The sequence below is a fragment of the Erithacus rubecula genome (genome assembly GCF_903797595.1).
Source record: "Erithacus rubecula genome assembly, chromosome: 17".
NCBI lineage: Eukaryota > Metazoa > Chordata > Aves > Passeriformes > Muscicapidae > Erithacus > Erithacus rubecula.
This window is the reverse complement of record NC_136669.1, coordinates 6,187,197-6,462,835: the sequence shown is the minus strand read 5'-3', so window position 1 is coordinate 6,462,835 and position 275,639 is coordinate 6,187,197. Positions and strand designations below refer to the sequence as shown.

General features: G+C 47.7%; 9 protein-coding genes across 24 annotated transcripts; 5 read left to right on the top strand and 4 right to left on the bottom strand.

Annotated features, from left to right (window-relative positions):
- The first annotated feature begins 4,089 nt into the window (after positions 1-4,089).
- RASD1 (ras related dexamethasone induced 1) lies at positions 4,090-6,066 on the top strand. Its single transcript, XM_079320252.1, has 2 exons — positions 4,090-4,502; positions 4,745-6,066. Exons 1-2 carry the CDS (start codon positions 4,217-4,219, stop codon positions 5,293-5,295), a joined length of 837 nt encoding a protein of 278 aa, XP_079176378.1. The 5' UTR covers positions 4,090-4,216; the 3' UTR covers positions 5,296-6,066.
- Positions 6,067-7,434: 1,368 nt separating this feature from the next.
- MED9 (mediator complex subunit 9) lies at positions 7,435-11,747 on the bottom strand. The gene is made up of 2 exons (XM_079321211.1): positions 11,578-11,747; positions 7,435-8,233 (listed from the first exon to the last, which is right to left on the bottom strand). The coding sequence occupies exons 1-2, from the start codon at positions 11,712-11,714 to the stop codon at positions 8,017-8,019; spliced, it is 354 nt and encodes a 117-aa protein (XP_079177337.1). The 5' UTR covers positions 11,715-11,747; the 3' UTR covers positions 7,435-8,016.
- Positions 11,748-37,856: 26,109 nt separating this feature from the next.
- On the bottom strand, positions 37,857-42,122 carry NT5M (5',3'-nucleotidase, mitochondrial). Its single transcript, XM_079320490.1, has 5 exons — positions 41,801-42,122; positions 39,043-39,143; positions 38,601-38,661; positions 38,166-38,280; positions 37,857-38,017 (listed from the first exon to the last, which is right to left on the bottom strand). The coding sequence occupies exons 1-5, from the start codon at positions 42,062-42,064 to the stop codon at positions 37,860-37,862; spliced, it is 699 nt and encodes a 232-aa protein (XP_079176616.1). The 5' UTR covers positions 42,065-42,122; the 3' UTR covers positions 37,857-37,859.
- A 2,056-nt stretch (positions 42,123-44,178) lies between these two features.
- On the top strand, positions 44,179-55,792 carry COPS3 (COP9 signalosome subunit 3). 5 transcript variants are annotated; one of them, XM_079320473.1, is made up of 12 exons: positions 44,179-44,336; positions 47,102-47,231; positions 48,112-48,224; positions 48,322-48,371; positions 49,208-49,300; positions 50,019-50,198; positions 51,134-51,274; positions 52,318-52,491; positions 53,321-53,407; positions 53,721-53,834; positions 54,393-54,473; positions 54,768-55,792. In XM_079320473.1, the coding sequence occupies exons 1-12, from the start codon at positions 44,282-44,284 to the stop codon at positions 54,819-54,821; spliced, it is 1,272 nt and encodes a 423-aa protein (XP_079176599.1). In that variant the 5' UTR covers positions 44,179-44,281; the 3' UTR covers positions 54,822-55,792. The 5 variants fall into 5 exon arrangements, with proteins under 5 accessions (XP_079176599.1, XP_079176600.1, XP_079176601.1 ...); XM_079320474.1 differs by lacking the exon at positions 51,134-51,274; XM_079320475.1 differs by lacking the exons at positions 50,019-50,198; positions 51,134-51,274.
- Positions 55,793-59,202: 3,410 nt separating this feature from the next.
- On the top strand, positions 59,203-70,495 carry FLCN (folliculin). 2 transcript variants are annotated; one of them, XM_079320461.1, is made up of 12 exons: positions 59,203-59,327; positions 60,485-60,762; positions 61,959-62,105; positions 62,748-62,969; positions 63,557-63,717; positions 64,401-64,492; positions 65,229-65,419; positions 65,987-66,100; positions 66,460-66,583; positions 66,839-66,970; positions 68,217-68,322; positions 69,071-70,495. In XM_079320461.1, the coding sequence occupies exons 2-12, from the start codon at positions 60,514-60,516 to the stop codon at positions 69,270-69,272; spliced, it is 1,740 nt and encodes a 579-aa protein (XP_079176587.1). In that variant the 5' UTR covers positions 59,203-59,327; positions 60,485-60,513; the 3' UTR covers positions 69,273-70,495. The 2 variants fall into 2 exon arrangements, with proteins under 2 accessions (XP_079176587.1, XP_079176586.1); XM_079320460.1 differs by having other exon boundaries at positions 59,276-59,520.
- A 1,660-nt stretch (positions 70,496-72,155) lies between these two features.
- PLD6 (phospholipase D family member 6) lies at positions 72,156-74,157 on the top strand. The gene is made up of 2 exons (XM_079321197.1): positions 72,156-72,578; positions 72,920-74,157. The coding sequence occupies exons 1-2, from the start codon at positions 72,179-72,181 to the stop codon at positions 73,156-73,158; spliced, it is 639 nt and encodes a 212-aa protein (XP_079177323.1). The 5' UTR covers positions 72,156-72,178; the 3' UTR covers positions 73,159-74,157.
- A 4,151-nt stretch (positions 74,158-78,308) lies between these two features.
- Positions 78,309-151,257, bottom strand: MPRIP (myosin phosphatase Rho interacting protein). 10 transcript variants are annotated; one of them, XM_079320423.1, is made up of 25 exons: positions 150,769-151,256; positions 139,986-140,063; positions 138,118-138,183; positions 120,089-120,240; positions 118,081-118,165; positions 114,483-114,693; positions 113,822-113,981; positions 113,465-113,734; positions 107,514-107,655; positions 106,900-107,016; positions 104,723-104,779; positions 103,502-103,570; positions 103,188-103,277; positions 102,659-102,768; positions 97,830-98,409; positions 96,835-96,951; positions 90,033-93,893; positions 87,080-87,227; positions 86,386-86,503; positions 85,369-85,528; positions 85,170-85,289; positions 84,642-84,728; positions 83,834-83,996; positions 83,423-83,508; positions 78,309-79,440 (listed from the first exon to the last, which is right to left on the bottom strand). In XM_079320423.1, the coding sequence occupies exons 1-25, from the start codon at positions 150,886-150,888 to the stop codon at positions 79,369-79,371; spliced, it is 7,239 nt and encodes a 2,412-aa protein (XP_079176549.1). In that variant the 5' UTR covers positions 150,889-151,256; the 3' UTR covers positions 78,309-79,368. The 10 variants fall into 10 exon arrangements, with proteins under 10 accessions (XP_079176549.1, XP_079176550.1, XP_079176547.1 ...); XM_079320424.1 differs by having other exon boundaries at positions 113,465-113,701; XM_079320421.1 differs by adding an exon at positions 82,305-82,366 and having other exon boundaries at positions 113,465-113,981; positions 150,769-151,255.
- Positions 151,258-159,229: 7,972 nt separating this feature from the next.
- On the top strand, positions 159,230-164,443 carry TNFRSF13B (TNF receptor superfamily member 13B). The gene is made up of 5 exons (XM_079320485.1): positions 159,230-159,297; positions 161,378-161,518; positions 162,383-162,499; positions 162,997-163,203; positions 163,944-164,443. The coding sequence occupies exons 2-5, from the start codon at positions 161,380-161,382 to the stop codon at positions 164,216-164,218; spliced, it is 738 nt and encodes a 245-aa protein (XP_079176611.1). The 5' UTR covers positions 159,230-159,297; positions 161,378-161,379; the 3' UTR covers positions 164,219-164,443.
- A 4,875-nt stretch (positions 164,444-169,318) lies between these two features.
- USP22 (ubiquitin specific peptidase 22) lies at positions 169,319-261,433 on the bottom strand. Of its 2 annotated transcripts, XM_079320465.1 has the most exons (14): positions 260,684-261,429; positions 229,191-229,323; positions 217,984-218,097; positions 217,380-217,424; positions 212,583-212,684; positions 194,141-194,310; positions 187,432-187,579; positions 181,378-181,483; positions 179,456-179,614; positions 177,285-177,411; positions 175,329-175,420; positions 173,827-173,889; positions 171,797-171,946; positions 169,319-169,929 (listed from the first exon to the last, which is right to left on the bottom strand). In XM_079320465.1, exons 1-14 carry the CDS (start codon positions 260,807-260,809, stop codon positions 169,887-169,889), a joined length of 1,578 nt encoding a protein of 525 aa, XP_079176591.1. In that variant the 5' UTR covers positions 260,810-261,429; the 3' UTR covers positions 169,319-169,886. The 2 variants fall into 2 exon arrangements, with proteins under 2 accessions (XP_079176591.1, XP_079176592.1); XM_079320466.1 differs by lacking the exon at positions 217,380-217,424 and having other exon boundaries at positions 260,684-261,433.
- Between the last annotated feature and the right edge of the window lie 14,206 nt (positions 261,434-275,639).

Sequence of the window (275,639 nt, the reverse complement as noted above, 5' to 3'; positions counted from 1 at the left end):
GATAACTCCAGGAACTGGGGATTTGAGACATCTCAGGCTTTCAGATGCTCTGTTAATCAAATCCCAAGCGCTAAAAGGAATCAAGAGATGTGAAAAGTGTTGCTAAAGAAGCAGGGGGTGGGGGAGGGAAATAAATAAAGCCCCCCCCCCCCCCCCTTCAAGTCCCCAGAGAAGGAGCAGCTTTTGCATCATATCTCATCTGGGAAAAATTATATTTTGGGAATTACGTGCTTCTTCTGAAAAGCCTTAAAGAGATTTAATAAAATGAGACAAACTAATAATATAGGGAATGAATAGCAACTCAGCATGCTGCATCTTGATCTAATCAGATGCTTTTCCTCAGGGGGACAAGCAAGAACTATGGCTAAAGCCTCCCTTCCCTTCCCTACTCAGCTGCTCCCCTCTTCCTCTGGCCATTCACTCCTTCTCCCACCCTGGGGGAGCAGCCAGGGCAGGATTTGGGGTCCCACAAGGTCCTGCTGTTCACCAGCAGCTGCTGGGAAATGCACAGCCCACGCTGGTTTTTGGGAGCGGGGTAAGGAGCTGGACACAGCTTGGTGTAAAGCCCTCAGGGAGAGGGGCCGTGTCCAAAAACAGCCCTGGGGGAGAAAAGCAGGAATTGAGGAACCAGGAGAGCTGGGCTTGGCTCCATGTGCTGATTGCTGCAGAGCCTGGGAATGCTGAATGCTGCACAGGGGATGAGCCCTTGGTGGGATGTGCAGCATCTTAACAGCGATGCTGAGGAGCTCCCGGGGGATGTGCCCCTCTCCGTGGCTTGGAACAGCTGCAGGTCTGGGTGTGCCAGGTGGGAACAGCACCAATGCTTCTCCCAGTCCTGTTTCACCGCTCAGACCCGCAGCACCCGGCGTGAACCGAGGCCAGCCCGGCCCCGGGGGGATGATCCTTTACAGCACACTCAGAATCCAAACTCATGTTCTGATGTAATTGTCCTTTTCCGAGTATCCCCCGCTCGCCTGTCCCTGTACTGGGCACCCCGGTGCCGCTCCTGCTTCCTGGAACATTTTGCTTCCTACATTTTTGCCGTGGTGCTGCTGCTGTGAGCTGTGTTTTGCTGCTGCACAGTTCGTCCAAGCCAGGCCCTGGGGAGCCGCATGTTCTGTCGCCGGGATGTTTGTGTGACTTTCGTGGAATTCCCTTTCCTCAGCCGCTTGCTGGCAGACACAGGGTGGGTTAAGCTGGTTGGCAGGTGGCTGGTAAACCGAGGAGGGTGAAAATAGGGAGGGAAATAGCAAGAAAACAAGGATTGATCTGTGCTGAAGGTGATTCCATTAAAGGTGTCGCTGGGGTTAGCACAAAGCATCCTGCCTGCGGCTCTGGCTGTGCTGAGCTGCTGCATGAAAGAGATTCTATCCTCCAAAACCAGGCAAGGAACAAAACATCCCACAAATAGCAGGGGCAAACTCTGGCAGCCGTGGGGAAAATGCCCTTTTACCTGCCTCTGCTTAAGCCTTGGGCTATTTGCAGTCAGGTCAGAAATAGGTGGTGATTTGTAAAAGAGTCATAACCGTGGGAAGGCTGTGCCTTGCAGCGAGGTGGATCCTTTATCATCAATCACTGGCAGCAGCTCCCAGCAAATGTGCTTTGCTCTTAGAGGAGATGAGTTTCTAGATGAGCCTGGGAGGACTCAGCTAATGCTGTGTAATGCTCCCTGCTCGGGCTCTGCGTGACTCCATGAGGAGCTGGGCTCTGCTATGGTACAGGCAGTGCCCATGTCCTCTTCTCTGGCAGCTCCCACCACCACCAGCTCTCCTCCACTCCTCTCCCAGGTCCCTGACACTCTGTCCCTGCTGTCAGGAGTGTCCCTGGCTCTGGTCCTACTCCACCAAGCCCACAGGATCACAGTGCACATCTGTCTCCTGGCATGTTCTCCCCGAAGAACTGTTCAGAAGGAGCAAATGGATTTTTTTTCCTGTCAGCCAGGAGCAGGTTTAAAGCAGGCTATTTTTACCTGTTCCTGACTCTATTAATAGTTGTACGGCCAACAATAAATGCTGATCGAGATATTTGATTTGTCTGTCCTCCAGAGGTTGCCACTTCCTATTCCCCCTGTTGTTTTCCATCAACCGCTTCAATTAAATGATCTTTTTGTTGTTTGGGTTGATACATTTGGGCTTTTCATTCGTCTATTAAACTTCTTTGCTGTCTCGAACACAGATGAATAAACACAGGAAACTGTCCCACTTTCTCTCCTCCAAGTGTCCTTGTGCCTCCAGGCAGGATGTTTCCCTGCAGGCAGGGGCGGGACTGTTTAAGTTGCTGTTCCCTTTCAGACAGCCACAGACTGCCACAGTCCCTACGTAAAACTTCTGAGAGTGTTTAAATTAATATCCAAGGGTGGCACCACACTCAGGGGAGATGAGGAGCTCAGCATCATCCATTTCCCAAGTGGTGCTGATGAAAGGCACTGCTCTGCCCCAGTCTGTGTTCTGGCTGTCCCTGAGGTCCCTCTCTGGTGAGGCTTCTGCTGCCCTGAACTTTATTAAAGCATCACCTTTTGCTAAGATTTTTTTTAGTTGGGTATTTTTTTTGTAATTTTTTTTATCATTCAACAGGCTGGGTTGGAAGGGACCTTATAGCTCATCTTTTACCACCCCCTGCCATGGGCAGGGACACCTTCTGCTAAACAAGACTGCTCTAAGTCCCATCCTACCTGGACTTGGACACTTCCAGCAATGGGTGCAGCCACTCTGGGCAACCTATTCCAGTGTCTCACCACCCTCAGAGGGAGGAACTCTTTCCCAATATCCCATCTATCCCCGCCCTCTGGCAGTGGGAAGCCATTCCCCCTTCTCCTATCACTCCAGCTCTTGTCCAAAGTCCCTCTCCATCTCTCTTGCAGCCTCTTTCTTCACCAGAAGGGGCTCTAAGATCTCCCCAGAGCCTTCTGTTCCTCAGGCTGTCCATTCCTAGTTCTCCCAGTATGGCATCGCTGCCATTCCCATTCCCATTCCCGTTCCCATTCCCATTCCCATTCCCATTCCCATTCCCATTCCCATTCCCATTCCCATTCCCATTCCTGGCCCTGCACGCACTGCCTCAGGCCGGACTCTTGCCTGTCCCCTAGCGGGCAGAACCGGCACTGCAGCGGCACCGCTCCGGCTCCGGCACCGGGTCCGGGACCGGGACCGGGACCGGGACCGGGACCGGAATCAGGGTCGAGGTCGCGGTCAAGGAAAGCCACCGTCCTAAGAGCCTCCGTCAAAGTGTCCCCGCGCAGCCCCCAGCCCGCGCTGCAACCCACGGTGGGACCAAGTCTTCTCTCTGCTCCCGGCCCCACGCACCGGAGCTCGCACCCAACGGGTTTTTTTCTTCGGTCTTTCGGGCATTTGCACCGGGCAAATGTAAACCTGAGCAAAACCACGGCAGGGAGTGGGATTGGACCTCTGCACCCCCCAGCCCCGGTTTCTGAAGCTCGGGGTCTCCTCACACCCCGAGCCCCGGGAGCCCCGAGCCGGCTGCGGGGCGCCGGGAGCTGCACCGGGCTGAGAACGGGACGGGTACAGAACACAGGGAGCCCGCGCTGAGAGGCAAAGATCTGCACGCAAACGGGACTGTGAGAGGGACCGGGAGTGCGAGCGGGTCTGCGAGCGGGAGTTCCAAGCACCGGAGTTCCAACCGGGCTGCGCAAACCGGGAGCGCGAACGGCGATGGGAACGGGACCGGGCTGGGGACGGGATCTGTGTGTGCCCCCCGGGAGTGCGAACTGGGCTGAGAACGGGACCGGGCTGGGGACGGGATCTGTGTGTGCCCCCGGGAGTGCGAACCGGGCGGGGAACGGGACCGGGCTGAGAACAGGACGGACTGGGAATGGTGCCGGTCTGGGGACGGTACCGGTCTGGGGACGGGACCGGGCTGCCAAGCACCCGGAGCGCCAAGCGGGCTGTGAACGGGACCGGCAGGCGAGCGGCAGGAGAGCGGCCGGGGAGCGGCGGGAGCGCTGCGCGCAGCCCGGAGCCCGCGGGGGGCGCGGGCCGGGCCGGGCTCGGTGCCGGGCGCTGACTCAGCCGCCGCCGCCCCGGGCCGTGACGCGCCGAGGGGCGGTCGCTGCCGGCTCCATATAACGCGGCGGCCGCCGTGCACAGCTCACACCGACCCTTCTGAGAGGGGAGAGGGGCTGAGCAGCCGGGCAAGGCAGGCGCCCTTCCTCCTCCTCCTCCTCTCCTTCTCGGCGCAAGCTACACTTTTGCCGGCGTCAATGAAACTGGCAGCGATGATCAAGAAGATGTGTCCCAGCGAGGCCGAGCTGAGCATCCCCGCCAAGAACTGCTACCGCATGGTCATCCTGGGCTCCTCCAAGGTGGGCAAGACGGCCATCGTCTCACGCTTCCTCACCGGCCGCTTCGAGGAGCAATACACACCCACCATCGAGGACTTCCACCGCAAGTTCTACAGCATCCGTGGCGAGGTGTACCAACTCGACATCCTGGACACTTCGGGCAACCACCCGTTCCCAGCCATGCGCCGCCTCTCCATCCTCACAGGTACTTGGCAGAAGGTCCCTCTGATAGATTCCTGCTAAGTTTGGGGGTGTTTTTGCAGTCCTGGGAGGAGGGAGGTACGATTTTGTGCGTTCAAGTGGCTGGGCAGCTCTTCTTGGTGGACTGGAGGATGCAGGACCCAGGGGCTGCCTGGTCCTTCCTTCTCCAAGCCTCTCTTGGCTTAGGAGTGGGTCTCTCTGTGTCCCCATCCCTGCAACCACCTCACGTTCCCTCTTTGTCCCCAGGAGATGTGTTCATCCTCGTCTTCAGCCTGGACAACCGAGACTCCTTTGAGGAGGTGCAGCGCCTGAAGCAGCAAATCCTGGAGACCAAGTCGTGCCTGAAGAACAAAACCAAGGAGAACATTGAGGTGCCCCTGGTCATCTGCGGCAACAAGGGCGACCGGGACTTTTACCGGGAGGTGCAGCCCCGGGAGATCGAGCAGCTGGTGGGAGGGGACCCCAAAAAATGTGCTTACTTCGAGATCTCAGCCAAGAGGAACAGCAGCCTGGACCAGATGTTCCAGGCGCTCTTCGCCATGGCCAAGCTCCCCAGCGAGATGAGCCCCGACCTGCACCGCAAGGTCTCGGTCCAGTACTGCGACATCCTGCACAAGAAAGCGCTGAAAGGCAAAAAGCTGCTGAAGGAGGGGGGCCGGGGCGGCACGGAGGAGGCGTACGGCATCGTGGCCCCCTTCGCCCGGCGGCCCAGCGTGCACAGCGACCTCATGTACATCCGCGAGAAAGCCATCGGCGGCGGGCACGGCAAGGAGAAGGATCGCTGCGTGATCAGCTAGGAGCCCCCGCTCACCGCGGGAAGGAAGGAAGGAAAGGAGGGGAGAGAGATGCTCGTTCCCGAACTGACTTTGGGCAGGTGCCCAGCCGGGCAGAGAGGGAGTCGCCTCTCCCCCAGCATCTCTCCTCCCGCTCTCAATCTCCCTCCCTGGGGGTGCATTTGGGAGCGAGGGATGCGAAGGGGGAGGCTTTGGAGGGCAGGAGGGAATGGCAGTGGGAACAGCCTCCTCCTCTGGGCAAAGACACAGGGAAAGGGTGAGCTGCTGGGCAGCCAGGTGGGAGGATGAGTGTGGAGGGCACAGACCTTGGTGTTTCTTTCCCTCCCAAACCACCCAGCCTCAGGCACTGCCCTCAGGAGGGGGGCAGGGGCCTGCCAGCACCTGCCTGGGGCTTTGGGGTCGGTTCTTGGTTTTGTTGTTTTTTTTTTTTCCAACTTGAGAAGCTGTGCACGGACTCTGACTCTGTGTTGTGTGTTCGTGTATGTCTGCAAAACATGCAGAAGACACTCCTAAGATGTTGCAAAGACATTACAGAGTTACAGCCCCGATGGACCAAAAAACTGACTCTTGTTTACATTTGTCTTGTTTGATTTGCAAGATTTGGGGAGGGTGGGGGGAGTGGGAAGGGTTTTACAAAATAAAATAATAGGCACTTTATGTAGGTATTGTTTGTCATTGACATGAACAAAAAAAAAAATCTTCAAGTGTTTCTACCGTGGGTGAAACTTGATGTTTTATTTTTTCTACAAATTAATAAAATCTTTTAAAAAATCACACCTGTGTGTTTGCCTTTGCTTCCTTGCCCTATCCCATAGCAAAACCTGCTAAACAAAAGGCCTGAGGTGGCAAAAGCAGCCTCTCACTCCAGCCCTGTATTGCCCCATTTTCTCCGACTCCCAGTGCAAAGGTTCCCGCCTCTGCAAGCCGCAGGGGTTTTGCCACACAGGGTAACGAGGGGCCAGGCAGGGAGTTACTCACTCCAACGGGTCACTGAGCCAGCTCTCTTTCCTCACTCCTGTGCCCGAGTGACGGTGCTGCCAGCCCCACCACACGCGGCAGTGGCATGTCACAGCCTGCAGTCACCCTGCACACTGACATCACCTCGTTAGAAAGGGCTGATTGTGTTTCATGCTCTCTGCCGATTAACTAACCACACTTTAATGATGTCAATACACACTGATTCATTGGCACCCCAGCTGGGATATTGTTTTTACTCTGCAATATGAGTAAAGGAAGTACTTTGCTCGAAAGGTCACCTTTACATCTGATGGTTTTTAATCTCTTCCCAATAAAATGATTACTGCAATAAGTTGCAGTAATCATTGCTAGAAGTGAAAGGGAAACAGGACTGCTCTTCAAAGAAATCTTTTTCCAGCTCATTTTCAACCTCCGTTTCCCCCTCATGCAGCAGCACAAATCTGTGTTTAGTACATATTAATGGCAAAAAAAAATCATATTGAAACCACAAAACAACAGTGGGAGAGCGAGACTGCAAAGCAAACCATCCCAGTTTCGCTTGAAACTTGGATTCAAGTTGACAGAGTTAACTTGTTCCTTAACCAAGTGCCAGACATTTCTTTGGCAACAAGTTGTTTCTTCCAGCTCTGCCTATGCCTGATTTCACAGGAACAGCAACTGGCAAAAGAATGGAAAACATCGTCCAGGCATGAGACACAGGAATTTATTGAGCTGGGACAGGCAATGGCTGGTGGAAAGGCAATTTCAGTAATAAAAAATGTGTACATTGTGCTTTGTTTATCTCAGTCTTCTGCTTTACTCAGAGTTTACACACTGGCACCTTCCCAAAGAAAGTACTAGTACAGTATCTCAGTGGGGACAGAGTAAATCTCTGACTTACAGGTGAGTTGCAACCATTTTCACTGAGCAGAATTACCTGTTCCAGCTGCTCAAATGTTTGTGGTTGTGGGAAGCCCCTGGATGTGGAATTTACCTGTACCATTGAGCCTGACTTTAAAATGGAATAACTAAAAGCTTCTATCATTTATGCCCTTTGTTTTGATTCTTGCTGTTCCTCTGTTTTAAGAGGGAAAGACATTGGAGCTGGGCCCAGGATCCCATGTGCTGCCAACATCCTGCCCCTGCTCTGGCCACATCCACTCAGTGAACACACAAGAGGGGCAGTTTGGAATCTGTAAATCTTTATTTGACTCACTTCAGACTCAACCACCAATTGTTTAAAAAGAGAAATGCAGAAGTAATTGAAAGCAATCATTCCTCTTCCAACACACAGGGAATGGAAAGTGTACCAGAGACTCTTTTCCAGGAGCAGGGCCAAACAGTACATGCTTTCCTCTTATGCTCCCTTTTGATGTTTGGCCATTTTTAAGTTAAAAAAAAAAAAAAAAAAAAAAAAAAAGCAGAAATACCCTCTTTTCACCAGCAGGTACTTTGACCCTTAGTGAAGAGAAAACAAAATGTCTCTTGCTTGTCTGAACATAAAAAAGAAGAACCCCACCCCGAGAGAAAACAGGAGATGGGATATGTAAGTGCACAGTCCTGCAGCTGATCAAGGGAATGTGCCACTGCCATTGTCTCAGGAGAGCACACGGTGTGCTGGCTCAGTGTCACACACCCATGGTCCACACAGGCACAACACCACAGCTCTGCAGCCACAAAACCTGACAAAAGAAATGGCCACTTCTGCCACCCTGTTCAGCCTGAACAGGAGGCATCTCAGACCTGGAGAGTGGAGCTGTGCCTTTCCTACTCCTTGGGGATTTCAAACATGCAAAGGCTCTTGTACTTCTGCAGCAGCTCGTTTTTGGTCCGGACCTGCTCCCGCAGGTTCTGCAGCTGCTGCTGCTGCTGCTCTGGGCTCACCCCGATGCCAGGCATGGAGCTGATCAGCTTCCTCATCTCCTGGAACTTGTTCTTGAGCTCATTCAGTACCTGGTGAACATCCTGGCTGTCCTTGTCCATGCTGCAGAGAGAGAATCGAGACACTGTGAATTCTCCTGTTGAAAATGCTATTTTCCAATACAAGCAGGGTTTAAACTGGGAAAATTGCTCTTGGTATCTAGCTACATACATCTGATTCACCTATCCCAATAAAATGACACAGATGGATATAGATTGGGTAGCTTACAGACAAACTGCAAATTTCCAGGACACAATCCAGTCACCTCAGGATGTATTAATCAGGTTAGGAACTGCACTGCAGCTTTCAAACATCACCCTGGAGCAGGCTAAATTCTCCCTCTGAATTCCTGTACCTCTCTTTGGGGAAGATAAGATTGCATATGTGTTGTGTGTAGTCACCTGGAAAAAAAGATCTCAGTCTCACCCATGACCTGTTGCTGCTGTAATACAAAAAAATCAATGCAGTCAAACAGCTTGACAGCAGAAAACAGAAACTGTTCCCCAAAGTGCCAGTGTCCAAAGGCAGAGAAAATGGTACTTGGGAGCTTTAAAAGGAGTCGCTGGGGATTTATACTTAATAAAAGAGAAGCGCTGGGGTTTTTTTCGGGTTGGTTTGGGGTGTTTTTTTTAAGAGCAGCAGAATTGGCTCTGCAGCCAACTCTGTGCTTTTCAAGGCTCAGTGTTGTCTGAGGCAGCGTCTGCCCTTGAACCCTCATTAGTATCTGACTCAGCTTTGTTAGCACCAGCAAGAAGTTTCACTGATTCCAGGCAAAAGCAAGTCCCTGCTTCCAGGCTGCCTGTTAATAGGGAGAGCAGGATTCTAATGGTCTTTGAAAAACTGGGAGCCTGTTCAATAGCCAGACCTAAAAATAAATCTGCTTGGCATGACCAGGGCAGAGAGGTGCTCGATTATAACTTTAGGGAATCGTGACATGGCTGGGAGCAAAACTTTTAAGCAGATGGCCGCCGCTTGTTTCAAAAGCCTGTTGGAACAAAATATTCATTATTCCCTTCTAAATAAAACTGCAGCTGGTACTATGATGTCTCCCCATTATGCAGGCACTCAGGGCCAGGTTGGCAGTGGAAAAATACAGGAACACAGACAGCCAACCCCATGGCACATCTGGGGAAGCATGGGCTGACACTGCCTTTAAATCACCACAGCTGGAGGCTGGCTTTGACAGGGGAGTCCTCCTCACATCTCATCCCCTTTCCCCTCAAAGAGAATTGACACCTGCCTGTTGCCTGGTTGGTCCAAAGGGATAAATATTTCAGGGTTGGTGGGGTTTTTTTTCCTGATGGGCTGTTTTCCTGCTGGAACAAGCAATTGAAGTGATTTCCTCTTTGGGGGCATAGAGAGGTGGGAGTGAGAAGGTGTGGGAAAAGTCTGCAGCTGCCTGCACTAACACAGGATTCAACACAGCATCCAACCACAGCCTGTGCTGATGGACTGGGCACAAAGTCTGCCTTAAGGCACAGTGCTCTTCACCACACTAGCACAACCCACCATCACTGGAGCCACACAGTGGGACCTCAGCAGTGATGCCATTGACTGTACAAGGCTGAAAATATCAGCAGACCCGACTTAGGAAAACTTTCTCCAGACCCAAACAACAGGAAACAGCACCTGTCCTTGAATGTCAACAAATTTACATGATACACAGAGTCACCTTGGAGATGCGTCTTCACAGCTGAGTCAGTGTCAGAGCAGCAGGGCTGGGCTCTGCCACTCGAGGCAGTGTTAGAGGACAGCCCGTTTGCCATCTGTCAGGGACAGGAGGAACAACATCCCACTGCTGGCTGCTGTGGTGCCACCCTTCTGCCACACTGCTCAGCATCCACGCTGGCTCGAGCCGCCCAGGAAACACCACACACGAAGCCAAGGGAGGAAGCTGGGCAGCAGGAGTGGGTGGCTCGGTGGGCCAGGGCACAAGATATCCCTGGGACTCATCTGTGAGTCACAACAACCTGATCAGTGACACATCACAACCTGGGAGGTCTCAGCCCGTGGCTACTGCCCACTTTGGTGATGGACACGCACAGGCCTGGCAGGGGATTTAGCCTCACTCTGTGGTCTGCACAGATCAGAGAGAATCAAGGCCAGAGGGCAAACTGATGGCCTACACTCAGCACTATGGGGAAACTGAGAGAAATTACAGTGTTTGTGTTCTCATGCCCATTCTGGACTGGTCTGTCAAAGGTATTCATTCCCATGGACTGGGCTGCTTGGGCTGCAGAGCCATTAAGGGTGAACCTCCCTCACCTTTCAGACAAGCTTGCTCCAAGTGAAACATCAGCAGGACACAAATCAGCTCTCCAATGAGTGCACAAGGAGAGGGCAGGAAGAAACCAATTCATGCTTCCCATGGCCTCACCCTGCAGCCTGCCCAGGTGAGAGCACAGAGCCTGCCTGGATGGATTTTCATGGCAGAGACATGCCCTTTCTGGGAATTCAGATGAGCATCTCTAGAGGCATTCCTGTGCCAGACACACGTCAGTTCTCAGGAGCCTTGTACCAGCACCTTTCACCTGTACAGTGTTTATCTGGAGCTGGGAAGAGAACAGTGTATGTCCTACTGAGGAAGAAGCCATCCTGCTTTGAACAACTGCTCGGAAATGGGCTGCTTTCCTGACGCACTGCCTGTACTTTCTGAGGCTGTTATCAGCTCTCTACAGTTCTTTGGAGCAATAACCCAGCGGACACACAGTGCTCCTGCTCTGGGGTTAGTGGTGGGGCAGTGTACCTGAGCCATGGGAACACCTGCACTGCTCAGGTGACCCCAACACCACCCAGCCACCGACTCAGAGTGGAGATGCACTTGGGACTGTGCCAGCTCCCTCCAACACCCTTCCTAGGAACTCCAGCTGGGAGAAAAAAGGCAAAGGAGATGCTGGGAGGACGGAGAGCATCACTAGAGGGGTGACCCCACTGCCCTGCTACCTCTCCACGGCATCCTGGGGAAGCGGAGGCTGGGAGAGCATCACTTGAGGGAGGATCCAATTGCCCAGCTCCCTGTTCAAGGCATTATGAGGATGCTAAGGATGAGAAAACAACTTAGAGGAACCCCACAACTCTCCTCCCTGTCCAGGACGTCCCACAGATGCTGTGGTTGGCAGAACATCACTCGAGGGGGAGTCCCATTGCCCTGCTCCCCATCCAGAGCATCCTGGGGATGCCGAGAACCGGGCGAGCATCACTAGGGGGGACATCCCATTGCCTCACTCCCTATCCAGGGTATTCCCGAGGATGCTGTGACTGGGAGAACATCACTGCCGAAGGCATCCCTCAGCCCTGCTCCTCACGCAGGCCGCCGACGGCTCCGGTGTGAGGCAGCACGGTCCGAGCGGGGCAGGGCCGCGCTGCCCGGCGGGGCGGGGGGTGGCGGTGCCCGTGCCCGCCGTTACCATTTGATGATGTCGTGGACGAGCGGCAGGAAGGAGAATTCCTCCTGCGCGGGCGGCAGCGGCGGCGGCTTCTGCTCGGCGGGCGGCTCCGGCGGCGGCGGCTCCTCAGAGGCGCGGCCCGCGGGCCCGGACGCCATGGCGGGCCGGCAGTGACGGAGCGGGCGGGGCGGGGCGGGGCGGGGCGCCATGGCTCCGCCTCACGGCCCTCAGCAGGGCTGGGGCAGCACCGGGCCCTCCATGGCTCCGCCTCACGGCGCTCAGTGGGTCCGCGCCCGCCATGGCTCCGCCTCACGGCCCTCAGCAGGGCTGGGGCAGCACCGGACCCGCCATGGCTCCGCCTCACGGCCCTCAGCAGGGCTGGGGCAGCACCGGGCCCGCCATGGCTCCGCCTCACGGCGCTCAGTGGGTCCGCGCCCGCCATGGCTCCGCCTCACGGCCCTCAGCGCTGCTGTGGCCGGGCCGGGTCGTGGGCAGGGCGGGGGAGTGGGGCAGGGCAGTGCAGCCGTGCTGTGATGCTGCTGAATTCGCAGTGATCCCTGTTGAAAGCTCCAGTGATCCCTCCCGAAACTTGCAGTGATCCCCTCAAGTGCCTCCACGGTGATCCATCCTAAACTCCCAGTGATCCCCCTGAAACCTCCAGCGATCCCTCCTGAAACCTCCAGTGACCCCCCAGATGCCTCCACGGTGATCCCGCCTGTGCCTCAGTGATGCGCTGCACTCTGCCAGTGATCCTCCCTGAGACCCTCCCCAGTGATCCCCCTGAAACCCCCAGTGATCCCTCCTGAAACCCCCAGTGATCCCCCGACACCCCCCATTGATCCCAGTGACCCCCCTATTACTTCCCCCCAACACCCCCCAGTGATCCCCCCTGTACCCCTCAGTGATCCCCCTGCATTCCCCAGGAATTCTCCCCTTACACCCCCCAAATGATCCCACCTCCCATCTGAGCCCCTCACAGGATGTGGGGTTTGGAAGAAGCAGAGATTGTGGAGCCCCAAACCCCAAGGGCAGGGTGAGGAGAAGGGGTGCCAGGTACCTTCCAGGTGTCCCAGGAGCCATTCAGGGACCACACGAACCACCCAGAGGTCCCAGGAGACATCTGCGTGTCCCAGTAACCATCCCAGGAGCAACCCAGCCATGCCAGGAGCTATCCATGGGCTCCCAGCCCCTCAGCACACTTGGACTGGTATCCCAAGTCTCTGTACATCCCTCTCTTTCAAGGGGGAAATTACTTTGTTCTGTGTAAATAACCACAGTAGGGTTTTGATGTCTCTTATATCCATGATGTCTCTTTCCACCATGTTTTTTTGTTTTCAGTGTACTCAGTTTGACTTTAATGCACATGGGAATGATATGGGCTGGATGATGGGGATGTGATCTTTGAAATGCCTTAAGGACAGATGTTTATGTGGGATCAGACTTTCTTCTCAAGGGAGGAAGCATGGGCAGCATCAGTTGGAGGGAAAGCAAGCTGGAGTGTTGGATGAGAGCCTGGGCTGGAGACTGGAGGAATCTGGAGGAAGAACAGAAATGTGATGTCAGGCTGGGACTGCTGTGAAGTTGGGAGAGGGAGATGAGGGGGATGAAGGCTGAGAGAGCTGGGGGTGCTCAGCCTGGAGAAGAGAGAACTCTGGGGAGACCTCAGAGTTCCTTCCAGTGCCTAAAGGGGCTCCAGGAGAGCTGGAGAGGGACTTTGGGCACAGACTGGAGTGACAGGACAAGAGTGAATGGCTTCCCACTGCCAGAGGGCAGGGATAGACGGGATATTGGGAAAGAATCTTCCCTCTGAGGGCAAGGCCCTGGCACAGGCTGCCCAGAGAAGCTGTGGCTGCCCCATCCCTGGAAGTGTCCCAAGTCAGTCTGGGCAAAGTTTGAAGCATCCTGGTCTAGCAGAAGGTGTTCCTGCCCATGGCAGGGGGTTGGAAGCAGGTGATCCTTAAAGTCCTTTCCAACCCAAACCATTCTGGGATTCTGTTGAGAAATGGAGCTCTGGTGTGACTGATCTGCAGGGGGAAGAGGTGGCTCAGAATGGTGAGTGGTCAAGGTTGGGAGAGGGAAGGTGCTGCCCCTCTGCACCAAGCAGCCTCATTTTGCTTCAATGAAGCAGTGTTCAAACCCCTGTACCCACACAAAGCATCCCAGCATGGATAATACCAACCACAGCTGAGAGCTTTTATTCCTGGTTTGGCTTAGACAAAATGCATTATTTAATTTTTCATTTGAAATAGGCCTCCCTGCTCAATGGTTATAGGCTGAGGAGGACTGGGAAGGCAATTTTATTTTTTAAACCAATTTATTCTGAAAACAAACAGAGGCTATTTATACATCTAATGAGAATGCTGGCAACCATTTAAATGGGGGGTATTGGCTGTTTGCTCTAAATATAGAAGATGCAATCGCTCACTTTGTTCCTACTGTCAGGAATAGATCCTGGTTTGGTAACTGATGCTGGAATGTGCAAAAGAGCCTGGGGGGGCCCAGGTTCTGCTGAGCAGATCCCTGTAGGAAGGCTGGTGGTATTTATGGCCCTTGACTGAGCCAAGCAGAATGCAATGTCCTTCAGATGGGGCTGAGCCAAGAGGTTCATTTCTGCCTCTTTTTCAGGGCTGTTTTCTAAAGCAAGAGTTGATTCAGGCTCCATGGGGGACACTTCCCTCAGTACTGTTCTGGTTTTAATTCTCCCCTTGGCTTTCTGGAGGAGGGCAGCAGTAATTGCTGGGCTGCTGGATGCCTGCCTCTGATGGTTGAGTCAGGCAGTTGTTCCAGCAGGTGACAACATGCAGATACCATTCAGTACCTAATGTGCTGTCAATCAGCATTTCTTTTTGCCTTTCCATTCCCATTTGGAGTCTAGTGTGCTCAGCTTTACCTAATTAGTGTGTCCCTGCCTCTTGCCTTCTCTTCCTTGTGGGAACAGCTCTGCCAGCTCCCCCAGGTGACCCACCTCTGTCCTTTTGGGCTTGTCATGCCTTGTGACAAGTCCAGGAGACAGCAAAGGTGTTTCAGTCTGGTTTCAGTTCAAGAGGCTCCTCCACCACTGGAGATGCTGTGAATTGATCAGATGAGAGAGACTGTGTGGTGCCAGCCTGCACTAGGGCACAGTAGAGCTGTGGTCTGTGGCATGACAGTGTGTTCATATCCCTAGTGAGGGCTGCAGGAGCTCCAAGCTGAGACCTTTGTCCCAGGGGGGGTGACTTTGGTGACCTTTTTTATATTCTTGAAATCCAGTTCCTTCCAAATCCTTTGGCAGTTGTGTTGGTGTCTCCATCTCAGATGGGAGGGCTGTGTCAGCCCACCTGCTGTTCTCAGGAGGAGCTGCTGGTGGGTTGCAGTTCTCCCTAATTTTCATTCTGGATTTTTTTAACCTGCTATCAGTTCCTCAGCAGAACAGTTTGAATAAGCAACCTGTGAAAAGTCCATGTGAGGCAGCTAAACATGAACAAAGACATTTAGTGATGAATGAAATGAATAATTTCCCCGTGGATTTCATAATAAACGTGAAGTGCAAATGATCGACCTGTTCCTCAATTTAATTGTGGCTCTTTGTACAATTCACTTGCTGGACAGGCAGGGTCTGAAATATGTGAATGTTTCCAAACCATCTGATTTTCTGTGTACATTCATTGCTCACCCAGACATTTCATTAACCCATTATCCTAAACCCCAGCTGATCAAATAATCCGTATCCAGAGTATCTTTTGTTATTGCCTGTTTCTTTATGATACCAATGTTATTTTTTCTTCTCCTGTCATTTCTGTACAGATTGTACCTCTTGTCCTCTGCCAAAGGGAACTTTTGAGAGATTTACCACCAGTTACTTGATTCAGCACCAGGTGACTCTGTGCCTTTCACTATTTCCTTACAATGACTTGATGTTTTTATATTGATGGCCTGACATTTCACTGGGCAGCTCTTCTTACTGTTGGACCCATCTGGAGCTTATTGTGCTGTTGCCACCAGCTCTGTTATCGTTTTTTACTATGTGGCTATCACCAGGTTGAACTTTATCTCTTCCTTCTGCTCCTGCACTGCATAATCAGCTGAATTTTCTGTTTCAGTCTTGCTAAGCTGCTATGGTGGGATAAGTCTGTTTTGCTCAGTTGGGGAGGTGCTGTCAGGGTTGTGGTCACCTAGGAGGGGGTGATAGGAATGAGAAGTTACAGTTCCAGCCCTTGGCTGTGGTCAGGGCACCTTTTTGTTAGGTCATGGCTGTGATCCTACAACTGCTCAGGTTTGTGGCTAAGATCTCCCTAATTTTGACCAGATGTGAACTGGGTCTTGGGCTCCGCCTTGTCTTGACTCCTGGGACCATTTCAGACCATGGTATCTCAGTCTTCTCATGGGTGGGGTATCATAAGCTGAGCTTCATCCTTTGAAACCGTGTTTTACCAGAGGGATTTAGAGGGTTTTTACCTGGAGTTCTGACTGCCCCAAACACTCAGCCCTGCACTCCCACATGCTCCTAGAGATACTGGTGCCCCAGATGCCATTGAGATTTAAGATCCAGACAAGCAGCACCAAAGACATCCACATCACCCCAAAGCCTCCTGGAGTCACTGGCAGCTGGGGAAATTGGGCTGCCATGGGAAGAGGGCCATCATCCCATGACCTGAGAGATGCCACCCTCGAGCAGAGCCCAGCGTGCAGGACAGAGCCTGGGACAACAGATGGCACAGGAAGCTTGGCCAGGCTGTGTGTAGCACCAGTTTGGGTGTCACAGCAGGGCATTGGCCTGGCCAGGGAGGCCAGTGCTTCGGTGCTCCAAGCCTCGGGAGCTGAGTGGGGATGATTCAAGGCCACAGGGAGTGCCCAGTGACAGTGACCCCACTGCTGACCAAACAGAGGCTAGCCCAGGCCACCCCAGGGAAGGCACCCTGCCCATTGCGTGGGCAGAGGGAGCACCGAGGGCTTCTTGCACAAGATCAGCTACGCAGAAACATGGATCGAGGAAAACACGCAGCCAGAGCCTGGCCCAGCTCCAGCTGCAGGTGGCTCTGGAGCTCACTGTCTCTGTTGGGCAGCTCTGTGCCTGTGCAGCATCCCAAATGTGCTGAGTCCTGGGAGCCACCAGTCCCTGCAGAATCCCACAAGACCATCCCATAGCCAGGCTTGAAGACTCCAAGCTGTTTTCCACCCAGGGCAAAGGGGCAAAAGTCACCTTGCAGGAGCAAGGCAGGAACTTGGAGTGTGAATTCGGGGTGTCCCTGAGGAAACCTACGCCTGCAGGGGGAAGTGCCCTTGTTCCCACTGGGCAAAAGCAGCTCTGGATCCCTGCTGGCTCTCACCGCAGTGTGGTGAGTCAGCAACGTCCCTGCCATTATTTACAAATAATGAGCGAGGCTCTGAACACGTGCTGCCAGCAGCATGAGGCTGCAGCAGTTTCACTCTCAATCTACAATCGTGGCCTTGAAGCAATGCTGCAAGAGCCTGCACTGAAGGCCAAGGCTCAGGCAGGAAGAGATTTCTCTCCTGAGCTCCTGGATTCACACCCAGCATGCTGGGAAGGTGTTGGAGAGGGACAGCATATTCATGTGCATCCCTGTGCACACACATCCATGTGTGCTTGTGCATTCCTGGGTGCATCCCTGGGCACATCCTTGTGCTTTTGTGTCCCAGTGAGTGTGTCCATGGATCCCAGGGCACCACTGCCCTGCATAAGGACACTGTGGGTGTCACAGAGAACAGATAAATTTACCTGGATGCACATAGTAGATACTCACTAATGGGGCCACATTAAGGACATTAATGAAATCCCAGCTCCCTTTCTTGGAGTCAGTCCTTATTCTCCTAAAGTGGGTCAGGCTTTGTTTGTGTGTTTGTCAGGGTCCCTTCAAGCGTGGCAGAAAAAGCCATTACCTGATGCTGGAGCCCTTCAAAATGTTTCTCTTGGGTTACTTAACACCAGGGGAGAGGAAAGGAGCTTTGTTCAGACTTTGTTTTGACACTACAGAAAAAGCATCTGGTTAAGATTTTAGCCCATCCTTCACTTGAATTGCAAACAACATTTTGCTATAATTGGCCTAATTACTGAAATGAGACAAAATTTATATGGGCTTTGCAGGATCAGTCAGGTGTCCTTAAAGAATAATTTTACACAGCAGAGCAGTGGGTTTCTGGGGCAACACTGGCTCCATGGGAGACACATCTTGGGAGGTGGAGAAGTTTCCCTCCAGCTCAAAACCATGTAATCCTTCTCCTGACCTGGGGAATGGTGCATCTCTGCAGGGCCATGGCAAGAGCAGTGTTTTGCTGAGCCTTTCTTCTCCTGACCCTGGGCTTTGTGGGCTTTTCTGGTGCTGGCACCCATGGGTGGCTTGTCACAGTCACGTGTCCCTGGCCCCAAGGATCTCTGTTTGCCAAGGGCTTAATGTTTAGCTGCTAATAAACAAGGCATATCGGGGAGGTTTTAATGACCAAGTAGCTAAACTTTCCTGGGAAGTTTGCTGACTCTTGTGGCACAAACAAGGCCAGGATGTGGTGACATTTTTGTTTCAGATAAAATGCTCATTAGAAGTTTCCCAGAGCAGACTTCCAGCATTGCTCCAACTCCTACTCCCTCGCTCCTGGGCATTCCTTGAGTTGGCAATCCCATGCTCAGCCATGTCCCATCCTGCCCAAAAGCTTTCTTTCCATCCTGGCAGCACAGATTTATCTAAGGAGGAGTTGTTTATTGGGGCTGGATTGGTTTGGGAGTTTGGCTCCAAGCAGCTGCAGGGGAATCAAAATAAGGTTTTCAAATAATATCAAGGGGGGAAAGAAATACCCTCCTAGTTGTTCTGATTTGAGAAATGAATGAATTTGTCCTTCCTGCCTTTACCTCATGGGCATTCCTCAGCCAAAACCATTATTTTTTTCCCCCAACAGAATATGCCCTATAGCAGCTGCTGCCCATCTCAGTGACCATTGGGTGCCCATGGCTAGATCCAGCCTGGACCCAGCTTTTGCCCATTTCTACTTTGTGGATTAGCTGAGCCCTGGCTTTTCCTGTGGGGGCATCCAGTAGAGAATCACTCAAAATATCTCTATCCCTAACACTATCCTCTTACTCCAGTGTAGCTCATCTCATTCATCATTGATCTAAATGCAAATAAATGTCATTAGAGAGGGACATTTGGCATTCAGGTAAGCATGACCCATCCTCACCCTTGCTCCCATGCAAAACCAGCCCTCCTAGCACTTCAGGGAGCTCTTGGGATGCTCCCACTGCCCTCCATGGCAATGGCAGCTGCTGGCAAGGCTGGGCACCACATCTCTCCCACCCAGGGATTACAGCGGGACCTGGGCTGGCCAGCCTGTTCCGGCATCTCTCAGCAACTGCAGAGATAATTGCCATAAGTCTAATTGTTCCTGCTGGATAATGAGTATTTTTGCATCATCATCCCCAGCTGCTGAGAGCATCATCTGAGTTGCTATTTCAGGGCTGGAAAGTGGCTCCTGTGAGCCAGAAAAGGCCAGATCAGGCTGGATCTGGGCACCTGAAGCAAAGTCCACACACTGAGAATCCCCTGACCATAGTGCTGGTTTGCCAGGCTGCTTTGTCACTGTGCTGCTCGGAGTGGGATGAGCTGTGTGTGTTCTGGTGGTGTCCCTGTTTTTGGGCAATGCCATAGCAGGCAGCAGGGTTTGTCACAGCTGCTCCTTGCTGCCAGGACACGCGGCCAGCCAGGACCACAGCAAGCAGCACCCTCTCCCCCCACCAATGGGTTGGATGAAGAAGCCACGTGGCAGGAACTCCTGACTGGGCATTGATTTCTCCTCCACCAACAAACACTTTGCAAGACCCGAGGATCCAGCATCTCAGATTGGGCTGCTCAAGTGCACGAGGCTGGCTTGGCAGCAGGGACAGCATTTGAACAAGGAAGGAGCACGGTGCTTCTCTCCCTGCTCCCCATCTGGCACCTGGAATGGCTGCTGATAATTGCTCCATGCTGCAGGATGTATTGAGCAGCCAGCTGCGGCATTTCCACTCTGCTCATGCTCACAAACGTGGGTTTGAGACAGCATCAGCAGAGCCTGTGCATCCCATCCATCCCATCCATCCTATCCCACAGCTCCCAGCTCAACTCTTGCCTCTGCACCTCACTTGCTTTTCCCTTCTTCTCCACAAACCAGCTGCAGACAAATGGCAAGTGCAAACCGTGTTTTCAGAGCAGCATCCATTGAATTAACCCTCCTGCCTTGGTAGCTGGAAGGGGTTTGAGGACATCTATGTGGCATAAAGATGTCAGGGAAAAGGATTTGGCTGCCAAGCTGTCACTTGTGCCCCTCATGTAATACACAAGTCCCTAGAAATTAGTTTGCAAAAGATGGTGCTGAGTTTGCCTCGGGAAAGAGTGGTTTGGGGTTTGAGATAAGGGTCCTATGAGCTGACTGGGAAGGGAGAGAGAGGAAAAAATGCGTCAGGGCAAGAAAGGGGAGAGATAAGTGACGTGTCTGGGCTGGGAGCATGAAGCCAGTGGCCTTCCTGGCGCCGTGGGGACTGCAGGGTGGCCAGATCTGGGCTGGGACAGCTTTGTATGCAGCTGGCCCTGTGGCAAGCCTGCTTGCTGGCCAGGCTTGGGAGCCCACTGCCAAAACTGCAGAGGGCAGGGAGGAGGCAGCCCCAGCCAGGGACCTGTTCCAGCTCCTAAGGGCTGTGCAGGGAATGGTAATGGGCATGATGCCCCCCAAATTCATGCACCTGCACCCCATGCTCTGCTCCATTCCCTGCCAGTGCTGCCATTCGAGGGCTTAGGGTGTGGTCTGCACCAGGGCATGGGTTAGATGTTAATTTTTCACCTTTTAGAACATCCTGCCTGTCATACCTGCTCAAGCTTTTGGGGCTGGGGTAAGTTTTGTACTGAAAGTGCCTCTGCTGCTGCCCAGAGGGGGATTTGGGTGGCCAAGCAGTGTCCTCAGGAGCCAGCTGGGAGCTCGTGGCTGATTTTGCATGTTGTCTCATAATTGCAGTTCTTCATGTTCCCTCAAAGCAAAAGGCACAATTAGCTGGAGGACGGGAAGTGCGGGGATCCGGCAGCAGTCGGGAGCTGCTGGCGAGGAGGCGGCTCCCGCTTTAGCAGGATCCCTTCTCCCCCTCCAAACCAACTGCTGGCATTTCTCCTGTCACCATCACCATCCTCCTCCCCTCGTGCCACATCCACTCGGGCATCCTGGCAGGAAAACTGGGAGCTGGTAGCAGCTCTCTGTCCCCATCCCAGCACCACCGCACCCCTGCGAGCACACAAACAACTTCTTTTCTGCCAGCTCCCTATTTGCAGCACTGTATATACAGTATAATCCACCCACGGGGTATCCAGACTGTACTTGGCTGGGAAGGACAGAACATCCTTGTGATTCAAAAGGTCAAAATGAATGTCAATACAGTTTAAGCAAGAATGCCAAATCCGCCTCGGGGACACAGGGTGCTCACAGGGACCTGGCTGTCGGGTGTGCTGCTCCCTAACAACAGGCATGGGGTGCCCAAAAACCCTCTGTTTGCTGCAGGATCAAGCAGGGCAACTATCCCTCAGAATAAGAGTTCTATGGTGTGCTAACAGCTTTGTCTGTTCAACCCACAGGTTCCTGTACCCTCTTTCCACCCCTGGATAATGAAGGGGTAAGCAGGTCGTGATGCCCCTTCGCGACGTCCTCCCAGTCTCTTCCAGTTTCTGACTCTAAAGCCCAAAACTCTGCCTCTTCCACAGGGATCTGGTGCAGAATTATCTTCCCAGGGCTCAGCTGTGGGTGCTGGCTGTGGCTGAGGTCCATTGGCAAAACACAGCTGTTTGCTCTGGACTGGGGAGGCAGCAAATCCCACTGAGCACCGGACTGGGAGAAACCACCCCTCCTCCTCTTCCCAGATGGAGTGAAACTGCTGTCATTTCAAGCTGGGCTGGAGGAAGCTCGGCTTGGGCGGATGGCTGGGATTGATTTCCCAGTGACAGAGGCACTCGCGTGTCCCTTGAGCTCCCGGCCCTGTGCCTAATGATTTTCCCTGCTAATAATCTCCGCTGAGCAGGCAGCAGCGGTGCAGGTACAGGGCACGGGGATGAGTGGGATCATTGAGAGATGGGGATTCAGAGATCACTGCCTGACTTGGCAATGGCAGGTCCATGCTGCTCTTCCTGACATTTGGATCCTTTCCATTCCTCCCCAGCCCATCCCAGCAGGATGGCTGCCCACAGAGCTCTCGATGCCAGCACCACCAGCCCCCCTAATGATGCCTGTATTTAATGAGAACAAAGCCTTCTCAGGGCTTGGGGAGTTTGGAGGTGAATTAGGAAGCCCCTTCACAATGGCAAGGAAAAAATCCCAGGAGCTGATGGTGTTTAGCAGGAGGGGTTTGAAGGCTTTGGAGATATGCTAAGCACAAAGGTTCCATAGTGTGTCCTCCTGGACACAGCATTCCCATCCACAGAACTATGGAATGGCCTGGATCAGAAAGGACTTTAAGAGTCATCCAGTTCCAACTCCCTGCCATGGGCAGGGACACCTTCCACTATGCCAGGTTGCTCCAAACCCTGTCCAGCCTGGGCTTGGACATTTCCAGGGATCCAGGGGCAGCCACAGTTTCTCTGGGCAACGTGTGCCAGGGCTTCTCCACCCTCACAGGGATGAATTTCTTCCAATTTTCCATCTAACCCTGCCCTCTGGTAGTGGGAAGCCATTCCCCCTTGTCCCGTCACTCATGCCCTTATTCAAAGTCCCTCTCCAGCTCTCTAGGAGCCTCCTTAGGCCCTGGAAAGGATTCTAAGGTCTCCCTGTCACCTTCTGTTCCCCTGGCTGAGCACTCCCAGCTGTCCCCACAGCAGAGCTGCTCCAGCCCTTGGAGCATCTTGGTGACCTTCTCTGGACCTCCTCCAGCAGCTCCACATCTTTCTTCCCTTCCCTCTCCTGACACAGTGCAGGGAGAAGGAACAAGAACATGAACTTGAGCACAAGATTCTCCAAACACAGACTTCTGGGGACACTCCCAGCTGTCACCATCCCGGTGCTGCTGGCGAGGAGCTGTGTCCAGGAAGAGCAGTGGGACACTTCTGTGCCTGCTGGAGCCAAGGTCAGGGCAGGCAATGGGAGCTGGCAGTGCTGCCCAGCCTGGCAGGGCTCTCACAGCCCCGACCTTTATGGCTTTGAAAACAGGATGGGAACAAGACGCACTTTTGTTTTCAGTTTGGGAGCTGGAACGGGACCTTCAGGCTGTTCCTGGGATGTTACGGCCTCCAGGCTGTGGTGGGGGTGGGGACCAAGCTCTGACACCCCAGGCAACTTCACTGCTCCTTTGCATCCTTCCCAGTTTGTCCTTTGTCAGCAGATCCCAAAGCTGTCCCCAGGCTGGCTGGGGAAGCTGCCCTGGGAGCACAAATGGGGATGAGCAGCTCTCACTCAGCCTTCAGATGGAAACCCCCCTGGCTCTCACCACGGCTCACGTGCTGGGGAGCACAGGGAGGTCAGGGAGTTTGTGGTGCTGCTCCATGAAAAATGTGACTGTTGCCCTGGGTAGTACAGGGCACTGAACTAGAAAACCAGGAATAAGGGATAATAAGGAACCCAGGTGCCTGCACCTTGTCTTACCTTTAGAACCCAGCTCATGGTCATCAAGGAGCTGCTGGCAGCCCTGGACTGTGCTGTGGGGACAAGGCTGGGGACAGGAGGGCAGGGAGCAGCTGGGGCTTGCAGCAAGGCCATGCTTCTGCTCACAAAATGGAGGGAAATGGGGTTGAATCCCACATCCTGCCACAAGCAGGGTCGACAGGTCCTTACTCAGGGACTGAGTCACAGAAACAAGGGACAATGTGACCCTGCACCAAAATCAGGAAGAACTCTGGGCAGTCTTTCCCCGCACAGGGCTGGCAGTGGTTCACTGCTCAATACATCAGCCATGAAGTGGGCAGGCAGTAGATGATAAGGGTATTTTGTTCCTCCGGTGTAGAAAGAGAGATTTCAAGAAAAAGAAGTGAATCACTACAACCCCAGACTGCAGGAGGGGGGATCTGGCACTTTGTTGTCACCCACCACCAGCCCTGGGATAACCCCAAGGACAAAAAGCTCAGTCTCTCTGCTTCCTGGCCCTGCTGCTTATCAACCTCCCACACCCACAAATGGAGAAATAATCTGCCTGGTTCCTGTGGAAGAGATTGTGAGCGGCCAGTGATGAGAAATCACACGGGTCCTGCCACGTTGGTGCACGTGCAGGCTCACAGAGGCACCTGCAGCGTTTCCCAGCAAATCCTTGGATTGTGCCTGTAACTCCCATCAGTCACTTTTGCTTGCCTTCTGTGGTTTTCTGCCCTTTCTGTGTGCTGAGATCCTGTTTAATCTCTTCATTGACAAATTCATACCACCTTTTGCAGTCTTTGGCAGTTGTCACAGCAGGCAAGCAGGTGGGTTTTTTTAAAGAAAATCAAGATTCCCATGTAATTTCTGCTGTGGGGACCTCTGGAGTTTATTAGGAAAACTAAACCTGGTCTCAACTGCCTGTACCATGGAAAGCCAGGCTGAGGCTGTTTGTGTGCCCTATGGTGTTTGGTCCAAAATCTCCCCCAAATCTCCCCAAATCTTTCTCCTGGCTGAGCTCAACCAAGGCTGACTGAAGACGAGTCCCCATAGGCCAGGAGCTGCTATGGGGCTAGGAACATTGGGGTTTGAAACACAGAACTGGGAAAGAGGCCAGGGAAGGAGTGGGGACACCCAGGGCAGCTCCATCCCCGTCCCCTTTGGTCACAGTCCCTCTGCAGGGCATGAATACCCAGCATTTCCTTGAACCCCCCAAACAAGGCATAGCCCTGCCCTGTGTCCCCATTGCCCTGCACAGCTCCTTTTCCATGTGCTGACATGAGGATTCATGCAGAAGTCAGGTCAGGGACTGAATTCAGCAGGGAGTATCTGCCCTGCCAAAGGTTTGTGCCCCGAGTTGTCCCTGCACGGGTCTGGCTGGATTGGTGCCTCCCCAAGGTGCTGCAGTGCCAGCACCCCCTGCTCCAGGGTCTGCTTTGTGCCTCTGGGTGATACTGTCCCTGTGAAAAACATGATCCTTGTTTTTGCTGCCTCAGGGCTGAACCGTTGCCCTCCCCAGGGACAGGTCCCTGAATGCTGGCAGGGATTTATAGCCTGCCATGATTTATGGTGGACAGAGCTGTCACAGCCAGCACCAAAGAAACCCCGGCATTAGTCCAGCATGACCTTACCTGGCCATGCAGGACAAAGCTCTGAGGTCAGAGAAATGTCCCCTGAGGACAGTGGTGGCATCCACATGACGGGTGACAGTGTGCAGGTGTTCAGTCACCCGTTCCCCTCGTGGAAAAAAAACAGATAGGCAAATTTTTGCCTCTTGTTTAGAAATTTGCTCATCTGCCACATCCAGGCGGGACATGGTAAGAGCTGGCACTGCCACAGGGTACACCAGGTGACTCAAAGACAAAGCAAGTCATGCAGAGTGGCAGCAGATGTGACATTGGACTCAGGGAAGTTGCTCAGCAATAACACAAAACAGAGAAGCTGTGGAAATACAGGGTTCCCAGTAACTGGGATCCAGGCACCTCTTCTCCTTACACCACTGCCTTCCTTTGCAGGGAGGCAGGGAGGGGAGAGGGCAAAGCCAGCCCCAAGTGCCAACCCCAAATCCCAAACACTTCTCATTCCTCGACTGTCACTGCTCCCTTCCCATCCATCTCCTCCTTACCCACACAGGGCTCCATGGCCAGACCAAGTAACTGCTCACAGGGCTACAACCCTGCCTATTAAATACATTCAGTACAAGCATCTTGTCTTCTGCAAAGTGTTGAAATCCAACCCTGGGTTCTCCCAGACTGTCTCTGCCCTCCTCCTCCCCTCCTGGGTGAGAGGTCTGTGGTTGCTCAGCTCTGTTTACTAACCAGGAATTTTTCCCCTCCAGCTGTTTCTTTATTTTCACTGCAAATCGATGCAGAACCACCTTGACCAAGAGCAGGTGAAAGCCCAACACTGATGCCTGTACCAGTTCAGACCAGCAAGGAGCTGGGCATTCTCCTGGGGATGGAATCAACATGAAGGGGCATGAAGAGATCTCTACAGTGGGATCAGGTGTGCAGGTTTGGGGTCTGCCATGAGCTGGGGGGACACCAAAGTGGTGGGATGTGTGGGGTCATACTGAAGCCAGTGCTGCCTGGGGAACTGCTGGGGATCCCTTTCCTCTGGGGACCCCAGGAGGGCTCTGGGACTGCCAGGATGGAGCTGTCACCCTTCTAAACCTGGGACAGCATCACCAGCATCCCTCCTGGGACAGTTTGAGACAGTGGCTGGCCTTCCAGACAAAGAGCTTTTGGTGATGAAATGCCTCTTGAGCAGCTCCATACCAGACTGACAACCAGCTCGTGCTGAGGTCATGCTCTTCCAGCTGGGTTGCCACCAGCCAGTGAGTTATTGCAGAAGGAAGGAGAGGATGTAGCTTTAGTTTATCCTTGCTGCAAGATGCTGGGTGTCTCTCTCCCAGTCCTGAGCATGGAACTGAGGCTGTCAAACCCTCACTCTACTCCCTCCATGGCCTCTGTGCATCCCTCAGTGCCCTGTTCCTGCAAGGTCTCACTGCCAACCCAAGGAAGCTCCTGCACAGCGCAAGCGTCTTCCAACACACTCCCCACTCTTCCTAGTGTGGGCAGACCCTGCATCATCCCCATTTCGATCATCCCCTGGTCCCCAGGTTGGCAGAGGAATGACAAAGAGTTCCAGCACACAAGGGCTGTGCCAGCCCCATTGCAGCCACTGTTTCTGGGAAATACCCCGTGAGCCTACAGCTTGTACTGGCAGTGGTGATAACCCGATCTCTGTGGCTGATAACAGCCTTGCACGGCTCTGAGCCAGGCTCTCTGGGAGAGGTGAAACAGTTCAGCCTCCCACAGCCCTAAGGAGAGGAAAGGCAGGTGCCAACAGCTAAAAGTTAGTTTGGGGAGATCCAGGGCTGTGCTGTGCCAAGCTCTGTTGCATTCACAGTGGGTATCAAAGCCAGTGTCGCACCCCTGGCGAGCCCCCACTAACCCTTCCCAACTCCTGTGCTCATTTTCACCCAAATTACACTGGAGGTAGAAGTCAAAATGCAATTTCTATGCGCATCAGGAGAACTGCTGATGGAGGATGGAGAGGAGAGACAGCTCCTGCTGAGAAAAATACTGCAGCGTGAGCCCAGCCCTCCACCAGACACTGGAGCAGCCGCCCGGAGGCCAAACTTCCTGGGAAATCTGGCTTCCTTGGGCTGGCTGCTCACACCAACGCTGGGTTTGTTTTGTTCTGGGCTTGAGATACCGGTGGGATGAAAAAAATGCTTTGTAAGTGTTGAATTAAAAGGATGATGCAAAAGCTGCAGGGTGCTTTGGCTGGGAAACGTGAGCGGCTCGCAGTCGGCCCCGACGGGGCTCAGGCTGTTTGGAGAACGTGGGGTTTCTGTGATTAGGCTGCTCATATGACTCAATATATAACCACCAGTTACACACTAGATTTAATCTTGGGTCAAAAGTCATGGATAATTCAAACCACGCAGAAAATGTTGATCGCCTGCTTGCCCGAGCTGTTTTTCTCCACAATTCTTTGTTTGGGCTAAACAATCTCTGTAAATCAAATGCAGCCTGGCTCTGGGCAAGAGTGGGGCCTGTCCTGGCTGGAGTAATCCCTGTTCTCACTCCAGGAGCTGTCTGCTCTGCCTGCATCCCTCATCCAACTTTCTGAATCTTGTTTCATCTCCTTCATTTGCTGTGGGGGAAAAACAAGAATGATTCACCATCTAAACTTCCCATTGGAAGCATCACATCAGTCCTCAGCCAAGTTGTCTCAGTGTTTGGGCAGTGACCCTTCCTTACCCTGAGGGAGCAAGGTTGGGAATGCTGCCTGCCATGTCCCTGTAGCAATCTCGATACCTGGCTCCCTGCATTCTGTATTTCATTTGGTTCCTCTCAGGGACTCCCCAGTTTCTTGTCTTGGGCAGTTTCTTTCCCGACCAAGTCACAAAACTCACTCTGGTATTGGAAAGATGCCAGTGGGGATGGTCAGGAATGTTCTGCCTGGTCAGGTTAATTGAACAAAGGGTTTCCAAGCAGGGTCTTGGAAACATTAATCAAGTCAAAGATCTGTGCTTGGGGTGGTGAGGGACTGGAACTGGAACAGCCCAGAGAAGCTGTGGCTGCCCCATCCCTGGGAGTGTCCAAGGCCAGGTTGGACAGGGCTTGGAGCAGCCTGGCCTAGTGGAAGGTGCTCCTGCCCATGGAAGGGGACAAGAAGCCCTTTAAGGTCCCTTCCAACCCAGGCCACTCCATGATTCCATGATCTCTGAGGCTTCAGCGTGCCTGTGGGGAGCGTTTGCTGCTCCGTGCATCCGTGAGCAGATGGTTGTCCTTTCACTGCTTTCCAGAGCCAGCATCCCTCATTTCTGATGAGTTGCTCCTCTGCTCAAAGCTTCACTGGGCAGGAAAGGGAGAAGCCATCCTTCAGCTTTGCAGGATGCTGTCTTGCAGGAGGGTTATTTGTAGGGAATGCAGCGTTCCTTCTGCCGGTGGCAGCAGACGTCACTGCTCAGTTATTGCACAGGGACCAGGGCCTGTCGTGGAGCATGGCTGAGCTCATCCATCACTGAACTCCTCTGCTCCTCAGCCTCCTCTCAGGTCATTAGGAAGGATGAGTGATCCCTCCTTCCCCTACAAAACCCTTTGCCATGCAGTGACAGAGAAGGATGCAAAGAGCCCCTAAGAGCACCAAAAAAAGTTTTTCCCTGTGGGAACATGAAGGAAGCAGAGAAGCAACATCCATTTTGCAATCAGGAGGGGCACTGAAACAACCACCTCAGTCAGGGCTGGGCAGGATGATGCTAAACCCCATCTCTGGGCAGAACCTCCTGGTCCTTGGCTGCTCCTGCCCTCACCATGGAGCCAGTGCTGCAGGCACAGCCAGAGGGTTTTACCAGCAAAACAGGGATAGAGCCAGCCAGAGCCTGAGAGGGCTGATTCCTCTTCCCATACATCTGCACAGGAAAGAGGCAAAGCCCTTGGGGATGAGGAGAGAAAGCACTGGAACAGGCATAAACAGCTTAGTAATAATACTAATGATAGCAGTTAGCACGTCGGCAGCGGTTTGCAGCGCAGAGCACTGTACAAACATTAATTAGTGCAGGCAGACAATTCAGAGATATGGTTCCCATTTTGCCAACTAAGATGAGCAGAGAACCGACCATCTGCTTAAATCCTCTTTAATTTAATCCCAGGGCCTTCACAGGAAAATCCTGAGCCCATTTCAGTCTCAGATGAAACCACCCAGGTGTGGATGGACCCTTCAGACTCTCCTGGATCCCACCGAGGGGTGTTTGAAGGGTGTTGATGGCTGTGGGCTGAGCCTGGAGGTGGAAAACACAAGGTGGCTGTTTTCTATGTCAATAAATACACGTGGTGTAGCCAGAGCACCGGTGGTTTTCATTTAGACACGTGTTGCTGGAGTCTTTGGGGTTTTCCCTTTGGAGATGTAGAGTTGGTTTGGGCTATTCTCATCATTTGGTGCCCTGCCTGTGGTAGTTTTTATTACCTGTGGTGACAGCTGGTTCATTAATAAAAATTAAAGCAGATGTCAAGAATGTCTGGGATGAGTCAGATGGGTTGAAGCTGGGGTTAACTGGGGTTCAGCCCTTTGGGGTGTCTGTCCTGACTCCAGGGACATGTGTGGCTGAGACTGCAGGCACCAGACACCAGGATAAGCTCAAACTGCTGAAATTTGGGTATCCAAAGCATACTTCTTTGTATTGCACAGCAAGCACAGACTGCAGCAGGGTTTGGCCAAGCATGGGGGTCAGCACTTGGTGTTTGGCCACAGGACTGAAAACAAGTTGAAGCACCCCAAAAATTCTGGGGGAAATGTAGATATTGCAGGAGGATGAGCCAGGAGGGGAGCAGAGTGAAGCAGAGTTGTGATCACAGCTCAGCACAGCAGTGCCACAGTGCTGGGGGTGCAGCCATGCCTGGGGCTTTCTGCAGCCCTCCCTTGCTCCAGAGATAATTCCTGGGCAGGAAAAGAGACAGATGGAACCACAGGGGATGGGAAAGGCCAATGCTCCCGCAAGGAGATCCCCTTCTCCTTCAGCAGCAGCAAAACATGTTTGCCTACTCTTAAGCTAATATTGAAACCACTGAGCTTTCCCAAACACTGTGTCTGAATCTCCCACTGCACGTGAACTCATCAGCCCTACACATGGAAGAACATGCTCAGCCACAGCACAGGCTGCTCTTCCTAGGCTGATCTATCAGGATTAGTGGCTTTTTTTTCACTAGGTATAGATTTTAAAGTCAATAATGGTGGAATTTTCCCTCTTCTATGGGCAGATGGGTCTTAACACAGAGTCAAGAAGGGTTTTCAAAGAATTTTATTTTTTTCTTTAGACAAAAGAGCTCCTGAATCACTTTGTCCCTGACTGAGCACACCTCATATTTCATCTAAATCCTGCACTAAGCTGAGCTGGACGTGCAGCTACATTGCAATTATGCAGATGCTGAAATGCCTGGCTAAATCAGGGCTTTCCTTCTCTTACCATCTCCAAGGGCCTTTTGAAATTATCCCCCAGCCCAGCCATGTTTTGAGTGCAGGATGGTGCAAACAGTGCAGATAATGCTGATTTCAGCAAGATCCTCCAGGCTTGGGCTCTGTCTCAGTTTTGCAGTGTGAATGGCATCCCCAGGCAGCTCCTGCATCCCATCTCCACACCAGGTTGCCTTGTTAAGTGTCTGATTTTAATTTCTCTCAATCAGGAGCTGGGCCTGAGCAATTACATAGTAACAAGCAATTCATCCAGGGGGAGAGCTGGATCTAGGTTAATTGGTCTGACAACTGAACCCAAGCCTTTCCGGTTTTGCCCAGTTTTCCTTATTTTTCGCTCCTTCTGCACAGTCTCTGCAAAGCTCTCAGCCTTGTTAATTAAGGAGGTAACTTTACCCCAAGGGCTGTTTTGTTCTGCCCTCCCTCCTTCAAACTCAAGAATAAAAAAAAAGCAGCAAGAATTAGCTAGTTTGGGATGAAACAACCACCTTGGAGCAGGACAGAGCCGGCTGGCTCTGACAGGAGTCAGACTGTGTGGAGCTGCTGCTGTTCTCCTGGGCTTTGGGGAAACAATGCTGCGTGGGGAAAGCAGGTGCTGGGCCAATAACTTTCCTCCAGGCACGTTGGACGTGTTCCACAAGCATGCTGCAAAGCAGGACAGGGCAGAAAGCAGCAGGGTCCCTAGGGCTGGGTGGGTTCTGGGTCATGGCTGAGGCTGCAGTGCTGCAAATTTGGGGGGACAGGTGCAGGAGGATTTATGGCGTCTTGGGAACACACAGCCCTAAAGGTCTGGGCACTTCTGAAACACTTTTTGCTACAAAAGCCCTGCCAATGGGAGAGTCTGCCCTGTGACCACACCAGGAGGAACAGAAATTAAGTTTTGCCCTTTTTTTTGTGGGCTCTTTGGTGGGGTTTTTTTATGAATTCCCATTATGCCAGGCAGGGTGGGACATTCAGCTCCCTGTATCTCTTAGGTGTGGGCAGTTCCAATCCCACTATACAGCACATAGTATGTATTCTGTGCCTTCATTTGCATAATCTGAGTGGTCATGGGTAACCCAGAGATCAATTTTGGAGTGGGGAGATGCCACTGATGTTGATAGTCAGACATGTTTCCCTGCAGACTGGTATGTCCTGCAGAGAATAAACTGGTCCTAGTGCAGGGAATCAGTCCCAAAACATCCCCTGTGCTCTGAGGGTGGCTGAGGCTCCACTGGCACCAGTGCCTGTCCCCAGGAGCCACCCAGGAGCTCTTTCCATCATAAAAAAAGATGTGCACAAGGTGCATGAGCAGGAAGCACAGCTGTGAGACTGCTCTGCTAGACCGGAGAAGGAAAATCTGTTATAAAACAGGCACCCAAGGCATGAGTTTGCTTTTCCAGAGGCTGTGAGAGCCGGAGGGTCTGGGACTGAGAGCAAAGGAGATGCCTGCAAGAGGAGGGGTGGCAACACCTGGAAAGCTTCAGAGATTGTTCCTCAGGGCTCATGGAGTCATTGCCTGGCTGGTTGTGACTGGGAGGGGAAGGGAGCAGGGCTGGGGCACTGAGCCAGGGGGTTCCCAGCTGGTGCCTGGCCAAAAGCCTCGTGCAGGGGAACACAGGCACCAGGGGTCCCAGTCCCACCGAGATGGGGACCTGGCTGAGAGCTGGGACTGGCAGCTGCCCACACCAGGATGGTGCCTTCAGCAGTGATATCATAAAATGGTCTGGGCTGGAATCTTAAAGTTCCAGTTCCAAGCCTGGTGACAGCACTGAGCCTTGCCTGGGTGGCACCAGTGCAGTGTTCAGGTGCTTTGCAGCACCAAGTCCCTGCCTTTCCCATCCCTTCTCCTGGGAAGGGCTCAGCCCATGCAGCAGGAGCTGCTCCTCATCCTCACTCATCCCCTGGCATTCACCACTCTTGCTTCACTTTCACCAAACAGAAGCCAACTCCCAGCCTCCACTGCTGCTGCCAGTGCATCTTTCAGGACTTTTGGGAGTTTCCCTGAGCCCTCTGGGATTTTGAAGCCAACCCCAGGAGCTGCTGGGTGACTCACCAGACAGGTGTGAAGGCAGCATAGGTGCTACCCAGCTAAGGCTCCCTTTGGAATGGCACAAAAAGAAAAATGCCATGGGCACACAGGGGTTCACAGGTTTGATTATAGCTCCATAGACCCTCAAATGCTTTCACCCTGTACCTGAGCTATAGCTCCTCAGTAATTGTTGTTCCCTCCCCTGGATCTCAGGAAAACACCAGCTCCAGCCCTGGTTACCTGGAGATGCTGAATGCAGATTCAGAGACATGGATGATTGGACCCAGACACAGCCAAGGCAAGCTCACCCCATATCTGGCAAGTAAGAGTTTAAAATAGTATGTGTTCAAGGTGAGTCTGCTCTGGGAGAGGAGCAGCACCATTTCTCCAGGGCACCTTCTCCATCCCAGGATCATTGCTGGCACCCACCAGCTGAGCAGGACTGGACAGGTGAGGGATAGGAGTGAGCTCAGGATGATTGTGGGGTGAGCAAGCTGAACTCCACTGGTCCCTGCCCATGGTGTGGCCTGACACCAGTGCCCTCCCCTCTGACGGGTGTTTACAGAGCTGGACAGGATCCCTGGAGCTCTGTGTCCACCTCCCTCTGGCTGCAGGACACCAGGGCTCTCCAAGGTCGTGGTCAGACCCTTCCCCCAGCTGCATCCATGAGCTGGGGACCTCCAGGAAAAAGCCACGAGCTGGGAACCTCCAGGAAAAAGGCACTGGTGTGATGTTGCTGGCAGGTTTGGCAGGTTTGGAGCAGGGAGCTGGCCTCGTGCTCGGGGTCGCTGCTCCGAGAGCAGCGTCAGCTGGATTTTGGCAGCTCTGAGCCCTGGCCCCTCACTGCCCACAGTCCTGGCCCCAGGGAGGCAGGGAGAAGGTGGCATGCTCACGTCTGAAAACAACATGTTCCCCAAGCATGTTTGTTAGCATAGTCACAAATAAACATTTTGCAAGATTTTTTTTTTTTTTTTTGCCTGGAGGACGGGCTTAATGTGTGTGGAGCCTTGGAGGACAGGAGAAAGCCAGTGCAGCCTATCATGTGGGCTTTGGTCTGGCCTCCCCAGCACTGCTGGGGCAGGGGAAGTTGGTTTCTCTCTGGGGAGTGCATTACTCAAGTCAATGTGCACAAATTGAGAAGCAAATCCCATTAATCCAGCCAGAAGGGGAATAATATCATGGTGCTGGGGGAGAATGGAAGAGCAAGAAAAACCCACCAGGAACCATCCCAGTCCCAGTGCTCTTTCCACTGGCAGATCTGTCCCCACTCTGCTGTCCAAAATGGGCTCTGTCTTCAGAGTGAGCAAAAGGAAAAAGCAAAGTCATGTTCCAGATCCTTGGGGCATTTCAGGCTTTCAGTGGCAGGATGAGCAATCTCAGCCCTGGGAGAGCTGTGGAGTCCCAGGGGGAAGCAGGGGCAGAACCAAGCAGGGGAAGGAGAGATGCCCTGGGCTGTCAGGGGCCTTCAGCCTGTGATTCTTCCAGAGATATTTTCTATATGGACCCTATAGTTGCCTAGTTCATCTTCTAACCCACAAATCGTTCAAATTTTTGCCCATCCCATTCATTCTCTGCCCCATCCAGCTGGAGAGAGAGCAAGGGGCTGGGAGGAGGCCACCCCAGCACATTTCCCCATCCCTGGAAGTATCCAAGGCCAGGCTGGATGACGCTTGGAGCAACCTGAATGAGTTGAAGATGCCCTTGCTTATGTCAGTGTGTTGCAATGAGATGGTTTTTAAGATCCATTCCAAACCATCCCACGATTCTCTGATTTTCCGGTGCCGGTGATGTGTGTGCCCGGCGGGAGGGATGCAGAGGGCGCGGAGCCTGGCTGGGGTACCCGGGAGCCTGGCTGAGGGATGGAAGGAGCGCTGCACACGGTGCTGAGCTCAGGCTGGCACAGCGCTCTCCCACACGCGGTCACACAGTCCCCTCTAGTGGATATTCCTCTTCCATCGCATCCAGGGATGTCCTGCGCACACCGCGCTGGCACACCGGGCTCCAAAGCAGGGGAGACGCTGGGGCACCATCCCGCTCCTCTGCCGAGCTAATCACGGTGGCAGGAGCAAAGCCCGATCCAGCTGCCGCCAGCTGCTCCATCGCTGCCTCCGCTCCCCTCCTGCGTGCTGGGGTGACTCAGCCTCCCTCCCTCCCGCCCCGTCCCTGCCCTGGCTTTGTCCCGCACCACCCGCTGCCCTTGCGTCAGGGCTGGCCCCGGCTGGCCCCTGCATTCCTGGCTCTCCCCTCCGCTGGCATTTCACACCGCTCGGGGTTCTTTGGGCAGTGGCCAGCACGAGAACGAGCTAATGAGCAGCCTCGTGGCCACAGCGTCCGAGGATCCAGTGCGAGCATCACTTGCTCCCGCCCTGCCAGGGGCTGCTGCCTTGGTCCAGCTTGGACTGGGGAGGAGTGGGATGCTTTCCGGTGGGTGTTTGCACATTTTTCCAGCAGTTCCTGCCCATGGGAAGGGTGCAAAGGCTTTCACCAGCACTGGCCTTGAGCACTGCCCTGTGCTCAGGGCGAGGGCACTACCATCTCCTTATCCCTCCTCTCGGCCTCTGCCTGCTTTGGAAACTGCTTATGATCTGGAAGATATGTGATATCTGCAGCCTGAGGCTTTTCAAGGGCAAAAAAAGTCACGTAGGAGGGCGTGGAAGAACAGACACAGCTGCAGACCAGGAGTTCATGTGCTCCATCAGCATGCAGTCCCTCCAACTTGCCCCATCTCCTACTGGAAATGTGACCCTGGTCCCAGTGCCAGAATCCAGCAGCCCCAGCTCAGGGCAGAGCTCATGTCAAACCCTCTGCCTCCATCCCTGGGCCAGGGAAGGACAGTGTCTCCTCTGGGGAGATGGGACCTCCAGGGTGAGGGTAATGGGGATGGAGGAGGAGCTGTGACCCAACACTTGCTGCCAGAAGCCCCAAAAAGCATCTGGAAAGGCAGAGAGGTGCTTGTTGATAAACCAGCCCTGAACAGCTTTATGGGACCCACAGCAGCATCCTGGGGAGGTACACCCAGAGGCCCAACAGGACACACACTTCACAGCTTTATTTACTATAAAAGAACTTTAGGAAGATGAACTCTACCCAAAACCAACCCTTGGCTTTATTTCTGTCCACAGGGAGTGTGTCTAACAGGGTGATGGCACTGCCAGGGCAGCAGGGCTGGTTCCAGGTTTTCTGGACAAGGGGACATTCCCAAACCTGGAGGTGAAACCCCCCTATCCCCACACAGAGCCATGACTGGGAAACTGCAAACCCCAAACTCCATTTCTAGGCAGCTGGATGTCAAACAACCAGTGTTTATTGCAGTGCTCCTCATTTGCCTCAGGTTTATAGATGTACATTCAAAAATAAAAGCCCTGTGTATCTCAGCTGGACACAGACAGGCTTGAACAACAAACGGGCTGATCCATCAGTGATGGAGTCACCTCCCAGTCCTGGGTGGCAGCAAACAGTCCAGCTGCCAGCTCAGGATCTCTGTGCATGCAGCTGGAGCCTCAGGCATCAGAAACTCCAGCTCTGCTTTCAAGTATATTTGGTGTGACCCACATGGTTTCTCTGGCATCTCATATCTCACCACAGGGAAAAGTCCTGCTGGCTCCACACCCCTCAGGTCTGCCCCAGCCTCGGGGGAAGATGACAGCTTTGGGCAGCTGCTGGAGCAATGTGCCAGCTTGTTTTGGCTCAATGAGCAGGGAGAAGGCTCTGGGGAGCTCAGACAGCTCATATTTACATGGTACCATTAGAAAAAAACCCAGCTTGGACCCCATGAAGTCACCCTGGCTGCACAGAGGGGTCAGCAGCTGGTGCAGGTCTGATGGAGCCAAGGGGTTCTTGATGATCAGCTGCCCATGGTTCTCCCATACTGTCCCAGTTCCCAGCCTGCAAATCCTCCAGCCAAAGCAGCTCTTGGCCAGGAGGCTGCACCTCAGGCAGCTGCACATCCCAAAGAAACCCCTCCAAACCAAACCCACCACACAGAGAAGCACACAGTGGTTTAAATAGCAAAGTAAAATGGAAAAAAAAAAAAAAAAAGAAAAAAAAAAGAAAGAAAGAATAAAAGATACTTGTGGTATGTAAGTCCCACTGCCCTGGGCCAACCATGCTGACTTTGTAAACTCCACCTATCCCAAGACACAGGGCAAACCCCAAGTGGACACTGGCCCCATCCCTGGCCCTGCAGCACTCAGAGAAGGCACAGGTTCCAAAGCACCAACTCCAGAACCCCTCCAGGTCCTGGATACAGGAGGAGTCTGGCTGCCACTGCTGAATTACATTATTTGTTGGTTATGTAGCTTTAAGTTCATATACTTTTGCTGATGGGGGGCAACAGGAGAGGGGAGAGGCAAATCAAGGAGGGCAGTGGGATTCTGGACAGCGTGGGCACACACAGCAGCAGGGACTTATGGCTTCTGTGGTGTCAGCAGTGACACACCCAGTCACACCTGGGGCTTTGCCTGTCCCACTGGGATAGCTGGGCTGTGGCTGCCCTGTGGCAGTGCCACAGGCAGGGAGGGGATGCCAGACTCTCCCAGCAGCTGGGATGTCTCTGAGGTTGGGAAGAGCAGCAGCAGCAGCAGCTTTTTCATGCCAGACAGGTCGCTCAAGTTCAAGGCCACACTTGTGCAGGCTCAGTGAAGCAAAAATGAGACAAACAAGGGAGGGAGACACTGTGGGCACAGCTATGCAAAAACATCCCTCTTGGACTGACCCCTTGGTCTAAATCCTCCCTTTTTGGTGGCCAACTGCAGCTTCCAGCAGCCCTGGGTGCTCCCAGAGCTCAGCAGCCCCTGCACTGCTCTGGCAGAGGTGGCTGGTACAGCTGTGTGTGCTGTGACCCCTTTGTTCAGCCTGGCACTGAACACCTCTCTGCAGGGTCCCAGAACCAGAGCAGTGGGGCTGGCAGATGCAGTGTCCCCAGACATCCAGAGCTGGGACTGTGGTGGAGCTGCAGAACAAACTACCCTGTGATGCAGCTCGTGGCACCTCTCATGGGCTCCTGTGCTGGTTTTGGCCAGGGTGGAGTTAGTTTTTTTTCACAGTGACATATATGGGGCTATATTTTCTGTGAAGAAAATTAAGCCTACCCTGGCTGAAACCAATAAAGCTCCCCAGCCTTTAACAACAACATTCCCTCAGCATCTTCCCTTGCAGTATGTGAGAACTGCAAACAGCATCCATGGATGTGCTTGTGACAATTCTCCACCAACACAATCCCAGTGTAGGGAGCCTGGACAGCACCTGCCTGCTCTCCCTGCCCTTCCAGCCACCCCTCTCCCCAGATCCAGGCACTGCCAGTGGGAAAGACCTCCTGAGGCAGCTCCTTGGGATGAAACTAAACAAACCCCATGCATGATCCCTGACCAGAACACGGAGGGGAGGATGGAGAGCTGGCCTGTGCCACACAGTGCACCAGGCAAGGGCAGTGACACACTGAGGGTGACCTTGTCCATCACAAACACCAGGCTGGCCCTGTGGGGGGTGCAGATGCAGCACAGAGACCCCAGGAGACAGTGGGAAATGTCCCCCAGCCAGGCTGTCAGGTCCACAGGCACAATCCTGCTGTTGCTCCCTCGTGGCAGGACTGGGTCTGTTTTGCAAGTCCAGGTGACTGCAGTCCCTCAGCTCACCCTCCTCTTCCTGTCTGCAGCAGGGACAGTGTCTGTCTGTCTGTCCATCCGTGGCTCTGGCCTTCAGCAGGACTCACAGGCTCACAGGCAGGTGCTGCAGCCCCAGGGGGGCCTGGGGGCTGTGTTTAGGTGGCCTGGCTGGGTGGGAGGCGTTTGCTGTCCAGAATGGCTCTCCAGTCATCAGACCAGGAGTGCAGCCGGCGGCTGGGGGGCTTCAGCTGCAGGTGCTTGTTGTGGCAGGCAGTGAAGAGCACGTGCTCCCAGCTGGGGTTCTGCTCTGCCCCTGCAAAGGAGAGGCAGTGGTCTGGACAACTCTGAAACACTGAAGTTGATTTTACTCCAACGTGAAGACCCCAAAGTTACAAAACCCAAACAAGACCAACACCCATCCCTGGCTGCCTCCAGTCACTCCTTCACCCCTCACCTCTCACCTGTTATATCAGGTCTGTCGTCTATAAGCAGATCAGCAGAAACCACTGTCTTATCTCGTGTCAAAACAATCTGCTCAAGAAATTCGGGGCCAAAGTGCTTCTCCACCCAGGCATACTGGAAAGCAAGAGATGGCTGGTGAGCTCAGGGAAGGCTGATGGATGGGGCATGGAGGGCTTGGAAGCAGCCCTGGCCCCCACACAGGGAGGATATCTCTCTTAATAAGTTCATTAGTGGGATGGATTTGGATGCTGCTGGAGTAAAAGTTCTTTGAAAGCCGAGCAGCTTTTGATGTCATGATGAAAGACTAAGACCAAGAGCCTCAGTGCATGCAAATGGATGGATCAGGTAAATTTTACAGCCAGAGGCATCAGGGGTCAGACATCTTTCACTGGGCAGTGTGGATGGGAGGGGGAGCTGAGATTTGGGCTGCTCACCTTCTCGTAAGGGCAGTACCGGTACTTCTTGATTGGGCTGGTGCAGATGAACACATCAGTGCTGCCACAAGGAGAAAAACAGGGGCAGAGTGTCATCCTGAGCCAGAGCAGGCAACTGCCCAGGGCCAACCCCCCATCACACACAGATCAAACAGATTGGAGACATTAATCCTCCATCTCACAGAATCCCACAGCACAATCGTGTCCCCCTTTTCATAACCTTTGCTGGGTGCAGAGAGATGAAGGGAAGAGGCTGCACATGGCTGATGTTCCAGGTGACTGCTCCAGGAGTTAAAGCCCTCTCTCCCTTCCCTTTCCTGATGGCCAGGAGATATTTATTTTTAATGCTGTTGTTGTATCAGCATTTCTGCCAAGAGGTGGATGTGAAGACACAGCTGCTCCTCTGTCCATCCCCACACACCACGGGCAGGTTCATACTCACTCTGCCAAATTTGCCATTTGCTTCACAGCTTCCACAGCCCCAGGGAGAGGATCCAGCTCGATGAAGAAGTTCTTGGATTCCCAGATGCTGATGGCTTTTTCCTATGAGGGGAAAGCAAACAGTTATTGCACTTCTTGCAATTTTTCCTGTACATGCATCCTCCTCATCCTTTGCTAGGACAGAGGATGGGACAGGGAGAACAGTGGGAGCACCAGTCCCTCCTGCTCACCCCTCTTGTCTCTGTGGGTGCCTCTGCTCCCCACCTGCACCCATCCCCTACAATTCAGATTGGAAATGCTCTGGAACAGGCTCAGTTTTGCCTCTGCAGCCCCAGACACACAGGGAGCTGTACTTTCCTGTCAGCCCAAACACCAAAGATTATCCAGATCCAAACCAAACCCATCCAGAGGGACAGATCCAGTGGACCCAGTTGATGTGGCCTGGTGGCCCTGCTCCACCATGATGCTGCTCAGGCACAGATGCTCTCTGGCCTATTTGTCTACATGAGATCACTTAAAATAGCAGTCAGGCTGCTCTCCCAGGAGAAAGTACATTACAGGGTGAACCACATGTCAGGATGAATGCAGATGCTCTTCCTCAGGGAAGCCTGGACAAGGTCTAGCAGGCAAATAGAGCATCCCCAGGCAAGGATGTGAAACACATCATCCAGGACAGCAGCCTGGGTGCATTGGCATGGCACAGGGAGAACAGACAGGAAACTACAGGGAGCAAAACCTTGAGGTGAGGGCAGAGTCCAAGGGCTGCCTGCAATGGGTCCAGCACACTCTAAAGAACAGCACTGCCTCAAACAGGTTAACAGCTTGTCAGGTGCCAAGGAAAGCAATTATTTTGCACAAACACCGTGTCCTTGGGGAGGAGAGGTGGGAAGGTGCAGAAGCAGCTCAGCCCCAGTGTTGTGATGCAGCCAAGGAGCTGCAGATGTGAAAATGCCTCCAGGCTCCATGGCAAGAACAACCAGCCTAAAAGTTTGCCATGGGGCCATGCAAACATTCAAATTCCACTTGATCTGCCTCAGACTGGGCAGTAACGGTGTTTTTTATTTTTAAGACATTTTCTGTAGTTGCAAAGAGACACCTGAGAAATGCAGCCTGATGCAGCAGGGCACTTCAAACTGCACTGAAGTGTTTTCTTACAGCAGCACTTCCGCAGCTATCCCACTTCCAATTATGTCAAAAAGCATTTTGCAATCAAGCTTGAGGAGGGAAGAACTAAGCTCATCTTGAGGAGAACACCCACTCCACTGCACTCCCAGAGCCAGAAAAATTCCCTGTGGCAGCACGACCAGCATGATGCCCAGCAGATGGAAAAATCCCCCTGGGCTGGAATCCCACAATGTTACCAGGACAGACCCTCAACCCCCAAAAGGAATTTCCCTGCCTATCCAGGGCTCTCCATCCTTCCAGGTCTGTGAGCTCAGTGCACTGCTGAACTTTCTCCCTTTCAGAGCTGGGATCTGCAGCTTGTTGGACTCTGTGGCTCCTGTGTTCTGTCCCTGAAGAAGGTCAGTGGTGCTCTCTGGTCAGAGACTGCAATGGCCCATGTGTCTGTAGCCACAGAGCAGCTGCTGCTCACTTCAGCCCTGCCCTGAAACCACGGGGAAAACCAGGACTGCCCTGAGGTCACACTGTGCAAGTTTTGCTACTTGTTCAGCCCAAGCTTTTGGTGGTTTTACATGATCACAGCAGACACAAGATGAGCTCACTTCATTTAACACATCCAAAGTAGTTACGATCAAGAAAGAAAAAAAAACTGTTATCATGTTATGCCTGCCAAACTCTGAGCAGCTGCTTTACTGCACAAATGATGTCCTGCACTTCCCCTTCACCATTCCTGGCCATAAAGGACACTTTATTCCTTCAGCTCATCAAGTTGTTTAGGACTTTGCCCATGGGAGAGCCCTGGACCTTATTCCCACTCCTTTTCCTGTTGCCATCATACTCCTAACAACAGGAACACTTTTATTTACCATACCACAGTGCAACTGCAATCCATGGATGACACCACACACCACTGGGATGGGAAACTCATAGAAGCAGAAACCAACTCTCTGCAGCAGTCAGCCTGTTGCTGAATGATACATTACATTGCAGAGAGAGCTTCTGCTGTTAAATTTTAATTATTAAACTGAATATAGTAATTTCTGGCATGGGAGGGCTTGGGTTGCTTTAATTTTAAGTCAGTCCTCAAATGAAGCATCAATTGCATGGTTTGTTTTGAACTGCTCTGCTGCATCCTACCCCTCACATAGCACATGAGGAGCTACATAATCCATCTAGGAATGGTACAATCCACATGGCCAAATCAGAGCTAGAAAAACCCAGCTAAAAACCCAGTAATCTGGGGCATTTCAAGACAGGTGTTCTGAAATACCCCCTTTTCTTGCATCTGTCTCTGTCCAGGCACGCAAAGCAAAAGCCCACTAGGCCATCTGATCAGCCTGGTCTAGTGGAAAATGCCCCTCCCCATGGCAGGGGGTTGGAATGAGATGCTCTTTAAGGTCCTTATCAACCCAACCCACCCTAAGAAAGACACAGATGTGCACGAAAAAAATGGATTTCTGAGAAAAAAAACGCACCACTGGTAGCCCCCACTGTGTTCCTGTAATTTTGTGGGAGCTTTTTGGTGTCCCCCACAGCCTCCCCAACACCACCCCCATGGCCTGGGGTCAGAGGGTCCCTGAGGACCAAGCTCTGGCCACAACAAAGCCACGCACGGAGCCGGGGGAAGCACAACTCACACTCAGCTCGGGTCCCAGGCGCCCGTACTGCTCCGACACCCAGAAGCCCCGCCGGTCCTCCAGGGCAATGTAGGGCTTGTCGGGGTACCTGGCCCTGAATTTCTTGAGGAAGCCTCCCTCGAAGTCGGCCAGCACCCCGTCCATGTCCACCAGCACCCGCAGAGCCCGGCGGGACCCCGCCGCGGGACCCAGCCCCCTGCCCAGCCCGGCCAAGGGGCCGCAGCGCCGCGGCCGCAGGTGCAGCAAGCAGCTCAGCAGAATCATTGTGGAGAGGGGGCCGGGGATGGGGGATTTGGGGAAGGGGCTTCAGGGGAGGGAATGGGAGGCTGGTTCAGGACAGGGGATGGGGGGGTTTGGGGCAAGGAATGGGGGGCTCAAGGAAAGGGATGGGGGATTTGAACAAGGGATGGGAGGCTCGGAGTAGGGGGCTCAGGGAAGGGGATGGGGGTTTGGGATAGGGGATGGGACCCTGGAGAAGGGGAAGGGGCTTGAGGAAGGGATTGAGGAGCTCGAGGACGGGGATAGGGAGCTTGAGGAAGGGGATATGGGCTTGAGGAAGGGGATATGGGCTTGAAGAAGGGGATGTGGCTTCGAGCAGGCGATGGGGTCCCGAGGAAGCAGATGGGGGGCTCAGAGCAGGGGCTGGGGGGACTCTCCAAGCAAAAGCGGGGGAGGATCCTCTATCTCAAGCGCGCACCGAGGCAGCGAGCAGCCCTGTCCAGCGCATCCCTTTGCAGCAGGAGGAAGCGGCGGCGGGGGGTGCAAGGGGGAGCAGAGGGGCTGCCGGGGGGATGCAAAGACCCGTCCTGGCCCCCAGCGCGTCCTGCCGCTCCCCGCCCCACCCCATCCCTCCCCGGCGGCGGGCGCGGAGCGGGGGCAGCGGGGCCGGTGCCCGGCTCGCAGCTCGCCCCGACCCGGCAGTGCAAAGCCCAGTTCCTCTTCCCGGTGCCTGGCGAGCCCGGAGCGCCGGCACCGCCTTAAAGCGGCACAAGCGCCCTGCGACAGCGCGGTGGCTCCGCGCCGCCCGCCCGCCTTAAGGCTGCCCCAAACCCCGCTGCCCTTCCCCTCCCTCCTGCCCTGCCTCAGTTTCCCTCCCTTGGGATACCCACTCCCTCCCCGTGCCCGTCCCTGCCGGCAGTGGTGGTGGGTATATTTGGGGGTACACGTAAGATGGTGATTTTCTGCGTAAAATGCATTCATTTCTGGCAATTCTTGCGCCGTGTGACAACTCCGTTCCCATGCGTGACAAGAAACCTTAAAAGCCAATCCCCGAACCCCAAAGAAGGGCTCGATGCTCCGACTGTCTGTCAAAAAACCACTTAGAGGATTAAAACTGATGAAAAGGAGAGTTTTTCTACTGGTACTGACAGGATTAGGCAACCACCGAGCAGGGAAATAAAATATTTTGCTTGATAGCAATAAGGTTCCAAAATATTTAATTTTTCAAGTCCAGATTGTTTTCAAGTGGAATGTATTGTCCTTGTTCTACAGGGAGGGCAAATTTGACCTGGGGAAGGTCGCGGAAAGGAAGGAAGAACTGTCTGGACACGATGGTGATCCCAGCTGAGGCTGGGAGGGGAATGTGTGAAGTTCAGGTCTGTGTTGTGCTTTCACTTGCACCGCAGGCGTTTTGCTTCCTGCAAGGAATGGGATTTCAACACAGCTGGATGTTCCTGACTAAGCAGGGAGGGAACACATGCAAGTTTATGGCTCCCCAGGGCAGCGGTCAGGGCACCAAGCCTGACAGAGTGAACTCTTTTGGATAACGCTCTCAGGCACAGGGTGGGATTTTGGGCTTGTCCTGTGAGAGCCCGGAGCTGGATGATCCCCTTCCAGCTCTGGGTATTTTACAATTCTGTGATCTCCACTCAGGCTTCCACCCTCTCCACGGATACTGACACATTCCCCGCCTGCAACAGCTCCGGGACACGCTGCTTCAGCTCCCGTGGCATGGAAAATACAGATCCACATATTAACCTGAGGGATTCAAATCCTGTTCCCTGATACCAGAGCAAACACCTCATGCCACCAGACGACAACCACCACACTGAGTCCCCATCAGAGGGGACAAAAGGGATTAAAACTCTGCTGGTGCAGTGCAGCCATTCGAGCGGGCTTCAACCCCCGCCCCGCGGTCAGCGAGAGGGACCGGCCACCCGTGTCGGGGAGGGCTCGGTGTCGCAGGGGCCCTTATCACAAGGTGAAACGAGGGCCGCATGTCGCGAGAGCCGCGTGTCGCGGGGTGATGACGCACCATGACGTCAGCACCACCCCCCTCCAGCGCTGCTGAGTCACGGCCCCTCCCGCGCGCCTGACGCGGGCCCTGCGGTTGCCATAGCGACCGCGCTTCTCGCGAGAGGCGGCGGAAGTGGCGCGCGGGCGGCGGCCGCTCATTGGCGGGCGGCGGGCGGCGGCTCCCGGCGCGCGCCGCTCCTCCCGCCCCGCCCCTCAGCGCGCGCGGCCGCGGCGCGAGCCGCCAAGATGGCGTCGGCCCTGGAGCAGTTCGTCAACAGCGTCCGGCAGCTCTCGGCCCAGGGTGAGGGGGACGGCGCCGGCCGGGGGTACCGGGAGGACGGGGCGGGCCCGCGGGGCCGAGGGAGGACGGCGAACACCGAAGAAGCTGGTCAAACCGCGCGGGTGGCGGGGCGGCGGGCCGGGGCCTGCCCGCTCGCACGGCGCTCCCTCAGGCGCGGCTCCGGGGTGCCGGGGTTAACCCACGTGCCGGGGTTAGTTCGGGGCAGCTCCGAAGGGCTCCCGGCGCTGTGACAGGGCACGAGGGGCCGGCGGTGCTCTCCCGGAGCTCCGCGCTTCTCCCAGGGGTTGGTTTCGGTAGCGGAGCCCGCAGCGGTGATCCTGCCAAAATCCGAGCCTTTAAAACAGGGGGAGGAGCGAGCATCGCTAGGGCTTTAACTGGGGTTGTGTGGCCCAGCCTGTCACCTTACCAATAAACGGACAGGTTGTGATAAGTGTGATTTAAATTATGTTTCTGAATTGTCCAAGTGTCCGTGCTGTACATTTCCAAGCGGAGCATGGACAGAGTCCCGCCCCACCACGAACTGTGTGACAGATCTGAGACTGCAACCACGTGGCCACGAAGGGTTTTAATAATTACAGTTAGAATTTCTTAGTTTCACTGCCAAACTTCTAATTTTACTGTGTGTGGGCGCAGTGTTTCCTGGTTCTTGAACTTTCCCTGTGTGTTGATGCTCTGTGAAATGTGTTCTGACTGGTCTCTGCTTGGGATGTTTCCTCCCAGAAGCTGACCAAAAATTGACGTTCCCCACCGTGGCCTCAGGTTTTATCCTTGGCAGTTCTTGGGTTGAACTCCTACTTTCACTTACTCTGGTTTCACTTCATAAATACAAAGTATTTCTGCTTTAGAGACAGTTCATACCTGCAGGGTGTGGGCACAAACCAGATGGAAGATGGATCTTTGTTCTCCTGGAGCTGAGCTGGAGAACTTTCTGTCACAGAGTTTTGGGGATGCAGAAGGCTCAAGGGGAGACTGGTTGGCTTTATGGAAGTTCTTCATTAGGGATGAAGCTGGGAGATGTTCTCTGTGAGAAAGTCCCCAGCACAGTAAGGACATGGACCTGTTGGAGCAAGTCCAGATGAGGCCACCAAGATCATTGGAAGGATGGAACTATGAGGAAAGGCTGTGATAATCTGGGTTGTTCAGCCTGGAAAAGAGAAGGCTCTGGGATGGTCTTCCAGTATGTGGAGGGATCTACAGGATCTATGAGGAGAGACTGTTTATAAGGGCCTGGAGGGACAGGAAGATAAGAAAAGAGCTGGGTTATATTGAATATTAGGAAAGAATTCTTCCTTGTGAGGGTGGGGAGGCCCTGGCACAGAATTCCCAGAGAAGCTGTGGCTGCCCCTGGATCCCTGGAAGGTGAGGCTGGACAGGGCTTGGAGCAGCCAGGGGTAGTGGGAGGTGTCCCTGCCCATGGCTGAGGTTTGGGATGAGATGGTCTTTGAAGTTCCTTCCAACCCAAACCATTCTGGGATTCTGTGAAAGTAATCCAGAGCCAGGCTGGCAGGTGGATGTGAGAGCACTCAGGAGCAATGTCTGTACTTATGTGGGTTCTGTCATTTGGCAGCCTGGGAGGTGACAGAAAGGGACATTTAGTTGGGCCTGGCATGGGAATTTCTGCTTAGACTAAAAGTTGTTCACTGTGTGTTGGGGGTAGAGGGATAGATCACAAATCCCAGAATGGTTTGGGTTGGAAGAAGCCTTAAAGATCATCTCTTCCCAACCCTTGCCATGGACAGAGGCACCCTCCACTAGATCAATTTGCTCAGAGAGTCTGTTTGGAGTTTGTTTTTTTTTATTTTGTGTTTTTAGGGGAATGCTAAGTGATAGAACTGTAGAAGAGGTGGTTTTCTGGAGTAGGGAGGACACCAGAAATAGGGTTTTGCAGTGCCTGAGCACCATTATCAAAGCACAGAGAGTTTTACAAGCTCCATTCTTTCCCATGCTTATGCTTTTTTATTTAATTCCACATGGAGGAGAATGGTTTTGGAGGTGAGTTTCTGGGCTCTGGTTTCCCATTTGGAGCTTTTGATCCCTCTATCACTTCAAAACTAACATTTCACTGCTAGAACTTCCCAGCTCTTCCTTTCTCAAAGGAAAATGCCAGGGACCTAAGGGTAGTGTAAATCTCTCTGAATGGAGGCACTATTCCTCCTTGTTTTATGGAGACTTTTGTTAAGAGTGAGAGAACCTCTATTTTTTTCTCTCTAATCTGCAAGGATTGAACATTGAAACAATACTCTGCTTCAGAAGGACATAGGTTTAATTCATTCAGTTAATTGTGGGGGAGGAAGAGTTTGGAAGCAGCTCATGGGAATGGATCTGCTTTCTTTATAAGGGTTTTGGGGCTTACCATACCTTCCTCATTCAAAGTAATCACTTTTCATGCTGTGTTTATAGCTCACAGCATATAGAATAACAATGTAGTTTAAATTGTACAAAGTAAATTTAAGGACAGGTTTTTAAATACTTTTGTTGTAGGTACTTAGTTGTGACTTTAATGCCTACTTCAAAAAAATGCTTATGAGCGGACCTGAAAGTTGGGTAGTTCTTGAGGACCAGCCAGGAACAAGCTCTGGTGTTTTATTAAAAAAAAACAAACATGTGGTAGGTAGAAAATTAATGCCTGCTTTATTAAAGAAAATTAAAACTTGGGGTGAGACTATTATTTCCTGAGGTTACATGGGGAAGCAGGTTATGATGAGGTGTGGGAAGGGTGAATGTTCCCTAATTAGGCTTTGATAATAATGCTTTTTATTTTTCAGGGCAAATGACCCAGCTTTGTGAACTGATCAATAAAAGTGGAGAGCTGCTAGCAAAAAATCTTTCCCATCTGGATACAGTGCTTGGTGCCCTGGATGTACAGGAACACTCACTAGGTGTTCTTGCTGTCTTGTAAGTGTTGCTTGCTTTTAATTAAATATTAGAACTTCAGACAATGAGCTGAACTCTCAGCCAAGCAAAGTGTTTTGTTCTGGCATTGGCACAAATTGCCTGGAGAATCTGTGGCTGCCCCATCCCTGGAAGTGTCCCAGGCCAGGTTGGATGGGACTTGGAGCAACCTGAGATAGTGGAAGGTGTCTGTGCCCATGACAAGGATTGGAACTGGATGGGCTTTAAGGTCCCAAACCATTCAGGGATTCCATTATAAGTGTTTTTCCATATGTGTTCATCAGAAAAATATAGAATGAGCTTTTAAAACTTTATTTTCAGGGCATTAATACACTAAACTGTTAAGCATGGAGCAAGATGTTTTATTCCAGTAAAAACAAGCTTTTATCATGGGTGTTTGTCTTTAGACAGCACTCAGGCTCGTGCTGCTGTCTGGAGTTTAAGATAAAACTTGAGTTGCCTTGTGGGTGCTGAACTAAGGTAAAGATATTTAGTCTTGAATTCAATAAAGATATTTGGTCTTGAATTGACTGCATCTGACTTCAGGTGAACTATCTGCAGGTTCCACTGCTATTTTAAAATTCTCTTTTAAGGAAGAGATCAGAATTCCAGTACTTATTCTACTACTCTTTTGAAAGAAAATACTGATAATACTGAAAATGATCTTTGCCCTTGTAATTTGCACTAAATAGAGAATTATGTTGTGCATAGAAAGCTGTTTTCAAATGTTGTTCTGCAGCTACTGGGGAAATCCTATGCCATGTCTCATAGGCACTTTGGATTTGTTTACAAGCACCTACATGCAGGGACTTAGCAATGAAAATGAATCTTTTTAATGAACCTTCAAGCAAAGAATGCTAAACCTTTTGTTTCTTTGTTTCAGGTTTGTGAAGTTTTCTATGCCCAGCATCCCTGACTTCGAAACGTTATTCTCACAGGTGCAGCTTTTTATCAGCACTTGCAATGGAGAACACATTAGATATGCAACAGACACTTGTAAGTTAAGCCTAATTTTTGACTTGATTTGTATTTTTTATAGTTTGGTAATAGTGATTTTTCACTGAGGTGTTTCTTTGTTTTTTGCTCTGTTCAGTTGCTGGCCTGTGCCACCAGTTAACAAATGCCCTTGTGGAGAGAAAACAGGTGAGCAAGTACAAATAAACTACTCCATACCCAAAGCCTAAAGGGGGTGTTACCAGCCTCTTATTCCATAAAGATTTCCCACTAATTTCACATCAAGTGTTTCTGTGCAGCTGTTTAGTTGTTAAGTTTACTGAAAGGTAATGAGGCAAACTCAAAGATTTCTCTAAGGGAAAACCTAAGGAAGATAATTTTGGGGGCAGAAAAGTCACCTAAAAACATATTCTCCCACACAGAATATGAGGTCTGTGGTACCAATAATGTTTTTCAGACAATGTGTGCATGAGTAGAGGAGAGAGCTGCAAGGGTTATTAGCACTGGTGAGTCAGTGATTTTAGTTTTAGTGTTATTCTCACTGGTGTTAATGAAATGCCTTAAAATGTGCAGGAAACTTGATTAAGAAGTCCTTGACCAGTGGTTTTGTTGCTAAAATCCTGACTTTTTCAGGCCACTTTGATCAAGTCTAGCCTGAGACAGACCAGATTTGATCTCTACTTCTAAGTGGAGTGAAGTGACTCTCCTTGTCTTTAGTATTTGCTGAGAGTTGAGATGGTGTCATGGAGGCAAGGAAGGTTTTCTTACTGACACAGATTACTGTATTCCTGGTGAGATTGGCTTTGTGGAGCAGAATTGATGACTTTTATCAGGACAAGCTGTATAGCCAAGGTTAATTTTATTTTCCAAGAGACTGCGATATCCTACAAAAAGGGAACCTCAAGTTAACTATTACTTAATGGAACCTGTCAATTAGTGTTATTTTTCATTTGTAAGTGTCAACATAAGATCCAATGTGCTGCCATCTATGAGAAATTATCTGAAAGAGATGTAATTTCTGACAGCCCCTGCGAGGAATTAGCATTCTCAGACAAGCCATAGACAAGATGCAGATGAACACAAACCAGCTGACCTCAATACATGCAGATCTCTGCCAGGTAAGGGGATAAGAAAGGCTTTTTGTGAGAGTAAAAGCTTATAGAATACCTATAAACCTTCAAGGAAATGCATGTTCACATGTTGCAGTGTAAGAATGGATTTTCAACTGGATTTTTGTTTGTTTTTTTCCCAGTAAAAAAATAATATTATATATTCAGATAAAATCCGAATCTGATATATACATATTAATTACTAATTTTAAATGTTCAGTGCATGTCCTCAGATCTTTGATTTTGTTGATGACTTCAGAAAGTCCTTTGACATCCCTTCTCTGTGGGCTGAAAGTCACACTGAACTTGGATGGTTTCAGTGTAATTTCCAGCTACTGTCTGCTCAAGTCTGACAAAAGACATGTTTGTCTCGGTGTCTTTGGCCTGGATTTGTGTTTCTGTCTCATTTGTGGCTCCTGGGATTTAGGGTTGGACAGGAATGTTCAGAGCAATATTTAGTGCTGCCAGCACAGTAGTCTGGCAGTCCTGGAGTTTCAAACAGCTTTGTCAGAGTTTAATTTCTTTAGGGGTCAGATAATTTTATAACAGTATATAATCTGTGTTAAAGATTTTCAACCTTTGTTACTCTACTACTGACATTCTGATTTTTTACTCTTGGGAGAGTGATATTTATGCAGTAATACTAATTAATTTAGTTTCAAATCCTTCTCATGGAAATTCAAATGGAAATGGCTAATTTATGAAAACTTGATTTATTTTCTTGTAGCTCTGTTTGTTAGCAAAATGCTTTAAACCTGCCCTCCCGTATCTAGATGTGGACATGATGGATATTTGTAAAGAGAATGGGGCATATGATGCGAAGCACTTTTTATGTTACTACTACTATGGTGGGATGATATACACTGGGCTAAAGAACTTTGAAAGAGCACTCTACTTTTATGAACAGGTAACTTGAAATTATAATTCTGAAGTGTAATGTCTGAAAAGACAGAAGTAGATGTGTAACAGTGCTGAGAAAACACAGCACTTTGAACTGCCACAAGCAAAGCTGTCTTTGGAGGTGTTTTCCTTTAAGAAAGTCTCTCACAGCCTCATTGCACTGTAAAGCTGTGCAGCTCAAAGGTTGATGTTAAATTTATCTCACTATAAATATTTTTCAGCTGCCTGCTTGAAACTGCAGCACAGAAACAGGTCACAGGCTGACACAGGGTTGTGTGTCCTTAAAAAATAGTCCAGTGGTTTTGCTAAAGCCTTTGCTACTTTTATGAGAGGAGTTCTGCTTCTTCAATGCTGTTATAATATTTGCTGGGTTTGCTTTATCTGGGGAGGAAATAAAAACAGTAAAATTGGGAAAACATGCTGTATGAGGGGAATGCTGTGAAATGTGCAAAACAAATTGATGCAGCATTTTTCTTTTCTGTAAGTAAGGGTCAGCTCTTGAGTAGTTCCAGTATCATAGTGAACTAAAATCCTTTTTCCCTATAATGCACACCTCTGATAATGTAATAGCTTTGTAGAACCTCTTTGGGGTCTGTGTAAATCCAGGTTCACAAGTAGCTACAGGTGATTTCTGTACAACTTTAGATATATTCCAAGGAAGGAAGTTTTGATTCTATCTGAGCAGGTCTCTTTTAAGACAGACACCACTGTAATGTGATGTGTTTTGAGTAGCTTGTATAAAATTTCCTTTTTCTGGTGTATGTCTGGGTAATTGATTTTGACAGTAGTTAGTTAAGCTTCAGCGCTCAAAGGAGAATTTCATATGTCACTGTATCCTTTCTACATGCAGCTTGAAATTGAGATTTTTGTTCATGCAGTAGCTATCAGGATCTACCAGTAAGCAGACTAAATTTCTGTTCTATTTCTTTCTCTCTTGCTTAGGCAATAACTACTCCAGCCATGGCAGTCAGTCATATTATGTTGGAATCATATAAAAAGTATATCCTAGTTTCTTTGATACTGCTTGGTAAAGTTCAGCAGCTACCAAAATACACTTCTCAGATAGTTGGTAGATTCATTAAGGTAAGTATTGTAAATGCATCTAAGTAATAGATCAACAAGTTTGAATTTGTAAATGTGTAACAGTGGAAAATGTCCCTGTCCATGGCAGGAGTTTGGACTGAGATGAGCTTGAAGGTTCCTTCAAACCCAAACCATTCTATGATTGTATGATGTTAGTGGTACAGGTTCTTAAAATGTGGGAAAACTTAAGTGTTGAATAGTACTGATCAAAATTCCTGTCACTGATACTGCACATTCCTTTATAGCTTTTTATGTCAGAATTTAAAGAATACTCAGATTTCAATTGGCTTTCATGCTGCAGTGTCATTAGGAAAATATTTGACCTGTAATTTCATCTGATTGAAGCACAAAATGCTAAACAGTTTATTCCCAAACCCCAGCTTTTTGAAGAATAAAGGCTTCTAAAAAGACTGTGAGTTTGGAGTCTGTAAGCATTCAGATTAGGAGGTGTAGGGTGGGAGACAAAACTGCTACTAAGAGAGATCTGATCCTAAGTAACACACTTCTAACAGTTAATTCTTACTCAAAAACTCAACTGAGTTGGTTCAGTTGTGACCAAAATTCTAGAGAGTTACAAAACTCTTCTAACTCCAGAGACTAATAAACAAGCTGAAAACATTTTAAGGTAGTTTAGGTGAGCTGGACTCTCCCTCTGAGCCTCTGCTGTTGATGCTGTGACCTGATGTGGTCAAGCATGGATGTCTTAGAGGGCAGAATGGATGGGCAGTTACTGGCAATACTTACCCCAGACTCAGCTGGTCAGTTGAGTTTTTTCCCACTGCTCTAAGTAAAACTGTCACACAGAGATCCTGCAATGATGTCTATTAAATGTTACACAGCAGTAATACAGATTTAGTGTATGAAGATCTGTCATTATCACAAAGCCATGTATGGGCACCCTGTCTTTTTTATGAAAAATGCCCAAGCTGCTTAAATTTACTTCAATGGCTGCATGGTTTCTAATGTTGAAGCACTGAATAGGTTTTGTGAGGCTGGATGAACACTGTGTTCTCTAAGAAGGGTTCTCATTTTTTTAATTGCAGCCTCTTAGCAATGCTTACCATGAATTAGCACAAGTTTATTCAACCAATAAACCCTCGGAGCTTCGAAATCTGGTGAACAAACACAGTGAAACTTTCACAAGAGATAACAATATGGGACTGGTTAAGCAATGCTTGTCATCTCTCTACAAAAAGAATATTCAGAGGCTAACCAAGGTAAGAGAAACTGTGAGCAGTGTTCCTCTAAGAGTGTATTTCTGAAATATAATCAACCTAGAGATAAATGATAACATAGTAATGTGGCAGAGAAGAAATTACTAAAACTGAGATTTGTGTCTGAAACAAAGGAGATTAGAATGCCCTGTATAGGAAAGCAAATCAGTTGGCCTGCTTATGCATTATTTAAAAGCTGATTCAATCTGTCTGTCAGGGGGGTTTGCCCATGAGGATTTTGTAGATAATCAGAAAAGTGAGCACTGCAACCCAGTGACCTTCATCCCTATTCAAAAAACAGGAAAACTGAACTTTACAGGCCACTTCATTAGAAAAGATTGAGTGAATAGGACAGATTTTGGAAAAATAAAAGGAAAACCAGAAGCACTGAAGTGATTTGTTCCTTCAGCTGAGAGATCAGATTAATCCTGAAACGTGATTGGGGAAAGTGGTTTTTTTGCAAACTCAAATGATATTTGCTGTAGTAGAAAAAAATCTCATAAGGAGCTTTATATATGCATCTCTTGAAAGAAGTTCAAGGGGTGGAGAGTCACCTTTTTTGTATATAAAGGTGAAAGAAAGAGGTTGGACATAGTCAGGACTGCCTGGTGTAAAATGAAATTGCAGGAATGAGTAATGACTCCATACGTGCTCAGTGTAACAAATTAATGTCTGGAGGAAGAACTGACTCACTCTCATGAGCCCTTTAATAATTGTGTGTTCCACGTGTTCCTTCCCATCAGATTTCCACAGCCAGGTCACATAGGAAGCATCAGCAGGAAAATCCTTAACATGCAGTTAATTTAACACTTTGAAACTTTCTAAATTTCAGACGTTTTTAACATTGTCATTACAAGACATGGCAAGTCGAGTGCAGCTGTCAGGGCCCCAAGAAGCAGAAAAATACGTCCTCCACATGGTAAGACCTCTGACTTGGTTAAACTATCCCAAAATTAGTGTTTGGGTTGGCAGTACACATCCTGAGCAGTTCTTTTTCAGGGTGGAGGAAATGCTGGCAGTCGGCTGTGGTGTCGAGACTGTTCTCAAAAAATATAAAAATCTGTTCTCCATGTAAAACAAGGCAGGAATTGTGTTTTGGCAATCCTGTGTTTTTGTCATGTGGGAAATAAAAGCAACCAAGTTAAAGACAATTCCACAAAGAGTCTGTGTGTTGTAGTTACCTGAAATTCTGTTCTTAGTGATAACTGTTATTAAACCTTCTGTCCTTTCAGATAGAAGATGGTGAAATCTTTGCAAGTATTAATCAGAAAGATGGTATGGTCTGTTTCCATGATAATCCTGAAAAATATAACAATCCAGCTATGCTTCATAACATTGATCAGGAGGTAAATCTTCTACTGTTTTTGGAATTCTTACCAAAGAACCAGACAGCTGCTGGCAGAAGCCAGTGTAGTAACTTAGAGAGTGAAGACTGTAAATCACTATTTGACTATTTCACAGTATTTTCATGGGTTTTAGATTAATACTCTCTGTCAATGTGTTCCCTTTTGTGTCCTGCACAGCTTGAGCTGTTTCAGGAGACTGACTGCTTGCTGTTGGTGATGGGAAGATCCTTGAATGAATTAGAAAGATTGTTTTTTAGAGTTTTAAACTTCAAGGATCACTTCCATTGGCTCTCAGTAACCTGTCTGTAGGTTAAGGTGGTTGAGCCTTATGGGACTGTCTGTCAATGGCCTTAAAAAGTGCTGTTAGGAAGACATGGATCAAATGAAGGGAATAAAAAATGGTCTGACACTTTTGTTTGGGTGGTGAGGGATGAGAACATTCTGATGTGGGACTTTAGTGGTGGGAAAAGTTATTTGTTCTACATGACACAGCTGTGAAATGTCTGGAAGATCAGGTACAAACTGGACAAAGTAATCAATTTCATACATATTTTTAAGATGCTGAAATGTATAGAGCTAGATGAACGACTGAAAGCCATGGATCAAGAGATCACTGTGAACCCTCAGTTTGTGCAGAAGGTAATGGATTTAATGTCTTCTAAGAATATGTAAGAAATTCATTCAGTGCAATGAGTGTGTTGTACTGAATGTCAGTATCTACAGTGTTGTTATTACACACTATTAATAATATGTGGATAAACATCATGACACATCATAAAGATAATTTAATATTTTTAAGGTGCTTTTTCCTAATTAATCCTGCAGTGATTATTTAATAGTCACTTTGTTTTCCTGCTTGTTCACTTCAAAGAACTGTCTTTCTCAAGCCTGCAGACCTGTTTCTGAACAGAACTAACTCTCTCTCCCTTTCAGAGTATGGGCTCTCAAGAAGATGACTCAGGGACCAAACCATCCAGTTATTCTTGAAATTAATGTTGCTCACCACTCCGCTTTCAAGTAAAAGCTTATGAAAGAATCACGCCTGGAACAGGGCATTGAGGAGTTCCACAAAGAGAGCAGAGAGAACTGAGCTTTGCTTTTCACCTGGACATTAAGAAAATAAAAGAACACCCTCTCAGTACTGTATAATATCAGAAATATTCTCTGCAAAGAAAAAGGAAATCTCAAAAGAAACTTGAAAGTCTGTTGTGGATTTATTTATCTTCAGATTAACATTGTTAATGCATTAAATAATCTACCTTTTGTTTTAAAGGGTTTGAATGTTGCCGTGTTTCTGTAGCAGTCCTCTTCTGCAAAAACAAAAGTGTTATTCAGGGAAGAATACAAACTAGTGTTGGTTCACTTGCCAGATAATTATTGGTTCATTATTCTGTATTTAAAGTTGGCTCAGTGCAGATTTATCGTATGTGTGGTGGGGGCAGAGGGGTGGAGTTCAAGCAAATCATAATGTAGAGAATTTGCATATGCCCAATGTAGCTGGTGCTGTCTGTTAAATGAAGAAATAACTGTTCTTCCCAAAAGGATGAGGAGGATATCAACGTGTCCTTGTAAGGAAGTTTGCTGCAAAGTAGGAATCATATATGGAAAACATACATGACAGCTGTTTATGATTTTAAGTTTCTGGTACAAAATATCTGCTAATATTATTTGCTCTTAGATGAAACTTATTAGACCTAAACAAAAGGATATTTGGAAAACATTGGTGTTCTGGAGGATTCTAGATAGGAAGTTGTTTACACTGAAAGAAATTTAAATGTTTGTTCCTGTGCAGCTGGCATGAAGATGTTCAACAGGCTGATAGTTTGTTTGGTGGAAACCAGTATTTCTGCATGGAACATAAATAGAATTCTATATAGCTCTCAAAATGCAGGATTTTATTCAGATATAACATGTTGGAATGGTACCTGGTTTTTAATTTACTATTTTAAACTTTAAAACTTTGTTATTGGATTCTTTAAAGTGCTTCACCCCTTAAATCAACGGACTGTTTAATTTTCTGTCGTTCTCATGTATCTGAAGATTCTCACTGTTCAAACACCTTCCTGTCAGGCAGAAATAAACCTGTCATCAAGTCAGAAAAATAGAAGTTCAGCAGCCCCTGCTTCCTACTGAAACACTTCACCAGGAGCTGCTTGCTCCTGCTACCCTGCCAGCTTCTTTCCAGGTGGGAACTGAGCATTCCTGGCTCTTGCTGTGTGAAGTTTGTATGTATTGAGGTCACCTGTGGTTGAAAATATTCCATTTGTGCTTCCAGTGCTGATACAGAAGTGTTGAGGTTTTTACTTGGTGTCCCAAATCTAGCAGAGCTTCTGTGGCAGCAGGGTGATGCTTTCTGGTGAGGAGAGGTGTCCCAGGTTGTGGTTGGTGGTGAAGGATGTTTTTAAAAGTATAAAGCAGTTTAGTGTTGAAAACAATGGAGGTCCATAGTGTGAGCAGCTCATCATTTCCTGCCAGGGAGAATTCCATTTGGACAACTTTTGGGTCTGATCTTAAAGCAAAATCTTGGGGTTTTTCATAACTAGCTTTACAAGTCATGTAGTGCAGATCTATTATTTTGAAGGTTTTTATCCTGTTTAATCCTGCAGTGATTTTAATGCTGAACACACACTATTTTCCTCTCTGGTGCCATGGAAGTGTTAAATGAGTGAGTAGTGATGCTGTGGCTCAAGCCCAAAAACCAGAGTGGTTGTTACTACCACGTGTGGCACTCACAGAAGGGACTGCAAACAACTGACCCCAAACCTTGCCCCTCCAGAAATGTGCCTGGCTCAACTCTCCTTGCCAGGGGAAAATGTATTCAGGATGCTGTCATGGAGCTGTAAAAAAATCAGCAATGTCCATTTTTACACTACTGGTTCCTATTAGTGAGCATGAGTTTACCTGCTGAGACCTGCAGGAGTGTTTTCCAGCTGTGGAACTAGAAGCAAACGAATTATGCAGCTGGCAAATAGCTCTAGATTATTCTCTTCTTTTTTCTTGCCTAAAGTAGAAAAAAAACATAAATGACAAAAACAAAAAATCCATGCTCACAACAACAGGATGGCAAAAATAGCTGTGTCATAGTTTCAAGTTATATATTCCATTATATATCTGATTTTTAAGAAAGCAAATGCTTTTAGAGAACTGCTGAGGTTCCTTTTCTGGCATGGATAGTTGTGCTGTTAATGTCTGAATTCTGTTAGAAATTCAAAGTCAGATTCCACCTGTAGAAGCAGTAGAAAAATCATTCACCAGAAGTGCTCCAGGGAAGGGCTTTTAAGTCCTAGTTTGATAAACACATGGTCTGGCATCTGCATGTCTTGAGATAGCGCTGAAATTAAGTCACATTTTTAATGAAGCAGCTCCTTCCAAGTCTTGGAACTAATTGTCTGGGCTGTGGTCAGCTGAGAGGCTTTGAGAACACTTGGGCTTTCTGGTTTTAATTTGTATTTACTGCAGGGAAGGACTTTTGCTCAAATCTAGGAACACTGTGTGCTGTGCTGCTCCCAGTTTGGACTCTCAGAGGTCCCGTGGCTGTTTCTTCCCATCAGACACAGTCACAAGATGTGTCCAGGGAATAGTGAGTGAATGCTTTGATATCTGACTCTGATTGTGATGCATTTTAATCAGCAGAGACAAAATGCACTTCTGAAGGCAACGTTAGATGTGCAGCTGCAGTTCATAGCCACAGGAGGGGTCTCTAGGCCAGTCACTGAGATTTTGAAATGTTGGAAGCTGTTTGTGTACAGCCCCCACCCCTGTTTTTGTGCCACTGGGGAGCCCCAGTGTGTGATCTCTGCTGAGCCATCACTCCCTGGCCTAACTCCAGCTCCTCCCTCTCCACAGCTTCCCTGTGTCCCACAGCACAGCCACAGCCCTCTGTTCATATTGTCATAGGCAATCTGTATAACCTAGGAAATGTTCTCTGCATGGCCCCGCTGGCCAGGAGGTTAGTCCTGAGAAGCTGTTTAAATGTACTATTGGAAAATAAAGATAACAAACGAGTCATTCTTAGTTTGTCTTAAATGAGATTGTAGGTCTTTTGTATTTGGGGTTTTCTTAGGTTTTTTTGGGGCGGGATCTCTCGCTCTGGTTGCTTTTCAGGAGGTGATTTTGCCTGATGTGCATGCTCTCTGCTCCAGAGGAAGACTTCTCAGAGTAGAAATAATTGTAATTATTAATCTTTCTTTAGTGTCTTTCTTGAGATGTGCTGCTGCAGATCCTTTCATGGGCTTTGGGATTTTGGATGGAACACTTTTATTCTGAGCAACCTGGTCTAGTGAAGGTGTCCCTGCCCAAGGCAGGAGGTTCGAGTGGGATGGTCTGTAAGATTCTTCCAAACCATTCTGGGATTCGTGTCTGAGCTCTGTGTTTCTGTAATAATCCATCTTGCTGACCATCTGGCTCTTGTTTTAATCAGACACATAATTATTAGTCCATGCTTGGATCCAGAGATGTGTCTTGTAGTGGCATCAGCAACAGTTGCTCTGTTTTGGGATTAAAGTACAAGTTTTACTCGGTTGAATAATCTATGCTGTTATCTTGGAAACTTGTTACTTTTGTTTAGATTCAGGTATTAAAAACTCTGCAAGGGGCAGGGAGGAATCTGGTTATTATTTTGAAGCCTAATAGTTCATATGGAATTTGGTTTAGCTTTCCGTCATAGATTCCTAGACGTAAATAATCCTTTAATACATAAACTTGATACCCTGAAGAGAAACAGGAGTAGTTTAATGGAAAGTAAGAGCCTGAACAGGTAAAATTTGGACATTTGCTCCCCTGCCGTTCCCGGGCTGTAGCTGTGAAAACACCTCCACAGAGCTGCTTTATAAATAAGGAAAAGACAATACTTCGAAACCTGTATTTGCCATAATCTTACATTCTAAGCACTTTAAGGAAGTAAGACAGTGGGTGCCGAGTCTCCAATGCAGAAGTCGCGCCGAGCCTGCGGAGAACACGGCACCGCCCTGAGGCGAGGGACAAGTCCCGGGAAGGGGCCCTGCAGCAGCCGATGGCGGAGCTCGTTAAAGCGGCAGAGTCCAGCCGGGTGCCGGTCCCGGTCCCGGTGCTGACCCTGATCCCCGTCCCGGTCCCGGTGCTGCCGCCGATCCCTTCGGGGGCTCCGCCCGCGGCCACGCCGGGTCCCCACCCAGAGCCCGCGGGTCACATGACCCACCGCGCGGCCCGTACCAGCCGGCGGGGGGAACGAGGCCCTCTCCCGGTGTGACACCCGCAGGTCGCAGGCTGCCGCTTGTCCCTTCTCGTGTTCCCGCTGATCGGACACCACTGCTCCCGCTCTGCGCTGTAAGAGCTGGGCAGGTGTAGCGAGGGAGGGGAGGAGGCGCCTTCCAGACCTTCTCATGCACCCCCTTCTTTGAGGTAATGGCTCCGCCCGGCCCCTGTGGACAGGGCGGCCCTGGGCCGAGCCACTGCGGCAACCGGGGGGACGCCGGCTCCCCGGGAGAGTGGCGGGGCGGCCATCCCAATCCCGCGGTACGAACGGGTTTCTCATATCTCTCTCCCTTCTGCCTTGTTCTCCATCTTCTCGCTCCTCCGCGGCTGCGGCGGGCTGGCGGGCGCGGAGCTGTCTGTCCCTGTCCCCCCCAGCTGGCGGTGGGGATGGTACGGGCGGTGGGTCAGTCGGTGTCAGGCGCCCGCGGACACGGGACGGGCCGGGGGAGCCGCGGTGAGCGGGGGCTGAAGGCCGGGGAACCGGGGCCGGGGCGGGGCCGGCCGGGCATGGGGAACCGGACACCGGGCCCGGCCGAACAGGCTGGCCCGGGTCCGGCAGGGCCTGAGGCGTTCGGGTCCGTGGGCGCTCAGCAGGGCCGGCCCGTTCTGGCCTGGGGGTCTGGTCTGTGCCACCTCAGCCCTGATCCTGAGGAGGACACCAGGCTGATCAGAGGGGAGGAGCACCTCAGCTTTGAGGAACGGCCGGAATAATTTGGATTGTTCAGCCTAGAAAGGAGAAGGCTTTGGGGTGACCTAATTGTGGCCTTTCACTACCTAAGTGGAACTTACAGGAAAGATGGGGCAAGAATATTTACAGGGGTCTGGAGTGACAGGAGAAGGGGGCACGGCTTCAATTTGACAGCAAGGTTTAATGGGATGTTAGGATGAAATTTGCCCTGTGAGGGTGGTGAAGCCCTGGCACAGGTTGCCCAGAAAAGCTGTGGATCCCTCGAAGTGTTCAGCCCCAGGTTGGACAGGGCTTGGAGCAGCCTGGTCTGGTGGAACGTGTCCCTGCCCATGGCAGGAGGTTGTAGTGGATGATTCTCAATGTCCTTTCCAACCCAAACCATTCTGGGATTCCCTGACCCTGTCCCTGTAAGCATGGAGGTATCTGGCCATGAGGGATTGCTCCAGCCCCATTCACCCCTGTGGGTGTCTTGGCTCAGCATCCAGGATCTGGGCATGGCAGGTTGGGTTGCTTGAGCCCAAACAGAAGGTTGGTCCTGGATCAGTGGGATCCAGGGAGGTGCTGGAGTCACCATCCCTGGAGGTGTTTACAGAAAGACTGAACACGGCACTCAGTGCTCTGGTCTGGGTGACAGGGGGTGTCAGTCAGGTTGGCCTCGACGGTCTGGCAGCAGAGAGGCCCGAGAGATGCCGTGGTGCCCGTGCTGACTGTGCTCTGTCCCTGGCTGCAGGAGGCTGGCGCCTGTGCTGAGCCCTCACTATGAACGCCATCGTGGCCCTGTGCCATTTCTGTGAGCTGCACGGCCCCCGCACCCTGTTCTGCACCGAGGTGCTGCACTCGCCGCTCCCGCAGGGCGCCGGCAGCGGGGACATCCCCGGGCAGAGCGAGCCGGCGGAGGAGGAGGAAGGGGGGATCCAGATGAGCAGCAGGATCCGCTCGCACAGCCCGGCTGAAGGCGCCAGCGCCGACTCCAGCAGCCCAGGGCCAAAGAAGTCAGACATGTGTGAGGCAAGTGTGAAAATCTCTGTGTGGGCACCGGTGTCCTTGGCTTGGCTGAAGGGCTCTGGTGTTCTCTGTTGCAAATTGAATTGTTTAGAGATAAATAAAAGCATGAGCAGCACTTGTTTTGTATGTGTCAGTGCCAGAAGATCTCCAAGTCCTCATAAACTGCAAGCTAGCCCTCACTCCAATCCTAATGATCCATGAGGATCCAACAGGATGAAGGAGCTGTTGTTGAATACATACACTTTGACAGGACCTTGAGGTCTCTTTAAAACTCTGTGATCTTTGATTGTCTTGTGGCTTTGAGAGATCTTGAGACATCCTTTCCTTATCCTCAAAGAGCATTTACTTAGATTAGGTCAGGTCATTAATTAATAGTAATTTTAGGAGCAGTATTGGTTAAACAATTAAAACAGTAGGAAAAATACATATTCTCAGTCGTTCAGCACTGTTCAGCCTGGAGAACCTAAGTTTGTGTGGAGACCTCAACCTTCCATGTCTGAAGAGGCCTGTAGGGAATCCAGAGAGGGACTTTTCATCAGGAACTGCATTGACAGGACAAGGAGTAGCGTGTTGAAACTGAAAGAGGGGAAATTCAGGTTAGATATACTAAAGAAATTGTTCCCTGTCAGGCTGGGGAGGCCCTGGGAACAGGTTGCCCAGAGAACCTGTGGCTCCCCTGGTTCCTGGAAGTGTCCAAGGCCAGGCTGGATGGGGCTGGGAGCCTGGGATAGTGGAAGGTGCCCCTACCCATGGCAGAGGGTGCAATGAGATGAGCTTTAAAGTCCCTTCCAACCCAAACCATTCTATGATTCTCATGCTTATCTTTTGTCATTACTTCCTCTGACGTTTATTATTTACTTTCCCTTCACTTATGGCCAGTTTTGTTTGGCCACTTGGTTTCACAGCTGCTGTAACTGAACTTTACCAGCTGTAGAGCCAACACCAAGTTCACAGTGAAATTAAATAGTGGAAAAAGAGCATAAGAGCAGAGGAAGTGTATCAGAGTTTTGTGTGAGGAGCTGAGTTCAGATCCTGACCCTGACTCACCTTCCTTGTCTTCTGAGTCTTTGTGCTCCTCTCTGTAGTGCTGTGTGTGTAAGTAACATTTTGTGGTGTTCTGGAGGGGACAGTCAGAGGTCTATGGAAAGCTGAGATAACTGCACACTCATTTATGGCTGGATTTGCTTTTCTGCCTTCAGGGCTGCCGCTCTCTTGCAGGAGGACACCCGGGGTATGTCAGCCACGACAAGGAAACCTCCATCAAGTACGTCAGCCACCAGCACCCAAACCACCCCCAGCTGTTCAGCATCGTGCGCCAGGCCTGCGTGCGCAGCCTCAGCTGTGAGGTACCTGCCCTGCAGCACAGGGAAATGCTGGCTATGCCTCCTCTTTCACTTCCAATCCAAGATACTCCTACTGATCCTGGCTGCTCTGTGCAGGATGAAACATGGAGGGAACCAGGTGGAAAGACAGGCACAGAAGTCTGTTTATTCCAGGATTGGTGGTATTTTTTAAGCTTGATCTTCGGTAACCTCGAGGGTTCCTTCCTCTCGTCCTGTGAGGCTGAAAATATCCCCTTATTACTTTTGTTCCTTGTGCTTATTATTTGTTATTGTAAGATACCCTGTTTTTTGTAAAAACCTCTGATTGTGGTCTTGAGTGCCCTTTGTAAACCATTAATATTCATCCTCTAACAGACATGAAGGAAAAACCTTACAGATTAATGAGCATTTGTGTCAGGATCAGCCAAATTCCTTCTGGACTCTCAGTATTGTAGTTGAATGGAGCTGAATTCTTAAAACACAGTTAAATTGAAGGATTTGGAGTGTTTTTAGGGTACTTTTGGAGGGCTGTTTGACCACACTTTTGGGATAGTAGCATAAAAAGGCTTCATTTATTCCCCAAGTGGGTGTTAAAGTGCAGAAAGCTGTTTAGTTTTTTACTCTGTGATGTGTTTAATGATTTTGGTGTGTGTCCCTTCTCTTCAGGTCTGCCCAGGGCGTGAAGGCCCTATTTTTTTTGGAGATGAACAGCATGGTTTTGTATTCAGCCACACCTTCTTTATCAAGGACAGCCTGGCCCGAGGTTTCCAGCGCTGGTACAGCATCATCACCATCATGATGGATCGAATTTACCTCATCAACTCCTGGCCCTTCTTGCTGGGAAAAATCAGAGGCATCATTGATGAGCTCCAGGGCAAAGCACTGAAGGTAGGTCAGTGCACAGAGTCCCTGTGACTCAATGTCAGTGTCTCAGTTGTGATCCCTGATTGACAGCTGAGTCAAAATGCTGTCCCAGCTCGTGCCGGGGTGGTCATTAAGATTGACACAAGGCCCAGGAGGATGGAGTGTGTTCCCATCCCTGCAAGTGTTCACAGCCAGAATGGGCAGGGCTTGGAGCAGCCTGGTTTCATGGAACATGGCAGGTGCTTGTGGCAGAGGGGTTGGAACAAGTTGATCTTTCCATTCCAGGATTCTCTGTCTGAGGATGTAGGAGGGAAGGAACAGGGTGTTTTTGTCATTTGAAACACTCAATGCTTTTCACAGGCCTTGCAGACCACAGCTTTGTTACAAATGTAAATAAGTAAATCTGGGAAGGACAATGATTTTGGAGCACAAGAGTTACGTAGTGATGATTTTAGTCCATCTCAGAATAAGATGTCCCTTCTCTCTGTTTTCCCAGATGAGCGCGTGTGCTGCTCCCCTCTCACTCGATATTTCTGTTGTGTTTTTTTGCCTGAGCTCTATGCAAACACCAAATCTCTTCCAGTCTGACACTGCCCTTGCTGTGTGTGCAGGTGTTTGAAGCAGAGCAGTTTGGGTGTCCCCAGCGTGCCCAGCGCATGAACACGGCCTTCACCCCCTTCCTGCACCAGCGCAACGGCAACGCCGCGCGCTCCCTGACGTCCCTGACCAACGACGAGAACCTCTGGGCCTGCCTGCACACCTCCTTTGCTTGGTAATGCCTCTGCTGGGGTACAGCTCCTTCCTCAGGAGCTACTGCCATATCCTCAAAGGCTGGGAATGTGATTGGAGTGTTATTTTGAGGTAATGCTTAGACTTTGCTAAGTAGCGTCTGAATTGGAAGGAGCCGACACTGATGTCTTCAGGACAAAAAAAATTGTTGTTTTGCTGTGAAGTAAAACTAACTTGGCAGATAATAAAAGCCATGGTTATGCAGATGGAAAGGTTTTACAGTGTGGAAGAAAGGAATAAAAGATGCTTCTACCCCCAGTGTGTTGCACCTCGAATTCACACGTGACAGGAGTGCCCCAGTTCTGGGATCAGCAGTGTGGGACGTGCACCCATTGGGCTCTGAGAGAGTCCAGTTGTTTCAGTGCCTGACTGGCTCATGACCCTGGAAAGATGCCACAGGGAGGGTTGCAACACTGGCATGTGATTTGGATGGGGGATAAGCATGCTGCACAATGAAAATGCAGAATTCTGGGATCTTTGCATGGCAGGGATTGTAAAATGGGCTGATAGTCCCACACTGAGGAAAGCACAGGGATATGCTGGGAGATAGCACAAAGTGTTTAGTGGTTAGATGTTTTGTTTGAGATCATGACATCAAGTTTCTTACTGTATTTTTACACCTGGCAAGCTGCATGACTTTGCTTCTCCTCCTTTCAATGTCTCCAGGCTTCTGAAGGCTTGTGGTAGCCGGCTTACAGAGAAGCTTCTGGAGGGAGCACCCACAGAAGACACCCTGGTTCAGATGGAAAAACTTGCAGGTGAGACAGAAGTTTCCAGAGCTGCAAAGATCCTCAAGAATTCTTTAGATGATGAAACACTGAGTCCTCTGATCAGCATCTTAAGCACATGCATTGCTCATCAGCTTTACCTTCCTGGTAGTCTCTGCAGCAGGTGATGCACTCTCCAGTCTGGAGATGGCTCTGACAGGAATGTGAAGTCCAGGCACCTCAAAGGCTCTCTGCACATGGTGTTTGTCACTTGAGTAGCAGTGTTGCATCATCAGGATTATTGTTGTCTGTTGCTGGGCTGGCCCTCCCAATAAGTCTCTACAGTCAGAGGGATTTGCAGTTACAACATATGGATTTCTTGCTTCTTTTTCTACAAACTTTCTAAAAGTAAAGGATCATAGTTTGGTTTTTTTGTTTTTTGTTTCTGTGTTGAGTTATTTTATTAACCATGTAGACTAGAGTCTACACAGCTTTGTCCATAACCTTTAAAACAAGAATAGAGAACATAGCTGATCAAAAAGTGTGACTTTCTGTTCTGTAGAAGATGAAAATTCCTTCTTGACCCTTCAGGAGTTATTTTTTATCTGAATTAACACTTAGGTGTGTCTGTGCTGCTGCCAGTACTTGCAGTTACTGTGTTCTGAGCTTTCTCTTCCCACTTACACCCAAAATCACATGGCTGCAGCATGTGAGCACTTCCCAGTTTCCATTCCTAGACAGCAGCAAATTTTATGACCAATCTGCCTAATTTTTTTTTTTTTGCTAGATCTGAAAGAAGAGTCAGAAGGCTGGGATGGTTCTGAGGAAGAAGAGAAGCCTTCTTCCCATCCAGATGTTGTGGAAGGGCAGGAGCTGAGCAAAAGCTCCCCTGAAACATCTCTGATGCCAGATTGCAACAGCTGGAACGTAGCTCACAGAAGATTGTCTGTCTTTCGCTCTCTCAGGCACATGAGGCAGGTAAGAAAGGCTGCAGAGTTCACAAGCTCTTTTCTCCTGATAATGTTGACTTGTTTGTTTTTTTTTTAAAGGTACATTTATTTTCTGCAGTCTGCACATTCTCTGGTGCTGTGCCCAGCCAGGAACATGTTGTGAACTGCATCTCTGGGCATACTCCCTTCCTCACGTGGGCCTCTGGTGATCCTCAGTCATGTGGGCTGGGGTCAGATGATTTCTCTCAAATTCTGCACTTCTCTTCTTCCCAAGAGCAATGACAGTAATTTAATATAGAGGTCATGCAGCATCTTCAGAGACAAGCAATACTTGCTTTAAAAAAAAGTGTTTCAGAGGGAAAAATAATTTACAAATAGAATAAATTATTCTGTATGGATCTTGCTTGTCTCCTGTGTTTCCAGTGACCTGGCTGAGCGTGAAGGTTCATGTGCTAAATTTCCAGGTCCATTCCTGTTGTTCAGGTCTAGCCATTTTCCTACCTGTCACTAATGTTTTTAACAAGGCAAATGAGACATTTCACTCATTTTCATAACCAATAAAGAATGGTTTGGGTTTTGGTTTTTTTTTTTCCAGGTTCTTGGGGCATCAGCATTCCGAATGCTGGCTTGGCATGTTCTGATGGGGAACCAGGTCATCTGGAAAGCTCAGGATATGGATCTTGTCCAGTCTGCCTTTGATGTCCTACGGGTAGAAACCTTTTCCTTTGTTTCTTGGCTGCATATTTTTACATGTATTTCTCTACTACTCCAGCCTTTATAATGATCTGCCCCTGACATGTAATCTTGTGAAGAGTGTGTTCTAAATTATGTAGCTTTGAAAAAACAGCAATCCAAAAAACCCCCAAAACATGCACAAAACAAAATCATCTGAACATTTGGATGTCTTGCTTGTCCTCAGCAAGAGGGGCTCTTAAGCTGAGCAGGTTACTTTGATCCCCCAAATCAGGAGCATCTGCCTAAGCTGAGATGGTTAGCCTGGAAGTCAGGGGGAGAATTGCACTGAGGTGTTTAATTGCAGAGTTCCTCTGCCTGCTTTCCTTGCTGCAGACCATGCTGCCCATCGGCTGCGTGCGGATCATCCCCTACAGTGAGCAGTACGAGGAGGCCTATCGCTGCAACTTCCTGGGCCTGAGCCCACACGTCCAGATCCCACCCCACATCCTCTCATCTGGTAAGAGCCTGCTGCAGAGCCCTCTCCCCTCCCTGTCATGTTAAAAGACACTAGATTTTTATTTTTTAAAAAATAAGTATTGGCTGCATGAAATAAAGCCTTGACCACTTCATTTTGTTTTCCCCGTGTCTTTGCCTGCTCAGTGACTGAAAAGATGGGACACCTTCTCTAGGCACTGATAATAGCAGGGTCTGTAGCTGTGTTTTGGAATCTGGGCTAGCACAGCTCATGCTCTTTTGGCTCTTGTTGCTCCAGAGTTTGCAGTCCTTGTGGAAGTCCGTGCTGCCACCCGCTCCAGCCTCTACCCAACCCTGTTTGATGATGAGCAGTCCCTCAACAAGTACGAGTTTGTTGTCACCAGTGGGAGCCCCGTTGCTGCAGATAGAGGTGGGTGATTTGGAAGCAGAAAGAACCTCTGTCACTGATGTTAAAAGAGCATCTTGATCTTTAAGTGGTTTTCATGTACTGGCCCTTAAGGAGTTTGAGTAGAACCCAGGTCAATATTGAGCTGGGGTTTTGCTGTTTGAGATGAGGTTCACCACAGATGGTTCAATTATAAAAGATTTGCTCTATCAGATCAGCATTTTGCCTATTAATTTTCATAAATGAGAAATGGATTCTGTATCATAGGATAAGAAAAGTTGTAGGGAAATTGTGTAACCCACAGTGAACACATGCAATCCTAGAATACTTGTGTGTTTATTTTGAGTAAGACTAACTTGTAAGGACCATGACATCACTAATTTTCCATATTCAACTTGATAGTGAAATGTGACAGATAGAGCAATACCCAGACTTTTTCATTTCATTTTACCTACTTCCTTCCAGCAGTTGAACTCTTGTACCTAGAGGTGATTTGAGTCAGGTCCATCAGTCTTGTCTTTTCTGGGAAGTCTTAATTTAGATGAATTGGCCTCACTGAGTGTCTCAAAAGACAGGGCAGATGCCTCATCCTTCCTCTCTGTCCCTGAAGACAGAGATGCAAAACAGAGACTTGCTCTCTCCATAGTGCTCTTCCTGTTGTTGGTCCCACATGAATAAATGCACCAGTTTATTTTTCATCCAGTCACTAGCATGTCCAGAAACTTCTGGACAAAAATAGTCACTGCAAGGTCTTTTCTCCACTACAGCATCAAACTTACTGGGCCATGGACTGCTGGGAAAAAAAGTCTCCTAAGGACTTCCAAAAAGGGGTCCAGGAATGCTTGGGGTTGGTTGCTGGTTCATTTTTTCACTAAGTATCATGGAACTGCCCTTAACAAGAGGAACATTAAATCAAATATAAGTTGAAGGTTTATATTTTATATGTATGTTTGTATATTGTACAAAGAAGCATTAAAGTTTTTTCATAACCTTGTGTTTTTAATGATCTAAAGGAGTTTAAATGTGGGTCTGAAGAAATTAAAAAGGCCCCTGAACCTGTTTGGATATCCCAGGGTCCTTCACTAAATTCCATGTTGCTTCTTGGATCAGATGTTTTTCTTATGGGATGATCTTTAGCTCCTCTTCAATGGAAATGAAATCCCAGCAGCCCACTGGGAGATACATTTAACAATTATTAGTAGTAAAGGTGTAAGCAGTAACCTTCAACTTATCCTCTTTCTCACCCTTTCCCCCTTTATTTTCTCTGCAGTTGGCCCAACAATCTTGAACAAGATCGAAGCTGCCCTGACCAACCAGAACCTCTCTGTGGATGTTGTGGATCAGTGCCTTGTTTGCCTGAAGGAGGAGTGGATGAAGTAAGTACAGCCACCTTGCTTTCAGAGGAGCAGCTTTGGTGCTGCTCCTGGATCAGCAACAGCAGAGTGCAGGACACACTTTAGTCAGGTGACTTTGGCTGCACTTCAGCAGTAGTTGGGTTTACAGGAGCAAATTAAGTCAGGAGTTAAGAATTCTCTACTCTAGTCCCAACTCTCTTTTTGGCTCTCAGCAGTTCTTAACCTTTATGCTTCAGTTCACACATCTGTAGGTTACCTGCATGACAACAGCTGTCTGCCTCACCTTGGTTAGGAGGATTAAATATGCAAATCCCTCTCTGCCTGTCAGTGTGGCCATATCCCAGCACAGCTAACACCCAAATGCATGCCTGGGTTCTGCCTTCAGGCTCTGCATTTCAGAGGTGCAGGTAGCTGTAAAGGAAGACCAGTCAGTCATGTGAAATAATTCATGGAACATCATGACTTTGTGAATTTACCTGAAGGCAGATGGGCACTAGATGTGTCTCCCAGTTGTCACAATTAATTGTTCTGCTTTCTGCTAGAATGAAAAAAAATGAACTAGAAGTATGCCCATTATTACTGAAAATGAGTAACCTCCTTAGCTAATCACCTCCATCAAGCATGAGAATAGTTTCAATAAAACACTGGTTGAAGCTTTTATGAACATTTAGTTGCAGTAGGTGCCAAGAGAAGCTCCAGTTCCTCCTTGTTCCCTGTTGGATAGCGTGTTAGTCCATTTGATAATCACAGGAATCTCTTGTTCCTGCAGTAAAGTGAAAGTCCTCTTTAAATTCACTAAAGTGGACAGCAGACCCAAGGAGGATACCCAAAAACTTCTGAGCATTCTGGGAGCTGCAGAGGAGGACAATGTCAAACTGCTCAAGTTCTGGATGACCGGCCTGAGCAAGACGTACAAATCGCACCTGATGTCGACGGTTCGCAGCCCGACGTCCTCGGAGTCCCGGAACTAAAGGGGGCCCAACCTCCCCTGCTGCCTTCAGAGAAGGGCAGGGAGCCCTGCTTACCTCTGCTGAGCCTGCAGCATGTGCTTGTAGGTGGATAGTGAGGCTTCATCACTATTCTCCTGGTCCTCAAACCAACTTGAAGAGTGACTTGAGTCTTTTCTACTTGCTGTGAGACTGGACTAATAAGTGCTAATCCACAGTGCTGCTGTCTCTCCTGGAACTCAGCTCTCAATCTAGACGTGCACACTCAAGACTAAAACACAGCAACACTCAAAGAATCAGCTAAATTAATTAAAGTCCCATCCTGTCCTCATTAAGCACCATGGTGTGGCAGCAGGCCTCACCTTTAGGTTCCTTGGCAGGCCTGTGACATCATCCAGAACTCCTGGGAGTGCATATGGTTAATCTCACTGAAATCCCACATAAATCTCCTAAATTCCTGAGAGAACAAGTACCAAAAATAAGAGGCACGTCACAGGGTATGGATCACATGTAAATTATTTCAAACCACTTTGTGCTCAGATTTAAGAGACTATTTTCTGCTGTAGCATAAGTCAGGATATCCCATGGGAGTCCTGTCACTCCTCTTTATTTATTTATATCTTAACTTGAGAAGGTTTTAGCATTTGCTTTGGAAATCTTGTCTGGGAGGGTGTATTGTAAAATAAGAAGTCTCAAAATGCAGCCTGCTTGCCTCTCAGAGGGGAAAATACTCGCCTTGTTTTTGCCTGTGGTTGCAGAACTTCCAGGTAATGAAGATAACCTCACCAGGATAAGATTCTCTTCTGTCTTTTTTAGCTTCCTAATTAAGTTAAGCAGAAGAGATTCAACCTGTAGGTGCTCCCTTATATAACTCTATAGTAGCCATTTTTGCTTAATAGTTCATGAAAACATTGGTGCATTTTTTAATTACCTAACCAGATATTCCTTATCTGTACTGTAAGGAATCACTGTTTCTGTTGTGAAGTCTGGGGTTTATGTCCTTATTTTTGTGTTTTTCTGGATCATTATTGGGAACACTTGACGTTACCACAGATATTTTGAACAAGCTAAAGGCAGGTTTTACCCAGGTGACTTTCTACACTCACTCAAGCTCAGAGAGGATGTTCCAGCTTGTCACAAGTTCTGTTCTTATATATAAAACACGGAGGTTGATTTTTGTCTGGAACATCTGTAAAATGGAGACAGGCATAAAATCTCATAAGAGCTATTTTTGTAAAATGAACAAAGCCTGGTTTTGTGTTTATTTTTAGTGTGTGTGTGTGTCTTGTGGTGGGGGAAAGCAGCAACTGATCCACAAAATTCCTGCATCCTTAGCAAAGATCTAATGTAGAAAATTTAATACAGTTCCTTTCCTTTTATCTTTGTATTAGTTTCTTGTAGACTGAGCTAGTAATCTTTATTTTAAAACTATTCTGGTCCAGTCCAGAGCAGTGTAACAGAGCAGGCGAGACATCATTTGGCATTGAGACCTTCTTGATTGCTGGCTTTGTCTTTTAAAAGAACAGCTCTCCCAAGCAATCCAGCATCAAAACCTAACCTACTGGTTCCTTCCAAAACAGCAAAGGGTTGGTCACAAGGTTGATCCTGAGGCTGCTGCTTCTCCCTTGCTCTTGGTGAGTCGTGCACGATGTTGGTCCCTCTCCATCCTGACCTGAAACAAGGCTCAGTTTTGAGACAGGGCAAGGAAACCTCTAACTTAACACTTATCAAATGCCCACAGGAAAGAAGGGGGAGAGCTGCCAAGTCAGTGAAGCTACACCCCAGCTGTGCTTGCCTGCCAGAACACATCTATATGTGGGATTACCAAATGATTGCCTGGGCAGGTTCCTGCAGCTCACAGGTGAGCCACGGGTGCTCCCTTTGCCGGCAGCAAGAGCTGGAATGTGCACAACTTAATTAACAAAAAATGATGTCTGCAGACATCTTTCACCACCCGCCTTCCCTCCAAACGATACACCTTAGAGACAAACTGATTGGGGCAGGATAATTCTTAATTCCAGCGTGATTTCTGCCTGGCTGAGCAGCTGGGAGCGAGGTGGGAGCGGTGACTGCTACAGCTGCTGCGTCATGGAGCCAGTGCTGGGTCACTGCTGGCTGCAGGTGCAGACAAAAAGCCTTTTTGTACCGGTTCTGCCACCCCTGTCCCCTCAGCCAGGCAGGGTCCAGCAGGGGATGGTCCCTCTCTCTTCTGCTCTCATGAGACTCCACCTGCAGAGCTGCCTCCAGCTCAGGGGCCCGTATCACAAGCGTGTGGAGCTGCTGGAGCCAGTGCAGAGGCCGCAGAGATTCTCCAAGGGTTGAAGCTCCTCTGCTCTGGAGCCAGGCTGGGAGAGCTGGGGGTGTTCACCTAGAGAAGAGAAACCTCAGAGCCCCTTCCAGAGCCTGAAGGGGCTCCAGGAGAGCTGGAGGGGACGGGGACAAGGCACGGACGGACAGGACACAGGCAGTGGCTGTGGCATTCCAGAGGGCTGGAATGGATGGGATACTGGGAAGGAATTGTTCCCTGTGAGGTTGTGAGGCCCTGGCACAGAGCAGCTGTGGCTCCCCTGGATCCCTGGAAGTGTCCAAGGCCAGGGTGGACAGGGCTCGGAGCAACCTGGGACAGTGGAAGGTGTCCCTGCCCATGGCAGAGCTGGATGATCTTTGAGATGCTTTCCCACCCAAACCATTCTGTGATTAAAGGATGTTGCGTGTTTGCAGCATCCACTGCTGCGGCCCGCTGCGTGCTAAGGCCTCGCTGTCAGGATTTCGGTACCTGGGGAGGGGTCGGTGCTGGCGGAAGGGTTCGGGGCCCGGGCCGGTTCGGTGCCGGGTTCCGGCGCCCGGCCCAGCCCCGTGAGGGCCGCTCCTCCCCACGGCCGCTGCCTGTCGGCGGCTGCGCGGGCCGGGCCGTGAGGGCCGTGAGGGCCATGAGGGCGGCGCGGGGCGTGGCGCTGGCGGCGGCGGCGGCCGCGGCGGTGGCGCTGGCGGTGGCGGCCTGGCGGCGAGCCCGGCCCGTGCGGGAGGTGCTGTTCTTCCCCTCGCGGCCCTGCTGCATCGAGGCGCTGCTGGCCGAGGCGGCCGAGCCCGGAGCGCCCGCCCGGCCCTGCCCGTGCCCGCTGCCCAGCGGCGACACCGCCCTGAGCCGCCTGGTTCGCCGCCTGCTCTCCGCCCGCCGCTCGCTCGACCTCTGCATATTCTCCTTCTCCTGCCCGCAGCTCGCCCGGGCCGTGCAGCTGCTGCACCGCCGCGGGGTCCGTGTGCGCCTGGTGACGGACTCGCAGTACATGGGGCTGCACGGCTCCCAGATCGGCCGCCTGCGCCACGCGGGTGAGCGGCGCTCCCGGCACCGGGCGATCCCGATAGGGGCGATCCCGGCAGGGCCGATCCCGGCACCGGGCGATCCCGGCAGGGGTGATCCCGGCAGGGGCGATCCCGGCTCGGCCGATCCCGGCAGGAGCGATCCCGATAGGGCCGATCCCGGCAGGGGCGATCCCGGCAGGGGTGATCCCGGCAGGGGCGATCCCGGCTCGGCCGATCCCGGCAGGAGCGATCCCGGCAGGGGCGATCCCGGCAGGGGCGATCCCGGCAGGGGTGATCCCGGCACCGGGCGGTCCCGGGGCCGCAGCGTGTCCGCGGCTCATTGCTGAGCAGTGTCTGTGTCTCCGCAGGGATCCAGGTGCGCCACGACCAGCACAGCGGGTACATGCACCACAAGTTCGCCATCGTGGACCGGAGGATGCTCATCACAGGTTCCCTCAACTGGACCACCCAGGCCATCCAGAGCAACCGGGAGAATGTGCTGGTGGTGGAGGACGCCGAGTATGTGAAGGCTTTTCAGGATGAGTTTGAAAGGATTTGGGAAGAGTACAACCCTGTTAATTACAGTTTTTTTTCCGAAAGGCGGTAAATGATTGAGCTACCTCACAGGGCTAGGGGAGCACGGTAACACCCACAGACTTTATTCTTATGTATAGACACCATTGTTTTGTCCATCTGGGTGTAACTGGTAAATGTCCCCAGGGAAGTGTTCTCTGCCCTAAAATGCCGCAGATGCCTTGCTGGGGGTCACTCCCGGGCTAGAGGGAGTGACACAACTCTGGCTGTGGGGGTGACAGTGACAGAGCTGCACTCAGAGCCATTCAGACTTTGGGCAGGCTCCTTGCTGTGCCCTGGTGCCCACCAGGTGTGTTCATACACTGCTGAGCGTGGAATTGTAGCCAGTTCCAAATGGAATTATAGCCCAAGGGCTCTTCTACACCGGTAACTAAAGGAGAGACGAGGGCTACAGCAGAGTTGAGAGTTTCTATAGATAAAGTGCCTCAGTTAAATTTCTTGTTGGCATTAATTGTTGAAAGTTGCTAAAAGGAAATTCGTGGGAAATAGCAAATATTTTAAAGTTTTGATTGTGTTCATGTTTCTTTTAGTTAAAGGTTAGCAGAGCTCTGGTGTAAAAGCATGAGCACAGATGGTAATTACAACTTCTCTTCCAGCAAGGAAGTGTAGGGAAGTCTGGAAGAAAATGAGAGAAATGGTTTTTTGGGATCATTGTTTATCTGGAGAGCTGACATGGCTGGAATTGGGTCACCCACTTCAGGTGAGGTCTGGAAACCCTGGTTCAGGTGTTGGGACACCCTGTCATGGTCTGTGCCCTGGCCTGGCACCACCAGCCTGGGGGCAGCGAGGGGAGGGAGGTGACATCTCTGTCCCCAAAGCTCAGTGTGGAACAAAGATGATGTAAACCTAAGAATTACAACCTCTAAATAGTGTCTATGTAAGAATTGTTTTATACTGAATAGGAAGTGCCTTAATATCTCTCAAAATGAAAAGAGGTTTTGATATTCTCTTGGTTTTGTTACCATTACTGCTGTGATTGGCACTGTTAAATAAACCATTTTCACAGAAAATATCAACTGCCTCACCTGACTTTTGCATTTCAATTCCTGTAGATCCTTATTAAGATATTTATGATAAATGGACATCCCCAGATTTTAGATTTCTTCCGTTCTGAGAAAGTTTGCATGGGGGAAAGAAAATTACATTACCTGAAGGTCATTTTCCAGTAAAGCCCATTCTAGATTTAAACTACTTAAAATGTATTATTGCTGTCAAAATGCTGCCTGTTGCATTTCCTTTATGAAGTGCAACTATAAAAACAAACATCTCCCTGTTCATGCTCTTACCTCTGCCCTGATCTTTTTAGAAACAAACCTGTCACACACATCATGCAAAGGGTGGTGCAAAAATAGTTTATTACCATATAGTTAATGTAAAGTTAGGTAATTATATTTACAAAGTAAAAATGATCAGCTACATCCAGGGGAGCCAAGCATGCCACACAAAGTTTGTAAGGAATAAATAGAGTGAGAAAAGTGACATTTCTATTACAGCAAGCAGCTGATCAGGAATGGTGGCTCTTAAAAAAGCATTGGAATAAACTGGAAGGGAGAAGGGAAGGAGACAGGAACTCACAGACATGGAGAAACAGGAGCCTTTCACACCCCTCCCCTTTGCAGGGGGAAAAAAAATAATGTGTGAGGCTGCAGCACCCCAGCACTGCCCGGGACTCTGCTCTGCTGCTGCTGCTCACAGCTGGAGCTGAGGGCTCCAGAAACCACTCTGGGAAATGATTGCCTCACCCTCAGTGCTCACAGCCCCCCTGGGCTGTTCCAGGCAGAGCACAGTGCCCAGGTGTCACCCAGAACGGGTCCCCATCACTGTCAAGCTCTGTCAAGGGTGGAGCTCTGCCCAGAGAGCCAAGGCCCAGCTGCTCCAAGGGCTCTGGAGGAAGCCTGAGCATTAACACCTGAAATGCCACATCAGACACCACCCACAGCCTCACAGAGCTTCCTCCCCTCTCCCCAAACCTCCATCCTTCCAAATGATTAACTCCCAAATCATCCAGAACTCCAGGAAGGTGGACACGGGCCAAGCCAGAGCATTCCTGCTTCCTACTTACCACAGTCTCCATATTTTACATGCTTTGCTTTCTCTAGGTGAAAACAAACAGAGTTCTTGTCCTGCACACAGGGTGAAGAAAGCATGAAGGAAATAATGCAAATTGCACCCATTATTTACGAGTTCAGGGCCAGCTGGGTTAGTTGAGCTGGTACCAACTTGTTTCTCTAATAAATCCCACAGCCTGTGTTTCCTCACAGCCTCACACTGAGGCTGTTGTTGAGCCTGGTGCTCCCTGTGCAGCAGTGCCTGGGATCTTCCTGTTGTAGTTACACTGCATTTGAGGTTACACAGGGAGTTACAGCTGCTGTGGAATGGGTGTCTGTGCAGGGGAAGCCCAAGAGCATCCCAGATGTGTTCCTGCTGCTTCCCAAATCCAGGGGCTCCCTGTGCCAGCCCCAGGTGGCTGTGCAAGAGCTGGGGCTTGGCAGGGAGTTGTTGCTGCTCTCTGGAACAGGGCACAGTTTGCACATGCACAGCGTTGATGCCACTTATCAAACACAAGATTATTGAGTCTTCTGACTGGAAAAAACCACCCAAATTTATAGCAAAGTAGGTTACAGTGGTCAAACAAGACTGTACACAATCTTTGGAGAGGTACCTTCAAAGCTAAAGGCATAGATCAGCAGAAAAGGTTTGAAAAGGTATTTGTAACAGTCCTCAAACCCCCCAAAAAAGCAGTTTATCAGGGCAGATGGGGTGGGTTGGACACTACACTCATTCCTCTCCCAACCCACAAGTGGGGCCTCTGTGCCACAAGACTTAAAAATCCAACCCACAACTCAGTCATAAAAGAGAACCCTCTGCAAACTGCTGAGGAATAAATATTTACACTGCACGCTTGGAATACTATACAGGTATTAAATTACTTTTGTTTTTAAAAAAGAGAAGAATAAGAAAGCTTTTTCTTACCTAAAAAAAATGGAAAAAAAATACAGAGCAAAGGCAAAGCACAACAAGTGTGCCTGTGCTTGATTTTCCACCACAAACTGAGTATCCAAACCAGGACAAATATGCAAAGGTCTTGTGGAAGTGCCATCAAATAGAATAGGTACAAAAGTATCATATTTTGCAATGTGAGCACTCTTCCTGCAGCCCAGTTCTCTGGTACAAAAAAAAAGGGGAATTTTCTGGTTTGTAATTTAGCACTAATTCTAAGCAATTCTATTTTTGAAGCAAACGAACACAGTTTGCTTCTTTTTTAATATGTGGGCAAAGGAAAGGTGACATTTAAAGAAGGATTCAGTCTGGCTCAGGAGAGATGGTGCAAATGGGAGGAAATTTTTACTCAGGAAAAATATTACTTGGAGCCAATAAGGAGACACCTGTGCCTTTGCTGCACTTGACTTTTCCAAAACCTCCCCTTTTGGTGCTATCAATAGTGTGGAGTGATGCAGAATGCAGCAACTTGCCCACACAATTTCTAATTTAAATAGCCACTGATTAATCCCAAAAGGTGGATGAAGTCTGGAGCAGGAAGAAGCACAAAGATAACTGAGGATCATTGCTATGAGTAAAATGACTTACTTTATTTTCAAGTACTGGGCTCTGCAGGAGTATTTCAGTCTGGGGCTGTTTATTGGTGCTGCAGGTTCTTTTTCTTTGCTGTAAAGGCAGGTAAAGTGCTGCCCCTTGCCTTGGAGAGATGCTCCAGACTGACCAGAGCGAGCCCAGAACCCTCAGCAGGGTTTGGCTGCAGAAGGCACCTTCCTCCCTCCTCTCCCTCTGAGTGACCCCCATAATTCACAGCTGCCACCCTAAACACACCCCAAACACCCTTCCCAAGCACTGCCCCGAGGGTGCAGCTCATCCTGGCAGTGTCAAGGCCACTGCTCAGCCCTGTCTGTGCAGCACACCAAGATTCTCCACTTATTTTTCCAATTCCCCCATGGAAAATATCTGCTCCTACAAGCCTGAACACGAGCAGGACTTGCTGGGGGATCTAAGAAAGGTCAGGGTCCACATGGCAAGAAGACCAGGACATTCTGCTTGGCTGGCTAAAAAGGACAAAGTCCCATCCTAAACTGAAAGAGAAGAGAGGGAGGAGGGTGTTCTCCTAGAGCCAGTGACATCTTGCAAGGGAACAGCAATGCCAAGGCCCACGTGCCATCCCAAATCCCTGCTGCCTCCCATGGCCTCGACCAGATCAGAGCTCACCACAGGCCTGGAGCAGCCAGGGATGCAGTGGCTGGAGAGCTGATCCATGGCAGGAAGGCTCCCAGGTTCTGCAGTGCCCAGATCTGTGGGCTGTGGGGAACTCAGACTGTGGCTGCACATCCACACACCTGAGGGCACGGGCTGCTGACAAGGAAAAGGCTTTGCATGCAACAGGTTGAGCATCTTTCCTCCCCTGCTCCCATCTCCAGGCCCTCACCCAGGCACAGAGAGCATCCCAGCAGAACAGGCACTCTGCCCCTGCAAGGTGCAAGCAGGGCTCCTCTGGGCAGAACCAAGTCCTGCTGGCAGGTGCCAAGCTGGACACTTGGCAAGGCCTCAAAACTGGACAAGAGCCTGATTGCCACCGTGGTTCAGTGACACCCTGTCCTGCTGAGGGTCTGGTGGCTGAAGAGAGATTCTGCTCCCAAGAGGATGAAGGTAACTCTGGCAGCTGCTGTGCTCCAGCCTGGCAGGACTGGGGGTGGCTTGAGCAGCCCTCTGGGGCTCTGAGCTGTGCCTGTACCAACCACCAGAACCAAAACCAGCAGGGAAGCACTGGGAGCTGCTGGCCCCAACCTTGGCTGAGTGCCTGAAGGACAAGAGGAAGCTCTGCTCTGGGTGAAGGCCAGGATCTTCCAGATCCCAGCCTGAAGCACCTAACCAGGCTGGGGAGCCAATGTGCTGGAGCCTCCTTCAGCCCTGCTGACCAGAGAGGCAGGACCTGGGATCCTTCCAGGTGGCATTTGAAGATTTATCCTGGGATGAAGCCCCACACCTGCAAAGCAGCACAGGCTTCTTCCAGGAAGCCTCTGCTCAGCTGGCTGTGACTATCTAGTGCTACCAGCTCCTCATCCCTTGGTTTGTATGCATTTATCTGCCTCACGGTGCTATATTGTGTATTTTAAATACAAAGCTATTAGGACTGAGAAGGTCTGAAGCACATACTGGTTTTGAGACTTTTATTTCAGGAAAAGATTAAAGAATTAAAATAGGAGCTGCCCTGCTGACAAGAAGAGTTGAATTGAAGAAGCTGGTAAAAAAGGAGCATTATATGCATTGAGCACTGTGCATTTTCAGTCAATATTGGCTCTACTTTCTACTCTACTTTCCTTTGACTAGGAAAAGGGAGTTTCACATGCGCACAGACCCTGGGATACACGGGATTCGATGAGAGGGAGTAACAGCAAAAAAAAAAAAAAAAAAAAAAAAAAAAAGAGAGTGCTGGGCTTGATCTAACAGAGGCAAGAAAGTGATCTTACAGCTCGGGCCCTGGAACACCAACTCCGACCAGCAGCGACACGGGAGCGAGGACGCGCCGACGGGGCCGACTCCACGGTGCACTTCAGTAGCTGCAGCTCCCCATCCAAAACCACCTGGGCAGCCACCAAAGCTTGCCAGGCTTCGGTGGCACCTACATTCAGGATACAGCACAGTCACGGGGCAGGAGAATCACTTCTTGCATCCTTCTCCAGCGGGATGTCAGTGTTGTACCTCCAGGCTGCCGGCGCGGACTGGCGCTCCCCGACAGCTTCCCCCGGCTTTCCCCCCTTGTAGGTGCAAGTAATGCAGTCGAGATCAATGGTTAGATCAGGCTCCTGGTGTGCTCTGAGCACGGGGTCTCTAGACAGCAGTAAGAGCTCGGTCTGGCTGACAGCACCCAGGCCCTGCTCGCTCTTCCTGACAGAGCTATAGCTTATTAACAGGCTACTGAGCCTTAATACTGACACTTAGTGTAATGGTTTACAGTAAAGAAAGGATTCTCCTACAAAGCGCCGAAGAGAGGGGGGGAACCCCACTCCAATCCCTTCCTCTCCCTCTCAGAGTCTCTGGAGCATCTCACAAGCAGGGAAAGGAGCTGGGGAGGCGAGGGGGGGGGCACCACGGGTCCCGTCGGGGCGTCAGGACGAACGACAGCGAGGACATCGCAAGGAACGAGAGACAAACGGTGCTGGTGCTGTGCTGCCTCAAGCTGGGAGGTGCGCGTGGTCAAGCGGAGCGGGGAGAACTAGTCTTTCTTCAAGTCCCTGGATTCAAAAAGCTTCAGGCGTTCTTGCACAGTCAGGCCTTCCTTCAGACTCTGGGAGAGACAGAAGACAGAGAGCGTTGGGCAGGGAGCGATGCCGGGGCACGGGATGGGCTCCTTGGCTCAGGGAGGATTAGTGGGACATGCTGAGAGAGAACACACGGTTATGGAGGGTGGTTACTGGCAGCTGGTGCCTTGGGACAGGGTGAGATTGCAAATGAACCAGGCGACGAACCAGAAGCGAATGAGAGGCAGGTCATGCTGCAAGCAGGATTAGCTGGTCTGGGAATGACCCTGGAGCTCACAGGGCACTGCTGGGTGGGGCAGTTCCACAGGGGCAGCACCAGGCAGGCCAGCTGGGATCTGCCAGGCTGAAGGCTCAGGATGCTGAGCAGGACCTGCAGGCTGCTCCCTCCCAGCCTCCCCCAGCACTGCAGCACCCACGGGGGCAGTGCTGCCTCCACTGCTGCAGGGTTTGCTCAAGAAAGCCTGGAAAATGCTGTGTGCTGCCAGCAGCCATCCCACCCCTTCTCTCACCCCACCCTGGGACTCTCCCAAGCCAAAGATGCCTCAACAGCCCAGGGTTAGACAAAGGACTCCTAAATGCTGCTCAGGTCTGGCAGGTTCTGATGGCTGATCCAATTCAGATGCAGTATCCAGATTTTAAGGCACAACTCTCAGTTGGCCAGCAGCTCCCTGGCATTTGGAATTGTAAAATCTATCTCCTACACATGGGGACTCGGGAGCACAGCACTGAGAGGGGCAGAAACCCAGAAACAAATTGCCTGGCTCCTGTAGGACAGCTTTAAATTGAAGGCAGCCTGAGGGGATGCCAGCACCCTCCTTCCTGCAGCCCCAAACCTGTGGCACAAGAGGTGGAGGAGAGCAAAACATCTTAGATGGTGAATTGTCCCTGTAGATGAGGAGGCACAGCCACCTCCCATTCCTAAAAACAGCCCCATAGACAGGGCTCTGCCCCTCTGTGCCCCACTGCCTGTCCCTACCCCACAGCTCTGCCTTCCAGCCCAGTCCTTGGAACTTGCAAGGAATTCATGCTGCAGTTGGAACATTATTTGCTTTATAGACCAAGACTTGGCACCTTCAAATGCACAGACTGGAGGGATGGAAATCAGCTCCTAGGAGGAAAGTCTGAGGGAACTGGGATTGTTCAGCCTGGAGAAGAGAAGGCTCAAGGTGACCTTAGGGCCCCTTTCAGAACCTAAAGGAGCTCCAGGAGAGCTGGAGAGGGACTGGAGTGACAGGACAAGAGGGGATGGCTTCCCATTGCCACAGAGCAGGGTTAGATAGATATTGGGAAGAAATTCCTCCCTGTGAGGGTGGGGAGGCCCTGACACAGAGAAGCTGTGGCTGTCCCTGGATCCTTGGAAGTGTCCAAGGCAAGGCTGGATGGGGCTTGGAGCAACCTGCCCATGGCAGGGGGTTGGAATGGAATGATTTTTCATCCCTTCCCACCCAAACCATTCTGTGATTTCATGACCCTACTATCAGGCAGCCACCTTCTCCTTTCCTTTCTTTGGCTGTGGTGCCAGAGGACTGTTCTATAACAGCAACAGGTTGGACTTCTGGGCTGAGTTTTCCTTCCCATGTATATATCAAGGCAGGACTCCATGATAAACTTGCCCCAGGGCTGTGCAGATTCCCATGGTTACTGTATTTCTGGAAATGTTTTTCCTCCCACAGGCCCACAAACACAGAAGGGCTTTGCCAGGCAGCATGGAAATGAAAGCACTAGATGGGATTGAATTTCCAAATGCTGTGTGCTCTCTTTCCAGTGGGCAGCAGAGTCTCCTGGGATGAGAGTCTCTGTGCACACACTTCCTAAAGGAAGTTTACTTTGGGCCTCTTTAAAGGGGAGCAGTGTGTGCATTTCAGTTCTCACATCTGATTTTTCAGTGGATGGAAAAGAGACACCAGGAATCATCAGACTCTTCTGCCTGATGGCACAAATTCCAGCAAATTCAGCCCCTGGGCAGTCTCAAAACCATCTCAGTTGCTGATGAGGAGAGCCTGATGAAGTGAGACTAATGCAGGATGATATCTGTGATAAAGGAATCTTCCAACACACTTCCTGGGGCTCTCCACCCACTATGCTGGGAGCTCCCCTCTCCTAACCTGCCTCTGCAGGTGCTCCCACCTCAGTCTTTGCCATGGGCCAGGAAATTCACTATTTCTCCAGTTAATGGAGATGCCTGGTTTATTAGAGTCAGCCTCATTTCTGATCAGCTCCCTCCTTTTGCTGGATGGGCCTGGAGGCTCAGGGATGGAGAGCTGGAGGACAGGATTACTGGGCAAGGGAGACTCTTGCTCAGGCATGGATCGACCTGAAAAAGCAGCAACTGTGGATAAAGGAAATTAGGGCAGTTCAGAACATTCCCTCTGCAGCTGAGGTGGCTGAGACCATTTTCCATGCTCTGGGCTGTTATGGAATTACACTTAAAGGCATCCCTGACTATTCCTGCACCTGGCCAACAGCAAAAGAGGTGTTTTCCTACAAGACCTGGGTGGTGCTGGAGTTTAGTCTGAGGCATGCAGAGTCATTTAGGCATGCACACTCAGTGTCCCATACTCCCAACACAGTCAACAGGAAAACGTGCCCCACCATGTCCAAATCCTCTCTGTGCTGATGAGCTGTGTTGGTGAGGGTGGGAAGAGCAGGAACACAAAAAGCCATATTCCCCAGGGAAGAGGCATTTCACACAGACCTTGGGTACACTGACTTCTCCCCTCCCCTTCCCCTTCACCCAGGAAAAGAATTAGCAGTGGATAAACCAGTCAGTGAGTCAGTCATTAAGAGGAGGAGGGCTCTGGTGTGGCAGGGAGGTGTGAGCAGTGCATGCAGAGGTTGGGCTGCTCCCGTGGTGGCTGCGGCGCTGGGCGGTGCCGGTGTGATTACCTACGTGGCAGGGAACCTGGACTCGGGTTCATTTCAGTTATCCCATGAGACCTGCTCAATAACGGACTGTTGAAGGAAAAAGCAAAATAAAACAAAAAAAAAAAAACAAAAACAAAAGAAGCTCATAAATCCCAAAGGAATTTGTGCTGGCACAGCCCCAGCCCCCCGTCCCGCAGCGAGCCCTGGCACAGCCCCTGCTTCCTCTCCTTCCCCACCAAGCAACACACACAGCAAGTGCTTGGAGTGGTGAAGGGAAACCCAACATCAGAGCAGCCCAGCAGGTCTGGCTGCCCCAAAACCTGCAGAAGTCTCTCTTTGCTCACTGGGTACAGTGCAGATGCCCCGAGCTGAGGAGCTGCTGCTCACAGAGCTCTGAGTGTTTCCCCACATGGGCACCAAGCTCAGAGGATTCTGCCTGCCCTGCAAGGGCTCAACCACTTCAAACATCAGCACGAGACACCAGGTGAGAGGCACAGCAGGTTTGCTCATGCTGAGCTTCCTCCCAGCTGCCCAATGTTTAATGCTGACTCCTGATCAGCATTTTTGGCCCTTCCTTATCCCTGTGGTCCCACATGATGTAACTGGCTGCCAAGGAGAGCTTGGCACAGCATCACTGGGCTTTGGGATCAACAGCAAGCACAGAAGGACCACAGAAGCACAGGGCCATCTGCACCATGTTACCACACAAGCAAAGCATGTGTTAAATATGCCCAGGACTCAGGCACTGCTGATACACATAAAGACAAAAAATCTTGCAGTGATGAACACTAAAACTAGAATGATGTGCAGATTTCCACCTATATTTCAAGTGAAAAGAGGGAGCTGATACTGGGATTATCCTCCTGTGAAAGACCAAAGAACAAGGCAAACTTCAGCCTTTTTTTCCAACAGGAAGCAGCTTCATGCCTCCATCTGAGCAGAGTCCAGAGTGGGTGAGTGGGCCCTCCCTGGCTGCACAGTCAGTCCTTTTGCAGTAAAAAAAAACCATCCAGGCTAGCACTAGTGGCTGGGAAATTCTTAATTTTGTTCCCCTGCCCATTTCCTTCCACTTGGGATCCCCACCTAGGAGAAATGCTGGGCATTCCTCATTCCCATCCCACTGGGCAGGACATCTGAGCTCACCTTTGACCTGATATTCCTTAGTTGCCGGCTAACACTGGATCTGTCTTTCTTCAAGAAATCAGGGTTGCTTTTTGATTTCATAATATCTGGGAAGAAGCAAAAGAAGTGGGATTAGCCTGATGCCCACTGCCTTCCTGCAAGGACAGGGCTGGGGCTCTGCCCTCCCAGCCCAGGAAAGCGCCCCAATGAGCCCAACTCAGCACTGCCCCAAGGGCAGAGGGGGCTTTTGGGCATCCCTGCAGCACCAGGTTTTCCTGATGCAAAATGCCAGAAGGCTTCCAAAGCCCATCAGCTTTGGGTTGGAAGGCCAAGTCCTACACTCAGACCCATTACTGCACAAGGGTTTGCAGTCCAGGATTCCTGTGTCAGCTCGGGACACCCAGGACTGCTTAGAGCTGCTGGAGGACTGACCATATCCCGATACAGTGGTGTTCACAGGGGATTTCTCTCCCTGAGCTTCTGTGGCTGCCTTCAGCTGCTCTTTCAACCTGCTGATATCACAGTCTGCCTTGGCCTTCACGATGCTCAGCTCCGTGTAGATGTCTTTGTACTTGTCGCTGGCGTATTTCTTATCCTGGCAAGGGAACAAGAAGAACCTGCTGGAGCCAGCCAGACAGCTGGAGCCCAGGGGGTGTGGATGCACTGAAGAGGAGCCTGGCAAATGCCAGAGCCAGAAGAGCCAGCGGAGGGAGAGAGGCTTGGCCAGGGCAGCACATGCCCTGGGAGCTGCTTCCAACAGCGAGCAGGGACTGCAGGAATGGAGAGCTGAGAGCCAAGGGCCAGCACACAGTGCTGCCCGTGCCTGCAGCCCCTCAGCCACAGGCTTGTTTGTGGCTTTTCTTTTTAGCCAAGACACAGAATTCAAGCAGAATTCCCAGAAATGGCCTTGCCTTGTCCAGAGCAAACCAGTTCCACCGCTGCGAGGCTGGGCAGATCTCTAACACTGACTGTTTGTGCCATTTAAATCTGATCTGATGTGACAGTAAATGGGGAAATCACACTGAAAGGGATGTTTTCCCACACTGTCTCCTTTGTGGGGTAAGTCTTAAGTTGATACATGGAGTGCTTTACTGATGACACCAAAATGGGTATTGAATTACATTCAGGGGAAAAATTAAATATGATTTCAAATCTGGGTGCAAATGGGCTGAAATTTATGCACAGACACTCAGGAGCAGAGCACAGTAAGAGGATTTGCAGAAACCACCCCTGGCATTACCCTCAGTGCTGTCTGCAGCTCATCTTTGAGGGAGCTGATCTCCTGCTTCAGATACTGAATTTCGGATTCTTTGACCCGCAGCAGGACCTGTGGGAACAAGAAACAGCATCTTTGCACCTGAGCAGACACAGTGTGACATCTCTGTACTCAGTCAAACCAAGGGCTGGAGACTCAGCCCCATGCCAGCACCACCTGACCACTTTCTTCTCACTAGAAAACTCCTTTTGGGTCTCTTGGGAACTTGCCCAAGCCCTGCACATCCCAATTTCTGTCCCCCACTGCTGTGCATAGACTAGATCCCAAGGACAAGCAGGGGCTGCAGAAGGAAGAGCAAGTGTCTGGCTTGATGTGGTGAGAAGATCAGAACCCCAGAATCTCCTGGCCTCATGCAGCCCATGATGACAGTGCTGATCAGCCACGAGAGCTGACTGGGGATGTGACACCTCCTGGCTGTGATACCTCCCAGCTGTGACACTTTCCTGGGCACACAGCACCTTGGCCACCCACGTGCCCCTCTGCAGAACTCACCTCCAGCTCGTAGGCGTCCTTGCCCTGCGTGAGAGGCGACCCAGCAGCCTCTCCCCCGCCCTCCCCGGTCAGCAGGGTCCGCAGGCGCGTGATCTCCGCAGCCAGGCGGTTATTCAGCTCCTGGGAAGAGCAGCAGAGCCGTTGTGGGAAGGGGGAGCACAGCAGGGCTCAGCACTGTCAGCAGGGCAGGGATGCTCACCTGGTTGTGGGCGTTGAGCTCCTGGTTCTCCCGCTGGCACTGGCGGAGGGCCTGCCTCTCAGCCTCCAGCGCCTGCGCCAGGTGGGCGTTCTCCAAACACTTCTGGGAATACTGCTCCGAAAGCACCTCCAGCTCCCGCTGCACCGACTGCAGCTCCTCCCTGTGGGACACACGGGGGGCTGTGTCTCCACACACACACATCCCCATGCCCACTCTTCCTTCAGAATCCCAGGACAACTCAACAGGCAGCTAAGCACTGAGGATGAGGACTGCATATTCCCTTTGGGAAAAAGGCTCAAGCCCAGAGCAAGTCAGCTCTTCCTTCTCCTGGCAGAGCACCAAAGGGGACAGGTGGTCATCCTCTCAGAGGTTAAGTGGCAGAACTTTCTCAGGTTTCCAAAAACTGAGCTGAGATCTATCAAAATCTACCTATGAGAAATTCTTCTCTGTGAGGGTGTTGAGGCCATGGCACAGGCTGCCCAGAGAAGCTGTGGCTATCCTATCTCTGGAAGTGTCCAAGACCAGCTTGGGATAGTGGAAGGTGTCCCTGCCCATGGCAAGGGACTGGAACGAGGTGAGTTTTAAGGTCCCTTCCAACCCAAACCATTCCAGGATTCTAAGTTTGCCCTGGGCACCTGGGACCAGGTGTATTTGCACACCTCCACAACTTACACAGAGGTATCAAGGTTGATGAAGCTGACAGGCAGCCCTGCCATGGAAAGCTCAGAGCTTCCTCCTCACCTTTTGAACTTGCTGCACCTGCATGAAAAGCAGCACTGGCTGCTCATCTGCTCCTTCTGGGGACCATACAGCAGCTATTTTGGGTAATGTGGGGACACTGGCCTGGAGCCTGAAAAATTATGGGCAACCAGGAGGCTCTGATGGATGCAGCTGGAGTGGGACCAAGAGAAGAGATCCCTGAAATAACCCCGAACTGACTGCCAGAATCAAATGGGAGAGAGAAGGGTCTGGCACAGGTGATGTCTGTGAGATGGCAGCAGAGGGTGATGCTCTTACAGGTACTGCCTCCGGAGGGCCTCGATGTCGGCGTTGACGCTGCTGATCTGGGAGCGCTGGGACTTCTCCAGCTCCCGCTCCAGCTCCTCCCGGTGCGCGTTCTTCATGGCCTCGATGGCTGTGAGGGCAGCACGGTTAGCACACAGCACCCTCCACCCACGGGTTTTCAGCTTTAGTTTGTTTTTTAAAGGAATAAAAATAAAGTCATCCCTGCAAATCTCCCACTGCTTCACGGCCCCTTCAGTCTGTGCCCCAGCTGGACTTTAACACAGTCCAAATGACTGTTCACTTCACACATTGTTTCCTGGACTGTTGGGCTCCTAATGCAGAGCTCCTGAACTCCAGTGTTTTAACATTCCCCAAGGCACTGAAGAATGAATTCAATATGGAATTGGTAATAATTTAACCACAGGAATGACTAATGCCTTTCAGAGTTGGAATGGAAAATAGATCAGACTGTGTAACAGACAAAGGCAGGGGTACCAACCCTGGAGGAGTACCAGGAGATAGGCACCAAACCTGGATGACCAGGAGATGGACCTCCATGTAAAACACCTTTCCCACAAGCCTGTTCCTATCTCCCTGTGCAGCCCACCCACCCCTATCCCATCCCTGCTCTGCTCCTCAAGGCAGCCACCACCATCCCCGTGTCCCCATCAGCACAGAGCTGCCCCAGCACGGGGGACTCTGGTACCTGAGATGGTGGCAGCAGTTTCCTCTGCCAGCAGGCGATCCTTCTCCTCCCGCAGCTTCTCCAGCTCCCGCTGGTGCTGCCGCTGCAGGTCCTCGATCTTCTTCTGGTGCGTCTCCTCCATGGCTGCAAAGCCTCTCTCACATGTTGCCTGCAAAGGGATGAGGGGAAAGGCTTGGCCCAGGAGCACAGGGCTGGTGCCACAGTGGTGGGGAGCCCACCAGGAGCCACACACCAGCGGGCAGCTCAGCTCCCCAGGTCCAGCAGGGATCTTCTGCTTCCCCAGCCATGCAGCAGGATGGACCTCGCAAAGGTCAGGGATCGTCCTGGTCACTCAACCCCTGGCAGCTCCAGGGAAAGGGATGCACAGGGACAGACCCAGTTGGGGAATGCAAATATAGGTCAAAAAAGCAACCAAAAAACCCTTCTGTGCCCCTTCTGCTCTTTTCAATGTCTGTGTTTTATAACTTCTGGGTGGAAGGAAGATGACGTGACAGCAACAGGATCTTAATTCCCAACCGAGTATTGCTACAAATGCTGCAGGGAAAATTACTTGCTAATTTAATTACTAAGAAAGAACTCAGGCCAGGACACAGAAGGGGCAATTTGGGGAGTTGGGATTCACGAGGGGTGAGGTCCTGAATTCCTGCCTGGTCCTTCTGCCCCTGGCACAGCCCGGACTCCTTTCTGCCTTTGCAGCAGACAAATGCAAACGTCTGTTCCCAGCTCAGCTGCCAGCCCAAGCACATCAGGATCCTGGATGGACACATGGCTGTGGGACAGGGACAGGACCAGCAAAGCCACAGGCAGGCCCAAGCCACGAGGGAAGAAGGGGCACACAGTGGGGACAAGGTGCTGAGCCCCATCAGGCAGCTTGGGACAAACCTGATGCCAAGCACTGTACAAGGGTTTTCCCCTTAACAACAGGCTGGCTTTATTCCCTGATTTCAACTCCCCTTGAGTAACACCACTGCTCTGTGGTAAGTGACAACTGTCACCTAGTGATCACTGAGACCCCATGGGAAATTTTAGGAAGACAAATTCACTCCTCCAGTGGCAAAAGTGCTCAGGACAGTCCAACACCACTGACCCTCACTAACACACACCCCTCAGCATCACTTTCTTGGCTAATGCTCAGTTACCTATGCCTAATCCTCATCCCCAATTTTCAGATTTGGTGGATTTTCCCCTCCCATTTAATTTTTAATCCTGAGGCATTCTTCACTTTCCCAGCCTTGTTTATTTGTTGTTTGTTTTTAAACTCCTAACTCAGTGCCAGAACCTGCTTGGACTTGGCTGTGGCACAGAGCAGCCCTACATGATTCTTCATTACACCCATAATCATAGAATATGCTGAGTTGGAAGGGATCCACAAGGATCATAAGTCCAACTCCTGAAACACCTCTAATTTTGGAAGAAAACAGTGCAAATTCTGCCATAGGTCTGGCTGTAGATTCACTATTTCATGTATTGTAAATGCATTGCCATAGAATCATAGAATGGTTTGGGTTGGAAGGGACCTTGAAGCCCATTCTGTTCCATCCCCTGCCATGGGCAGGGACATCTTCCACTATCCCAGGTTGCTCCAAGCCTTGAACCTGGCCTTGGACACTTCCAGAGATGGGCCAGCTACAGCTTCTCTGGGCCACTTGTGCCTCACCACCCTCAAAGGAGAGAATTCCTTCCAAATATTATATCTAAATCTACCCTCCTTCATCTAAAGGACACTCCCCCTTGTCCTGTTACTTCATGCCTTTGTCAAAAGTCCTATTGGAGGACTTCCAGGCACTGAAAAGGGCTCCAATGTCTTCCTGGATTCTTCCCTTCTCCATGCTGAAGAGTTATTCTTGTGCTACTGATGGTACATTCTCCATCATGTTCTTAAGCATGGGACACATTTAAGCCTCTAGTTAAGCAGGTTTCCAATCATTTGGTTGGCTTTCTGACCACCATTGCTTAATTCCAATGGGATTCAGCAAAACTTCTGCTATCCCCAGGCTAAAACCAGCTTTTGGCTTGAGCTGAGCCTCACTTTATCCACAGCAAAAATGTGTGCTGGATCTTGTGGCTGGAAGCAAGCTATCCTGCATTTTACTGATCCTTAAGAGCAACTGGTCTGTGAAAGCCTCACTGCCACTGTCTCTGCATCACTGCCCTTTAGGCTTCCTGCTCAGTGTGGCAGCCTTGGTACTGCCAGAGTCCTCTACAATCCTAAACTCACTTCTGAACTGGGAATGCTCTCCAAAGAAAAGCAAACCACCAAATCAATTTTTTTTTTTTCAGATGCTGGATGATCTCAAACCAGTTTTACAGTCATTCTGACTGGTGGGGCAATTTGAATGGTGGCATTTCATTGCCAGTGGGTTTCTCTGCACCTCACCTGGGTGTTCCATAACTGTGCACTCTTTGTTGTGTAAACAATTACTGTGTCCAACACCAGCACAGTCCTTGCAGCATCCTGCAGAGGAGCTCTGCTTTGCTACAGAATTTGGCATCTGTTTGCAGCTACTTTCCCTAGGAACATACATTTTGAGAGCATCAAGTTTCCATTTCATCTTGCATTTCTGAAAGCAGCAGAGACAGACTGGAAAAGACAGAGCTGAGGAATGCTTTTAAAGGGAAGTCCCCAACACAATGCATGTGTTGGGTACAAGGAACAACACTGAGGTCTTCATGTTGAAAGAGAGTGTGATGTTATCCAGCTACTTTGAAACTCTCCCTCTCCATGCAAAGACCACCTCCAGAAATCCACCCTCCCAAGCCCTCAGCAATGCATTTAGAATACCCCAGCATGGAGAAAAAGCAACACCATGCTTTACAGAGGCCTGGCTAGTACTCTGGGGCTTGTTTCAGCAGGCTGGCTCTTTTAGGGGGCATCCCTTGATTCAGCAAGCGAACCCTGGGACTGCACACACCCTCAGCAGCAGAAAGCAGAAAGCGTTAAACATATCAAGACCTTTAGGTTTTCAAAGTCTTTCTGGTATTTTTCCCTCAAAGTGGAAGCGTTCCCCTCCAGATGTTTGTTCTCCAGCTCATCCCTCATGGCGTTCATCTGGGCCTCCAGCTCCTGGATGCGTTCCCTCAGGCCATGCATGGAGTCCGGGTCGCTGCCGGGGTCCTGCCCGGTGCCACCCGCCTCTCCGGCCACCCAGGTGTCCCCAGGGCCTGGGGCCACTGCAGGGGCTGCCTCGGGGTGCTGCCTCTGGTACTCATCCAGGGTCTCTTGCAGGCGCTGCAGGTTCTGGCTGTAGTGCTCCTGCAGCGCCTGCAGCTCCTCGCCGTGGATAGCCTGCAGCTCCTTGATCTTGGCCTGGAACTTTTCCTCCAGCGTTTGCATCTGCTCCAGGTGATACTGCTCCATGTTCTGCTTGTCACGGACAATGGCATCCAGCTGGCTGAGCCCCTCCATCCTCTCGGCCTTCAGGGCCTCCTCAGTCCTGTTGAGCTGCTCGATCACGTTGCGGATCTCCTCCTCGTAGCGCCCCTGCAGCTCGCTCAGGCTCTTGCTGCGTTCGTGCCCTTCCTCCTCCAAGAGCCTCCTCTGGCTGTCCAGCTGGGACACCTTTGCCTTGAGGTCAGCGTTCTCCCTCTCCAGCACGGCGATCACCTCGCTGTACTCGCCCTGCTGCTTCCTGAGCAGCTCCTCGTACTCGTCCCGCAGCACAGACACCGTCTTCACGCGCTCCTGGCACAGGGCATCCATGCCCTGCAAGGACTCCTTGTAGGATTTCATCTCCCTCTCGTGCTCCAGCCGCACTTTGCAAGCGGCGTAGCAAAGCTGAGCCTGAACGATGGCATCGTGGACTAACAGAGACGAATATCGCTCCAGGTCCCCCATGCACGAATGGTAGGAAAGACTCTGGGATATCTTCAGGAGCTTCTGACAGTCTCTCATGGCCTCCTCGGGAGGAAGAGAGAGTAAGGCAACAGATATCTCCTTCAGAACATTGGATTTGTCCTTTAGTTGCTGGGCAAGATCTTCCTGAATGGAAACAAGAGTTTCATTACTACGGTCGGGTGTGCTGCCAGTCTCCTCCACCTTGGATAATTCCTGGCATGGCACCATTTGGAGACGGCTCCCATCCCAAGAGATCTGGGTTCTTTCCGAAGCATCTTTTTGTATTTCAAGTGCTTCAGAAATCTGATGCATAACTCTGTCAAATTCAGGAGTCCTGTATGCTTTGATGATCTCCTCCAACATGCATTTGTGCTGCTGGAGAGCTGTTTTGGTATTATGGAGCTCTTCTTCGATTGTTTTTAACCTCTGATGAAAAGATTCTCTCATTTTCTCTGCAACAAACCCAAGTTCTGCCTTGATCAATGTAGCATCTGCTACAGCACTGAGAAAACACGGGGAAAAGCCCAAACTTGTCTCTGTTTTACCCTCAACTTCTCCTTCTCTAGTGCTCAAGTGTGCACTCAGCTCCTCCACCTGGCTCCAGAATTCCCCTTCCAACAGTAGCTTTTTAGACAGGACACTGGCCAAGTCATTGGCTGTATGAGAAACACTTGCTGGCTCCAACAAAACCACCTCAGCCGTTCCCTGGATCTCTCTCAGAAGCTGGGCTATCTCAGAGCTTGCATTTTTCAAAGACTCTGCTATCTGGTTGATGAGAGAGGCTTCAAACGCCACCCTCTCAGAAAGCCACCTCAGCTGGCCAGTGTCAAACACATCTGCTTGCTGCTCCTTGGAGATGTCCTCCTCTTCTCCCAGATCCCCTCCTTCTGGAGCAGGGCTCTCCGTGGTGAGGCTTTCACTCTGATACTCCGATGGGACTGGCGCCCCGCTCAAGGCTTGGATGGCATTTGATAAAGTTGTTTCCATGCTGGAAAGAGTAACAAGGAACAAATCACCCTCTTTTTCCTTGTCTGATTTGGGCAAGGATCTTAGCTGCTCCCTGCACTTCTCTAAGCAAGTCAGCGCTTGATCGTTTTTCATCTGGAAACCTCCCAGCTCGCTGACGTGACTTTCTATGAGCTTGAGCTTTTCCTGCCTCTCGCTCTCCAGCTGTGAGATCAAAGCATTGACTTGGGACAGGCTGGTCTGAAGCTGTTCCCGCAGCTGGGACTCGGTGCTGGCCCACTGATGGTGAAGGGCAATGAGTGTCTCCTGGTTATGGCCATGCTGGCTTTCAAGCTTCATTGTCACATCTTTGAGCTTTTCCTCTGTGATGTACAGTTTGGTTTCCAGGGAATGGATGATGGAGAGATAAGTCTCAGAATCACTCGTCCCTGATGAGGGGTAACCCAGAGCTGGCTCTGAGGACATGCTTTCTTCAGACAGAGATCTGTCCTGGCTTGTGTCTGAAGAGGTACTGCTTGTCCAGTTTTTCTCTGATCCATCTGGATGGATGTATTTTTGACACTGGATGCTTGAAAAACGGATCCTTTGCCTCTTGGCCCCCATGACTCCCACATCGGGCTTTGCTAAGGCTTTCTGAACCAACTCTTGGTCCTGGAGCTCTACAACTTTAGATGGGGAGCCAAACTCCTCCACTTGCCTCTGACTGGTCTCAAGAACCTCATCCTCCTCCTCCTTCAGTGCATAAGTCAGAGCTGGGAGGACATCCTGAGTAGGCAGAGCCTGCCCCAGTTGGGGTGGATGACTTTCATCAGCCTCAAGACCGGGGCCAAGGTCTTCTGCCTCCTCAGCACATGGACCTGTGCCCACACTACCTAATTTCTTTAAAGCCTCCTCCTTGGCCTTTAGCTTTACTTTAGTCTCCTCTAAACTGCTATCTAAAGCAACCATTTTAACCAAAGCCTCACTGAGATCTTGATCTTTCTTTTCCACAATTCTCAAGTGCATTTCCTTAACGTGTCTCAGCTCTTCTTCTTTCTCTTTCAGCACCTCCTGCACCCCCCGGAACTGATCTGACACCTCCTCAAACGACTGCTCCAGATTGTGGTAGTTGGTCTCTTCCATCTTCAACTTTGCCTGCAGCTTTGCAACTTCGTTATCCGACTCGGCCACCTGATTCATGAGCTCGTGGAACCGGCACTTGATCTGATCCCTCTCTCTTTCGAGCTCCTTGATGTGCTCGGCAAGTTTTTGGATGCTGGCCTCCTTCATGGCCAGCTGCTCCTCCAGCTGGTGGACGAGCTCGCTGCCTTCAAACTTGGCGCTCAGCTTCTCCTTCTGCAGAATCTCCATTTGCTGCTCGCTGTTCTGCAGCTGGTTCTCGTACTCGTTGGCCTTGTCCTCCACCTCCTTCAGGCTCCGTATCAAAACCTGCTTCTCCCTCTCGCAGCTCTCCAGCAAAGCCTCGTAGTTCTTCTGCAGCTTCTCCTCCATGAGGACCCGCGCCTGCTCGCTGGCGTTCAGCTGCCCGCTGAGGTCTGCGATCCTGTCCTGCAGCCGCTGCACTTCCTTCTGGTGGTCCCTCTGCAGAGCCTGCTGCATCTCCAGGTCCCGCAGCTCCTGGGTCTTCTCCAGCAGCAGCGCCTCCGCGCTCTTCAGCTTCTGCTCGCTGGCCTTCAGCTGGGAGCTGAGCGCGGCCTCGCCGTGCTGCCACTCCTCCAGCTGCTCTCTGGCTTTCTCCTTCTCGCTCCTCAGGTCGCTCTTGAGCTTGGCCAGGGTCTGCTCCTTGATGGCGAGCTCGGCCGCCGCGTTACTGAGCCTCGCCTGCAGGCTCTGAATCTCGGCCTCGTGGTGCCGGATCACATCCTTGGCCTCGGCGTAGCTGCGCTTCAGAGACTGAATCTGCTGATTGATCACCTCTTGACGCTGGCATTGGGCTTCCAGCTCGCTTTGGAGGTCTTGGTTGACTTTGTGGAGCCTCTGCCAGGCGCCTGATGGCGAGGCGGCCACCTCGGTCTTAAAAAAATTGATTAAATACTAGATTAGTAACACTCTTGGCTCTCCCTTCTGAGTGTCACACCTCTGGCCAGGCAGGCCATGGAAAAGCTCCTCGCAGCGACTTGGCTGCTACTCACAGCTCCAATTGGGATGATTTGTTCTTGGCACAATTTGGTTTGTTTAACCAACTTTTTTTTTTTTTTAATGAGCGACAACTGCTTTCCAGTAACAGAAAACACTGACCACGACATCAAAACAGCTGTACAGTAACAGGCTAAATGGAAAAAAAAAATGAACCCAAACTCAAACAGAATAAAAAAAACAATGAAAAAGAAACACCAGCAGTAAAACGGAGACAGACAGACAAAAGAAAATGCCAAGGATGACAAGGAGGAGGAGATGGAACAAGGTGGAGGAGAAAGGAACTGCTGTTTTTTAGCAAGTTTGTTTGTTTGGTTGTGAAACAAAAAGTGCACAGTTCAGGTAATACAGTCCACCGACCAAAAGCAACAACAGAAAGTGAGGTGACAGCAAATGACATCACATCCCACCCAAACACAGGGCCAGCCATTGTGGTGGCGATGTCATTTCTGTGCCTGCCAAACAGGACTGAGTGGTTGCTCATTGCATGAGAGAGATGTTGTTATGCTAAAGCTTAGGGCTAGGGAGGATCTAATTTCTCTACCTGCAAAATAAAATAGACCAACAAAGGACAAAATAAAAAGCCCGACAAATGGAGGGAAGGAAAAGGTGTGATGAGAATGTAAAAATGAAAGAAACCAACCTTTGTGAGATTCAAACCAAAGCAATGGAGCATGCAAAGAGAAAACTCACAGAAAGCGTCATGCAAAAGGCGACAGAAATTATGTATCTTAAAAAAAAATACACAGACAGGAAGAGGCGAGAGAAGCACAGCGTTAAGCCTAGGAATTTGGCCTGCCTTGCTGTACTCTGGTTGCTGATTAAGGAAAGCCCACAGATGTGACACTCAGTTATGTTAAGTTAAATTTCATGCTTTACACCAAAAACATGCAAGAACATCCGCCCGGGACAGGTTAGTGCGTGCCCCTCCCACCCACAGTGGCCGGAGCTGGGGATGTCTCCAGCCCATCTGCCAGGAGCAGGAGCTCCTGGAGTTCCTCCCAGTAGGGATCAAGGTTAGGGTGTCCCATCCCAAGGAAGCTCAGAGCAAGAGAGGGGTTACATGAGGCTGGAGAGGCTCTGGTGCATGGCACATGCAGTGGAGGGGTGGCTCAGCACTGCCAAATGGAACAGGCAGTGCCTGGGGTCTGTGCAGGGCTGGTCACGCTGCCAAGGAGGGGTTGGTGCCTCCCAGGCAGCTCAGGAGGGATGGGCTTGGCAGCAGTCAGGCTTCTCCACCAGCCCTCCTCATAGACAATGCAGGAACCTCCCCAAAACCAGGCATGAAGGTTGGGAGGGGGCAGGGGGGTGGTAGAGGGGGCACATGACATTCAGAGGGTTTGTCCAAGAAAATCCTGTGATGTTTGTCTGCAGTCTGGGGCTGCAGAATTCCCCCAGCGGCTCCACTCCCTCCACCCAGCAGGGTTTGGAGGGGTTATTCCCTTCTACAATAGCACTTTAATCCCTCTGGCTCCCAGGAAACACAAGGGAAATCCCCAGAACAATTAGATTGGAGCAGGCAAAAGCCTCCAACCTTTCCCAAAACCCTCTCCAACTTCCAGGTCCAAGTTTGGGTCACTTCTCACTGCAGCTCAGCCTCTGCAGGCTTCCTCTCTTGCCACCCCTCCTCGTATCGAGGCACTGTGGCCACCTTCAATCTGATGATGGATTCAGCATCCAGCTTTTTTAACCCCATTCCTGATTTTTCCAGGCTCCAGGCAAAGGGAGGTCAGATGCCTCTGCCCCAGGGAAGTGGGAGTTAGTTACTCTTCCAGCTCTGCCAAGTCAAAATGGAACTCCTCCAAGCAGGCACTGTCAGCTCGGAGACTCCAGAAATGAATTAATTACTCCTCCTGGGAGATCATGGGCAAGGAAGGCAAGATGTCCCCCTCCCTGGGCTGGCTCCACTGCCTGTGCAACTTCTTCAGGGAAAATTTTCCTGTGAGAAATAAGGATGTAAGGTTTGGCATCGACACTGGGTTTGCTGCCATGGGAGCGCAGCGTGTGGCCACGCACGGCCACTTTGATCCACAGCCAGTTTGGTCAAGTAGATCTGAGCAGGTCAAAATGCTGCCCCTGCACAGAACAAGACTATGGACCCCTGAGAGCAGACAGAAGCTGCCCTGCAGGTGCCACGACTTCCTCCAGACATGGATATTCCCAAAGCAACAGCTGTGAAAAACCTGCTTTGTTTGGACGAAGGGAGGAAAGGCTTCTCCAAAGATCATCCCGTCTCTTTTGCCAGATCCTCCAAAACTCATTTCTAGGCTTTGCTGAGAAATCTTGTAGATTGTACCAAAAACTACCAAAGTGGTCCAAGACAACAGGTCATCCCAGTGTAAATCCCACTCTGGCTGGAGGGAATGTGCATATCTGAGTGTCCTGTTCTTGCCCATGTAACGGGCACAAAAAATCCCCAGTCAGAAGCAACTGGTGGGCTATAGGATACCTGGAAACCTTGTGTGCATCCCACTGCCTGAGGGGAATATCTGGGGTACAGAAAGAGGGAATCATCTGTTGCAAAGGCAAAACACAGTATGGGATGTAGGTAGACTTTGCTGAGGTCCCATCTGTTTTGGCTCCGTTTTGTTTTCCCTTGGGAATGCTAACGGGAACGCCACCTTCTATTCCATCCCAGATCAGAAGTTTCCATGAGCAGTATCTCTGGTAATGCTACAGAATTAGCCACGTTTGCAAGAAGGTCAAATCTCTTGTGGTGGTCACCCAGGATATCCCCACAAACAGTGCAGACAGAAGCCCAGCAGGGATGTCTCAGGCACAGGGAAGATGGATCTCCCTCTCCTCCCTGCTCTCCTACCTGCAACACGTAGCCCTCCCGGGCGCTCTGCTCCCGGCCCAGAGCCACTTTCAGCTGATCCTGCAGGTGCCGGTTCTGCTCCAGCAGCTCCAGGGCCTCCTTCTGCTTCTGCTCCAGCTGGAGGGACACGAACAGAGACAGAGTCCAGGGAGTGGGCAGGGGATCGGCCATAAGGAACAAGTGCTTCGGAAGGGACACAGAGCAGAATTAACGGAGCTTCTGATGGCAGCGCTGCTCTGCTCTGTGCTGGGACCTGGATTTCATTTTGCCAGGAAAATCCCTCCCCTCTGAAAGAACTTATTTATGCAATAGTGTAATTTGCAAAGCTCACTGCGACAAAGGATGAACGGCACCAGCTCGTGCCAGGCACGACCCTGGCAAATCCCAGCCCAGTTCAGCTCTGTGATATTCCTGTTACTCCATAAGAAAAGGTTACCCCTTTCATTCCCACTAATACACCTTAATCCCAACTAACAACAACCTTTTTAATCCCAGCCACGGAACTCTTCCAAGTGAACTGAGTCTCCTCCACTCTTTTCCAAAAATCTTAAGACTCTTTGATGTAGCCTCTACAAAAAGCAACCTTTGTGGTGTGTGCTGCAACTCAAGGCAGTTTATAACTGCAGACACAAATCTCTACAGCTGCAGAGGCACAGAGGATTAGGAGCTTGAATTTGTAGTCTGGTTAATACACCTTGATTGCACCCATTTCTTCATAGACAGGCTGGCTACAACCATCACAAATCAGGCTGTGTTGGCTGGGAGGGGTAAAGAAGTGCCAGGCCATAAGAACAGCCCTTTCTGCAGCTGTGGGAAACTTGAAAGCTGCTGGCAGAGCTCAACAGGAATGGATGCAGATCTTTGCCCTGCCAGCTCCCCAAGGAACCTACAGCATCCCTACAAGTTGCTATTATGAAGGAGGAATATTTCCAGCTATTTTTAAGCCTATCTCAGGCCATTCTGGCAGGCAGCCTGCACCCTAGACACCCCTTTACCTCCTTCTCCAGCAGCGTGGTCAGGTGCTGCTTCGCCAGCCCCTCTTCCCGGTCCTCGGCGAGGTGCAGGGGCGTGATGGGGATCTGCTTCTCCTCCCGCAGCGGGGTGGTCTCCACCTGGTGCCAGCGCTGCTCGATCTCCACGTGGACGTTCTGCGGTTTGACGTCTGCTGGCACGGGCAGGATCCTGTCCACCTCCATCCTCAGTGCCTCTTCTGGCCCTGCCCCGTCCACGGCATCGATCATCTCGAAGCGCTTGCGCCGCTCCTCGCGCCGCCGGGCGCGCTCCCGCTCCAGCTCTCCCGGGTCGGCGTCGGCGGCTCCGCTGTCCCTGGGGAAGGCGGCCGAGCCGCTGCCGGAGGAGTCTGCAGCGCTGGCACGCTCCTGCACCAGGGCCTGCTGGATGGGGCGGAATTCAGCCCAGTCAAAGGTCTTGGAGCGTCCTTCTCGCCGGCGCTCGCGGGCACGGCTCCGTTTCTGCTCCGTGTCCGGCTCGGCTTGCTCCGCGTCCGGCTTCTCGCTCGGCTTTGGGCCGGTCTCGAAGGAAGAGCTTGTTTTGCTTTTCTCTTCCGGCAGCGAGCTGCGAGGGCAGAGAGAGGGTGAAGGAGAGTGTCAGTGGGTGCTGGAGACAGCCAGGCGCTCCCATGCATGCCTCCAAGAGCCGAGTGAAAAAGGGCTGCTGGAAGCCCAAGCCAATGCCACGTGGGTGCCCCCTGCGGCTCCCCTCGGGTGCAGGAGCTGTTGCTGCCCTTCCCCAGGTTGTGCTGGTGTGCAAAGCCTTGGTGCAAGCTTGGCTGCTCCTGGACACCCTGGCACAGGGACAGCACTGATCCCAACCTTGTTCTTCCTTTGCAGCCACACTGGGGCCAGTGACCATGACCAAGCAGCAACCTATTGCTGAGGCAGCGACCCCAGACTGTGCTGTCAGAGGTTCCAACAGCTCCTCCAGGCTGTGGGGCTCCATGCACACCCCTGCTGCCATGGCCATAGTCATGTGTTGTGGGAATGATGCCACCAGTCCCACCAAAGCCAAGCTGGCTTCAGAGCTGTGGGGTGGAGAAGCACAGAGCAGCTCTGAGTCTTGGGAAACAAGGGTAAGCTTCCCCTTCAGCTTCAGAAAGTATTAATGGGTCCATAACTACTCCGTGTCACTATCTGCACTGAAAACACAGACCTCCCCAGGGCACCCAGCCCTGCAGGCAGCATGGGCAGTCCCCAGTCCCTCTGGCACTGGGCAGCCCCTCCTGGCACTGGGCAGCCCCCCTGACACAAGCAGGGGTGAGTGCAGCAAGGAGAGCACATTACTCAACACATCATGGAAATCACTGAAAATACCAATTTCTCAAGCAAGGAATGATTTTTAGTGCTGAGTTAGAGGGTGGTGGGTTGAGGGGGGAGACATACTCATCAAGCAGGGGAAGTTAATACGGGAAGGCATTACCATTTCTAACCTACATAATCCATAATGCAGTATTAGCTTATTAAATACAGACATGCCAGCCCTGCAACATGCAGATCAAAATTAACCAGAAAACAGCAGTATGCTAAGTCTGAGGAGGAAGCCTGTCCCAAGGGAGTAGTGGGCACTTGCTGAACTCCCTCTGCTACCCAAAGGTCCAAAAGCTTCCTCCCAAGGTGCAGTCCTGCTGCTCAGAATGACTCCTGACTCTCCAGCTTCCAATACAACCACAGCATCCCCAGTCTCCAGCAGAGACTCAACAAGCTTTCTGCAAGAGCTGGAGAACAGCTCACTGTGCCCTTCACTACAGGCTCTGCCCCATGGCACCTCATGCATGGGGACTGCAGTGATCAGGAACAGCAGCAGCAGCAGCAACAGCAGCATCACAGCTCCTCCCACCTCAAAAACACACCCCAGGCAACAACCTCATGGATGTGCACAGCCCAAAACAAAGGATGGAGCAGAAGAGATGGCTCTGCATGGGCTAGTATCTTCCGATGCACTGTCATCCAGCAGCAAACCACAGGCTCAGTAGAGCTGGGTTTTGAGAGACTCTGGTAGTTACAGGCTAAAACCAGCTCAGAGATAATTCCTTCTTCAGTGCTGTCACTTGCAGCTAATAAAATAAACCCAGAAGGCACGACGATGAAATGTCACTGCTCCTCACCCATGATACTGCATGACTCCAAAGCCAGGCTCTCAATCTGGAGTCAGTTAGTGATTACAGCTGCATTTTAAAGTAAAGCAGGGATGAGATTCAGTCTTAAAATGGAGAAGTGTTAGGAAAGAAATGGGGGTCCTGGAGCCTGCCATATGGTGTTAGGACACAGAAATTTTGCTGCTCTAAATCCCACGTGGAAGAATCTTGGCATTTCTAGAGGTGACATCTCTCATGAACTCATTTCTCCTCTGCTGCTTTCCAAAGGGCACAGGATGTGGGTCAGAGAGCAGGAGGATGGCTGCTGGGAACGAAGTGAAGACACTCAGAAGGTTGACCCAAAGTTTCTCATTTAATCTTCTGCAAATGCCCCATAGCTATTAATTCTGCTCAACCATTTCACATCTCCTCCACCACACTAATGAAATTAATTCATATCACAAAGAAAGGAGGTGGTCTTTGTCTCCCAGTGGTGTTTATAGGTCAAAATGAAAAGGTTTTTTTAATAGGGATGGGTGTGTAGGAGTGGTGCAAGCTGTGGCAAGAAGCTCACAAAGGCTGCAGGAACTGGGGAGCACTGGGGCACTCAGCCTCACAAGGGCTGTGAGCTCAACATGGGTCCAGGTCTCAAACAGCCACTTCTGTTCATGAGAGCATTTTCTATTTGCCCCATCATCATTAGCAGACTGTAATTAGTGCCTCTGCAGATTGCAGGGTGCTGCTGAGGGCAGGGTGCAGTGCAGCATCTGCTCCCCATGCTGGGTGCTGACACATGCAGCAATGTAAACCATCATTAGGGCCCAAGAAACCAAAACAAGGAGTGTTTGGCTGGGTGGAGCCACAGCAACATGTTAATGAGACACAGCCAAGGGCTGCAGGAGTGTGTGGGGTGGGACCATCCCTGGGGGTGGGTGCCCACCACTGCCCTCCCAGCACACCGAGCACAACACCCTCCTGCCCCTGGCCACACTGTGCCAACAGCTGGCACCCCTCCACGCTCAGCCTTGGGCAGTTTGTCCTTCAGCCTTCCAGCAGCCCCTTTCACCTGCTGCTTCCTGGGTGTGGAGTGCAATGACATCCCAAAAGCAGGTGGGATGGGCTGGGATACCCCACACTGCTGCCAGGCAGGCACTGGTGAACACAGCCCTGCTGCACACACAGCACAGGACTCCTCAGCAAGGTGACTAATCCACACCAGCCTCTACCCCATCCAACACCAGCAGGGTGGGAAACAACAGAAGCACACTCATCATTCCCTTCTCCCAGCTCAGGATTGCTTCAGACTGTTTGTAACAAGTTACTGCCCAACCAGGACCTGCATCTGGACCCTCTCAGAGGGAAAGCCAAGTGAAACCACTTTGTGTGGGCTCAGAGCAGCTGCAGACAGTGAGCACATCGTGCTGCAGTAACCTGTGAGCAACCATAAATACTTTTTAAAGGCAGAGAGGTCCCCTCTAATTTCCTTGGTCTTCATCTTCGTATCTAGTCACATCGGAAGATACCAGTGTGGGGAAATCAAGGGTCAAGACCAGGTTGCTTCTTCCCTTCTCTCTGGCTTTTATTAAAAGGAAAAAAAAAAAAAAAAGGAAGGGGGGAAGAAAAGAAAGAAAAATAAATGGAAACTGCAGGACTTCCCATCTGAGGTGCAGAAAAGGAGAAGCATGCAGTGAATCACAAGATATACAAACCACAGAACGTTAATACAGGAGAGAACACAGTTTTCCAACCTGGGCTTCAGCACGGATAGTTTCAAAGAGAAGTTTTTCCTGGGATTGCATGGAAATCAAACATATACACAGGAGTGAGGAGAGAGGTGGTTTCCCCGAGACCCCTGTGAGATCCACCAGAGCTTGAGAAGGGCTGGGAAAACAGTGTCTGAGAGCTAAGCAGGATGGGAAAGGAGAGGCTGGAGGATCTCCAGATCAACAGCACTGAGTGAGAAGAGCCATTCCATCAACACAGGGACAAACCTGGCAGAAACCTGCTGGCTGCAGTTACAGTAAGGACAGGAGACAGAGTTAGTGGTGCAGCCATGTCCACACAGTTTGTAAGAGGGGGCCTGTACGAGTGTGGCCAGCACAGACAGCTGTGAGGAGGCCAAACACCCTGTACACAGAGCCAGAAGTGCCCACAGAAGGTACTCTGTGATGCACGAGGTCCCCTTCCTCTGGCACTGAGGCAGGAGGACACACCAGCTTTACTACAGCTTGAGGGGGACGAGCTGCAGCAGCTCTCTGGAAGATCAGAAGAGGAGAGAAGATGATTTCCTGGCTGGAGTTTAAAATAGATCAGAACCAAACAGTTTCTAAACTGAACCCTGGGCTGCTGCTGCTGTGACCCATAAAGAGGCTGGGCAGCTCGTGCTGAACAGTAGCCAGAGGAAAGGGTGAACCCAACACAACTGAATCCAAGTGGTTTCACAATACCTGGTGGGAATCCAGAGGAGCCTTGATATAGAAACAGTATTTCATATTCCTATGCACAAATTAAAACCACATTTTCAACCCTCTTGGAAATCTGCACGCGTAAGAAGAACTCGGCATATCAGCGTCCCCACAAAATGTATCCAAATTAAGCACAGAGAGACGTGAGAAAGAGCTGCAGCTTCCAGGAAGAGACAGGCTCAGAAAGAGGAAAGAAAAGGGATGAAGGACGAGTTACTCCTGCACAGCAAACCACACAGCTGCAGGGGCTGCTGCAGGCCCCCCTTACCTTGTCACATCAGGAGCAGTGGTGGGGCGAACGTGTTTCATGATGGTCTGGATCCAGTTGCGGCGGATGCCCGATGTCATGGCAGAGAGGGTGAACTCCCCTTCCTTTGTCTACAGAGAGAGAAAGAACAGCTCAGAGCAGGTGACTGCACCCACCAGCAGCTTCCCAACTCCCCAAGACCACCCTGAACCCAGCCCAAAGCCCCCAGTGCTAGGGCATTGCTTGCTGACCACACAGAGGTCAAACCCAGCCCCTCTGTCCCCCAGCACACTCCCTGTGGGAATTAGAATTTATCTGCAATCAGGCTGATTCTGCCATAGGTGAGCCCCTAAGGCTGTGACAAAACCTTCCCTTTCTGACAGCCAAAAAACTGGCTCTCAAACCCAAGGGATCAGCTCTCTGGAGCACTGCAGGGCGATGCTGAGTGACCTCTCTTGCATGTTTGGGGAGATATTCCCCTTGTCATGGACAAGCATCCCCATCAGCTGTCCTGCAGCTGGACTCTTCCTTCTCCCCATGTTGTCCTTACATGGATCTGGAAGCCGTAGTTCCGCTGAACTGGGTACTCAGTGACATCGTAGCACGTGGATAAATCGATTTCTCCATCCAGGTCAGCTGCCTGCAGAGAGAAGAGGTAAAATAAGCAACAAAGCTTTGCAGCCCCAAAGCATGGTGGGCTCACAGGGAGGCACAGCACACGAGAAGCACAAAGCCCTGAAGGGGCACCAGGATTTTGGCATCTGGGAATGGGGGCACTGAGGGAGGCAGGGACCTGCCCAGGGTCAGTTTGAGAGCATCAGGAGCTGCCCTGTAATGGGCTGAACACTGACAGGAGCCACTTACCTCCTCTGCCACTGAATCCCGGTAGTATCTCAGGCTCTGGTCAGTCAGCACAAACCAGTGCTTCTTCCACTAGGAAACAACAAAGATGGAGCAGTCACAATCCTGCTCCTTCCCCACCACTTCATTCATAGCTGCTCATCACAGGTCGAGTGGCAGAGACCCCTGCAGGAGATAGCTCAATGCCTGTCCCACCCTGCTCCACACGTGGCTTCATCAAGGCCCCTCCACGGGAAAGGGGAGACCCAAACAGGCAGCAGGGCAAGGGACAGTGATGGTTTGCTGCCACCCTGCAGAATACCAGACCCTGCACGTGACAGTGACACCACGAGAGCCACAGGGCAGTCACAGCCTCCCCATTAGCTCCACTGCAAGACGAGGCTTTTAGGGACTGCACTTAAAGCCTTTTCAGCACAAAAAAAAAAGTAGTAAAACATTTATGATTTATCTGCAGTACCTAGGAACTGAGTTGGGAGTCTATTCCTGGCCCTTGCTCTATACAAATCTGCCTCCTGAATGCTTCCAGAACAGGCTCACCCAAGGCAGTTTTCAGTCAATAAAGCACTCACTCCAGCTGCCAATTCCCCTTTGGCTGTCTATGGATGTGTCCTTGGACCCAGGGGTACTCACAGCAGAGCCTGGGCCACCCACAGCCACAGGCAAATTGCTCTCATTTTCCCTTACAGCTGAGTAGAGGGAAGGAAATCCAGGGAAGGGGTGGTTTGCAAACAGCCAGGGCCATCCATGCTGCCTCAGCACCAGTGCCCACTCCTAAGGCTCCAATAGAGCAGAGCATCCTGCATCCCTTTGGGAACTGGCAGCAGGAAAGTGGCACCAGCTGCTTCCCTCAGAGCCATTTATCTATTTATTTATTGTAGTTTCCCTGGCACTCAGGAGACTTTACCTGAGCCTCATTTCTGACACCAAAGAGGTCGCTGGGTCGCAAGGGAGACGAGACTAATAAATATGGAACAGGAACATGAGACCAGTGCTGCCATCCAAGCTGCCCTGGCTCCCTAGAAACCCATGATGTGATATCCACCTGTGAAACCTCTCCAGGACAGAGCACCAGCAATTCCCACTTCTAGAGAAGCCCAATACTGATCTACCCAGGACACTGGGGCTCCATCAGCACTGAAAGCTGCTCCATGCACAGCCAGGATGTTAGAGTGAGCTGCCAGAAGCCAGGACTGACCACAGCACCAAACACTGACACTGACTCACCTGCCCATCCTCATATTGCTTTGTCAACCAGCCCTTCTTGAAGTTCAGCAGGTCAGGCTGGAAGAAAGGAGACAGGGATCAGGAGAGGAAGGAAGTGTCTGTGCCCACAAGGCAACAGCAGTGTGCTGATAAAAACACAGAAGAGCAATAACAGAGACCAACAATAGTTAAATTCATAGTATAGTTTGGGTTGGAAGGGCCCTTTGAAGATCATCTAGCCCAAACTGAATCATTACACTGTGTGGTGGCTGTTTGCTCCTACGAGGAACAGAGACCTCTGCACAGTTTATTCAGGCTGTTCCATTCCTACAATTTATCCTGCAATTTCCTACTGTTACACCAGCATTACAGAGAAAGGATAAACAAAGAATTAGCAAGACTTCAGGCAGTTTTACCCTCTATTATATATTTTGAATGAAAAACTATGTGCTATTGATGCAAGGCTGCAGGGTTCAAAACAGGCCGAGTTCCCAAGGCTGGAAATACAGGGAATCTGAGCCCTGCACCACCCAAATGACACCTGCTTTTTCCTTCAGTGTGGGTGCATGGGGATGTTGAATTCCTGAAAAAAGCAAGCAGGACAGCGTGGGATAGCTGCTGCCAGCCCCTCCTCCCAGCCCTGCCTGTGTGCAGGGAAGGATGTGGTGGAAATGCTTTCACTCCCCCGAGGCTGAGCTCCTCCAGCTGCTCCACGTGCTGCAGAGTGGAGGAGGAAAGGACAGCAGTGTGTGAAATCCAGCTGCAGCCTCTGAAATGGGTTACAGCAAGAGCAGCAGTGGAAATTGGGTCTGGGAATCTATTCAACCAAACCTGTGGGGCAGCACATCCCACATTTGAGTGATCCCATGGTGGTGGGAACCCAGTCCTGCTCCACAGAAACACAAGGGAAAGTAAAGAATTGAATTACAGAATGTTTGGGTTGGAAGGAACAGTAAAATCATCCTGTTCCACCTCCTGCCATAGGCAAGTACAATTTTCACTATTCCAGGCTGCTCCAAACCCAATCTAATGTGGCCTTGAACACTTCCAGGGAACCAGGGGCAGCCACAGCTTCTCTGGGAAACCTGTGCCAGTGCTTCATCACCTTCCCAGGGAAGAATTTATTCCTAATATCTAATCTAAACTTATTAATTTCTTCCTTTCAGTAGATAATGTGCATTGCCACTTCATATGCACTTCTTCCACTTTTTATTCCCACCAAGAACTTAAAAATCACTCTTGTGGCTGTACAGGTCTACAGGAAAAGCTCCAGAAACACCAAGCTACTGCATTTTTCTGATAAGTCCTTGAAAAGAAGCTGTCCATCCACAAAAAATGCAACTTGTATTTACAGTAGCTCTGTAATCTATTTGAGAGATTAGCAAGTGTATTTATTTTGTTCCTACAGAAGGGTGGTGAGGGAGAGGAGAGCACTTTGTGTTTATTCTGTACTGTTTGCCTCCAGGTCTGGTGAGCATTTGAAATATGCAAAGGGAGGAAAGCTCAGGAGGGAAGGTTCAGCCCTTCCTTGCAGCCTTCATCCCACTCACACCGACTTCCAACTGCATAAACATCAAGGAAATGGCACTGGAAAACTGGGACATGTTTGCTCTGCCTAGTCTGTGTCCCTGCCCCTGGCAGGGGAGTTGGAACAAGATGATCTTTAAGGTCCCTTCCATCCCAACCATTCTGGCATTCTGTGATCCTATGAAAATACCACAGTCATGACACAGCAGCTGCTCCAAGTCCAGAAACTGGACTGACCCTCTGTGAGCTGGAAATGCTCTGCTGCAGCCTCTGCTGGGGGGATACCATGGGGCAAAGAAGGGCTCTGGCCAGCTGAGATGACCCCAGCACTTCTAGGGTGACCTACAGCATGAGTGTTTGACACACCACACAAAGCATTGAGGAAATGGGGTATTCCAGGGAAAATAACAACAGCGTCAGCTTTCCAAGATGCTGCTGCACTTTAAAGAAAAATGCTCCTGACAAGACTCTGAGTTTTTATTTCTGCAACAGGCCAACAGTGTGGCCCTTCCCACCTGATTCAGGTCCCTGAACCTGCTCCAAGTCTGAGTGTATCCCACATCCTGTGTGCTGGCTGTGAGGAAAGCAGCAACAGTCCAGTTTTTGTGGGACCTTCTGGGAAGGGCCTCTCAGTCCTCCCCCAAGGCAGGGGCCATGGCCCTGGTGCTCACCGTCATAGAGGACTCTGTGGACCTCCTGTCCAGCGACTTTGCCCGGCGGTGTGGGGACAGAGGTGACGCAGACACGTCCAGGATGGAGCCCACGGCTGCTCCTTCACAAGTGAAGTCCTATGTGAACAGCATTAGCCCAGATCAGTGCAGGAACTAGGACAGAGTCCTGCTCTCTTGGCTCATGGCATAAAAATCTGCTTTATTTAAGGGGCATCTCAGGCTCAGAACAAGTGTCATTTCCTTGACAATACATTTTTTTGTCCTTTCAGGCATTAATTTGTTCCCATTATATCCAAGCATATCTGGGGCTCTCAAACCTGTTTCTTTTGTTACTTCACCCTATTCTGATGTGTGCTGCCATACCAGACATGAAGTTTCCCTTTATATTATGGAGAAAGGAGGCAACCTGATTTTCTACTCTTATCTGCACCTGGGCTAAGGGAGCAGAGCAGGAAAATTTGCACGGATTGAGCACACACCAAGATTTGGCTCCTCCAAGAGCTGCCTGCGACTCCAAATCCACATGCAGGGACAAACCCTGTAGGTGAACCCTCTATCCTGGGCTGAAGAATTCCAGGTTTCATCTTCCAGGAGAATTTGGCTGAGCATCTTACCCGTTTCCGTGGGAAAACTCTCTTCTCACTCCTGCCCTGCCGCGTCTCGCTGGACAGGGCAGCGGCGCCCGACGCGTTGGTTTCCATGTGCTCCGCGTTCTCAATATCTAGTGCCTCGAACTTCTCAATCACCTGGGATCTCCTGCAAAACAGAGACAAAAGGGGAAACCAGAGATGTTTAAACACGAGAGCAGCAACTGTGTGGAGCTGTACAACCTCACAAATTTAAGGTCGCAGAATTGCTCGACCCAGAGTTCACGCACACCTGGATTTTGGTCCCTGTTTTTCTGTGAGCTCCAGCGTGGTCAAATTCAGGGTAAAAACCCTGATCTGACATCATTTTACTCATAAAGTGGGGAAATACCTCACATTATTCAGCTCTACACTGAGTATCTTCTTCTAGCAACTAGGAACCCCTCACAAAACCAGCAATAACTTTTTATTTGTGAATTTTTGGCTCTAGCACTGGGGCTCTCAATTGCTCCCCAGACCACTGACATGTCAGATTAAGCTGGGGTGCAGAGGTAATGGGTGGTTCTGGGTCCCCCAGTGTGTTCACTGCAACAGGAACATTCTGAAAACTCAGCCACACACAGGGAACAGCCACAGGATTGCATGGAGCAAAGGGTGTCCATAGGTGCCCCCAGACCACGGCTCTGGCTCACAGGATGCACCAGGTGAAAGGGTGTGAGGAGATGAGGAGCACCACAGCAGGGCACCCCCTGAAGAACCTGGGGCCTTTCCTTCCTCTTAACTGGGCTGAAAATCCAGTCTGGACATCAGGGGGCACAACCTGGGCTCTCAGACACTGCCTTGGTGGCTCATTGCACCGTGGCACTTGTGTCTCTGAGGATGGAGAACTATGAAGAAACGTAGATGGAGCAGGAGCTAACCCTGGATCAAACCCAAATGGGATTCTCTTAAGGACAAGCAAACAGGTGGAATTAGAAATGCTGTTTGAGAAGCTGCTTGTTCACCCACAGGAGAGTAATTTCCAAAGAACCTGCTCATGTCTAAGTCTGCATTTCCAGGGGTTCAGGAAAATATCAGCCTCAGGTCTTCAACCACAAACTGGGAATATAAAGCAATAACCCACCACCAGCACCTGCCTTAAAGTTCCATTTCAAACCTCCCCAAGAAGCTCTGTCCAGGTGGTTTCTTGACACAAAATTTGGACCCATACGTGCCCCATCTAAACTTGGGGCTGCTTGCTCTGTGTGAGCCTCTCACGTGCATGAAAATCACAAAGGCAACCACATGAGGGAGAACAGGTTATCCGAAATAAAAACATTTTTAATACTTCCCACAAAGAGGAACAGCAGGTTAAGGGTTCAAAAATAATGAGATGTTCAGTTTTCAACCAATATTTGCACCAAATACTATAAATGAGACAACCAGTCTGAGCACATCCCATCCCCTGGGGGGCTACAGCCCCCCACTGCTGCTCAGAGCCAGGCTGCCAGGACACAAACAAAGAGGAAGAGATAAAATTTGTGGGGAAGACATTGCTTTATAAATTTAAAGATCTTTGCTGCTTTTAGGGGTCATCTGTTCAGCCCCTGGTGCCTCCCAGTTTGCAAACTGGGAGTGGGCAGATCCCCAGCTCGGGCAGAGCTCCCGATTTCCCTGGGATGTTCTGCTCATGAGATGCCTGACATAGGCTGTGGAGCATAAATCCAAGTTCTGTTCACTGACAGACAGGGAATTGCTTTGGACCCACATTTTTTTAACTCTTTTTATACTGGCCCAGCCTTCTCTGAGTCTCAGTTCAGGAGGGAGGAAAAGATCCATGAATTAACATTGTTCCCTATTAGGTGAAGTCTGAAGAAAAACAAATCAAGAGGAAAAATAAAAGAACAAAAACCCAACCAAAACAAAAGAAAAACCAAAAAAACAACAAAACCATAAAAACAAAATCAAAAGCAGGTTGATTTCTCATGAAAGGGGCTGCACCACCAGGTTGTTCTACGGCTTGAGATTGAGATGAGATGGTAGCGAAGCAGGCGAAGTAAAGGTGGACACGTCACACAGCAACACAGCAGGAGAAGGTGGAGAGCAACAAGACCTGGAAGAAAACAAGGCTGGAAAATGAATGAACAGAAGAGGAAATTATATATCTGCATCTACATACAAAACAAAATCAAAATCATTCCAGTCATTTGTCATTGAAAAAGGAAGGAGAAAAATAAATCACTGCAACCAAATCACAGCCCCAAGGGTTAATATCATCCGGATTACAGGAAAGAATCATTTTTTTCCCCCATTAGATCAACATTTCAGAGAGGTTACTGCCAGAGATCCTGGAAGGACTGGGAAGGAAGGACTCTCCTCCCCTCCCCACGTGTTGGATAGAGCTGCTCCCTCCACGCAGCAGCTCTGTGTGGACAAAACAAGGCTGGGACAGGTATGGAAAAGCTTTTTAAAAGCTGCGGTGCCATTTAGTGCTTTTCAACTAAAAAAGCTCATCCCAAGGAATTCCTTGGCCATGCAGGCTGTTAATCTTTTCCAGGCCACTAAACCCAGGCTGCAGATCTCAGCTGTTAGTGGAGGGGGTGTGCAGTGGGAAGGAAAGCTCAAAAGACCAGCACGAGCTGTCATTAAAGTGATTTTCTTTGATTGGAAGAAAGGGCTTTGTTTTTATTGGATTCATTCATTATTTAGCATCAAGAAAGATAGTGAGTGTCAGGAAAAGGAAGAGGAATTTCCCAAGAGGTCCATAAGAATGATGAGGATAGCTTTACAAGAGAAAAAAACCTGTATTAGGGAGAGCAGGCACTCCTCTGTATGGGGAGAAACAGAATTCAGAGCAGAGCTTTACACCTTAAGAAACTCCAGAGAAGGAATTTGAGCAAGAAAAGTCTTTTAAGCAATTTCAGGCAATTCTGCTATTAATTGATGCTAGAAATACACCTCAGCCCTTGACTACACTCCCACAGCAGAGCTGGCTGACACCACTGTGAACTCTTGCCAGTGTGAGAAGAACACGGGGTCAACCGGGAAAGCTGTGGTTTTCCAGGCTGCACCCCTGGAACTGTGCACAAAAAGCCAAGTTTGTCAAACAGAAATCCTGAGATGTGCAGAGTTTTATCCCTGGAGCTGCAGAGTCCCTCTGGGACATGGGGACTGCTGTCTGAAGATATTCCTGCACCTCTTTTCAGCTGATTTTTGTGTGCAACACCTCGAGATTCATCCATGGGGTTTCTTTCTGCCCTAGGGATGGGTCTGAGAGGGGAGACTGGAGATGGCTCGACCTCTCTGGCCTCAATCCCAGTCCCCCAGCCCTGTGTGACATCCTGGTGGGTGCTGCAGCCCCATCCTGCCACGTGCCAGCAGAGGGAACTCGTACTCTGCTGCTCTGCCAAAACTGTGAAGATTATCTCCTGTTTCCTGATTCCTGGTTCTGAGTGGCTGCAAGCTCAGACGTCTGCATGGGGTGTGGAGGCAGTGTCAGGTATAAATGGTCAACACAAAAAATTTGTGGACTTAAATCATGTAATATTTATGTGATAAGGAAATAGGATGGGAAGCCTCAGCAAATGGCTTTATCTGGAGCTAAGCCTGCAGGTGTGGCACTCAGGATGCAACACTGGGTACCTAAAATTATTCTTTTCCATCCACAGCTCAGACTCCTGCTCTGATTTATGCAAAAAATGGGAGGAAGAGCTGAAAATACCAACAGAATCTGAGGGAGTTAATTTGGCTGCACTGAAGGGCAGATCTGCAAAATGCCTGGCTGGTGCCTGTGGGCTTGGCATGGGACAAGTGTTCCCAGACATGTTAGTGGGTTACTGAGAAGGATTATTACAAATGGTGTTAAACTAGGGGGGAAAAGCCAACCCCACAGTATGGAAATCAGTTGTTGTTGTATCTGCCCAACCTCAAACTCTCTTTTGTCTGAGCTCGGAGGAGAAAAACGAGAGGGATGTGGGGACTAAATAAACTCAAGTTTAAAAAACAGCCAAGCCAAGCTGAGCAGGGTTTGGGAAATGTTAATTCTCTGGTGCAATGCTGGACAGTGTCTCTGTGCCCTGTTGAGTCCACTGAGCTCCAACTGTCCCAGCTCCAGGACACAGGGCTCTCCACCCACACCAGCTGCACCGGCCAATTCCCAGGTTACTAGAGGAGAACACGAACGTGCCCATCCCTGAACACCCACTGAGCCATCCCTGCTCATGGCACATTCCTCCAGCACCATGGGCTGTGATCCACAGCCAAACCCTCTGGCAGGTGGGGACCTCTCCCCCTTCTCTCTGCCATTACCCCCCTCCCAAAAGTTGGACCAGGTTCAGCCCTGTGGGCAGCAAGACCCCTGCACCTGGTGCAGCTCCTGCTCATTTCCCTGCATCCATTCTGCTCTGATAAAAGTCCTGGGCTGACACAGGAGAATTGCTGCCAATACTGATAAAGCAAACAAAACTGTTAACAGCCCAAGCCAGGCTGGGAAAAACTGACTTTCCCTGGGAAAAGGCACCCACCAGCAGGCAATGAGTGGGGCTGACATTAAAAAAGGACAGACTCTGGCAGCAATGCCCTCTCCCAGGCCCCATTATCTGTTATAATTCTGCTCCCCAACTCTGTGCAGGATGATCCCAGTGCTGCAGGATGCCAAAGGACTGCTGGCACTGGAGGAATGCACTGTTCTGTCATGCTGGGGACAGGCACTGGCCAGGGCATCCTGTGCAAGCAAACATAGCAGGGACACAATGTCACCCACAGGCAGCACCAGCTCAGCTTGAAACCAGAGCCACCAGCTTTTCTCAGCCCTGTCCCCAGCCAGGATGGCCAAGGTGGTATCCTCCTCCTCCTCCATCCTGGGGAAAAGCCAATTTCCAAAGCAGACAAAGCCAAACCCAAGCTTCCCTCATTTATTCCCAGCCCAGCACTCCCTGCACACACTGGGCCAGGTTTGGGATCCTCCTGCTGACTGATGGCACCAGCACAAGGCTGTGCTGCACATCCCAGACCTGCTCCCGGCTCTCGGAAGCCAGTCTGGAAAACAATCCTTCAGGGGCTGGGAAGAACCAGAGGAGAAGCTCCTACAGAAACTGTGCGAGAGAGAACATGCCCGGAGGAGAACCAGGGCAGGAAAATCAGACTGGCAGGCGTCCCTCTCGCCCGGGGCCTGTCTCCCAGTTTGCTCCACTGCCCTCACTGCACAAATGTGTCTCTCCCAGGGCGAGTGGAGCCCGTCCTTGGCCTCGCCCGCAGGGCACCGGCGCGCGCTGCGGACGCTCTCCCCGTCCTCCTCCACACTAAGCTGTTTTTCAGCCTGCTGAGCCCTGCTTTGGCACTGCACCCACCTCTCTCTCCTCTCCTCTCCTCTCCCAGATTAATGCCGTGACATTTTGAAACCTCTCTCAGCTCATTAGGCAGTTGCGTAAGGCACCTGGCACTAACGCCATTAGGAGAGCTAACCTAATTAATGGTGCTGGCTGCCAGCCTGTGCTGTGCTGGGAGGGGCCAGCAGGGTGGGCTTGATGGCAATGTGGGCATCCAACACCACCCAGCACCAGGGTAGGGTTAGATTAAACAGGACGAAGACATTCTTTCCTGTGAGGGTGGGGAGGCACTGGTACAGGTTGCCCACAGAAGCTGTGGCTGCCCCATCCCTGGAAGTGTCCAAGGCCCGATTGGACAGGCCTTGGAACAACCTGGGATAGTGGAAGATGTCCCTGCCCATGGCAGAGCATGGAACTGGATGAACTTTAAGGTCTCTTCCAACCCAAATCATCCTATATCTCCCAAGCAGCCAGGCAGGGTGACACCTGCCCAGTACCACTATCAAACACATCCCACCACGTGTTTAGCATGATGGGCACCCTTAAACCCAGGAGCACTGAAAAAAACAAAGAGGCTCCACCCAGCAAATTGCACCTGCTCCATCCAGGCTGCGCTGGGGACACAACCTCACTGCTGGAAGCATGCAAGGAGATGAGCCCCTCATCCCTTACCTTCTTTCATTCCCAAAGAGCCGGGCAACTTCTTCTCTCCCAGGGCTACGAGCCCGGGTTCTCCGCTCTAGCCGCTTCCTCTCCACCTGGAAGGCCTCACGATTACTGATCCTAATGGCCTTGGGAACGTCGGCCAGGGTGGTGTACTGCCGGCTGGCTTTAAAAGAAAGGGGACGCCCCGATTTCTCAGCTCCCCTTCCTACATCTCTGCTGCTGGAGTCCTTGTGCATGGGGCAACTGCTCTTCGAGTCCAAGGAGTTCAGAGAGAAGCTGTGAATCATTCGGTCGCCTGATCGGATACCTGGGGAAGGAAAGGGCTGGGCATGCTCCTGTGAGGGCGATTTGGGATAACTGTACCTGTTGTTCGGGGTGCTGGGGCTGGGTGGGCTTGGTGGGGGTGGTAGTTGCTGCTCTTCCAGCTTGGAGTCTTGTTTGGTCTTCTCCAAGGAAAAGTAGCCGCTCTCGACACGCGTCTTCCGCCCGCAGTCTATCCGGTCTCCGTTCATGGAGCTCTCCTCTAAGGGACAGAGGAGTCACCCTGCTTAGTTTCAAGTCCAAGTACTGCTTTTTAGAGAAACACTCTGATTCCACCCAGGACAGAGGCAGGTGTGAGAGCAAAGCTTGTCTGGGCACCAGCCCCATGTAGTGCTACCTCCTGCACCCTTGGCTTTTCTACTCAGTCCAGCCCTCATGGCCATGGAGATGGTGGGATAGTCTGCAGGGAACTGGGGATGCTGATCCAACCCCTGGGCCAGGTTTGTAGAGGTGAAAGATCTGAACTTTCAAACCAAGAAACGGGCAGTTGCAGTCACAGTGCTGCATCTGTTTCCATCCCTGTCCACAGCTCCATGGGTGCAAGGCAACAGACACCTCACTGCAGAAAACATTCCCCATCTGAGTGGGAAGATAAGGGAAATGTCCCCAGCACTGTGACCTGTCCCCAGTCCCCACTGTTCCAGGGAGAACAATGGCATGACCACCACAATGTTACACCAATGCTGGCATCCCCATCTCTCACCTTCCTTGCTGTCCAGCACGGGATCCTTCATGGAGCTGGCAGCCCCAGCCTGGCCTTGCATGGGGCTCTGGGCTGGGCCAATGCCACTGCCACCATCTGCTTGGTCTTTGCCCCTCATTTCTTCCTGCCACAGCGTGGACTTGGTGGCAGGGACCTTCTCAGCACTGGGAATGTTGCTGCTGGTCACAGCCATCTTAGCAGGACCAGGCTCCTAAAGAAGCCAGGAGACACAGGAAGTTAGAGAGTTTGCCCCAGCTCCACACTCAGGGTCCCCAAGGGCTTGGCCCTGAGGTGTGAGTTCCACATAGCTTGGGTGCTGCCCACGACACATCCCAGCAGGACAGTGACATGTGTCAGTGCTTTACACCTTTTTAAAACAATCCCCATCATCTTCAGTGCTTCTCTGCTACCAAGGAGCTCTGGAGTCCATCAGATGATGGATGATGTCCCTTTGGTGGCCACAGCCCAGCCAGCCCAGGTCCAGAACGTGACCCAGAAGAGGCAGCAGCTTTCCCAACTCCTTCCTTGGCTTTGTTCATTAGCAGATGTTTTGCTGTTGTCATATTAAGCTTCTGCATTCACAGATTATTTTTCTTAAAGCCACCAATAAATCAATGACAATTAACTCCCCTTTGGACTGTGGGAAGTTTTCCAGCTGCTTATTCCCTTTCCACAGAGCAGGGGGGAATACAGAAATGCACAAACTGGTAACTGAAAGCTGGGAACAAGGGCTGCAAAGAGCACCCTCTCTATCCCCCCCTCCCACATCAGGTGAGTTTTAGCCCTGCACCTCCACTGGCATCTGCAGGGCTGTGCTGGAGCCACCAGGGAACTCCCAGGGAGTGGGTCCTGGCTCCACACACAGCCATGACAAGCAGCAAATGACCTCAATTTAAAAAAAAAAAATCCCCTTGGGAAATTTCACACTAAAGGAATGCAGTGTTGGAGGTAAATGATCCAGAGTTCACAGGCATCCTGCTCAAGGGGACCCTGCTCAAGAAGAGGATCAGGCCAATCTCCAAGGTCCCCTGCACCCTCCTTCATTGATCCAAGCCCAGAGCTAATCACTAGCTCAGGATATAAATCTTGATATATCTCTTACACACACCCCCATGTAATTATTTGTAGATATGTATTTAATTAGGCAGAGATGTGGGCCAAAAAGGAGTCTGTGAGGAGCAGAGACATTAACTCTCTGCTGCTCAGGGGTATGAACAACTCCAAAAGGCAGAATGCACCAAAATCAGCAAAACCAGCCTCCAGTTGCACAAGGTGTGTCTGGGCACGCTCTGCTTAGCTGAGCCTGCCACACCCCTGTGCAAACCCAGGGCAGAGCCTCAAATCCCACCTTTCAGCCCCAAACCCTGCCTCGAGTTCCCATGGGCAGCAGGCAGGCACAGGCATTCCAGTCTCTGCTGCTGCCTGCACCTCTCTGCTGGAGCACAGCAAAAGCTGCAGGAGAAACCTGCCTTCTCCCCCTAAAACTGCAACCTGCTTGCAAAGCAAAGTGAAAACACCTAACACTCCCTGTCCAAAAAATCTGCAGCAGGAGTGGTATTCCCTGCATTGCTCCCACCCTGGGGATTTTGCAGAGGGATGATGCAAAATGATGGGGGGAGTCAGAAATGACCTTGATGCTCCAGAAGCATCCAGCTGTAACCTAACTTAGCTCTACCACAGGCAAACAAAAACTATGTGAGAGTGAAAAAAAGCAGAAATATCCAATTGTTTTTTTTTAATATCACAAAGGTGCCCACCCACCCCCCAGCAGTTCTAAGACATGATCTACTGTCTGATTATTGTGTGGCCATCTTTAGGAAGAGTACAAGCTTTCTGCACCAGCATATGGAGAACAAGCTGAACAGCAGCCAACTTCAGGAGAGCCCATTTCACAGAAGAGAAATTGGTGCTTATTTTCTCCTCAGCATCCTCCTCCCTTCTCTGGACCAGCCACCTGCATCAGCAGGATCTAGGAGACAGAGGAAAGATGCTGCTTTTGCCTTTGCAGGTTGCTCCTAAGTGCCTGACACAGCACAGCATCCATCCAGCAGCAGTTCCCACATGGAGGTTGGTTTTGCAAAATGAATTTGACTTTTTCCAGCACCATGGGGCTGGAAGCTATGGGATGGAGAGACTGGAAGGAGGTAGCAAGCAAGACAGGGTGTCTGTCCCAAAACAAGAGGGCAGTGTGCCACAAGGGTCCCTGGTCCCTATCCCCAAGCACCTGGGGAGCCCATCTGCCCACGGGGAGCCAGCATCCTTCCCACAGCTGCTTCCCTTATTTGGTGCTCAGGAGCTCAGATCCTGTACGGTTTCCAAGAAGTTGCCATGGTGATGAAATGTAACCCAGAATGATGTTTTTCTGGCTCTGCGCCTCTTCTCATCTCCACCCCGTCCCCTCCTGAACCCAGCCTGGGTTTAGTGGAGCACCCCAGCCAGGGTGAGCATCCCTGTCCTGCTGCATCCACTCCCTGGGGTGCCCCAAATGCAACAGTCCTTTTCTTGGGAATTGAGGATTGACAACTCATAACATGAAGGGAGGAGGCATCTTCCCTGGAGCATCACCAGAGCCAGCACTTGAAGGGTTGTTCAGGCTCTGAGGCAAGGGGTGGCTCAGACTTACAGCTTGGTGTGCAAAAAAAGATCATCTTCCCACTAAATTTTTTCCCAATGCCCAGAACATCTTTATCCAGAGGAGTGATGAAAACTTATTCAAACAAACACTGTACAAAACCCATCCGCTGCCCAGTTTGCACCAGGGCCATCCTTGGAACTTCATCAAAGAGGACCTGAAAACCAAGGCTCAGGGGAGCCCTGACCAAGGCTCAGGGGAGCCCTGATGCTGGTTTTGGTCCCCAGCACGGCCAGAGGAGCCCTCCCAGCCAGCCCCCTGTGGCAGTGGGACGTGTGCCCAGAGGTCAGGCAGCCTCAGGGACACGGCTGTTCTCAGCCCTGGCGAGGGACGAGGGTGGCCTTGGGGTCATGTTCCCCATCTGTGGGATTGTCCCCCATTCCAGCCACGTGGGAGCCAGGCAGGAACGAGTGAGTCAGGCCGGCCCCACTTTTTACCATTTATAGTCAAAGTGAGCACGAAGCCACTGCTGGGTCCCTGGAGAGCCCAGCTCCGGCCCCCGGAGCTCCCAGCCTGGCCCTGGCCTTTAGTATTTTCCTTTCATTCCCATTATCTCTGGGGTCATCTCAAAGGGAGTAACTGGAGCCCGATGGAATTTCATCCTGTTTCTGACGAAATGGCCCATGAACAGCACCTCTCCCTAGAGCCCCATGGGGACCATGTGGCTTTGTGGCCACTTCCAGGATTGTGTGCAGGGGTGGCACCACAAAACAGCACACAGGGGGCAAAACGTGGCCCCAAAGCAGCTGGGAAAGCAGGAGTGTGTGACCCTGAAGTGATGAGCAGGAATTAATTCACACTGATCTGCTGCCCTGGTTTGCCCCAGCTCTCACCCTCCACACAGGCAGCATCAGAGGGCTGTTGATCCCAATGGCTTGGGGGGATCTAGTTCAGGACCAGAGCAAGGCCATGGCCCTTGAGGGAGGCAAGGGACTGGGTGACAGTGTGTGTGTGTCCCTGGGTTACCTGGGGAGTTGGGGGCTCTACCTTCCTCTTCTTCTTCTGATTTTGCTTGTTTGTCCTGGGATAGACGATCAGCATCTCCAGCCACCTGCATGCAGAGAAAGCAGAAGGTGAGGTCTGTGCCACAGGGACAGGAGTGATGCTGACCTGGTCAGGGTCAGCTTGGTGAACAATACCCAGAAACCATCCCAACCAGCTCCTGGGGGAAAAATAAAACAGGAGAGTAGGGACTATCCCAGGGTGGTTTGGCTCAAACCTTGCTCTCTGCAAAAGTGAGGCCACAGCCAAGGCTGACATGGGGCAGGGATTCAAGGATCCTGAAAGAGAGTGGAGAGGGACAGAGCCTCCAGCAGAACCGTCCCCTTGAGCGATGCCAACACCCTCACACTGCAGACAAAGCGCTTTTGTCCAAGGAAGAGCAGCTTGAACTTGGCATTGAGGAGTCCTGAGTCCTCCCACCGTGGCCTGACAACCTGCCCCCGCATCTCTGAGAACTCCACAGGGATCCCTGAACCACTGGGAAACATTCCTGCTCCAAATGTCCCTGCTCCCCTTTCCCTCTCCCCCTGCTTTGCACGCTGCTGCTGTAGAGTGTCCGGAGATGACCACATCAAGTGGGGTTTGGTTAAGCAATAAACGCCAGAAGCACAGAATGAACGTAAAACAAATTCTCCCCCAGCCAGGGAAACCTTCCTGTCGTGCTGCAACTGCAAACGAAACCAGCCTGGCTCAGCCCCAGAGTGGGACTGCTGGGGGATGATTAATGCCTGCACTCAGGAGCAAACACACTGCTTCAAAACCCATCGCTGGGCTGATGAGCAATAAATCAGCCCCACCTCACTCTGCAATGCCTCTCCCTCCCACAGCAGGCAGGACCAGCAACAAAGGCTGAGCTGGGAACCAGAGCGTGGGGAGAGGGTGGAGAGAGCAGGCCATGGGGGCTGGCCATGGTTTGGGGCACAGGCACTGCTCCTGCCAGCGAGGAGAGCAGCTTGCTCCCCTGTGCTCTGATTCCCACATGGCTCTGCATCCCAGCTCCACACTGCTGTGAATGGGGCTGGAGGGACAGTTTGAAACCCAAAGTTCACCTGTGCTCACTTGTCTCAGTAGGGCAAGGAAATTTCTATGTATGAAAATACTCATCTGGTCAAAATCCCAAGCTCTTGGTATAAAAATGTATTTCAAAAAGTATTTACAAAATGAGGGGAGTCACAACCGAAGACAAGGCTTTGAAATAGAAATGTCAGTAGAAAGTGCTGACTCTGCTGCTGCCAGAACTGGGGGAGGCAGGAGATGCTGTGCCTTGGGAACAGTGGGAAAGAGCCAGTGTTCATCCCTTCAGTTTCCCACTGGAGTTTCAAATGTTGTCAGATTTTGGGAGGGAGGCATTGAGCTCTGGGCACTCCATGTAGGAAAGGCTCTCAGGTGAGCAGCAGCACAGCCACACTCTGTCACTGTGTGCTGGCAGCTCGGCTCTCCCAGAGCTCTGCACCTTCATAAGCACCAGCTTCAACCCCAGCTGGCACATGAGTGATGCAAGAGGATGTTTCCAGGTCACCACCCAACAACTGGAGTTGGGAAATTCCCCCTGATTTGCTCATTTTAGCGGTCTAATCTTTGGTGTCACTGAGCCACTGCATTCCTGTGATATTTTAATCATCCTTGGAGGTGAGATGCTGCATTGGGACCAAGGAGGTGGGGAGCATCCACCCCAGGATTCCACATCTGCCCAGGGATGGATGAGGACCAGAGGGTGTATGGCACTTGGAGTTGGACTAGGAGCCCCAGAATGATGAAACCTGCCACTGGTGTGGGGACAGGAGCTGTGCCAGTGGGCTGGGTGCCTGATGGGATCCCCAAAAGCACTGCGGGGTCACCACAGCACCCATCATGAACTCCAGCACCCATCATATGCACAGCCACAGCACCCAGCCTTGATCAAGGTCCTACCCACCCTCCTCTTCCTCCTGGCTAATGGAAGAGCCTGGGAGTGGCTCAGATGTGCACTCACCCACTGATGATCTCCTTGTTCTCGGCCCGGATGAAATGCTCCTTCTCCGGGGTCAGGATGCACAAGGAGAACTTCTGCCCTGTCCTGCTCTCCCCATCCACCACATCTGTGCACTGGTTCATGTTGATGGTGCCCTGTGGGAGGGTGGTTGGCTGCAAGGGAAAGGAGAAAGAAGCAACTTTAAGGAGAGAAGAGCAGAGGAGAGCAGAGCTGAGCCCTAAAACCTTTCCTGGAGGATACCAGGATCCTATACACCAAGATGCTTTACCCACAAGTAACCAGATCCCATCTGTGTGCCCTGCACAGCACAAGTGCACAGCAAAGCTCTGTGCCACACATCTGGGGACACAGAACAACAGGTACAACTCCTGCCAGACCACTGCTGCCAGTAAGGTGCTTGTCCTATGCCCAATATCCAGGGAAGGATGGCTGTCCTCTGTGGCACCAAGGAAGGCACCAAGTGGCAGCTTTGGGTCTGCAGCTGCAAACCATCTGGGCTGGTGGGGTAACACCTGGGGACAGGGATGGCAAAGCAGCAAGGTCCCACTGCCCTCAGCACAGGATGGCTCAGAGAGATAGACACAAGTGATGTTTTCCCCACTAAAATTAAAGAAAAACCCATGGAGTTTGCCAGGGAGGGACTGCAGCATGGAAGGGACCTTGCTTGCTGGGTTTTCTGAACAGCGTCACCTCTCAGCCCCATAGCTCCAAGGAGACCTGGTGAAGTGGGACAGGTGGTGGCCCTTGTGGCCCAAGGGGACACTGAGGGACACCCAGAGGGGTGTCAGCACTGACAAGAGCTGACAGGTCCATCTGGAGCAGCGCTGGCTCATCCGATTACAGCCTATCCATCCATCCATCCCCAGTGCCTGCAGCCCTGCCCCCCAGCAATGCCTTTCCCCACCAGGATCAGAGATACTGGGGTTTTTCCAGCATCCCAGGACAAACCTACACCTGGGACCTAAATGACTGAAGGGGAGACCCCTCTGAGCTGCCAACAGCACCAAAAGAGGACCTAAGGCAGCCTGTGGACACCTCCTCACCCTGCCAAAGCCTCCTTGTGCCCTCCAGATGGCCGGGCCAACAAGGAGACAGATTTCTGGCAGATGCTGTTAAGGTTTTTACCATGGAAACCAGCTCCCCTGCCAGCAAAACCCCTCCAAAAGCAGCCTGTGCCTTGCAAAGAAAGGGTGGTGGGGGAGAACTCAACAACCCTAGCCTACAAATCCAGAAAGTTCAGTTCAGTCCCCCAGAGCCCCCAGTTAAGCCATCTGTGGGAGGTGGGAAATAGCCCCTTTCCCCAGGAAGAAGGCTTTCCCTGCAGCTGTGTCCCTGGGTGGGAGCATCCTATGACAGCCCAGGGGTGGCAAAGAGCCATCACAGGTGCTGCAGCACTGGGGACCAGTTGTACATCAGGGACACTAAATCCTCCTCTTTTCCTTGTGGAAATCAGCATCCAGAAACCCCCCAGGATGGAGGGAGGGAAAGCAAATGCCCAGCCCCCCCGCCCTGCACTGTCATGGGTAGTCAGCTCCTAAGAGGATTTTTTGTCTTAGACAACAAAAATAAAACCCCGCTTTCCGGGAGCTATAAAAACCCAACGGAAAAACTTTCTCCTGTTCCAAGTGGAGTCTTAGAAAAGTTTTTGTCTTGCTGGCCTCCAGCACAGCCAAGGCCTCCAGGACTGTAAGGGCCGGGTCCAACCTCTTTCCACTCCCAGAGCAGTTTTGCACCAGGGAATTCAACAAGGACAAGGGGGCAAGGAGGAGGGAGGGATCCCACAAGGGGATCCTGAGCCTTAACTCCCTGTAAGGCCCCAGAGGGATTTGGCAGGGAGCTGGCACAAGAGGAGAGGAAGAACCAACACCCTCCAAGCCCATGGCAGCTCAGGGCAGCTGCTCCTGCTGCCCACACCCAGCCCTGACCGAAGCGTGTCAGCAGCAGAGGAGCCGGTTTGGGTCCCCCCCACTGCCAGGCTGGCCCTACAAAGTGGTTTTGCCACTCAGCCCTCCTTGAGAAGGGTGAATGCTGGCATCTTGCACAGACTGACACATGGGTCTCTATCCACCACTGCACCCCTGAGCCAGGACAGCAGGAAAGAGCTGGGAACAAAGCTGGGAATGACTCTCTTCCACCTACCCCAAGGATGAACCCTCCATCCCACAGCAGCTCCCCTGCATCCCACAGCCCTCAGCAGCACATGAAACCTGACAGACCAGCAGCCTCGCTCACTTGGGATGTAAATTCCTTTACACCATTTGTTTCCTTCCTCAGAGGCAGCACAGCCACTTTGAAGTGAAGCAAAATGCAAATGGTGCCTGGTGGAAACCCGTGTGCAAGCACACAAACCCCACCAAGGAAAAGGAGATGGCTTGGACACCTTCTTCACCTCTGAGCACCTTCTGGGCTGTTTCTCAAGGCTGGGGAACCTTGGAGGAAGATGAGCAAAGCTGGCCCTGGCTAGGTGAGGACTGTGTGGATCCAGCAGTTGGAAGGGAGTAAATTAATGCAGAAGCAGAGAGGTGTTGCATGGCAGAGACACCAAAACAACAGGGTTGGGATTTCAGCCAGCCCTTGGAAGAGCAGATGCTTTGATACAAGGCTGAACCCAGCACCAGACCCCAGCTTGGCTTCGTGTCTGAGTGAGGCAGGAGTGGATGCTCAGGCTCAGCTCCTGCTCCTGGCTGTGCCAGTCCTCAGCTGGGGGACAGCCCCATCCCCAAGTGCCAGCCCTGCCTCTGCCCTCTCCTATGCTGCTGCCAATGGAGCCCACAGCTATCCCAGAACTGGATCTGGTGGCTGGGTGTGTCATTTAACTAGGGGTAGGAGTGGAAGCACAGCAGGAAGCAGAGGACACTATTATGGCCACCATCACCAGCTCTCCTTGAGGCCACCAGGTGCCTCCAGCCCAGTCACTGGAGCAGACCCTGTCCCTCACCAGTACAGAAAAAGGAGCACTTGCATCACACAAGCAGCTAAAGCTCTCCAGGCTGCCAGTACCAGCAGAGGAACCAGAGACAAGGAACAATTGGAGACAAGGAACAATTGCATTGCTGTTTCCCTCTGGATGACAGATCCCTATTGACACACACGTGCTCACAGTGTCCCTCTCCACATCACACAAAGCCTGTAGAGTGCTCTCCTCCTCCTCCTCTCCCTCCCTGGGTGCCCAGGGTGTGAGTCATGCCAGGCTCTCTACATCAACAACACCAGCAGCCTCTGCATGAGATCTTTGGATGGATGCTCCTAGGATGCAGAGCTCAGCAACTGCAGCAGCCCCCTCCTTGGCCAGTGGAAAGGAGGGAAAGAAAGAATGGGGACTTAGAAGCTTGAAGGAAGAAATCCCAAGCAGGGCATTATTGCATCCTCCAGCACAGTGCTGGATGCTTCATGGGTGATGAACTCCCAGATACAGGAGTTGATGCTGCAAATCAAAAGGGTTTTTCTGCAAAGTCCCTCATTTCCCTAAGGCACTGCAGGGCTGAGGTAGAAAAACATGATAATTTGAGGTAGAAAAACAGGATTATTTAGATTCAAAAATTTCTGATTTTTTTTTTTTTCCAGGGACATTCCATGCCATTTCTAACACATGGGGATGGTGGCAGCTAGATACAAAATACAAGGGAGCTTTGCTCAGGAGCTGTACATTGGATGTTTTGGAGCAGGTAACCCCATGGTCAAGCACCTGAGGAGGGGCTCTGCCATGACCTCCAGAGCCATGGCCAATGCCCAACCCGCTGTCTGGGGCTATTACACAACGTGGGTTGATGAAATCTGGAACACAACCTTTAAAGAAAGGCGATGGGGCAGCGGGAGGAGGAAACCAAACAAAAGGGACATTTTACTTTCTGCCAAGAACCAGGAGGGGAAGAAAAAAAAAAAAAACACAACAAAACAAACCACAACCATTTGTCTATCTCGCATGGCGGGCTGGTTGCCTTGGCACCAGGGCCTGGCTGTCCCAGGGGAGATGACAGCTCTGCTGTCCCACTCTGGGCTCAGCATCTGCCTGGCCCCGGAGCAGCAGCGAGCCTGCAGCGCCTGGGGAAGAGACATCCATGCTGCCTCTGTAAATGTGTCCTGACAAATGTTAATTCTCCCAGCTAAAATATTCATGAGGGTGGCTGCTGAGTGCTGCTCACTTGAAGCACTCCCAAGTGCTCTGCAAAGGCAGCTCCTGTGTTTGCTAAAAGCTTCACCCATCCCAGTGCCCGGGCTCAGCTGCTCCTGGCAGGATGCAAACAGAAGAGAGCAAGACCTCGCTGTCCCATCCTCATGGGCACATCAGGGCAACATGGAGATAACCACAGCATGGGCAAGGGCACAGACAGAGCTTGGACACAAGCATGGCACTGGGAGCCCAAACCAGAACCACATCCACCATTCCCCCCTGGAGACCATCAAGAAAGCACCAGCATCTTGCAAAGTTATAGAATTGTAGAAACACCTCCAACTATTAACCCAGGACACTGCCAGGTCCTCCACTAAACCATATCCCTAAGCATCACACCTATGACTTTTTTTAACACTTCCAGGGATGGTGACTCCACCACTTCCCTGGACAGCCTATTCCTATGCTTGATCATTCTTTTATTAAAGAAATGTTTCCTAATATCCAACTTAAAATTCCTCTGGAGCAACCTGAGGCTGTTTCCTTCTGCCCTATCACTTGTTAGCTGTGAGAAGAGACTGACCCACATTTGACTACCACCTTTCAGGTAGCTGATGTAGTTGCAGAGGATCTGTTTTCAGATGCAGAGTCACCCCTTTTCAGCCATGCAAGGCGAGGCATGACCTCCTAAATCCCAGCTGGGGATGCAGCTCCCAAATCCCAGCTGGGGATGCTCTGTGCACACACACAGGGCTGGCTCAGCCTGCCCAGAGCTGCCCAGGTGCCAGGCTGGCACAGCAGCAGGGCTTTAATGAGCCTTTTGGGCTTCCTGCCACCAGGCACGAGGCTATCGATATGGCCACAACGGGGCTGCAGCGCTGCACTGGGCAGATTTTATTACACTTATAGATCAGCTGGCAGGCTGAGCATCCTGGATTTATTAAATTAGACAAAGGCTCTTGAAAACAACCTCTGTGGGCTCTGCAAAAGGATGGACTGGAGCAGTCACTCATTGAAGGGCAGCAGAAGGTTGTGCCCCTGCATCGCCCATGGCAGCTCTGCTTTTCCTGTGCCATCCAAGTAAGAGGCACCTTTTCTTGGCTACCTGAGCACACCTTGCTCACCTGCAAGCTTCCTGTATCAGCATCTACTGCTCAGTGAAAGCCACTGAGAAACCTCTGCCCATGCACAGGCAATGGAAAAACATGGTTTTTTCTACACTAGCAGGGTAATCATAGAATCATAAGGTTGGAAAAGATCTTTAAGATCATCCAGTCCAACCATCAACCCAGCACCACCACCATGTTCACCATTAAACCATGTCCTTAGGCGCCACATTCAGAGGAAGGTATCAAGCAACACATGTCCCTGCACTTCAGCACTCATACCTTGTGCCCCTGTGCAAGAAACAGGGGAAGATGCTCCCAGATGGCACCACTGCCTGGATTCATCAGCCTGCCATAATCATCATCCCCTGTCAGAGATGGAGGCATGAGCAGTGCTCTGCAGATGTGGCCTTGGCACCTGCCAACATGCCTCTGTACTGGCAACAAACCCATGCCAGCACAAGAAGGGGATAGGAGACTAGCCCTGGTGTGCAGCCAGCAATGCAGAACATCCCCCAGACGGATAAATGCCACAAATGCCACTTCCCCCAGAGCCACCACAGATTTCCCCACTGTTGACCCTGGCTCGTTCATCACAGGTGCCGACAGCCAGCTCCTGAGATTTGTTTTGCTGAAGGAATTCCCCGTAGCCCCAGGTCAGCCACCCCAAGGAGGTGGGATGGGTTAGCAAGTGCCACACACACCTGTCCCTGCATGCCAGCCCCTGAAGAGTCCTCCTGAGCCTCCACCAGGACATAAAACAACATCAGCTCCCCTTTTACCAGTGGGATGGAATTTTCTTCCCCGGGGAGCAGTTTGAGAAGGGGGTGAAGTGCAGGGGCTGGGCAGGAGAGTTCAGCCAGGGGCCGCTTTTAAGCGGAGTCGGTGTTTATGTGCACAGACAGCGAGTCTAAACACTGAGCGAGGCCAGGAGCTGCCTGCAAACTGCCTGGCTGCACCCTTGGGCTCCTCTCCCACCCAGTGCCACCTCGGCCAGCCATGGGCAGCACCCATCCCAGGGGTGCCCAGGCAGCAGTCTGGGGCCACAGATCCCATCTGTAGCCCTGTCCCCCCAGGTACCCATCCGGCGAGCGGGTGCTGGAGCGGAGCGAGCCCGGCCGGGGCTGTGCGGAGGCTGGAGCCCGCTCGTCTTGGCCTTATAAGGCTATTTTTGCATTGCTCTTGCAGCTCCCAGCTGCTCCCCACTCCAAAGCAGGGTCGGAGTTGGCAGCCAGAGCCTAGCCTGCCTCCTTCCTGTTAACCTTTTTCCTGCTGAACAGCCTCTGAGGGGTCTGTGCATGGTGGGAACAGCCCTAGCCAGTCCTGGCATAATCACCCGTTCTGGGCAGGCAGGGGCAGCAAACCCAGTGGTGGTCACCAAGTGAGTTCAACCTCCCTCAGCACTGGTGTCTGACCCTCTAGGTCCTCAGCAGCATCGACAAATCCAGGAGCCTTTCAGGGAAGCTTGCACCCAAGGATATGCACATTCCATTTCCAATGCAGCTGACGAGGAAGAGAGATGCAGAAAACATTGGCACCATGATGGGAAGGACAGCAAGGCTGGATACCCAGGATGGGGTATCCAGAGGCTGCTCTGAGTTGCCAGCCTGGCTGTTTGTGGACCAAAGCAAAAGCAAAACACTGTACAGGGAGCTCTGAGCATCCACTCAAGTCCTATTCCAATTCTTTGGGCACCAAAGCAGAAGCCCAGAAATGCACAGGCTTTTGCCAGTCTTGCAGTGCCAAAGGCATCACCTTGCAGCCCCACAAACCCAATAGTTATTCCTTCCTCTTGCTCTATGGGATTTAAATGCATTTAAAATGCAAAATGTCCTCCTCCCCTCTGAGAAGGGGGGGTGGGAGGAATACATCATAACAGATCCAACCCCATCTGCTCACAGCTGCCAGCATGGCATCTTCCCTGCTCCCGGATGCACAGGCACAACAGCCAAAGGGAAAGCAAATATCTGCAGCCTTTCAGAAAGTTGTCATGGTAATCAGCCCGATGGCAAAAACCTGGCAAGACCATGCACAGACCAGAGCTTGGTGCAGGGATCATGACAGGAGTTCCCTGGAGAGGGAACTGCAGTCATTTGGGGGTGGGAAGGAAAATCCAGCTTCATTTGCATCTTGATACTTGAATCTTAAATTGCACAGTTCCAAATTGGCCTTGTCAACTTTATCCTCCACCCCCTCGGTGTAGGAGACGAGTCCCAGGTGGTCCCTGCACTGCATGCCAGGCACACATGTGCAGGAGCTCACCACCACCTCTGTGCTCATGGCCCTCCACAGCAGCAAGGGGCTTCACCAAACACCAGCAACCACATCTCCCTAAGGTCACCCACACACAAAGATGCTCATACACACAGTGATGCCAGTTTTGGACACAGCTCAGGAGGAGGAAAGCTTGGATCAAAGCAGGATGACCTCTACCCATGCTGGCCAGCCCTGCTCCACCACAGCTGGACCTGGATTTCTGCTTCATTGGGGTGAGGGAACACGACCAAGGTAATTGTCATCCAATGAAAGCAGTAAATTAGATCAATCAAATCCCTGTCCCTCCCACTAAGTAAACCCATCCCCTTCCAGCCTGGAGGGGAAGGAGGGACAGGTCTCCTCATCCCCAGCCATCCCACAACCTCTCCTGCAAATGCAACCAAGCAGAGGACTCAGTGCAAGGACACAGGGACAGAATGAGCCATCAGCAGCATCACAGCCACCTCCAACAGCCATCACCTGGAGCTCTGGGTAATTTCAGGTCCTGCTGCCCCCATGGTGGGGTATCCCACCTTCACTCCCCAGGACTGTCAATACAGGGTCTTGTGCCAGTGCTCAACACCTGCAGAGGAGGAGAGGACAACCCTGGGGATCAGCAGCACCAGATCCACCGGAGGCTCGGGCAACTCCCACGGGTGCAGATGCTTCAGTGGAAGTTCTTGAATCCGGCCAGATTAGTCTGGAAATCTCATTATTCCCCAGCGCTGCTGTTATGAGCTTTGCAGAGCTTCCTGCTGGGCTGGGAATACCAGGATGCTGGGCTCCCAGGGAGCTTGGGGTCTGCAGCTGGAGGTGAGGGCCAAAGAGCTTGGCTTGGCCAACCAAGCAGTAGCCACATCCTGCACCCCACACCCCTACAGAAAACCCCACACCCACTCTGCATTGCTTCCAGACTAGTCTGGACTCTGCAGACCTTCCCAAAAGCCAAGGTGATGGCTGGAGAGTCAAAACTTTGACCACTGGCCATCCCACCAAATGGCACAAAATGTGAGCCTCCCGGGCAGTTCCAAGGAGAAAAGTTCCCAACAGGCACACATGACATTGTGGGGTAAAGACCCAGGAGCAGCTTGATGTGGTGGAGTCACTGACACTGATAGCAAAGAGCCTTCCTGGCCAGGCAGACACCACCAGGTTCACAGGACAGTGGCACCTGGGGTAAAAAGTGCTTTAAATGCAGGAAAATTCCAGCTAACACATGAGGCTGCTGGAACTGTCCCAGGGTTGCAGCATTTTCTCCCTAAACCTGCTGCTCACATCTGGCTCCTGTAGAGGAGTACAGGGAGAGGAGAGAGTTCACAGCCTCCCTCCTTTGGGAGCAGCTGTGCAATCCCAGCAGTGAGGAGCAATCTGGGGGTAGTGCATGTGAGGGTGATAAGCACAAGAGGTTTCTCTATTCCCCATGCCTGGGATGACAGACTTCACCCCCCAGCATTGGCCTGTATCTGGCATTAACCACCCATGCAAGCTGAACATCCCCTCCCTCCACACATCTGCTCCATCCATAATCCCTGCTGTCCCTCCCCTAACAGGAAAGCAGCCAGGAAAGTGAACCAAAACCCTAATTATATCCTAGTAGCTCCCCAGCACCCTGGTGATCCCTGGGACTTTATTGATGCGATCACAGCAGGGCTGATGAAATGTGGAGGAAAGGGCCAAGGCTGGGTGTGCTCCAAAACTCCACCTTTTCTCTCCAGTCACACCACAACAGGTGGAAATCCCCTATGAGCTCAGGATGCTGCTGCTACACTTCTGTGTGCCTGCTCCCTCTGTCTCCTCTGCCCAAGGACCAGTCACCCACAGCAAAGGGATTGGGAGGAGAGTGGGGACAGCCATGGGTCACAGAGGGAGAGCAGCCCATGGCCTCACTGCAGGGCTTTGTTTGGCCATAAAATCATGGAGAGCCACAGCTACAGCACCTGGAGCCACAGCACCCAAGGCAAGAGCCAAGACCCCCAGGATCATCCCACAAAATCCCAGAATGGTTTGGGTGGGAAGGGACCTTAAAGCCCATCCAGCTTCAATTCTCTGCCATGGGCAGGGACACCTTCCACTATCCCAGGCTGCTCCAAGCTCCATCCAACCTGGCCTGGGACACTTCCAGGAATGGAGCAACCTGTACCAGGGCCTCCCCACCCTCACAGAAGGATTTCTTCCCTGCAGCTCTATGCCAAGGGGTGCCATGGCACCAGAGATGGGGCCATGGAAATGTGGGACCTTCCCAGCTTTCCTGAGCACCTGGAGCACCCCAAGCCCCACATGCAGCACCTCTGTCCCTGGACCTGCTCTCCTGGGGCAGCACAAGAGGAGCCACGCTGCCTGTGGCAGAGCACAAGGCTGCTAACACACTCGCACAAACCAGCTGCTGGATCAGATCCTGCAGGAAGGAGGTGAAGGGTAAGTGAAGCTGCTGCACACGTGATTTACCTACGGTAATTTCAACTTTCAGCAAGACTGTCTGGCAGTTTTATCTCGTTACCTACTTGCAGTCAGACTTCAGTGAGTGGAGGGAAGCTTTGAAGAAACAGGGCAAAGTAAAAATATCTTACAAAATACATATTACCAAGAGTATATTCACACGCTGCTACCTGGTCCAGTATAAAGAAAAAGCAGTGTTTTGATGGCATTTTTTTTCTACTTTTGTATCTTGCAGCCCATGGTAAGTAAATGAACAAGACCAATAATCAAACCTGCCTGGAAATTCTCATTTTTCACCAGAATGCCTCAAAACAGCAGAAAGAAAAGGGGAAAGACTCCTGCAAAAACCCTGTGCTTGGTAACTCTGAGAAAAGTTGTTTACAAAACCTCACTGAAGACCTCAGCATGTCTCCACGCAAGTTTTAACCTGACGTCCCTTTTACAGCCTCCAAACCTGATGAATAATTCATGCCTAGGATAAAGCAGAAATATCATATTCACCAATGCTTACCTAACAGAGACACAAGGACTGAAAATAAGTCATTTATTAACCCCAAACCGTGTTGCTGCTTGAACACAGGGCACACACCTCGACTTTTGGTGGAAAAATTGCTCCTGAGCGAAGAACACACTGAGACCCTGTGCTCAAACTCAACCTTGTCCTGGGCTCAGTGGGGGGAAGGCTGGAAGCTGCCACCCTCCATCCTCCTCCTCGGGGGTCGCAGCTGCCCCTTCCCCATCGATGGGAAGCCCACAACCCCGTGCTCGCCCACGGCTCCAGCCGCTTTCTCAGGCATTCCAAAATTTGGCCGGAGTCTCCTTTTGCAGCACACCCCCTCGCACGGCTGGACGCCTGCCTAATTGCGTATTTATTTATTTCTGCATTTTCCCAGCTCCCCGCACACACTGATGCAGGGTGGGTTGGGTTCGGGGGGGGTGGGGGTGGGGGGAAGAAACCAAGGCCGGCTCCCAAAAAAAAAAAAAAAAAAAAAAAAAGAGGGAGTGCAGCTCCCCACATTCCCCGGAGGGTGGGAGGAAGCCGGGAAGCGCAGGGCTGGCTGGGAAAGGGGTGGGAGAGGGGGCAGGAAGGGGGGACGCCGGCGGCATCGCCCACCCCCTTTGCTTTGTGCGCGCTTGGGGAAATTAAAAATAGCTGCGTCCAAAGAGTGGCTGCAAGCGCCACAAAGAGCGTGTTGAGCGGAGGCAGCTGCAAGCTATTTGCTGCCCCTGGTAATCAGCATCTCGGCTTGCAGAGCCCCTCTGGCCCCCCCCCAGCCCCTTCCTCCCCTGCCAGAAGCTGCCGCTGCCTTTCTCCAACCCACATATGTCATGTCAACAATCAATGAATGCAGGATCTCTGCCGGGGAAAAAAAAAGGGGGGGGGAACGCGCGCTTTGATTTTTGGAGCAGCTTTGTTGCCTCGTTCCATTCACGTCCTCCTCTCTGAGCTGTCACTGAGGGGTTTGTAGCACTGAATGCCAGTCAATGCCAGGATACCTCATGGCCCCATGCTGGGATGCTGCTTCTTCTAGGAGCAGGGAAAGGGATGCTATTAGCCACCATCACCCAACCTGTAGCCCACAGCCCACTGGTGGTCCCTCAGTGACCTGATCCAGTGGCCAACAACAGGGCTGGAAAGAATTAAACCCAACCCCATCCCCACCACATGGCTGCAGCTGGTGGGCTCAGGGTTGCTCTGCAGGCACCTCATTTCACATCCCCTCCTGAGCACGGAGCAACAGCAGGGTGAAAAAAATGGTGTTTCTGTTGGTTCCTTGAGTGGCTGGGTAGCTCATGTGTGGGACTGGCACGGCCACCCAGGGACTGGGGGATTCTTGAGAGCCCAGCACTTCCCTGGCTTGGAAAGAGCTGGCACCAGCTGCCCCTTCCTCTTCTGCCAGGGGGGACCACGGGGCCTGTGTGAGGGTGACTGCTCAGCCTTAGCTGTGTCATTTCACTGCCAGCCCTGACATCTTCCCTCCTAAATGCCATCAGAGCTTGATTTCCACATTAACCTTTTACAGTAGATGCAATTTTTCCTTCACCAAGACAGGTCCAGGAGTCACAAAGAACTCCAGCTGCTGTGAGTGCCTGTTTCACTCTGCCTCTCCATGAACACATAAATGCAATCTAAACTCCAGCTCACTTCCCTCACTGCTCTGGCACACGTCTTCTACAGAAACATCTCTGCTAGGTCCCGAGGGATGAGGAGTGGGGAAAAAGCAGAAGGATGGAGCCACTTGAACCTGTCCTCGCTGCTCAGCCTAAGAGCAATTCCAGCTTTGTGGCTCGCCCTGCAGAAGACAATAGGGGCTGTGTTGTTTCCAGGAAGGAAGCACCTGGGCCAGGTCATCAAAGCAGCTTGTGCTAGGAGGTCGCTGGCTGCATCGAGCTTTCAACTCCACTTTCATCCTCTCTCTGCCTGTTAACTCCCAAACCTCCCACCACGGACTGTTTCACACTGGGACCTCTCCTGAGAGGGTCCTGAAGCCACAAAATGTCCTTTGTGGGGGATTTGGATGTGGACAACCGTGCTCTCCAAAGCTCACAATAAATCCAGGCAGTTTTGGGGTCCCAGTGATGACCACTGCCAGTTGCCAGGACTTGTGAGGGAGCCATCCCTAGAGGAGACCTTCCTGTTCCCTCAGCCACCTCCCAAATTCTCCTGCAGCTCAGCAGTTTTACCTTCCCAAACACACTAAGCCAAACTAAAAGACATAAAACAGAAGAGGGTTCAGCAAATGTAGGGAACCATTCCTGGAGGAGCACATGGGTGTCCTGACAGCAGGATCCACCTCCCACAGCAACTGGGGCCAGACACTTGGAGCAGAGAGAAATGGGAAGATGTGAACACCCCAAAGTCACCATTGTGGGACCCCCACACCCAACCCCAGTAATGACACTTACATCAGCATCAAGACAGACATTATTATAAAACCACAAATGAAGATCTGTCTATCTTCCTCTCACCCCCTTCAAGGCTGCTTGGTCCTGGTTTCACCAATGTCCCAGGAAATGAGTTCCCAGGGCTCCCTGTAGGTTCATGGATTTCTCCCTCCCCCCCCCCCCCAAATCAATATTGAAATTAAACACAACAAATTCATCAAAGATCTCTGAGCTCTGTCCACAGTCACCGGCACTTGTGCTGTCTTTGCATCTCCTCTGGAGCAGCCACAAGGATGTTCTTTGTCCCCTCTCCCTTGCACCTTGATTTCAGGTGTCCCCTTCCTGCCCAGCTTCCCTGAAGAAGAAAGGATCTCTGCTTCCCAATTTTCCCATCATTTCCTTATTACTATGGCATCATATATGAGATATACACCAAACATCCCACATAAAACCTCCTCACAGATCATTGTCCACCCTGACTTGACTACATCCAGTCTTGGAAAAAAACTGGGATGAGGGTCCCTGTCACCATCTGAGCCTCACACAGTCACTCCCACCCAGCCTTCCTGTCTCTGCTTACTTTAAATTTCAAACACACTTTGATTCAAGCCAAAAGCTTTTTATGCTAAACAGAAACTGAAAGTCTTGATCTGGCAAACAGAGGCACTGGCAAAATTGTGTCCATGGGGGGAAACCACTGGGGATGAGGGGAATGGGGTTTGTAAAACCTGGTGCTCCCACGGAGGAGGGGGCAGGGAGAGCTTGGAAACACTTAAATGGCAAAATGTGTGGAAAAAGTAAGGACAGAGAGGCCAGGATGTTTAAGGTTCGTTTTTAATCCCTGCCAATGAATTTCAATTCTGTGCCAAAACTGAAGTAAACTGCTTTGATCTAAAAAGGAGGAAAAAAAACACACACACGGGTTCTTGGCTTCTTAAAACAATACAGATGACAAAGGAGGTAACTACAATGAAAATTAACGCAGCACAGCCCTGCTGACAGTGACATTTTAAAATGCCCCTTTCCTCCAAACAAAGAGGTTTTCAGAGGGGGGTGAATTAGGAAACAATAATCACAGATCTGTGGATCACAGCATCACCGAGCATGCATCCCTTCCTCTGATCCCCCTCCAGCTGCCACCAATGCTTACACCATTCTCCTTTTTTACCCATGTATCAGTTCCTTAGGTTTCTGTGGCCAGGAGTGGGGCCTGGGGCTGAGCAGGTCTCCAGATGTGACCCCACAGCTCTGCTGTGTAGTGCCAGACCTCCCACCTCTGAGCTGGCCCCTCTTCTCCTGTTTATACACCCAGCCCAGGGTCCCACTGCTCCCCTAACCATTCCCAGATGCCAGGCTGGCCTCTCTCTTCATCCCACCCCAGGCCCATCAGCTCCCAGCTCCCTCTGGATCTCCCTCCCTGCCATCAGGGGCTGGAGCAGGGATGTCTGCTCCATTGTACTGAGGTTAATGACATTATGATCCATCTGAGTTCCTGATATAGGAGCAGGACCACCAAGCTCTGAGCTCAGGAAGGGTCTGCAACACCACCATGGAGGGGACAACCATCCAACACCAGTAAACTACTGGTTCAAGCATCCTCCTAGATCCCTTCCCAGTTTCACAGATCAATTTGACTCCAGCAAGTAAGGAGCACAGAAGAGATAAGGCTTACTCATTTCATCAAGCTGAGAAGTGCCAGACACAGACTGAGGTCAGTTTGTTGCAAAATGGGTACATATTGCCCAGGGATGCTCCTCCTGAATCCCTGCAGGGAAACTTAAAGAGCCCATCCAGAAGATGCTCTCACCTTGCCTCTCATTCACAGCACCAGTGAGTCTGAGATGATCCCAGACAAGCCAATTTTGTCTTGTTTCAAACCAGCATATGCACAAAGCAAAAAAATGTCTAAATTAATAGTCTCAACTACCAAAAGGAAGCCTGATGTGACACAATATCTCCAGGGAGGATGCAAAATGCCAACCTAATATAAATCCCAGCTCAAAAGAAGTGGGACAGGGTAAAATGAGGCACAGAGACAAAGCCTGGTCACGCAGTGACTCATAAAGAAGCTGGCCTGCAGATCCAGACCCACTCTGACCTGCCCCAGCCACGGGGCTGGATCCATCCCCAGGCAGTGTGTGAGGCCATGGGCCCACCTGCAGGCCCAGGGAGGGACATGGCAGCACTCTCCATCCCCACAAACCCCTCCTGCCTTTCCATTCCCACGCAGACAGGCTCTATTTATAGAGACCTCGGCCACTAATTATAGATGGCAGCAATCAAAACAAAGGGAGCCAAAGCTCTGCACTTGCCACTCGCTGGCTCTGGCCCCTGAGCCTGGCACTGCTCTTGTGGCAGCTCCCACATCCCAACCAAAACGTCCCAGACCAGTATTGGGCTGCTCTCCCACGGCAGTGGTTTCACTGGAGACCACAGCGTGTTGTACCAGAACTGAAACTTGCCCTTGGACACTCACAACACAGCAGCTCAATCCCAAGCCTGTGCCTGACTTCTTTCCTGCTTTCTCTCATTAAGAGTGGCTTTGTCATCCTCCAGCTGCTGCAGAGAAGCATCAGCCCCTGTCATCCTCAGTCCCAGCATGAAGATTTATCAAACAGCAGGAGCAAGCCACCATTGGGGTGCAATAGTGGATGTTCAGCAAGGGAAGGCATCCCCAATAATCACACAACCTCCACACCCACCCACAGTTGGGAGGCAGGAATTTCTGCACGTCTGAGCAGGCTCGGCTTAGCCAGGGCTCTGCAGAGCTGGGAACTGCTGCTGACAGAGGGGAAGGGAGTGGGATCTGCTGGGCATTCCCAGTGGCCAGGCTGGTTCTGGGTGCCACCAACTGCACCCAGCCTGAAAGAAGGAGACCCCAGGGAGCTCATCCTGATCCAAGGGGATGAAGGTTCACAGCCTGTGCAAATTCTCCCCATTGCAACCACCATGTAGAACTCATTTTGTATTCAGGCTGGAACTATGGCAGAGCAAGGATAGACAGAATGATGGACACACAGAAAGAAGGTGGCCAAGCAGGAGCACAGACACAGAACCAGCTCTGGGATATCCCTGGGCAGGTCTCAGGAGAGAGCTGGATGCCAGCAGGGCAGCTGGTTCCTGCTTGTCCCACCTTCCATGCCCAAAATGCTCCAATCCAACACCAAACTTTGGCAAAAGGCTCCCTGTGCCCAGTGCTGCCCCATTCCACGGTCTCTGAGTATCACAGCACCAACATCTCTGGGGACTCCCTGAGGTCTCCTCAACCTGGGCTTTGAGCTGTCCCTCAACACCCCACTGCTCTCCAACCTGCGGGGAGCCAGGAGCAGAACCTCCCTGGCCAGGCAGAGGAATGTCTCCATCAGCATCACCAGCCCAGGACTCCCCTCTCAAGCTCACCCCTCCCTCCAATTCCGCTTTTAATAAAAGCAAAAATTGCCAAACCCACAAAATTAATGTCTGAAAGGTTCAAGCAGAGCCATTCAATCCCAGCCTGTGACTGCCTGGGAGGTCTCAGGCTCCCTCACGCTCCAGAGGCTGCTCTGCACCGAGGCTCCCACAGGACCCCCATCCAGCTCCTGCAGAGAAACTGGGGCACACTGGGGGGGATTGTCCCTGAATGGACTGCACAGTCCCTTCCTCATGGAAAAAAAACCAGTGTCTCTGCTGGCACCCCCTGGATGAGGCTCCAGCCCTGTTACTCTGCACCAGGCCATAGAGGTGGTGGGGACAGGGCAAGGAGGTGGAGGGTGAGCACAGCTGGAGGGGTGGAAAGGTCAGGAGGGTATTTTTATACCATGTGTCAAACCACAGTGAGGAGGAAGGATCTATAACAGTCCTCTCATCTATGACTATGACATAGCCAAATCCTCCTGGGATCATCACAGCAGAAGTGGCCATGGGGAAGTGAGTCCAGGAGCCAGCACAGTGGTGTCACACTGCCTGGGCACCACCCCATGCTGCACATGGGAACCTTCCCTTTTTTGTTTGTACTCTTCCCCTTTTTCCCTTCTCAAGGGCAAAACGCCCAACAGATGCCTGGAGAACTGCAGGATGCTCCTGCTGTCTTTGGGTGCTCTCTGACAATGGCTCCTGTGGCACTGGGCTGAGGCACTGCCTGTCCACTTCTGCCCAGATGTAACAGAACCTGGAGCAGGTCAACCTCCTCAGGATGCAAAACAGCAAAAAAATATTCCAGATTGTGTTCCCCAGCATTCCTGCTCCTCTGCCTCAGACTGGAGAATCTCCCTACTCCATCCAGACACAAAGCACCCTCATGTCAGGGTAGGATAGGAAACACCAGCCCAGTGCAGAGTCAGGTTGCTGACATTGAAAATGCATTAAAGCCTCCACTGCTTCTACCCAAGACATTTAAATTATTTAGGGCACTTGGACCAACCCCAAGTAAAAATACAAACACACACAGCATGAAATCTGAGCCACACTCGCCGTGCCTCCTCATTCCACAGTGCCCTCACAGGAGGCACTGGAGGAGGACCAAGGCACACTGACCTCGCAGGGAGCCTCCCTGCCACAGACACAGGTCCCCATGTGTCCCTGTCCCACAGATGTGCTCTCTCCAGCTGGCTCCCTGAGCCTTCTGCCCAGGCAGAACCCAGCACATGGGTGTCACTGTGCTGCCTGCTCAGCCCTGGGCACCCTCCTGTAGGCTGGTTGTAGCCAGCAGGATAGTTCAGCAGTCCTGGGTGCTCCTGGGATTGACCTCCTGGGCTCTTCAGCCCCACTTTGCAGCTCCCAGCAGATGGGTTTCCCTTCCTTTGATCCCCTTTTACCGATGGGAGCAGTGCTGGTGACAAGCTGCAGCTCCAGGGCGGCAGGCAGTGGGAAGCTGTTCCAGCTGACCTACTTTCCACAGGCATCACTAGGCAGGGCCTCCTTCTCGGACACTGCCAAGGTGATTCACCACAACCAAAACCCAGCTGGCACTGGGAAACTGGGCAAAAAGGAGGAGGAATAACCTTGGGGACCCCCTCCAGCACTTCCTGCCAGAGTGGGATCTGTCAGCAACTACTGAATCCCACGCCAGGCGGGACTCGCACGCCTCCAAAACACCCACCATCCTCTGCAGTGTCCACTGAGCTCCCACACAAACCCAGCCTGGCACAGAGTCAAACCCAGCCAGCACAGCTCTCCTCCAGCTTGGCAGAGCACTCCAAGGGCAGCAGATAACCCAGCTGATCCCCAGAGCCTGGACACAGGCAGGCAGCACTCACCATCTCGTCGAGGGCATAGCGCAGCAGCCCGTGCTCGTAGAGGATGAAGAACCGACGCTGCCATTTCTGCAAGAGAAGACATTGAGGTGGGTCAAGGCAGTGCCCACCAGTCCCTGGGCTTTGCTGGAAGCACTGGAGCTGCAGATCAGCTGGCAGGGCTCTGCCAAAGGTGAGTGAGCACCAGCCCACATTGCCCAGTGCTGACTGCCTTGAGCTTTAGCAGCCTTGGGACTTGACCATTCCCTGGGGAGCCTGTTCAGTGCCTGACCACCCTCTGGGGGAAGAACCTTTTCCTAACATCCAAACTGAACCTCTTCTGACTCAGGTTCATGCCACAAATACTGGGTGAACACCAGAAGGATCCCAAACTAAATGCTCTGAACCCTCAGCTTCATCCTGCATCATCTGTTCCAGCATCCAGTGCTGGAGGATGACAGGGTACCATGTCAGATGACCCCAGCAGCACATGAGCTCAGTTTGAATGGTGGCTGCACTTCTGGCATGGCACTGCTCAGGTAATCCTGGCACCACGCTGGCACTGCTGCCTCTGCAGCTGCACAGCAAACCAGATTGGAGAACTGATCTGGCAGGAAAACTGCTTTTTTTTTTTTTTTTTTTTTAATGTGTGCCAGGTTGTTTTCAGCCAAGAGCAAAAACTGGTTGAGCAGGCTGAAATAAAAAAGTCCTGGATTCATAGCCCCAGTGCAGCAATTCTTATCTCATTTTTCTCAGCCCTTTGGGCAAAGTCCAGGGTGCTCAGGGACAAGCAGAACTATGGAGGACCTTGTGGACCTCCACAAGCCCCAGCTTAGCAGGCAGCCTGGGTTTTGGGGACACCCAGGTCTCATGTCCCCTTTATGTCATGCCAGCCAGTCTATGACAGGCTGTGACTCCAAGTAATGACCCATATACCCCAGACTGAACTGAGAACTCAATTCTTGCTCATTCGGGAGCGATTTTTTTATTACAAACAGCTCCGAGAACATTTTGGTTGCATGACAGAGGGTTCACGGACCATTGCCATCCCTCCCACACACAAGACAGCCCCATCCTGGCAGACTCAGCAGCAAGCTCCCTGCAAGACAAGCCTGGGGACAGGCTGCAAGTCCTCATCACAAGCCAGCAGTGAAAGGACATCAGCCTGGCCACATCCTTCTGAGCCTCGCACTCCCCACGACAGGAAAGTGGGGGATGCTCCAACCCCACAGGATGCTGCTGTTTCTGCCAGGCATGAGAAAACCCCCTTAGGAAGGAGCTGAGGGTGCCCTGCTCTGTCTGCAGGTCCTGCTACCAGCACTTGGCTTCAGGGCTCTGCAGGGTTACAGCAAATGGGAACCAGCACTCAGCCCCTTCCTTGCTGCAGGCTGACACTGGTATATTCACATGAGGGGATGGGATGCAGCCTCCCTCTGGAGCTCTGGGCATGCTCATAATGAGCTGCAGAAAATAGTTGTTTCCAAGCCCCAAAGGAAAACTGGGAGCCTTTCTGATGGTCACAGCACAGCTCACACAGTCCACACCTCACTGCCTTCCTGGCAGCATGGCACGCGTCAGGCAAACCAGAGCAGCATCAAAACATCAAAAAGCAAAAGCAACAAGCAATAAAATTGCACAGCCTGAGCCTGACCTGCACCTGCAGTGCCCCAGGCTGCTGCCCAGCATGGGAGACCTTGTATCCCGGAGAAGGCATTCCAGCCTTGCTGCCGGAAACATCAGCAGCTTCCTGGTTTGCACAAGGGGATGGGTTCATGGAGGTGCCTTTGGCACTCCCAGGGACACAGCCACTTCCATGGGCAGGGACAGCCCTTGCTGCTCCTCCTGCCACCCCCAGCAACGTCATGGGGAGGGGATGTCTCAGTTTCACTTACCCGGGAGCGATGGACAGGGTTGTCAAAGTCCGTTCCTTCCGGGGCCAGCAGCAGCCAGCCACCATAAATGGGTTTGGCCTGCAAAGAAACAGCAGAGAAACATTCATACACAGCAGAAAATGGCTCAACATGGATCAGCACCACAGGGAATCGATGGTCAGGGACCACGGGAAACTGCAGCAGCCCCAGCACGAAGGCAGCTGTGTGAGCTCAGCCTCCTGCACGCAGGCACACTCAGCCTTCCCAGCGCAGGGAACGTGGTGTCTGATGGCAACCCGTGCTGTGACACACACTGTGTGCCAACGGCTCTGAGACGAGGACTCGGGAGGAGGCAAAACCCCAGCCACAAACTCCAAACACAGCTGCTCCTGCATGGCAGCCTGCCCAGAGCACCAACCTCCCGGGCACTGCCGAGCAGCAGAGCCCATCCCCAGCGCCATCGGCAGCGTGCCTCTACTCCAAAGCAAAAACACACTCCAAAGGAGAGCTCCATGTTTTCCGTTCGTTAATTAAGAGAGGAAAATCTACCCAGTGCTGGCAGTTCTCCAGCTCCCAGCCGCTTCCCGTGCCGTGCACATCCAGCTCCTGCTTCCCTGCAGGGCCAGCCCCTGCCAGCTCTCTCCCCCCAGCAGCAGCGTCCAGCGGCCCACGGCCGAGCACACAGGAAGGTCAGAGCCAGCAGCAGGGAAAACAGCTCATTGAGCCAGCAGGGAAGAGAAAGGGAAAGAATACTCGGAAAGAACCTTGCAGCACTGCCGTATGTCAGTGGAAAAAAAAATATTCAGGCTATTTCCACGGGTGACTGGGATGCAGAAGTGGCCAGGGTGAAGCTGACCCATGGCAAGCAGTGGGATGGGGACGGGCACTGGGCATGTCCTCCCAGGCAGAGTCCTGCAGGCACTGCTCCTCCTGCCTTTTCAAGCTGTAAACGATGAGCCAACACCTGGCAAAGACTGAGGCCAAATCCTGCTGCAAGAGTGGCAAGGCATTGCCACACCAGCAAGGCGGTTCCACAGATACCAAGACAGAGCAGGAGGGAGGAAAACCAGGGAAGATCCAGCTCCAGGAGACCTTGGGTCTGGGAACACTGCTTTCCACCATGGAACATCCATGCACGTCCATCCTGGCCCAGCCAAAAAGTCACAAGGACACACACTCCCAGTACTTTTCTAACAGATTCAGTTAATCTTGTTGCTTTCATTCTTTTCTGTTCCTTAAAGTTTAAAACTGTTTCCAATCCAGTACCTCCCCTAGATTCCTCCTGCCAGTTTCTGTGGTTTTGTAATGTTAAAAAAAAATTTCCCCTCTGGAAAAATCCCTGCAAACAATAGAAGAAACTGCCTATACACCAGAAACTGTCAAATGCATGAAGCACTGAGTAAGCAAACTGGAAACACGCCGGAGGAGACCTTTTGCTGTTTATAAAGTGAAAAGAAATAACAAAATCTCTTATCCCCTTCACAATATGACATACCAGCTCGAGGTGTTGCTCTCCCAGCAGCTGGGAAAACATGATTTGAGAAGACCTTCCTTCCTTCCTTCCCCTTTTAAATGAGATTTAAACCAATGAAAACAAAGCGCTGGGATTGGGATCCAATTTGGGGGAGTTTGGGGGACCCTACACCTGTTCCCACGACCATACTGGGGGTGCAGAAAGGCACCTGTGTGCACCACAACCCTCCCTGGGTTTGGCAAAGGGCCCGGAGCCCCCCGGCACCCCTGCCCAGCTCACCTGGATGCTGGTGCCCTGCTCGCCCGTGGTCCCCATGGCACCTCCAGCTGCTCGGCAGCGCTCCATGCCCGGCTCTGTGCCCAGCTCCGTGCCCGGCTCCGTGCCCACTCCCTGCCCGGCTCTCTGCCTGCTCCCTGCCCGACTCCGTGCCCGGCTCTGTGCCCAGCTCTGTGCCCGGCTCCCTGCCTGCTCCGTGCCCGGCTCTGTGCCCGCTCCCTGCCTGCTCCCTGCCCGGCTCCCTGCCTGCTCCCTGCCCGGCTCCGTGCCCGGCTCCGTGCCCACTCCCTGCCCGGCTCCCTGCCTGCTCCCTGCCCGGCTCCGTGCCCGGCTCCCTGCCCGGCTCCCTGCCCGGCTCCCTGCCCGCTCCCTGCCCGGCTCCGTGCCCGCTCCCTGCCCGGCTCCGTGCCGCCCACGCTGCCAGCTCCCCGCAGGTGAGCCGGGCTCTGCCACGCCCCCAGCACACCCCGCCCTGCGCCCCCACCCAAACCGCCCGTGACGCATCCGTGCCCACGCCATGGCAGGACTCTGCAGCGGGGATCCAGTGCTCTGGTGTTCTACAGAGGGAAAGCAGAATTGCAAGTGACTAGTGGCAACCCCTCAGAGACCCTTCAATGGGTGACTGTGACAGGAAACGGGGTCCCCGAATTCCCCTGAGCAACTGGAGCTTGATCAGATCTCAGGAGTGGCCTCCACCAAGCAGGAACAAGAGGATGACAGTGACATCCCAACACTTGGCACTACTGCACCAAGGCAGCACCCTGGTGATGCTCCAGACATCCAAGCAGTGGGCAGGGCTCAACCCTCCTCCATCTCCCAGGTTTTCCATCCCCCAGTTTTCCCCTCCATGCCCCAGCACAGCTCCTAACCAAGAGCAGTTGCTCAACCCAGCAAAGTCCCATGAGCAAAAACTCTCCCTGACACAAGCCACAGCACTGCAGCCATGCAGAATCCAGCCTGTGTGACACACAGCAGGCAGGTCCCAGTGCCACACCAGGGACAAAGTAACCGTGAAACCAACAGGGGACATCATCACCAGGACCAGCAGCAAGCAGCCTTAACCCAGTAACACAAGCATGAAGTCCTGCCCTACCTCAGCCTGGCTCACACCCCCCCAGCAGACATTCTTTTGCCCTCAGCCATTCCAGTTTTAGCTCAAACTGTCTGTAAATAAACACTGAGCACCTGAAATACACACCCTTAACACAGAGCATGGACATTTCTGTACCAGTGTCATAAATAACCACCAGTGGGCTACACTTATTTTGGCAGAAGAATCCAATTCCAGATATTGAAACCAAAGTAGCTGAAAGGTATGAATTAGAGCCAGGCAGCGTGGGCAGCCTGGTTCCTCCCATCAACAAATGAACACGCAGCAGCGCTTTTTAAAGCCAAACCAAAACAAGCTCCTGCTAAAACCAAGCAAATGCCCAGGGAGGTACAAGCCTAAATGAAAGGGATATGAATTATCACATGAAGTTTCTGAAATAAGCTCATCACACCTGCATTGGAATGGCCCTGCTGAAGCAAGGTTTAAAAAAAAACAAATGTGGGAGGCAGGTCCGGGGGGTGTTGGAGCACCAGGATGGAGCTGGAATCACACATCCTTTCCACCGGCTGGCTTCCTCTGGAGAGCTCCTCAAGAGGAGGAAAATGCAACAACCAGCACTGAGCAAGATCTCAGAGCAAAAATTTCCCTCTTCCAAGGAGATTTGTCCAACCTCACATTCAGGGATGGTGTTAGAGCAACCCCAGAGTTCCCAAGATGCCTTCGACCACACAGGGCCCTGTTTGCCTCCTGGAAGCTCTGGTGATATCCACGTAGTTTCTCCACAGGTAGCAGCCACACAGGGTGCTGGGTGGGTGACTTTGCTTTGCTCTTATCCAGAAAGCAGAGTGGAGAGCGGGCACTGATGGAGCCGGGGTGGGGTGGCACTCACCCCACCATGGCATGAGAGGTGCAGCCCCACAGTGCCCAGTTCCATCCAATCCCTCCCATGGGACTGCAGGGACCGAGGCTGACTCAGGCAGAAACACCCCCACGTCACCACTCTGTTTCCTGTCACACCTCTGGGAGTGTCCAAGTATCGCATCCCACCTTTGATCCGACGCTGGAGCTGGGCTGTGGGGCACCAGCAGCACCTCACCTGCCTCTCAGGTCGCTGTTCCAGCCACTGCTTCCATCCCCTCAGCCCAGGGCATCCAGGGGGAGGACGCTGCCTCCAGCCCAGTGCCGCCGGCAGCACAGCGGGTGGGAGGAAGCGGAGAAGGAAGCGGCCCCAGCTGGGTTTACACAAAGCTGTCAGGCTGCTGTGCTGATGCTGCCCAGGCATGGACAAACCACCCCAACCAGCTCCACCAGCACTGGGAACACAATTCCCAGCAGACGGGGAATGGGGCTTGAAGGACGTGCGGAGCCACTCAGCACCTCCCAAAGCCCAGGGTGATACAAGAATCCCTGCACACCCCCAGGGCTGCAGAGGGCAGGTTGGGTCACAGGAGTGTGGCAGCCCATGGAGTGCCAGGTCACAGGGCTGGAGGTGGGCTGTGACACCGACCAGCTTTCACACCTCCTGTGTTTTTGGTGGTACCTTCAGCTTTTCCCTCTCCACACAAATCTGCCAGCCACACAGGAACCAGCAGACCCACACCGTGCCATCCCCACAGTGCGGCAGGAGTGTGGAACAGGAGAGTTGTACCAACATCCACATCCCCTCTTAGGGTCCAGACTCAACCCACATCCCCACTGGGGTGCTGGATGCCCAGGTGGGCTGGGATGCCCCCTCAGCCCCACATGCTGTGAGGGAAGTGCGAATGCACTGCCGGCAGAGACTCCTGGCTCCGAGCGCGTGGCGGGAGGGATAATCTGTTTAGGCTGCCGGCAGACGTAATCAGCCTGTCTCGGGTGGAGGCAGGGCTTGTTTTGTTCAGGCTTGGCAACTGAACGGGAAGGGGAAGAAAAATGGATTGTTGCATCGGAGCTTTAGGCTCTGCCTCCAGCACTAGGAGCAGGGAGCCCTGTGCACCAGGGAAGTGATGCCAGGGCTTCCAGCAGCCCCACAAAAGAATGATGTACCCAACCTGACCCAGGCTGTGGGTGAATCCATGGTAGAACTTGTTCCATCACCTTTATGGGTCAGCCCCAATATTCACCAAAGGAGCCTCTCTGACAGCGGTGCCTGCTGCTCCCCACACCCAGGGGAGCACAACGGGGTCACAGCTCTCATTCAGACTCAGAGGGTGGGGACAGTAAGGTCATCGCTGTCTGTGCACTGTCTCCTGATCCACTCAGAGCTCCCCAGAGGCAGGGACCCATTTCTGGCACTGGTGAAGGAGAAAGTCACCACAAATCCTGTGGTTGTAACCTCAAAATAGGAAATCTGGGCCGTTTCAGCTCTGCTCTGCTCTTAGTTTTGCACACCTTGGAGCCAAGAGAACATCGCTGATGGATGAGTCGGAGCAGCCGTCACTGGGCAGGAATGGGGGAGGTGGCATGGTGTTCAGGAAGGGAATGGGATGTGATACCCAAGCAGGTGTTCTGCCCACAGCAGGGCTTCTAGGAACTGAGAGACCAGCATCACTTGACATTCTGTGTGCTCCCAGTGGGATGGCAGATGGAGACCCATCAGAGACCCGTGATCATGGATGTTAGGAGGCTCTGCAAACACTGCTCTGCAAACCCACACTCCAGCAGCAATCCCAAGGGCTGGGATGAAGCCCAGCCTCAGTAGTTAAGCTGCTTACATCCCTGCTTCCCTGCCTGCACAACATTTCCTCTCTGCTGTCTGTCACCTGGTGACGCCAAACCCCAGCGCGGAGGCTGCAGCGCTGCCTCTGAGCATCCACAACCATTCCTGAAGCAAAAAACACTCTCCCATCCCCCAGCTCCTCATCCAAGTGGCTGCTCACTACCCCTAGGTTCAGCCCAAACAGTGCTTTTTCTAGGACGAGACCTGGGCAGCTCCTGGAGGCCAACCTGGATGATGGGGAGAGTCCCCTCTCCATCCATATCCTGCTCTTCTGCCAAAACACATTTGCACAAGGCAGGCATGAGTTGACCACTGACAGAGCTGCAAATCCCAGGCCAGGATTTCACAACCGACACATCTCCACAGGTAGCACAAGGCCAAACCAGACTGGACAGACTGGACCTGGGGAACAAGGAGCACCAAGTGCCACTGCCTTGGACCAGCTGGTGGGCACTGTGCATGGCACAGCCTTCCTGGCACACTGCTAGCACTGACCCAGGCACTGGCAAACCCCAAAGGACAGAGCTGCCCGAACAGCGGGCAGTGGGAGTGACCGAGAGACCAGAGGAACAGGAAGGGGAAAGGTTGAATTCACCCTTCGTGCACCCTTCGTGCAAACACTCCTGGTCCCAGGGCTGTGCTCGGGTCCGAGCGCTGCCATGGCCTGGGGCAGTGGGAGCCAGAGCTGGCCCAGGCTGGCTGCAGCACACACACAGAATTTGCCAAGCAGCAGCAAAATGAAGCGGGACAGAATGGACTTTGCAATTCCAGCTCCTCCTGGAGCAGCCCCAAAGCCAGCGTGCCTGGCAGTGAGCATGCATATCTAACCACTTCCCACCACTGGCCTTCCTCAGCGCCTGGGAGAAGCCACAACATCTCTCCACAGTGCTGGAGAGGGGATTTATCACTTTGTCAGGTGCCAGTGCAGATAAGGCGCGGCGCCATGCAAAATCCCAGCAGCCAGTGAGTGTGCAAAGGGGACGGTTCTCCAGCACCCAAAGGCGCCGCCACGTCCCTTCCCTTGGGCCAGGCAAGTGCACCCCAAATCAACACCAGCATCCAACACAGCTCCCAAGTGCCTGCTGCCCTCCCTGCCTGCAGGTCACTGTCCAAGATGGGATGCTGCCCATAGGGCAGAGCCACCATGACCCTGCCGAGTCCCTTTGGCTGTGCCCCTCAAGTCCCTGCCCTTCACAGCCACTGACAGAGGCAAATTTGACATTTGCAGAGAAATCTCCCCCTGTTCAGTGCTAATAATCAGTTGAGTAGAGGCGGATTTTTGCAGCATGATACAAGCAGCGGGGAGTGGGGAATGCAAGAGCGGGGGCTGCTTTCCAGGAAAATGGGGGCTTTTCCTCCCAAAAAAGGAGCAGGGCTGGAGAGAAAAGTGTGGCCAGGACATGATCCCTCACCCTTCCACCCTTTGGACAATGTAAGGAGCCAGGACAAGACCCCTGCAGCACAGGGCATCCCAGCCCCATGGACGCAATGTCCCAGAGCAAAGCCAAGACTGCAACCCAATGCTGACACACTCCAGCCTCAGGGCTGCTGGCCACCAGCTGCTCAGCATCCAGAACAGTAGCAAAGTGATAATGTCCAATGGAGAAGAGATGGAAATAACCAAACCCTGTCACTGGGCAGGAGTGGTCACAGGAAGAGGCAGTGGGAAAAGTCTGAGAGCTCCGTTTTCTAACTGGGTGGTCCTCTGGGCATCTACGCCAGGATCTTTAATGAAAAGAAAAAAAGGGGGAAAGACACTGGTAGCTGGAAAGACGTCCTCAAATTCCTCTATCTGTGCCAGTCCCCATGCCCCAAGAGAGCAAATGCATGGAGAAAATTAAAAGCAACTGCTTTACACTCTGCCCTTTTTCCAATTCAGGCCAGGAAAAATTATTAGGTTAATTCCCAGCCTGTCCCATGTTGTTGGGAGCTTCATCTCACAGACCAAGAACATGTGTGTGGATTTGCCCAGAGTAGCCAGCATGGAGAACAGGAACCCCAAGTGACACCCCCACAAGAGCCTTGGGTAGCTGCTTGGGAAAAGAGTCCCACTGGACAGGCTGGCTTTCTCTTGGAGACAGGATGGGTTCCCTGGGAACCATCCATCTTCCAGGGCAGGTTCTGGAAAGCCAAGTTCCGTATGAGGTTTGCAGGTGGTTACAGGGGGACCGTGCAATGCCAGCATGGGCATGTCTTGTCAGGAAAGTGGAAATTCCCACAAAAAGGGAATTTCTCCCTGGATGGCAAAGGAGCAGCATAAGACAAGCGGGCAACAGGTGGGTGGCACAGCAAGGACAGAGCCACCAACAGCACTGTGCCTGCCAACAGCCAGATCCTGCCACCACACAGGATCAAGGGATCTGACAGCCCACGACCACAGCAACAGATTTTCCCAAAGGGAGAAGAGCTGTGCTGACTGACCCAGTTTTTTCCCATGCTATGTGGACACCCCAGAAGGTCAAACACAGATTGGGGGGGGGTAAAGAGCACATCACCTCCCATCTGCAGCCCTGGGAGGGGACAGTCACGTCTCCAACAGGTGGTGGGACCACTTGTAGCTGCCCCAAATCACACTGAGCCCCATCCAGCAGCACAGCCACGCACAAAAACAACTCGTGAACGCAGCGCTCCCGGGATTAGGGACTTAGCGTCCGCACAGCCCTTTGAAGTTGGAAGCGCTAAGTCTGATTATTATTAGAGAGCTCCAGCTCATTAATCCTGATGTTTGGGGCTGGATTTCCCCCCTCCCAGCCCCATTCCTAAGCCGGTTCCCGAGTACGACGGAAATCCACTACTACCGCTAAATATTTGTGACTCTCTGCAAACACACTCTGGGTCTCTGCCCTGAGCGGCTCCAGCGCCCTGCAGCACCCCGGGAAGCAGCGGGGGCAGCTCCTGACACCCACACAGGTATTTTTATCTAATAAAAATCCAAAAGAGACACGAGTGCGTAAGCGTGAAGTACCTTCACCTTTCTTCCAAGCCAAGTACAAAGGTCAGATGACTCCAAAAGACTTTTCTAGCTTGACTCTAGGTAATCGCCAATGTTGTCCCTGTCCGCGGGGTGAGCAGGACACGCTGGGCACAGAGCCCCCACACTGCCGAGTGGGACCCCCCAACACAACCCAAGTTTGAGTTACAAAGGCAGAAACACTCAGAGCTGTTAAATGAACCGTTATTCCTGGGTGTGCTTCGGAGCGAGCACACCCCCACATCCAGCCGGGCTGCGAAACGGGGCACAGACTGGGAGCAGAGGCGGGCAGGGCGGCGGGGAAGCGCCGGGGTGGCCGCGGCCGGGGGGCTGCCGGGCACGGGGAGCTGCGGGCAGGGCGGGAGGTGCGTGCGTGCATCACACGATACCACAGCCACCATCTTATCTGGGAAAGCGGGATTACTTCACCCCAGCTGCAAGGGAGAAAGCCGAGCAGGATTGCGCCGTTTTCCCAAGCGGAGCCCCCCGCAGCACAGCCTGGATCCGGCCACGGGGCTGACCCCGACCCCATGGGAACGGGGCGCGGGTGCAGCCCCCCAGGGCCACCCACGGCCCCGACGGGAACAAAGCCAACGAGAGGGTCCCCAGAGAGGTGGGTGGCCCCGTGGCAGGCTCTGTGGCGGGCAGCGTGCGATGCTCCGAGCCCCCCAACAAAAGTAAATAAGCTCCGCACCAGGAGGAGCGCAGTCCCCGGGCAGCGGGAAGGGGCCGGCCGGGAGCGGGGGGCTCTTCCCGAGCCCCCTCCGGGACGGCTCCTTTGTCTGGGCACGGCCGCGACGCTCCGCGCCGCCCGCCCCTTTCCCGCACACACCACGGCATTTTTTTCCAGTTACATTTTTTCCATATTAGCCCTCAGATTTCACGATGCCCCCCCCCCCCTCCGCCGCCCCCCCAGCGAGAGCAGCAATATGTCTGATCTCATTGCCATAATAGGATCGGGAGCGGGGATGGCAGCCCTGGCCCAGAAAGGTGTGGGAGGAGGGAGGGCGGCCCTATTCCCCTCACCCCAACACCACGGACGGGCCCCCGCACCCCAAAAATGCGCCTCATGCCCCAAACACCCCCTGCCATGGGAGCGCCGGCCTTGGGCCTGAGGCAGGCCTGGGAGGAAGAGGAGGAAGAGGAGGAGGAAGGCCCAGCCTTGGCAGCCCCCCAGCGCTGAACCCTCTCCGGAAAGGGGCTGGGGTCCCCTTCCCACGTCCCTGGGAAAGCAGGGGGGTCATGTCCGGCACGTCCAGGAGGGGACGTTTTGTTTTCAACCGAGTTTTTCCCAGGACTTTCTGGATCGCCTGATGGAGCTCGCAGGACACCCCCCCCCACCTGCTGCCCTGCGCCCCAAAAGAGGACGGGATCACCCCAAGGGCTGGTGCGGGGCCCCAGAGGGCCTCAGGGGGGTGAGCCATGGCCTCAGGGACCAGCGGGCACACTGTGGGACACCTGGGAATGTGTGGGGTCAGCAGGCATCCCATGGGATCTCTGGACATCCTATGGGACACAGAGCACCCAAAGTGCTCCTGGACATCCTACGGGCTTCGCATGGGACCACACGCTGTGCATGGGACCAGCAGGCACCAGCTGGGATCACTGAATACCCTATGGCACCACAGAGCAGCCATGGGGCTCCTGGACACCCCATGGGATCCACAAACACATGTGGGTCCCTGTGCTACCCGCGGGTCAGCAGGCACCCCACGGGACTCCCGGACACTTTAGGGGACCAGAGTGCACCAGTGGGGCTCTTGAACACCCCGCAGAATCCATGGATACCTTTGGGTCTCTGGGTTATCTGCAGGATCAGCGAACACCCCATGGGGCTCCTATGGAAGCAGGGAGCACCCCTGGAGCTCCACAAAACCCCATGGAATATAGAGATACCTGTAGGTTCTCTGTGCTATCCATGGGATCCCATAGCATCCCTGACCTGATCCCACGGTACCTGTGGGAGCAGCAGGCACCCACAGGACCCTACAATATCTGTGTCCAGCAGGCACCCCGTGGGACCCCTGGGGAATCCCATGGGATCCTGTGCCAACCGTGGGGACAACAGACACGCGTGGCACCCTGTCCTATCCGTGGGACCCCAGGACGTCCATGGAACCCTATACTATCCATCGGATCCTGAGCTATCCATGGGGACGCCCATGGGACCCTAAACTACTCAGGGGGCTCCCAAGATACCTGCGGGACCCCAATTTACCCACGGGGACAGCGGACACCGCACGGAGACTCAGGGCGCCCGAGGGGCGGGCAGGGGGGCGGGACACCGGAGTGGGTTTTGGGGAGAAAACAGTGGGTTTTGGGGTAAGATCCCACCTGGTTGAGATCCTCGTCGTTGAGCAGGTGGGATTCGCGGGGCTTGAAGCAGTTCTGGCACTTGCTCTTGTTGAAGATGTTGGCCTGGAACTTCCTGCAGGGATTGTCCTTGGCGGCCATGGCGCGGCCCGCGCCCGCTGCGCGCCCGCTCAGCGCCCCGCGGAGCGCCCGCCCGCCGCCGCGCCCATCGCCGCCGCCCCGCGCCCGCGGGGGGCGTCAGGCGAGCGCAAAAACCAACACACAACCCCAGCGAATACAGCAGGAAAAAAAATCAACAGAGGGAGCGAAGCGCAGGGCGGCCGCCTCTGCTGCGGCTCAGCGGGCGCGCATGGCCGGGCGGCGGCGGAGCGCGGAGGGGCGGCGCTGCCCGCGCCGTGCGGAGCCGGGCGGGACGGTGTGAGGCGGTGCGGGGGTCGGTGAGGCGCGGGGCCGGGGGCGGGCCGGGCGTGCGGACGCTGCGGGAGCCGCTCCCGACTGCGCCGCCCGCAAACTTTCCAGCGCCGCGGAGCCAGGCGGAAAAGGGGGCGGGGCGGAGGCGCGGACGGACGTGCCCGCTCGCCTATGGGAACGCGCCTCCGCCCCTAACGAGTGTCCGCGCTGGCCAATAGAGAGCAAGGAAAGCGACGGGAGCGGCGGGGCCGCCTCGGCCGCGGGGGAGGGGCGGTGCGCTGACAGCTGGGGCGGAATCGGCCCCCGTCGGCTGCGTTCGGCTCGGCTCCGTTCGGCTCGACCCGGCTCCGTTCGGCTCGGCTCCGTTCGGCCCGGCTCGGCCCGGTTTGGCTCAGCCCAGCTTGATTCGAATCAGATCGGCCCAGCTCGGTTTGGCTTAGCCTGGCACAGATCGGCTCAGCCCAGCCCAGCTTTCTTCTGCCCAGCTCAGTTCAACCTGATTTGGGACGGATAAGCTCGGCTCAGCTAAGCCTGCTATATCTTGGTTTGGCTCTGCTCGTCCCATCTCAGCTCTCTTCAGCATCTCTGCATGGTTCAGCTCAGCTCAGCTCAGCCCATTGCAGGAGTTGCGTGGTGTCCCCCACCCTTGGCCTCCCATAGGGCACAGCCCACCCCAGCAGTGGGACACACGGTGACACAGGGTGACAATCCATGACCTGTCCCCAGCCCTGGCGCACGGGGGTCACCAACCCTCGGACACTCAGATTAGGTGGGGACAATGTCCCTCGCACACCTGTGGCACCTCGGTGACCTGCAGCCCTGGGGACAGACAGGGATGAAGCAGGGACAGGGGTGCACGTCCCACCTCAGCCACCGCCCTGGGGCCAGCTGGGAGCTCCTGTTTGTCCAGTGAATTTTTATCCGGTGGAAACCGGCAGGTAAATATTCCTGACCGGCTGATAAGGATCCGGCGTGAGGCCACAGCTTTGGCCTCCCAGCTCTGCCCCTGGTTTCTGCAGCAGCACCAGGGAAGGGACCTGAGTGCCTGTGGAGCATCTCTGGGGCAGGGAAGAGGTGGGAATGCTGACCCTGGGGCAGGGGGACAGGGCAAAGGTGCCAAGTGGCACCTCCACAATGCACCCAAAATGCTTCCTACCACCGTCAGACATCACCATGGCACAGAGCATCTCCCGCTCATCCCAGTGTTCCCTGCTGGCGTGGGATGGGGCCCTGCTATGAGGAACAGACACATGGACCTTCCTGGATTTTTGGGACCAGGAAAAACCCGTTGGAGGAGCGGTGACGGCGTGGTCCCCTCGCGCCCGGCGCTGTCCCGCCGTTTGATGTGGCACCGGCCGCGGCGGCCTGGCCACGCCGGCTCCGCGCCGGCATCCCGACTAAATAAAGACCAGCACAATTGCCTGCTTGTTTATTAATTTTTGCTTCATCAAAGGCAGCTTTAATCATCTCTCTCCCTCCTGCAGGGCCACTCGCAGTGCACACTGAGTGCCGTGGGTTGGGATGGGGCAGCAGAGCACCAGCGACCCCAGTGCATCCCCACCCAGCCCAATCCAGGCTGAGGGGAGCCACCAGACGCCCACATGTCACCATTTTGGGTGGATTTTCCCCTTTTCTTTGATCCTAATGCTATAAAAGCAGCACAACCCTACCCCAGGAAGGGAGGTTTTTCCCCTGTGGAATGTACAGACCCTGCCACCCTCGCTGTGGGTCCAGGGTTCACCTGGCACATGACTGCAGAAATCCTGCTCCTTGGAGAAGGGTGGATGATTTTCTCAACCACCTCTTGTCCTTCCCTGATTACCCTTTGCTCCCTCCCTGCTTCCATCCCCAGTGTTGGATTATTCCCTGCCACATTACTTGCTGGCATGCCCTGCATCCCACAGTTCCTACAGATGCCCAGCATTTTTTTACCCTCTGCAGCTCCATGTGTTCTCCTCATAGTCCCCAACCCTTCTCCACCTGCTCAGGTATGAACCCCACAGACTGGAGGCATCCTGGAGGGAAGGGAGCTGCTCTTTCCCTATTTCCATGGGGCACCATTCCCTCAGAAAAGGTCACAGAGGTGTTGGCACAGAGCAGGAGCAGGTCCTGCGTGTCCCACCCTCTGGCTGTGCCTGCCCCGTGGGCTCGGGGCCGTGACCTGGCGCCGTGCGCGGCTCTGCCGGAGCCAGCAGCACCTCTGCTGCCGGGGCTGGCTCCAGCCTCTCCAAAAATCCAGCTGAACGGGACAGGCTTCTCCACAAACCTGTCGGGCTGCATTCAGCCGTGCGGAGCCGGCATTCGCGCTGCCGTGTGCCACGTTCTGGAAATCACAGCCTGTGACATCCCCTGCGTGCCCCAAACACGGCACAGCCATGGCACTGAGGTGCCCAACATGTGCCACAGCAGTGGGTGTCTCACCCCATCCTCCCCGCACTGCCACCGCTGTGGGAATGCCCAGCTGGGGCTGCCATGGATCCTCAAGCCAGAGCCAGTTCTTTCTGGAGGAGTTTCCTCAAATGAGGGCAATTAAAACAATGGGAAAATGGAAAGTTTTTGTCAGGGAGCTGCAGTGGCAGAGGAGGAAGGTGCCGTGGTGAGTCAGCCTTCCAAGATGAAGGCCCAGTGCCAGGTAAACACGGTGCAAACCAGGAGGTGTTAGTCACCAGCACGGGCTGTGCTGGCCCAGCATGGGGACAGCAATGGCAAAACCCCAGCTCCAGGAAAGGGATGGGCAGCACCAAACCCCACCAGAGAGGAGAGGAGAGGAGAGGAGAGGGGAGCAGCACCTGTTCCTGTCGTGGTGTAGGAACCCACCAGCACCATCCTCTGGTTCTGCTCACAGGATGTGACACTTTGGATCACGGTCTGTGTGGCTGTGCCGTGTTCTTCCTGCTCTGTGGCACATTTTTCCGCAGGGACAGGAGCAGGAGAGCCGGGTGCTCCTCCCGGGTGGCCATCGCTCCCCAGGGGACCTTGGGCAAGTCCCTGAGCGCCTCGGTGCCGCCAGCTCGCCGTCATTAGCGTGGAGCCAGACGGGTGGATGCCCGGGGGAGAGGGCAGGAGCCACGGCTGGGAGCCACCCTGCACCCAGGCTGGGGCTGGGAGCGCTCCCCTCCTCCTGCCCTGCTCCCATGGAGCCCCACTGTGGGATGCTGGATCCAGAGCCCTCCACAGCCCTGGCCAAAGGAGCCTTGGATGCCCCTCATGCTGCCGTGTGTCTTATAGGGGTGAGACCCACAGGGTGGAACCTCCACATTCCTGGATGGAGAGAAAAGCCCTGGGCTGCTCTGTGCCCAGTTGTCACAGAATCAGAGTGGTTTAAGTTCAAGAGACCTTAAAGACCATTTTGTTTCACCCCCTGCCATGGGCAAGGACACCTTCCACTAGGCCAGGTTGCTCCAAGCCCCATTTGATCCCATTTTTTCTACTGGGAAAAGTAAAAGGACCCAAATTATCCGCTGGAGGAAATCCACAGGACTCAGCTGCAGCTGATGAAGTCCAGGGGGGAGAATGCAGCTTCCATGGATTTGGAACAGCCCACGAGGATGGTCCAGAGCAAGCTGCACACACATGCAGAGGCATGAGCATGTCCCAGAAGCCACAATAAATCCTGTCCCACCAAGCAGGAACTTTCTCCTTGTCCAGAGATGCCAAATGTCTCTGAGTTCATACCTTTCTCTTAAAATTGATTAATTACACTCCCAGTTGGGTTATCAGTGGCTGCTGCTGCCATCAGACCTTGCTGTGCTTTAGCAGGAAAATCCATCTCTTTTGTTCCCACTTGTGTTTCCCCACATTTTGGCTGCTGGACAGGGCAGAGGGGATCCCCCTATGAGGCTGCCTGCCCTGCCAACCTCCCCTCGCCTCAGCAACCCTGCTAAAAACATCACCCTGTGCAAAATCCAGTGCTCTCAGCCTCCTCCATCACTCGCCCCCTTGGCCACCACCCCGGAGCTGCCAGCGCAGCCGTCGGATGTCTGCTCTGCTGACTCCATATAATGCAAGTTGTACAAATGAAAATGTCACATGGCCCTAAATTAAATACTTTGGAGAAACCCATTATAATGCAGCAGCACAATTAGCTTTATCAGCCAGCCCAGAGTCATGCCAAAAACCAAAGCCGACTCACTTGACAGGAGCTGCCATCCATGAAACCAAGCTAACGACCTTAATTATATTTTTAGCTTCTAATTTTTGGCTGACAGTATCCTCAATTACCCAGCCCATAATTTGTCCAGGGATGGTGATCAGCCTCACCTGGCCTGTAATTCCCAGGATCAGCCCTTTTATCCCTTTTAAATATTAAATTGACTCCCACTGGCCACTCTCCAGTCCTCTGGAATTTCCCCAGGGTTTTAGTGTTAAAAATTAACAGCAGAGCGCCTGGGCAGGCTGCAAACCCCTTCCCGTGAGGGTTCTGCCAGGAAAACGCCTCTCCAGAGAGAATTCAGCTGTGAGGACAAGGAGTTGTTCCCACCAGGTCAAAACTCCACGTAATCAGATCAGCTGTTCTGGCCAAAGATTGTTCTTTGACTCATCTGCCTTATCTGCCACCCACGCTCTGCACCTCAGCACACAACCCTGGCACTGAACCCTCCTCTCCCTATTCATTTTTAGGGCTTTTTCCTCGTTTCTGTGCCAGATCTCAGCCAACCCAGGTCTTTTCCCATCTGGCCATCCTTGGTCTCCAGCTGGCTGCTGGGTTTGGGGAGCCAGCCCCGAGCACAGCCTGGGTTTTGGTAAAATGCTTCCCTTTTCCTGATAAGTGCTGGGTTTTGGCAAGGAGGCTGTGGCAGCATCACCCTGCTGATGCACAGGGGCACCTCTGGAGCCAGGCTCACCCAGGGCTCACCCAGAGCCCGGGCACAACCTCTGTGAGGGTCAGACCCTGGGCACAGGGGCTGCCAGTGCCCTGACACCCGTGGGTGCTGAGCATCCCTGGGATGATGCTCCATGCAGCCCCAGGGGTGGCGACAGGACAGGGAGCAAAGGGAGGAATGGAGCAGTGTGGGGTGTGGGGGTCCCTGAACCCCCAGGCTCTGGGGGCTGCTGCAAATGAAGGTGCCAGGGAGGGGCAGGAGCTGCATCCACACATGGAAGCGTCCAAGGCCAGGTTGGACAGGACTTGGAGCAGCCTGGGATAAGGGTCCTGCCCATGGAAAGGGGCTGGAACTGGATGGGCTTTAAGATCCCTTCAAGCCCAACCATTCCGAGTGTTGTGATTCCCCGGGCCCGGCAGGGCTGGAGGATTCTCGTGCTGCGGATGCAGCCGGAGCCGCGGGAGCCCCGGGAGCCGGGCTGGGCTGGCCGAGGGTGCCATCTCCTGGGGCAGAGCCGCACAGCCGGCTGCGGGAGCGGCCAGGAGCCGCACCCGGCACTGACCCGAATGGTCACTGTGATGGTCACCATGATGGGCACCGGGATGGTCACCGTGTCATGGCCAAGGCTCTGCAGAGCCCCGGGGCGTCCCCAGGGCCACGCACCGAACCCAGGTGACAAACCCGGCAGCCCCGGGGTTTGGGCTCGCAGTGACTCTGTGGTTTGCACGAGGCGACGGTGGCAGGACGGGGAATGCCCAGGGGCGGTGGCAGGACGGGGGATGCCCAGGGACAGGCACATCCTGGCCCCGGCGCCTCCGCGGGGAATTGGGGTGACAGAAATGAGCCCTCGGAGCTGTCTGCTCTCAGCCCGGCCCCGCAGTTGGCAGTTTCGACCCCAAAGGGCTCCTCCTCCTGTTCTTCCCTTTCCTCCCCCAAAAACACTTTTTTTTCAGGTCCTAAAGGGAGCACGTGTGTGAGCAAATGTCTTGGCCAAGGCTCGGGACTGCTGAAAGCAGATGGGCTGAGGGGAGGAAACCATCCCAGCAAAGCTGCTCGAGGGGAAGGCAAAACACCCCGTAAAAGATTTCAGAGCCAAACATTATCGACCCTGCCTGCCTGCTACCTTTCAGCACTGCCACTGGGGCAAGAGCCCAGCAGGAAAATAGATTTTGTTGTCAGGACAAAACTGGGCTCTATCACCCCAAAGTGAGCATGGCACCTCCAGAGCCAGGTGCAGATGGGCACTGGAGGATGCAAAACGATGTTGAGGGGATGCAGGGGGGATGCAGATGGATGCAAAGCCATGCAGAGGGATGCAGAGGGATGCATTGCACTGGCAGGATGCACAGGGAGCTGCTGATTGATGCTCTGGGGAGCCAGTGGACTCAGCAAAGGAAGGGTTTAATCCAGAAATCCAGAACAGGGGGCTTGTCGTGGCTGCCCAAACACCAGGAATAACCCCAGCCAGGGCAGGGTGGCAGCCACTGCCTTGGCTGTGACAGGAACTCATGGGGGACCATGTCTGGAGGTGCTGGAGAGCCACACAGCATCCTCAGAGGCTGTAGGAGGGGGGAGATGATGTTTGGGGCACAGAGGATGAGGCCACTGGGGCTCCAGTCCACACAGCCCCAGAATTCTACAGCTGAAACCACACTGCCGGATCCCTGCTCAGCGAGGAGGGACAAACCACCCCCAAGTGCTTCTCACTTCCCTCTTGAGGGCTCACCAGGGTGGAAACTGCAAGTCTCTGGTGCTATTTACAGAGGTGAGTTTCCCCTGCAAAACCCAAGAGCCAGCAGGCTGGGACCATCTCTCCAGGGCTGTGTCCCTGCTCTGCCACACCCAACCAGCTCAGCAATGCCAAAATCAGGATTTCCCTCCCAGTGGGAGACTCCAGCACAGCAATGATCTCATCCTTTTTACCAGATACATGACATGTGACATGTGGCAGTGTCACAGTGTCCCTGTAGCTGTGGCGTCTCCTCTCCTGGTCCCTGATTCAAGCCCTGTGATCCATGGGATGGTGCCAGTGCTGCTTCCCACCCTCCTGCAGGATCTGGGGTCTGTGATGGGCCACATCTGCTTTGGACTCTGCACCCCATGAGCAGGATCAGCCTCCAATGTCCCTGCAATGGACACAACATCCTCTGCCCCCTCTATTTCAATTCCACATGGCAAGCACAAAATAGGAGTTTTTGAACCAAACAGAAAAACTCTGATGCTGCTCCACTGATGTTTTTAGTAACAGGTATTGCTGCTTCCTTCCTCCTTTGGCTGCTTCTGCAGAAAGCTCCCTCTGGGCTGAGCTGAGTCACTGTTCTGCCACACTCCCAGCACCTCCTGCCTCTGCCTGGCACCACTGCCAAAGCCATGCCCAGCATCTCTGCAGGAATCAGGGACCAACCTCTGGAGGCTGCCAGCAGTGCAGAGGTGGCTCTTCCCCTCTGAGAAAGAGTGAGTTGTTATTTCACAGTGTGAAAGCTGAGTTATTAATGTGCTGTAAATATGTTGTTAATGCTTTGTGCCCCAAGCCCAGCCAGGACTCAGCTGCCTATGCAGGACATAGCACAGCCCTCCTGCCTCCCAGACATGGATGCACCTGAGAAACTCAGTGTTTAAGGCACCTTATCAGGCTCCAGAGACATTCTATGAGTTGTGAGCAGGAGCCAGGACAGTGGATTGTGCTGACCATCCTGAGGACATGGGAAGGATGATGCTCCAAGCAATGCTTGGTCCTGGCAATGGCCTCTTGGACAGAGTGAAACAAGATGTTTTCTTTCTCTGAAGAAAGCATCCCAATGGCCCAGGTTGCCCAGGGCAGTGGTGAATCACCATCCCTGGAGGGTTTAGATGTTTAATGTGGCCCTTGGGGATGTGGTTTATCAGTGAACATGGCAGGGTTGGGGATGGTTGGACATGATGATCTTAGAGGGCTCTTCCAGCCTTTATGATTTTGGGATTCTGCTACAGCCCTGTGATGCAAGAGCATGTTCTGCAGAGCTCCCACTCCACCAAGGCCCTCTGAAATGTGACCACCTGTCCCAGGACACCTGTCCCTGGTCCTGGTGACACATCACCCCCCATGTCCCCCCACCCTGTCCCCATCAGCCCAGGGACCCCACGAGCCAATGCAAGGTGCTGAGTGTGCAGCCAATTTGCATGGAAGGGACAAGGGGAAACCCCAGGAAATGCACAGCCCAGGCATTAATCAAATCTCTCTAATAATAAACCCCTGAGGCGTGCAAGGGCTCAGGGCTGCAGCTCGTGGGGCCATGGCAGGAGCCAAGGGGGAGTAGAGGCTGCTGGAGAGTCAGATGTGAGTGACCCCATGGAGGGGCTGAGGGGGGGGATGGGGCTGAGGGGTTTGTCTGTGCCAGGGTTTGGGGTTGGTTTTGCTCCCAGGGTTTGGGGTTGGTTTTGCTCCCAGGGCCAGCAGGGTCTGCTCAGAGCTCCCACCCTGATGAAGGTGGGCAAAGCTGTGGGGCTGGGCAGAGAAACAAAGATTGATTTGAGCTGCTAGGGAACTTAATTCTAATGCAACCTCCTGCCATGGGCAGGGACACCTTCCACTGTCCCAGGTTGCTCCAAGTCCCTCCAACCTGGCCTTGGACACTTCCAGTGATGGAGCAGCTTCAGCTTCTCTGGGCAACCTGTGCCAGGGCCTCCCCACCCTCACAGGGAGGGATTTTTTTCCTGATAACAAATTTAAAACTACCCTCCTTCAGCTTACAGCCATTCCTCCTTATCCTGTGGTTGATTAAACTTGGCATGAGGGGTCCATGGGGGAATTCAGAGGGTGCTGGTTTGAGAGGCAAAGACTCACCTAGCTCTGCTGGAAAATCCATGGTGAGAAATCCATGCTGGCAGCACCACAGATACCTTGGGACTCCCCAAGGAGGGGAAGATCTGTCCTAGATAAGGGCAAACTTCTCCTTGCACGTGTCCTCTCAGTATCTGGGAGGGAGGTTCCCAGCCTGCAGCCCCTCATCTTTAACACAGCCCCAGATCTGCTTCCCATCAATAACCCCAGCTAGGTCAAGGATGGCTCAGCTCCCTGCCATGCCCAGGGCCTGCAGTAACCCCCAAAGGGCTTCCTGCTACCCCTGGGGGGCTTCTCTGGGTATAAAGTTTGTCCCAAGAGCATCTGAGGAGTGCAATGTCCTGAGCCTCGCTCTGCCCAGGGGATGTCTCCAGTCAGCTCGACAGAAAGTGATTATTTAATTGTACAGAAATGTAAATTGAACTACTGGCAGTGTCAGGCCAGCATCCCAGTGCAGAGGGGGATTTTCCCTGGGAATGGGAGGGTTTCAGTGTGCTGCCCCAGGGACCCAGCCCATCCTCAGCCCCTCTGCAGGGCAGGTGGGCAGAGGCAGGACAGACGTGCAAAGTGCTTGATCTCTGCTCACTCCTGAGTCCTGGAGAGAGAGGAGAAATCCTGGCAGAGTGCAGGACATCCTCTGTGTAGAAATCAAAGGTTTGGCTTTGAGCAGCAGCTCAGCCTTGGGGCAGGCAGAGGCCAAAGCTGCAGCTTTGGGGAAGTTTTAAACCTTTGGGCTCTGTCAGCACCAGCATCTCCCACCCATGCAGGAAACAGCTGCAGCTCCAGGCAGGGATGTGGCTCCCAGGAGCCCTCTCAGGCAGCAAAGGGCACATTTCCATTTCCATTTCCACCAGGCCACCCTGGTGCTGGGTTAGAGCGCCCTGCAGCTGCTTTGTCATGCTGGCTGCAGACCCCAAGTGTGGTACAGCACAGGAGCTTTTATCAGCCAGCTAGTTCTTCAAAATGTAACTTTTTGAGCAGGTTTTTATACTGCTGAGAACTGCTGCTGTGCCTCTGGTTTCACATCCAGTGCACTGGGGCAGCAGAGGATGGGACAAGCAGCCTGTGATAGGGACAAGAGCAAATCCACCTCTAGCTGGCACTGGTTAAACTGGTGCCTGAAGTCTCCTGGGGAGGTTTCCTCCCCCTGCTGCTCTGACACACCTTTTACATCAGCCTGGGTTTCACTAGAAACCGGAACACCCAAGAGAAAGGGCAGGAATGACACACAAGGTCGTGTTTCTGGTATTTTCAGAACAGCCTGCAAAGACAGGAACAGCCCCCAGTGCTTGTGCTCCCAGTGGCAGCTGCAGGGATCCCCAGACCCTCAGGGCACACCATGGGGCCACCTCTAACCAGGGTGGGCTCTCTGTGTGTCCCCTGGGACTGGCACAGGACACACACAGAGTGTGAGAAGCAGATTTGGCCGTGTGCTCTTGCTCAGGCATGGGAGCAGAGAGGGCTGAGGGACAGCCAGGATCTGCTGCCAGGGCTCCCAGCCCTAGAAAGGGATGAGGTGGCTGCAGAGCAGCCCAGTGGTGGCCACCTGACACCCACCTGTGTCTCTGTGCTGCAGCCATGGATGGGACAGGTGTGGGGCAGGATGCCATGAAGAACTGCACTGACCAGGAGTACTGGGACACCCTCGTTTTCCAGTGCATCCCCTGCAGCCTCACGTGCAGCCAGCCCCAGAGCAGGAGGTGTGATGCTGTGTGTGGTGAGTGCTGGGGTGCCCCTGGATGGAAGAGTCAGGGATGGGGCAAAGCTGGGAGGGGGGATCAGACCCCAGGGTGAACCCCAGGCCAGGCTCTGAGCCAGCTCAGCTTTGCAGAGCCAAAACCACAGGGGGATGGATGTGACAGCTCCCCATGGATGGGCTGGGGCTGTCAACAGCTCAGGAGTGAGGCCAGGACCAAGGGCCTGCACCTCTGCACTGCTCCCTTCTGGGGTCACAGGGCTGCACCAACACTTGTGTCCCCTGTTGGGGCCACCCACCCTCCAAAGGCAGGGCTGGGAGCCACCAGCTCCAGTGGATGTGGATAATGATAAACCCCGACCTGGGACAGGCACTGAGTGTCCTGAAAACGGGTGGGGGGCAGGAAAAGGGAGAAATGAACTTTGCACCCCAGCCCTGTGCCACTTCCCTTCCTTGAGTCATGGGCTGAGGTGGCTTCACCCTGCCCCAGGGTTCATTCAGTGAACATCTCCCTGCTGAGGACAGGAGATGCCATTCCTCTATCCTGAGCCAGTGCTGAGGCAGCTTTTGGGGTGTCCCAAAGAGCTGTGCAAGACTAGGGCAGCAGCAGCAGCTCTGAGAGCAGCAGGCAAGAGCTCCCAGGTGAGCACAGCTGCCTTTCCCCAGCTCTCCAGCCAAACTCCACCCCAAATCCCGTGGGTCTGTCACCCTGGAGCCCTGCAGAGATTGTCAGTACTTTGGGCAGGGGGCAGGGGAAACACCTGTGTGCCACCCTGAGCCTCCAGAGCAGTGAGCTGGGCTCATCCTCTTGTGAATCCAGGCCTTGGGGTGGTGGGGGATGTGCTGGGGACTCTGTGATCATCTCCCTCTCCTCTCCTCCCTCAGAGTCCATGGACTGCAACAAGAGACCTGGATTTTATTATGATGAGCTTTTGAAGGACTGCATCAAGTGCAGCTTGGTGTGTGGGCAGCACCCCAAGGAATGTGCCCTGTCCTGCGAGCGTGAGTTGGGAAGGGGCACCAAAACATCCCCTTTGTCCCTGGGGACTGCACTTTTGGGGGCTGCCATTTCCCTGGGGCTGGGGAAAAGCAGCCAGGACATCTCTTTCCCATTTTCTCCATCCTACAGTGGTTTTTCCCCATGTGCTGATGTTTTACAGGCTGGGCAGCTCCCCCAGCCAGGGTGGAATTGGCAGCTGTGTGGATCCCACCTGGCTGAGCTGCCCCCAGCCCTTGGGGAGGGGGAGCAGGAGGGGACAGGTAGAGCTCCAAGATCTCCAAGTCCTAAACTGGGGTTGAAACAATCCCTGGAGATGGGGAAGGGCGTGACTGGGGTGTAGGAAGGGATCTCCTCTACCTCACGTGGGAGAGAAGTGCCAGCAAACAGTGGATACAGAGCTGCTGCGGGATTCTTGCCCAGGGGAGGGCACAGGCGCTGTCAGCTCGTTCCCCATCGGAGTCACCCCGAGGTGTCTGAGCTCCCTCTCTCTGTGCCACAGCCACGCCCGCGGGGCCGGCGGCGCTGGAGCAGGGCGGGTGTGTGCAGCAGGAGCCGTGGCTGGTGCTGTACCTGCTGCTGGGGCTCTGCCTCTGCAGCCTCGCCTGCTCCCTGCTGCTGGGCTGGACTCACCTGCGCAGGAGGGGACAGGGCGTGTCCTGCCAGGCCAGCGCTGGCACCTGCCACCGCACGGAGGACCATGCCAAAGGTGGGTGCTGGCGGCTCTGGGGGCACTGGGAGAGCGTGGGGAGCTTGTGGGGGTGAAAGCAGAGCCAGTTCCTAACAGGGGAGGGAGAAAAAGCAAAGACAAAAAGTGTGAGACTGGAAGAGGAGCAGGACTGGATCCCTGTGCCCCTCAGTCACTCCCTGCAAAGCCCCAGAACCTCTCCAGTCTCCATCCAGACTCTGACAGAACAAACACCCATCCCAGAAAAACCCAGTTTTAGTTCTTCACCCAGAGGGGCTTCACAAGTCCTTGTGTTAGGGAGAAAAGGAGAAAGAATCATGTGGAACAATTCAACATGGAAAAGATGTTTTTATTCTTCCTCCTTTTCTTCTCTCCTCCCTGTCCCAAGAAAAATTGCCTACTTACCTATTTCTGCACACACATCACACACATCCATGTTTACCTACATCCACCTCAAAGCCATGAATGTCAAAAATCACAGAGGAAGCCACCATGAGCCAATGTGACACCTGAAGTCACACTCCAAGGACTGTCCCATTCCTGAAGGACACAGGGATCAAAGGGTCATTTTTAGGATAAGCCACCAAATCTCTGGAGAGATTTTCTGGGTGTTTTAGGTGATGCAGTGAGTCCAAGCTGGGAGCTGGGTGTCCTCTCCAGTTCCAGGAGCAACTTTTCACAGGCTCCAGTGCAGCTCTTCAGAGCATTCTCAGGTAAAAGCTGCTCCTAAACTCCTCAGCTGACGCAGAGTTTATTTGCAGATCGGCTGGTGGAGGCTGGCAGTGTTGGTGATGGATTCACCAGCATCAGAATCCCAGAGCCAGTGGAAACCTGTGGCTTCTGCTTCCCTGGACATGGCTCTGCTGTACAAGAGACCAAGTCCTGCCCCAGCAGCTCCTGCCACCCCGGGGAAAGGGCTGCTCCCTCCTTCTCCGGGATCTGCAGCACGGGAAGCGCTGGGGCCATTCCCAGCCCCGACGACGGCCACTTCAAAATCATCTGCTCTCCTTCCCAGGAGAAGACACCCATGGTGTGACCACAGTGGATGTCCCAGCACGGGGTCAGAGTGGAGGGATGCTCCCTCTGCCCCAAATCAAAGCTGCTTCACCCTCTGTTGCCAGTGACTGGAACAGCCTCTACCAGCCCAGGCTGTGCCAAGGGCTGTGGGGTACAGACAGGGCTGGAGGTTGCACAGAGCTGTTTGCTTCCACTCAGGAAACTAAATTCCCATTATTTTTGTGCATTCCCAGTGAAAGAAGTCACTTCCTCATCCTCCACCTTGATCTCGGTGCCACTGGGGAGGTCTCATGGGGGTTTTTCCATCCTGGTTCCAGCACCAGCATCCCTGCAAATGATCCAGTGATCCAGCTCACCTCTCCCTGCTTGGAGACTCCTTCATTATCAGAACAATTTCCAGCAATTTTGAGACAATTCCATGTCTCAAACATGGAATTGGATCCAAGGATTTGCTGGTGACATTTATAAGGAGGCAGTGTGGGAAGCTCCAGTGTCAGATTCCAGCACTGCCATGGGTGATGGTGAGGCTTTGCCTCATGAATGGGACATGATGCTGCACATGAGGAGCTGGGACAGGCACCAAAATCCTCAATGGAATTGGGTTTCAATATGAAAATTCATCCAAGGCTCAGATCTTTCTACAAAACTGGATTTATGTGTATCTGACCTGGGTTATTCTGAAGAGCTGGTAAAAGTGATGAGTCTGCTGGAGTTAAAGCTGCTTTGAGAGAATGTTTTTATCTAACCTGGCTTTGAAAGCTACCATGGAAAAATAAGGGTTTCAATGTGTAACTTGGAGTCCTCATTTCCACTAAAGGAGACTGTAGAATTTTTTGTTTGGTGAAGAATCACTCCTGGTATGAGCCCATCCCCTCCACTGTCTCAAACTAGATCTTTGAACTTGAAAGAAAAAATGTAATTCAATATATGCACAAATTGATGCTGGGAAAGCAGACAGCTGGAGAAAACATGAGCAGAGTTACAACAGATTCTATCCCTATAGAATATAATATAATTCTATATTATACATTCCTTTAAATGTAAATACTTCCTTACCATTAAAAAAGGTGTCACCTGGGAGGTTGAGCCTCTCCCTCTGGTCACCTCTGACTGTCTCAGCATCCACAGTCCACGGGCCTCCCAACCTCCAGAGCTTCTCTATGTCCCAGAAAATGTGGAGACCCTCTTGGCCTCCCCTCTCACATCAGCACCTTCCCCAGCCTCAGCTCCCTGCTGTGGAATCTGCTCCAGTGCCCTCTGCTCTCCTGCTCTCTCTTCCTGGGGTCCCCACACCTGTGGTTTCCTGCCCTTTTCCCAAGTCCCTCTGCAGCTCTCCTGGAGCCCCTGTGGGCTCTGAGGTTTCCTGGAGCCTTCTCTCCTGCAGTTGAACATCCCCAGCTGTCCCAGCCTGGCTCCATGGCACAGGGGCTGCAGCCCTGGAGCAGCTCTGGACTCACTGCACAGCTCCACACCCTGTTTGTGCCAGAGGCTCCAGAGCTGGAATCAGAGCTCCAGGTGAAGGGTTTTGCACTCACCTTGGGGCAGCACCAGCCCATCCTCCCCTGGCCCCAGGGCTGGCAATGCCCCCAGCTCTGTGCCCCCTCTGCCCAAGCACTTCCCAGCAAGGACAGGGAATTCAGAAGGAAAACCCTCAGGAGCAGCCAGTGCCTCACCAGGCTGTCCCTTTCCAGCAGGGAGCTCCTGGGGACACATGGATCCAGTCCAGCTCTAGTGCCCTACAGACCTGCAAGTGTCACCTCCAGAAACCCCTGGTCATGGTATTTATACAAAGAGATTCAGAATCTTATTTAAAAACGGGACAGAATTAAGTGAACACGTGCCACCAGTGTTGAAATTAGGGCATCCCTGGAGGATCAAGAGGCATCAATTATTCAAATGAGAAGGATTTTAGGGCCATGCCTGTGCCAGTGAGAACAGGAGCTCACTCTGTGTTACACCAGCAGCTCCTGCCCCAGCTGGCTCAGGAGGCCACTCACACCCAGGCAAGGCCAGGGCTGGGACAGGGCTGCTCCTCCTGTCACCATGTGGTGTCTCAAAAATTGGGGAAAACACTCATGAGAAGCCAAGTCCTTCCCAGGCACAAGAGGGGAGCATCCCTCACCCTCCCCTCCTTGTGGGAATGTAACTACAATCAGCAGAAAAAAGGTAACACAAAGCAACTTGAACGAATTAGCAGGAAAACAACAAACACCTTTAGCTGGAGAATTAAGAGGAATCAATGGATTTTGAATCACATTTTACAGACACTGGCCAGCAGCTCCAGAGGATCATACCTGGAGACATCAGTTCCAATATTAGAGGGACACTATGGACAGGACACCACCAATTCCAGATGGGATGAGTCAAACCACATGGAATTAGGGTCACTGATTCTGAGCCAGAGTTTAACAACTCTCACATTTCTGCTTTTCCATCAGGCAAAGCTTCATCTCTAAGTGGCTGAGGGGCATGAAAATGTAGCTAAAACCACTTCCTGGCTATTTCTGTGTCCCTGTAGAGCTGTGCTTGCTGCTGGCAGGTAACAGAACACACCCCCCCCGCCAGCCTGCATCGCTGCAGCAGCCTTTGTTTCCAGTCATTTCTGCAAATGCCTCCTCCCAGCAGATCCAGCTGTGCCGACAGAAAATGTACCTGCAACCAAGCAGGCCAAGCCCAAACTGCTCCCCCGGCTGAGGAGCTGGCTCAGGTGGGGGATGCAGCCTGGCACTGCTGAGTGTCAGCGCATCAGGGACGTTTTGCTTCGTCCTCCCTTCGGATTTTTCCGTGGACGGCGTTTCCCTACAGGCGATGATGAGGGAGTTCCACGGAGAAATAATTCAGTGCATGAATTCAGCTGCCTGAAGGGATGGAGGGGGAGAAAAGGCTGTTTGAGAGAAAGCAGCATGAGGGGCAGCTCTGCTCGTAAGCCAGCAGCTGCTCTTCCATTTTTATAGCAAACGGGAAAATGCTGTCCCCTCCTCTCGGAGCCGGCATGGATTTACTGCTGCCGGGAACAGAACCTGCGGTGGTTCGGGCAGGGAAACGGGGGGTGCGGTGGTGGAGAGGGAGGAAGAAAAGAATAATAAAGCTTTTAATACCCCAGAAATTGTGCTTTTGAAACCAGAAAGAGAGCTTTGAAAGCTCCCCCCGAGAACCATCTGCGCCGGTGCAGCCGCACAGAGCAGAACCCTCTCCACCAGATGGGCGGGGAGGAGAAATTAAGGGTGATTTATACGGCTGCCTCGTCTCTAAACAATTTGTTCCCGAAGGCTTAACAAAGCCGGCTGCAGCAGCTCCGCCGGCTGAGCGTGTGCGGTGGAAAACAGAATTCATTAAAAGGGCAGCCAAAGGCTCAGACCTCGGCGCCACAAAGCGAAGGCACCGTCGGAGTCATCCTCATCCCCATCCCCATCCTCGCCTCATCCCGGGTGCCTGCCGCGCGGTGGCAGCGCTCCTCCAGCCGGGAATGCCAATGCAGCAGCGCTGGGAGTGACGAGAGCCCGCTTCCTCCGCAAGGCTGCTGCATTATTAAAAAGCAGCAGAAAGCGTCGCACGGCATCCGCACGGAGCCGTGCTGGGCTCGGGGGAAGGAGGGGCCCCTCTCTCAGCTCGCAGCCAGCGCAGGAAGGATCGGGTTAAACCGGGCGGCACCCAGTACCAATGGAAATGAAATTGTCCCGGTGCGATGCGTTGCACAGGCAGGGAGGGCGATGGTCTCGGCAGCACCACACCCAACCCTCCTCGAGATGCTTCAACTCGTCCTTTCCTCCTCCCTGCCCTGGCACAGATGTACAAATCCTCCTCGTACTGTTGCAGTCTGTGTGCAGATCAAAAGAATTTCACTGTCCTTCTGTTCAGCTGCTCATGTAAGATGCTTATTTAAAACCAAGCACACTCGATTTCTCATTTTCCTGTTTTTTGGTTTATCTCGGGCAGGTTAGACAGCTGTACCTCCTTCCTAGAGCACAGAACTAAAGGCACAGATCCCTCCCTGCCTTTCCACACTGGCAAAGCCGAGAATGGCTGGCTGGGGGTTTATGCAGAGGTTGAAGATCAGAGAAGCTGTGGCTGCCCCTGGATCCCTGGAAGTGTCCAGGGCCAGGCTGGATGGGGCTCAGAGCAGCCTGGGAGAGTGGAAGGTGTCCCTGCCACGGAACAAGATGATCCTCAAAGTCCAACCCAAGCCATTCTGTGACTTGTGATGTGACACCAACTTACACAGTGCCCAACTGATACTTCACCCTCTCCACAAGAGAGAACAAAGGTATTTTTGCTCCTCCATCTCTGTTCTGAAGGCTTCCTCTCCCAGGCTGCGATTCCACCCCCAGCCCAAGCTCCTGAGAGCAAGATCCAGCATGAGCAGCTCCTGCTGGTGCCTCACCACAGCGATGGAGGGGGAGGAAAGGCCCCAGAGCTGCGAGCTGGGAACACCAACACACAGACTGTGGCACTGCAAGAGGAGAAGAGCACGTGAAGAGTTAATCCATGTGGGAGGATACAAGGAACCAATACCAGCCTAGCACATACCAGGAAAATGTGTTGTTTACTCAGAGCACTGCAGAAGGGCTCAATAGCAGCAGATCCATCGCTCAAAGCTGCCCCGGCAGCGACCGTTCCCAACAGATGGTACATTTTTCACCACTGAGGTTCTCTCAAGTGTCAGATATATATAAATCCACCTTTGGAAGTCAGCAGGAGGGAAAAAAAAAACCAAACCAAAACCAGCAACAACAAAACAGGCGCTTTTGAGAAATTCAAACTTATTCACAAGGTTTAAAAAAACCCAACGAAACAAAACAAAATCAAAAAGAACCAAGACCACTCTTACAGTATAAACACGCCAATTCATTCATTTTTACTGATGGTTGCATTTATGAATTTCATTCTCGTGAAAAAAGGGAATAAAAGGAAAAAAATTAAGAAAATAGCTATTTATAGAAAACAAAACAAAAAAAGGGCTCAAACAACAGAATCTGTGCTGATGCTTTTGGATGAGCAGTCCGATGGCATTGATCATTACCTGTGCAAGCAGGCATGCTTGAAAACCTGTCTGAGTACTGCAGCTTCAGTTCCACAATCCAGGATTTCTTTTATGGTTGTTGGAAAAAAAAGAGCCTAATAGTTTCATACTGTATTTATTTAATAACTAAAATTCACAAATAAAAAGATACTTGCAAAGTCCTTTAGTTGTCTCATCCCCTCCTCCTCCACTCTACTGCTTTCAGACCCATATGCATAAAAAAATGGGTTTGGATTTTTACTTTTAACTGTTATATGATTGGTCGTTGGAGCTGAAGCACCGAATGGAGAAGATGCTTTATGGAGATGAGGGTAGAATCCTTTGCCTTCCCACACACATTTTGGAGGAACACAGGAGATGTACCAGTGCCCGGACTCCTCTGCTCCCATTTCCCCCACCCAGAGCATTCCTTTCATTTTATATTTCCTCTGTTAAGTGACTGACTGCAGCCTCTTTTCCCCCTTTCTGTCCTCATGGGACTGCACACACGTGGGACATTGTTCATTTCTCACTCTCCAGGCTGTGAGTCAGTGTCAAGTAGGTCCTGTTACAGCTCAGTGCGAGTTGGTTTGTAATGGGTCTTTTCATTTCAGGTAGGTTTGTGTGTCGATTCAGAAGGCTTGTGTTGTTTCTTCCTTGTTTACATCTGACAAGCTGCTGGATAAGGCTATTCATACTCCAGGAACTGTTTGTGATAGAACAGCAAATATCTGGAAGAGAGCAGAGGGACAGTGTCAGCTCTGTGCCAGAGCAGATGAGCTTCCATTGATGCAACCATAAGACATGAGGGCTGTTAATTTTGGTTTTCTTTTCATTTTGAGGCAATTCCAGAGACACTAACCAGGGATGAGAAGCAGGGAAGCCAGCTGACATAATTGTACCAGCAACTCAGGGAACTGAACAGCTGTACATCAGAGGAACCCCATGGATGCCCTGTGCAAGGCAAGGAACAGGGCTTGGAGCAACCTGGGATAGTGAAAGGTGTCCCTGCCCATGGCAGGGGGCTGGAGTGAGATGAGATTTAAGGTCTTTACTTAGCCAGGCCATTCTATGATTCTAGGAAAGAGTCAAACCTTGTAAAATCTACACAGGATCTGAAAACTCTGGAAGATTGGATTCCATTGCTGACAGGTATCAACCATTTAACACTAACGTGACAAAAATAAAGGTGCTTTAAGATGCAACTGTTGCTTTGGAGTCACAGTACCAGAGATCACTTTGATTACTGAAAACTGCCTCCCATTTATTGGAACAGAAGGAAAATGAAGCAGCAGTCAAATGGATGAACATTCATGTCCCAGTCAAATATCTGATGTGCCAATCTGTACCCAAATCTGGTGTTTTAAAGGATGCATTTCTTCCTGTCCCTAATGACTGTGTGTTTACTGGTACAGAAGGGAGCCCAGCCCCACAGCACTCACACAGAAGAAGGGGACTGATCTCCACAACCCTGCTCCCACACTGACACAGCCACTGCTGAGCTCAGAGCACTCCTGAGCTGCTCCAATTGTTACAATTCCATCCAAGCCCTATGGATTCCCCCACAGGATGCAGAGGTTCTGTGTCAGCCTTTATCTGAGCCAGGGAAATGCATCAAAGCTCAAACCAGCCTTTATGGGCAATAGCTGTGCTGTACAACCTCTCCTCCTTGCCTCTGGCAGGTTTTTCCACAGGCATAACCCCACCTGAGCACCAGGCATGTGTTACTGAATTACAACAAACTCATTTCTCTGCTCACCTCAAAGCAGAAGTTCCCTGTCAAGTCATTTAACACTAAAATTCAGGGATTATAGATTTCTGTTTTTACTTTCTGATTGAAGTTTAAAAAAAGAAAAAACAGGAAAATCTATAAAAAAATTACAACCTGAACATTGTGCCTGCAGCAATCCTTGAAAATGTCACGAATAATTAAAACAAGAATGGTAAAGACTTATCTCTGCAGTACCAAGTCCATAGCTGAAAATGAAGACTTCAGATTTTAAGTTTCTTTTTTCTTGGAACATACACCAGTCCCCAGTGCTTCCCTTGAAAAATACTGCTCTGTCCTCCCAAAACTTGTGTAATATAAATATCAGAAGCCATAATGTCAATCTGAGATTAATTTAAAGCCATGAGTTAAGAAACAGCTCATGTTCTCTACCTGCCTCCCATGGAGCCTTGCTATTCTGGATCACAGCACTTCCTTCATGGCTTTTCTTCAAATCTTTTACACTCTTAATAATCCAAAGGTTCTGCAGGCACAGACTGGATTGTGTCATAGAGCTCCTGCACTGGGTGATCACATCACTTTGGTTTCCAGAATCCCTTCCATTAGCAGGAGTTTGGACACGAGCACCAGTTCCAGACATTGCAGAGTCATCTGATGTCCCTCATCCTTCCCCTCCCTTCAGCAAACCCAGGGTTATAAAGCAATTATGTGTAAATATAATTGTGCAGTCTTGATGCTGGAGCATTACAGGGGATATTCAAGAGAAATATTATCCTTCTCTGTGATTAAAAAGGGGTTTTTTTAAAGTAAGGAAAACCCAACAAAGGTTAAGATTTGCCTTCCTCTCCCCTTCCCAGGTGACCACTTACCCTTCACTGTCTAGCACATCCTTAATGCTTGCCTTGGTGATAATGGCATCATCACACTTGAACCACTGGTCCTTGTGCTGCCGGATGAAGCTGGTATAGTGCCCACTCTCCAAGGTTCCCTGGTGATTAACTACTGCAAACAAGGAATACCTGGGACAGAAAACACATCATGAATGCATGCCTCAAAAGGGAGAAAACAGCAGACATTTCAGACAGGCAGAAACTTTTGTTCATAAGAAACAGAGCAATGGTAAAGGATCTGATCCATCAGTAAAACACCAGCTTTAACACTGGCTGGGAAGAGGGTGGCCTTGCCTAGGGAAAAATAGAAACATTCTTCTTTTCCTGTCTTGCTATTTCTACAACTCTCCAGTCTAGTGACTACTACCAGCTTAACCAATACTGGTTACCAAATTTGCTTATAAAATAGATCAATACTGGTGTGTTCCTGAAGAGGATCACTTATTATGCAGTCTGACCTTCTACTTCCCTGATCTACTCTAGTGAACCAGAAAAAATGCATTTGAGGTATGGGGAAGGAGGTAATCTTAGATATTTCTAATGATAAACTGCTGAACTGATAAACTGTCCTTAATCTGAAAAGCCTGTACTTATTTTGAAATACTGAATATATTCAGCCTCAACTTCCAGCTCTCAGATGCTGCCATGCATTTGCCTGAAAACTTGCAGGCCCACCTATGTTCCAAAAAAGATACTGATAATCAAGTTGCTCTCATTTCCTTTTGCCTTTTCTTTTAAAAAGTGCAAGACTGAAGCCTTTGGCTCTTTTGTTCTAAGGTAAGATTTTGTTTCCAGTCTTAAATACACTAGTGGCTCTTTATCAAGCACTTTCCACTCTCTTTAACTCTTTCATAAAATGCTGCCCTCACACTTTGTGTGTGACACAAGCACAGCTACATAATGGTAAAATAATCTCTCTAATCTCACTTGATATTCCTACTCCAATTCAAAATTCACAGAACTCTTTAGACACAGTGGTGCCACAAAAAGGCATCTATTCACTGACTGCCACTGAGAGCCACTTATTTAGGGCCACCCTCTCTAGGGGAGTCCTTGAATCCAGCTAGGATGGACAGCACCCTCAGTCCCAGCTGGAGCCTTCTGACACTGCCCCAGATGTTCCCTGGCACCCAGATCCCTGAGGAATCCAGATGTCTTTGCCCTCATTACCTAAATCTGCTAAATTTTTAATGATTTCTCCAAGTTAAGGCACATGCAAACCTCAAAAATGATCAGCTGTGTTACCTTCAGACCTTTTCTCACTACTAACACCTCACATCTAATGATTCAAGCTGTAGCCCCACACAACACCTGCCTGGTACCTGCCTGGATGACACCTGCTCTAAGACCTGCTCAGTTTTGTTTTACATCTTAGTGATTCCAGTTTCTTACTGAAATTTTAGGGGCAAACCGAGTGCCTTGAATTTAAATACACAACAGCAGCAATGAAACTTATAACCTTATTTAACTGAAGAGGTAAGGTTTGTGTGACCATTTCTATTCCCATAAAGCAATGGTTTTAATTACATTCTCTTTCCATTCCTGAACAAGTCCCCCACCAGCCCATCATTTATTCTGACTGGAATCAATACCTGACCAACAGATTCCAGGATTACTGGGACCATCTACTCCTGACTTTGAGTGTCAGTATTCTATTAACTTTCTTTGGTCCTCTGGAACTCCCTTGGCCATTGCAATAGGAAGAGGAATATTTCAAGGAAATATTTCAAGGAAATAATTCCCATCCCTTGTAATAAATATTGTGACCACACCATTTAATTTTGCTCACAGACCATTTTCTGGGGGTATCACCCTCAGCTCTGGAGCAGCTGCCACAGCCCCACAGAAGGGCAGGGACTGCAGTGAGTGAAGCTTTATTTTGCAACATTTCAGACTTACTGTGCTGTCAGATATGGTAATGCACTGGCACTGCACGATATAAAGCAACAGCATCTCCTTCTAGAAGGCAACTACCTTTCACAATAGGAGTCATGGAATGCACCACTTACTTATTATCATTGTTTAGACTATCCGTCGGCTGCTGGTACTGCCCGTTCATTCTGCTCTCTTTACTGCAACACACACACAAAAATCCAGTCACTTAAAGCAGTGGCTTCCCAACCCCAGCAAATTGCTCTGACATGACACACAGCCCCTCTGCACAATCCAGGTCCTTATTCCAGCCGAGCAGCAAAGGGCTGATTAGGATGCTAAAGATGCTTTATTTGCTCTCACAGCAGTGCTACATCACAAACACCATTTCTCCTCCTGGTCAAGGCTTCAAATACACATCTGTTTACGTCAAATGGTTCATCCAAAAAGCTTAAGAACAGGTTAAGAAAAGATTTGTATTTGAAACCCAGGAAATTATCTAATTACATCAATCCTTTATCTTGTGATGGGTCAATCATCCTGGCTCTGACTTGCAAATTCATTTTGTGTTTTGACAGCAGCAATAGGATTATGCTGTTGATTTCCTAGCTGGTGAAATTCAGACTACTGAGTTATGCCTGCTGATTATCCCATCTCTATTCCATTATGTTGGATACCTTTCATCAGCAGAGCCTTTTCTATCCAGGGAGAATTCACCACAGAGGAACAAGGAAGTCTCAAAATCTCTAGAATATACTGGAATAAACCATATATTCTTAATATAATAGTATTTAACAGAGCTCCAAGGTTCTCCTTTTTCTCTTGGTAGAAGCATTTACTTTTTTTTTCACGGGTAATGAGGAGTGCAGGCGAAGCTTGAAATTGTAAGTAAAATTCCAGCATCAAACAGAGTCTCTCTGTTAAGAGATACTGTGGTTTGGGGCTTTCTGCACTGCTTCAGATACAAATTAAATCTGAATATCCTCTTGCATATTTGCATGAGTATCTGATAAATATTTTTTAATTAAGATGATGAAATCTCTTTCATAAAGGTGCATTTATATAAATGCCATGTCTTCCACAAACCTGGGAGGTGGGAGAAGTCTTGCTGTTCCTATTTTAATCTGGACTGTGTTTTTGCTTCTTGCAGCATCCTCTAAACAGAAGTTGAAGGTACTAAACAAAAACCCCCAGATTTGCATATGTGCAGGAATAAAGAGGAAGGATTTTTATAACTTCATGAATACTGGTTAGGGATTAGGTTGGCTCTGTTCTGGCCAACTGCACAGGATGGCAGGTGGGTGGGCACTGAGGGGATGGGACCAAAGCAAGGATTTCTGAAGTCAGGATGGAGCTGGGTCTATAAATTTAACAGGCAACCAAAAACACAACATACATTAATTAAAGAACCTCACCACAATGTTTAAATAGAAATCCTTTTCAGGCACATGAAACTCAACAGTTTACCTAAAAATGGGTTTAGACAAGCTACACCTTCCAGAGAGAAGCTCGTGGCAGAAGTACCCCCATAGACACTGCTCTGCACCCCTTCAAGTGTGCTCCTTGTTTTGTGCTGTACATGTATGAACTGGGAACCAGTTCTGCTCCATCTGTGGGCAGTTTTGGACCTGGAGCTCACCTGGAAGCCATGAAGGGTGTCATGTCCAGCTCCAGTGGAAACGAGACATACGTAGTGATCTTCCGCCTCAGTTTGGCTGAGTGTTCAAACCGCTGCAGGCAAAAGCAAGAGGGTTTTTACTTAGAGAAAAGTTAAATTTTATGTCTTTTATAAATGTCCTGAGCTGAGAAATAATAACATGAAAGCACATTAGCAGTCACTATGCAGGGACAGCCCCAAATTTTTCCTACCAGCTATCTGGGAATGTCCATGTAAACAAAAACAACAACCACCATTTGTGGGCTCAACCTTAATACAGTATTAATTAAATTATTCACCTTGATGTCTATGCATACAAACTTATTCCCACCTGACATCAAAGAAAAAAAAATATTAAACAGGGAGGGCACACAGAGCCTTTACCCAAAGTTCATTTGTACTGGGCTGTTCAAACCCATGGCTGCTGCCTACCCTGCTCACAGAATTGGTGATAACAGAGTTTGCATTCAGATTCACACTCTGAATCCACCCATCCAATCATCTCAAGTGACAGGAGTCAAGCCTACACAGGAATACCCATTCAAATTAAGGTAAAAAATGGAATATGCTAACAAAAAAAGCCTTGTCCCTCAGCCAAAAAGGGCCTGCAATACCCACCATCCTCTCCTCCTCTCCTTCAGTGAACATTAAATGGAATCAGGAACAAATACCAGAAAGAGATGAATGAGTATCTATTTAAAGGTAGCTTTCCTCTCAATTTCTCAGAAATTCTGCTCTATTTACACTTCAAGTTAATTATTTTCCAATTGTGATGCTGTAACAATTCCCTAGCAACAGATCCAGATGTGAAAAGCTGAGACTTCTGTAATTCTCATCTTTTGTGTTTCTCTCTTGCACAAAATGAAATTTGCACAGACAGGACAACACAGTCACTTAGGAAAAATAATTTATTTTCCAAAAAATCTACAGTCATTTGGAATTAACACAAATACTGAACTAGGCATAGGAAAGCAGTGGGGCACATTCACCATGACCTGCCCAAAGAGCAGAATCATGAATTTCCATCTTGTTAACTACTCCATAGCAATAAAAACAAAAACCCAAAATTGCCTCCAAAAGCCAAACACTCATGAAACCTCAATTCAGTGATGAAACAATGTCCTTCAGGAAACCAAATTAAAAGAAAGGAACAGGGCTTCTACCCAGTCCAGTTGGGCTATAACATCTTTGGCATGTGACACTGCACATCCCCATGGTCAGTGGCTGAGATGCAGCTGAAGAAGTTGGTGGGGATGAACACAAGCATGACTGTGCCAAAGTCTGGAAAGGCCTGTGAATTGAATTAGAGGGGGAAGTCTTTCCACCTGTAACACCTTTCTCCAGGATGTGGCATGGCTTTCCTAGGACCCTTTGCCTCTTGACAGAATGACTTCATCTGCTGTGACAGCTGCTCACTTTACACCACATTTCAGACAGAAACTGAATAGAACTAAACTACCCAGAAGTGACATATCTGCCACAATTTCACCTGACATCTGCTTTGGAAATGTTTAAAATGTTTATAACTTCACTGAAGTTGGGAACATACAATAATGTTCCTCCATTGATATCAGAACTTTTCCATGGTTTTCCTTCAATACAGTGGTAGTCTTTCAGTGAAAGTGTAAAAAACTGTACCATGTAGGATGAGGCAAACTGGAGATTGGTTTCTGTGCTGGTTCAGGTTTTGGACCAGCCTTCCATTCTGTCTCCAGATTCAAGCTGGTTAAATTCCCCCAGACACACTGCAAAGCTACATCAGAGATAATGCAACACTATCTTAATAGAAAATCTAGCTGGGCAAGGCAATATGTTCTTTACAATAATTTGTATAATAAAATTTAGTCACTGAAAGCCGGAAGGCACGTCCAAGAATTCAGCTCATCCTCTCAGAGAGGAAATCACATTCTCTGCTCTGTTGGCCCCCTGTGAACTTACTTTGAGATGAAAACAGGCCACAATGGGTAACTTCTTCATAGTGAGTTGTTTGGTAGATTCTTGGTAGCTATGGCAACCACTACATTTGATTTTGGCACTGCTTCCTAGATGTTCTGGCCTTGTAAACCTAAAAAAAGTATTGAAAAGCAAAGGAATGCACAAAACAATCAGATGGTTTTTGACATGTGCTGAAAATGCTTTTACTTGTGGGTCACTGGCACCACAAGAGACAAGAGCCAGTGGGTTTTAAGTAATTTTGGGAAATTCTACAATAAAATCATAATAATGTAAAATGCTATGGCTCAGATATCCAAATGTGATATGGATCATTGCTCTAACTTGCACTGAAGTGAAACAGTGGCTGAGAAAGCTCAGTGTTAGTTCATCTACAGCAGAGCAGCTCATTTTCATATGGAAAGCAAAGAAAATTTTTTTTTTTTTTTTTTTTTTTTTTTCAAACCCAAAACCATTGATATGGAAGACACTCTTCTGCAGCACACTATTCTACCTTGTAGGCCTCCAGGGCTGGGATCAAAGCTCTGAGATGGAAAGGTCTGTAAACACAAAGTTCTTTTCAAAATACAGATACCCTTCTAAAAAACCTTTGTTGACAACTAGAAAAATCTCTTTCAAAATTTTCAGACAGAACTGCTCAAAGGAGTCATGGGGAGAGACCATTAGGGAACAGGGAAGTGCTCACAGAAAATGGACTACCTCAATGTTCTCAGTACAAACTAAAGCAAAATCCCTCCTTTCCAGAAACTCAGCACAGAAAGGCCAGGACCATGGACTTTCCTTTCTCAGTCCTTTCCTCCAGATTTCCATTTCCACATGGCAAATCAACCATTTCTCCAGAGGCTGTCTTGTAACTAGGATTTCTGATATTAAATATTATGAAATATAGTTTAAAATTTTCATTAATGCATATGAAGAGTATGAGGGCAACACAGTGTCAGTTTGTCCCTCACCCTCATTCTGACTATGGCCAAAGAAACCTCCAGCACTAAACAGCATCACAGCTTCCTGATTAATTAACAAGATTTCCTTTACCAGGCTTATGTGCCATCATTTTCTGGTTTGTCTTTCTTTTTCCTATCTATTTTCCATTAAGTTTCTAAAAAGGCTCATAAACTTGTTATTTGGAATGTCCTTGTACTTCCATTTTTGTGTTACATTCCTGCTCAATCCTTCCTTCTTCAGGTCAGCTTCAGCTGCATGGCCATACTGACATGAAGTTACACAGCTTTTTTCTTGCTAACTTTTGGATAAAAACCTCTTTGTCCATTAGAGTGGAACTTCCTTCCAAAATCCATACTTTCTGGAAGTATCTTGAACCTGGATGTTTTTCCTTCCCTAAAATCAATTGTGATTCTACTAATCTCTATGTTGAAGAAAATCACCAGAATTCAATTGGTTTTGTCTCTTGATGTCTTCCTGCATCAGCAATTTTTCATTTGTACTAATTCCCTCATTTCCTTAAACCTATTGATCTTAATGGTGTCAAGCAGATTAGAAATCAGATGTTAGAGACTATGAATTTTTATTTTAGGAGGATTAGCTTTGCCCCAGGCTCCAGGTGACCTCTTCCTCAGGCAAATATCTGCATTTGCCACAGGAGAATGAATTTCAGATCTGCTGAAAGATCCAAGTGAGCTGTACACAAAGCCATAACCTTCTCCCCAGGTACTTGTTTCCAAGTTGCCTAAGTGTCAGCCTCAGAATTACCTTTTCTTTTTGAAAGCTCCATTCCTTTAATCCTTAATGGCATCCTTGCAACTAAGTTGGCAGTAGCTGACTCTCAGTTGTGCTTAGAGCAAAATCTGATTCCTACTTGGTGTTAGAATTTAGATAAATATTAAATGCCATGTAAACTCCTTTCATGTGCCTCCTCAGTCACCAGAACCAAGAACATGGAGACAGCCATTAGTGATTTTTATCACATAAAACCACATTGCCTGGCAGTAGCCAATACAAAATTTGTTTCATTCTTACATCATGTGGCAAAAGGCTTCGAGTGCTTATTGTTGCTCTGAGACTTCTAACACTCAAAAACCAAAAATACTGTTTGGTGACAAAGCATCACTTAATCCCAATGCTCAGAGCTACCTGGAGAACAAGAAGAAGCCAATTTGTCTTTCTCCCAGCCCAGCTGTGCCTGTGGCAGGCCATACCTTCTCAAGCAGTCTGTGAGGGTGGTGGTGCCCGACACGTGGCTTTCCCCGTTGACCACGCTGCCATCGCTGCCCGGACTCAGCGGCCAGAACGGGGTGGAAGAGCCTGGCAGGTCCAAACTGATGTCCCAGAACGGGTCTATCGTCGTGGAAACGCCACTGTGGGGAACAGAAGGGTTCCATACACCTTTAAAGGATGCAGTTTCTCTCTTGCTTTGGGGTGCACTTCATTTTAAGGACTTTGGGATCTCCATCACCCCTAGAGGGCACTCAGAGATGACAGAAAATAGAGCTGCTCCAGAGTGGTTTCCACAACTGATCGTTTCCCTGCATATTTAAAGGCTGTATGGTTGAGGAAATGCAAAATAAAAGTATTTAAGACATTCTTCTGCTCACTGGAGCCCTAAGACTCAAAGCAGAGCTGCTCTGAGACAGAGGCACTACTGACCAGTATAAACCAGTTAATTGGTGACATTAGCTACGTGCCATCTAACTGGTTTAGAAGCTGGTCTTGCATGCTCAAAACAGGGAAGATGGTGCTTAAGGCTACCCCAAAAAAGAGAAGGCTTTTGAAATATTTTTGTTGTCCAGCAATGCACTGAATTCAGCTTTGCAGTTCCTCTCAGCCTTTGGGATTTGAGAGGCCAAAGAACAACTGCACCAAGCAGTAGCTTGTGTTCTCCATCAGAGTTCTCTAAAGACAGCTGAAGACAAGCCAAGAGCCAGACTGCAGAAAAAGCTGCTCAAAATTTTAACTGCTATTGACTCAAATCTTTTCTTCCAGCATCCACAATTTCAAGAGAACTTCAGGGATCTAAGCTCCTTGCTATGTTTATTTTTTGAGTTCTCTCTTCCCTTAAAACTAGTGTCTTTCACTCTGCAATCTAATTAAGCTTTCAATATTCTATCTTTTCCCCCTGTTTCATTTATGCAAAAGTAGTCAATTTTTAAAAGAAAACTTCTATCAAAGCTTCATCAATGTTAATACTGTGTCATAACAAATCAAGCTTTGCATTATCACATAAGGATTCTGTGGCTCTACCAGGCAAGAACAAAATTTCCTATGTTTTCCTTACAGTAAATCTTTTGCAAATCCCTCCAGGAAACTGAGAATAAAAGCAGATTCAAACAAGCCCAGCCCATGTGCAGGACAGCAAGAATGCAAGGCAGAACAAAAAATAAGAACTCTGACTTTTGCACTATGGCAACACCAAACATCTCCAGAGAAGTCAACTTGTTCCAGTACAGAATAGAACAATAAAAATGTTTTTCCATACTCTTGTAAAGGATTTTTTTCTGGTACCTGAGATGACGTTAGGCATCAGCCTCTTTGAAACCTTTCCTGGTGATACATGAAGCTCCCTACTGAAGGAAAATATGGTTTTGTATCAGAATTTTCTTCAAATGTAGTTGCAATAATGTATTTTCAAATTCAAAGAGATCTTTGAAGTATTTTCTTTATGATATTGGAAAACAACAACTTTTTCCACACTAATAAAAGGTTTGTGTGCATAATCCTGTGATACTCTCCAGGCAGCTTTTAAAATATGTCTTGATACGTGACAGTAACTGGAAACTGACTGCATTTAGCTGACAGAATTACAGAATTCCAGGATGGTTTGGTTGGAAAAGATCTTAAAGATCAACTCATTCCAGCCCTTCCAGTGGGCAGGGACTCCTTCCACTAGGCCAGGCTGCTCAGAGCTCCATCCAGCCTGGCACTGAACACTCCCAGGGAAGGGGCAGCCACAGCTCCTCTGGGCAATCTGTGCTGGTGCCTCGTGGTGCTGCACTTACACAGTTCTTGTCTTTCTGGAGTTTTGCTGGTATTTATGGCTATTCAAGAGAGGAAAGGTTCAGTGCACAGCACTGGAGGGGATGCAGATTCAAATCAGAGCCCAGGAGCAGGAAAAGTGACTTACTGGCAGACTTGACAGGTAACATCCGACTGCAGTCCGCCTGTGAAGATTTGGTCTATGATGCAGTTACAGTGGTTGGGGTTGTTGGCCTTCTTCCCATTATCATCACCTGCAGGAATACAAACACAGGCTCAGAAGTCAAAAATCCTCTGAGGGAACACTGGTTTGTCTTGGACTGTGTCTCCAATAACTCTTTTTAACTCACACTGTGAATTCACAAAGACAACACAGAACCCTGCAAAAGTTGTGCACTGAAGAAAACAAGGAAACAAGCTCAACTCCTTGAAAAATAGAGAAGATAACCAAAAGGTGACTATAAATGTAGAGGTGAAGCTTTAAGCCACAGCAGCACTAAGCCAAACCCTTGCTCAGGGTATCTCCCTTTACAGGGAGTTTTGCACTGCCTGGCATGAAGATCAGCTCCTAAGACAAAGGAGTTGCCAAGGTGGTTCCATGAAAATCAGTATTTAAACTTCCCAGAGAGAGGAAATGTCAGCAAATGCTACTTTTTACTTCTATCCCCATCAACTTCTGGAAGTAGAGTGAGGGGAGAGGGTTTGTAAACTCACTCAGTCCCAGCCCACTGCCTCCATCCTGGCCTCTCAACATCACCGTGCACCTTCCATGCAGGATTTCACCAGTGGGAAAATGAAAAATGTCTTTATGTGAAGTGAGGAGGTAATGCTGTGTCCTCCTCCAGGCTCTCCAGAGGCACAGCAATCCTCTGAGCTCCCCAGGGGCACAGTGAACACATTCCCATCTTTTAGGCATCACTGCAGGTCCCAGGAATAAAGTGTCATTTTTAGGATTTGAGTGCTAAGATTAGGGCAATTCAGTTTCTCACAGTAACCAGAGTATTAAATAACCAAACACTTCACACAGTTCTCAGCTTCAAAGCCTTCTCCTTCCACTCGCCACAGGTGAAGTAGGAATGATACCCTTTTCCTTGGACTTCCAGATTGTCCACTGCTTATTTTCCTTGGGTAGGACAAATGCAAACTTGGCTTGCTTTGCAATCAGAAAAGCACACACCAATTACTACACAGCATCAGATAATTATTTTTAAATATACATCTCAAGATGTTTCCCATCTCCTTCGACAGCAACTGCTACAACAGATCTAAGTTTGGACAGGTTTCCCAGAGTATTTAACTTACTGGGAAGTATCTGATTTCTGAAACTGAAATACTAAGACTGAAATACTGAAATACTCCTCAAATCTCAGCTATTTCTCAGAAACAATTATTTTCTACCCAAGAGTGTCCAAAAAAAATCTGAAAAAAATGGAAAGTTTCTAAAAGTAGGGCAATAGACCATTTTCATGTGTCTAAGGGTCCTTTAGCTGGAGTTTTCCTGTAGTAGGAAATGATAGAATTATATTTTTTTTTCCAGTGAAGCTTTAGTATTATGTTGAAAAGTATTATATAATAATCTGGCAAAGGTTCCACAGGATACTAAGGGTAGAAAAGCAGTCATAGGTGATACCTACTAAGCTGCAATGGGCCACTTGAGTTAATTAGATTCCAAATGCCTCAGGAAAGTTCTCCCTCAGCTGCCAGGTTTAGGCTTTAGAAACTTTTGTCTGAATTGCCAAGAAAAGCACATTGTTTCCTTAAAAAGACTCTTGAAGAAAATGCTCTAAAATTAGATTTCAAGTGTACGAGGTTCAAGTTGGGCGTTATCACAGTCGGTCTGAGGCTTTTCTTGATGGGAATTTCAGCTAAATCTTACTGAACTTAAGAGCTTTTAAAGGGCTCAATTATGCTAAGCTAATGAAGTGGGCATGCAGGATAGAGACTGTGCAAGGCATCCTTCACCTACAGAAAAAGCTTCACTGGAATTCACAAGAATTAAAGAAGAAAAAATTCAAAATAGAATTAACTTGGTTTTAGTTAAAACTCCACTTTTCCTTTTTAAAGAACACACATGCAACTACCACATCCTTGTAATCTCCTCATTTCAAACATTGTCTCTGCTTTGTTTTGAGGGGGCAGAAGGAGAAAAGCAATGCTGAGAGCTTTTCCCTGGACTACAGGTACCATCCCAGCTGGGCACCTTCAGCAGACAGTCATTTCCTCCCACAGAGAGAACTGAGCTCTCCCTTTTCAATTACACAAGTCAATTAGGATCAGCGATGAGAGGGTCTCAAATGAATATCCTGCAAGCTTGTTCCCAGCAAAACAGAAGGGTATTACCCACTCAACATTATTTCCCATGACATTTGGTTGGAGAGGAGGGAAAAAAGAGTAAGATTACCACCTACACACACTTGTCAATATGGAACAGATGCTGAGGGGAGGTATATTATGCAGCTGAGAACTAGAAGCTGCTAGATTGTTGTGCTCAAGTTAAGGTTCCCTTCAACATTTCTGTCTCCCAAATGAGGTTTTAATTTCAGATATTTTTTGGGGTTTAAATCTGGTCCGGGGAAATCAGCACAAGACTAAAGCAAACTTTAAAACACATCAATGTACACATTAATGTTATTATGAGAATGGCTGAAAATTGAGTTTAGGAGTTTGGATTCAAATTAAATGCAACTGTCAAAAAATCCCACACAGGTTATTACTGTGTCTGTGCAATAATTGACCATGTTAATCTATGTCCAAATTAGGCATTTAATATACCACTAAAGGTAAATAATACACAGCAACTGTGAAAACAGCTATAGACAACTTTTTAAGATTGCTTTTGATTTGATATAAAAATACAAGTTTTGCCTCAATCTTCCATTCTGTATTTTAAATGCGAAAAGGGAAGTCAAGAATTGTCAGATTTTAGAAGGGGTGTTTATCAAAACAAGACATTAATGTTAATATTTCTGTTTTGCTTTGGTCCCTGGTGCTCTGAACAAGTGCTGTTATTTCTGACAAAGCAGTGTACACACCAATCTATAAGGATCAGAGCAGATGACATGTTTTACAAGCTCTATCAATTCCTAAGAATATCATACAGAATTCACAGAGCAGGGCAGTTTTCCTCCCAAATCTCAGTACACCATTCCTTTTCTGGTTTCAGACTTATTTTGCAGCACCCCTTGCTAAAGGTGAATGCAAAATGCTCTAAGAAATCCAAATAAATGAGGAATTATCAGCTATAAAGAACTACTCTCCCTTTTTTTAGACTGAATAAAGTTTGGGATAAAAACACAGGATTACTTCTATTTTTTTATTTTGTTTTTTGAACCTTTGTGTACCAGTGCCCATCTCTGCCACTTGAATGCTGTTGCTCCTGCAAAAAATACAGAAACCCCCACAGCCAGTGATGCCAACGAGCAGAATTGTAATTTTTGACTTGCAGTCTTGATCCTTTTAAGAGAACAGTGATTCTGGTCTAAGTTTCCCCAAGCTTGAAGATGTCTGAGACAAAGGTGGGAAACCAAAAAGTGTCTGCATGATTGGAACCTCACTGGTGTGGAAGTTTGCAGAATTAGAACCCTGAATTTATCCCAGAGGACGGGGGATAAAGATGCATCTGTCATGTTGACTAAAAGCTGACTTAATGCTTGACAGCCTGGGCAGAAATACAGATTTATTCACACTACTTTTCCCACCAAAACACTACTTTCTAGTTAGATCACCTGCCTCCAGCTGTTGAAATGAAAAAGTGATGCACAGGTAAGACAGACTCAACCCCTTTTATTCAGAAATATTTTCTATTACTCCAGCAGCACAGAGGAGCCCTGCTGAGAATTCAGAATATGCCCTGCCCAGATGTCATAGCTCAACCCAACAGTGCCAGCACATCTGTCACCCCTCAGACATGGAGATCTGACAGGTATCCTGGGCTTCTAAAACTCCACAGATGCCTCTAAAACAAAGCATAGATTCAACCAGCACATAAAACACCAAACAAACCAAACCAAAATTACCTGGGCCAGCCCACCCATATAATTACCTCAGGGCTGTTACAGGATTACAAAATTTATCTTTACATGGACATCAAAATAATGTATTTTTCTTAATTTAGGCAGTGACTGATCAACAACAAACACTCCCAGGTTTGTCTTCACTTGATTGAGACATTTCTTAGACTGCTGAGTACATGGAATGAAAAAGGGATAAATGACCAATGATAGCCAAACAAACATCACTGGATATTTATACATAAGGAACACTTCCATTTACTTTGGTGCCTGAAGCCTTGGTGATCATGAATAATGCCCAAAAACTAGAGCAAAATTGCCCCCATTACTTTATTTCACTGTGTGTTAATTGTAAAATTTCATTACTATTGACTGGAAGCTTTAAAAGCTTTCTTCGTTCATTAAAATAAATATTTAATATTGGCAGGGGAGGCATTATTTGCTTATTGTAGCTGTAGGAAATATTCTCACTATTAGTAATAATATTTTTACATCTGCACACTTCACATGCAAGTGTGTCTGTGTGGACACACAAGTGGGAAAAATTTCTCATTATACTGAAAACTAGTTCATTCCAAATGTGGTTTTGCATGACTATACTTGAAATTCTGGTTTATATTAATATGTTTGGTTCCCACACAACTGCTCAACCACTTATTTTAAATCACCTTGATGTGGTATAGATTATTTACTATGATTTAATAAAAGCCTCTCTGTTTCTTCAGAAACAGAAGTTTGAAAATCAGGGTGCAGAGATGTCAAGGAAGATAATATGTTAGAAAGATTCTTCATTTAAAGTCAAACCACATTTTTTTTCTAAAGCCTTTGCAGATCCTTTATCAGTTTGAGAAGAGCTCAGGGACCTTTATTGTTGCAAGTTTTTATCTTCACACTTCCAAGACACAAATAGTAGTTCATTAATTAGTGAGGATGTGTTAAAGAAATATGAGCACTATTCTATATCAGAAATGATGAAGAAAGCTTCAAGATTTGTTGGATCTATGGTTCAGAAATTTAACAGGAACAAAGAAGTGCTTCTGTTTGCAGCTGAATTTACTCAGTATTAAGTAGTGAGAAGTCAATATTTGGGTAGATTTTATTCCTTACTGGACTTCCACAGCAGTTTAATTTGGATTATTGAAATCCAGTGAGTGGTTGTCAAAATGACAGATATTAATAACTACAGAGGAAGTGCTCTGTGTACTCCTGTCCTTAGCAATACTTTTTTTGGAGAAGATTCTTTAGGAGGTACCAATTATGGATGTGAACAAGCCCTTGCCATGCAGGGCTACCTCAGAGATAAAAGTAAGATTCACAACAGTTCAGAGAAGCAGCAGCAGCCTTCCCTTTGATAGCTCTCTGATAAGCCAAAAAAATAAACCCTAAGTGCTTTTCCTAAGAGCATTCGAGCCAGGTTGAGTGCTTCAATCTTCTTTTAGATAACTAAGAAGTTTTTGTTTATTCTGTTAGTATCAACCCTACTACTTTTCCCTCGGAGGAAGAATAAAAATTTTGCTGCTGCAGTAACTGAATCAAGCTAGAGCAAACACTGGCAGATTGGGAAATTTTCAGTTCAGCTTGACTTCAGCTAACAAACAGAAAATACATCACTTCATATAATTCAAAATCAAGACTTAGATACTTCATATCAAAAAGCATGGCACTGAATATTTTTATTGTATTGTACAATTACATATTATTCTATACAGACTAATAAAGCAAGATATCATAGCCACCACCCATTGCTCTTTCTTATTCACATTTCTGTAAGCAATTTGATATCAGAAATACAGCAGAATCATATTTAAGCAGAATAATAGTATTAAGACATAACCTCTCTCCTGTTATTTTCATCAGTCCCATGACACACTGAGTAAGAGTTCTAACTACTTCAAGTATAAATAGAATTTAAATGGCAATTTAAAAGAAAAGACAATGACTCACAACCAATAAGAGAACATTATGATGGTGATTCAAACCAATGTACAGGCTTGTCTGCTTCTAACTCTTGGTACTTTTTGACAATGGGAATAGTCTATCTATTTATAAATATTTTAAGTCCAGCGAACATTTTTAAAGGAATTTGCTAAGAGTGCTGTCTGTACTGGCACTAGGCTTGGTTTAAGAAGAGATGGTTCTACCTCCTTTTGATGCAATAATCCTTGTTGATTGGAGCTCAGGACAAGCCTTACCTTTGCAGTGTCTGTGTAGCACATCTAATGCAGCAATGAGGAACTCGTGTGCATCTTGTTGCTCGTACCCTGCTAAATGCCGTGCGTGAGTCCATACCAGGTGCAATAACCTATATGGAATGTGAGGAGATCGGTGCCCAGAGTAAAACTGCTCAAAGCAAAGAGAAGGACATGACTGTTAACAACTTGCACAGCTTCAGTGCATTTCATTATTAAAAAGTTAAATGAGTGCAATTAGTCAAATCAATTAAAACTGTTTAATTCTGATGGCCTTGATAATAAAGGAGAGAGAGACAGCTTTTGTCACAGACTACTGGAGAAGTGATCTCACAACTGAGCAGTTCAGTTTTCTCCCCTGAAATTCCATCAATTTGTGATGCATTAGCCTGAAAAATGTGGGGAGTGCAGGGAGTGGGGTAGACAGACACAAGCATCACTCACGATTTGCTTACTGATAACCACTGGATTTATTAAAATAGCCTGGGGAGGAAAGAAAGGAAAAAAATCCTGCATTTGAAAAGGATCAGCAGTTTCATTCACAAATTATGTGAATGAAATGCCCTCCCCATATCAGAACAAACACTGAAGATGAGAATATTAGATGCCAGCCAATCCGTGACCCACGGCAACTCTGCATCCAAATGCTGTGCACACTCCAATTTTATGGAAATATTTCCAAGCAGGGCAGCAGCTTCATGCCAGTACTGGCCTTTCACTGTAAAAGGCTTTAAAAACAACTTTATTGAGCCAGCTGTTTGCAGAGCTGAAGGTCCCCATTCAGTCAGTGATCCCCAAAGCCAGCTGCCATCCCTGCTCCAGCAGGGTGTCCCTGCCTGGGAATCTGGTGCTGGACCAGCTCCTGCATCTGCTCCTTCATCTGCTTCAGTCAGAATGTGATGAGCTGGCTCTGGAGTGACTAAAACTGCCCCAGGTGATTTTGCCAGAAGCACATTAGAGAGTGCACAGATGAATTATTCAGTCAGCACAGCCTGATGTGAAACACTCTTGCTGCTGGGGGGTGACACAGCTGGGGAGGGAAATCAGCACAGGGCAGGAGGACACTGCTCACAGAAACTTTTTAAATTTAAAAACCAGCCAGGTCCCACTTGAAAAAACCAACCAAACAAACATAAAAACCAACCCAACCAACCCCACCCACCCAAAAAAAACATGCCAAAAAACAACCCATGCTGAGGGTCTGTGTTTCCCTGGGTTGGGGTTCAGCCCTTCCTTTATCCCTGCACAGTGATACCAATTCCAAAAGCAAAGCAGGGATGCTTGTGGTGTCCCTGCAGGAGTCAGAAAAGCCCAGAAGAGTTTATTCACTTGACAGAGTAACATTTTATTTTTAATAAGTGAACATTTGTGAGTCTTTTTGCCTTCCCTCACCTTCAGCAAAGCTATCTGCCAGTAAATGCTGCCTGCAACACCACAGTTATGTTTTCCCAAGATCCTATCAAATCCATGGCAGCTTCTTTTCAGTTACTCTTCCCAAACAGAACACAGTAAGTGACAAATACACAGAATAAAATCAAGATTTAAACCCCCAGCAGTATAAAATTCTCATCCTTATTGGAAAAGTGAGCTTCCTTCCCCAGCCCAGAGTTTCTCCCTGCACAGTCTCTGAGCATTTTATGTGAGTCCAAGCACTGTGCTACAAACCTGCCAAGAGGAAACACTGTATTTTAAGGGACAGGTTGGCAAAAGGCAGCACAGTCTTCATCCACCTCATATTGGTAGGGTTTTCTACATGATTTTAGTGTATTTCCTCCCACAGAAATTTCTTCCTCACAAGCTCTACTCTTCCCAAACAAGAAGCTGCACCTCTGCAGCCAAACACCACAAAATGCTCCCATAAATACAAAGATCAATAGTTAACTCTGATGCCAACAAGGATGACACTGAGGGACTGGAGCAGGAGTGTGGTAATTGAAATCTGCTGATGCAGCTGCTGCTCAACATAATTCAGGGAACTGCAGCAATAAAACTTCCCTGTTCTGTCACTCCTTACAATTAGTCCCAGAGCTCTCCGGTCATTTTAACCACCAGCACTCCATGTAATTACTCCACTGCAGACACAAGACCTGCCAGCAGATTTTACATTCTCTGCTGCCTCAGTAGGATGAGAAGGATCTGACATGAAGCTTTAGCAAATTATTAACTATTATCACAAAAAAAACAAAACCAACCAAACCTAGAAATCTGCCTGGTAAGAATGTGGGGTGGGGGAAAAGCTTCACTGCTTGAATAAATATTAAATAAAACAAAGAATCTGAGTACATTCAATAACAATATTTTGACTGGAATGTATAAAACATCCATCCCATCTCTGTCATTTCCTTGCTGCTGGGAAGAACAGCCTATCAGGGCTGTTCCAATCCACAAAAAAGGAAAAGAGTCCATGTAAAGTCTTATTCCAACCTTTTCACTGAAGTGTGCAAATATAAACAGTGATGTATTTACAAGTCATCTTTAAAACACTTCAATGGCACAAGTGTTCCAAACATTTTGTTTTGTTTAAATTTGTTTTAAATTCAGCAGTATCAGTTGTTTATATTGGAAAGAAATAGTTTGAGCAATTTCAAAGTGCTGGGTAATACACTTCTTAATTGCTGTTCCAGGAAAAAAAAAGGGAGGGGGGGGAAAAGGAATAAACCAACCAGGATTCAAAGTATCCATTCTTACACATGGTCCAACTAAAAGTAATTTTGTTTTTCCACTTAAAACACTTGCTGTTGCATTCTAGCAAGAATCTAGGAGGGATTTAGAAAACTATAGGCTTTGTAATTTGCATTATTGTTACAAAAAATACACAGACACTAGTGAGGTTTTAAAACAAAACAAGACCCAACTGTACTACACATCTGTACTTATTTCTCCTCCTCCTGTCAAAAACAAGCACAGAAGTTTCTCAATTTTGTGAGCAAACAGATAAATTTGATTTATGCTGCACATGTATCTGCTAAACAGTCTCTGAGCTTTTAACTATGAGTTTATAGGCAGAAATCCTGTTCCAGGTTCAAGTCTTGAGAAGTCAAAAACTCCTCTTGAAAATTGATTCTCATTAAAGACTCTCAATTTTCTGGCAATTTACTAAGGATGAAAGGAATGGGCAACACATGGAACACATGCAAGAGAACACCTTCTGGATGTTTCCCAAAAAAATGATTCACAGAATCACAAAATACATTTTGCTTGCATGAACTTTCTATGTTCAACACTTATTTCAGGGAAAAGGTTTTACTAAATCAGCACAAACTCTGTATTTTCCATGACTAAATGCAAGGCTTCTGTCCATATAAAGAGCCTTAACTACATTCCCCCCCCCTCTTGTACCTTTGTTTCAACTTATTTTATGCATAAGTCACTTCAACAGTAGCATCTTCAGATATCAAAGCTATAAATCATCTCCTTTTCCCTCCTGGTTCTCACTTCTCAACTCTTCCCATGCTTGTGCTGTGCACTGTGATAGGCTCATGAGGATGAGTAATGATGGCAAAAAGTAGGTTTTGTTCCTTCCATCTCTGAGTGAATGCACTGCATTCTGCTCTACTCCCAGGTATTCTTACTATTCCAGTCACAGATCTTCTAATCCTACCTTCCTGAGTGGTCATTCTGAAAAGGATTTAGATAAACCTCAGGGTGTGGACCATCCTGAAATTAATTTTCATTGGTGAAGCAAAACTACAACACAAACACCAGTAGGTAAAGAGGAGTGCACCAACCCTTTCAGCCAAAAGGCTCAATGAATGGATTCTGTGTGATCTATCTTCCCTCCATCCAGCGGCACCACTATCTGTCATTCCCAAATCCTTTTCATTCCTTCTCTCAGTGTAAGTCATGTCACGATTCTATTGAGAAATTGGTTTCATGCAGCACAAATGAGAATGCTAATTGATGCAGTGAGATATTTTTAAAACAAACAGAGCTCAATGCTTGGTGTGTCTGCCAGAAAAGCTACCAGGAAAAAACCACCTCAGTCCTGAGAACCATCTGACAGTCATTACTCACCACCAACCTACTTCAAGGTGGAAGAACTTTGTAGTTCCTATTTATCACAGAGAAATCACTCAACCTCTATAACTACACGATCTTAAACAAAAAAAGAAATAAAGTGAGATGGGTAACTTCTGTTTAAGAGGCAAAAGAGCAAAACTTGCTTATTTATATATAGCAAGTTTAATTTAATGTTCAAAACAGTGTCGCTTTTTCTCCTGGAGAGCTCCCACTCAGGCACTCACCAGATCCCCTGGCATTCCATTTGCCTAAGATCACACCTTCAAAAAAGAAGGGTGGAGGGGAGATGAAATTAACCCTTGCCCTGATTGTTTGTCCCTGGGTAAAATGCTTTGGGATAACCACACCAGTTAATCCCGGTGGGAAAGCTATGTAGAAACAAGACAGAACCTGAATCAGAGTTTCCCTGGTAATTCAATTACAAAGGAATTCTTAACCATAGCACTGAGATCTCCTGGTTTGCCTTCCTTCACTCAGACCTCAGCTCTGCAAAGGCAGTGACAGAATCTTCATTACAATCACTGCATAGAGCTGGGACATCAAACATAGCCAGTCTGCTCCAAAAAATGCAAGATTTTCATTTTAATTCTGAATGCAGAGAAACTAAAACTCACTGGGAACAGAACTGTACAATGGGTGCTGACAGAGCCATAAGTACAACAAGGTATTTACTGGTTGTGAGTTAAAATACACCGAGTTGGTTACAGACCCAACAGCTTTGCTTAGGAGGATTAAGCTCCAGTTTTACTTCAAGGAGGTTGAGTCACTTTCTGTGTCCTCCCACAGCACATGGCTGCAGCATTTAATGTGAAATAAGGACAGGGACTATTGCTGTCTGCAGTCTGGTGTCACAGATATGGCTGTTCCCTCATCCATGCACTCTCCTGTAGCAGAACATTTAAGTAATAGAACTAATGCACGTGTAGGCATGAATTTGAAAATGAAGGCTGAGCTTCTCAAAGTTGTGTGTGAAATTAAACTTGGTTACAACTGAAACTAAAACAAATGCTGCATTCAAGCCCATTTTGGACAACAGCCTGTTCTTTGTTCCTTGCTCACAGTAGAGCAAAAGGCATCCTGAGCCATCAACAGGGCTCCACATACAAAAATGGAAACAAAAATCATTACCTAGAGAGTCTTGATCTTTCCTGCAGCCTCTCAATCTATAATGTAACACTCATTTCCCCTTTCCCAAGGGATTTTATAAAAAAAATGTATGTGTAAATAGAGTCTGGTGATGTTCATCAGCTTGAGACTTTATATCACTATTTGATGAAAGGATATCAAAAATATAACGAGGTTCCTTGTTTTTAAATAAGCAAATAGGTTTCTGCATTAATAGTGTATAGAAACTGGTATTTCTATTCCATGACTGATTTTTTTTATCTAGGCATTGTGGTATTTCCCCACTTAACTGCACATCTGGTTTCAATAACCCTACAGCTGCTACCTATTGGTCTGCTTGCCTTTGTTTTTACCTCCTTTCTTGACAGACTCAGGAGCAACTCAAAAATAGAACAAAAAATAAGAAATGTAACATACAGCTCTTGATAAACAACATGAAATGTGGTAAATCCTCAAAAGTCTTGAGTATGAGCAAAAAACAACTTTATACTGGAACAACTAAGGGGGCTTTACCTTCTTCTATGTATGTTTAACTCATCTGCAGTGACCAAAAAGAATAATTTCTGCTGAAAAAGGCACAGGAGTAAAATCAAATTGAAAATCACAAGATAAAGGTAAAGCTATTTCAGGTTGGTCAGAATGAACTTCCATGACAGCACATCCACAGAAAACCTGTTCTGTGTACAGATACCTCCAGCAATTTTAAATGGTCCATGAGAGCATGTACACTCCAGCTCTTTCTGGTTTTTTGGTTGGTTTTATTTTACTTACCAAGAAAGCAGATCTACCATTGAGGGCAGGGCACAGAACTGGGTTTGTTTTGAAAGACAGCTTAAAACTAGGAGCCCATGTCCACCCACAATCCTTACAGACAGGTAATAAAGCTCTTTGGCTATTTATTAAGGAAAAGCCTGTGCCTGTCTCACACAGCACAGACCAGACCTACAGAAAAGGCACACTGCAAAGCAAGTTTCCTGAGTGGGAAAGAAGTGCAGCTTGTACAGGGAAGACACAAACTGCAGCAACGCATTCATTTCTCTTTATCCTCCTTCCTGGCCTTTACTGGGTTTGCACAGAAAAGATGTTTCTGCCAGTGAACAAGCACTGAATTGAGATCTTTAAAATATTCATACAGACCTACCTAATCCCCTACCTTAAACCACAAGGATGTATACCACTACTTTATTCTCACTCCCATTATCACCCAAAGAGCTCATGACATATTTTCCAGTTACAACTTGCACCTTTAATTAAAGAACACATTAAGCTTTAAAACTAAGGACTCTCAGATCAGTCTCAGAAGAACAGGCAGCACTGTAATTATTTCCAATACCAGCTTTGCCTAAACAAGGGTGACTTCAGAATAGGACTTAAAAGCAATCAGTTTTCTTTTCAGCACCTGGATATTTTTGACAGTGAGGTCTCAATCTTTACTGTTCTGTTTTATTACATTTTGAAAGGAAACACGACTTGCATTCCCTTTATATTTGCAAACAGAACACAATTCCTTTTGGGGTGATAAACAGCATCTGCAACAAGGTGATGCTTTGTGGCAAACAGCACTCACCTCCTGAAAGAGCGTAGACATTTCACAGACCAGACATGAGCTGGGGCTTTGCATTTCACATTTGTGCCTGTCGGAGAGGAAGAAATCTCGCAGCAGTGGAGTGTGGGTAAGTGCCTGGACAATACAGTTCATAAAACATGTGTTCCCAAGATTGATTAGCCCTCGTAGACCTATAAAGACAGAATGGGGGAGGGGATGCATAAGCATTATCGAGTTTAAAAAGTGGTAGATTTGCATTTTTATATAGTTTTCGCAATATTGCTATGGATTTACTGGATTACATGCACAGCTCCAAATACAGTTTTATACTGGTTTAGGGAGGCTATTGGCATTTTTGTACTCAAGTCACAAGAAGCTGCAGAAGCTTTCTGAACTACACTAGGATTTCTTAAATTCTAAGAAACAAGGAAACCTAAAAATTCAGCAACACCAATACCATTATTTTGCAATGGCTGTTGTGCCACGTATCACCAAATTATGTCCCTCCCCAAGATTGATAACAAAGTACAAAGACAACAACTGGTATGTCAGTACAGTAAGAAACCAATACATTTAAAGAAATTGTTAAGTTTTCAGATTGTTTAAAAAGCTTTCCCCCATGCAGGTCACGAAGCCAGAGTAAGGTTTCTGTACTGTTACAATCATCATCTTTCTAAGACAGGCAGCAGAGGAAACAGCCCTGACAAACCAAGTCAGGCTACAACATCCAATGCAGACTTAGATTTTGTATAAAACCCAAGATCTGAACAGAACAACTTTAAAAAAGAAAATCTGAACAACATTAATTCCACACTCGTTTTAGGCAAATTAAACATTAATCTACAGCATACATCAAAAAATTCAACTTGGCATAAGAGGATTCATCACACCTTAAGTCAAACGTTCAGTAATGCCCAGAGATGATTCCTTGTGCTTGGAAACCAAGATGCTTAAAGGAAAGCTCTTTTGTTGCACAACAGAAGAGAGGTTAGGAGTGGGGAAAGCTTTTCAGTCATTTGCAAAGTCTAAGTGAGAAGAAAAACATGCTCAAATCCTTGAGTATTCTTCCAAAATGTTAACACAATACCACCATACAGGAGCACTAAACAAGAAGAGCATCAGGTGGCCAAGAATGCTTATTTTCAATCAACAACTTACTTTGAAACAAGATAAAATGCACCAACAGATACTACTCTGGTATTGATTTAAAAACAACATAGTCCTCTTCTGCAATAAAAATAGGATTACTACAAAACATTGAAAGAAAACACAGGATTACTGGACAGAGACCGAAGAATTTCCTTGTCATTCCATGGGATGAAAAAGCCTCTCAGTGGCAGTGCTGTGGCACTGGGAAGTGGTGCAGTTCCTGAGCAGTACAGCAGATAGTGCTCCAAGGGCTCTTTAGCATCCTGCAGCACTGGGGGGTGTGGTCCAGTTGCTGTTACCGACGAGGGCACCACACCAGCTCCAGCTGCACCCAGCTGAAGGCACGGACACACAGCACTCCTAAATTTTTCTTCCTGTTTATCTAAAGCAACATCAACCTGCTTCCAACAGCTTCCCTGTTCCTTCTGTTTACTCACAGGACAAAGTTTCTCATTATAGTATAGTGACTTCTACTGGGCAGAAGCTTGTTGCAATTATTTGCTTGATTTTCATGCTGGGAGGCAATAAGTGTGTGCACAACATTAGCAGAGTGTTAAATAGTTAATTTGTTGGAGCAGCTTGAAATACTGTGTGATGCTTCAGCTTGGTCCACAATCCTGTTTCAATTCCCAGTCTGCCTCTCTGCAAACAATGTCACAACAGGAGGGGGCTCGTGCTGTGCAAGTGGAGAAACATTTTGGTACCTCTTGCTTACCTCTCCCCTCGTTTTCTGCCATTTAAAATTGTCTGGGCTTATTTAAATCACAGGCTGTGCTCACAGGAGCCTGGAAGGCTCCCTGACATGCAGGGTATTTTAAGTCTCTCCCTATTTCTCCCTCTGGTTAGCACCAGATTTCAAAGCCAGTCTGTTCAGCACAGAAAACTAGAGGAAAACCAGTAGTCAATCTAGAGATTCCCCCTAGTGCTTTATGGTGTCTAATAGAGCAGTCACAAAAGCAAACACATAAAGGCAGCTTTTTGGAATCATTTATTAAGCACCATTTTTTACATGCCTGTGGCTGGACTGTTTTTCCCTGTGACCACAAGAACCATATCTTCCTCAAAGTTGCCACCAGGAGACAGTTACAGGCATCACACTCAGAAGGCTCTTGGTTTACTCTGCTTGCTTGGTCTTTGGTGTCACTTTTTCATGGATATAAATGGAGTGATTCATGTGCTGGGACTTCACTTGAATGAACCCAGACAAAGCAACCTGCAAAACAGACAAGGCTGAAATGTGAATACTCCAAACCCCAATAAAAATCAGAAAATGGTGATTTGTAGCAAAACATGAGAACTCACTCAGTTGAAAAGGGAAAAAGGGAAGGAGCACACATCAATCTTATCCTTGTGGGAGCAATGACTGCAGCTGCTGTACAGTCTTTTAAACTGGTGTTTGAAATGAAACAGGTATGAGGAACTACAGCTCAGGTACTGCTTAAGTAACTGCAGCACATTGAAAAACATCAGAATTTGATGTAGGTAAACCAAAGAGCTGACAGAACTCAGAACAACACATCCTCTTGTGCTTAACTTTTATGGGGAATAATGAGTTTTGTTGGAAAGAAAAACAGCTAAAAATGAAAGCCTGTACAGCACTCTGGTCAATAACACATTGAGAATGTAAAAGCTTTCTGCCTGCCACACCTATTCTTCCCTCCCCTTTAATAAAGCCTGGCAAGGTTTTGCTGGAACAGTCAAGCATTGCAACATGTGGGTCATAAATTAACAGAAAAATAACGTGCCAAAACCTCACATGCAGCAGTCCATTTCTGCTGGAGCACCAACAGTGGTGTCCACCAGGCTCTAGTGAGAGCACAGTGTGAAGAGTCTAAGGATTGCCAGCAGGCTCCAACCTTAACTAATAATAAAGCTCTAGTACTTTGCAAACTTCTGCTGTGCTTCATAGAATTGTCTTTATTGTTGTTTCTTATGAATTGTTTCTGAAATGAGCAAGGGCAACCTGTGAGACATTTAATACTTTCTAAACATGGATATGTGCTGTTGTGGTGAATGTACTTCACAGGAAAAGCAGTTTTAGCTCTGAACCTTGCTGATACAATTGTAAATATTGGAATAAATTAATGCTGCTGTCAAGACAAAATTGTCATATACAGTATAATCATAAAAGAAGGGAATATCTTTTAATCATCATGCACAGAATACAGACACTATTCTCATTCTGCCAAAAGCTGGGCAGGCAGGGCATAAACAAAGGCAAGAAATCTACTTTTGCAATGCCTTGAGCACAGCAAAACCAATCTGGGAAATTATTTGTACATTTGGTCTCAAGATTGGGTTCTGGCTGGCTTACCTTTGTCAGCTTCAGCTCTTCCATCTTCTTCCAGGAACAGGTTCTGTTCTTCCAATGCTCAAAGCAATAGATCTGCAACCTGGGCAAAAGCAGGTGGGATCCAGAACACTGGTACTGCCAGTCCACCCACACAGGGGAGATGAAAAATCCAAGACAAGATAAGGAAATTCCACTTCTCCATGAAATACAACTCTACAGCTATTAGAGGTGGGGAAGCAGGGAAATGAGAGGACCACACATGAATAGAAAATACAGAAAACCCAATCCTGCCCTCATGGAAGAGGCTCTGTTTGCCTCTAAATGCAGGCTTTGGGCTGGGACTGCAAAGACAGCAAACAAACCAGTCTGAACAAATGTTCCCATGCAGAAACCTGGGATTTAGTGGAATGAAGGTTCTGGAAGGAAGAGCAGCAGTCACTGGACAATGCACCTTGGTGGAACAACCAGGAGATCGTTCAGATGCACATGAAGCACAGGTTGGCAACACCTTAGAGCAATCTTTGTCCCCTACCCCCAGTCCTCCATCTGGTGTTGATGCTTCCCTGCAGCTCCATCAGACAGTGTCATAAGTCAGTGCAAGCTGAGGAAGAGCTCACTGAAATATTTAAAGACAGTTCAACATCACACTTGGAAACAAACAGTGTAGCACAGCAGTGAAGATTTCTAGAACAATTTTGGATCTTTATCCTATGTTCATCCAACAGGAATTGGCAACAACATTTAAGAGCATCTTTATGAGAGTATTTCAAGAGAAGACTGCCCTAGCACCTAAAACTACACCCAAATTCTCTCAGCTCTCAAGTTTCAGGTGTAGAACATATCACACATGACCTGAATGGAGCTGCCACAAACACTGATCCAGCCAGACCCAGAGCTGCTGTTCTACCTGCATGCCAGGAGCAGCAGTTTTGCTAATGGGGTTAGTGACAGCAATTATTTTCCAAAGCTAATCCCTTTTGAAATGTTAATACAAAAATACTAATTTCAGAAAGCAGCAGTATACAGACATGTGAAATTACAAGTCTACACAGGAAAACTCATCACATTGTGTGACACCAACGATGACGTGAGCGATCAAAAAAAACCTCAACTGTGAGGTTTTGTGAATTTATTCCCCAGCACTTCAGTTAAGCATCCTTTCTCAGGGACTGAAACCCACAAAAGCAGGAACACTGATTCAAATGAATGAAAACTTTTCCTTCAGCAGTTTTTACAGAACATTTTTTACAAGCTTACCAGTAACATATTTGGGTATTAAATTGTTTTGACGACTGTTTAAGAAACTTTTGCCACAGCAAAACTGAATGAAGAAACTTTAACCATGAGATCTTATAAAGTAATTGAACAATTCAACTACTTCCAGCAAACACAGAACATGCAATCTACCCTGAAAGAAAAAAATCTTGGGAGGGAGAAGAGAAAGAAAATATGTGATTCATTGATTCACATTGGTTCATCAGTAGATCTTTTTTACAATAGAGCAGTTTTGACAGCAACACCAAGCAAGGGATTACATGACAGATCAAGCAAGTGAAGATGAACACTCAGGGCAAGAATCTTTCCTTGCTGGGTTACTGCTGAACCAGGTGAAAACATCCTCATGCTTCCTCTTTTTTATTTTTCTGACTTGACTCCATTTCTCCAGCTATTCGGGGCTGCCAGGTCTGTCCTGCTCAGTCTGAATCATTGTAAATCCCTTTGGAAACAAACCACCTCCCCTGAGCTGTATCACCAGCACCACCTCCCACCCCCTGAGCTATTCCATCACCAAAAGGTACAACCTGGAGAGCTTCACTCTTCTGCTCTACCCAATTTTTAAGCTAAGCCTTTTAAATCACAAGTCAGAATAGAGTTCTAGAGCAATACATCTTAATTTAGAAAATGAGATCTATAGTGCATTTTTCAATTTTTTCTATATATGTTATATTCTATACATGAATATTCACTATTTCACTCCATTATCTAAAAATATCCCTTGAATATCATATCCATGTGTGTGCATCAAGATTCAAAGGCCTTGTTGAATCCTGCAGTTTTGGGAAGCTGAGAGGATGACAGAGGACATTGTATTTAGATAATATTGTTATAAAATTTTGGATTTCTTTTTCCTGTTTTAACTATAAGTATTTTCATTTGACACTGACAGGAATCAAATAAAAACCAGCCCCTTCATCTAAAATCCCTGATAATACAGAAGACACTGAGTCCAGAAGCAGTCAGCATAAGACAGTGAAGAATAAGTCATGTAAACAGAGAGAAAGTAAATTATACAACTATTTTAGATACATTGCATTGTGCACTGCACCAAAACTACAAGTTTATCCATTCCTGCATAGCAGAAAGGCAAATAAATCAGAAAAGGCCTTCTAGAATGGGAAAAAAGAAAAAAAGTCATCACAAAAAAAGAAATATTTGAATTTAAAATGAAATGCCATCTCTAACTTTCCCATTTCCAGCTAAAGTATTCTGGATCACTGCATTTTTTCCATTGCTACTGAAGTAAGAGATTGCTCAATAGCAAAAAATTTGCTTATGTGTACAAAAGGAAACTGTCCATGAGTTTGTTTCCAGTTGAGAACCCTGGAGTCCAACTACAGAAGCTGCTACACTGGAGGGAAGAAGAATATTCCATGAGTGGCACATGTACTGCAAAATCATTAACTGTGGAGAGAAAACAATATAGTCATTATTCCTCCCTGGATGTATCAACAGCACCAGAAGACAAGGACTATTTATAAGGCTGAATCATCCAACCCCCAAGTTCTCAGTCTTGGTGTGTCACTCCTGTTCAGAGCTGGTGGAATTCATCCTCATTACTGACCTGTTTCACTGCTACCACAGCTCTGCCCCCAGGCAAAATCAGCTCAGTCAGCCCCAAGGGGTGATCCAGACACAATTCCCTCTCTACCTGAGCAACTGGCAGCCCAAAGCCAGGGGAAAATGTGTCCCATGCACTGAATGCAGGCTGGCACCTCAACCAGGTGCTCTGACACAAACCTCCTTTTCCTAAGGTTCTCCTTCATGACCAAGGGTGGTTTTGTTTTTCTAAGAGAGAGTTAATTTCACACCTTCCAGATTTTAAGAGGTTCAAAATAAACAAAACAACACAGCTGTTCATATTTCCCAGTCTGTAAGAAAAATCTCACCTTATGTGTTTTGACTTAAATTCAACACTAAAAAGCATATTCAAGTGAATATGCTTTATTCAGGCTTACAGGGCAACTTCAAGTCTTTTTTTGGATAATTTCTGGCATATTTGTGTGCAACTGGGCAGTTCTGGAGCGACCTCAGCATTCCAAGGAGACTTTCCAGATTTATTCTTTATGTTGTGTTAGAACTGACATTCAGAAGTCAGTATTTTTATTCTTTTTCTCCATTAAAATATCCACAAACCCATGAAAAGTTACCAAATGGTAACAACCCACCTACATTACATTGCCAGGATAGATGCACAGTGAAATTTGCAGCAGTTCAACAGCAGGGAATAATACATTTTCTAGCACATCTATGAAGAGGACTTAGTTTATCCACACCACATGGAAACAACACCACTTACTGAAACACCAATAATGTTTTTCCAGCATTCAGTTTGCCCCACACCCCTCTTAGTTAACAGGGAATTGATTGTATTTTCTATTCTTATTCAATAGCTTCAGTGACATCACATAAATACACACTTAGAGAAGGGACAAACCACATCAGGACAGTGCAAATGTAATTGGAAGACAAAACAATAACTCAAGAGTAACTTGTTAAAGGGGAGAAACTATCTGAAATCAATTAAATTCAATAAAAACAATTGTGAAATAGGAAACAAGGAAAAATTAAGTGGACAAACAAAATAAGGAGCAATGGCTACAGTAACTCAGCCTCAATAACTTAATCTTAAGATGTAGTTCTACAAACAGCATTTTGGAACTTAACAGGAAAACAAGAAGGCCTGCAGATCATTCTGCTCAGGTGACAGGTAAATCTCAGCTGTAGGATGTCTGGAACTGAGTATCCATTTTAAAAAGAAATTATGCAAAGTCAAGGACATGAGTAAAAATTTGTATGGAATTAATATTTGAGACTGGAGAAACAACTGAAGAATCCACTGGTTGAGTTAATTAATTAAAACCAGATAGTGTGGGTGGAGGAACAGCCAGGCTGACAATTTTCAAGTATGTTACAGGCCACTACAATGAGGACTGTAATTAACTCCTGTGACCTACCAAAACTATAATAAAAAAAAGACTGGGCTCACAAGAAGTAAAATTTAATTAGATATTAAAAATAATTGTCTCAGTTAGGAAACATTGCAATGAGGGAGTTTGGGACTCTGAGTTGCTGGAGTGGTTCCAAAGGCAGCTCTTCCAGCCCAGTGCACCTGACTCAGGAGAGATGCTTGATGCCCTTCCCTGTTTCTCACCCTGCTCAGCCATTCAGACTTTTATCACAGCCTGGTACAAAGCACACAGAGCAGCTCTGGCTGGGAGGTGAGGGCACTGCCACACCACAGCTCAGCCCACCTGATGCCAGCTGCAAAGTGGTGTCACAGAAAGGCTGAACTCACCCCCTGCACACAGCAATGAGCCTCTGACCTCTGAGCAGCTTCACCCAGCTCACAGCCAGCCAGGACACAGTGCCAGAACAAGACAGGGATGTCAGTGCCCCCCCAAACCAGGCACCCCTCACCCCCTCTCCTGTAACAACCTCCCAGTGCAGGCAATGTCTGAAAGCCACAGGCTGAGCAGTGAACAGCTCTCATCCCTGGATCACTAAACCTCACAGCTCTGGAAACCAAAATTACCTGCCCTGCTGCTACTGAGGCAAGGAGGGAGAACAGGTAACAGCTGCTGCTGGAATGAGGGCTGCTAACTCTCCTCAATGTTATTTTTAGACTACATAGGTATTCTGTGCATGGGCTTTTGCATTTGTGGCTCAATGCATCATTCTCTCCATTTAGTAAAGCAAAAAAAGAGTCACAGGATAATGCAAAGAGATCGCCGGGGTCTGGTATTTTGATTCGTTACCTTTGTGCCACACATGCTACAGTGTGTCAAGGAAAATTTAAGTTTGCAGCTATCAGGAAGGTTTAAAATCAATTCTGGAAGAGCTCAATGGAGTCTGTGTATCATGCTGCACCTTCAATTAAAATCAATTCCATAACATTGACACAAGACTGGACCCAGGGTTCAGCACAGACGTGTTTGTGGGTTATTTAAAAAATTTCTATCAATGACACAGAAATAACCAGCAACAAATGGAGACAAGATTCAAGAAAGGTTGCTCTTTGCCAGATTAGGAGGAAAATGACATCTCTAAGCAATGACTACCAAAGATGGCTTTACTACAGATCCTTCCCCAGAGCAACAGCTTGGCCTTTCCACACATCCTACTCGGACAGGTATTGCTGGAGGAACCTAAGGGCAAGTGACATCCTAGGAGCAAACACATCAAACAAGTCACCAAGAGTATGATCCAACACCAAGTGTATCATTTTATATTATTATTGCACAGATGAAACCTCCGAGCCAAGAAAGACTCCTGAGTGTGCAGAGTGTGCCAGACACACCAAGTTCTCTCTATACTCTACTTCCAATACATCTATCTTTCAGCCAATTCCCAAACTGATGATGCCAGAACAGGAGCCTTTCCACTGCCCAGAGTTCTCATTCCTTGCCTTAGGGCACACTCCCTGTGATTTTATTCCCTGGGGTTGCTGTGTGTGTTCAGCAGTGTGCAAGCACTGTGCTCCTGATTCTCTGGAGGGGTGCAGATCATTAGGATTGGTTTTATTTCAGTTTCTCCAGGCCTAGACCACTTCACACAAGGCAAGAGATCTCCATGGACAGTGTGGGCTGTGAGGTTACAGTCTGTCACTAGTTTGCAGTGGCTGCATGCCCAGATTAAGACCAAGCACACAGGGCAGGAGCACTTGATGTCCTTTAAGTTCTCCTCCCTCTGATTTGGTGGCAATTGGCTCCTGTGTGCACACCCTCAGCTTGGTAAAATGAGTCAGCATTCCTAAAATATCTGGCAATACAAACAAACAAATCCCTTAAGGTTAATTTTTCATATGGCCTGTGTAAATAGAGAAGCTGTTTCAAGCAAGACAAGGGACTGCAAGTATCTCTTCCCTCTGAATTTAAATTAAGAAAAACGTGTTTCCAAAACAAAAAGTGAGGGGTTTTGATCAAGCCACTGAAAAGTGCATTCCATCTTTCACTAAAATCACAGGAAACAGATGTAGAAGTTCATGTGCTGTCATCTGATCTGTCCCTCAAATCAAAATTAACAGTACCTGCAATATTCCTGATAAATGTTCCTCTGAATTGTTTCTATATATCTTCAATGATGAGATTCTGCAATATTCCCTGATGCCTCTTGTATTCTGAAGTGTTTCAGTCTCATCTTTGTAAACAAAGTAAGTCTGACTTTAAGAACTGCAACAACATTAATATGAAAGATACACATACAATAAAACCTACAGATAAGCTCCCCTAATGCTACAGCTTCTGCATTAAAATAAATATAATGCTGCAAACAGCAACAGCTTTACAAAAGTTCCTAAAATGAGGGAGGAGACAACTTGTGCAAGATACTGGGTTATCACTGGTTTTCTCTATCTATATGGATTTACTGTCTCTCACTGCAGGCTTAAGTTTAAAATAAATGTGGGGAGAGGAAAAGAGGAGATAAAGGAAATGATCTCTGCATTGTTCAAGAGTAGTTTGGAACCTTTTGGTAAATCTCAAAGATGAGGACCAGGAGCACCCAGCAAATAACGGCTTTTTTTTTCCCCTTAAAGGTCCTGGAAAATGACAGGTTTTATGTCTGTAATTTTGTATTTCAGCATTTTTATTGACCATCTGCATTGTGAAATTGTTTTTCTCTCTCAGGTGTCAGGAAAAAAACAATGCAGTATGTTCTCAAATCCAGAAACCTACACAACATGTAATCATCCACAGCAACCATTTCCCTGTTTGATTCTCTCAGCTGAAATGAAGAAAGCTGAAAAAGACATTAAGTTCTGCAGCAGAACTGGAACTAAACTTCTCTGAATTCCTGTCCTGGCATATCAAGACCCACTGAGCAAATTTTGCCTGTTGTGCTTCAACCTGATCCAATCTCTGTCAGGATCTCTGAGCACTGAGCGAATGTACACACAGGAGAAGAAAAATCAAATCTATTACTAAATATCAAAGAATTATCTGATCCCTGTAAAAAATATCAATTGGCTGGAGGAGAAAGACACAATCATAGAACCTTGGAATGGTTTGGATTGGAAGAGAACTTAAAGATCTCATAACTCCAAACTGGCAGGGACACTTTCCACTAGAGACGTGGAAACATGTCACAATAAGAGCTTCAGAAACAAAAAGGCACCTAGTCCTGAAAAACAGAAAGAACAACAATGAAATGTCACATTAAGTATATGCACAGCTCAAAATGCCTTAGTTTACTACTGAAACCAGAGACTTCTCAACTCTGGCGCTCATTGTATACTCAGATATGCAAAGCTGAATAAATTTAAAGAAGTTGAATAAAGCTATGGAGAAGCTCTCAAAGCGACCAGGACCTGCCCTGTCTCACAGACTTTTTATAAAGACATTGAAGTCCTAGGAACCAGAGCATGAAAAAATAATTATTCTTGTAACTGCTGAAAGGTCAGGGAGAATAGACAGAAGACACTCAACACAAAAAAAAAGTAACAGTAGCAGGCAAAGAACAAAAATTATGTTTGTGAAAACACCTGGGTAATGAATCCAGAGCTTTATGACACTGGCCTTTAACAGCCAGTTAAGTTGTAGACCCTTCAAGGTGTTTTCCTCTGGCAAAAGAAAGCCTTTATACAAAACACTTCAAAAGGTGGAACAGAATAAGATATTCTCTTTGCCCTCCCCCAAAGCAGCCAAAGTGAAAAGCTCAGCAAGCTCTTGTGTGCTGTGCACAGAGCACAAGCCTTGCAGAGAGCCCTGTGCAGATGGCACCCATAAAGAACAAGAGGTACTCCCACCAAACTGACAAAATAAAATTCACACCCGCAGCCGTCCTTTCCCCCCAATATCACACCATATGCTGCCTACAAGTTTTTACCCTTCCTCCAAACAGATTTCACAAATTAATAACTTAAGGAGCAGGCTAAGCGCCAATGAAATTAAATGCATCCAAATATATTAATATGCACAAATTATTGTTGATGAACTGGCACAGAGCTCGTCCAACAATCCACAACACACAAACCATGCCACATGCTGTTTATGCATATTCCTGCTTGTAGTATATACTGTATCTACCTTCTGGCCACACAAAGCCAACTCTGGAACAGATAGGAAAGAGCAGAATGGAAGGTCAGAGTAAATATAATCCAAAAGCAATCCACAAAAGAACAAAACTGAGATGGGGATGATTGGCCTTGTTGAAAAGAGCACACTTGCTGTGCTGACACTGAGTTAATCAGGTGAAAATACAGTGGTAAATCAAGGGGTTTTTTTCAGACTGTTGGCCAGAGAGATCTATGGATGTTCCATCCCTGGAAGTGTCCAGGACAGGGCTTGGCACAGCCTGGGATAGTGGGAGGTGTCTTTGCCCATGGCAGGAGTTAGAACTGGATGAGCTTCCAACCCAACTCATTCTGTGATTCTGTGATTTATTAAAGATAAGAAAATGAACCTTCTCATGCTAAGGACACATCTCTGCCCATGACAAGACAACAGGCCCTTGTCTATAACCCCTGCAGCTCCATGGGCTAATTCACAACTTCCTTACCTGTAACAATGAATACCTCATGTAAATAAGGTATCTCAGAGGGCCATAATCACATTCTGGCTAAGTACTGTTGTTGGGTCTTTCCCTGGTAAGAAAATTTAGATTTCCACAAAACCCCATTCAAACAGATGACAAAGTCATCAACTGCATTTTTCATTGAAAGGCTCCTGTTTTGACTGCAAACTGAAGTTATATAATGACTTAGTGAAGAAAACACAGCACAGGAAAAAAAAACTAGCTAGCATTAGAGAAAGAGATAAGACAAATAATTGAGTCAGCAAACATTTTACACTTGAAATCAGCATTTCTGAAGGGAAAAGGAGCAGGTCTTTTTTTGGTGCTTTTATCCAACTGCATTTAAGTGATAAAGTTTCACCTGAAGAAGTGCACAGTTCAGGAAAATCAAATTGAAACACTGTCTGTAAACTAAAAATAATGTGTCTGGATCAGTAACAACCATGGATCTACTTCTAAAAAGTCCAGAGCAGGAAAATCAGGTTTAAGTTAGAAGTTTGGAACATGATCCAAGCCTTGGATCAAGAACCATGTCTTCTAAGGAATTTCCCATTGTGCTCCAGGCATCAGAGCAAACACACACAGGATTATCTTCCTTTGTCTCCAACCCCCAAGAACCACCTAGAGTTACAAAATTTAAGTATTTTCTATGCAGGTAATAGGAATGGCAATTTTCCAAGACAGGATAATAGAAAAATTCAACCCCAACTGCAATCTGCTGATTTCACATACAAGTAGTTTTAACTTTGTACAGTCTGCAGGTGTTTCAATTGATGTGAAATGAAAATATCAACAGGACAGTCCACACACTGAGTGACATCAGCTCCTGATCTTCCTGAAAGGGAGTTTAAAATTCAAACAAATATTGAGGTAACAAGATTAGAACCCCCCTCATTCTTCACTGGAGCTGGCCCAGTGGCAACAAGGCATTCTGAGGAAGTGCTGTCCATCAGTCAGCTCTTCAGAGCTGACTGATTTTGGTCTAACAAAAGTTTCTACAACAAAAGTTTGCCCACTCCAAGCAGGGAAATGCTGCAAGGACTTCACTGATAACTCAGATGTGCCTAATCTTACCCAGGAACAATTAAATCACAGATAACTCAATCAACTGCTGTGCAGACAAACCACACTAGTGGCATTGCTGCAGTGATGCAAATTGCTTTCTGGCACCAGCTTTGGAAAACCAGGTGACAAGCCCCCAGACAGTCAATATACAAAAAGGCAACTGAAGCATCCAATCTGGAATTTCTCCTCATAAACCCTTTTGCAGGAAAAAGCTTTTATTTTATATGGATAAAGAGTTAAGTTTAGGAAGTCTAGCAAGACTTTCTGAAAGTACAGCTTGATAAAACTCAGAGAGTAAATCACTACTTGTGTTTAAGAATTCTTAAAATATTCACGTCCCTCTAATTTTTCTTAGAATTCCCTGGGAGCTGTGAGAGGAGAGGGCTTTTAAAATTTATTTTTAGGATCAGTTTTATCACTTTTAGACCTAAGAAGTGTATTACACAATTGGGTCCAATGGTCAGACATGCTAAGCTTGTGATAAAGTAAAACAGGAACAGAAGGCTCTCCTTATTGATATGAAGGTATCATTTTTTTATTTTACCCATCCAACCTTCTAAGAAACAATTTTTCATCAAGAAAACCATTTTAATAATGAAGTTAATACAAATAAATCCAAAGAGGAAACATTCACCTGAGTAGTCTTACAGGTGGTTTTCCTCTCCTTCATCACACAGCAATCTAAAAGAATTTAAGAATGAGATTTCTATTCAGGATGCACTTTGTGCACTCACAACTTCAAGTATCAAAGTATTACTGCTTACAAATTAGTAATTTAAATTTAATGCCACAGCTAAAGATGTGGTGCTGTACCAAACCATAATTTTCACTCCACTTTTCCACTCGAGCTACCTTAAGTATCATCCAAAGAGAAAAAGTGCACCTGAGCACTGGCACATTCACAAAAAACATCTGAGTACTAATGCAGCCTTCAACACTTCCAAGTTAGAGAGGCAAAAATGCTTCTGGTTGCCTGTCTAGAAAACCAGAAATATTTTCCAGGTCACTGTTGTTCCTCCCTTGCCACCTTCACACAGGAGTTGTGCTGCAACATTTATTGCACTCATGCTGCTCTTTGGCCCGTCAGGCAGCTCAGCATTGCAGCTGCAAAACCCACCTGGTGGTGGTTTTGCCATCTCTCCATCCCACCACTCCTGGTGAGGAGGATTTGCTCAGTCTGCTGGAAAGGTTTGTCTCCCCTCTGCCTTTTTGCAACACTGCAAATGGGAATCCTGGATGGCTCCTGCTAATTACCCATGTGCATTGGGAGTCTCATTCTTCCTATTGTTAATACACCCATCTTTAGCCACAAAGTCACTTCATATGCTAATCAGAGAGCAGCTGATCCCAGGCTAATATTTCATATACTCAGGAGAATGGATCTGCTGGGGGTATTAATGACAGCAGAGCAAGATGAGCTTAGAAAATAGTTCCCAAAAGATATTGTATCACTTCCAGTTCAACCCCCTAACAAATAATTTGCTTGTGAATGTGGAGCATTGTCCCTTCCCTCCCTTGCAGAGGGAGGCCACTTTACAGACAAGAGGAGACTGAAAAAATTAGATTTTTTCTTTTACAACATTGGAATCTAATTTAATAGCTGTTAAGTCTTACCCAATTTTTCCATGTAAGTTTTTGTGTCTATGGGATGCTTGAAACATCAGTTTCAACCCAAAATCAAGACGAGAATTTCTACAAATATTGAATAGTCCAGGATACTACTCAGTCCTGCTGCTGAGAGAAATGTAAAACAACTTGGGAAATTTCTACATGCCCCACAATATGCCATCCCTTCAGCCTGATGTGTGGAAAAAGCTGTGGCAACACAATGGAAAAAATCAGCATTCAAGTGTCTGAGGTGGAACAAGGTCTGAGCTGACACTGCTTCCACAGAGCATGTTTATGGTCTGAGTGGACGTGACATTCCTCCTGAATCTCCTGAAATACAGAAGCTCCATCAAAATCAAAGTCAAGTCAGGACACCAGAACATGCAATGTCCCACATAAAATCCACACTGCAAGGATTTCTCATCATGGCTTTCTGCCTGTAAGACAACTCAACGTTTCCACTTGGTTAACAGTGTGTTCCAAGTCACTTTGAAGGTGCTTATGTGCAACACTGGGAACAACCCTGTACATCCCAAAAGACAAGAATCAGCACACTTTTCACAGCCTGCAGCAGTGCCAGTGTGAGTTCTCATTTCAAGAGCAATTTGCTCAATAGCAAAATAGAGATTCAAGTCAAGTTACCTGCACTATCTTCTTACTAGCTGGAAAAAGTATGAGATGGAAACACACAGCATTTTAAAGAGAACCAAGGACAATTTATGGATTTCTGTGGAGTTTTTTTCCTCATTTTTCTGAGGATGTGAACAAGAAGTTCCTTCTTCAATAGGTTTCAAATTGTCACTTAAGTAGAAAATTCCAAAGCTGTGAGTTCTGCACATTATTTCCTCTAGTGAACTACCAGTTCAAGTCTCCATTATAAGATATTCATCTCATGTCTGAGTATTCTTCAGTTTTAATTCATGGTGCTGATCAAAGACAAAAGATCCTGCAGCTGTACAAAAGTTCAAACAGCTCAAAAAACAGCAGACACATCCAGCTGTTTTGAGAAGCACCATGAGATTGCTACAAATTTGGGATAAAAAAATTCCCTTCATGTACCCAGAATGTGCAGCCACAGAGTAAACATCCACCTAAATGAGTGTCATGCACGTAATACAGATGTGACAGGCAACAGCAACAAACACACTTGTGCCACCTACGTGTGTTTTAGATACAGAGAACATCAAGTTTAATGTATTTTATTGTCAGGGTTCAAAACCATATGCAAATCCTTCACATACAAGTTATGTACATCCTTTCAAGGCCACACCTGCCCAGGTTTCAGTCTGTTGTCCCATGTATTCTAGTTTTAATACTGATACACTTGTCTTACACAAATGCTGAAACAGGTGTTGGCACAACCACCACTGCAGGTCATGGCAGAGCAACAAAATGTTCCACACCCAGGTGATCTCTGTGGATAGAAAGCCACAAAGCTCCTCCTGGCCTTCCTATTAAAACAGCTTTGAAAAAAGCATTTTATGCATAAAAGGCAGCTGGTTATGTTTTAACAGACTCTTGTGTAAACAGAAGTGCTCAACAGATGTGCAGCACCTATCAGAGATGGTTATCAGCATCATTTTCATTTCCAGAACCAATAAAACTGGACAGCATGCCTATTCTCTGAGCCATTTACCTACCTCACAAGATAAACTGGATAGACTGATATCTGTTATGGGATTGGCAAAACACCTGATGTCAAAATAATTAAGTATTAGAAAAAGAAAGAAATGAGAATGTCCAGCTACTGCAGTATTTCAGTCTGCAAACAGGCTCTTCACTGATCTGAAACTGCAAACAGACAAGTCAAAGTGAGGGGAGGGAAGGCAAAAAGACACTGAAGCAGATTTATATTTAGCAGCAGGCTAGGTGAAGAGAAAAGGCTCAAGGACAATAGCAGGTCTTTTCTTCCTTGAGCTAAACCCCCAATGCATTTTTGTGAAAGAAAGCAAGTCTTCTGCTTTTAACTGCAGCCCAAAACTGCATTATGTCTCCTGGGTGCTTTGATTTTTTTCTTTTCTTTCTAAATCTCAGCACACAGGCAGCTCCAGGGCTCAGTAGGAGAAACTCTTGAAAGCAGGCCTGCAGAAGTGAAGAGATCAGTCATTCCCTTGTCCCCCTGTTCCTGGAGCTCCCCCGCCCAGGCAGCTGCAGATGAGATTTCACACAACCAGACAGAGCCTTTTTAAACAGCCTGAAAGATTTCAAATCCTCCAAGAGCAAGCAGAGCATTCCTTCTGATTGGAAAGAGAAACACTGAAATGTGCTTCAATTCTTCACAAAGGTCATGGTAACCTTCAAAATTCTATCAAACTTCTTCCCCCTCCCCAGCTCTATTATCTTTAGTAATTTGTAATGTTCTTTACAAAATATACTGGAGTTTCTCAGAACACAAATCCCTATGTGAACATGATGCAAGCAATCTTTGCTTAGTTAATTTTTCCTAGGCTGCTTAAAGTTTCCAAAGTCCAGATGTTTTTCCAACTGTCTTCCCTGTCCCACGACTGCAAAAACATAGGTTCTTTCTTTAAAATTATAATTTTATATACATTTTCAACTTACTCTGTGCTTCTCAGTCCATCTTTGCCAAATAAATATACACATGCTTTGGATTAAATGACTTACTATACTAGAAACATGACATTAGAAAGCTTTAGAAAGTATGTTCAGTGTATTTTGACAAATGCAAACGTGCTGAAAGCGTGACATGTTCCATGAAACAGTACAGAGCTTTAAATCTGTGGAAAAAAATTCAGAGTTTCCTACTTGCAATGTCTATGGCTACACCTCCAACCTTGTACCATTAACCATTATGTCCAATCTTCACCATTAGAATGTTACTGTGCATTTAACAGTGTAGGAAAATGCCTGATAATCTTAATTGAAGATTGTCAGGGAGCTAATTTTAACCACCTGCTACCCCAACCTAAATCAGCAGGGAAAAAACTGAAAGAACTATACATTTTTATCACCTTTATCCAAATACTGACCAACCAGCAGCACATGCACACATTTCAGAGAATTCTTTGTTCCAGACCAGTGAACTCTTTAGCATTAAACCTCTGAGATGCATTTCAAACCTACAATTTGACACCACTGGAGAAATAAAATCACTTTTCAGAGCTCATATGAAATTGAAGAGATCCCATTTAGAGTGTAAAACATGAAGTAGCAATGTGCTGCTTCTGCTAAACCAGATTCACCAGTAGACAGATAGACCAGTAGACAGGATACACCAACTACATGATTTCCCTTCACATCCCTGCAAAGGATCTCTGATGAAGGCTGAGTTGAGATAATATCACTGAATTCTCACTCCAAGCATATTGTCAAAAAAAGGATTGTTTCATAGCTGTTACACAGCTCAATCATCAGTAGTACCTGAAGTGACAGAGCAGATGTCCTTCCACAGCGAGAAGAAGGTAGTGTAAAATAAACTGATTTTGTTATATTAAAGCTTACAGAAATCTACTTCAATTAACAATGGAAAAACAACACAGAATTTTGAATATACAAATCAGTGACAATTTGGCTCCAGAAAGGATTTCTGGAACTCACCTATGGTGCAGTTTGTGGTTATTTTTCTTCGCTTGGGGTTGTGTCGTAGCAATTCTAACTCTCTCTTGGTCGGCTCCCATGTTGAATACTTCTCTCCAATGCCTAAGCAGATGAAAACAAAGTTTCAGGAAGTTCTTTAGTAAAAGGATTAAAAATTCTGTTCAAGTCAAAACTTTCAATATTCTGTCCATTAGGTTAGATTCAATTTATGCACAACTTCAGTACACTGATTGCTTTTTACCCCTTCTCAAAAAATATGGTTTGGAAAGGTATCATCAAATTTTCCAACAAAGGAGAACTAACATAAGAAAGGTACTTCTTTACTTATAAAGAATAGCTAGGCCAATAAACTTTCCATTATTGGATTATAATCCTCCATTCAGTTAAAAAAAGGAATTCCAGCACAAGAATAAACTTGCTATTACTCAAAAATACATGTCTTTGTGCTCAGAGGAGGATAAATGACAGAACCGGCATTGATGAACTTGACAAGTTATTTAATAAATCTAAACAGATCCAACTTAATGGACAGATAATCTTTAGAGAACTGCAGAATTTAATAATTCAATATACTAAACAGTTACTACATGTCTTAGGATATGCCATTGCATAGAATGTAATGACCTTTCCTTATACCATTAATGCAGGATTAGACAAGTTTTAATTTCTGACATTCGCTTTATTGACATAGCTAATGTTATCTAAAAATGAAATTAGTAGTAGGTTTAAATACCACCCTCCCTCCACCAACCAGCCAAAACTCTCCAAATATTAAACTACCCTTTCTCATGAGCTAAAATATGTCATTATTCTCTGAAGACCAACACTGCATTTCCAGCAGATTTCTTTTGCTCAAAGGAAAGTGCAGTAGAAATGAGTCAGGTCAGTAGTATGGAGACCAGATTTGAAATGAGCACAGAGCTGTGTTCAGTGTAAACCTGATACAAGAAAAACACAACAGTGAAGACTCACATGCTGACCAGCTCAATACTGCTGCAGCTTTCTGTGTAGCACAGAAATTGCTGTGCAAGGTCAATTATTGTGAGTCACAAAGGCATCTCGGCATTAAAAATAAAGAAATATAAGATGGCAAGCAGTCTATTCTAAAACTGAAAATTAAAGTCAATTAAGAGTTATTTTTCACAGAATGCATGAAGCAGAAGCAATGCTTTGCTATAGAAAATAAATTATAGATCATACATATGAAAAGGATAGTAGAAAAATATAGCTGGAGGCTTACACGTTCTGCATAATATACATTAAATTTTAATAGCTCTTTGATCTTCATTTTCAAAAATAGCTATGCTTGTCAGAAACTACCCTCCCAAAATGTTCAATTCATAGTTACTACTGACCCTCCAGGTTCTAGCAATAGAAGGTCTCCTTTTTTGGAGTCTCAAGGTCTAGAGAATTCTTATTTACACAAATATAATCATCTCTCACTTTATTTGATTCAACAACAGATTATGCAAGGAGCTTGAGGAACAATACCAAAATCCCTTTCCTTTATCCAAGGTTCAGCATCAAGCTACACACCCAAGAAAACAGAAAAGGCAGGGAATGACTGAGACTGATGAGATAACACAGCTGCAATGCTTTGGACACACTGCACGTCTGCAGAGACCCTTTGGAGACACACAGATGGACACTTCACAGGGATGGAACATTGGCTTCCAACAGGTTTGGCATAAGATGTCTCCAGCAACCCTGCTCATATTTGGAATGCTCCCTTAGGAATTTATATAAATTCAATGGTAACCCTGTATTAGTAGAAGCAATTGGATTGTGCAGCTGTAGATTCCTGTGTTTGGGTTCACTGCAATTAAAACATGGCCAAACACAGTCAGTCAGTGTGATGAACCCTGATAATAATTTTAAAATACCCCCTTGGAAATGTTTAAATCCTTGTTCAAGTCAAGCACAACAAAATTCATATGTGGAAACACATGTACACTTTAGGCATGCAATAGCTCCATGTATATCAGCAGCACTATTCATATATATTTATACAGATCTATATATAATTATATAGTTTAAATGCTGTAGAGGATGGGGACCAAAGCATGTCACAAGAGCAACTCTAACTCAGGTTAAACATGACAGACTGGATTATTTTTGAGCATTCTGGGTGAATCAAGTATTTGTTCAATTTAAAAGAAATTAAAGGAAACAAAAAACCATGTGCAATTAATGCCACAAACAGAGCAAACCAGACAGAAAACAATCTTGCAGAAGCCTTTCATTAGAAGGAGCACAAATTAAGTCAGACACAGAAATGAAAATGTGTTCTGTTCCAGCTATAAAACTTAGCAGGAATACTGAGGTTATATTACTCTTGAAAATTTGGAAAAGGCAGAGCCATTTTTTAGGAATGGTTTGATGTTTGAAAACTAAAAACGACAACAAGAAAAACCCAAAAGACAGAGAAGGAAAGAGGTTTAATAAAAAGGTTTAATAACACTCACAAGCATGCCAAAAACTCGAGTATAAACTACCTTAAACAAAGATTTGCAAACCATGCACAGGTCACTATTTACAATTAAAGAAAAGTAGTGTTAGAGAAGTGAAAATTAGTAATTTTTTAAATGCTGCAATAAAATAGCCAGAGATTCATGTCAAATCTCCATCTAAGAAATTATTTTAAGAAATAGACTCAAATTGGCATTTCTCAGAGAATTCATCAGGGGCATTGGGATGAGTGATGGAAAAGGCAATGAAGGCTCTAGTTTATAAAAGACACAATTTTTCAATCATTGTTTACTTTGATAAACTTCAGCAAATTCCAATTTTTCTCCTCCCAAAAATTCAGACATCAATTAAAATGAAGGGCTCTGTGTATTCTTACCTCCCCTGTTATTAATATTCAATACCAAAGGAAAAAATACTGACCAAGTTGCAACTTGTTCAGAGTTACATCAGATAACCCTGAACTACAGCTGGACTGGGGAACTCAGCACACTGGGAATTAATACTACAGGAGTATGAAGTGAATCTCATGATATTTGGGGGTTTTCTTAAAGTTGTTTTTTTTTTTCCAGGCATCATGTTGTTATGTGAGCATCTATTAAAGTATGAACTAAGACCCTTCAAGGACTGTGGAGAGAAATATGAAAATGCACTGCATTTACCCTTTAGTTTTTAAGCCAATCAATTTCTGCAGACTGGATTCACTTCTGAAGTTCTTTAAGCTGGAAATAAGATCTGAGGTAAACTGTGGTAGCAATGTAAACCTAAGATTATGAGTCTGGGGTTTGTGTTGCTCTTGACATTCAGTTTGGAGCAAAAAGCAATATTTCAGATAACAAGAAGGAGGAAGCACATGGATTACAACAATGGAGAGAGAAGGAAAAAACCAGACATAATTCTCCATTATTTCTCCCATGTACACTACTCATTCCTTAGATAAATTTTTGAGAAAACACAGGGTTTCATAATAAAAAGACATAAAAAAACCCCCTATGCCATGACTTTAAAGAAAAAATAAATCCACATTGCAGACTCCATTAATTTAAAGTGTTGTTATCTATTCCTTCATTTTCTGTCTTCACTGGTCACTACAGATGTGTTCTCCAGGGACAGAAGATGCAATGTGCATATTCATACAGATATGCATTTGCGTATATATATTTAATATGCCATTAAATATACATATTTAATGTGCCATTCATTAGTCAGTTAATCAGTGCAGAGGCTTCCTGCCTTGCAGCTCCTCTGGGTGATTCTTAGACCTTCTCTGCACAACTCTCTGGTCCCAGATGACCAGAGGAACAATCCTATAGCTGTAATTCCCTGAAATACAAACTACAGCAGGCTGATGTCCAGGGCTGGACAAAGTGGCTGCAGCTCAGCCCACAAGGTACAAATGTATCAATTGGGAAGGACAACACAACTAAGAAATTCCTTATTAAATCTGCATATTTAAGAGTAAGGAACCAAGGGAGGTTTCCTCTTCTACAGCATAAAGAAGATCTCTTATGTTGTTGCAGCTGAGTAATTTGGTGCCCCAAACACAGATTGAAGGAGCTTCCAGAATAGGTGCAGAGCTTGAATTAAAGTTTTTTAAACATATTCCCATTTTGTCTTGCTTTGAAAACCAGTGCTTTGTGCTGAAACATTTGAAGGTGTATTTCCATGTTCCAGGACTCACTATCCTTCTTTCCTCTGACTCCCTTCCCTCAAACAGGGAACAAGCAGGAAGCAGACTGGGATCTGTAGTAGGAACCAAGTGAAGGGAGCTATCTTTTGAGCCAGCAGAAAAGCTCTTGTTAATACGATGGTAGCTGCTATTTTTAAAATTGGAAATGAGGTTAAGAATGGTTTGAAGTCATATCAGCCCTGACTAAGGCTGTCACATTGAAACAGGATGCCATGGATTCCAGAAGAGACATTACTAGACAGAAGTCATCTGTCTTCAAATACAGACTTCCCCACTTTAAGAAAACATACCCCCCAGAGGCCACTGGAAATGGAAGATGACAAGCTTTTAAAACTGATGCTTACAAACTACTCAGTTTAGAATAAATGATATTTCCTTTCCAAACAAAAAAAACCCAAACCAAAAACAAAAACAACAACAAAAAAATATTAAAGGTTTGTCTTGGAGGAATTCTACCAAGGAAAGGGCATATGAAATCAAGTCTGCTGCAATTATTCAATCATTGGAACATATCCAAACAAGAGGAAAATGATTTGCACGATAAAACTGGCATTCTTAACTGTGATTCATGTCTAAAATGGCAGGATAATCAGCAAAGGGACGCTTGTTAGTGAGGTGCGTCGCCAGCCCACGCCTCTTACCTGTCATTGTACACTGGTAGTGAGAAACCACTGTTGGGGTGAAGGCTAAAAAAGAAAAAATTAGGGAAAGCAAACTGAATAAAACAAATGTGTGTACATATATTTGTGTGTAAATATTTCTACATAGATACTGTGCGTGTACCATGAAAGCACAGGTGTGTAAGTAAGCTGGCATGATCTATTTAAAAAAAAAAAAAAGTTAAAAAAAAAAAATCACACACAAGGGTGGCATTTCATGTGAGGGGAACGGATTTATTGCCTGTAACACATAAATAAGCCTAAAGGAGCAGATTGTTACATTCTCTACCTAATACAGATCTAACTTTTGATACTATGCAAGTTCTGCAGGATTAATATTAGGTATTTCTATAATTTTTTTGCAATTAAAAAGAAAATACTTTTGCTACAATTAGGTGTGGCGCACGTGTTAAATTCAGTCTGACTCCTGGAAAGCAAGAACTAACATCTCTCTCTCCCATGGCCTGCACTACTCTCTCTAAAGAGCTCTTTCTTCCCCTTAGTTTTTTTTTTTTGCCACTGAACAAATGGGAGGGACAGGTATGATTAAAAACAGAAACAAGAAATTCAGGCAGGAAAACCAAACCTTGTAATTTCCAAGCTTTTCGTTGTTCTTCTTTGGCAATTTGTTCCATGTCTTTGTCGTATATGTAATCTTGACACATAAAGCAGTATATACCCCCATACAAAAGGTCTATGGCTGCAAAACAGAAGGGAAGTTGGGGAGGAGGAAAAAAGATGTGAGTTCATAAACCAGAAGGTATTTTAAAGCAGGCTTCCAAGTCAGGCACTTCTTCTTCCAAGCAGTCCACAAAAGAAGAAAAATCTGTACCTTAGAATCTGGAAGGGGAAAAAAAGAGAAAAACGCAGACATTTTTCCAGTTTCAGTGTGAGTTATTCAGTTGCTTCTGGCACAGCAAGAAAACTGTGCAGGACAACAAAGCATCAGCTGCCTTCAAGCTGTTTGTCATCCACAATTTACCTTTCAGACACCTCAGTTACCCAGAGGCATCAGGACAGTGACTGACTACAACACACACACACACACAACCAGCCCTGTAAGAGTTGATAGATGAGTTTCAAGTATCCTCCTAAGACTTAAGCAATTTCTCTTCAAGGCCAGTAAAATATTCAGAAAGCATCTAGTTAAAACCCAAATGAAGGCTCAAACAGAAGACAGCATTGCAAATTCAAAGCTATTTCTCCAGGGGAAAAGGTTTCCAGGGTAGTTTATTCCACAGGTTACTTCTGTCTCAATTTTTCATTTCACACACCCTTTCAGAACAAACAAATGAACACTGACCAATGTTAAAAATATTTTGCTTGCACAACCTTAAACAAAAGAAAGCCAAGAAACAAAATAAACTGAGAAATGTCACTTTAGTCCAACTGCACTTTTTTCCACAGAAAAAGTGCAAAGTAATCATAGCAAAGTGCTGATTTTCAGTATACAGATATGAAAAAGTCACGATCACAGAAAAGTGAAAAATCAGTGGGCACTAACAAATCTTACTAAAACACAATCTGCACCAGCAAACAGCTAAGAAGCTCATCACCCTTCTCCCTCAAGTGCAGAGCTTTCATTTACTTTGTTTTTTAATTCCTTTTATTTCCAGAAAACTAGCATTGTTAGAATAGTCTTGCTGCAATGGAAACTTGTTTTAAACACAGGAAGCCATTACCACATTAGGTGGCCTGCAAGGAACAGCCCTGAATTACTGTGAAGTGCTCAATAAACCAAACCACATGCCAGGCAGCAGGAATTCTGCCCCAGATCTCAGCAGGCAAACACAGGTGAAGTCTCTGTGCTGCCCTGTTAGAGGGGCAGTGCTTGGGGTGAGGTTTTTGGTAAAGCTCCTTTCTAACCCCATCTTCTCCATCCTTCACAGCCTCTATCCCCCCCATCCCTTTCCTTTAGTCCACTGCAAACTGTTTTTTTTTTCCTCTTTCTTCTCTTTTAAAATCCCTTTTTCAATTATTATGTCAATTGTTTGTTACTTCTCCTATTATTCAATAAACCCTATTACTTTAAACAGTTTTTTTATCTGGCTGATGTGCTCCATTCTTCTGGTTTGCCTGTTTGGACTACACTCAATTTGTGGAAGAGGATAAGGACTGTATTATCTCATGTAAAGTCACAAACTCGGGATATTCATTACCTTGTGTAATATCCCAACAACAGAATATTTCACCCTGATGCCCAGAGGACTGAATGAACTCCTGTAGCAGAATATCCCAAATGGAGACAAGACTCTGAGATGTGGTGAAGGATCAGAAATAAAACACTATGCAACTGGGGGAATGGTATATCACAACTCACACAGTATTAGAGTTCTACAATATTTACTCCACTACTTACTGCATTACCAGTTCTGCAGAGCTTTCTACAAAAAAACTGTTGAAAATCCAAAATATTGGTCTTAAAACACAAACCCAAATATTGTTCTCCACATATTTTTAAAACATCACATTAACAAGATCCACAAATAACAGAAGGGGGCTGGCAGAATATTGAATAAATAGGATTCTGTGAACACTAATAGCTACAATTTACCATCAGAATGTGTAGGGACAGCTGTGCTCAGAGGATTCTTTACTTTTCCTTTCTTCCTGGATTTACATGCCTGAGCAATGAAATAGAGATAGGAAGATCCAAACCAACAGAGAGCACCTTCCACAAATCACTTGCTGAGAGCAGAAGGAACTTCTGGTGTAAAGGATCAGAAAGTTTCACAGAAACATCAGCAGAGTTAAAGCCATAATTGCTCAGCACCTGATTAAGGACTCTTGAGGAAATATCCTCTCTCCAGCACACTTATGGGAACAATGCAGTTGTAGATTTGCCAACACTTCCACTGTCTTTTTAATGACTGCAAGGGGTTTTGGACAAATTAACTCAAGCACCAGTGACAAGGCAGCCACACAGGGCTGGCCACAGCATGAGGAAGGGCAGGAGTTTCTAAAAGAGCTGGAATATGGCTGCTCAGAAAGAGAGTCCACACTAAGAAAGTTAGGAAATTAATTGTTTCAGGTTAATATAATTTGATTTTTTCCCTTGAAATACACTTAAACTTTCTCATGTTGGTTGTCTTGAGGTGAAGAAGAACAGAGGAACCACTGAAGGGACTGTTGTACTGACTGAAGTTCTTCCCAAGCGAGCAAGTGAAGTTACACCACACCCAAAAGACAAAGTCCACACAAAGCTTTCTCCCTCAAAGGACTGGGGGGGGGGGGATGAAACAAATTTCATCTCATTGTTAGGCTAAACGTTTTTTGTTTAAAGTGCCAGGAAGCTCTATCCCAAACTGAAACACCTGACCAGAAAATTCCATAAAAAACGCATGAATGACTGCAAAGCATGAGAATAAACATGTAGCAAATTTCTCCACTGGTATTGATATTTTGGATCACAAAACTAATGACAAGGCCTCAAATTCATAAAAAGTTTGGGAACTACCAACCTAGGAACAATGCCCAGGTGTTTTGGATGAACCCACTGCCAGGATGCCCCACACTGCTCACAATGAGCATCTTTTAGAGAGCTCCTCTGGAATGGCTGCTACTCCCAACTTCCAGATCTGCTTTTCTAAAAACTACTCCAACTCTTCTCTCAGGAAGGTACAGGGAGATGAAATTAGTGAACTTCAGTTTTAACTTAATATACATATAGAATTTACCCTGGGAAAATAAAATATACAGAAAATAGATATCTGCCTTTTTCTTTCATAAGGAAGAACCAAAAGCAATTTAAATAAATCACAATGTCATTTTATTAAATTTAATCAATCTAGATTCCTGGTGTAAGAATTCAAAATACCTACTTGGTGATCACAGTCAGAGCAATTTAAGAATGAAAAGACCTCTTGGAATGTAACGTTTTTCTTTGCTTTTATACCTTCTGTGCTGACTGACAAGCTTCCCTCCTTGTATCCCTTTACATACAAAATTATAAGCAGCTGCAATCCAAGAGTGGAATGAAAATACATTTTATTTTTCATTTAAAAATAAAACTATCAGTGTGGAGAAACAAAGAGCCAGCACAGAAGATCATGCAGGAACGACAACAACTTTATCTACTGGTGCAAGGAACACTAAGTTTTAAAAAACAACAGCTCTGGGGTGAAAGTTTAAATCTGGCAGCAAAAAGGAGCCAAGTAAAGTGCTTTACTTGAGCCCAAGTGCTTTACTTTTCCAACTATATCCACTGATGTCCTTGTGAAAAATGTTAGAGACCAGAAGTGATGGAAACACAACAAAAGCAGGAAAGTGAGCCACATCCAGAGAATGCTCATCTCATCCAGGTAAAAAACCTTGGATGTTCAGTTTTTGAAAGATCCAGGTGAAAAGAACTGACTTTGCTCAGCTAGGAATGGGATACTTCACCATAATATTTGATATCATTCATCAGATAGGAGGTATTTGTGAATCATGTTTTGGTATCATCTCCCTTGGATCACTGGGTGCACTCAAGTAGAAAAAAAAAAGATCCAGCAGCAACTCAGAATTCAGGTCAGTTTTTACCTGCACTGAAATTCAATCCATTGTGAATTTCCGTGACTCAGTCTTGGCATGTGATCAACCTCAAATCAACACACCCTGTGCTCTATGCAAGAAACCTGCATTTTCTTCAACTTCTGTAACAAAGGAAGCTAAATTGGCAATTCTTTCAGATCATTTTAAGCCAATATCCAAAGTTAATTCATGCTCCCTGGTTTCTCACCTTGAGTGTTAATCATTAAACCCATTCCAGGTAATTGGCTCAGGTTCCCAAGAAGTGATTTGTTAAACTTCAGCCAGTTCTCCACTGGATCTTGTCTCTGATCTATCAGCACAAAGCAGGCATCTGATTGCCTTCCTCCCAATTTCCTGGCATTGGAATCTGCACCACAGGTCAGAATTCCTGAACTGATAAGGGAGGAAAAGAGGTGGAAAAGGGACTACTTTTGCAAAATGATGATCTAGCCATTGAGATCTGCAGGTATTTACTGTCAGGGAAAAAACAAAAACAAACACCAAACTTCCTTCTGTTGCCAAAATCTTTTAATCCACATTAAAAATGATTGTCATAGTCAAGCATTACCCTTCCCTCTCACATTCAGTATCTTCTCCTAATACTTGAGATAGTATTCCATTAAATGCTGCTTTTTCTTCTTTTTTCAGACCAGGAGCCAATAGGTCAGAAGTGTTTCTGTGGCTCTGGAGTCTCCACGATGCCTATTGGCCCCATACAGATCTAGAATTTTAATGCTTAAATTCGATTTGCCTGCAATCCAAACATGGCAAGCACCCAATACTATCCTGCAAACCACTTAACACCAGGAGCCAAATGGGCAGCCCCTCTGTGATGGCTTAAAATATCATCCCACAACTCCATATGAATCCAAGCCAGGAAAGATAAGATGGAAATGCCCTGGTATCCCTATGGAATCCAGCTAGAAAATATGCTTTTAACTGTTAATTTAGAGGAAACATAATGTGTCAAACCATTTTATTTTAAGTTGTTATGAGTGGAGCATTAATTCCAGCTCCTTGACCTCACTCAGAAATAGATGGACCATGCACACACAGTACCTACATATGTGTGCATGTCCCAATATGCTGCAGAGGAGGCTGCAGCATTCCTATACTTAAGTTGCCCCATTATAAAATTTTATCTTTTGTCAGTTTTCTCCCTGCTCTCCTCTGACCCTACAACCTTCCAGTTTGCAGCAAACCTTTGAAAACTGAGAAGAATTAAATTCTCCTGCTACAGCACCTCTTCTTGATCCCACAAAATATTATTCAAGTTTAAAGGAGAGAAATTGTTAAACACTCCCTTACTTCATCTTGCTGGGATTTTTTCAGGAATCTGGGGGAAGAATCCCCAAATCACAGTCACCAAGTTTTGAGCTGCTGTACCTGATATGATACAAACTGCTTCTACTCATCTGCATATTCTCATCTGAACAACAGTGGAGACATCTAAAAACACTATTTTCAATAGTAGTAGTAGCAAGATCCAGAACTGCACAGAAGTTTGTGGCTGGGTCTGAGGCAAGCAAATTGACTTTCTGAGGGATAAAAATATTCCAGGTATAGAGAGAACTCTTCAGGAGTCCTTTCTGATACTAAAAGGAGCTTTTGAGGGATGGCTGGCAGAAGCTCATCCCTACCTGCATCTTCCAGAGCAGCTCCCAACAGAAGACAACTCCAATTAACTTTCCTGCTGCCTCCTTATGAGTCCAGTCTGGCTCCAAGCTTGAGCTAAGACCCAGCAATGCCATGCTGGAATGTGCCTCACATCAGCAAATGAGGATTTCCCTGCAATGCTTTGCACAATACATCCCAGAACAGCAAATACTGTTAATGGCAATTGGGAATATTGGAAGTTCAAGCCATATCCTGCACCTTACCTGTGCATCCAAAATGTTTTCCTCCTCATCCAATCAATGATGCTCCAGATAGCATCACAAGGATATTTTGTTGAAATACAATATTTTGTACCTTCTGCTATCAAATTTCACCTCTTTTTTTTTTTTTTTTTTGCTGGAGTCACTGAGGTTATTTAATTCACAGGGCTACCCAGCCCTCCTCAGTACAAGTAACACCTTGTGACCATCAGGAATTCCATACACAGACAAAATTCCTTCTCCTCAATTACTAGAAAATAGCAATAAACCAGGACTGGTTCTGCTAGTTAAGTCTGTGTCACACTATGCTTTCAGTTCATTCATCATCAATTTCCCTTTTTCCTGCCTCCTATGCACCATGATTCACATATTGATCCTTGCCACTTCTACCTCTAGTAATAATTTCCAAGGGGGCAAAATGTCAAATTCTTTACATGATCCAGACAAGTCAGGTTCATTTTTTTTTCAGTGAAAATCAGTTGTGTTATCAAAAAAAGCATATTAATGTGACACAATCCATCTCTGACAGAACTGAACAGAGTTTGTGTGCTGCCTTCCATTCACCTTCAGCTCCTCAACAGACTTCTCCACACCATCACCAAGTAAAGCATTAGAACTCAACATCAAGAGGCTGGTAAAATGCCCAGATGACCTTTTCTACCACTTTTTGGATGTGAACAGAAAAACCAAACTGCTACTCCAGCACTGCAGTAAACTGTGCTGGGAACACCTTTAATTGCCCTTTTCACATAGTCTGTAATGAAAATCTTTGCTGTTTAAAAAAACTCACAGAATCAACACTACAGTGAATACCTTTCAAATAAAATGAAAACTAAACAGCTTTTACTGTCATTCCTTTACAGAAGTGTTCTGTTTCTATATATTAAATTTCAGACATATATGCACTAACAGCAGTAACCAAGTTTTTCCCTTTTACCAACTTCAGTATAGAAACCAGCTTTCTATCATGTTTCCTCTGAATCAGATGAAAAAAATCAGTTATTTGTTTTCTACAGGAAATAGAAGCTTTTTGAATTGTACCAAAAATCCTCAACTTAATCTATGAGCATTATTATCAGGCTTGCCCACCCAGTTCCTCTCACCACAAATGTATTTATTGGACTGAATTTTACATCAGCATATACTTAAAGAAAACAGTTCCTCAAGAAACAGTTTGTGATCTAATAAATAATGAATGTACTCTAACAGGACCAACCCCATTATGAACTGTTTGCCAGTGTCTCTAGAAATGGAGTAATAGTTCAGTCTTCCAACTATTTCTTGCTTAATCTTTAAACCACTGAACCTCACTCCTGCTAATTCACCTCCCTCAATTCCTAATTACAGCATGAGGCATCAGAGCAGATCAAGACTTCAGCCAAAACCTGCATGAAAGGTGCTGTTTCAGAGACACTGTTCAGGTGGTAAAAGTGCATCTCTATTAGAGGCACAGCATGGGCATGGAGGAGTTGGCTCCTCAGCAGGGAGCTTAAATAAATAGTTCTACACTTTGGAGCTTTGATACCCTAACTGAACTGTCTAACTCAAGAGTGGCCATCTGTAACAGACTGTCCTAAGCCCTACAGCAGTGGGTTTTTCTGCAGTTAAGTGTGTGTGCATTAAAAAAAAAACAACAACAACATTATATAACAGGAAATATTCACTCAGAAAGAATACTAAAACTTTATTTGTTGCCTGCCCAGGATTTTTCAGTTTCAATCAGGAAACTGATAAATTAATCACTGCTGCAGTTTTCAGATGAACTTCATAGTACCAACCTCTCTTCTCTTTTAGAGCTACTGCTCACAGACATCTTCCTGTTTCTGCTACTCTGGGACTAAGTTACTGTGTATTTTCCTTCATTGAGCAGCTGTAGAAAAGATAAGGAAGAGACCATCAATTTTTACAAGGATAGAATCCACCAGCAGATTTCCCAGGTGCTGAACATGATTTGGAAGGATTATTTAGGAAGATGGCAGAATATGTTGATGGCACACATTCATTTAGGATAATCAAAATAGCTCCAGAAGGATTTCAAGTTACTTAGCAAATAGGCAATAGCACCAAGAGTGAAACTCCAACCACCAAAGAGGCAGACAGTAACAACAATCAGAAAAGAAGTTTTGGAGACCTTGAGTTTAACACTCCCAAGTAACAACATCAGCTCTGTGCTGAACAGCAGGCTAAGAAACACAAAACAGAAGTCATGGAAGTATTAACTAAGAATGCAAGTCATTAGCACAGGAAACTGTCTTAATCCAAAGGGCTGGCACCAGAACTGGAAAAGTGAAATATGATGATGATGATATTGAGAATCACACAGGAGTTTCAATAAGAAAAGTTAAAAATAGCACAAGCTCCTACAGGTGTGGAAAGGGAAACATCTGACAGGATCAACAACATGAAAAATCCCAGGAGAGATCAGTAAGGATTTTGCTCTCACCATTTCACAGCTCCTCACAAAAGACACACAGAGCCCAGTGGGAATATCAGACTCTCCTGGAGATTGACTGAGAGAGACTGAGCAATGCAGAGATTATAAAAAGTAGCTCCTATAGCTGGATCTTACCTCACCTCCCTATCACCCACATCCACAACTCAAGGAATACATTAAATTAAATACAGCATTATTAATATACATTGAACAGGGAGGCAGATTCAAGAGCCCAGGTATCACTGTAAAGTCAGACTGGGAGTGCCTGATTTCAATGGCTCAAGGAAGCAGAGACAGCAAGGGATGGATTTAACACCACTCTGGAATATGATGCTGGAGCCTCCTGAAAGACACAGCAGAGAGCTGCAAACACATCCCTGCCATGCTCAGACAGCTGTTACAGCTGAAATCCATGGTATTTCTTACAACTGTGATTAAGTGTGCAGCTCCTGCTTGTCTCCATGGAGACTGATGTTGGCTCAGCAAAAAGTCACCAAGTGCTTTAAAATAATTCCTCTTCGTTTTGAAATTTCAAAGCACTTAACTTGTTTTTGCCTATCAGATGTTATTTTCCCAACTAAAACTGCAGCAGGAAAAGCAACCAAAAGCACTAGGAAAACTACAAAAATATTCTTAAAGCTCATTTCACATGCAACTGGAAATTGAACACCAAAACATACATTAAAAAAAACAAGAGAGAAAGGAATCTCCAAAACTAGAAATCGAGCAGTCACTAGCACAATCTTCATACTATGTGTATTTGTGCACCAAGCAATTTATATTAAGCTGCAGAAAAATCCTTTTTGGGATGATTCAGTGAAGTATTTTGTGCTTTGGCTTAATTAACTCTTGCCCTTTTTATCTAAAGGTTATTCCTTTTGGGAAGTACCTTATCTGACACAGTCTTAATTGTTTAGTGCCAGGACAATAACTACAACAGTCCTTAGCAAGAGCATCTTTAACAATCTCCCTCCTCCATCCAGTTTTGGTTTTCCTTTAAGGAAACAAGCTAATTCACTACAGCAGACAACAGCAAATCCTTGTTCTTCCTTGCAAAAAAAAAGAAATTGAGTTTAAGCTTCCCAAACACATAAACAGCAGCTGAGAATGTGTGCAATTATAAAAGCTTTTTTAAAAGGTTCTCCATAAATATAGTGAGTTTAGTGGTAAAAATATTACAGTGTTTACAAAGTGTCCACAGATAAAAAGGTAAATACTGTTGACAGTCTCAATTTAGCACAGTATTTTTTAAACCTTAAATGTGGCCATAAACTTGTATTAGCACAAAAGGTTGTTTTAATACACACACACACCCCTTTTACCAGAAATTCTTCATGTATACCTCAAATAATTTGCACTTCTGTGTTAGTAAAGATTCCAAAATAATTTCAGCTAATGAACTGACTTTAAAAGCTCTTTGAGATGACACTCTGCAAAAAGCAATTAAAAGATGTTACACAGGGTTGGTTTGATATTTTCAGTTTTCAAAAATGGCTGAGGTAGGCAGGGACCTCTGAAGTCACCTTGTCCAGCCCCTGCTCCAGAAGGGCCATCCAGAACATCCAGGCTGCCCAGGCCCATGTCCAGAGAGATTCTGAATACATTTGGGGTTAGACCCTCCACAACCTCCAAGGGCAACTTGTTCCAGTCCTCAGTCACACTCACAGATGTGTGATAATCAGACAGAACCTCCTGTATTCCCCTTTGTCCTCCCTGCCTCTTGGACACCACTGGAAAGAGGCCAAGACACATTTTTTAACCCTTCTTTCAGGTTTTTGTATCCATTCAAGAGGTTCCCCTGAGCCTCCCCTGTGAGCTCAGCAGCCCCAGGGTTCTCAGCCATACCAAGATGGAATTTTCAGTACTATCTTCCAGTATTCTACTTTTCAAGACATTTACAAACTTAAACTGTACCACTACTGAGCCTCATCTTTTTCTTTCTTGACACATATGGAGGAAGAAACTATAACAATCTGCTGGTTTAAATCATCTTTTCCATAAATAGTAAACTTACACATCCATTTCTTAAGCACAGGAGTACACAGCACTGTTGGCCTTCTGGAGCTTCTCTGTCTTCATGGAAAATAAAGACAGTTTGTTCCATAAGCACTTAGGATAAATTAAATTAGAGATGGTGGCCATGCTGGTCAAGAGGAAACTTATGCCATGAATTTATGCCTTATTTTTTTCCTGTTTCTTACATCACTTCACCAAGAATGTATTTTAATTTGGAAAAAAAATTATATCCATCCATTTTAAAATATAATTTTAATATAGAATTTAGATTATGATTTTGCATTATAATTCAAATATATTCTGAACTATAAGCAATAGGTAATTTGAAACAAAACATGAAATAGTACCAGAACTGACAGAACAGAACTTGGTGGCCTTGGTGTCATTTTATGAGACTTTTGAGACTGTATGAATTCAACTCTTTTCTTACTACTTAGATTACTGATCCCAGAGAAACAAAAAGCCAAGAGAAAAAAATGAAGAAACGCCCCCTCTGCCCACAAACTTCAGCAGTTTAAATAATTCTGATTGCTACTTGATTACCCTTCTTTGTGATAGAAATGATGAGTGTTTTCCTCAGCAAGAAGTGAACATGACCTCCTGAAAAAAAAATGATTACTGAAAGAAATGTTCTAGCTCCAGACATCAAACCCACCATTTTTAACACTTAGGGAAAAAAAAAAAAAAACCCACAACTCTGCCTTCCTTACATTTTTAGATATGACATTAATTCACAAATACCAAGATACTAAGGAAATTTTAAGTTGTGAAGATAAACTTAACAGTGATGCAATGGAAGTTTAAGCACCAAGTTTAGAATAATGCCACTAGACTAACCCAAACCACAAATAAAATTATCTCTCTGCCTAAAGAGGTAGAAAATATCACTTTACTGGCCTGGAAGGGACAGGGGTAACACAGAGGATGATGAGCACCATCGGGATGAGAACTCACCTAAATTGTGTCGCTTTGTCTTCGCGTGCTCGTGAATATGTTTCTTTGTAAAACAGCCAAAGAAGACACAGTAGAGGCAAGAGTGGAGTCTGTTCAGGTGGGCACCACACATGTGACAAATGCACGACTTTGCCTGTAACAGCAAAACAGACACAGATTGTGAGTGACAGAAACTCAAGCCCAGGTAACTGGGCACAGCTCTCAGGCTGCCCTTCCCCTTCACTCGGTGCCTCTGGGATGCTGCAGAACAGCAGGGAACTGTTCTGTCCTCATGGGACAAAACCCCCAGCTGGACATAGCAGAGGAAACTCTTCCATTTGTCCAACAGATTCCCAAGTCCCATCAGGGAGCAGATCTCAGGATTCAGATGAACACCAGAACCCAGGGAAAGCAGCTGCCCAGCAAGGAGGTTTAAGTGGTGAAGAGTTTGGGTGGTGGGACCATGGCAAGAACTCTTGTTTTTCACAGCACCAACCTCCTTAATGCACTCAAAAGCTGTAAAATAACTTGAACATTAAAATCTGTGTGGGTATATGATATTTAATTTCTCTGCTAGGAGATTCTGCCAGATCCCCTCATTAGATTTGCTACATTAGTCCACAGAACAGTGGCATAATATCAAATCCACACCAGCCAGAGTTACAGAAGTTGCCTTTGCCATTCTGAGACTGGCTTTGAAACAGGAGCCAAAAGCAATGGGCTGAACTATTCCCCAAAACTACCCAGAATGGCCAGGTCTGAGAAAAGTTGTCTTGATTCATTGGAAATTAATAAGCACATACCCTGGATATGACAGTCTATGATAGCAATACCTTAATAGCCTTAAGTGAGGCTTAAAGAACAAAAAAAAGTCATTGGAAGGTTAAATAGACTTTTTGACTCTTAATCATATTTGAAGCACTCTAAGCCAACAGCACCCAAATCCATCTCTTAGCATTAAACTAAAGTACTTCAATATTTTTTTTTTAATTACTCTGTCTAATAAGAAACTTAAGAGAGTTTTGAGAGTAAGTCTTTTGCTTAGCCACATTGGAAGTAATTTATGTTCAATACCATCTGACTGGAAGATACAGACAGGAGAAAATCCTTGCAGTAAATTCACTTTTCATCTCAGAACTGCATTCAGACCTATGTCTGAAGGCAACTGAATTTCTGTAACAGCTCAGAGCTGCAAAGAACACTTAGAGGAATGCCTGATTTTACAGCCTTTGCTTGTCAGTATAGAAGGACCCTTTTCTCTTCATACTAAAAAAAAAAAAAAAAAAAAGAATTGGGATTACTAAAATCCTAAGATATCATCTAACCTAGGCAGTGCATTTCATCAAAAACAACCCACAAAATTCTTCAGTAATATTTGCCCAGTCTGCCACAACTTAAAATTACTGCTGAATAAATGATGCACAATCTTGTTCTCTAGTCTGGCATTTTTCTCTCAGAATACTTCTGGCTTTTAAAAAAAATCATCAAAGCAGATTGCAATATGTTGCACCATGTAATTTATTTTCAAGCTCCTACAAATTAAGACTTAAATTCTGAACCTCACATGTTGTGTATTCAAAGTTATCATAAGTTGTTAGGGAAAAATGTTGAATCGAACTCCACACACCTACAGAAAGAAATATTTTAAAAGTTGGGCCAAAAAAAATTCACCACCACCAGCACAATTTCCATCTTTAGAAAAATGCTGCAGAACTGTCAAACTGTTGCCTAACGGCCGCTCGTTGGCTGCAAAAGCTAAATAGGATCAGCCTATCTGTTAAGATTGCTGCTATGACAACAACTCCAGCAACCAGCTATTTTACTGAGCCAGCTAAAAATAAATCTTTTAGCATTAAATGTATTGTAAACACATGACATAACGAGCATGTAAAAGCTGGTCATTTTAGGCTAAAAGGCAGAAAATTAGTATCTTAAAAGAGTTTTCATTGCAATGGAAGTTACGGGAAATTGAAGAATGTATAAGAAATTTAGTGGTAAGCTGAAAGAGAAGTTCAATCTCCTCTTGAAAGGAAGCTATTTTATCCATATCCTCTATTTGTTCAGTATAGCTCAAGATGGGTTTTCAAAAGTTGTAAGAAAACAAGGTTAAAAGACAGAGTGTGGAAAGAAATCAATATCAAAAACCATAGTGGCTATTCTTAACCAGATTAGCTGTCTCCTTTTCATCTGTCTGTGCTTTTAAACAATTTGCTAAGTTAAAACAAAGCTGCCACTCTTCTACCCCACCCCAAATAATCAAATTACTTTGTTTCATAATACTCTCACCCTGCTCACATCTCGAGGCTACAGTCTAAGATGAAACAGAATACTGCAAATGAGTAATGAGAATCAGTCGGATCCATACAGTCACCAGCTTATTTTAAAACAGGATTCAACTTTTTAAAAAAGCAAGTTAGGTCTTGCTTAGGGTCTGGATAGTTCAGGGAACTCAACCAGGATCTCAGCTACAGAATCAATCTGTCACTTGTCCTTCTCCAAGATACAGGAACAACCCTTCCTTACCCAAGACAGTTTCCCCCTTCCTTCACACCCTCTCCTGTTATTATTCTGCTCCCTCCTTGCATTATCCTTACCCTCAAGAACCCCACTTTCCATCTTTCACTCCATTCTCTCCCCCAACCATACACAATCCCTCATCTTATGTCCCTAGCCAGTCTTCCTTCAATCCATACTGAACCTCTGTCCCTTTTATTTTTGCTCTGATATTCCAGCAAACCATGCAGAGAAACCAGAAGAGGCCTTGGAACATTTTCCTTCTGGAATATTCTAATCACTTTTTTAAATGATGGGAAAGAATGGTCCTGCACAATATAAATGGTGTATGCACATACAGAGTTATTGATAGTTCTGACAGCATCTCAGCTCCCTCTGCAGTGTTTCACCCTCTACTGATCTCCTGTACTGCTGCCAGGGCTGGGGAAATTCACAGACCCAAACGCCAGAAATGGTTTTATACCCTCCACAAGAGGTTTAGCCCAACAAAAGAGGGTGTGAACATTAGTGCATGACACACACAGGGGAGCTGGCTGTGATCACCTGAAAGACAAGTCACCAGTGCACCTCTAAAACTGCTCTCAATGCTGTGAACAATCATGATACAAAATGAGTTAAAAAAGAAAGCAGCAGGCATCACTAGGTCAAAACCTAGAGTGCTGACACTCCAAATCTTCCCAAACTGTCAGAACAGTTCATTACTAGTTTACCATCCATCCATCAGAGCAGCAGTGGAGAAAATGAACACACCCATCATGTTCTGCTCTTGCACTTTTCAGTCCAACAGCTCCTGCTCTGCTGTCCTGACCAGCTCAGGCTCCACCTAAAGCAAGAAGATCACACAGGGCAGGAGCATCAGCTGTCCTAAAAACCCACAGACCTGTTTCAAGTTCATGTAATACTGGCTCCTCAGATCAACTAATGGCAATGGAAATGGAAATAAACTGTCCCTACAAAGCCAAAAGTGCAGGGAAAGCAGGAGGCATCCAGTGACCTGAGCTGCTAAAAACTCCCCTTCTGTATCTGCAGCTATTTCAGAAATAATTTAGAAGCACAATTTTTATTTAACTAATCAAAAGTTATTTATTTAACTATATCATAAGAAGAAAACATCTTTTTAGAAGTTTGCCACTGTGGTACTTAGAAGTCTTGCCTCTTATGCTCACACTAAAAATATCAAAGCACTTTGAGAACAGAGAGGTTTTTAGCTACAAGCTTATAAGCCAAAGACCTCCTACCTTTCACAGTCTGCAAAATAAATCCATCATAAAGGTACAGAGAATAAGATGATCAAGGTAACATTAACAAGACAGTGGGAGGCTTGGGAGGTTAAAAGATCATGAGGAAGGAGTTTCCACCCTGTATGTGTTCAAAAGTAACTCAAAGAAGCAGATTCTTAAAGCAAACACCAGTTATAAATCCCTGCAATGTTTGATCAGGCACAAATTTATAGCATTAGGAAAGTAAAAGCTTCCCAAACAAATCTACTTTATTTCCCCATCTTTTAATATAAGTCTTTTGTGTAAAACACATATAATGTTTAGACACATCAGAAAAAAAGAGTAAGTATTTAATTTTCTAACATGTTATAATCATTACTAGAAATTTTTGGTAGGTATGCTTCATTTTCCAGCCCAAACCTTCTTCAGAAATAAATTTATTCTCAGTCTGCACAGATTAAGTTGTTTGTTTGGCAGCTCTACATCTGCCTACCTAGAGAATACATGTGGGGAATTCTCCATGCCTAAGTTTGCCACCATAACCTGCTTTGTTCCCCAGGAGCAGTTTTTGTGCTCCAGAAGTGTTACCTCAGCTCTGACAAACTATTCCTTACAAGGTTGTGCTTCAGAGTATTTGGAAAAAGGTGAAAGCAACACTTGTGCACAGCCTTAGGAATCTGTGACAGTTCCTGCAATAAAACTCTGCTTTCTTGAATTCTTAATCCCTTACAGACACATGAACAAAAGTGAACAGATTGATTTAAGGTTTGCAGTGTTCATTACCTTAACAGCAGAACAGGGGAAAGAAGTAAAAAACCAACCCAAACCAAGAAAGTCAGAGACCTTAGACTAAAAATTTTTTGATTTGAAGTGCAAATGCCTTCACTGGGCCACAGATCAAGACACTAAAGAAAAATTTAAACATTTCCTCACATATTCAGCGTTCCAGGCCTTAATATTCACATTTTAGGAACAGTCAATCCTCTCAGGGAATTTTTGCCTATTCTATTCCCCTCACTATGTTTAGATCACAGCCTGGACACTGAGTTTTATTTTTATTCTTATTCATTCATCTTGCAACCAATTCTCTTCCAGATCTAAAGCAGCCACAGCAGCTCATGTTGAGTGATGAACAGTGTGCTTCCCTTGGCCTATTTTTTGAAAGGAAAAAAGGACAGATAATCACAAAAGGCCAAGGAACCAACCACTGCTTCTCTCCTTGCTGAAGATGGAGACACTGTGGCTATTCCAACAGTGGAGTTTCTTCTGCCCTGTGGGAGGACAGAGCCAGTACTAAAGAGCATTTATTACTCTCGAGTACTCTGCACCTCAAGAGTAACAAAAATGGGTCAAATCTGCCTTACAACAATTCTGTCACTCCTTAGTCTGTGTTTACTCCCAGACTCCCTGTGCTGTGTTCCTGACACCTGCCTGTCACAAATCCATCAGCCACCAGTACAGGGGCTGGGACATTTCAGAAATTTAAATAATTAAAACTTCAAAGCCATGTTCTTAGAGTTGAAGAGACAAAAAAGAGGGAATTGATTCTACAGTTCTCCATGATATGGCATATAAATCACTCCTCCACATGCTGATAGGATGATTCAGTTACTGTGAGTCAGTGCACTGCTCTGACACATCAGCTTTAAATAATTAAAAAATCAACTTAAGTATTGTTCACTCACTTCCTGCAAGTCTTAATTATGATATTGTCCGATTAGAAATGTCAATTTTGTTTTTAAAAGAACAGGCCATCAATATTACAAATTTTATTTTCAAACTACTGAGGTCAGGGGAACCTGTAAAGGTTTTAAATAAAACAGCGAAACTGTGCAATAGTTACAGAGTTTTTGAGTTTGGTAAGTGCTCAGAAAATCACAGGTAACTTCATAAACTGGGTTATTCTAAATGTTTGTTTAGATAGCAGCAAAACCAAAAAAAAAAAAGGCAGAGGAGATGTCTACACAGCTCTCCCAGACTGAACAGGACACTTGGCTCTGACCATCTGCTTGAAGTTTGAAGACAACAACATCACAATTTATAATTAAAGATGAAATGGCCTAAGCTGTTAAATAACATCACAGTTCTCAAATGGAGTGTAAATAAAAATATACCATTATAACCATGTGAGCAGCTTGCTGCTGATTCCAGTGAGTCTTACTTCTATCTGTAACTGAAAAAACTGTGGAAGAGAAAAAGGAAAGCACTGAACATGCTAGAAAGCAACCTGAGGAAACTTTTCCCCTTTCATCTGATAAGATTATATGCATGGACAATACTCAAAAGAAATACAACACATATTTCTGAATTCACTCTGAAATGAAGACATGTTAAATGAGAACCATGTTGTAGCCAAAGTCTATCCAAGTTACAAAAACATGACTTTGGTTCAAGGGCTCTCATCAAGAGAACACTGCAAATCAATCTACAACTACATACCTCAGATGAAATTAATAAGTGTATCTGGGGGCAAAACAGAACTGAGCAGGTATCATTAATTCTATATATGGATTTTCTCCTGCTCTCCTTATTCTGATGATGTGTTGCTTCAAGAGATGGATATTGAATCTCTGTGCTTTTTTTAACTTTTTCCATTTTTTGTTTTACACATATTCTGCAACAGGTTCAAGGCTGACATGAAACTTGGGAGGAAAAGAAGAGTTGTGCAATTTAAAAGACAGAGCTAGAGGAAAAAAATGTATTTCTGCTTTCCTTTTACATAGTCATAGTAGTAAAAAGCTGTATTTCAACAAGAACAAAGTAATTCTCTGGAACTCAAATGACTATGCTGAAATTGCTTCTTTGCTTTTCCTTTGGTAGGTGCTCATCCCCTCCACCAGCATTTACAAACCTGAATGATTCCTCAAGTACTCTATAAAAGATGCAGTTAAGAGCCTATTGTATTTTTAAACCATTTAAATAATGGACCTTATTCAAATTAAAACACGTCCTACAGTAAGATTCTTTTAACAGTGGGAAGTCTATTTGCCTTGTGAAAACACATAAGCTTCTTAAGGTTCAAAGGAAAGGCTCTTTCCCTGGATATATATATTGCATGGATACATTCTGTGTGTTGATTTTTATCTATTTCCTGCAATGCACCACTGCAGCAGCAAATTCCACATGAGAACGAGGGGCTTGCCAAGACCGCAGCAGTGTGTGCTCAGATGGAGTGCAAAATCTATTCCTTCCCCTCACCATTCCCCCACGTCAGCAAATCGTGGAAATGTTTTTAAATGTCCTATTAGGTAACTTATTGATCTCTTCTGTGGGCACGTGACTGGGGAAGCAATTCAAGGAATAAGCTAAACAGCCAAACCTGCCTGATGCTATGCAGAGTCTTATTAAAACCTGCCCAGGCTGCAGAGATTACATTTTGCCCTCTGTAAAACTAAGAAATGGGATTCTTCCTATGAGAACAGGAATGCTCTTGGGAAGTTTGCCACAGTACTTCGATGGAAACACTCTAAGATAGCATCCTTTCAGAAAGGAAAGAAAAAAACTTCAGGATCAAAGCCCTAATACCTCCTACAGGCTCATTTGGAAAAGCACACATATTCCAGCTATCTTTTCTTTAACTACTCTATGATAGCCATAAAAATACAGGCACTTAATTAGTCCAGATCAAAGTCAAAGCAATTCTGCTGGTAGGAAAGATGGATGGGATGATGCTACAGCACAGATTCTCCATGGAGTGACTTATTTGTGGGACAAATATGGCAATAAAGACAAACAGTAGAAAATGAGCAGCAGTAGAATGACAGAGGACATCCAGCAGTGACTGATTGATCTTTGAGGTCCCTTCCAACTCAAGTCATTCTGTGATTTCAAAAACCCCAAGGCCACACTGAACAGGGCATATCTATTGCTGATTTGTCAAGACTTATTTGAGTTCTTCTATATGACATACATATGTAATTAGAAATTCTGCTTGTCTAGTTCCACTTACAATTTTAAGAAGTCAGCATCTGAATACTCCAAGCCAACCTGCAAGTTACTGCTGAGGAACAGCCAGAGAATGAAAGCAAATTCTCAATGTGCTTGCACAGAACATGTTTTATATCCAGTAAGCTCAAGCTTACTGTTTCCTTACGCCTCAATACAAAACAAATTAATAATTCATGTTACTAGAGCTAAGTAAGAGGTCTTTCATTCACTTTTATGCAAACTTTTATGCAAATTTGCAAGCCTAAAGTTATGGAGATAAGACAGAGGTAGTCAGAATTGCAATTCACCCTTTAGAGGACAAGATTTAGACAGATGGGTATTCTGAACTCTAAAAACAGGCAGGTCAGCATAGAAAAAACATTATTAAAGCAGTATGAGCATAAAATATGTTCTGGAAGAGAAAAAGAGCTTAGATTTCTCACAGTAAAACTGGTAAGATGAATGAAAGCATCTTGAGAAAAACAGCTGGGAAAGAAGGAGTCCCATGACAGGGATTCACTCCTTTATTCATTTAAAGAGTTTGCAAATTGCTGCAGTCCCACAATAATATAATAAACATTAATCACAAAGTATGTAGGAAGGTGGGCGATAGATTCTTAGTAAAGAGCTTCTGTCTTTTTCCATAGAGTGCACAGCCAACTATGTTCTAACACTTCGTGATGTATTTAGAACATTAACTTGTTTTGCAAAATATGTGCATTTTACCCTCCTCCCAAAGGAAAGAATTGGGAGGAAGGTGCTGATAAAGTGTGACTGCCTCTCAAGATCAGGGCACAGGGAATTCTACCTTCTGTGCTTAAGGAGGGCTCTGGGAAGGGGTGCTTCCCACACAGAGAAATTTGGAATAGCAGATATGGAACCAAGAAGCAACAAAAAAGTCATCCAACGTGCCCCTCTGGTATCAGGACTGTTAAAGACATCACTTGGTTATTATATATTTTAAGAAGGTTTCAGTTATAGGAAGAGTGTAGGATGACAACCTCACAGAAGCAGGTCTGGATTCTTTCCTCACTGCAGTTTGTTGATTGCATCTGAAGAGATCTTCTGATTTTTTTTCCCCAGCAATATCTGAACACTCAACAACACTGTTTGTTTGTTTTCTTAATCTACCAATCATGACTATTAAGTAAAAATCCATATATTTCCTTATCACAGCTGCCTGTAGGCCATTAATAGATTAGTTATATATTAGTGTCACTACTTAGTTCAGGCAACCTAAACTGACAGACTTCTGAATTGAGGTTTTTTAAACAGAGCACACAGAAATTCATTGTGATATTTTGCATAGTCTCTTCTGTAAATTACTAAAAGGAGTGCTACTAATAAAAAAAAAAAAAAAAGGTGTTCTTTTTCTTTTAAAAAATGTCTACCCTTTTTTAACAGTGCAAATGCAATTATCTGTGTCTTTCTGAGGTGTCATCCTCAGTAATTTTGACTCCAAAAAACTTACCATGATTCTGATCAGTCACATTTTAATAAATATGAGGCAAACCTATAAGTGAATGGAGTTGACATCCAGGCCCTAAATCTGTCCACTGACATTTGTGTAAAGATCAAAAAAAAAAAAAAAAAAAAAAAGGTCTAGAGCTTCACAGCAATGCAATTTTTCAAAAAACAGCAAAAAAGAAAAACAGGAAACAATGGCAAAGAGATTCAAACTTTCACCCCAACCCAGCTCACACACCTGTCTACAAGGACCAGGAGAACATTTGCCACTGACCCTCACAGCAACAGGAGAAGTTCCTGCTCAGAGCAGCTTTGAGCTTCGTGAATTCATTAGAAGAAAAAAACCTGCCCTTATTTCTGTGAGAATAAATATACAAACTAGGTTACTGAGATATTTTGTTGTTGTTGGTTTTATTATTCTTGTTATGTTTTGGGTTTTTTAAATTTAATTTCCAAGCAGCTGCTCCATCATACTAAAAAAGCTCCACTGAAACTAACAGCCAAGCAGGAATTGGCCAGAGCTTTGTATATTTGACTAGTACTATATGAAAAATGTTCATATTCAGCTCAAAGTCAGAACAAAAACATTATTTCCCACAAATTCACGGAGAACAAACTTGCACAACAATTCCAGTGTCACTGCTGTAGACTTGTAAACAATGATTCATGAGTATTTTGAAATAGACTTTCTATTTCATGTTTTACCTTCTAACATTTCTTCTGCTCATTCATAATTTGGATCAAATTGGAAAGATCTGGCTGAATTTCAGAGCATTTGAACACTTTTTATCAACTCAAGGTAGCTGCAAGACTGCAGCAACCCTGAAAGTTAACCCATCAGGAGACTCCAGCAAAGTGCTACATGTTGATGACATTCATCACCACCTACAGCAAAAGACACCAAGATTTGACAAGAACATTTTGTGCTGACCAGCCAGGCCCCACTCTCTTCACTCATCTTCTGTACTTATGAGAGGAAGTGCTAAACCCTTAACTCAACATAGACATTCTCTCCAACAAAGACTGATCCCTTCAGCTTAGCCCCATTCACATCCCACTAGTATTATTTCTACATCTTTCTTTTTAGTAGGCAGCTTGGTTATACAATGCTGCCCATTGAAAGCAAAAATTAGTAGATTATAGTGTTGGGTTTCATTTATGGACATTGTGCTTGGTTTGTCATTTAATGTAAAAAGTGTTAGTTTCATTTAAAGCATGGCTATAAAAATTAGTTAAGACAAAACAAATGCAGACTGCAGCAGCCAGCTGGGCTCAGTGGCTAGGAAAGCTTATTAGGCAAAGCACATGCTTTTAGCTAGAACACACCTCTGCATTCCAAAAAGAAATCCCAGCAGGACAGCAAGCTTTCACAACACCAGGATAAGAAAAGCAAGCAGAAAAACTCCCAGGCTGTTAATTGCAGTCAAAGTCTATTTCATAATATCAACAACAGATCTTTCTGCCTATTTTCCCATCTCTTTGAAGGATGAAATAAATAGAACCCAAGGCACCTCCACTTTCTGCCATTTGATTTGCCATGTTTTACAGAGAAGCCTGTCTCTGCTGTTCTGAAGGAAGGGGGTGGAAGGGCTGCAGAAGAAAGGGTCAAAATACAATTTAAAGTGCAGGAAGTAAAGCAAACCTTCCTTCCTTGATGTAAAGCATGAACACATAATGTGGGTGTTAGACAACCTGTCTGTGTAAACACAAGTTTCTTTCTAAATTGATTAGGTTGCATGAAATTCTGAAGCTTCTATTAAAATAGGAAAGATGGAAATGGTAGATGATATTTCAGTTCAAGTGCTACCCAGTCCTGGTGAGTAAAAAAATCCATCTGCCTTTATGCTACTGAATACATCAAATCCTATGTCTTCAGGAATGAGGGAAAAGTACAAAAAACTCCCCCAAACAAATCAGAAAGCAGAACAACTCCTTAATGTTGTACCCCATAAAAGACTCATCTTACAGAGCAACTGGAGAGTTCCAAGAACCATGTCTGGCAGCCAACTCCAAGCAGTTGTTAGTGATCTTTCCAAAGGGGCAGAGCTTTAAACCTAAATTATTGAAAATCTGAACTCAACTTAAAAAAATTCTTAAAACTATTCCAGCTCCTGAAACCAGAGTTCTGCAGAACAGGAACCATCAAGACAGAGCACTTTAGACACAATGTCACCTCTTCATTCCACAGTGCATCCTTCTGATAGCACTTCAGAACTTGTAATATGCACATTGCCTCACATTCTCACAAAGTGCTCTTTAAATCAGAATACAAGAACTCAAGTTACAAGACTTAGTTACAAGCAAAGCAAAATGTTTAAAGATGTCACAGAATATCTCTAAACTACATCCAAACCAAAAATGCTTATAAAACTTAGAGACAAAGACCTGATTTAAAAAAAAACCACAAAAGGGTTCACCTTCAGCAGGTTTAACTCCTGCCCTTACATGAGCCAGGTCAGTGAAGTATTCAAACACAACCCTCTCACCTTCCAGGTGCTCTACAAGCCCTCATGTCTGTGCCCTGTAAGCAAGAAGTAATAATATGCTACATAAAATATAACATTTTCCACCTCTTTTTTTGTGTAGACATTAAGGTTTCTGTTAGAGATTTAATTCTGTACACTGCCAGAGCTAGAACAGTACTTGGATATAAAAGACAATTTGCCTGTCAAAGTTAGTAAATTAATCCAGTTATTCTTTCATTAATTACACAGAAATTAAGGATGCAAAGAAAAGATTCTCTAAGAGAGGCGAGATTTTTCAGAAACCTTACAGGCAACTTTAAGTGGTTTTCATCAGTCCTGCAAATCCATTCCCTGGCACTTCTTTTTCAGTAATGAAATAATTGAAAATAGCGTGCCAAAAGACTTAATCAGAGCAAGATTTCCTGACATCCCATTTCTGATAATCAAGTGATGGCAGTGGTAAGGGATCAGGGAAATGAGGGGACAGTGATACCTACATGTTTAACCCAAAATCTGCACTAGGACTTTCCAGTTCACCATTCTCATGGAGAAAAGACTTATCAGATCTATTAATATTCCACATGACCCTTTGAACAAGTGTTTGCACAGCAAATTCATCACTGCAGTTCTGCTAGAGACAAGTCAATCAACAAGGCTAAAAAGCAACAAGGAGAAAAAATCCACATAGTGGACATGTCAGGAATGCTATAAAGAGGGAAAATAGAACTCCACTCAATGTGACCAATTCTTAGATCAAAACTGTTTCAGCCCACTCAGTTCCCTTTTCTTTCACTGGCTCCTGGGAAATTCTGCATTTTGGAAAGAACTAATCTTCCTTCTCAAATGAAATACAGTTTACGTACATACACACACGTATAATGTGTTTAGAAGTGTAACCATTCTACTTAGAAGAAAGCAAACAAAATTTGAATCTTAATTTCCTGCAAAGATGGTTTCAGAACACAATTTATATACTCTTAACATTCATACCAGGAACACACTGCAATTTCAATTAAAAATAATACCTTAACACAAGAATTGTCTGTATAATGGGAAAATACATGGGTTTTTGCAGAGGCTGTGATCTATTTACATCTACTTATATTAATGCCATGGATATTCAATAGTTCACATTGCATCCTTGGACAGAAGCAGATTCTCTAAAAGCTGAGAGACCTTTCAGAAGAGAAAAATGCAGAAGGAGAAACCATAAGCCATCACTGGAACACATGCACCTGACAAATTAGGAGCACGTGGCATTTCAGGAATAACAGTGCCTGCAAAAGATGCTTGAAAGAAGAGAAGTCAGTCTGTTTATGCATTCCAGGTGATTGCCAGCAACTCCTCATGCACGTGGCACTGATTCATTCAGACACGACAGTCAGAACTACAGTTCTGTCACATTTGTCAAGCAGAAAAAGACATAACTTAGATTTTACCTGACAATAGCAAATACTGAGCCCACAGCACATCCATTAACACTAATAATTAAGATAAGTAGTGTTTCATTTAGCAAAAGGGCATCTGTACAGCAAAGCTGCAGACAGCTTCTAAAAAAGAATTACTCAGATATAATTTAGAGCTTATTTTATCAGAAGAGTGTGAGGGCACTTGGCACACATGCACTTCTGTGCAAAGCAGAACACAGAAAACTTCAGTTGTATAAATGTAATAATGAGATTTAAGTAACTTCTCTGGAAAGCAAAAAATCACGTATCTAAAGACTCCCAGCTAGAAAAAAGACATTAATGAAAATTGGAACACACATTGGTGAAACAAATTGCTTTTTAACTCATTTTGCAAACTAAATTCATCTTTTAATCATAGAATAAGGCAACAAACACTGAAAGCCAAACATATCCAAAGAAATTACAAAAAAGGATAAAGGGAAAAAACATCATGCATATGGTCTAGCTCTGCTGCTCTGACAAAACACAGCAGACCTTGAAGCCTCTTTAATTGATCGTTAAATTAGTGAACCTGAGGCTTAAAAAGGCAGAGAAAGAACAGATTCTGTACTATGCTGGATACCACACACCTTGAAGCATCTCCTATTACCATTCTCCACTTCTCCTGCCCAAGGTTAAGCAAATGACCAGTGACTATATGTGTGTGGGTTTTTAACATATATAAACACACCAAAAAACCCTAATTAAACTTCAAAAAAAAATCTACTATAATGATTCTGTGCATTGACATGAAGGATTAAACCCTCAAAATTCAAACTGAGACTTTCAAAAGTTAACATCTGGAAATACATTTATACAGGGAAAAAAAACCCCCAAACCCTGAGCTCCACCCAACACAACATCACAGAAAAGAAATAAGTAAGTGCTCCACAGGATTCTAAATACCAAAACACATTTTCTTGTCATCCATTCTGGTCTCTCACGATATGAGATGAAGTTTAATAGGAGCCTGTCATGAGACACTGGGATTGAAAGAAAGAAATTTTATAACCACTTACAATAATAATTTGCATTTTTAGTAAAACAATAGATGAAGTCACAGTATTATTAACTCTGATATAACAGAGCAGTGACTGTTCAGTGGACCAGAACTCAGTCACTGAATGCAGACTGATTGGAACAACCTGAGGAACATTTTTCTTCTTTTATGAGTAAGACAATATCATGGAGAAGGGGAAAACTGTACGACAAGCAACTACTATACCAGCCTTTGCATACATTTTTTGATTTTTTAAAATTAATTACCTACACAATATCTACATATAAAACACCAAATCAGACTGCCTGACAGATGAGACAAAACAGTGCAGAAAGTTTAATGAAGCACAGGCTTAAGAAAGAACCAACCACACACTTCAAACATACAGACTGCTGGAAAAACTAATAAAATTAATGCTTTGTTTGTTGAATGTACATGAATTACAATTACAGTTTTATTGCTCTGTATTTGTTCAAATATACCCCAGTGTTCCTTTACACAAATATACGCTTAAAAAAAATCAATGGAGTAATTAGAAACACTGTAGAGAATTAGTGCATTGAGTAACATTTCCATAATTTCTCCTAAGAAATGATTAACAGACATTAGATACCATGAGCAGTGCTTTTGAGGGACTTAAGGCTATACTCATTTGGTTTTCCAATTGAAGAAAAGAGTTCTCATTTCCAACTGGCTTCCCATCAGCCAATATGTTACTTCAAGACTCTCCAAGAATAAGGAGTATTGGTACAATCAAGAAATCTTCCATGCTACTAAAGCAGCAAGTAAAAGGGTTTTGGGTTTCAGACTGATAGAAAAAGTTTCCTTTGTTGTGAATTTGAATTTCAACATATGCATTAAAAAGAAAAAATGGACAGATAAGCAAGAAAAGTCCATCCACAACTCTGAGCTGAGTGTACACTGTAATTTCTGCTGACTTTACAACGTCCTTCAGGGAAATCAAACTTGGCCAACAGTTTCTGTGCCAAGGCCTCATGTTAACAATCGTGTACAGAACACACTGCTGGGATGGGCAGAATCAGCAGTGCCACCAAACACCACCCTGACACACTCAGCCTGAATTCCCATTTCCTCTTTAAGGTCTGGAGGGATCATTACACCTGAACAGGACTCTGGGCTGCTCTACCACACTCAAGTAGGTAGTTAACAGTGAATTATCCTCACTGCTCACTGTTCAGGGGTTTCCCAAACCACCAGCATATTAAAAATACTCTTCCCTCATCATCTCCCCACCCGAAAAACCCCCCAAAAACAAGGCTTTGCCTCCAACTCATCCACTTTCCCCTCTTCCTCCCACTTTGTATGAAATGTTGTACAACAGGCTTCCTTCTCTCATTTTCCATTTCCTTACTTTCCATACAGAAATTGATAGCTTTTTTTGTTGTTTAGAAGGCAATTATTTTTATCAAGCAGAAGACTGAATTACAGAGAAGCCCAATAAACCAATGCTCAGATACCAGCAAGGGCTCTGTGGTTCCTGCCTTCCCTTCTCAATTTCAGTTCTCTCCCCAAATGAACATGGATGGTCTGCTGGAATCCTCAGCTTTCCCTAAAGCAGGGAATCCAGCTGATGCAATCTCATGAGTTACCACATTGCATTCCAGAGGGAAACAAAACATCATCACAAGGTAGGACTCCACAGGCTCTGCCCCAAAGCTGTACATGACTGAGGTCTGAAATCAATTGGTTCAAGCAAAGAGATCAACTTAACACTTCTTGTCTCCCATCTGAGCAACTGGATTTGGGAGGAGGGAACAGCTGGTCTTGAAGATCTCAAACAGCATTCTCACTAGGAAAGAGGGAAGAAATGTATTTATCATTTGCTTTCTTTCTTCCCTATATCACACAAACCTTAACAGTTTTCAGAAACTTTTAATTATTTATTGCCCTGATCATACTAACAAATCTTCTTTGGCAGATGAGACACATTTTTGCACATTCTTCCATGGATCTAGCCTGTCTCAGCTTCCAAAACTCAGACAGACTTACTAACACTTAAGGAAAACATTAGCTGATATACAGCAGCTCATCAAAGCTTCAAATCCCTCACCAAAGATAACATAGCAGCAGACATTTGTGTGTGTTTGGCATTGCTAAGAAGAAAAAAAAAATATATTGTATTTGCTATTAAAAATAACCACAGTGCAATCTGAATGTTGGTAAGAACAGAGAACTCATCTGTCAATTTGTTCTAAACAAATTCCTGTTCCTGCACTCACGGAAACAGTACCAGGAATAAATTCACCATCTACAATGCACAGATTGAGCCTCAATCCATCGTGTGGATGTGGCAGTGGAGGCAGCAACAGAACAGGGAACTCATCCTTTCTCCCCTCAGCTCCCAAGAACTGTGCAGGCTACCCCAGCAACAGGAAGAGTCTGGGCTCTTAAAGCCCCTGTTCATGGAAAAATGAATGGCTGATACATACACAAACCACAACATTAGGATAGAGTGGGATAAGGGGAAATATGGGAATCAGGGAGAAAGTGAATTACAAAGTCTTTTATCTGAATAAAAGCCAGAACTTCCTTGGCATACTGCACTTGAAAAACCAGTAAGAGCTTGAAGAAAAACCAAGGGATTCTTCAGAAGAGTATTACAATTGCAAATCACCAGTAATCTCACATAGATTAGAGCAAAAATATTCCACGAGAGCCGGTACAAATTTCTAGTCCTGATCTCTTGCTTTGTCTCCATAGTTATAAACATGGTGGTGTTTTGGGGACAAATAGATGGCCTTTGTGATTTACAACAGGATTAAAAAAGCATTTGAGAGCATTGAGGCCTCAGGCCTTCTTAGAGTACCTTAAATTGCTGAAAAGCTCTCCCTGCCAAGCAGAGAGGTGATTTGCTCAGGTCTAAAAGAAGCCTTTCCTAGTTCTGATTTTCAGGGCAGTGTTTCCTGTGATCTGGAAGTGCAAAGAACTGAGGCACAAGGAATGAAAAGCAGGGGAGTGCTGCATGACGCACAGTGTGGGTAATAATAAACTCTCCAACAGTGCATTTTTATCTGGATTTTGTCCTATGGGAACACATTCATAATAATGTAACTTTTATGGCACCTTCTCTAAAATACAAGAGAGATAAAATTATTGGTGACACAATGCTCAGCCACTGGATACGATGAGATTTATGCTGGAAATACACTGGCAAAAGTGTATTTCTGTGTGACTAAACAGCCAGTAAATCTCACCTCCCTGGTAATTAGACACCACCATGCCCAAAATGTAATGGATACCTTGTGAAAAAAAACCTACATAACTTGCATTTTTCTACAGCGTGTATATAAGGGCAAATATTAAGTTCTTATTGGGGACTCAGATCCTGTACCAAAACCTGACTTATTTTCCCCTTCAGGGCTCCAGATATAACTAAACCAAACATCACCTTTAGGCCAGTGCCAAGATATGATGACATCCAGAGTTCACAAAGGTTCCCCTGCTTTTGAAAGATTCTAAGGATACAGATGGCAGAGGTTACAGTTCTTCAGAATTGAACCAACCTAGTCATTAGCTCTTAAAGAAAACACAGAATTTCCACAGCACCCAACTATGGCAGAGAACACAACTGAAATAGCAAGGGAAACACTGTTAATTTCCTTTTAAAATTCCCCTCATCCTACCTTAAAAGCTTTCCTTCCTTTTTATCTTGAACACAAACCAGAACTTCCCTACATGAAAAACCAGAAAAATTAGCCACAATCAGAAGTTCATCCACATCTTGACTGGTGTTACACAGGAATGTGTTTCAGTGTATAATAGTTTTTCCTCCCTGTAGTCAGAACAGCCATAAAAAGGGGGGAGGGGAGGTTGATTGCACGAGTTCTGCAGCATCTGGCTATGCAATAAGACTCTTGAAATAATTTTCTCTAGTGTAGCATATAGCCAACAAATCTGGCAAGAAGCAACTTTCAGCATGTGTTGCTGTGACAGCAATGAATTATCACCCCAGTCTGCAGCCAGATTAACACTTACAACCTTGGCATGAGGAACAGTCTGCTCAGAGTCTGTGTCAGGAGTAGTGCTCCATGCTTAGGCTTGAAAGGGTGGGCTCACTTTAAGAAATTAGGAGCACAGAAAAGTAGACATTTGTCTAAACAGTAAACAAACAGATAATTTCTAGGGAAAAAGGCAGTGTACAGCAAGAGAAGCAGGAACATGAAGGAAGACTGATGGTGTGGAAGAAAAAAAAATAAAGAAAAAAGTAGCCATTGAAAACAAGGTACTGTCTGGCATAGAGGATGTGCTCCAAAGAATAGATAGAGAACAAAAATTGGGAAACAATGCAACAGATTCCTCCTCCTTAACACAAAAACCCTCAAGTAAGCAGTCAAACCAACCTGATATGAAATAAGTGGCTCTGAAGGCTTGGTGTGATCACCAAGTCCAACTCAGAACACTACAAAGTTTGTCAGATCTTGTGTGCTCAGCAGCAGAACTCACTTACTTGTGAGTTAAGGGCAGGTTCAAAACCAGCTTTGGCTTCACTGGAAGGTCAGAGAGGAAAATTACATCAAAAATCATCTCTGCTGAGAAGTAGACTCCTGGTCATCCATTCCACTTTTCCAGGTACTGACCACAGAGAAGAAATGTAGAACCAAAGCTCCTTACCACAAGTTCTTAAACCAAAAACTGCAGAAGCAGTGAAGGACACAAACCTGAAGAAAACATGGTGGAATCTCCTTCCTGCTTGAACACTCACCATATTTAGACCTTCTTTTGCCCTGTAGAACTGACAGGGCTATAAAGCATGACTTCTGCTCTTTGATCTGGTTTGCTAAATTTTTTCAATAAACAGTTTGGAGATTCCACCAATCATCAATTTCAATTCTAATTGCAACTTTACTTTGCTCCCATGAACCAGAAGAAAAGTACATTAATGATGTTAAGAGTTGATTTCACATATTGTATGTTCTACTTTCAAGACCTTAACTTGAAGGAAATACTTTAAGAAGTTAAGCAGTGTGAGTTGAAACATATGAATTGGTGAGGTTAAGGGATTCAGCACTGAGGAAGAGCAGGACAAAAGGATTTCATGTCTTGAAAGAAAACTAATTCACTATTAGTAGTAGTTGGATAGAAAAGTATTTAAAGTGACATGAATAGTCTTGCAGGCATCACACTCAGCAAGGGTTTACACAGAACAGAGCTTTCTCCATGACAAAAGAAAATTTCACCATTTTCTTGAAAAGCTTTATTTCAGGTACCTGTAAGCAGATATAACACACCTGCAAAAGAGAGAATTAAGAGAACAGTATGTATTGAGAATTTTGTAAGGAAGCTATTGCAAGTAATTTACTACCTTGCTAGGAAATTACCTCCAATTCCCTGTGATTTGAAACTTCTTCAAGTAAAAAGGTAGCAAAAATATTGTGTAGCAAAGAGGAGCACATACTGAGTCAAACAGTTCCTGCAATTGAAGGTCACTTTGAAAAAATTGACTTTGTAAAGAAATCAGGGAAATGCATCTAAAGCCTTTAAATTATTTCTCACCATACATTTCTTCCCACTGCTTCATTACTTCAAGCTGGTTTGTCCTTCAGGATAGATTCAGCCTTAAATCACTTGCCTTGCTAATACAAGACTGAATGATCACTCCCAAACCTCTGTCACGCCCCTAAGAGATCACAAAAAAAACCATTCTCTCTTCAAGAGCAGAAATAAATCCTATTTAGGCTGGAATATGCTAACTACCACTTTCTGTGGTCCATTCTCCTTGCAGTTCATTCCTCTAGCACAATCAACAGGGCAAGAGAGCTACAAGGCACATCCCTCCTTCCCCATTCCCACTCACATCAAACAGTTCTGGAGACTGACAGGGAGACTTGACTCAAAATACATCGTTCTTCCAATAGATTCTTGTACATACTATTAAGTTGGGTTTATTAACTTATTTAAATCAGACACTTGAAATATCTGCCCAAAATAGTCTCCTGTGCCTTGGCTTGAGGAGTTTTCAGTTGTAATTCTGCATGGTGGGTTATACCAAGTACCTGTGCAGCAAATGCCACCACAATAAAATCCAGACTTGGCAGCTATTTTGGGCTGCTGGATTAGAAGTGTGAGCTGCATTAATGGGTGAATAAGAAGAAAGGATCAAGAGAGTGAAGAAACACTGGGGAAGTTGGTGTACCTCAGCTCCTCTACAAAACAAATACCTGTTTGAGCAGCCACTATAGAATTGTATTCCTCAAGGAGTTTCACCCATTTATTGTCCCCATCTCCACAAAAGGGGAGTATTCAAACACGTGGGTTTTGCAGGGCACATCTTGTGCAGATGAGATTATTCTACACGAAGATTGTTCTGGAATACAAGAAAAGCCACAGGGCTGAATACAATGCAGTAACACCAACAACTTATTTCAATGGTATTCTAAGAATTTTTTTTTTCAGTAAAACCTATAAAGTCAACTAGCAAATGAAGGGATTAAAACTGCTGTTTTTATTTTTGAGCATATCTGAAGTTGTCATTCCAGACAGTGGCATGAAGAGTTTGGGGTTTGTTTCATTTTAATGAAAAAACTAAAAATTCAGCATTAACATGCTTTTTCTAGTCTGAGTATCTTATGGATAACAGCATTTTTCGGTAGTCAGGGAAGAAAAACAGGACAACACACATCAGGAACCATCACACTTAATCAAATTTAAAAAATCTGTCTCAATATTGAGCATCTGTACATGCTACAGAATTGAACATTTCACAGATACAGCACAGAAGCATAAACTAGGAAAAAGGAGAGGCTAACACACTGAAAATGTTTAATAGCTGAATAATATATTATGAATCTACTCCAAAAAAAAAAAAAAAAAAAAAAAAAAAAGGGCTGACAGATGCCCTAGCCCAGCCCATGGCAGCAGCAGCACAGGAGTTGCTGAGTCCCAGCCCTTGCCCAGGGATCCTGGCGGGGCTGCAGGGGCTGCACCTCTCCACGACCCCGGCAAGCACGTTTGGCTTTCACTGAGTGCTGCTGTCTCCATCTGGCACAGCGGCCCCCAGGGCTCCAGCCAGCTGGCACTGCTCTGAACAGCCCTGGGGCTGCTCTACACTGCACAAGGGAGGAGGCCAGAGGAAAACCAGCACCATAAAGAGATAATTTACAGTCCCATTATCCCATCATCCTCAACTACATGCAGCAGGAGCATGATCTAGGCACATGCCCCATGACCACATGCTTTAAACCAACAAAAAAAAAAAAAAGTTACATCAGCTTACTAGAGTTTGATTATAAAAGACAGAAATTTTAACTTAGAGACGGACCTATTTAAAGAAGGACACAAGTGGCTCATAACTTGATTACTTGGAAAAACACTATTCATTTCATTAAATTAAACATAATATGAAAAGTGGATTTGCTGTAATAGCTGATCACAGATTACAGGCATTCTACACTCCCTGATTCATTTATTTTTCACAAGGAAATTGAGGTAACTTATTTGCATACAGGAGCAAGTTCCAGCAATTGCAGACATAAGACAAGTTTCATGTATCAGGCTTAGCACACACCAGTGCATCACCTGTGAGAAGAGGAGGTACCAGCACACCACTGCAGCACTCACACGGGTTCCTGCACAGAACCTTTTCGTTGAAGTCAGTATTAGAAATTCTTTACAGAAGAAGCCACACTAGGGCAATACTCACACATGGTCTCTCACTGGCATAGTCCAGAGCACAACAGCAGTTATTATTCCAGCTGCCACATGCAGCCTCCCAGTGTCACTATTCAGGTCAGTGAAATACCAGAAAGAGGAAGAAAAAAAATCATTTTCATCTTTATCTGTTCTTTCTGGTTCATGGCACAACCACACAAACAGCACGAACGTGCAGCCCAGAGCTTACACTCCTTATGCTATTAAAGACAGACTTGTTCACCCACAGCTGAATAGCTGGATTTCATGTTCCTCACTCACCAGTCTCCATGATAATGCACAGCAAAGTTCTCATTTTACATATCTTGCTTTTCTCTGGTAAATCAAATATTGCCTGTCTTTTACCACAATGACATTCTTCTCACCCAAACCGTTTACCGGTTCCATCATGTGCTTATGTCTCACTGGAACCCATATCTATAACTAGTTTCCAAATTTCAATTCAAGATTTTAAATTTTGTCAGATTTGCTAACTCACCTTTTCCTTAACATCCTTTTCACCACAGCATAAAAGAACTTGCCTGCCTGTTTCAGTGCAGAGGTACAACATGAGTTAAACTGCTTGCTTTATAAAGAATTGCTGTAATAAAGTAATTCTTCAGGTTACTACAAAACTGGAGTTCTGCTTTTCTACAGTCAGATTTTTGCAGTACACAGCCTAAGATGGACAAAGAAAACATTTACTCCCCAAAACCTCTCAATAAAAACATAATTATTGCAAAGAGATGCAGAAAAGAAATTTATTGGGGTAACTCTGGAACTTGCATAGCAAGAAAAGTTCTAAATAGCAGAATTACTATGTGACAAGGAAATACATCACAAAGGGCAGCACGATAAAATTATGCTGAACACAGTGTAAGATAAATTTCCTTAGGGAACAGCCTCATCATGACAGAGGAGTGTCTTGTTCTTCTTTATACACAGAACTACAAGAACCCTTGAAACTGTTTTCACGACATTTCTCATCTTGTTCTCCACATTAAGATCATCCCACAATCAAAAACACAAAATGTAGTCATGAGTGACCAAAGAACTGAGTGTGCATCATGCAGATAAACAATAATAAGCTCTCAGGAAGGGATGCTTGCTGAGAGAGCAGGACAGAAGTCAGCAATGCACAGAAGCCAATGTGAATGAGAGTTTCACCCTGGTCACCAGCTGCCAACAGGACAGAGATCCATTTCAGAGCAAAACTGGACAGTAATATGAAAATAATGAAGCACAGCAAAGAAAAACATCAAATCTTAAGACAAATTTTGCATTTGTCCCTGGAGGGCAGAGGGTCACAAAAGCTCACCTAACACAAACGAGGTACTGAAATCAGTCAGCTATCTCAGCTGTCTGCACTTACTGAGCTGTCATACATCTGCTGTGCAATAAATCTCACCTTTATTTACCAAGTACATTGTAGACAAGGTCCCTTAAAATCTCATTTGCAATGCAATAACAAGGCTGATTGCAGAGGACAGAGGCACAAACTGTAATGAGACAAACTTTGTGAAATAACATCAGGTTGTACAAAGACACAAGGAGGGAAAGATACTTTTTAAGTAGAAGTTGGCAAGGGGGAGGTAGACAAAAATAAAGCTTATAAACTGCTGCTTTCTCTCCTTGTGCTGATAAACACTGAAGTAATTCAAGTCTGTACTTGATGCAAAAACAAAAGCCCTTTAAAAACAGAAGCAAAACATACATATAAAAGCCCTGGCAGTCAATTCAGTGAGATGAATCCAAAGCCAAGCCCTATTTAAAAGGGGCTACTTGAATGCATGAACTTCTGAGTGACAAGCGAGGCAAATGGAACTCGGTGCCACATGGGTGTTTGATACTCCATCATGCCCATCACTAAACTACATTCAAGCAGTGCAGGCTCTTTTATGTGTTTAAGAAAAATAAAGGGACTAAACTAGGTGATTTTTGAAGATACTACTTTTTCAACTATGGATTAATACAGGGATGAAAACTTGGTTTAATATACTAGGGAAGAGCTGCAACAGAACTCCAGCTGAAGGCACTAATGACGAAGAAAGAGGAGATTTTTCAATGATCTCTTAAATGAAATGTAGATTTATCATCTCTACATCTTAATTCAAACTCACTGAATGTATGAATAGTTATATTTTTACATCTTACATGTATGTGTAGAAGAGCTCAGCTGTGTGTTCAAACCACCTGTGGCAAAACCAGCATGGTACAAGGACAAGACCATTTAAGCTCAGTCAAATCCCAGTTCTGTCTTCAGGCTTACTACTAAGCAGTGTCAGTTAGTGAGCTGACTCTCATCACTATTTTAAATATGAGGATATTTAATAGATCTGTCATGTTTAATGTCAGAATTCGTGCTGGGATATGAAAACTTGCACTAGACTCAACAGTAACATTAAAAGGACACTATACTTTAAGTAGGGTTGAAAACAACTCTTGTTACCAATACCCACGTTTTTCTCTTTCTTTTGAGTTTCACCTTGTCTAACACCCAATTTTTTTATTCAATTACAAATGTTGTGCACTGTAGATCTTTACAGATATATTTCCCACCAGGGATATGCTGACATCACCAGTGATACTATGCAAGAGGTAGACAAGAAGAGCCACGTTAATTTCAAGCTCCATTAAACACAGGAAAGGAAGAATGAGAGGAAGGGAAAAAGTTCTCTTTACCAACTTTAAAAGTAGCAGAGAGAGGCAAAAATAATTATGGATTTTATATTAGTGTTACATATCACTGAAAGGTTTTAAGAAAATAAAACCAAACCTTAACCTAAAGTAGAGTATTTGCTGTATTCCACACACAAAAGAATGTGACAGGACAGACTGCTTACTGCTAATCAGTTATCAACTGATAAAGCGAATCTCGGGTTACTTTGAGTCAACTGGTGTCTGGTAACAGTTCACTTTACAGATCCTCAAATAGGTCTTGAGACAGATAAAATGATTCTTTTTCTTAAATGAGAGAGATCAGCACCATGGCAGCTGCTCCAGCACTAAAGTAAACCACAGATGGTTCTTGAGCTGCTGTGCCAGTTGCATTATGTGGTCCCACTCCCAAACAGAATGCAGGTTAATTTTGCAAGGAGTAACTCTTTACAACATTGATTCTATTAGCAGCTAATGCAGCAAAGTTCTTAGCTTGAATTAAGCCGAGTGTACATAAAGGACTGCCAAATCAATATGTAAGAGAATACAACTACCAAGACAGAGCTTTCATCCAGTCAGAACAGATCTATCAGCTTCTAGAACTGTGTCTGCTAAGGAAAGGTTCCCAATTCAGGCCTCTCAGATAACATATGGCTCTCCCTACACTCCAACACTGCTTGCTGACAACACAGTCCAGGATAACAGAATAAACTGTAATGTCATTATAGCATTTCACTCACTTGCTCCATTGTCCATAGGTTAACAAGAGACTGGAGACAGCTGCTCTAGGCAGCTCTTTCTGTCCAAGTCTGGAAAGGTTCTAACAGTAGCTCTTTGCATGGTGGGGAAAAATAATTTCTTTTTTAATAACATTTTGAACAGGCCAGTGAAATGCATATGGGTCATGTCCAGAGTGCCTTTCTCCTGATGACACTAAACCTGATGATGTATAATAAAAGGAAATATGTGTATCCTCACCTTGGATGCTGCTGCAGGCTACAGACACATTGCAAATACTTGGAGAATCATGGGAATGCAAGTAATAAAAAACCCAAACCCACCTTTTAAAGTAGCTGTCAGTCAAGTGAAATGGAAAGGTGTGGCTGTTATAAAACAAAAAAAAAAAAACAAAAAAAAAAAAAACAAAAACAAAACAAAAAAAACCCAAAAAAACCCAGCCCTATATCTACCAGGAAAAAGACAAAAAGGGACCATAGTTTCTTCATAAGAATTCATAGTTCATCAGAATCCATAGATTTGCACATGAACAGGAAAAACTGTGGGTTTAATGTGGGAAACACAGGGTTTTAAACAGTTAATCCTTCTCTGGTTTAAAACAAATCAGTCATGACTGTGAATCAAACTAACAGTTGCAACAGCATTTGTTAGGAAGAAGGATCCCTAGAGTCCAACCCAAAGGAAAACACTTTTTTTTTTGTTCAACTCGAGGAGCAGTAGTTCAGGAGAAAGGGAGTCAGCAATTCACAAGCAGAAAACTTCCACTCCCAGTCAGTAACATTTTCCTCTAAATTTGTTACACCAGTTACTGAAACAGAAAATCCTCAAATGAAAGGAGGAGAGTACAGGGTTGGCAAGCAATTTGCAGCTCTGGTTTCACCTTAACGCTACAGATTAAGGCTTGAAACAAAAATGAGGCTATCACCTAACCTTTGTTTGGGGTTTAAAGCTTTGATGGCTTAAACTAAAGCTCAACACATAGTCCAGCAAATCAAACAAAGCCATTCCACCCTGCTCACCTTCACACTACTCACTGTCATTTCAGTTTAAAAGCTTTCAGCATTAAGCAAATAAAATCGTTGACTGCAGACAAAATTAGAGATGCCACAACTACTCTGACAAGCAGCTTAGATACGAGCAAACCTTTGACTGCTGATAAGACTAAAGAGGAAAGAAATAATCCTTCTTGTCCAATATATTCCTGTTTTTTCCTTCATCAGCTTCTGCAGATCTTGCTCTACAACAGGGAACAAACACAAGTAGGGAAAAATGCATTTATTGTCTCTCCCATCCATGTTAAAAACCAGAGAAGTCGTGATGGTTCAGATCCCACAACTTAAGAATTGCTATTCACCAACTTCAGGTTCACTGTGCAAGGCTAATTCCTAACCTTTGACCCAGAAACCAACAAGTAATTTTAAAACAACACATACCAATACAAAATAGGGATTAACACCACTAGGTAGAGGAAAGTCTATTATGTTCTTCAGCACCAGAAACAAACTCAGCAGAGCATTCTCAATCTGGCATGTCCCACATACACAAGACTTTGCTGGGTATGGAGCTAAAATCTCATGTCTGGGTATCTCTCACACAAAAGGTTGTGTCTTCACACTGAGAGGAAAGAGGACATTACCTTCAGCAGGGCTAAGGACCTTTTTAATCCTTAGTGGTTAAGTACTAAGTAAGATTGCTCAAGTAATGAAACTGGAGACCTCCTGAACAATGAAGCTTGCAGTTGACTTTGACACTTCCCATGGGCTCTCAGGGAGAAGGCAGTTCACACAGCACATGGCAAAGAAGAACATCCTTCCTGAGTCAGACAGTTCACTTAGGCAGCCAAAGCAGAGTATGCAGCTGAAAAAGAGACATGCTTCTTGAATGCTGGACTCCTCTTTCAAATGCTCCACAGGATTTGTAATCCAGAAGTTTGGTGCACATGCTAAAATCGTTAAAGAAAAACAAGCTAAGATTTCCTCATTAATTGAACAATCCAAACACCAAGCCTGCAAAGGTGGCACAGCCTGGTGAGGCTCCTGGCTTTGTACTGGTCTGATATAGCACAAAGCAAATCACCTAAGCAACACCTCCCTGTTCCTGGACAGGTACGTGGGGCAAGGCCCTTGGGGAGCAAACATGCCTCAACAGGCACAAGATGAGAAGTTCCACCAGTAGCTTACCCTAAAGACTGCAAGGTCACCTTAGCAAGAACATGACACACTGGTTTAGACTGTGAACCACAATACTTGCTATTGAAAACATGACATGGCAGTTATCTGCTAAGTTATTTTAAGCTTTTTCTACTTTGAAAGTTAGGAAATGAACCAAAGTCATTTCAGGTTTAAGTCTAAGAATTGATTATCTGTCAAAATATTACAAGAAATCACACAATGAAGTCACAAGTTCGTGGGGAGAGTGATACCTGATGAAAAGTCATCACCTATAAAAGCAAATGTTTTTTCATATCTGAAAAGATCAATTGGTCTGTAGGACCCATGTAAAGAGAGAATAATGGGAAAAACAAGATAAGCTCTCGAACAGGCAGAAATAGACCAGAATGCAGCTGCTGTCAGTGAGAGTGCACAGCCTCTGACAGGCAATTATTCTTTGATCTATTGGCTGAAGCACTGAACAAACATTCTGAAATTCCACACAGAACCTTGTGCATATCACGACTGTGGTCACAATGACCAGTTTACTTTTATCATCAAGAGCCTTTTCAGGGTAGTGATAGTAAGAACCATTCAGAATGAGACAGTTTTCCTCCAAGGCGTATAGTCTAGGAAGAGGGAATTTAATCATAAATTCACTTGCCCTTCCAGCAATGAAACCATTACTTACCAACTCCTGGACACAAAGATGCATCTACATGTGTAATTGCTCACTGATGGGGACAAAAGCTGCATTCAGCACTGCAAAACAGATTTTTCTCATCTATAATTCTAAAGGAATAAGCCAAGTGTTTCAAGTGTGATCTTACAGAAAAAAATGGAAAAAGCTGACACGAAGGTCTGGCACAAGCCTTTTCAGCATCCTCTGTCTGCTCCGTAATTCCTGAATGGGGAGTAGTGGTGACAAATTTAAGGACCTTCTCTAGAGTGTTACTTAATTAAGTGTGAGATAATTTCCACATCAAAATATTCAAAGTAAAGTCTATGACCTACAGGAACAGAAGCTTTGCCATCAGGTTATTAAACAGACTCTTAACTACGGCAAATTAAAAATCAAGAGTTACAAGTCAAAATCTTCCAAAACTGAGACAGTCCACCCTAATTTTGTGTCTCTTTACACACAACTTAAGCCCTAAAACCTACCTCCAACTTTTAATCACAATAACTACAATTTCAAGAGTCAGTCCTTGGATTTCTCCCTCTCCCTCTTCTTCTGCTCCACTCTCCAGCGTGACAGTTTTGTCTTTGCTTGGGCTTCACCACCAGCAACACCATTACACCACAGCAAGCCCTGTGCCTAGAACAGCTTGTACAAGTGCTGCACTTGAGTTTGGCCAAGATGCAGTGAGATGAGGCAAGTCACAGCCTCACTCCTCCGTGTGGATACAACAATGCACCGTGATGACAGCTCGAATCCTGGCACAGCCAACGCTTCAGGAACAAACACACTCTGAAAATCTTCGCCACAATCCCAGTGCCTACAAAGACACATACATCATTACCTCTTGGTTCTGACTGAGGATTGAAATACACCTTCAGGTGACAGCTTTCCCACTATAAACCAGGCTTTAGAGCCATTCTGCTCGAAGCACTGGCTGTAAAGCAAACTGAACGGCGAGCTGGAGCTCGTAAAAGCTTATTCACAGAAAAGGTGCGTATTAAAACTGAATAGCACAGCACTAAAATGGTCTGCCAAGGCAGAGCGCAGTGTAGGTACAGCAGGAGAATGGACCCTTTCTGCCCCCTGCAGTTCCCACTGCTCCCTGGATTTTTAAAACAGGCTTAGGAGGGATAGTAGTTACCATTCTAGAACCAGAACCATTTACATCCCCAACAGCCAAGGCATTTTTTTAACCTACCTTCATCTGAACAACAGTTAAATTGCTCAGTGCTTTCCATAAAGATAAATTATATATATGGAGTGTTTCCTGTGATAAACATATAATGTGACTGTCCTTGATCATGCAATAAAAACAGTATCACTTGCTAATAAACCTTTAATTTAGCCTCATCATTTTGATGATTAGGATTCAGAATTTTCACCAATAAATAAGTGCTCTTATGCAGTCGCAGCTGGCTCCTGGAATATATATACACATATACATAATATATGTGTATGTAAACTATTAAAGGACAAAGGATTGTTTTCCAGTTATATGGACTATCTAGGTAATTTTATTTCTGGTTATGAGACTATAAATATGCCAAACAGAAAACACCATTTTTCTAATTTTGCATGTAAAACTGTAAGGCATATATATATGGAGAGGGAATTTCAGTGAATTAAAATTCCAAGAAGAAGGTCTCATGTGCATATACATAAAGGGTGGGTGAAGTACCATAACTGTCATTTACAGACTTTCTTCAATCCTTATGAACATAGACAGGGAATTGAATCCAAATTTAGCTACCCAAATTGTTCCCCTATATTGATCATATACACCCACATATTTCAGGTGGGCTGGATTCAGAAACTCAACTGTTTTCATACTGGCAACCTGCTTTAAAAAAAAAAAAAAAAGCGGGGGTAAAAGCATTTTTAACATATATTAGGAAAGCTGGTGTTTTCCCTGGGCTGACAGATAATTTTGAAACAATCCTGTTCTGCTTTATTAGTCTGGTTATGCAAAGAGGAAGTGAGAACAGATTGATTACAATGGAATATTCTGCATTTCCAGCTGTTTTCTCGAGCAATGGTGAACACATCCCTACATTAGCTTTCAGAAGGAAAAAGCTGTTGCAGCACACAAGAAGTATGCAGGTTACACAGGATGCTCCATATTTAGAAAAAAGGTAATTTTTTTGCTAATGAAATTTTATTTTCATTCTTCCACATAGCACTTGCTTTATATTTGTCTGAGACATCTTAATACCTCACTTGCCATGTTTTTCTTCCATAGCACATATTCAATTTTTTCTCCATTTAAGCTGAAAGCACCACCTACTTATATCCCAATTTGTATTTTAACATGCTATAGGCTAAATAAACCCAGATTTTGAGTAATATAGTTGACCTGTACATAATATATATAATGACCAATATAAAAATGACCTGTAGGGAAATGTAAGATATTTCAAACAAGTCTGGCTATACTTTGCAGGACTATCAAGTAATTAAAGACACTTAAAACGCATTTCTTCTCAGATACCATTTTTTCCTCTTTAGGTAAAAAAATTGGGAAATTGGATTATCCTGAGAACGTGAACGGAACACAGACAAATGGTTTGGCACCTCACCCTTTTAAGTCCATCCTTCATGCTCTAGTTCTATTACAAATAATAAGCTCAGCAGCTTAATGCAAAGCACTCGGATCAGAAAGTTTTCAATGGGTTGTTCCAACAAAAACACCAATCCATGCTGTCCCAAACCCCAAGTTTTGCTCCATGTAGCTGCTGCCTTCCCCTCCTCAGTCACCAATGCGACGACTGACAGAAATCTGCCAAGTCACTTTCAAGTAAAAACTAGTTGATTCTAGGGAAAAACATTAATTAGTTGCACAGTGCAGACAGAAGCCCTCCAGAAACATGCATGTGTATAAGGATGTTATTGCAGGAGATAGGTGGGGGAAAGCACTCTTCCTGCTTTTTGCCTGGTTTACAGGGATTTTTCCAAGAGCAAACCCCTCCTGCCCTTCCCGGTTCTCCAGGCTGAGCCAGTTCCTTCCCCCCCGCCCCACCAGAGAAGGAATCCCCTTTTCCAAGTGGATTATCAGCAGCATTTTTTTTTTTTTTTAAGGTAAAAGACACACATAACCGAGCGAGCCGCAGCCCCCGGCGTCGGGACCCGCTCCCAGCCATTGTGCTCCGCGCAGCCCCCCGGGCTCGGGCGCGGCCCCGCGGGGCTCCACAAAGCTCCGCCACAGGCCGGACGTGCCCGGTGCCCCGGGCCTCCCCTCCCCCCGGTATTCCGGGAAACCTCCGGGAGGAGGAGGAGGAGGAGGAGGAGGAGGAGAAGGAGGAAGCGGCGGCGCTGCGGAACAGCCCCGCTGCGGAAAAGCCGCCGGGGCAGGTGGCAGGGAGGGAGGCCCCGCCGGGGCTGGTTCCCTCCTCCATCCCGGTGGCACCGAGCGCTTCCTCCTGTCTCCCCCCAGGACCGCGTGCGGGAGCTCGGGCCCACCTGCCCCGTGGGGAGGGAAGGAGGGAGGGCTGCAGGGGGACCGGACCCGTCCCCTCCCCGAGGCGGCGGCGGCGGGTGGGTCGGGGAGGGAGGGAAGGAGGGAGGGAAGGGAAGGGGGGTGGATGCGAGCCGCCCCCGGTACCTTGCGCTTCCTGGTCTCGGCCGAGCCGCTCCACACGAAGCACTGGTAAATCGCCCGCAGGTTCTGCTTCCAGTTCTCCACCTTGAAGCCGGTCACATGGCAGCACCCGGCCGCCGGCGGACTCATGTCAGACCCCCCCACATCAATCCGCCCGCACACGGGCCGGGCCGGCGGGCAGCGAGCCGGCCCCTTCCCCCGCCCCGCAGCACCGACACGGGCCGGGGCCCCCCCGCCCTCAGGGGCTCCGGCCCCTCACGCCGCCGCCGCCGGGGAGCCGCTGGCACATAGAGCCGGGGCTCCGCCACGGCCCCCCGGCTCCGAACAAAGCGCGGCGGGCGGGCAGCGCGCACTCCCTCCCGCCCTTCTCCCGCACACACAAAGATGGGGCGCTCTGAGGCGAGGAGAAGGAGGAGGAGGCGGCGGCTGTAGCGGCCGCTGCCGCCCCCGGAGTGGCCGCCGCTCCCTTCTACCTCATAGAGGCCGCTGTGGAAGCGGCGGGCGGAGGGGAAGGGAGGGGATGGGGGCGCTGGCGGCGGCGACCCCGGCCGCGGTGCGAGCGGGCGTGTGTGGGGAAGGGGGCGAGTCCCCGCCCGCCGCCGCTCCGGCTTCCCCCGCCGGCGCCCGCACGGCTCTTGTCCCTTTAAACCGCCCCCCCGCCTCCTTCGTCGGCTCCTTCCTCCTCCGCCTCGCCCGCGCCCCCCCCGCCCGCCGCGAGCAATGGTCCGAGCCGCTCACTCAACCCAGCCCGCCCGGCCCGGAGTGGGATAGACCAACGGGGAAGGTGCGGGAGGAGCGCCCCCTCTGCCCCGCCGCCCGCTAGGGAGGGAGCGGCGGGGGTAAGGAGCACGGCGATTGGTGCGTCCACCTGTCAATCTACCCATCTCTACTGTCTCATTGGTTCCTTTCCCTTTCTTCTCTCCCCCTCCACCCTTCCTACCTAGCATTTCCCCCGCCGGAAAGAGGCGGGACATCCCGGATGATTGGCAGATACGTGACCAACTGAAACAAGAGGTGGGGTCTATGTGGTGGGAGCGGCACTATGATTGACTGGGGTGGACGTCAGTCACGTTGCAAGCAGAGAGCGGATTGGCGGTGGCCGTGAGGGGGCGGTCCCTCCCAGAGCAGCCTGCGCTGCTGTCACATCCGCTGGTCCCGCTCTCACCGTTCCCTCAGTGGTTTCCTGAGGGGAGAGGGATCGCCGGGCTCACGGGAGAGGCTCCGCGCTGCGCTCCGATGGGCTCCCAGGGCCGTATATGGTCCCTCCATACCGCCAGCCTGCATCCTGGTGTTTCCATAGGGCAGAAATAAAAGCGGTATATAAGCAGAACTGATATTATTTCTGCTTTTTCCTATACAAGGAAATGGGAAGACAGTGAAAAACGTTGGAATCTGTACATAGTTTTCAGCTTGTATGTCACACACACTATAGGGTTACATAATGGAGTGAGGCAGGAGGAAAGGATGGGAATTCTGCCGTGGTTTCTGGAGAGAGAGACCGGAGGCTTTGCAGAGGCTTCTTAGACAAGCACTGCAAACACTGAGCAACAAGGAAATTGTTGTGAAGTGCCCCCACATTATCTCACCAATCCCATTTTTCAGTGCGTGTTAATCACATTCCTCGGGAGCTGTAACCTTGAAATCTTCACCTTGCAGATATTCACGTACTGTCCAGTTTCCTGACCTGCTGCTGCAGCTTGCAAGAAATAAATACAAAAATTTGTGACAATCACCTGAGGGCTTTCCTCCAGAGGTGCTGCTGTTTTAAAAAGAAAGCAAGGTAGGTAGAAGGAAGCTTAGTTTATGATTTGTATATAGCTAGAAGGTTTGGTGGCAAGGCAGGGCTCAGGAAAGTGCCGGGTTTGTGTCCCCAGGCTGAGGCAGCAGCAGGACACGCTGTCCTGCATGGGATACATGGAATTGCTGCTCCTGGCTCACACTGCTTATTAACCTCTCCCAGAAATCCCTCTTCCATGCAGTCTGGGGATTACACTCCAGTGATAACCCTGGAATTGCCCCACAGGTGGAAAAAAAAGATGCCAAGAGCCAGGAGAGGCCCCGATTATCCCGCTGTGTACACAAATTGCACTGAATGTTTCAGGAGATTATGAGTGGAATGTGGAGGGAAGCTGTACCCTCTCTTTGACCCTGTGTAATCATTAGACCTATTAAGTCATCAAAGTGCAGCCTGCACCTCCTTGGAAAGGGAACAGGAATTGGTGCTGCACATCCTGCCCATGTTAACCCAGCTTCCAGAGAAAATTAACCAGTTTTCAAAAGCAGAAGTCAGAGAAAGCAGCCCCTCCCCTGTGAAAACCACCTAAACATCCCTCAGAAAACAGGGAAGTAAAGGATTGCCAGCTCAAGGTGCATAGAAGGGAAGAGGATGGGTGATTAGTGTCCTAACAGCATCTAATAATTATTCTCTGAATATTTTCAGTTAAACAAAGCCCCTGATACTGCTACAGTCTAAATACAAGCAGAAAGTTATTCTTATTCTGCACCAACCTACTGTTACTAATCTGGGGCTTTTCTCCATGGCTACCACATCAAAACAGGAGATAAAGATAAAAGAGAGAATTTCTGCCAGTGAAATTTAAGTCCATCTCGCTGAAAAAACAGGATACCAAAGAGACAATACATATGTTCAATGTCCTGCAGACTGAAATTTTCACGGAGATTTCTTTGCCACTCTGTCTTGCAGAGTCCCTGTATTTACTCCCTGTAGGGTGTGGTGTTTTATGCAAAAATAACACAAACTGTGAGTTTAAATGCAATTGGTTTAAGAAACACCTACATTTTTTAGTGGTTCTCTCTCAAAGAGAGAACTTTTGGAAAAATACTGATTTCTCTCTCTCTCTGGCTGTTTACAGAACAATTATCACAGTTAACTACTCCAGTCCTGATTTGGAGGGGCTTGAGGCAAAACTCTACATGTTATAAACCCCTTGCTTTCTGTCCTGTGAAGACACCAGAATCTTTCCTATGAGATATAAAAACTTCCAACTCTACAAACACTTCTTGATTGTTGCAGCCCACACACTAAAGGTGACACAACAGCACAGAGTAGCAGCCAAAACAAAATAGGAGTGGAAAATTGTGACAACATTTTGTCAGGCAGTAATTGTTCAAATCAGGGCCTGCTTGCTGCACACACACACACGAGTTTACAAGTTTGCTGTAGTTTAATTTACTCTTGGGCATAGCTTGGGAATGTTTCTAGAATAAAACCTTTTGGTGCAGCAGATAGCTTGGGAAAGGATTTGCCTCTGGGGGATGGAAACAGTTTAAATCCCTCCTGTGTCTCTTGGAAGAATTTTTAATTTTAAAGCATTGATGATTATGCTAATTAGTGCTTACCCTCAAATGCCAGTGGAATATAAATGTTGATAGTAGCTAAAACACACTGCAAATGTGCAGCAGAGTCTTCCTCCAGAGAGTCATCTGCATTCCATGATAGCTCAGCTGGGGAGAAGCAGCAATCTTCTCATGGAAAAGCAAAGTAACTGCATCTTCTATCCATGTCATCCCAAGGTGGCACTTCTAGGCTCCTCTGGATAGCCATGAATCAACTGGTACCTCATCACTTGGGCATACTTTGCTATGATATGTGTTAAAATGTCCAATTTAGTTCTCAGTTACAGGAACCTTTCCCTTCAATCAGGTGTGTGAGCAGCATCAAGGATTTGGGTAGGATTCCTCCCATAACCCTGGATAGCAAGTGGAGCTGGCCTAAGTTTGGACCTGCAAGAGGCTGAAGTCCCTGGCTCCACAAGTGGATTTGAAGGGGGATGTTCAGAAGCTTTTCTCCTGCAAGCACAAGGGCTCTCCATGCTAATAGCCAATACAGAATACGTGAAGATTCCTCAGTACTTCTCCTGCATTTTTTCAGGCACTCTAAAAAATACAAGTTCTTCCACATTCTAAAAGGAAGGAATTTACAGAACAACTCTGCTTACCCAAACACACATAGAAAAATATTTTAAAGCCTAAAAAAAAAACACTTTCACCTTTTAAAAATTACCCTATTTTTAATCTTCAGGATTTTTTTTTCCCCTTGAGCTCAAGCCTTTTGTCATCCAAGCATTGCAAACTTCCATCCAAGTAGTACTTCCATTGCTTAACCCAAAGACTTCAAAGCAGATGAGGTTGTATGTCTGGCTGCAGGGCTTAAAGCTCTGGAGATATCACATTGTGTGATTCTGCCTGAAGCTGATTGCTTCTGAATCCCTACAAATTTCAGCTGAGTTACCTCAGACACCTGAAGGTCTGTAGGGAAACTCTGGTACCTCTCATTTATCTTGGGAGTGGAGTACTGACCTTGCTAGAAAACCAAATGGGTTGTGAAGTCCCAGCTATGCCAGCTTCTCTAAAAAGCCTTGTTTTCATCCCAATCCATTGGGAATAGTATCTGGTAGGTGCCAGAGCAGAGATTTTTACATGGCTCAGTCTTAGCATAGGACACAGAGTGGTTTCTTGAATCCACAACATTCCATGATAAAGGATTGGTTCTGCTGTGCAGATCCTGCCAGAAAGATTGTCAGTCCAAGGGCTGCAAAGATAGATGGATTTCAGTGGATCAAGCTGACTTTGAACTTGGTAATTCAACTTTTGACATTCTCCCTTGGAATCGTGGCCTCCTATACAGCAATTTTAAAGGTATTGACACTAAAATTCCTTGTCTTTGAGATCTTTTGCAGACCTCTTCAAAGCAGTGCACAAGACTCCAAGGATTCATGGCCAATGGATTGAAAATAGTCCTAGAAAAACACAATGCCTGTGCTTATTTTTCTGGAGATCACTCGTTAGATTTCCCGTCAGCACTGTCAGAGGGTGAAATCTTGGCCCCAGCTGAACTCAACAGGAATTTTGCCACTGACTTGAATGGAGCTAAAATGTCACTCCTGCTATTTGTCAAGTCAATTACATCCAGACAATACTTTAACATCTGGCTTCAAGTGAACACACAGTGCAGTTCACTCCTTCAGTGAAGACAGCACAGGACATTGGCTATCTCCATAAAAAATGTAACATTTGTTCTTGGCAAGCTGTTTGTAAAGAAGAAGGGATCCATCCAGTGACATCCAGGAACCAAGTCCCTGTTCCTTAGCCTATAGTTATTGGCAATAGCATCAATAGATTTTCTGTCACTTTCTGGGAAGAATGTCAAAAGCACCCATCTACTGTTGCAAGTCATTCTGTTGCAAAAACTTTGTTTAGAACAGCAGATCTGGCCTCTTCTGTGGTTTCTCACAGATGAGGGGGGTTTTCACCCAGTTCATCTTCAGTTTCCCAAGGCACTAGAAGGTCCCTTATTATGTCAGGGAACATATTACAATCTAAATCCTTCTCTGAATATGGTGGTCAAAGGTAAGGCTAAAGAACTGATCACAGGAGAACACATGGTGTGAGCTGATTTCCCTTTCTAAAAACCCACCTGAGACAAGGCAATATTGATTTATTACAAAATATAAAGGTTAGGTCAACCTCAAGTGGGGCACACTTTTTCCTGGTAGGAAAAAACAAACCCTATATATAGAATTATTTTATCAGTGGTGATTAAAAAATCTTTTTGAATGGGAAGCATCACAGGATCATAGATTGGTTTTGGCTGGAAGAGATATTGAAGATTATCCAGTTCCAGTCCCATGCTGTGGGCAGGGACTCTTTACTAGACCAGGTTTCTTCAAGCCCTGTCCAACCTGACCTTGAACACTTCCAGAGATGGGGCATTATAACTTCTCTGATCATCCACAACTTCTCTGAGTCATGGGATGATGTCTGGAAGAACAGAGATGTACAAAGAGAAGGGGTTTTTATGCAGCAGGTAGACAGGGATCTGTTCCCAGCTCTAGTACTGCTCACCTGTGCAAAACCAGCTTCCCTTGGTCTCCTTCCATCCCCTGGGATGCAAAACCAAACTCAGCCACCAGCATCTGATGAGCCTTAATTCCCAGCACTTAAATAATTAGCTTCTCAAATGTATGAAAACAACTCTCATTTTCTGGATTAATGAAGGGAGCAGGGTTCCACTGAGCACAGCTATTATGGGGCTGCTAATGCAGTGTTTGATTCCAGGGCTGCCACTGAGCACGGAGCGATCCGGCCCCTGGGAGAGCAGGAGCACAGGGAGAGCAGCACTGCAGGGCTACAGGGGAAACCCTGGCAGTGCTTTGTGGGTTTATGCAGCGGGAGGGAGGACTTTATTTCATCTGCTGATGAGGATGCCACATAACCCAGAAGAAGGCTGAAGCTCAGGGAGATCCTAAGGGTGAGTAGTTTGCTTTAATCACAGGCCAGGTGAAGGCAGTTTCTGAAGCAGGGTAAAAAAAATGTGAGACAAACAGAAACCTAAAGCTTAGGTAGTCACAATCAGCTTCTGCTCAGTTTCTGTAGCCAGAGCAGTAGAGAATAGCAAGGAGCTAGAAGGCTACAGTGGAACTGGAATGTTCTTGTCCTCTGTGTTCATTTGGCTGAGGAGCTGGTAGAAAACTGATTGCAAAAAGTCAATCTTGCCTCATTTTGGCAGGTAGAGGCATCTAAACTCTTCAAAACAAATTTCTGTTGTTTCTTTGGGATCTTGGCACAGGGCTGGTAATTTTGTTTTTCCTAAATGGAAGGAGAAGGGAGTGAGGAAATGTCAGCCTGCAAAGGCTGCCTTGCTCTGCCCTGGGAGGTTTAAACAGGCCACATTTCATGGACAACACTGTTGGGACTGTTCCCTTCCTCTCTCTGTGTCACTGCTTCACTGTCTTGTACATGGAATAGGGAGGAGAGAATAATTACAAAATCAGGGAATTTGAGCTGCAACTGCAGCCACTCAACAAAGTCATGCAGCTTCTCCAAGAACTGGAGATGAAAAGGCCTGGAGTGTTGATTTCCTCAAATTCTTCAGCTATCAAAGAGCCCTTGAGTACATGTCATTCTCCCCCACCCATTAGTACATCCAAATTAGTGGTCTTGCAGCCCTGGATGTGGATTTGCAGCTAAATGTCTTCTCACACTGTAGTTCTCCAACAATATATCCTCAAGCACATGACGTCTGTCACGTCTGCAAACTAAACCAAACCAAAACTTCTGTAAGAAAAGTCTGAAGTTGCAATGGATGCCCTGGGTAAATCAAGAACCTTGGTGAAGATGTAGAGGAGTTGAGAGGTTAACATGGAAATTCATGGAACTGTGATGGTTTATGCAGCAAAGTTTCTGCTTCATTCAGTGCCAGGCACCAGGGACACCAGGCACCTGCAGATGCTCAAGAATCTCAGCACCTTCCCAAATCAGAAGCATTTCCCTAGAGGTGGTCATTCAAAATTAAACTCCTTTGAAATGCATGGATGCTGCATCTCATGTCAGGGCTTGTTGGGCCACTGACTTCAGAGGAGTAATTTAGCTGAAGCAATCAGGAAATAATTATTACAGTGGAGAGTTAAAAGACAGTAATTAAACTGTATAAATAAATAACTGAAGTGACTAAAAAAGTCCACCCAAAGCCTACTTTTGGAGCACTATTTAATGTAAATGAATCACTTAGTGGACAATACAACAATCATCTGTTCAGCTTCTATTCATTATCAAAAACAATACAGAAGGATTGGCAGGGAATAGCCATGTGCCAGAGGGAGCCCTTTAGGAAATACCACAGAATCTGGACTGGCTTTTGTCTGTTCTTCTATTGTGTTCTGACAATGCCTTGCTAATGAATGTCCAACGTCATTTTAGTTGTCTTTTTCTTTTTCTTTTTTTCCCCAAAACCAGATCAGTGGTAATCTTGGCCTTCCAGGGTTGCTTGTTCCTGTTGAGAAGACTTCCACACATTATGTATCAGTTCAGCCAAGGTCCAAGAGGATGTGTTGTCCCAGGCCCTCTGGGAAATCCCACTGTAGGTGATGAGACAAAATCCTCTGATTTGGAAAAAAATCCAAGTTTTAAAGAAATCATCATGTATCTTTGAAACACCAGTGAGTTGTATACTCAGTAAATTTGTCTTTTGTTACTCTATTTGAAAGGACAATAACCTCATTCTGAGAAATAAGCTGCTTTTCCACAGGGAGTATTTACACTGATCATTCCCAGCATTATCTTGGGAGTTATCTGCAGGAAGCTGCAGGCTAAAGGGAATCTCCATCAGGAATCTGGGGAGCTAAACCTATGCTAGAGCAAACAAAGGTAAGACAATACCAAGCACTAAAATGCTGTCCTTATACCTCAGAATTGATGATCCTCTGACATTCCCATCTATTGGAAGCTAGTGGTTTGGAATAGCTTCAAGTTCACAGCTGAGGGTGCAGCAGGTACCCAGAGGGGTTCCCTTTTCTTGCTCCTTGGCTCACTCCTGCATTGCTGCTGCAACTTTCAGCTCCTGCAGCGTTGCTGGTTGGACTCGGTGGAGCCCCGCAGTGCAAAATCACTGTGACAGTCAGAGTTAAGAAAAAAGAGCAACAGTGATACACTTATGAGAATAAACAGGCTTTTCTGCTGAGAAAATGGAATAGCACCCGGGTTTGACTTTCAAAGGCTGTCTCTGAGGTTGTTTTATTTGGTATTAAAGAAAATCTGAGGCTCTGCAGCAAACTTCTGCAGCCAGGGATGATTTCTGTCAAATCCAGTGACAGTGGAGGATGTGGGTTTCTAGTTAACGTTATCTAGAATTTGAGATAGAAATGCACACTTCATAAAATCTTGCTCCAAGCTCAGTCTTCCAAATAAAACTGAGATGGCATCAAACCCTCCAGGGCCTTATGTTTGCAGAATCCCCACCAAGTTCACTGCAAGCCTAGTGAGCAATTTGGGAGTTTCCCTCACAGCATGAACTCAGAATGCCACTGAAGGTGGGACTTGAGGGTTGACAGCCCCTCTGGGGGCTATTTCTGATATTACTATTTCCAGCTTCTCCCTGTCCTTCAGCTGGAGATCATTGGGGCTGCAGGATGGGTGGCACATCTTCTCCTCTCTGTGTCACCGCAGTGCTCGGAATAGAAACAGAACCTGAAATAATTGCTGGGTTGGATGAATACCCTGGGCTGTGTGTGGGGATGCACAGCCCAGCTGCCACCTCGGGGCCAGGACTGAGACCTCTGACAGTGAGCTGGGGCAGCAACAGCCAAAATCCATCCTGGAATTGCTACAGCTCTTTGGGAGGCACCATTAGTGTCACAGCTACCCCCAGAAACACCAGTGCTTGTATGGCCAAGCTGCCAGGTAGAGTGCTGAAAATGGGTGCTTATAGCACCCTAAAACTGCAATCCTGAGTGCTGCCCTTTCCCTAAAATAATCTATCACTGGGCTTGGGCAGGGAGGGAAAACTGCTGAGCTTCTGATAAGTTCATTTTGCAAGATCATTGCCATTTTTTTGCACTAATCGACACTTTTTTATAGTAATCTCTGTTAAAAGACAGAATTTCTCAAGTATCCTTTTGGTAGGAACAGAAAAGCTGATTATGGCAATGCTCAGTATATTAAAGGCATCATCCTAATTTTGGGAGAAAGAAAAACTGGAATAATTACCTTCCTTTGTTTAATAAACTTCGTCTAAAATATATTTTTAAAAAGTATACAGTAAAGTTCTGTTCCTCCCTGCTCTGGTAAAGAATTCTTTTTGTTAGTCCCTCGAGTGGATGCTAAAGTCAGGTCTCGCTGTAATTACACACCTCGCAGCAGTGCGGGAGACTTAATTAAGAGAGTTACTGTAGGTGTGTTGTCAGACGGATACAACCCAGTGCTACTGGAGAGGACACCAACATCCAGCTGCAGTGGGCACGTTGGGAAAGAAAATTCAAGTTTGCAGAGGATTTTGAGATCCTTCTGCAAAAAAAAAAAAAAAAAAAAGGCAGCGTGGACACACCCAGCAGCAGCCTCTGTTCAGAGCCCCTCAACTCCATCAATAGGGAGTCTGTGGTTTTAAAAATCTCTCTGTACTCACCAGGAGACGCTCTGCCACACGGCAAGATTTTAGATTCTCTCCTCCCCTCCTCCCAAAAGTGTGACTCACCAGTTTCAAATGGTGACATTTCATTCCCAAACTATTCCGGGAGCAGCTGGCTCCATAGCACATGGGGATGTGGGGAGAAGGGAGGAGGGAAGGAAGAGCCAGCTTGCACAGTGAAAACCACTCATTCTCTCCCCCACACAGGTATGTTGCTTTTAAATTTCAGAACCACGTAATTTGGGACACGCTGGCAAATTCCATAAGAGAAAAAACAATAAAACAAGCACATTTCAGGGGAAAACAAAACTAAACAAAAAATCTGCACGCGCCAGTGATGCAATTCCCTGTCAGCCAGGAGGGACTGGAGAGGGGTTTGCTCTCCGGATGGAATAGATGTGAGGAAATGCCCTGTCCCCACTTCTCACCCTCCATACGAGTCCGAGCCCTGCAGTTCTGGGCGAATTTCTGTGTGTTGCAGGGTCAGGGTTTAGTCAGCATCAGTATTTTAATAATAATGAACAAACGCGTGTGCAGTGGGACGCTGAAAACGGGAGTGACAGAGAGGAGTCTCGAGAGGAGTTTTGTGCCACACTGCAGACCGGCATGGCTGTGTCCCTGCTGCAGGGAGCTCAACATCCTGGATGTGCCGGCACACACGGGCAGGCACAGAACCCCGGGATATTCTGAGCTGGGAGGGACCCGCAAGGATCAGACGTGAATGGCCCACCCGGGATCGAACCCGCGACTTGGCGTTGGCAGCAGCGGCTGGGGACAGGCGCGACATCTCGGGCTGACACTGCGAGGGTGGCTGAGGGGTCAGAGCAGCCCCCCAGCCCCAGCCCCAGCCCCATGCCGTTCATTGATGCTCTCCAAACCGCACGGGCAGGGCACCGGGATGCCCGCGGGCACCGGCACAGCAGCTGCCACCGAGGCACTGCGGACACCGGGCTGCGGGACCATCCCCGGGGAGGCGGCAGCCTCAGGGAGACCGGCGGGGGCCCAGCCCCTGCTTCTCCCCGGATTGGAGTGCCGGGAACAGGCTGTCACAGCCCAGCCCAGCCCGTGCATGTCTGCACAGGAAATGTTTGATTACAGCTTCATTCATCTCCTCTGCTGCCGCTGCAAAAGGGGACGCTCTTCCTGTGGCTTTCTCTGCCCGCCAGCAGCTTGGGACCGTGCGCTGGCCAGATCCAAACCTAATTCCTATTTTTTTCCTTAGGGGAGCCCTACTGAAAGCAGTGCTCATTCAAGAAGAGGAGGATGGCTCATTGCTCGATCCAGGCATGCAGCAGCAATGACCTTGGCTAGGTACCCATCTCCTGAATACAAAGATGGATACAAAAGCAGCAATCCCCTTTAAAAAAAAACACCCAGTGTTCTGCTAAGGTAGGGAAAGGCAGTGGTTTGTTAAATAAATGCGTCTGTCAGGGCTGGATTTCTTTCCCAGCTTCCCTAAATGCCCTTCACCAGCAGAGAGGGGGAGGGGACCTGCTCTTTGAAGCCTTTTCCTTATGGGAATAGAAAACACGGAAAGAATTCAATTCTCTGCCACAGCCCAGCAGCACTGATCCACACTTCAAACCCCAAAGCCCGGGAGCCCGGCAAGCTGGTGGGTGCTTGGAGCCTGCAGTACCACAGATTAGCCTTGTTCGATCTCCAGCATCATTAAGTGTCCCCCGTGGTGTTAAAGCACGGAAAAGGGGGCAGGAATGGAGACTGGGGAAGAAAAATTAGGAAATTCTGTGCAGAAAGAACTGCGGTTATCCAAATCTTTGATCAAAGCACCATCTAGTGAAGAACAGGCTCCTTGCAGCTGGCAGCGCTCTGGGCAGCTGCACCAACATTTCCCTTTCACCGCAGATTCGCTGCTAAAAACCCCCAAATATCACCCAAATATGTACAGCCCGTGCTGGACCTGAACGAACAGGAACATGCCCCCAAAAATTGCTGCCTCTCCTTAAATCTTTCTGAGTGGAAAAGCGTTCCTCTCCTCCCCTCATCTCCCCCCAGAGAACCTCAGCCCCCTGAAACCCGCAGGGAACGAGGCACCACAGGAAGAGAAGGATTTCCATGTTGTAGTTTGGGAGCTAGGGAAAAGAAAAGGTAAGTGAGCAGTCCAAGGTCGTGCAGGAAGCCAGAGGCAGATCCGGGAATAGAGATCAGCCACCCTGGACCCAGGGATGCCTGAACAATAGCACAGCCTCTCCCTCTGTTGTCATTTAACCCCTTCCTGACCCACCAAAACCCAGAGAGGGGTGGGCTCTCCACTCCTCTGCGGATGTGCCTGCAGCTTTACAGCTCCTGGGGGTCCTGTGCCTGCTTTCCCCCCTCCAAACCAAGAAGTACAGGCAGTAGGGAAGGACAGGATTGGGTATCCTGAGAGCAGTGAAGCTGCAGGTAGCAAATACTTCTGTACAGTAGCCTGAGCTGTCTCCTCATCAATTAAAACAACCACAATTAGCATCTTTTTATGGAATTGGTATCTCAGCTTTGCCATTTCTGTGTGTGACAAAACATCACTCTCTCCCCTGAAAGCATTCTGCTCCACTGAAATAATTGTGGAGTGTGGGGATCTTCAGCTGCAGGAGGAGAGTATTTTGCTGCCTCTCCCTCTTCCCCAGCTCTTGGGTTATCCACAAGGATTGGGGATTTGCAGCATGATCACATATCAGAAATGCAGTTTCACTAAGTTTACACTGTTCTCACACTGAGTTGGAAATGCTGCAGTGCAGGCTCTGGAGGAGACAGTAATTACAAACAAACCTTATAGAAAATAGCTGGAAAAGAAAAATAATACTCAGGTGGTGGAAAAAAACTGAACTGCAGTGAACTGAACCTGCAGCAAAATTCTCCCAGAAACAAGAGTTGAGAGAAATAGTGACCAAGTATCCAGAAAGAGTTCTCTGAAAGGAGTTTGATGTCCTTGAGTCAGAGCCCAGTTCCAAACCAGAACTACAACTGAGGCAAAAGTTAAGATCATCTTCTTGGGTCACTGTCTGGGAGGGACACAGACAAATCTGTAAATAGCTGCAGGGGCAAAGAATTGGAAAAAAGTCCTGAGAAGCCCTTATTTTTCTGTTTTCCATCCTAGGTCTGGTTTTTTTTTTTCCCCCTACCATCCTCGAATGTTTTCACTCACTCCTATAAACAGAATTATGGGAGCAGGGAGGGGAGGATGAGAGTTTGCACCCTTGTATGAGAGGCTGAGACAAGAAAATCTTTAATCCTGCCACAGCCCTTTGAACATTTACATCTTCCAGCCACAGGCACTGTGAAACTGGGAGCTCTCAGTTCAAGGATGTTTTCCTTGGGGAAGGGTTTTGTTACCCTGTGGGGATTTCTGCCCAGATCTTTGCTCTTAGGGTAAGCAACCAAAGCTTTTCTTATAGAAAGAAGCTACATCTTAAACTCCTTGGAAAAAAAACAGTGACAAATAAGAGCCCACAGGAACTAGGGCACAAAATTGCTGCCCTAGAGATTAGGGTTAAAAGACAGAAGATCTGCACTCAGTGATTGCAGTGAAGCAGATGTCACCAAACACAAGTGCAAACTCAAATCCTTGAGTCTGGAGATGTTTTTTTTCTTTTCTCCCCCTCAAAAAAGAGCTCCTGCACTGCAAGAGGGCAGAGATAGAGCAGCAGGATGTTTGTCAAAGAAGTGTTAACATGCTAAAAGGATTCCAGTCCTTTGCAGTTGTGGCCTGACAAAATGAGAAAGGAAAGAGGAGAGATTTGAGTGTAATAAAAACAACAAGCCTAGTTTTAGATTATGCCAACATTTACCAGTTGGAGCTTGCACAGTCTGCAGATTTGGGGTAGAGTCTTCACTAATGGTTCTGAGAACAAAGACATGTTGACATGAGTAAATCATCTAATCCCCATCCAGTGTGTGATCTGTCAATGAGCAGGTTTAAATCAGAGGTGAATTTGTTGCTAATTACATTAGATTAACCTAAGAAAATGGAAACCAAATCAAAGCAACAAAGCCAAGCTTTACTTCACTGACTTTCCCTCTCCAGTTGCAGCTCCAGTCTGACCCTTTGCTGTGTGACTTGCTGGGCACTTGGTTTCAATCAACTCTGCCTGCACCTGCCAGTCTGGGGAGAGACTATTCCTGTTAAAATAAACACCTGGGAGGCACCAGGGAAATGCCAGAGCAGCTTGGGCAGAGCTCTCAGGTAACTGCTGTCCTGGGCATTAAGATACAGCTCTTGCTGCCCCATTTGGGTGGGAAAGAAGAAACTGAAATGGATTTTTTCCAGCTCAGAAGACTGAACCAACTACAGCTCCCAGCAAGGCTGCCATGACATAAACCTTCTTCTGGGTTTTATTTTTTTATTTAATTTGTGTAAATAAAATTATTGATTGTTCTGTTTCATTACATATTGTCCCTGAAGTAAAAAAAGTGCATTGTCATCCTTCCTTTTAGGAAGATTTGGGATTATTTTCTCATCTTTTCCCTGAAATATTGATCCCTTACTAATGACGAACTGGCACTGAAGCTTTAAATTAATTACAGTGTTTTCCCTATTAGAAGAGAGGAGCAGAAAAAAGTTACCATAAAATTTGATGATAAAACCATCTTTCAAAGAACTGCTGCAAGAAGCAGGGAAAGACATCTGGGATTAATGACCTTGGAAACATTTAAGTATCTCTGCCTGCCTCTGAAAATGTCCCTTCTGCTCACAAAGGTGGAGGAACTCCCTGTGTCCTTCCTTCCTCAGGGCAAGAGTCCTGGCACATTTGGACTTTGGGCTTTTGGGATCCCTGGAGCCAGGTTTGTGCCCAGCTCTGGCAATTCTCCAGAATTATCAGTGCCAGCACCCGAGCCAGGGGATTTAAAGCTGCACAACCTGCAGCACATTCAGGCCCCATTCCTGCACAGAGCTCATGGAAAAATCAGAGAAATCGGGTTTTTCCCCTTCAGGGATTGGAAAGAGGCTCTGCAGAAATCTTTTCTCCTACAGGAATTTACTGTTCCTCACAGTCACACCTGCACAGAGTCCTGTCCTGTGCCAAGGTCACTCTCGGGCAC

Coding starts and splice junctions, on each gene's coding strand:
- RASD1 (XM_079320252.1), top strand. CDS start 4,217: ATGAAACTGGCAGCGATGATCAAGAAGATGTGTCCCAGCGAGGCCGAG. Junction 4,503..4,744: donor CCGCCTCTCCATCCTCACAG/GTACTTGGCAGA, acceptor CTTTGTCCCCAG/GAGATGTGTTCATCCTCGTC.
- MED9 (XM_079321211.1), bottom strand. CDS start 11,714: ATGGCGTCCGGGCCCGCGGGCCGCGCCTCTGAGGAGCCGCCGCCGCCG. Junction 8,234..11,577: donor GTCCACGACATCATCAAATG/GTAACGGCGGGC, acceptor CTCTCTCTGCAG/CATGGACAAGGACAGCCAGG.
- NT5M (XM_079320490.1), bottom strand. CDS start 42,064: ATGATTCTGCTGAGCTGCTTGCTGCACCTGCGGCCGCGGCGCTGCGGC. Junction 39,144..41,800: donor GCCTGGGACCCGAGCTGAGT/GTGAGTTGTGCT, acceptor TTCCCCTCATAG/GAAAAAGCCATCAGCATCTG. Junction 38,281..38,600: donor GGTACTGCCCTTACGAGAAG/GTGAGCAGCCCA, acceptor CTTGCTTTCCAG/TATGCCTGGGTGGAGAAGCA.
- COPS3 (XM_079320473.1), top strand. CDS start 44,282: ATGGCGTCGGCCCTGGAGCAGTTCGTCAACAGCGTCCGGCAGCTCTCG. Junction 50,199..51,133: donor CACTCTACTTTTATGAACAG/GTAACTTGAAAT, acceptor TCTCTTGCTTAG/GCAATAACTACTCCAGCCAT. Junction 53,835..54,392: donor TTCATAACATTGATCAGGAG/GTAAATCTTCTA, acceptor CATATTTTTAAG/ATGCTGAAATGTATAGAGCT.
- FLCN (XM_079320461.1), top strand. CDS start 60,514: ATGAACGCCATCGTGGCCCTGTGCCATTTCTGTGAGCTGCACGGCCCC. Junction 64,493..65,228: donor TCAGATGGAAAAACTTGCAG/GTGAGACAGAAG, acceptor TTTTTTTGCTAG/ATCTGAAAGAAGAGTCAGAA. Junction 66,584..66,838: donor ACCCCACATCCTCTCATCTG/GTAAGAGCCTGC, acceptor TTGTTGCTCCAG/AGTTTGCAGTCCTTGTGGAA.
- PLD6 (XM_079321197.1), top strand. CDS start 72,179: ATGAGGGCGGCGCGGGGCGTGGCGCTGGCGGCGGCGGCGGCCGCGGCG. Junction 72,579..72,919: donor CGGCCGCCTGCGCCACGCGG/GTGAGCGGCGCT, acceptor GTGTCTCCGCAG/GGATCCAGGTGCGCCACGAC.
- MPRIP (XM_079320418.1), bottom strand. CDS start 150,888: ATGGCCGCCAAGGACAATCCCTGCAGGAAGTTCCAGGCCAACATCTTC. Junction 102,769..103,187: donor ACTACGGCTTCCAGATCCAT/GTAAGGACAACA, acceptor CTCTCTCTGTAG/ACAAAGGAAGGGGAGTTCAC. Junction 85,290..85,368: donor AGCTCAACGCCCACAACCAG/GTGAGCATCCCT, acceptor TGCTCTTCCCAG/GAGCTGAATAACCGCCTGGC.
- TNFRSF13B (XM_079320485.1), top strand. CDS start 161,380: ATGGATGGGACAGGTGTGGGGCAGGATGCCATGAAGAACTGCACTGAC. Junction 162,500..162,996: donor ATGTGCCCTGTCCTGCGAGC/GTGAGTTGGGAA, acceptor TCTGTGCCACAG/CCACGCCCGCGGGGCCGGCG. Junction 163,204..163,943: donor CACGGAGGACCATGCCAAAG/GTGGGTGCTGGC, acceptor GTTTATTTGCAG/ATCGGCTGGTGGAGGCTGGC.
- USP22 (XM_079320465.1), bottom strand. CDS start 260,809: ATGAGTCCGCCGGCGGCCGGGTGCTGCCATGTGACCGGCTTCAAGGTG. Junction 218,098..229,190: donor GACAAAGCGACACAATTTAG/GTGAGTTCTCAT, acceptor TCTGTTTTGCAG/CCATAGACCTTTTGTATGGG. Junction 169,930..171,796: donor GATGTGCTAGACAGTGAAGG/GTAAGTGGTCAC, acceptor GCTCTCTTCCAG/ATATTTGCTGTTCTATCACA.